This window comes from Prionailurus viverrinus, chromosome E3, assembly GCF_022837055.1.
Source record: "Prionailurus viverrinus isolate Anna chromosome E3, UM_Priviv_1.0, whole genome shotgun sequence".
Lineage (NCBI taxonomy): Eukaryota > Metazoa > Chordata > Mammalia > Carnivora > Felidae > Prionailurus > Prionailurus viverrinus.
In genome coordinates this window covers 35048393-35336750 of record NC_062576.1, presented here as the reverse complement: position 1 = coordinate 35336750, position 288358 = coordinate 35048393, and the positions used below count along the sequence as shown (strand labels likewise).

General features: G+C 44.2%; 1 long non-coding RNA gene across 1 annotated transcript; it reads right to left on the bottom strand.

Annotated features, from left to right (window-relative positions):
* Positions 1-137110: 137110 nt before the first annotated feature.
* On the bottom strand, positions 137111-271860 carry LOC125153924 (uncharacterized). Its single transcript, XR_007147624.1, has 9 exons — positions 271785-271860; positions 259011-259076; positions 258430-258529; positions 257584-257727; positions 249300-249390; positions 243277-243469; positions 239512-239604; positions 238211-238327; positions 137111-137976 (listed from the first exon to the last, which is right to left on the bottom strand). It is a non-coding gene; the product is annotated as an uncharacterized LOC125153924 (long non-coding RNA).
* Positions 271861-288358: the final 16498 nt, after the last annotated feature.

The following is a 288358-nucleotide window of genomic DNA, read 5'->3' as shown; positions in this document are numbered from 1 at the left end:
GGGGGACAGAGGATCCGAAGCAGGCTCTACACTGACAGCAGTGAACCTGATGAGGGACTCGATCTCACCAACCCTGAGATCATGAACTGAGCTGAAGTCAGATGCAAAACCTGCTGAGCCACCCAGGTGCCCTCATTCTTATTTTAAAAAGAAATAGTCCCAAAGAGAGCATGTGACTTAACAAAGGTCCTAGGGACAAGGCTGTGGCTAGAATCTAGCTTTCCTGACCTGATATAACACCTCTGCCGATAATCTCAAGTTGCCTCTTGTTCATTCTGGGTCAGGTGTAAAATCGGAAATGCTGGACAAGTAAGATATATATCATTGGGATTGGTGGAGGATCGCCGACATGAAAAATAATGTCAAATAAACGGGTCTAATGGATTATGGATATTCTGGAACTAGTCGATACCCAAAAATTGGTAGATTTTTTTTCTCCTTCTCTCTATTTTTTTTAAGAATGAAGTAAGACAAATTGAAAAATTAATCCATCAGCCAATATTGATTTCCTTCAAAATGGCTGGCCTTAAACAATTACACCTACTGACTGGTTGATAGAACAAGTTTGCGTGTTGAAATGAAGTGGAATAACTTGGTTTTGGTAGAGTCCCAGAGGTGTGTATGTTGGTAAAGTTGAGTTCATAATATTGCTTTTAGAGAAAATTCCTTTAGAAGCTTGGTCTAGAGAAAGCAGGATCATAATAGCCCTGTTGGATGTGTACACACAATTAAGTGACTTTTCCTGCTGATTTGGTTTTCTTTTCATGCTGTGGTGACATTTCCTTCCTGCTGAAACATTCTGTTTTTAAAGCAAGGAATGCCTTGTAAAATGGGGTGATAGGTTGTGGCAAAGATTAATAGGTAAAAATATTGTAGCTGGTGTCGGTTGGCTCATTGTGAAACAATACAATTAATTGTTTTCTGATCAATACAATTAATTGTTTTATGATTGTTGGCATCTTGTTAGATACTTGCTTCTGGGGAAGCAAGTGTCTGACGGACTTGGAGTGTGGGCTGGAGAACTCATCTCCAGAGTTCCCTGAAACACGGAGAGTGATGAGTGAGTTGAGTGGGAACCCATTCGGTTAAAATGTTACCTCTCTGAGAAAGCCCGTGTGCAAGCTTTGTTTATCTGACCTTCTCCATGCTGGCAGGCACCCTGGGAGTTTTACTGTTCGAATACGCATTGCAGCGTGGGATAGTAGCTCATTACAAGCCCACCTACAGGAATGGTTACTGAGCCCCCTCCCAGAGCTAGAATACTGCCGTAACTATTAAGTCTTCACGAGTACCATATTACGTACCATTATTATTGCTATTGTTAACTGTCTTCTTATTATCATTATTTTGCAAATGTTGAGTCTTTCATTGACTTGCTCAAGGTCACGTGTCCAGTAAATATAAGAGGCAGAATTTAAACCTAGTTTTTTTTTTCCTATCTGGCTAATGACAATGAAAATTATGGAAATGAGGGGGGCTAAAGATTGGTATGTAGTTGAGAATTTCACAATGTGTGTCAAAAGCTTTGAAATTTGCACAGCTGTTAAGACAGTAGACCTTAAATGTCCTCTCCACCAAATACCCCCACACACATATGCACGCACACACACAAACTATGTGAGGTCATGAGTGTGTTAATTAACTTGATTGAAGTCATCATTTCACAAAGTATACTTATATTGAAACATACACCTTGAATGTATACAATTTTTGTCACCTGGCCCTTAATAAAGCTGGGAGATAAAAGTGTGACTCAGAGAAAGTATTGGAAAATCCGTTTCATAAACTTTTGAGGGTATAGTTTATCCCGTTTCATACTGTTCACTAGAAAAACCCTCTTCTATATGCAGCGTCTTTCAAGATGTTGATTGACACCTACCACTATGTGGCTACGCTGAGAACAATCTTTTAAAGACACAAATATGAGGAATAATTTAATAGTCCTTAGTGCTGGCTGTAGCCAAATGCTTATTAGTTTACAATGAATCTAACCTGTGAATTATCATTTCTATTTCTAGAAATCTATCCTGAGGAAATCACTGGAAATGTTATATTCCTCTTGAAGGGAGACAAGGAAGTATAGATGATATTTTACAGAAAGCAAGCAAGATTCAATTTTAAGTGTTAATTTTGGATTTGTTCATTGGTGGTGGTGGTGTTAGGGGCTCCAAAGAGCAGCTAGGATTCACTCTCGCCCGATGAAAGGTGACCTCTATAAGAAATGAAGTATTAGCAGTACAACTGAATTCTGAGTTTTCCTTGCTATGGATGTTCTTTAGAAGTCTTTGGCTGCCTGTAATACAGTTTGTATATTAACTTCTCTTGGCTGTTTTGCCTCTGTGCCCGTGAAAATGTGGGAGGCTAACAGTTCCCCTAACGGGCTTTTCCAGATTTCCACTTCCCCCACGACCTTGAGCCATAGCTCCTAGCCCCACGTCAGCACCTCCCCGACCTTCATTTCTTCTCTTCTCACATTTCGCCTCCCCACAAAACCCAGTAATGAGGAACCCAGAGTAAAGTAATTAGACTGTACGTAACTTAGGGGGCTGCCAATTACGCTGATGGAACTGAAGTCTTATTAGACTAATAAGGTTCTGTAAATTGGACCTGAAGCTCTTGGTTCTTGATGCTCTGAATATTCCATAGCGAAGTTGCCCAAGTATTTAAAATGAGTTCACCTAAGGATAAATGTTCACCTTGGACGAAGTGGAGTGAGTTTTGGAGTCAGAGATAAGTGGGTTCACACTCAAATTCTGCCACTTATCAGCTATTTGACCTCAGGCAAGCCATTTAACTTCTCAGAGTCTCCTGCTCTGTCTGTAAGATGGCAATATAAAATCCTACCCTCCCTGAAAAGATCGTGATAGCAGCGCACTGGTTTTAAAACTGTGCAACATTTGAATTTTACATGAGTTATCTTAGTATTCTTACCTTCATCATTATGCTAAGTATAAACAACAATGAAAACTTGTGTAATTAGACGATGAGTGTTAGAAATCTCTCACAATCTTGGAAAGCTTTGGAGACAGACAGATCTACATGAGCTCAGCCCCAGTATTGACACTAATGATTTCCCTACTATTAACCTTGGTGTTTCTTTCTTTAACTCAGAATAATAATAATAACAGGAACGTTTATGACATGTGACATTGTCACGAAGATCAAATGAACTATTACATGAGAAGTATTTACCATGAGGCACCTGAGTGGCCCAGTCACTTAAGTAAGCCAGTCATGATTTTGGCTCATGTCGTGATCTCATGGTTCATGAGTCTGAGCCCCAATTTGGGCTCTGCGCTGAAAGCATAGAGCTGGCTTAGGGTTCTCTCCTTCTCTCTCTCTCTGCCCCTTCCCCACTGACACTCTCTCTCTCTCAAAATAAATAAATAAACAAACATCTTTAAAAAGTGTTTACCATGTGGCCTGGCTCACGAAAAGCCTTCCTATTATGGGTGCGACCCCTGTATTATTGCGATAATTGTGTTCAATTGTACTTGAAATTTATTGGCAATGCAAGTTTTCCAATTCAAAGTTGTCTAAATATAAAAAAACAAACAAACATTTTTTAAGCCTACATTGGGACCATGGGATTATTCTGTAATTCTGTGTATTAAGATTATTCTAGAAATAACTGAATCAAATTAGTTTAAGAGTAAGTTCTTTTCTCATATAATGATTGAATCCAGAGTCAAACTCAGATTCTTACATATCTGGATCCAGGACCCCAAGCCTAATCAACAAAAGTCTCTTTTCATCTTTGATTATGTATCTCCAAGTGTACCTTAATACTCTGTGGGTGGAAAGTAACATTCTATCTTCCAATGCTCAAATCTTAATCCCAGGAAAGACCCTGATTGGCTCTGCTTAAGCCCATTTTTAAAAAGTGTTGCTGTGTCTTTGATTTGCATTTTCTTGCTGATGAGTGATGTTTAGCACCATTTCATGCATCTGCTGGCCTTCTGTATGTCTTCTTTGGCAAAATGTCTATTCAGGTCCTCTACCTATTTTAATAAGATTGTTAGAGGGGAGGTGGGTGGGAAGAAGGTGAAATAGATAAAGGGGATTGAGAAGACCCTTATCTTGAGGAGCACTAATTAATGCATACAGTTGTTGAATCATTACATTGTATACCTGAAACTAATATAACGCTGTATGTTAGTTATACTCCAGTTTAAAAAACAACAAAGAAAGTGCTACTTTGTTAACTGGAGTTGCTGTCCTCATCTGTGGTGCTGAAGGCTCTCACAGGCATCCTAGCCAAAGATCTCTAGATTGTCACATAGCTCATGGCCTTTGTGCTAATCAGCAAGACGGCCCCTTACCCTTATGATCAACAAACTCGTATTTTATAATTTTTCTCTAACTGTATGTTTTGACAACAGTTTTTAGGAAGGGAATGAGATAGAACTTTTGGTATCTGTCTACTGTTGAATTTTTCCTTCCTTAGGAAAGACTGACAAATTTTAGTATAACCCAAGAACATCCATTTATTCTGCAAACACATTTTAACCATCTAGTACGGAGTGGGACGTGTTCTCCACTAGGGATTGAGGGTAACACTTGGCCGTGTAGGGCTTCCATGGCTAGAATGACAGAAGTTAGACAAATGATCAAAGTGGATTGTGGTAAGCGTTATGAGGGCAGTCAGCAGAGGGACAGCTGAGGCTGCGTTTGTGGAGTCTGAGAAGTTTTTGGGAAGAGTGGCTCCATGATCTGGGTACCAGATGAGCAGAAGTCATCCTGTCTTTGAATGAAAACAGAGCTATTCCGTCTGGTTAGTTGCTCTCCAACTGGTGGCCTGGGGGGCCGATCTCAAGAGCAGCTTCTTCAGAGGTCTGTTGATCCTGTGGTACAGCCATCTCATGCTTGATCAAGATGGGCCCGTCTGGGTAGGCAAAGAAGAAACAAAAGGGGGGAAATAAGGGAAAAGAGAATGAAAGAAAGAAAGAAAGAGGCAGGAACTTGTTTACTCAGTGTCTGTATCCCAATGAGAAGAGATTGAGCTGCCAATAATTGAGCGAGGCTCTCTGATGATATAGATTAAACCAGAAGGGCCAACAGTAAACAAGATGAACTTCAAAAGAGCAGCGTCTCCGCTCTCTGGGGACCTCCATTAGTGAGTCACCAGATAGGCAATTACTGTACAGTTCTTGTAATGACCAGGATCAAACACGAGCATTCTGCACAGTAGGCAGTCAGAAAGCAGCCAGACAAAAAACTGTGAAAATATGCCATTAAATCTTAATTATTCTTCAAAGGAAAACAAGCACGACTAGGGGGCAGAGAAGGAAGGAATATTCTGAGTCTTACTAATGCCTGGGGCTCAGGGCAATAGTACAGCTACTGTTTCAACTCTCATATTTACTTAAAACTGAGCATCTCATTCTGACTTGAGTTGGATGAGGGAATTCAGTTTATATAAGCACCCCAGTTTCTCTGACCCTCTAAATCTTCTTCTGGACTATATGGAGGCTATGGTGTCAGACCAAGTTGGAACACAAAGTTTGAATAAAATTGGTAATTTTTTTTTTATTATTAATGGCAAACATTTCACCATCCATAGTTGACATTGTGGAACTTAGATTCAGAGAAGTCTTTTAACAACTTCAAAAATAATGTCCTCCAATCTGTAATTCACAAGCATTAATTGTCATGCTAGCCACGTGTCATTTCCCCAAGGCATACATCTGAGATGTCCTTGATTGGTGCGTGGAAACCATCGACATCTCAGACTCAATATGTGGTACTGGTTAAATGGAAGATTTAAAGAACTCACAAAGTATTGATTTTGAATTCTGTGTGTGTGTGTGTTGGGGGGAGGGGGTGTGTGGTGTGTGTGTGTGTGTGTGTGTGTGTGTGAAGAGGAGGGAGGGAGGGAGAGAAACTGAGATTGTACAGAATATATAAATTTAAATCCTATTTCACTCTTTTACAACGAGGATTTTAAATATTCTGTAGCTATAAGTGTCCTCAAATGGAAATACAATGTGAAACGTACATATAATTTTAAATTTCCTAATAGCCACATTAAAATAGGAAAAAGAAGCAGGTAAAATTAAGTTTAATAAGATGTTTTATTTAACCCAACATACCCAAAATATTTTCTTATCAAGGTAAAAATGATCAATGACACATTTTGCCTGTTTTTTGGGGGGTTTTTTTGGTGTCATTTGAAATCCAGTATACATCCAGTCTTCCAGCACACCTAATTTTAAACTAGCTGCATCTCAAGTACACAGGAGGCTGATGGTTATCATACTGGACCATGCAAGGCTAGCCTGTGTTTCCAGTCCCATTCTGGGCCATTTCTACCCTGTGAACACTCATTTAAGAAAACCGCTGTGCATTGCATAGGTTCTAATGCAGTTTCTCACCAGCTTAGCAAAATGGACTTGACATCTAATGACTTGAGCGATGTCAGACTGTAAACAAAGAACCCTGTGGTACAGTCAGGCTTGAAAGCTCCACCCAAAAATGATGGCTGTGGTCTATGGGATCAGTGGGATCCTCTCCACAGGGGAATTAACAACTTGAGACAAAGGGAAATCACTTAAGTCTGTTTTAGCTCCCTCAGCCTCTGTCTTCTAATTCGGAGCACTCTGTGGGGAAAAGAGAGAAAGGGAGAGCAGTACTACCAGGACATTTATGTGCATAACAATCACCAAGGTGCTCATGAAAATGTAGATTCCCTGGCCCTCCTCCCAGAGATTCTGATTCAGTTTGGGAGTATCTGTATTTGTAACAAGCCACCTTTCCAATTTTTAAAAAGTCGTTATAGAAGCAGCCAGTTGAGCTTTGAGTTGTTGGTTAAGAAGACTCACAATCCTGCCACTTTATTCTCTGGGACCCACCATGTTCTCTTGTGATCCTTCATGGTTGAAGCAGGAGGGGGAGGAGGGGTCTCTGATCAGAACACTTAATTTCCCTCAATCATTCTATCCTCACCACACTAGGTACTTTCATTTACAATATGGAAAACATTTAGAAAGTTTGAATTATACAGATTTAACCCCAACACGTTTTCAACATTCCTTATTTGCCTACAGCTCCCATTATAAGCCTCAGGTAGTTGAATCAAGGGGCGCGATCCCTGCTCCAAAGCCATTTGTAGAAGACTGGACAGACCCTGCAAGAGAAGATGATTTCTCATAAGGTCTATGAGAAATGGTACAGATAAGAACCATGAAGGGAAAATCAGGGATGGTTTGGAAGCATTGTTTACATCCTCTTAGCTCTCCAACGGCCTCAGTAACCACAACATGACAATGAACATGAAAACCTCATTCTTCCGCCTGTTCATTTCATCTACACATGATTCCTTAACCTGGCCAAAGACTTCTTCTGGAAGAAAATGAAATAATCAGGCCTCACTGTTGTTGTTCTCGTAACAAATAGTAGAAACTTGCATTTTATAAGGCACCCTCACCACAAATGGTTCATAATATCATGCATTGGTATATGATACAGAACTGAAAAACTATGAGGCTTGATGTGCTTAATGTTAACTTATTTTAGAAACTACTTTGCTAATTCGGGAAATAGTTCCACAAACGTTCTCTCTTCTGACCCTTGACACATTCCTGAGGTTGGCAACAACAAGTAACAGTAGATTAGGATGTGGAGACCCTTTATGTATGTTATGTGTAAAACCACGGAACTATTTGGTGTCACGGCCGAGGCGAGGATGCTGGTCTGTTACCTCATATGTAAGTCTTCTATCTCTTACTGCCACTTTCTCAAGGGGGATTAGATCCTCACAAACACCTGGGCTCGGTGTTATTTCTTAGATGTCTAACTTTGTCTAAAATGATGGTTTTGAGAAGAGATTCTGGCCTGACCACAGGGCTCCTGGAAATGGCTCTCGTGAACAACAGTGAAGACAGCTCCTGAAGAATGTGTGTTTCAAATCTGTCTACAGAAATGAGTGGGAACCAGGAGCTGCGTTCCTCTTTCAAACTGTGGCTGGCCTGCCGGATAAAAAAAGAGAACACTTTCAATTATGCTGTTTGACTGCCGTGACAAGGGCTCCAAAGGAAAATGGCCCCTTTCTTTTCTTTTCTTTTCATCCCAACCTCAGTGACATCAAACCCTGATGAGTGTGAGCGTTGGCTTATGAAGGAGTCTGTAGGAAAGGCTTCGTAAGCCATGGCCTGATGAGAAGGGTGTATCCTACAATGGTGAATTTTCTTTGTCCTTGAAGATTAAAGCTGTCAAGGGAGCAGAAGAAATACTCCATAGAAAGCAGCAGGTTGATAGGTTACATGGGTACTTTCTCACTTTCTCACCTTACCTCCTGGCCTCTGTGCTGTAGACCTCAGAGCCGGGATCACGTTCATGGGGCCAAGACTGTGGAGTGGGGCTTGAGTTTAAGCGCTCTCTTCTGTTTCACAACAAGAACAATGTCCTGCGCTCTCCAGTGGGTATGGTCAGTCTTTGCCGGTTCCATATTTGGCCGAGCAAAGCCAAGCCTAAATGCCTGAAGCCTACGTTGAAGTTAAGCCCCTGCTGGCTGCATTATCTCTGGGAAGCAGGTATGGCTCATCAACATGGGCTGTATCTCACAACAGTGTGTGTCTCCCTCACTTGGCAAGTGTGAACACGGAACCTGAGAGAACAAGTGACCCCTGTAAAATCACCTGGAGAGGAGCGAGCAAGTGATTCTCCTGTCTTCTGGTCATGTGTGGTTCTTTTCTCCCCTGTCAGTCATGCACCTGCATCCCAGTGTTTATGCGCCTTTGTCTGGATGCTTGGAATATACCTCCAGTTCCTTTCTCAGACTTACACAGCTCCGAATAAGCTCCAGTCCATACCAACCCCCCCCCCACCGCAGCTTCACCCTCTGTGTCTTCCCCTCTTTTTCTCTGCTCACTACCCCAAGCCATAATAGTAGTGGTAGTCTGTGTTTGTTTATTGAACATAAATGCTTCATCCTCAGAGCATTTTCCCTACTGTTGTCTGCAATGCCCTTGCTCAGGCCCATTTATAACTGATGTCTTCCCATCCTTCAGACACTGGCTCAGAAGTCACCTCAGAGAGGCTTTCCCTGGTGGCTCTATCCAACGTTGTCCACACTGGCTATCACATCGCCCTGTTTTACTGTTCTCTTATTAGTGATCGACATCTGAAATAACTTTTTGACATGTGTGTTCAGTCAATTTTCATGTTTGTTCGTCTCCCCACAGACTGAAATCCCTAGGAGTGTGTTATTCACCACTGAATCCCCAGTACCTAGAATGAGGTCTTTCAAATAAGAGGTATTCAATCCCTATATGCTGAATGAATTTATAAATACATTGCACCTTTATTTGCATGTGATTATTTCCTGAAATCAAGAACATCTTTCACTTGGTATCTGTTTTAGTTGGTTTGGGCTGCTATAAAAGTATTTCATAAGACCAAGGGGCTTAAACAGTAGAAACATGTTTCTTACACTCCTGAAAGCTGGGAAGTCTGAGATTTGGGTGCTGGTGTGGTCAGGTTGTGCAGAGAGCTCTCTTCTTGGCTTTCAGGCATCCGTGGTGGGGAGAGAGTGACCCTCTTCTGTTCCTATTCTTATAAAGCCACTCTCCCATTAAGAGAGCTCCTTTCTTATGACCTCATCAGAACCTGTCCACCTCCAAAGGTTCCATTTCTGAAAAACATTGCATTGAGGGTTAGTATTTCAATGTAAGAATTTCAGGAGAACACAAAAAATGCAGTCTATCAAAGTGTCCACCTTTTAGATGGTGGTGTTGCTTTTCATTGTATTTCTATAAATCTAAATAGCTATATATCCGTCACTATATCTATGAGTATGTGGACATCTAATTCTATCTCTGTCTGGGATTTACCTCTTTAGAACTATCTTATGAAGTCTTCAACCATTTTAGGAGTCGACACTCCACTCTTGACTGATTCCACTACTTACCGAACTCCAACACATAGCTGCTGTATTGATTTTTCAAACGAAACTAAATTTGAAATTTTAATAGTTTCCATTCTGGAACATTCTGAGAATTGTGTAACAATTGTGGAATAGCTAGAGTCTTGTCTCCATGTTGTTAAGTCAAACTTAGGATCACCAGCATAGGAAAAGCTTTCATTCTCTGGATCATAAAATGTAAACGACATGATTTGATCCCCATCACTTTTGCAGGGGAAGCAGTTTTTATGGGATTACAGGTACCTGCTCACTCGAGGAATCCTTCCCATTCTTTCCCTTCCTTCATTTCCTTCTTCCTTTTGTTCTCTGACTTTTCTTCCCTTTCTTGTATCTCTCCACCCCTCTATCCCCTTTTTTCTGCTTAGGCAACAGGCTTCCTAAAGCACTAAATCTACAGTCTAAAATGAATGCATGCTCACATTCATCGATGGGTAAATGATTTTTGAAAAGCTCACTCTTCAAGGCAATTTCTAAAAGGAAATCCTCGCTTTCTCAATACAAAAATCACTCTCACCAGGCGGGCTTCAGAGATAAAGTGATCACTGTGCTCCCAATTATACAAGATGCTGTATTTTTACAAAGGAGCTTACCTTGGAGAATAGAATTATGCTTCTTTTCCCCCCTGAGTTAAATGTTGTTCTTGCAAAATGGCTATATTCTTCACTCAGGGCGCATATAATTTCCCATGGTAACCCCAATAAATAAATACAGCTCCATCAGGAAGGAGGCAAAAGCCTGTGTAGTTTAATACTATCCGACTGACATAGCACCCCAGATTACAAAACACAAGGAAAATAAATGACAAGTGAGGGTGCGAACAGGATAGCATTTGGTTCCTGCTGTATGGAGGAATACTTGCCCTCAAGGAGAAAGCTCAGGGGTGCGTTGTGATTGGGCACCTGGTAGCAAATGCAGTTTTATGGGTGTTCTTGGGAAGGCAAAAAAGAACTCATTCCAGCCCTGCCTCCATGTGGACATGTTTTCCTTTTGTCTCCAAAAACCACACTCCCCTGTGCCATTTGGTAATGAATGCTCAGCTTCGTGACAAGAAGGCCAAAGAGCTTTGTTTTGTATCCACAGAGTTTGCAAAGAGATTAACGGGGTCTAAAGGAATAAAGAACATCTGGAAACATGGGCTTCGTGTTTTCCTTGAGTGTGTTTGAAAGCTGAACATTGGGGAGAGGACAACTGAATTTACTTTCACGTTGAAAAGCCTAGTACCTCTGTGATTCAAGCAGGTAGATAGGTTAGGATCGGCTTAGTCCCTACTGGCAGGACCAGAAGCCCCAGTGGTGACTGCTAGTATAATTTCTATTCCAGTCTTCTCCAATCTGAGTAGTACATGAAGGGGGTGGTAGGAAGATGCAGTCCGTGAGGCTTCATTTCAATCCAGCAAAAACAGATTGGGAACTTGATATACACTAATCACTGTCCTAGGTGCTCTGGGGAACAACATTAATATTGTATGTTAAGGATGTAGAGGGAGAGAGATCTTTGAACGGTACTGGTAAATAAATGTTAACCATCATATTTTACTTTTTTGATTTATATGACTATCTCCTCTACCAGAATGTAAATTCTTGAATACAGGGATTTGGGAGTTGGGGTAGAAGGGTTAGTATGTTCACTGTTGTGTCCCATTTACTAGAACATAGTAAGTAAGCGCTTAGTAAATTATTGTCAAATCTGAAATAGACAAGTGTGAAAACTCAACAATAGGAGAATAACCAACTAAAAAAAAATGAGCTGAAGACCTTAACAGATACCTCACTGAAGAAGACATACAGATGGCAAATAAGCATATGAGAAGATGCTCAACACCATATGTCATCAGAGAAATACAAATTCAAATGATGAGATGCCATCACGCATCTGTTAGAATGGTCCAAATCTTCAACATAGACAGCAGCAAGTGTTGGCAAGGATGTGGCCAACATTCACTGGCACTTTCATTCATTGCTGGTGGGGACGCAAAACGTCACAGTCACTTGGGAAGACAGGTGGTTTCTTAGGAAACTAAACATATTCTTTCCTTACCATCCAGCAATCTCGCTCCTTGGCATACACTCAAAGGAGCTAAAAACTTACATCCACACAAAAATCCACACATACGTGTTTATAGCAGTGCCATTGATTGCCCAAACTTTGGAGCTACCATGATATCCTTCAGTAGGTGAATGGATAAATGAGCTGTGGTATATCGAGGCAATGAAAAATTATTAAGCACTAAAGAGTAATGCATTACCAAGCCATGAAAAGACACAGAGGAAACTTAAATGCATATTACTAAGTGAAAGAAGCTAATCTGAAAAGGCAACCTACTGCATGGCTCCAACTATATGACATTCTGGAAAACATAAAACTATGGACACAGTAAAAAGATCAGTGGTTTCCAGGAATTTCAGGAACAGGGATGAATAGGTAGAGCACAGAGGACTTTTAGGGCCATGAAAATAATCTGTATGATAAGATATTGATGGACACATGTTATGATACATTTGTCTAAACCCATAGAATACACACCACCAAGAATGAACCTTCATGTAAACTGTGAACTTTGGGTGATGATGATGTGTCCATGTGAGTTCATCAGTTACAGCAAATGTGCTACTCTGGTGAGAATGTTGATAGTAGGAGAGATGGTGCATGTATGGGAGCAGGAAGTATATGTAGAAAATCTCTGTAATTCCCCCTCAATTTTTCTGTAAACCTAAAACTTTTCAAAAAAATAGTCTTACTAAAAACAAACAGGCAATCGCATAGATAATTGTTGAATGAAAGAATTCATGAAGTAGATAAAAAAGCTAGCATGGAGATTCAAGGACAGGACTGTTCCAATAAGTAGACTCTAGGAGAAATGGTATTTGAGCCTGGCCTTAATTTATGAAACAACTTTTTTTTTTAAATTTATAAAGTTGGTGTCATAACATTAATTAACTTTTGGGAAAGGAAGGACAAGTGTACAGGCAGTGATTTCATTTCCACAGAACCTCAAGTGTTACTTGTGAATTCTTCTTTTTTTCCACATGTGGTTTCCCTGTGCTTCCATGAAACCTTGCTTCTTTCAATTATTATGCAAGTCTTCTTGTTGGTATGCACACCCCCACATGTATTATTTTCAGTAAAAGTGTGAGATCTTCCATCAAGTCAGCCAAACCATGAATCACTCAAATATTCAATGACTTGGATTTTAAAAAGACAGCTGAGTAAGCAAAGAGAGGACAGATGAGCGAAGAACATAGGTGGAGCCACGGGGACACATGGGCATGGAGGAAAACAGGAAGGTCTTAGATGTTTGTATTGCAAGCTCTTTTGTGGCCTCGGGAATCCATTAACATTGGCAGTGGGAAGGCTGTGACTGTTCCTTGAGGATGTAGTTTTTGACCAAAAGGAGAATAAGAAAGAATGCAAGTAAAAACTTAGCAAATGGGATCAGTGCAGAAGTGATTGTCTTACAAGAAGCTCATAAGCCACAAGGCAAAAAAAAAAAAAAAAATTGGTCTCTAATTTGGAGCCCCCAAGGTCATTTGACTCATGGCCATGTTATCCTCAAGCAGAACATCATGCATGCTTAATTAGCTTTTGCTTTGGCATACACATTTGAGACCTATTGTTCTCTCAGCAGAAAGTGACTTCAGGTCCTGCCTGGACTTGCTGCTGAGCCTGGGGAATAATAATGTGGCTTCCTTCCCTCCCCTCCAGCCTGATGGAGACTTTTTGTCAAAGCACGATTGGGGGGCACAGATTCCCCCTTGCCTGTCTTCCTAGAAGCCCTGGCAGATGAATTCCAACACTCTGGTGAAAGTTTGGAACAACTCAGGGGTATTGGGATGTAAACGAATGCCCTAACCACTCCCCAGTCACTCTTGTTTATTAATTCTGTCCACGTGGGTACATTCCTGGGTGTCCTCCTCTGTAGCAACAATGAGCAACAGCCATAAAGAATCCCATGATATTTGTTTCTCTTAAAAAACTGTTTTAGAAGCTCCAAACCAAAACTTAAAAGGGGACCATAGCATCTTTTCATCTTCATTTCCTACTCAAAGTTGCACAACAACTTATATGCTACTTCCTCAGGAAAATACCCCGACACTTCCTTTCATTCAGTCTGCTTTTAGATTCCTCTTCTCCAGGTCCCTGAGCTTACTTGTACACAGCACCAAAGACACTGAGATCTATTGCATATTTGCACATCTCCCCTTCCCACTGAAGAACAGGATCCCAAGGGTGAGGCCTGTCCCGAGAGTCTTCATATTGCCCGTCCTGGTAAATACTACATAGGAGTTGAAACGGAGCAGAAAATACCACACCCAAATGTACCGCTTTCCTATGTGGATTATTGATCAAAAACCAGCAGGCTCAGAAAAAAAAATGTTATTCTTCCTTAACCACCTAAAATAATTTAGATAGGGGGAAAAGAGCTATTACCAGGGATAACTTTTTTTTTTTAATCTGAAAGACCTGTCTACATGGCAGGGCAAACGTCTGATTGCTAAACATCTGTTCTTCTTATCATTCTGTGAATCACCCTCTTGCCCTTTGAAGCCCCAGGCTCCTAGCCCATTCCTTAGCTCAGGATGGCATATAACCCTTAACCGCCCAGCTTGCTTTTCAGTCTCATATTTTTATGTACAAAAATAAATTTATTTTTCTCCTGCTAAACTTTCTTATGTCAATTTAATTACTAGACCAGCCAAAGAACCTAGAAAGTAAGAAGGGAAAAATTTCCACCCCTACACACCGATCAGTGAATGTTTATGGCATCGAACTACTAAATTGATATGTGAGTACCTGTCTCATTCTTGGCAAAGGGTTATGCTGCTGGAGCATTCTCATGGGTATTCGCTAATGGAATTTTAGATGGTTCTGAAAGGGACCAGAATATTCCACCCCAAAATATGCCTTTGTCAGATTTTAAGCTAAAGTCTACTGAGAGCAAGAAGACACAGTAAAAATTCTTTATCTCCCCCTAACAGCCTAAAAATAGAATATAGATTTCCCCTTATGTACAGTAAATTTACACATATGAAGGAAATTTCCATTTGAAAGATGTCTCTGTACAAGGAAGAGAGTTAGTAAGAGACAACCCATCACCTGAAAGTTTCCTTTAACAAGACAACCCTTATTTACCACACATTTCCTCTACTCCCTCCCTTTCTCATGACTTGCCTCCCCACCCACAAACCCAAAACCCTTTTCCTTTGTTCAGCCTAAGATGACAGATGATTCTTGAACAACTTGAGTTTGAACTGCATGGGTCCATTATGTACAGATTTTTTTCGATACAGTACTGTAAATGTGTTTTCTCTTCCTTGTGATTCTCTTAATAACGTGTTATTTTCTCTAGCTTACTTTATTGTAAGAATCCAGTACCTAATATATATAACACGCAAAGTATGTGTTAATCGACTGTGTTATTGGTAAGGCTTTCAGTCAATAGGAGGTTGTTAGTAGTAACGGAAAGACAGAAGTTATGTGTGGATTTTCAACTGGGTGGAAATTGGTACCTATAATCCCTACATTGCTCAATGGTTAACATATGTTTATATAGCCAACAATCTGGCTATTTCCTTCAGCCCTCTTTGTTTCTTTACCAACTCCCATGCATATATATGTAATCAGAATTTTTTTTCTCATTAATGTGTCTTTTATCAGTTTGATTTCTGAGCCCCGGACATTGTGAACCTAGGTGGGTGCAAGGGAAAATATTTTTCTCTCCTACACCTCTAATTTGTGTTTTGTAATGCAGTTCTTAGCCCATTGTTTGGTTTTCAAGGTAACCAGTGATGTGTTCTCTGTGATCCATAACAAGTATCTTCCCCATCTTAGGTCCCAGATTCCTCACTTATTTTTGGATGGAATGGAAGAAATAACTAAAATAGTCTTTCAAGAGTAAAGAGACCTACTGGGATCATTTATAAGTGAATATTGCTTTATAAACTATTGTAAACATGGAACATTCTTAGGCACCTAGTGGTAGCCAGTCGGTAACTATGAAGTAAATCCATTCAAAGTGCCCTGCCTGGGAAAATTTCATGAACATTTTCATATATCTCATGGTCTTATATACCAGGGGTGGAATAGAACATCCTGTAAGCTGGTCACTTCTTTTTGTAAATAAAGTTTTATTGGAGCACAGCCACACCTCTTGGTCTATGTATTGCCTATGGCTACTTTCATTCGACAGAGGTAGAGTTGAGTAGTTGCCCCATAGTAGACTAGATTGCCCGATAAGCCTAAAATATTTATTTTCTGATCCTTTTAGAAAAAAGTTTGCTGACTCCTGTTCTATTCCATTATTATTGTTGTTGGAAAGGTCCTGGACTTACTCAATTCAAATACTTTGTCAAAACTTGGACAAAGATTACTGGGTGTCTTACGTAGGGTACTCTTCTGGGTTATGTCTGGTTTCACAGTCTTTGAGCTCTTTTTCAATTCTGTAAGTTGCAGAAAACGGATAGTAATGCAAAGGATTCTTATCCATTGAAAAGCAAAAGAACTGTGTCCAGCGAAATGTGATTGATTTTTGCACTATGGATATTGACTAGTTTGACTTCCAGGGTTGAGTCTATTTGTAAATTCATTTCAATATTCTTGGTTGCCAGTAAAATTATAATAGGTTGAATTTTCCTTTGTAACATCTTACTGGCTCCTTCGTTAATTAACAAGATAAATATAAAATCTTTGACACATCCATTTTACATCTATATGTGTGTCATGATTTGACTTTATGAAAAGTGTGTTTGTAGGAACATGTATATTATACATGTACACAACTAAAATTCTATGCTGCATCAGGAAGTTGAGAACCAGGGTTAAGAGGTAAGTCCTGAATTAGATTGTTTACTTTGTCTCCTGACCACACTATTAATTAGGTGTTCGGGACCAGGCACATCATTTGACATATTGAAACCTCCATTTTCTCCTATGTAATATGGTTATTAAAATAATCCCTACCTCGTATGGTTGTATGAGGATTAGATGCCATAAACCATGTATACTATCTAGCATTCAGGAAACAACATGGCAACGTTAACTACTATTGTGTCATTGTAGTCATAAATGCCATTTTCATTCATTAGGTGAAGGAAATTTTCATTTTCCACATGAAGGTCCCTTCTGCCAGCTGCTGCTTGCAGCCCCACTGGCCTGGTGTGGACTCTTCTAAAGACAGAATTTGAGATAAGACTTGGAGCGGATAGTTTTTGTACAGGAGATCCTGGAAAGCAGGAATGAAAAAGCAGACTGAGATATGGAGAGAAGAAAAAGGAAAAGGATGCCTTTTTCTTCCACATGGGTACCGCTGTGGGAGGCTGGAGCTCGGTCGTCTGCATGACATGCCTCAGAATTGTCTCTCTAAAGACAAGAGACTGAGACATTAGCCATCAGCATCCATGGCTCTTTGGTTAAAGGTGTTATCCAGGGGAATCAACTCGTCCATAAGTCCGGGTTCCCTGGACTGAGGGCTGGACAAGCTCCTGTGATGTTGCAGTAATCCTCGAGGAAAAGCCAAGAGCTTGAGGAGGATGCTGCTGGCGTGCTCGGGAACATCCATGACTGTGGATGCATTGGCCACTCAGAGACAGCACTCAGAGGATGACAAGTGCTCACAAGCAGCTGTGAATAGATAAGCCATTGAAAGTAGATAACCAATCCCTGACCCTCTCACACTGCAGCTAGACGCTCTGGATCTCCACACCTTTCAAAGCGACAAGGAGGGCAAAGGGTGTGAGCACAAGCAGCCATGTCAGGAGTCACCTGGTGGAATAAGGGAAGGAAGTCAATTCTTGCTTTGGTGGTGAGGCAAGAAAATCTCTCCATACCTGCTCTAGAGACCTAACCAGCTCCAGGATAGACACTTGAGAGAAAACAATTGGGCCTTCTGATTTCTCCCCTGTGGAAGACTTTAAGGAAAGCCTTAGGGAATAATGGTGCCCTGGCTCAACCTCCCGAGTAGCCAGAACTCTAGGAGGAGAGCTGGCTGGGTTCTCTCTTCTTTGACGTTGCTTACATCTAGGGAAAACACACACTTAAAACATAGCTGCTTCTTCTCTTACAACTTGTCAGGTTATTGGTCTGAAATCTGCATTTTAAAGGGTGACCTTTGACATTCAGATGTAAACATAATGCACCACCACTCCTGGAGAGCTGCTGCTATAGTTCAGCCATTTTTACTAATCCTCTGCGAGACTCTGTGCATGTATTATCTCGACGCTTCACAACAAAGGCAAAATTAGACAGTAAAAAAGATCAGTGGTTGCCATGGATCTGGTGGGAGGGAGGCAGGGATGAACAGGTGGAGAACAGATTTTTAGGGAAGCAAAACTGTTCCGTATTGGGATGGCGGATGTTACAGATTTGTCAAAATCCATGGGACTACCTAACACAAAGAGTGAGTGCTAATGGAAACTATGGACTCTCGCTAGTAATATATTGATACTGCTTCATCAATCACGACAAATAGAACACACTCCTGCAAGATGTTAATAATAGGGGCAACTATCGAAGGAGGGAGAGGGGCATGCGGGGACGTTATACTTTCCGCACAATCCTTCTGTCATCCATAACTGCTTAAAAACTAAAATCCATTCATGAAAAGAAAACCTTTGGAACAAATCCTTGCAGGTGGTCATTAGAACCGGGTTACAGAGGAGGAAAGAAAGGTTCTTGGGGCCAGATGCTTTTAATGGCATCACAGGGACGGGCACCCTGCTCGCTGTGGCTCCAAAGCCCATGTTCCTGTCATCTTGCCTTCTCCCTTTCTTCGTTACTGGCCTCCTGCCTCCCTGTTCGGTGCTCTCTCTCCTCCGTTGCAAGTTGCCTTTGCTCTTCCCCCTGTCTACCATTTTGACATGGCCCCGGCCCCATGGGTCACCCCGCCAGAACTTCTGCCGTCAGGCTCTCCAGGAGAACCAGCTTATCAACCTGAAGCTTTCTAATGAGTCTGTGAAGTGTCATCAATCCTCAGTCCCCATTTTGCTGAGGCATCTCAGTGCTGTGATGTATGGATCAATCTAAGTGCTTCTGGTCTTTGAAGGGTCTGGTCCAGGGGCAGCCTTGGGAATCCAGTTACCCTTTTGCTAATGTATAATTTAGCTGACACAACCCTGCCGCTGTTTTATTTGTCTCAAATGAATGTCAATTGGTACAGAGGACAAGGCATTCGGGAGCTAAATTAACTAAATCATCGCATGAATTAGTTCAGCTGCACTGAAATATAACACCCATGTCTCACCCCACTTTTGTTCTTTTTTTTTTTTTTTACAAAGAGCCTCCCCCCCAACCCTCAGCACATTTCTACACCCTCTCTCAGTCCCACACCTCAAAATAATTTACTCTAGACGGCGAAGCACAGCTAGGAGTGTAGCGCTCCAAATATATAAATAATAATGAGAACCTTTAATAAAATGAGACGTAAGTTATGCAGTAGACATCAATTACAATGGATTTTAAAGGTTTTGATCTAGAACCCGGGTGGTGTTACATTTAGACTAATAACTGTAAGCATGATTTATGTGTTTGCAACCAAAATGGTTTCAGTGCCTCGATATATGTCCAAAGTAAAATTTATAGTCAGCCTCAGAATGTATAAATAATGAATAGCCATATGTCATCACACATTTAAAAATGTGACTCCTTCTGCAGTAGCATTGGGGTAAAATGAATTAAAATCTTAAGTTCATTGGGAACCAACGTATTTGGGAGCGCTTTAAGAAATGTGCACAAATGTAAACACTGATACACACACACACACACACACAAATACACACACACACATACACTTTTTTTTTTTTTAACCAAGTCAGAGAAAAATGGCTGTTATAAAAATGACAGACACTCTTGGGAAATCGCAGGCGTCATCAAATTAAATAATAGCATGAGAAAGAAGTGGGGAACTGACTTGGATGGAAAGCAAAGGAAAGATGCCAGGCGGGAAATTTTCTGACTCTGCTATTGCCTCTGGTTACTACAAAGGCCTTTTAAGTGGCCCAAACAAGCAAAATAAGTTGAAATGGCATTCTGCCTTACCGTATCCTATGAAGTTCACCTAAGACTTAGAGTGCTTGGAGAGTTGCCAGTGACAAAGGCTGAAAAGCCCACTCATAGATTCTAGAAATTCTTTGGGAAATTCGCACACCACACTAAGGATCAGCCTCTTCATCTAGAAATAGGATGGTAAGGTCCATTAGACAGAGTTGGCAGGAGAGCTTAGAACTAGGAATGAAAGTCGTGAACGCAACTAGTATAGTGCCAGGCACGGGCAGTTGGGCCTCAGCAGATGTCAGTTGTGTCTGTTCTTTATACGTCCCTTGGTGGATGGTGCATTTTGGGGGAGGCATGAACCATGATGTGTTCATCTTCCCAAGTGGGATGCGTAGAAAAGTTCTAGCGTGTAGTAAATATTAATGCATCCTTGCTGAATGAATCGATGAGTCCGTGAACATGTTTCCATGGCTCTGACAGCCATGTGGAAATCCAAATGTCAGAAAGGGTTACAAGGCAAGCATCTATCTGAGTTGGTCAGGGAAAATTCGGTGGTCCTCATTCATAAATTCATAGAAAATCAAAGCTTGCTTCCTTCCTCAAACTCTGATGCAATGCCACAGTTCAGTCTTTGGCAATCAGAATGTTTTGTAAAAATCTATTCTTCACCTCCGTAGGTTCTCAAATATGCTGATGATCATGTACTCTTCTGACTTCAAGTTCTCATAAATTCAGGAGTCTAAAGGGATATGATTTAGTAATGATTATTGTAAGGGGTCTGGTGTTCCCTCCTCTCTCTTTCCGCTAAATGGTCTCCAACTGCTATGTTGTGATTTCTTCTCTTGATTTTAATGGTCTCTGTTACTTCCCTCAAATTTAATTACCAATTCCTACTGCTTCCTGTCTTACCTTTCCTTGGTCCTCATAATTGCTACTGTAGAACTGGAACCCTGGTAATCACGTGTTTTAGCTATAATACACTATGCCAAATGCATTGGTTTGAACCAATTCATTAATAGCTTTCATGGTTCTGTATGTTACTGGAATGGATGGTTTTCACACAGGCCTGTGTCCTGTGCTTCTAGTTAAATGACTGGAGTTACCTGAAGGTTCAAGGGGGCTGAACATCCAAAATAGCTCATCACATGGCCCACAATTGAGGCTGGATGCTGAACTGGGTCTGTGGATGGGAGAACCAACACATGGCTTCTCCTTGCAGCTCTACCAGGCTTGAGTAGCCTGGTAGAAAACATCCCCAAAGACCCAGGTAGAAGCTGTAAGCCATCTACAGCCTACCCTGCATCACTTCTGCCTCATTCTACTGGCCAAATATGGGAGGAGACAACACAGGGGTCAAATATTGGGAGGCATGGTTCACTGGGGGCCATCTTTGGAGACTGGATCCCACATTAGTTGTTAAAATTGAGTCTAGAACATTCACTGGGAGATCTGTTAAGGCCTTGGAGAAAAAAAAGTTGCTGAGTTTTAGTGCATAGAATTATGGCTTGCCTCTTGACTTTGAAGACCCTTTTCTCCTACCATTTAACTTTCTGATGATTTGCCTATCAAAGATTGTCATTTATGTACACGATAGTATTATTCACATGATATATGGGTAAGTGGGTATTTTTGGAGTGAATTGACTGTTAGATACAGACTGTTCATGTATCTTATGTTTGTTTCCGTGACGGGAATTAATTTTTGCTGACTCAAATCATGGTTTCTATAGGTTAGATTTTGGAGTAGAGAATGTGTCTGTTTTATGCATGAGGATTGGAGATAAAATAGAACTTCATTTAGAAATTCTTTTAAGTATTTATTCCCATAGGACCAAGTAACTCCTCAGTGCAGTAAAAGAAAACAAATTATCCCTCCTGCGGGCATCCTTGTGTGATCACTTTCTTTCTTGCTTGATTTTTTACATGTTTATTTTGAGAGACAGCATGAGCAGGGAGGGTCAGAGAAAGGGGGCACGAGAGAGAATCCCAAGCAGGCTCCACACTGTTAGTGCAGAACCTGACATGGGGCTCGAACTCACGAACTGTGAGATCATAACCTGAGCTGAAATCAAGAGGCAGAGGCTTAACCGATTGAGCCACACAGGCACCCCTATTGTGTGGTCACTTTCAAGGTTTGCTGCCTTGGGGTAGACACTTCCAATTCTCTGAGCCTTCATTTCTTTATCTGTAAAATGGGAAAAATAAATCCATTCTCAAAATGTGATCAGGAAGCTTTAAAAAGAAAATGTAAAGCCAGTGCTTAGTTTAGTGCCTAACACATTGTAAATTAATTACAAAAGAGAATTCTCTTCCCATCTGCACCCCAAGAAGCATATGTGGAGTGTGTGTGTGTGTGTGTGTGTGTGTGTGTGTGTGTGTGTGTGTGTCTTCCATTAACCTCATCCTATTGTCTTGAAGACTGCAGGTGTTTCTGGTCCTGTTGACTAGGAAGACACCTGTATTAATCCAAGTCCTGTCCTGCCTGGGGAGAGACGCATAACCAAACTGAGTGATTTGAGGAGCTTTCAGAAAAGGGGCTAGTAACAAAACTCAGGGCAGGGCTAGGAAACACTACACAGTATACTGCAATATCCCTGAGTGGAGGGACAGGTAACAATGTGAAGGAAGGGGATCCTGGAACAAGGTCTGCAGCCTTCAGTAAAGAGTCACAATAAGGCTTAGAGACCTGGAAGGAAGGGTGCAGGAGACTGGTGATCCAGCTGCGTTGTTCTTCTTCCCCCTAATTTAGCCGACACTTCTCATCCAATGACCCAGCTCTGAAACCCAAAGACAAGGGCAACCTCTAGTCCATGCAGACCAGGCTTCACCTAACAGAGCAGGAAGCAGAAGCAAGGGAGTGAATCTGGAGGTGTGAGCAGAAGATCTCTAGCACAGCCCCCTTCTCTCAAAGGCCACTGTCTTCCACCACCTTGGACTCACCCAACACCAAACTCAGGTTATATTCGGGTCTGAGGTTCTGGACTCATAAAGAAGGCTGCCTTCGCCCAGTCTTCTCAATCTGAGACCACCATGCCTGGAGGGTGTGAGCTATGTTGCTGAGATCTGGGAATTCTTAATAAACAGTTTTAATTCTGTCTAGGTGATAATCTGGATCAAATAAAAGCATATTATGATTTGTCTTATTACCAAGTACAGCCACACAATTCCACACAGTTTTTTGTGTTTCTACTTGAATTTGGCCCAAACTACATTACCATATATTGTAGGGCTGAAGGTCTTACAGTGACTGGAAAGAAGTCAGTATGCCTATGGGAAACAATCTACTATTGTTAGCCAAATTGCAAATGACTCATGCCAGAATTTCAAGACTACAGGCTCATGTGAATGGATGTGTTTTGTGGACATCAGTTTTGCACTAACTTTGCAATGGTTTGCTAGCAGGAAGTTTATTTATTTATTTCTAAATGTTTTTTTGTTATTTTTTTTAACATTTTTTTTTTTATTTTTGAGACAGAGAGAGACAGAGCACGAATGGGGGAGGGGAAGAGAGAGAGGGAGACACAGAATCGGAAGCAGGCTCCAGGCCCTGAGCCATCAGCCCAGAGCCCGATGCGGGGCTCGAACTCACGGACTGTGAGATCGTGACCTGAGCTGAAGTCGGCCGCTTAGCCGACTGAGCCACTCAGGCGCCCCTGTTTTTTTGTTATTTTTAAGAGAGAGAGAGATAGTACAAGCTTGGGAGGGGCAGAGAGAGAGAGACAGAATCCGAAGCAGGCTCCAGGCTCTGAGCTGTCAGCACAGAGCCCAACACAGGGCTTGAATTCATGAACTGTGAGATCATGACCTGAGCCAAAGTTGGGCCATAACCAACTGAGTCACCCAGGTGCCCCTGCAAGCAGTAAGTTTAGAAGAGGTTTTCTTTTCCTGATTCCAGAAATAATAGGACTACATGTCCACTTAATTCAGGTTTCAAAAAGCCACAGTGTTAACCTTATTTCAAGTGAGTGAGTCAACTTTATGGAAAAGCAAGTGTTGTTCCTTCCTGAGTTGATCTTGTTTAATGTAATTCTGGTGACGTGTGGGGGCCTTATCACCTGATCACTCTAAACTCATAAATAAACACTTGGGGAATAGCAGTGTCCCTTTATGCAACTATTAAGGACGAGGATTTCCTATATCACCATCACCAAGATCAAAACACTTCAGATTAAATGTAGAATGGTACCTGAACCTATGGTTTTCTACTGTTCAAATAAGGGCAATTTATTTTTCAAATACTTCATTTTATTATTTTTTTTTAATTAAAAAAAATTTTAAGGTTAACTTTTGAGAGAGAGTCAGAGACAGAGCGAGAACGGGGGAGGGGCAGAGAAAGAGGGAGACACAGAATCTGAAACAGGCTCCAGGCTCTGAGCCATCAGCCCAGAGCCTGACGCGGGGCTCGAACTCATGAACCGTGAGATCATGACCTGAGCCGAAGTTGGACCCTCAACCGACTGAGCCACCCAGGCGCCCCTCTCCAGGGGAATTTTTAAAAATTATGTAAATAGCCATTTAAATCAATATGGTTAATCTGGATTTTGTTGGCCCCAGAACTTGTGTGCATTCAAGTTGTAAAATTATTTAGACTTTTATATCGTGTAACTATGAGAGGTTATGCCTCTGTTAGCGGCCATACATATTTAACTGAAGGTATTATAAAAATAGCGAGTCAACACTGAGGACTTCTATTGCTTTTCCAGTTCGGAAGTTGCCAGCACAATACTAAAGTTTGAGGCTGCTGTCTGTTCATCCTTTTTGTCTGGGGCAAGTTTTGGCAACGATCTTCAAATGTAACACTGTGTTGTGAGGTTCCTGCGGCCAGGAAGGCACAATCAGTCACTTCCAGAGCCTCTAGGTAGAAAAATAAATAAATAAAAGGAAAGAAGATAAAATAAAATAAAATAAGCTACCCTTAGCTCAGCCACCCCTATTCCCAGGTCCAAAACCCCCTTCACAGCACAAAAAAAACCAAAAACAAACAAAAACAAAAAAAAACCACAAAGGCTCATTTCCATCCTTTTGGAAGGTGACAGCCTGCACTGCTTCCCACCTGGGGAGATGTAAAAATAAAGAAAACTCAGTGTGGAGTGAAGCTGTCAGCCCCAGGAACCCCTCTCCTTCAGCACGCTAGCCAGCATTATTGGGAAGTTATCTAAAGTGTCAGAGGAAACATTATTGATTTTTTAGTCTGTTTTGTCAAGTAGTCAATAAGCCTTGCTTTTTCGCAGATTTTCTTTCTTCTAGCTCCCTGCCTCTCAGTTCCTTCGAGCTTCTGTCTTCTCCCCCTTCTTTCCGTTCTGCTCTGTTCCTCTCCCTCTCTCCCTCTCCCTTTCCCTCTCCGTTCACCACCCCGCACCCCTCAGTCTTCCTGTCTTCTCTCCCTTCCCTTTATTTTGTCCCTGCTTTCCTTCAGGTATCAGTCAGCAGTTATAAAAACTTCTCACTCATTCAGACGTAGCTAATATCACATCCATGGGTTTATCCGTGGGGTTCTTTTTTAAGATACATGAAGATGACTTTACATTTAGCAACACCAGCTTTGAGGCTGGTAGAGACCCTATTCATTGCACATCACGTCGGTGTGCTTCTCAGTAAGGCAGTTCAGTCTTCTCACAATTCTTCTTCATTGTTTAAATGGCTTCCTTTGGAAGCCCTTCCCAGATTTCACTGCCATATTTAAGGCTTCTTCCTGAAACTGAAAGGGATTCTGAGTAATAGAATTCACTTTTGCCCGACCCCATTCCCAGTGCTGTCAACATAGTAACTCGGTGAACGCTCTCAACTCCACCAGGTGGATTCTGTTGTTATCACCATTTTATAGATGAGAAAACTGAGGTCCTAAGAGGGGATTCCTTTTGTTCCTCTGCTTGTTGAGGGAGGCGTGGCATTAAGTTGTCTCCAATACTTGATTATCAGCAATTTAGCATTCTCCAGAAGAGACCCCGGTGGCAGAAGATGCCTTTAACAGCGATGGCACCTGTCATGAGCAGAGCATCTCCTAGCCAGATGTGTTAACCGCATATTCAGTCGGCGTGCCTGGGCTGTGACATGCCAGCGTGCACCGGAAGAACACAGCCCTCGGCTTCCCCGAGACCAACCAATTAATGGCACCCTTCAATTGCGTCTTCACTTTCTCTCTTTCCCCAACTTTTCCCTGTAATCCTACAAGCATACTCAAGTGCCTGATTATGTTTTACCTCTTCTTTCTCTCTCCCCTCCCTCATCCCCAAGTGACTACCCCATATGGGCAAGGATGGGCTAAGTTTTGTTGCAGAAACAATAAAACACTCTTGTGGCTTATAACCACGAAGATTGCGTCTCACTCGTGCTCAGTGTCCCTCAGGGTCATCTGGAGCTCTGCTCATTCTCGTTCAGACATTGAGGCTGGTGGAGGCTCCGTGTTAACAAACCCTTCAGTGATTATGGTGGCATAAGTCAGTCGTTGTGGTACTATGCACGTGATTCCTCAAGAGGAAAATGTTGGTAGCGGTTTCTTTTTCTCTCATGTTTCAGAATCAAAGGAAATAATCCAGGGTGAAAATGTGTAACTTTCTCAAATCAAGAATTTGGAAAAAAATGTCAGGGTCCTCATTTCTGTGCCTTCCTCTTTAATCCTGTAACGGGGTTTCCTGTCAGTGATGTGTGAACAAAGAGGAACCAAGTGTAAATCATTATATTCCCATTTTAGTTTTTACTACATATTTATGTTAATTCAATATATATGTAATAGGAAATTTGCTATTTAGAATTTCCACTGTCTTCTAAAGACAGAACACAGTAGGAAACGGAAGAGCCTTTATTTTCCAAGGTATCTTGCTCAGTTTGGGAATTAAAATTTGTAGCTAAGAGATGATAACATGCTGAATTTCTCTTTTTCTCTCCCATCTTAATTTTTTCTTCCCTCCCCCCTCCCGTTCACAACTATGCATCACACTTTTAGCATGCCAAAAAATGAGTTCTGAGGCACCTGGGTGGCTCAGTCAGCTGAGCGTCTGACTTCAGCTTGGGTCATGATCTTGTGGTTCATGAGTTCGAGCCCCAGGTCAGGCTCTGTGTCAACAGCTCAGAGCTTGGAGCCTCCTTCAGATTCTTTGTCTCCCTGTCTCTGCCCCTTCCCCGTTTTCACTTTCTCTGTCTCAAAAATAAATAAAAACATTAAAAAACATATGAGTGTTGTTGGCAATAATACCATGAATCAGGCAAGCAAGGATCTCAGAAAATCTACATTCCTCATGGGGACAGGAAAGAAAATTAATAACCTGGAAAAGCCGGGAGAATATCTGATAGAAAGGAGAAAATAAGGATAATGGATGGGAGACTAACCAGGTGGGTATGTCAGACTGAGTAGCAAAGGAGGGTCTGCCTAAGGCATTACTACTTGAGCTGAGACCTAATGAAGAAGGAATCCCGCAAGAAGGTTGTAAGCAATGAACGGATAAGAGGAGGTAATGGGGATAGACTGATGCACTTGGGAAGCAGAGAGGAAGCCATGATGGCTGCCGAGAGGTAAGGAAGGAAGAGCGTTCATTGGCACTCCCAGGAAACCCTGGCTCCCAAGTTTTGAAAAGGTTGTATGTGCAGAGAGTTGAGGCTCAGCACACTGACTGCCCCCTGAATTCTCTAAAACCAACCAATCATTCCTAAGAAGGAGAGAGCAGTGGAGAGAGGGACTGGCCATGTCTTTGGTGGAGGGACTGGTCGTGTCTTTGGTGGAGGGACCAGCCGTGTCTTCGGTGGCCTCTTGTCCAACTGAAGCTGCAGGTGTGTTCATTTAGTCTGCTCTTACGGAGCCTGGACATGAGAGTTTATAATGTTGTGGGAGGTCTGCCTCGAGGTGGGGGATGTGCTTTAATCTTTTGATGATCATGAGCACCATTTTGTGAGTCCAAATTGGGTGCCTTGATTCAGCAAGTGCAAGTTCATTCCCAGAAATAAGAGAGCACTAGAGTCCAGACCATCTGGGTAGGGAGATCCAGGATAACCAGTCACTGCATTTAAAACTGAGCACTTCTTAAAATGCCTTTTGAAATTATGCTTTATCAAATTGTCTTCCTCTTATTACAAAAGAAAGATGTTTATTATAGTCTAAGGCAGAAGATGATAAGAAAAACAGTCCCCTCCCATCTAGAGATACCCAGTATTCACTTCCTTACATATACCCTCCCCGACATGTTGTGTATTATCTTTTTCCTCCAAAGGAGATTGTACTTTATTTATTAATTGATTTTTGCATTTATTCAACAAATACCGATTAGCTCCTCTTACAAGGCAGATGGCTGGGATACAGATCTGAATGAGACCCATATTGTTACTTGGCTTGTGGGGAAATTTAACAGGCAAGATATATTTTGTAAAATCCAGACATCCAGTTTTACAAATGGTAAAGATATTCCACCTCATTCTCCTCTCAGACATCACCCAAAAAACAACAAAAAGGGAGATGGAAAAACACACTTCGTGTTTTAAGAAACTAGCAGAAACTTAAAAAAAATTTTTTTTAATGTTTATTTATTTTTAAAAGAGAGAGAGACAGCATGAGCAGGGAAGGGGCAGAGAGAGGGAGACACAGAATAATCGGAAGCAGGCTCCAGGCTCTGAGCTGTCCGCATGGAGCCTGACACAGGGCTTGAACTCACAGACCACAAGATCATGACCTGAGCTGAAGTTGGATGCTCAACTGAGCCACCCAGGTGCCCCAAAAACTAGTAGAAACTTTAGTTCATAAGGCAGAGACAGACAGAGGTCAGGCAGGACAAGGAGAGGATCACTAGATACAGCGCATAGCTCTCCCACATGTTCTACTGCTTTTATTTATTTATGTTTATTTAAATTCAAATTAGTGGGGGTGCCTGGGTGGCTCAGTTGGTTAAGCATCTGACTTCGGCTCAGGTTATGATCTCACAGTTCATGGGTTTGAACCCTATGTCAGACTGCATGCTGACAGCTCAGAGCCTGGAGCCTGCTTTGGATTCTGTGTTTCCCTCTCTCTGCCCCTCCCCTGCTCATGCTCTGTGTCTGTCTCTCAAAAATAAATAAACACTGAAAAAAGATAAAAAGAAAATTCAAGTTAACTTACAGTGTAGTCTTGGCTTCGGGAGTAGAACCCAGTGACTTGTCTTTTACATATGACACCAGTGCTCATCTCAACAAGTGGCCTCCTTAATGCCCATTGCCCATTTGTTCTCTGTATTAAGAGTTTCTAGAGTTTGCCTCCCTCTCTGTGTTAATCTTATCTTTATTTTCTGCTTTCCCCTTGTTTATCCTCTGTGTTTCTTAAATTCCACATATGACTGAAATCATATGAAAACAAAAAAAAGAATGGTATTTTAAAGAGAGTAGCTAGTGCTGTGGAGCCCAACAGGCAAGTGGTGGGTGGAAACCAGTTGAAACGCACATGCATATGTGCATACACACACACACACACACACACACACACACACACATGCACACACATTCCATATTTGCAGGAAGCTGTGAACGAGGCAAGGTGAGAAAAAATGCTCTGTGACAGGAGTAATTCTGCCATAACTGTTCTTGGCTTGCTGGTTAAACAATAAAAGAACAAATTACCAACACTGATTCCAGGAGTGAAAGAAATTTTAAGCGAATACACAGCCAGTGAATGTCCCATAGTCAAAAAAAAATGTCTTCACAAACATGTTAAATGTATATGATTTTAAAGCAGAATTTTACCAAAATTTCAAGGATCAGATAATTCCCATGTTCTTTAACCTCTTTTAGAGCCCAGGGGAAAAATGAAATCTTCCACATTTTTGTTATGAAGTCACCATAACATTGATAGGAAGCCCCTCCAAAGATAGTAAAAACCAATCTCATTTCGAAAGTTATTTTTTAACATTTATTTATTTTTGAGAGGGACAGAGAGCGAGAGAGAGAGAGAGCGAGCAAGGGAGGAGCAGAGAGAGAGGGAGACACAGAATCGGAAGCAGGCTCCAGGCTCCGAACTGTCAGCACAGAGCCCGACGCGGGGCTCAAACCCACAAACCACGAGATCATGACCTGAGCCGAAGTCAGACGCTCAACTGACGGAGCCACCCAGGTGCCCCCAGGTTCATTTTGATCAAACAATCCAAAGACAGATACGAAGTGTTCTTGCTTTGTGAAAGAGGGACCACCTGTTCCATGGGTTTGGCCACTCCTGTCAACGTTTGTAACTAATCCCCATTTCAGTGTCTTTCCTCACCCCTTTGTGGCCGTCTCTGGTGCCTTCAGTTTCCAAGACGATGGGCTTTGGTGGGTTTGGTGAATCACTTGGTTTCTTGTTCTTCCCCGTCCCTGAGGGTCCGTCCTCTCCACTCTGCGTGGGCAGACTACTATTCCATCAACTTTCTCCACTGTCTACAAAATGTTAAAATCATTTATTCTCTTAAGTCTCTTCCAATGCTTTTATTCCTGTGAGTCTTTAACTTATTTTATTCCCTTCATCCCATTTGAGTAACACTTCCAGAGAAGAGCCAACACACTTTTGGCCAATGACCCTTATAATTGGTAGGTCTTAACACAGTGTGTTAGATAAAGTTGATACAATAGTTGTACCAGATAAGTAACAATAATTTCTTGCCATCGCCAAATATCTAGTCAGTGTTCAAATGTTCCCAATTGTACCATAACTGTGTTTTAAAACATCCTTTTTCTGGGGCACCTGGGTGGCGCAGTCGGTTAAGCATCCGACTTCAGCCAGGTCACGATCTCGCGGTCGGGGAGTTCGAGCCCCGCGTCAGGCTCTGGGCTGATGGCTCAGAGCCTGGAGCATGTTTCCGATTCTGTGTCTCCCTCTCTCTCTGCCCCTCCCCCGTTCATGCTCTGTCTCTCTCTGTCCCCCAAAAAATAAATAAACGTTGAAAAAAAATTAAAAAAATAAAACATCCTTTTTCTTCCAACCATAGCTCTTTTATTCTGCTTTAAAAAAATTTTTTTAAGGTTTATTGCTTATTTTGAGACAAAGTGCACACGTGCAAGAGAGAGAGAGAGAGAGAGAGAGAGAGAGAGAGAGAGAATCCCAAGCAGGCTCCACACTGTCAGTGCAGAGCCCAATGTGGGACTTGATTTCACAAACTGTGAGATCATGACCTGAGCTGAAACCAGGAGTCAGACGCTTAACTGCCTGAGCCTGCAAGGCTTCTTGCAGTCTTAGGCCCTTTGTGTTAAATTGAAGAGGTTGGGCTAGAAGACCAGGCCCCTAATTCTCCAAAACTCTGAAAACTGTAGAACTTTATCATACAAAGGACAGCTTCTTAGAGTAGCTGGTCACAACCCTGCCTGGTTTTCAAATTAACACAACAGTAAGAATCAGGCTCTTTCACATAAAAACTCACTGTAATGTATTTCACTGATAAGATTGTTTTATTTAAGAGAGATGATAGACGAAAGAAAGAGAGACAGAGAGAGGGAGGGAGGAGGAAAGGAAAGAGGAGGAGGAGGAGGAGGGGGAGGGAGGGAGGAGGGGGAAATACTTCATTCACTCACTTTTGGCTTGAGTCACTGGATGTAAAGTTGAATTTAGTGTTTCAGTTTAACCTCCCTTTACCCTTCCAGAGTCAAGTGGTAAAGTGGCAGATTTCTTTCGCTTCTGAAAATATTTACACGGAACGGTATCTGGTTTTTCTTGTCAGCTAAGTTCCATTGTTCAATTCCAAGGATAGCATCACAGTCTTGAATTAAAATCCTCTCAAGGGTGGCTTTCTGGAACACTTCTCAGAAGATCAGCAAGAAAACAGCAGACGTGGAGCCTCTGTTCGCGAATGGCCTTGCCTAGTTTTCGGAACGTATTAACCTTCCTGTTAGCACTTGCTGAAGGCAGTGTGCGTTCCACGTTCGTTGATGATGTCATGGAATTGTGGTTAATGCTATTTCTTTCCCAGTGCTTGGGCGAAAGTAAGGAAAATAGTCAACAGACAGGTCTGGAGCTGGTGAGTTAGGCACTGCATTACCTTGTTCATATACACGAAGGAGGGTGATTTTTTTCTTGGAATCTGGTTTTTCAGGGGTTACAGCCCCTTTATAAAACGCCCAAGCATGTGTTACCAGTCAGGATTACCATTTCCGCTCTGCCAATCAAACAGGGACATTAGGATAATGGTTAGGTTTGAATCCTATAAACCTAACAAGGATTAGCAGTATTCCTGCTGAAGAAAAGCAGCCAAATAGAAAACAGTACTCAGTGAATCGTGCAGAAGAGGTTCACGAAGGGAGATGAGTCGCCTTTAGGCCTTAACTTTCGACTTCTCTTTTAAGATGTAGTCAATTAACAAAGCTTTTGTGGGTTTTTCTCTTTTTTTAAATATAATTTATTGTCAGATTGACTTGCATACAATACCCAGTGCTCATCCCAGCAGGTGCCCTCCTCAATGCCCATCCCCCCCCCACTCCCCCATCTGCTCTCAGTTTGTTCTCTGTATTTAAGAGTCTCTTATGGTTTGCCTCCCTCCCTCTCTGTTTGTAACTATTTTTTCCCCTTCCCTTCCCCCATGGTGTTCTGTTAAGTTTCTCAAGTTCCACATATGGATTTTTCTATTATACATATAGCTTCTAAAGGAGGTCATGGAAGGATTCTGTACTCCAGAATTTTCAAAATGTTATTTTGGAGGGGGGGGGGAGCAAAAATCTCTAGTGGAATTTTTTTTAATGTTTATGTATTTTGGAGAGAGAAAGAGAATGAGAGAGGGAGGGAGAGTGGGAGAGGGGCATAGAGAGAGGGAGACCCAGAATTCAAAGCAGGCTCCAGGCTCCGAGCTGTCAGCACAAAGCCCGGCATGGGGCTCGAACTCACTAACCATGAGATCATGACCTGAGCCAAAGTCGGACACTCACCCGACTGAACTACCCAGGCGCCTGTCTCCAGTGGAATTTTTAAAAATTATCGGGCATAAGTCTCTAATATTCTTCATTGATTAGATATTTGTGTCATCTGACTGGTCACTGAATGAGTCCCTTTCTTGATTCCCGTATGGAAATAAGGCTCCCTGAAAGGCAACAAGGAGATAGACCCCCCACACCTATTCATCTTCCTCTCATCTTGTACTGTCCATGCCCCTACTAGGTGGTGAAACATAGTATTTTACCCTTGTCCAGACTCTTGCCCTTCTGTTCAGAGGAAATCATACCTGAGTCATTCTGTAGCTTCTTCTCCGTTTGGAGATCCAATTCTGGGGGTTGGGGGAGGGGGAGAAAAATGAAACAGAAATTGTGACTTTTTGGCAAACGTGGATGACGGATGGGTCCATAGGGGTCTAAAGGAGACAGAACTATCTCAGTTTGCAGTTCCCCAAAAGCAGACCCGGAGAAAAACAATTCAAGTGCAAGTAGTTTAGTCAGGAGTTGAAGAAAAGGCCAGATACCAGCAGCAAGTCAAGAACTAAGGTAGACAAAGGAAGTTAGATGATAAAGTGTGTGCAATTGAGTCCATTCTCACAGCGGGTGACTGGGGATGAATCTCCCTGGAGACTCTGGCAGCCTGCGTGGGACATCTCATCTCCTGTCGCCCCATCTGAGGGTGAAGGGTGCTGGGCTCTTCATACACCAACTCCTTTCCACCTTTGGCTGAGGGTTACTTGGGAGCACTGTTAGCCCCCCGGGTCTTGTGGCCCGCCACACGGTGGGCAACGTGGGCTTTGGTGGCCGAAGAAAGCCCCCAGGCCATCACGGCATGTGCCTGTAGTTGGAAGTCTGGCCACCTTTCTCTGAAGCATTAAAGATGAGGGGATATGGACAGGGCATCAGCATTTGTTCAGAAGGTTAACTTTTACGTTTCCACAGAGAGAGATCTTAATGGGCCTTTCCATCTTTAGTGGACCACTTCTCCTCTTGGGATTTGTTTCGTCATCTTGAAGTTTATTTTGCTTTATTTTATCTTGAGAGAGAGAGGGGGAGAGACAGAATCTCACGCAGGCTCTGCTACACGCTGTCAGCACAGAGCCTGATGTGGGGCTCGAACTCACGGACCGTGAGATCATGACCTGAGCCGAAGCTGGACGCTTAACTGACTGAGCCACCCAGGCACCCCTTTTCCTCATCTTAAATGGGAATGATGGTGCAGGACAGGAAAGGGATTGGAGGGGATTTAACTGGGACCTTAAGTTCCTATATCCCTACTGTCCCATCCTTCTGAAGCTTAGGTGTGTTTGTACAGAACACTCTCAACAATTATTTCACTGACTTGCATCTCCAGCTAATGGATAACTTTGAAGATCATTCTCCCGACTCTTGATTAGGATCTGAGACTCATGGATCTCTCTCCCTGGATTAAAGCTCCCAATGCCTTCTGCAGCCTTATGAAATTGCTCCTGAAAGTAACAAGATGAACGTCAAACTACTTTACCATGCGGCACAATGTGTGTGTGTGTGTGTGTGTGTGTGTTTTCAGATGCAATCACCAGTTTAATCATGTTTGCATTTGTGAAGGGAGTGCTTTTGGTAGGTAATGCACTTTAGGAAATTTGGGGAACGATAAACTCAAATGGAAATATATTATCTCAGCCCTCAGCCGTGTTGCACTTCATTATTGTTTGTTGCCATTGGCAGGCATGGTTATCTGTCTTATAATTCATTCGTAAAAGTGGAGACAACAAAGTTGAGACTCAGAATAAGCGAAACACCGGGCAGGCAGAGCTTCTGTGTACATACGGTACCCCCAGTCACGGCGGCAGCTGAATCTTTAACCACAGGAGGCATCTGGATCAGCCAGTTTCATTGTATCCTTGTGAGTGAGGCAGCTACTGTCTGCTTCTGGTGAGAGGTTTATCTGCCTTCATAGCCTGGCTGTCATCAGACTGGATTCACACCTTGTTATTTGGCCACCTTACGTATTCTCTGGGATTTCCTTCACCTGTTACATGTTTGCCAAGGGAAAATGCAAAACAAACCATTGCAATTTGTTTTAAAAACAAGGGTACTTGTTACTATATGTGTGACATACCCAAATAGATATCTCTTGTGGCTAGACTTCATCTTGTTTTTTTCCAGGTTTTTTTTAATTTAAATTTTTTTTTTTAATTTAAATGTTATTTAGTTAACATACAGGGCAATGTTGGTTTCAGGAGTAGAGTTCAGTGATTCGTCACTTACATACAGCCCTCAGTGCCCATCACAGCAAGTGCCCTCCTTAGTACCCCTCACCCATCCAGCCCATCTCCCACCCACCTCCCCTCATCAACCCTCAGTTTGTTCTCTATCATTAAGAATCTCTTGTGGTTGTTTCCCTCTCTCCTCTCCACCCCCTGCCCTGTTCCCATATGTTCATCTGTTTTATTTCTTAAATTCCACATATTAGTGAAATCATAGAGTATCTTCTTTCTCTGATGGACTTACTTCACTTAGAATAATACATTTTAGCTCCATCTGTCATTGCAAATAGTAAGGTATTCTTTTTGATGGTTGAGTAATATTCCTGTGTGTGTGTGTGTGTGTGTGTGTGTGTGTGTAACATATCTTCTTTATCCATTCATCAATAGACTTCATCTTTAATGGGATTGAGACTGTCATGCACTGTGTTATCTTCTTTTGCCAAAGCCCTCTCCTGAGAGTCTAGGCGGATGTCAAAGGGCAATTTGACAAAGGGGAGGATGTTCCCAAGCACAGGGAAGAGAGCTGACAAAGACACCAGGGATCTCAATACAGTGACACACAAACATGGCCCTCAAGAAGCTTAATGCTTAGTATGTGTATAAGGCAGAAAGGGGAGATCTGTGAATACTTTAACTTCTGTTGAGAGGAAAGTATTGCAAGTATTCGATAGCAAAATGCAACTGGAGATCCAATTGGCTTTAATGATTCGTGAAGCCAACCGCATCCCATCTAGCAAATGGAAAGAAGCACCATCAAGCTATAGAAAGGGAAAAGCTTTGGGAGCCTGGGTGGCTCAGTCAGTTAAGCGTCCAACTTCGGCTCAGGTCGTGATCTCACAGTCAATGAGTTCGAGCCCTGTGACAGGCTCTGTGCTGACAGCTCAGAGCCTGGAGCCTGCTTTGGATTCTGTGTCTCCCACTGTCTCTGCCCCTCCCCTGCTTGCTTCTCTCTCGGGCGCTCTCAAAATAATAAACAAACTTTTAAAAAAATTTTTTGAAACGGAAAAGCTTTAAAAGGCAGGGAGAGTGAGGGGGGAAAATATAAATTATTAGCAAAGAATACATTGTTTTAGGCAAGGTCACCCTCCTAAGAGCAAAGGAGGGAGTCTATTGGCGAATTTCCCAGTGCTGACCAGGAAATTCCATACTGACTCGTTAAAGCTTACATTCCTGGGAGTTGAAACTGCAGCCAGGTTAGGTGTTAAGTCTTGGTTTGCTGATGTGGGGCCTTAACCTAAGTAACACCATTTGGACCTGTCGTTTTCCTTTTAACAGGTGATAAGTCCTCAGGCAGGTAGGAGTAGAAGGGGAAATATTCAATACAGGTCAGAGAGGACTTCATACAGAAGATGAATTTTGAGCTGAAAATAAGTTAGAGGTAACGGGGAAAGTGTGGGAGTGGAGGGTGCACAGGAGTGAAATCCCAGAATCAAGGCAATGCATGCATTTTTTTTAATTGAGCTGTGATTGACGTATAACATTATATTAGTTTCAAGGGTATGCTATAATGATTCCATATTTGTATCTCTTCCATAGTGGGCTCCACATTAAGCTTAATAAACATCCATCACCACACATAGTTACACATTTTGTTTTTACTTTCAAGAACTTTTAAGATTTACTCTGTTAGCATCTTTCAAATATACAATACAGTGTTATTCACTATAGTCCCCGTGCTGTACATGACATGCCCAGGACGTATTTATTTGTTAATTGGAAATTTGTACCTTTCGACCCCCTTTGCCCATTTCATTCACTCATGACCCCTGCCTCTGTCGACCACCAGTCTGTTCTCTGTATTTATGAGTGCGTTGTTTTGATTTTTTAGAAAGAAACATCACACAATGTCTTGCATGTATGCATTCTTATGAGAAGGGTTGTATTTCACTGTGGCTAAAGCACTGTGTTTCCTCTAGTTTTTAGATGGGACCAGTAGAGCTAGGAAGTTCAAGTCATTCACTGAGGTCACAGGGTTAATAATGCCCTGAACCCCCGGCCTTAGAGCTTATGAGCCAATGCTCTTTCCACTACACCACCCCCTCCCTGATCCTGCTGAGTCACCATCACATCAGGACCCACATCGCTGACTCTTGTTCAGCTCTGATTCCCGTCCTCTGAGTTCTGCAGGACGAGTGCGGACTTGGAAGAGAAAAGAAATGAAACCTCCCAACTCGGGGCAAAGGCACCATATGTCTTCTAACTCCTGGGCACGATGGGGAGTCTCTTTAATGACTTTCCTCATTCTCCAACCCCCCCACCCCGGCATCTCCATGTTGGCTGTCCATATGGTGCCTCTCCCTTCCCGAGGAATTGCTTCCACTGATATCATTTCCTGTCACAACCTTAATATTCTTTTAATGTACTTGCATTGCTTGCTGCAGAGCTAATCTGTTATCCCTTGTTATGGAGGCCTCATTCCAAATGCCGTAGCAGAGAATCGTGTCTCTGAGCTGAGAGCAACGTCTTCTTTGTGCATCTGTCAGTTTCAAACCTTGACTTTTAAACGATGGACATAATTTGTGAAATTCTGAGTGTGTTTAAGGCATGACCATATTAGTCGGGCTGGGTTGTTTACCGTTACTAGTTGTAACTACAAGAACAAAAACACAGACTGTTTCAAAAAATAATTCTACGTAAATGCCAAGTCCAGCTGTAGAGTGCACTACAGGTAAAGCTGGATCCAGAAGACCAGCAGGATCACCAAGGACCAAGGTTTTTTCCACGCTTCCACTCTGTCTTCCACGGTGTTTTGCTTACACTGAGGCACAAAGTTGATTACGAAAAGTTTGGTGGCTGTGACAAGGATTACAAGTTTCCTAGTTTATAACAAGCAAGAGAAGGAACTTCTCCATCCGAAGGTCTCAGGAAATGTCCTGGTCTCATGGCCTGAGGTGCATCATGTGCGGTCTATGTCATGTGACCAGGGATAGAAACTGTGCTGATGGGCTTAAGACCAACCAATCAAAACCTCTGGTTCAGACGTTTAAGGATCACAGTAGATAAGGAGAAATGGGTTCTGGAGAGGCCACCAGTGAGTCAGTGTGGGCTTTGAGGAGTCATTAGAGAAATTAGAACCCAAATGCCTACATTTAAATATCAGCCCCATTACTTGCCGCCTGCATGGTTTTGAAGAAGTTACTTCATCTCCGTCTATGCATCCTTCTCCACGTCTATAAAGCAGAATTAGTGTAAGAGCAGGCTAACTAATCTTTACAAGGCAAATTCTTCGTGTGGCCCTCAAAGTCTACTTCATTTAACATCCTATCTAACCTTTACAGCTGGAAAGAGCACTGCATTTAGTGAAACACCTTGACTGTGTTCAGCCCCCCAGTGGCAACATGAGGCAGGTAGAGATGAAATTGTTGTATCTGTCTTACACATGACAGGAAGCAAGGCTCAGAGTCATTCAGCAACTCACCTGAGTTGAACACACAAATCAATTGACGAAGTTGGTCTGGGCTCAGGACCCTTTCCAATATGGAGCGCAGGTCTTTGAGTTCTTGATGTCTTTCTCAAAGTTGTAGGTCTGCACGGTCTAATACCATACCCACAAGCCACTTGCATTAAATTTGCATTCCTCATTTTTCCATAAAATGGAGACGCCAGTGCCTCAGCATCCTAGCCACATTTCGAGGGCTCAGTGCCTCATGTAGCTAAGGGGTACCACATTGTAAAAATATCTCCAGAGGGCTACCAGATGTAAAAACATCTCCACCATCAGCAAAAGTTCTACTGGTTGGTCTAAACCAATGTACACATTAAGTGCTTAGTATTACGTTGCTTTTTCACACGTAGTGATGGAAGTGATACTTAGCCAATATCCCTTCATTGGCCTGGTTAGGTTTAAATGCAGGTAGATTCAAACAGTCGTAGGATTTAATGCAATTGAAAGAATCAATCAAACAGAGAGGATACTGCTAACCATGCAAAATCCTTTGTGTGTGCATCACACAGGTGTCATAATATTGAATATCAAAATAAAATAAGGAAATAAGGGAAAATGGTTCCACGAAAAGCAAATCCCACTTTAGAAAAGTTTTAGGGGGCTCCTGGGTGGCTCAGTCGGTTAAGTGTCCAACTTCAGCTCAGGTCATGATCTCACAGTTCGCGGGTTCAAGGCCCACGTCGGGCTCTGTGCTGATAGCTCAGAGCCTGGAGCCTGCTTTGTATTCTGTGTCTCCCTCTCTCTCTGCCCCTCTGCCACTTGTGCTCTGCCTCTCCCTCTCAGAGATGGATAAACATTAAAAAAAGGAAAAGAAAAGTTTCAGACTCTCTCTCTGCCTTCTTCCCAGCCCCATCTTTTCTCTCCGTTCTCCCCAAAATCACTGTTTTTTGCAACAAGGAAGGTCTAGCATATAGAAATGGCAAGCAGAAGGGGTTTGGCAACTTTAATACATGCACTGAAAGCCACCGGGAACCTGGCATCCTACTTTAGAATGTTTTGGAACCATCCCACCTTTTCCATGCCAGACCATGTTTTTATAATTAGCTCCTCAAAAAGGACTGCGTCCTCAAAGCGTGTTGTGATTTGGGGATGTGCCGCCTACAAAGGGGTCCTGTGGCAAAGGAAACATGAGGAAGCCTCTTCTGTTTGCATTCCCTTCCTTTTCTCCTTGGCTTATCTTCCTCATGGGGCCTTAAGATGTGTCTTTTGTGTATGTGGGGGTGGGATGGGGGGTGGAGGTGGGAAATTGAGCAGGCAAACGGAAGTGTCATTGAGCGAAAGGAAAATTTCCTCCTGTTAATCTATTACCTGGACAGCCAAGGCCGTCACTGGATGATGACAAGCACTCAGCCTCCGTTTCCCTAAAGCAGCATCTGGCTCTCTGGCTGGTCCTCTCCTGCACGTGCGCACAATGACAGCTGGGTTTTGCTGGCTGGCGACAGCTCTGTGTAGCCTGCTGTCTCCAGAAGCCATTGTCTTGGGCTCACCTTTGACCTTTGGCTCACCTCCATTCATTTTTCACGAAGATTTTATGTGTCTCCGATCTCCCCTTAAAAAAGAAAGGATGAGGCAGTGAATTCCTCATGTGCATCTCGTATGTCTGTGTGCAATAGATTTTAGAGCTGCTGGTGGGCAAGGCAGGACTTTAATGTCCTCTGCATCAGGAGGGGGAAACGTGTTGATCTGAAAGAAATGTCATGCCAACAGTCCGTTGTCTCCTGAGCATTTACAGAATATGGCTCTTTAAATAATCCTGGGCAGTCAAGTGACATCTTTAGGGATAAACAAGTAAAAGGGATTGCAAAGCAAACTCAACAAACAAAAGTAGGTCTTAAGAACTCTATGTATGAGATGATTATACCTGTGTTTTCAGTTCAAACTGGGAAAACTTTTACAGAATAGATTCCCAAGTGTAAACGTGAGCTTACCAATACCCACCCAGAATTTTAATACAGCTGGGCAGAAAGAAATACAACCCCCGTATAATCATGGTGGCTGGGGATGTATGTGTGGGATTCCATTTGGATGAGGCAGGCATTGTGTGGAAACTTCAGTTACAGAACTTCAGACAAACCAATGCCTCCCTCTTCTGCCATTGGATTGGCCCCCACTACTGTTTTAAAATGAAGTGCTGACCCAGTTTCAATGAACACATCTATTTATTTATAGCTGAGTGACCTTCTGTTTCCCAGGATTATGGACCTCTGGTACCTGTTAAGAAATCAGATTCTTCTGAATTTCTGGCTCAGAATGAGAAATGCCAGGGATTTGGGCTCTATTCTAATAGGGGGTCCATTTGAACGTACATACTCCTAGCACTCCGGTAGAATTTCCAGAGAAGCAGACTATGCTTCTAAAACACACGTGTCATAGTAAAATGACTTTTAAAGAAGTAATACCCCAGAACACAACACCCAGTACCTTTCACTGTGAACCTGGCTTCAAAAGACATTGACTAACAGACACAAGATCTACCGGGACAGAAGGAAACCTTTGAAAGTGATGGTTACGTTCATGGCATCTCTTGTGGTGATGGATTCACGGGTGTGTGCTCATGTCCAAACTCATCAAGTTGTATCCATGAAATGTGTACAGCTTTTTATATGTCAATCATACCTCAATCAGATCTTTTTTTCTTATTTTTTAAAGACATTGACCTACTTTGGAACAGTGCTATACAAATAACAGAGGTGTATTATTTAAAATTCAAGTAATAATTCTAAAAATGTTGAACCGACACTTGATTGGAAAATGATGTGGCATGTTGAGAGGATACACCAAAGGAAAGCAGTGACCTTTGATCGCTCGCCTCCAGGACACAATCCATCAGGCAGTTGGGGAGAGAAGTGCAAAGATGGTCCTTCTCTTTTTTTTCCTTCACACCTCTCTCCCTGTCACACCTGCCCTCGGGAGGCTTGATGGAGGAGAAGGAGAACCCACACTCTTGGCTGCAGCTTCCTCTCTATCAATGTTTGAGACCACAGAAGAGAATAAACCCTGAGCACCTCCCACTAGGATGCACTTCCTTCCCCCTCACCATGCAACTCAACAATGTGTTTCCATGAATGAAAGACATAGAGGTAAATTCATCCTTTTATCACAGTACTGCTATTTCTATTAATGGGGACAAAGAGCCTAGTATGTTGAATAGTAGTAATGATAGAAAGGAGCTCAGAGGTCACGTGATTCAGCCTTTCAAGAGAGAATGATTTGTTCTAGGATTCAGAGTACCTAGAGACAAAATTCCCTGTCCATGGCACTCAAGTCGCAAAGAGGTGAAGGTCTTGGGATTCAGTGATCAATCCACTGGTTTACTTATTGGTGGATCTATGCATCTAATGAATACCTGCTATGACTTAGACCCTGTTCTGGTCAATGAGATTCCCCAGAGGAAGAATACATATTCTTCATCCCCAAGAAACTCACTGTATGGAGGAAGAAGAAAAGCACGTGCGCACACACACACATAACTGGCTCCTCCATGAATAAGGATTATAATAGAAATATACCCAAATTATTGCAACTTCATGAGGAGGTAACACTGATAAGATAGCAAAGAAACCTTACAGCATGTTTATAACCATAGTGTCTTCTTCCCAACTGTGTGCAGAGCCCTGATGGAGCCAGACCAAGACTTTGCAAGAGAGAAAATACCAAGTGGTCCAAACAGGGAGCTGAGGATATGGGTGGAGGCAGAATGCACCCAGCTTGGGGGTGGGGATCAGAAGAGGTGCTATTCAATCTGTTTCGGAAAGGGTCTGCAGAACTTCCTAGCAGACACAGACCCTGGGGGGGTGCCAGGCCCGGGAAGATCCCACAGCAAATAAACAGTAACGCATTCGGTTTGATTTTGTCCCTGGCTTCTTGGTGCACATGGCATTATTAAGTTTCTAAACACAAACATATTCCTTTTAAAATCCATCTTCAAAGCAGACCGGAGTTCCAGGCCCACGGAGACTTGACATATCAAAAGAAACTTGCTGACGCAAACCACAGTACAGAGCTTGATCTATCCTAATATACAATTTTAATGTTTCTCATTTTGCAGCCTTGCCAGCTACCATCTATCATCTGCTGTCACATTTAAGTTTCCTAAATTACTGCTTTTTAACTTTTGTCACTTATTCAGCAAAGAGATACATTCCAAAGGCTGGCCTCCCTCCAGCCCACCCCTGCGATTGTGTCTTAATATTAATCGTGAGAGAAGGAGAAATAGAGATCTTTGCTCTATTCCCAATAAGGCAGGCAGGGTTTGTTTTATTTTCTCCAGTTTCAAATTCAAGCACTGATTTGATTGTGTCACCTCTCAATGGTTGAGGGTGAAAAAGGAAGAAACTGGTAAGAATCTGGAGATTAGGGGGTGTTGGGAGTTGTAATTGTGGAAATAAGAGAAAGAGAGAGAGAGAGGAGAATAGACTCTTTAGAATATTTGTGGCCAAGGCATCAAAGGAAATAGTCCCGCCTTTCAAGATGTGGGTAAGGAGTGTGGACGTTAGGAAAGAAATGAGGGTGTCGTCAGCTGTGCGTAACTGTCTTCTGTCTCTTATTTGACCTCCTGCTGTTCAACCTGATGCTGCCTTGGTGTCAGGGGTGACTTTCTGGGCTCATTTGGCCCTCTTCAATTGAGTGGGAATGCCAGCTGGTGGACAGGTCTCTAAGACAAGCATAAGATGGGGCGAAGTGACAACCACACGCATCATAGGAGGGCATATGCTCTCCTGTCCCCCCAAACTAACTCCAGTTTCACCGTGCCACATGGTCGGCGTTCCCCTTTACTCATAGAAGTATCCTGGTCTTGGGCCAGCAGGTTATATGGTCACCCAACTCATAGGTGAAATACCCTTCTCAAATAGAGCCAGCACTACAGGAAGCACTAACTGGCATTGGGCAATGTCCCAGTGTTTGCAGACACAGCCAGTCTGAGGATGAGAGGCAGTTTCTGACCAGGTTGCCTCGTGTGAACAGTTCGGCATCGTTAAACCTCAGAAGGTGCTTGATACAGGCCCAGAGCTTTTCAGAGTAGTCTTCCAGTGGTATTATGGAAAGAAACACATCTGGGGCTGTGACACAGTGCCAGTAAATGAGACTTGTCCAATGAGGAAAGTACACGAAATGATCAACTTCTGTTTTCTGTTCATTTGCTCCATTAGAGGCAGGGGGGCGCCTGGATGGTTCAGTTGGTTGAGCGCCCAGCTCTTGATTTTGGCTCAGGTCATGACTGCAGGGTCTTGGAATCGAGCTCTGCATCAAGCTCTGCACTGAGAGTAGAGTCTGCTTGGGATTCTGTCTCTCTCCCTCCTCTGCCCTCTCCCCATTCTTGTGCGCTTTCTCCTAAAATAGAACAGAACAGAAGGGAAGGGAAGGCGAGGGGAGGGGAGGGAATAGTGAAGACTTCTAGGTCCAGCTAAAATGAAGTAAGCACACTCCATTCTATCTCCCCTGTTACCTATAACTAAAACACTCCAAAACAGAATCAATATGTAAAAAACTATCTGAAGTCTCTGAAAAGTAAATGATCATAGGAAAATTATTTTTCTTAATTGAAAAAGAAGAGGTTTTTCCACACACCTCTCACACACATATACACAAACACAGTTTTATTTATTTGTTAATATACTTTTAAAAATGGTATCAAAATATATCTTGCTTCAGGGACTTTTTCCCCCCAAATGATGCTCCAAAGTCTAACCCATGATGATTTATTAAGCATTCGTTTTCATGGTGGCATGGCGTTCCACAAATTATTTACATATTTCCTTTTTCTAGAATTTAGGCTGTTTCTAGTTTTATTTGCTTATGTATTTCTTTTTTCAATGGATAATCCTGCCATGGACATTCATGTACTATGTTTCTGGGAGAGGACACATGATAACATTCTCCCTAGAGTGAAAATGTTAGGTGCAAGATTGCCAAATTGTGGACTATATGCAAATGTTACGAGGTAATGCCAACTTATTTTCCAAAGCGCTTGGATGAAATGTTACTCCTGTTGGAAGAGGTGAATAATCCTGCTTATGCATACCCTTTCCTACCCTGGTAACTGTTAGACTTTTTTCCCCCAATCTATTGGGTGTAAATATTATTCTCATGGAGACTTGATTTGAATGTAACTGCTTTCTAACTATTTATATATCATGGAAAAACATTAAAATTAGAATATTTAAGCCTTATTCTATAATTTACATTAAGGCTTCTCTAGTCTGGAAGTGACTGGCCCAAGAGATCCGGAGATTACAACCCCATGTGGAAATACCAAGTGTTAAGGGAATCAATATTTCATCCCCCTAGTAAAGTGTATGAAGAATAAAGTAGAGAGGGCTGTGTGGGAAAAGTGGAGAATGTCTAAAGGGCCAATTAATTACCTTCACTGGAGTGACAGCCTCCATGCACGCACAGGTTATTTCAGGCCTGGGTGGAAGTTCAGAGGATCCAAATTCTTTCGTAGGAGGCCATCTTTTTCACTGTTGTCCTGCTAAGTATGGTGGAATGTACAGTTCTAAAAGACATGGGTCCTTATCGTCACTGAGGCTCTGGTTTTCCCATCCCTAGAATTCTCGTTTCATGAGAAAAATAAATATGTATTTCTCAAGGCTATTGTTAGTGGGGTCTTTTGTGGCATATAACCCAATTTATTGCAACTTGATGTAGATCTCAATATTTGTTGGGCATTTACTATTGCTCTGACACTGGATACCTGACTTAATTGGTATCATTGAATGAATGGGAAAAAAATAGTATACCTCTAATCACTCCAAAAATAGTATGCCTCCAAGCAGTGATATGTTTGAAGGAAAGATAATGGTAATTATAATATCCATCACTACTGAGAGCCTCCCAAGTGTCAGATGCTTTATACCTATCATCTTTAATATTCCAATATCAAGCATGAGGCTACCCTAGAAAGCTCACTTGTTGCTGAGCCTCATGAGTTCTGTCTTACTTAGATCATCCAATAAATTCGTTGTGGAACTGGTGTTTGAGACAGGTAGTTAGGCGTCAAACCCCACCCTTTTCCTCCTAAGACTTTTCCATCCATCTACTCTACCATTCACCTGTCCCCTGCCTCACCTTGCCTAACCTGATGGAAAAAAATTATTCTGAGATGATGAGATGGATTATTTGAGATTATGTCTAGGAGAAATCTAGAATAAAAGAAAGATTCTGATACTAATAGTTTAAGACAAAAGCTACTGGCAAGCAAATGGCGCAGGGGTATAAAGTAACTATCTCCACAGGTGGGTGTCCATGCATTCTGGTTTCTCTGGAACAATCCTCGTTTATACCTGTTTTCCCATCCATTTAGTGGCTCTATTAACTCTCAAAAGTGTCCCAGTTGGGCCATGCAGAGTTTTCCTTAATACAGGAAACGCCAGGATGATATTCTGTCTGAACATCCAAGTACACAAAAGTCATGGTTTGCATTGAGAATGAATCTGTTCTGGGCTAATGTTTCCACTAGTTGTCATCAACACAATTCTTTGGTGTCCATTGTGAAGATAAAATGGCACCATGGATGTTGGAATGTTCCTCTGTCTTTCTGATTTTGTCAAGGAGACAACAGGGTGTTGGGGATTTTTCTTCAGCTGGAAATTACTTGAAGGTGCAAGAAACTCCTCTAAGAATTAATTGAACACTCTAATCACAAACGAAGGATTCCTCCTTTGCAGTCAGCTTCACAGAGTCTTGAAGAATTTAAGGAGTTGGAGATTTTCCAGAACAGCAGCATTTTGAGGTGCATCCAGCATGTTGATGCCTTTGATTCTGAAAGACAGCAAATACATGGGTCATTGAAAAATAGAGAAAAATCCTGGCCCATATTTTAGTCTTACCTGAAGCAGTAGAACATAATACTTAGGTTTTTTTAATTGGATGTGAGATTAGAGATAGAGAGAGAAGAGGCTATATCACCAGTTGGGTTTAAGAGGGTGGTTCCTGGGCACCACAGTGACTCAGTTGGTTAAGCATCTGGCTCTTGGTTTCAACTCAGGTCATGATCTCATGGTTTGTGGGTTCAAGCCCCACATTGGGCTCCGCAGCTGGCAGCAGGGAACTGCTTGGAATTCCCACCCTCCTCGTCATTGTCTGTCCCTCCCCCACTCGCACTGTCTCTGTCTCTCAAAATAAGAAAAGTAAACTTAAAAAAGGGGTGGTCCTGAAGTCAAATTGCTTGGGTTTGTATTTAGAGTCTCCCACTAACTGATAATGTGGTCTCACCCAAGTTATCTATCTCTTCAATGAAATTACTCAATACGAAATAGAAATTATAATAATACACAGAGATTGGAATGAAAATTCTATGATAGAACGCAGGCAAAACACTTGGGACAGGAGCTGATTTACCGTAAACACTCATCTTGCCACTGTTAACTTTAAGACAGAGGTAGCCAGAATAACACAAGTCTGATTCCAAGGATAATCTTCCAATTCTGGGGAAAGCCAGCATACATATCTTCCTCTTTCTATTCATGTACAATTAGCTGGAAATGGACATCCAGGAAACATCAAAATGCTTCTTTCAACCTCACCCACTCTTCCCCGTCACCTGTTGCCAGTCTGGTCTGAGCACCTCTATCCCCATACCTTCCTTCCAGTTCATTATGAACACACTAGCCAAAGTGGCCTTTGGAAAAGTAAATGTGGTCATGATATTTTGCTGTGTGAAGCCGTTCATTAGCTGCCCAGTGCTCTTTCATATGATCGACAAGACCACGAGTGGCCCTGCCCTCAAGCCACATCATGTGCTAACTTGCCCTTTACTATGTATAGTCACTAGATACAATGCTTCCAACTCTTTAGTCGAGCCAAGGCTTCTTCCACCAAAGGACCAAACACACGTTCCCCTTGCTGTCTCTCTGTTCTTCTCCTGTTTACATCTTCCTCATTATCCAAGTCTCAGCTTAGAAGATACTTCTTCCAGGGACTCCCCCCACCTCCCGTTATCATTCAGATTCAGGCACTTCTCCTGCCACATGGCCTCAAAGCTGAATTTCCTACACACCCATTCCTTACTTCACCTAATGCGAACTGTAGTTTCAGAAAGTATGCCACTAATTGAAAAAAATGAAATTTATTTCATCAGTAAAGAAATAAATTTCAATGAAATTTTCTCCATTAATTTTATGGGGAAAAATTATTTTGAGTTTTGCATCAATATATACAATATATACATGTAAGTTTCAGGCCTGGTTTTTAAGAACGTGCATATTCATATGTGTGTGTGTATATGTGTATATCTGTATATGTACATATGGAATAAGCAATAGTTTGCAACTAAATAGCCTGCAGGTGAAATGCAATCTAATGGAATCTAATGGAGTTTTCACTGGTCAAAGGAGAAAAAGTATTTTATAGTGTGTAGTTGTTGGGGGAGTAGTTAGAGAGAAGGGTCATCCTTTGGAAGAAGCATTCTTGTGCCTGTATCATTGTGCTGACGTTTGGGGAAATTCGTAGGTATCTTTCAGTCAAACTGTACTTTTTAAGTTATACCCCCGAAAATACATGTAAAGCAAAATAAAAGCTAAATACAAAATTGCTTTATAATGCACAGAAAGAGCACTCATGTATAGAGATGGATTATGTCAGTTGCTGCCTCTTTATCCCTCTCACCTGGTATATGCAAAATGTTTGGGGTTTATCTGAACCTGCAGCTCAATTCACATTTGGTACACATGACATTCTGTGACCAGAAAGTCTTGGAGACAGCAACTTGACTGTCATATTTAAATATAATTTTATATAGCATACTTATTTATATGTTTTGTGTGTGAAAACCCATTACATTGGAAAAAGATGTCATTCATCTAAGGGTAGCCTGAGTTTTCAAAATGATATCATTTCATAAATTTTAGGTATGTGCGTAACTGTATAAATTATAACTTGCCACATTAACCAGTCATTAACAGGGCAGTCCTTCCATAAGGCAATTCCATAATTCCATAAGGCAATTCCACCTAGACATACTTGTCTAAGTGTTTAATACTCTGTTTTCACCACTAGAGAATACACTCCATGAAGGGAGTCTGCTTTTGTATTCCCAGCACCTGGCACAGTGCAATGAACAGTGTCTTAGGGTGGAGTCTCATGGGACAGAGATGAGAGGAAGAAACAAGGTTGAATTGAGAGTAAGGAGTAAGCGATTTGAGGGAGAGATGGAGAAAGGGAACATCCTACACCATTTCTCTAAGAGGAAGGGATATAAAATATGTGCCAGACACATGAATTGCATGCATCATTGTACATCTAAAGTGGCAGGTGCAGAGTTAATTGCTAGATTCCCTAGATTGAAAACTAGGGAAGATGTCACCAGATCTAGGAATAATGTCCGCCTTTTTTTCCTCTGTCCTTTACTGCCGTAACATTTCATCGTGTTGGTCATCACCGGGAGTAAAATGACTCAACAAATGGCTTGAGTAGAGCTACGTAAACTCTATAACCTGTTGTGTGTGTACATAGCCCAGAGCATGACACCACAGCTGCAAATATGCTGAATAATTTGTGAGTTTCTGAGTATCTTCTCTCCTGGTTCCAACACTTAGGACTTGGGTAGCTCCTTCTGAATGTGCTGGTTTGAATGTGCTGCTTGTCTTCCCAAGCAACAAATTCAATTAGAGTCAACAAAACCCCTCTGTGTGTGCCAAGATCGTTTTAACATGAGACAATGCTAGAGAAAAACCACAGCCTGGTGTCTCTTTGTACTGAAACAAAATGTGCAGAAACTTTTGAAAATGACCTTCTTAATGAGACATTGGAAGCAAAGTTTTATTCAAGCCCCTTTCAGATTTTTAGCTGTTTTCAATTGAGTTAAGTCTCCCCATGCCCCACCCCGACCCCCGCCAAAAGAGAAAGAAACAAGTTTGACCTATCTTGAGCCAAAGTCACACTGTTCTGGCTGTTAAGAATATGATTAGCTTCTGAAAGTGACTGATGCCCTAGGTTTTCAATCATGTTAGAATTCTGGAATAATGGAATTTCTTATGAGGTCTACAAAAAGGTCTGATAGACTTTCAACGGCAACTTCCTCCTCCTTCCTGGGAGCTGAATTCACTTCTGCCAATCAACTTCTGTTTACTGCTACTTGGATATACAGGTTTAGGGTTTGGTCTGTGTCAAACAATCTGAAAATTAGTGGCACATCCAGTACTCTTTTGAGTTCCAGTGTCAGCTGATCTTTCTTTGATAGAGCTTCCTGGGTTCCTCTAGCATTAAGATTTTAGACAAATTCAGTGTTGTTTTTTTTTTAAGGAAATTGGTATCAGTCTAGAATAGAAGTAAAATAGGATCACCTCATCAATATAGGAACCTAGATTTGAATCCAGGGTCCACCTCTGACAAGCTGGGTGAATTTTGCATTGCTTTACCCCCAAGTACTTTAATTTCCTTACCTGTAAAAAGAGGATTATAGATAGTAATGTCTACTAAGGCAGAGTGCATGGCAATCCAGCAGTGGTAGAAAAGAAGTTATGAACGTTATGCTTGCTATTACTATTAGTATTTTTGAGCCTTTGACACAAAACATAAAACTGAAAAACCATCTTCCAATGAAGAAACTGCCTTGGCTGACTATTCCAGCCTTCCTTGAATGGAGCAGAGTCGCCAAGTTATGAGTTTATTTTCTCTAAAGGTAGAGGCATATTGTTGATAGAGATTGAGAAACACCGCCATTAGGCGTCCAACTTATATGTGCAAGAACATTAAATGCTACACTTCTGTTTTAAACATCCTTTTTGGGATAGGCCCTATGCCTTTATCAAATGAAATTGTAATTTTGGGTTTGCATTTTAGTTGACTCCATCACCCTGTTAGCAGCTCGAAACACAGGGTAATATTAAATCTTCAAGAAGGTTTCAACCTTCAACCAAATTCCCATTTGGTTTCCAGTATGACTTAGCTTCTACCATTCAGACCTTCCCATGAATAATAACTATAGACTCTGGATAAAGTAAAAACACAACTATATTAAAACACTTGGAACATAAGAGCAGGTAGATTCTTGAAAGGGGTCACCTCTCTTGAAATGAGGAAATTACACTGGGTGAGTTTCCCAGCTTCACAGCATCTAGCAGATGGCAATCTTCCTCCTGGGCCATGTTGGGTGACTAAAAGTCCAACAGAATACCAACAAGTGTGTCTTGCCTGAAAAATCAGAGGACAGAGTTTGGGCCAGCTGCAGCCATTGAAAAGTAAGGAGGGGTCCAGAAAAAGAACATGAGAGGCAGAAGATAAGATCCAGGGTATAAACTTTGCTTGAGTATCTGACGGATGACTGAACCAGCCCTGCAGAGGGCGGATGCCACACCAACTAACAACAAGATGAGTGAACAGAAATTCCAGTAGCCTCCAAGAGGTAGAGTTTGCGCTGTGATTCCAACCAGGCCAATTTTCTGCTGAAGCAACTGAATCAACATGCTTCGGAGGCATACAATAGAATTTAGAGTCACAATAATACAGTATTTGCAATATCTACACGAAAATGGAGAATGTGACTGGGTCTTAAAAAAAAAAAAAGGAAAGGAGAGGAAAGAAAAGGAAAAGAAAAAGGCAATCCCTGGAGACCAACCTGAAGTAATATATTGGAAGTAGCAGAACTATTTTGTTAAAAATAAAATGTAAATTATTTTAAAGTACTATTATACCTATACTCAATAATGTAAAGAAATTATGTTAGTAATGAATGAAAAGGTAGATGCCAGAAAAGACTGTGAAGTCTTAAGAAGAAACAAATTAATGTTTTCTAACTAAAAAATACAACATTTGAAATTTAAATACATGGGATGGACCTAACATTCTATTAGAGATGACCAGGAAAGAGTCTTTAAGCTTAAATATAGGTCAATAATAAAGTATCCAGTCTGAAAAAAAAAAAAAAGAAAAAGAAACAAAGATGAAAGATTGAAGACTTGAACAGAGCCTTAGACTGTAGGACAACATTAAAAGATCTAACATATTGTAATTGAAGTGCCAGAAGGAGAGGAGAGAAGGAATAAGGTGTGACTTGTTTTTTGAAGAAATATGTCTACACATTTCCTAAATTTGGAGAAAGATATAAATGTACAGATTAAAGAAGTGTAGTGAAACCCATCTAGAGTAAATACAAAGAATACCACATCTTGACATCAGACACATCATAATCAAACTGTGAACAGAAAAGATAAAGAGGGAGTCCTGAAAGCAGCCAGATGAAGCAACACATTACATTCAGGGAAATTGCTGCTGATTTCTTATCAGAAACAATGGAGTCCAGAACGAGGGAGAGCAACATTTCCAAGGTGTTGAAAGAAAAAAGAAACTATCAATCCAGAATTCTTTAAAAATATCCTTTAAAAATTAAGATGAGGGGCACCTGGGTGCTCAGGTGGTTAAGCATCTAACTCCTGATTTTGGCTCAGGTCATGATCTCATGGTATGTGAGTTCTAGCTCCACATCAGACTCTGCACTGAAGACACAGAGTCTGCTTGGGATTCTCTGTCTCTCTTTCTCTCCCTCTCCCCTTCCTCCACCCTCATTCTCTCTCCCAATCTCTCTCTCTCTCTCTCCCCCTCCCTCCCAGTCTCTCTCTCTCTCTCTCTCTCTCTCTCTCTCTCTGTTTCAAAAACAAACAAACAAATATTAAAAAATATTATGGGATTCAATGAAAAAAATGGGGGAAGGTGAAGGGAGACTTGCCTCCAAAGAAAAATGTGCATGATCGTAGCTACTTTGGTTCTGATGAAGAGTATATCATTCACACACAGACATGATGATTTTATGATGAGCCAGAGGGTCATTTCAAAGGCAGGTCTTGAATACCTACTAAATACAAGGGACTTTGCAGGTGTTAAATAAATTATTGTATTGAGGAAGGCCCTGGCATAATCAACAGATGGCATATCCCAAAAGGATGATTCAGTATAGTTTATGAATGAACTCCTGATAAGGTGTGAGGAATCAACAAGGGGTTGGAGAAGTACCCCGAAGCTGGCAACAAGGGGAATGCCATTGTCACCCAGAGATCACCCTAGAGGCAAGCAAGAAAATAGTTGCCAAACCTGATGAGAGCTATGGCTGTAGAGTAAGCCTGTCTGGTAGAAGACATGTGCTTGGATGGAGGAATCTGCCATACCACTGAGTGCTAAACCCTACTACACCACAGTCTGGCAGGAAGGAGATTGGGGGAGAATGCTGTGATCTCTCTCTCTCTTCTCCCCGCATGATCTCATATCCTGCCAGGTCCTCCCATTGGTTTCACCGAACGAGGGGCCAGAAGACAAGGAAGCCCGACTTAGTGCACAGAGCCTCCTAGTGTTTTAGTGCACAGAGCAGGATAGAGTTGGATGGAACACAGTGAAGGAGAACCATTGCAGAGTGGACAAAGTCCTTCTCCTTGAGCTTTGCAATCTAATCTAAATAACAGAGCAGAGGGCCAGGTCTTTATCAGCACCTACTCAAATCGGTCCACATAGAAAAATCTCTCTTGAGCTATTCTATAAAGCCAACACTGATTCCCTAAATATGAGTATTTTCAATGCATAGTCAAACAGGGTTTGACCTTAACATCTACTCCAGCCTAGATATACTTCATCACCAAGGAAACAGGCTGAGAAAAAATGAAAATGATTTGCCTAGGGTTATATAGTTAGTTATTGTGAGAACCAGGACTGGAACCAGCTTTTCTAAATCTCCCCTTGCCAGCATTTCACTCAACACAACTCTAAACGTATAAATGTGGGCATTTTATTCTGATTGCCAGGAGAAAAAAAAAATCCCTTGCATCCTGGCCTTAGGTTGATTTGCCATTTCTAGTATGTTTCTTCAAGCACCAATGAAAACTGCAACACATACTTACTTCCCAGGCATGGAACATACACAAATAACTTTAGAGCTGTTTGAGTTGTTTTCTCAAAATCACTAACACAATCCTCAATAGCAACAAAGTCCTGGGTCCTTTTTAAATACCAAAAGGGTATTTTGTGGGAAAACACCTTTAGGAAGGATTCGTTCATTGAATTCTTCCCAAGACCATGTCAGGTGGGCGATATCATCCCCATTTTACAGGTGAGAAAATTGAAATGCCTAGATATTAAGTAACTTGCCATTTGTCATGTTAATAAAACAGAGGCTCTGCCCGAAGGTGAGCCTCTGTAATCAAAATCCTGTGCTGTTAACCATTCTATCACCTTGAGGGTAGGTGAATTGAAGCTATGCCTGACCTTGATGGCTGGTGACATATTAGCACGGGGCTGATGGAGTGGGAGCCAATTCATAATTTATCCCAGAAAAAAAAAAATGCTCCCTCTATCTTGCTGCTGACAACTAAGCCCTTTAGCAGCATCAAGGGGAATTACGTTGGAAGAAAAATGGCATGTCTGTGAATACTACATTATCTTCGGGTCCACCAAATTGATTTTTATTTTCAGAGATAAAATATTTCCAGGACTTCTGTCTGGATTGGCAGGATGCCAGGGACAGTTGAACTTTTCCACCAACCCTTTTGGGTTACTTAGTTCAAGCCTTCCAGTTTCAGAGCCTCCTCAGGGAAGGCTTGTTGATGTGGAAAGAACATAGAACTTTTAGAACCTAATCATGGATTTGAAGAATGTGACTTCTGCATTGCTGGGGGATGAGGCCCCACAAGGGAGAAATAAAACATAAGGAGGGTTTCCGACTTTCATCAGGAAGAACTAGGGATTCCGCTTTCCCCTGGACCCTCTTGACAGGATACATCCAGCCTTTTCTCTCCTCTCTGTACCTTGACAGTAAATACTCATAAAACAAATAAGTGTGGCAACAATAGCCATCATTTATTGAATATATTTTATGTGTCAGGTGCTGTTCGAAGTGTGTTACGTGGATTGTCTTGTTTAATCTTGGCAGCAAATGAAGCTGATACCATTATTAGCCACTTTTCCCAGCTAAGGAAACTAGTAATTTAGAAAGGTTTAATCATAATACCAAGCAGCTTGTTGCTAACGTTGAGATTCAAAATAAGATCCGGTTTGACTTCAGAGGTTGTTTTCAACCCTGGTTGCACATGAGTCACCTATAGAAAATTTAAAATACAGCAGTACTTAAAGTCACAAATCTAATATAGTTGATCTAGGATGAGCACTGGGCATCTTTTTTTTTTTTTTTAAACTCAAGTAATGCTGATGTGTATCCAGAGAAACCACAACATGAAACCTTATGGACACTTCATATGGGCAAGCAAAACTTACTAAGACAGGTGACCTAATAATGGTGTCTACCTTCGTAATAATTGACGTGGACAGGACTTAAATTCCTCCACCTAGGAAGACTTGTTAGATTGTAACTGAGGTTAATTTTAGTCTTCAACTTATGCAGGAAGTAGTAATATTTTATATCACTTGCTCCAGAATATTCATAACCATCCAGCCATCCTTCAGACAGCATAAAGATCATCCCAGATCATGGGTCACTGATAAAATACAGCATACCAACCCCACCTTAAGCCTGAGAACATCTTCATCATTAGAACAAGGAGAGACGACCGAAAATCTAACCAGTAGCTCTATAAAGTCACTAATCTGACTTTTTAAAATTTTTTTTTTGAGAGAGAGAAAGAGAGAATATGGGTGTGCAAGTGGGGGAAAGGCAGAGGGAGAGGGAGAGAGAATGAGAATCCCAAGCAGCCTCCACAGTGTCAGTGCAGAGACCGATGACAGGCTTGATCCCACAACCCTGAGATCATGACCTAAGCTGAAATCAAGAGTTGGATGCTTAACCGACTGATCCACCCAGATACTCCTTCGCTAATCCGACTTTTAACAAGACTCATCAGAGGAACAGAATAATTTTCATTTTAAGCATTCTTGTTAGAAAAGGTGTTGGTTTCCACAGGGCAATGGACATGTCTGCAAGATGACTCAATCACCCACCTTTAATCAGTTGAGTGAAAAAGGTCTACTTCATTATGTAAGGACAATCGAGGAAAAGTGACAGTTCTATAGATCCTTACGAATGATAGTTTGTTCAAAGGGACTATTCATTGTCCATTTTTATAACCAGCATGGCTTTCAAAGGATTTCAATTCATGGAGAGCATGTCTTGAGTAAGGCAGATTTAAATCTAAATAAAGGAAATCTAAATGACAAGATAAGTGGTCTGGTTGTCTATTCATTGGGCATCCCATGGCCTCAGAAAGCCAGAATAGAAAAATTGAGTTGGAAAAAACAAGAGGTTAGAGTGGGAGAGAGCCAAAGCATAAGAGACTCTTAAAAACTGAGAACAAACTGAGGGTTGATGGGGGGTGGAAGGGAGGGGAGGGTGGGTGATGGGTATTGAGGAGGGGACCTTTTGGGATGAGCACTGGGTGTTGTATGGAAACCAATTTGACAATAAATTTCATATATTGAAAAAATAAAAAAAATTGAGTTGGTTTCAACTTTTTAATATTTACAAAATGTAATTGGTTGGAAAATGAATACTCTAAGTAAGCAGAATTATCTAACTAGTCCTTCCTTCATTTAAAAGAAAAGTATGTGATACTTCATGAATAAAGTCTATCATGGAACAGTAACACAGTAACATATAAGCAGTAACAAAATGTGTAACAGTGCACCAATCAACACAAAAGGAAGAATGTCACCACTGCTTTTCCAGGCTTCCTTGTGTAACCTACCTTGGATACATCCCCTGCACAGAGCCTAAAGATAACTAACCATCTCCTGAATTTTGTGATTACCCTTCCTCAGGTTTTCTATAAAGTTGTACCAGGTAATGCTTATTCAGTGTGTCACTTCTCAAGTTTGGGAGCCTTACATAAGTGAAATTATGCTGTACCTAGTCTTTTAATATTTGTTTCTGTTTTACTTTTTGCTCAAACAAGCTGTGATATGTATAGGTAGTATTTATTTTACCTCTGTGTGATATTTCAGTGTATAAATATGCCACAATTTATTTACCTGTTCACCTATTGTTGGATTTGTTGGATATTTCCAGGGTTTCTTTTTTTTTTTTCTTAGTTTATTTGTTTTGAGAGAGCGTGTGCATGCACACACATGTGAGTGGGGGAGGGGCAGAGAGCGAGGGAGAGAGAGAATCCTAAGCAGGCTCCGTGCTGTCAGTGCAGAGCCCGACGCAGGGCTCCATCCCACAAACTGCAAGATCATGCTCTGAGCCGAAACCAAGAGTCGGACACTTAACTGACTGAGCCAGCCAGGCATATTTTCAAACTTTTAAGGGGCGCCTGGGTGGCTCAGTCGGTTGAGCTTCCGACTCTGGCTCAGGTCATGATCTCACCGTCTGTGAGTTCGAGCCCCGCGTCGGGCTCTGGGCTGACGGCTCAGAGCCTGGAGCCTGTTTCGGATTCTGTGTCTCCCTCTCTCTCTGACCCTCCCCCGTTCATGCTCTGTTTCTGTCTCAAAAATAAATAAACATTAAAATAATTTATTTAAATTTTAAACATTTTAAGTTTGTCAAAGTGACCAGTAGAAATATTTCACTGTGGCTTTAGTTTGCATTTAAATTTTTCAATTACCATTGAAGATGAACTTCTTATTTTAGTATCCCTGTGTCCTTTCCCTTCTGGGAATGATGATTCGAGGATTTTTTCCATTTTATTTATTGGTTGTTTGGTATTTCTTACTAAGTCTGGGGGAGTTTTTAGTATATGCTGTTACTAACATTTTGCTGGGTGTATGTGTTGCTGAAAACTTCTTCCAACTTGGAATTTGTTTCAGGTCTTACGTGTTGGCTTTGTGTTTTTATGAACAAAAGTTCTAAATTTGGACATAGTCAAATTTACCGACTTCTCTGTGGCTTTGGTTTTGTGTCTTGATTAAGAAATTCTACTTTACTCAGATGTTATAAAGACGAGCTTTATTTTTCACACACCAGCTTTAAAATGCAGTCTTTCATATTTAAATATTAAGCTCTCTTGAGAAAATGAAAAGGTGAAGAATCCCCCCTCTCTCCCTAGCTTTCTCTCTTTCTCATTCTCCCAGTAGATAATCTGTTGGGCTGACGTGGTTTATTAAAAAGACCCCCTCTTTTTCACTGATGTAAAAGTGAAAATGCCGTTCTCCATCAGACATGAAGTTTTCAAATCCACGTTTGTCTCTAGACAGACGCTTTGTTTTCTTTATTCTGATCCATTGCTCTGTGCATCTCTGTCCTATATGCCCACACCCTCCTAATTATTATATACTTTCATAGTAAATCTAGGCTTGCCAATTATTCGCCATTTTATTTTCTTTACGAGTGTCCTGGCTATTTTTGGCCCCCTCATTCTTCCATATACATTTTACAATCAGGTATTTAGTTCCATAAAAGATACAATAGGGACTTTACTGGCTAATGAATTATATCTTTTGACCAATTTGGGGGATAATTGGCATTTTTTGGCATTAGTAAGGTTTTGGAACATGGGGTATGTTTCCATTTACTTAAGCCTTATTTTAAGAGCTTCTTCAAGAGCTTCAAATTTTCCCCCAAAAGGTGTTGTCCATATTGAGTTAGACCTATTCTTTGGAGCTTTGCCTATTCTATATTTTTCCATTCCTTATTTTTTTCTTTTCCTGTCTGTGATGGATCGAGCTTCCCACCCTCCCTGCCTCCATTTTCTTGTTTGTCCTTTACCAGTTTGTAAGTTAGATTCCTTATTTTGAAGGTTTTAGTGGTTACTCCAGAAATTAAAGCAGCCATACTTAATAGAGTCAAAGTTTATCTCTCTCCTTAAGTTCCTGCTGAAGATTATACGCAACTTAGAATGTTTTAACTTGAATCATCCTCCTCACAATACACCGTCTGTTAGTTTGTCCACTCTTTCGGGTCCTGTGTATAACCCTACAAAAGCAAGTTATTTGCATGATTTTACAGGGACCGATAGTGTTCACAATGTTGACCATTTTCTTTGATCACCTTTCCATCTTTTAGACCTCAGCTCCAAGATCAAGTGAGTTACGAAGACAGAAAACGCTGTCATTTTTGCTTCCTTTATTTGTTCATTTGTTTTACAAATGCATATTCAGAACCTACTGGGATAGGCAACACTTTCTCCCCTAGCCTGTGTTCTAATAGAGGACAAGACAATAATCCAATCATCACACAAACACAGCATTATAAATGGGGACAAGCGCTCTGATGGGATGACACGTGGAGTTATGGGCATCATGAGCAGGCGGGGGGGGGGGGGGTCCCCTGGTCTGCGGTTCATGAGAAGCCTGGTGGAGTTGAAAACCAGGAGGGGTACCCTAAGGGAAGGAGAAGTAGGCTGCAGAAAAATAGGGACAGCAGAGGAGAAGTTGGGTGTCATTTCCAACAGAGCAAATAACCTGAAAAAACCCCGGTGAGGAAAGCACAGCTCAGGGTATCTGGGGGCGTACAGATGGCCCCAGGGTGGCACCACATGGGAACAGGCCAGGGCCACATGGGAAAGGAGGTGGTAATCATAGGCCAAACCGTGGTCTGTAATCTCCACGCTTTCCTTTCTGCTTTCCACGGTCCTCCTGTTACCGAGAGGGCACTTGGCATTCAGAAATGTTAAGGGTCCTGTCCGAGTTCCAGCGGCTAGCACCGTCATGACCCAACTGGGATGTGAACCTGCTTGTCCGATTTGTGAAGCTGATCCCCTTCCTGTTGCCCCTCTCAGGCGGAGCGAATGAGACCGCATCCGGGGGGACTATTTGTTGTCACTGAGCCAAGAAGGAACCTGATAGAAAACCTTTACGTTCTTTTTCTTGTCGGATTTTTGGTTTTGTTTTTAAGCACCATGGACCTGGCAGGGGTGGGCGGACGTCTTGCAGTTTCCTCGGCCCTCCTGCTAGATGGTTTCTCATGCCCATCCCACCGTGTCCCTCAACTCGTTTACACTCTCCAGTCAGTCAACCCTGGTTACCCGAGATGCATAGTATCACTCTCCTTCCCAATCAGAACTAGTAGGCAAATAGCCCCCGCCCCTCAGCAGTGGGTGTTTCCAGCAGAGAGAGACAAAATTAATATATTAGTGAGGCAGCCAATGAAATCCACAGAACGATGTAGCTCACTACAGCTGCGAGGCATCTGAGAAAGAAGACAAAAATGCCCAGAGGCCTGCCATTTACATTTTCCGGTCACTATTACGAAAGCTATCTCGGAATCAGGTAACCCTTCAGTCGTCACCTCTGTATCTGCATTTTTTAAATTCATCGGCGATGATCTTTCTTATAAAATTAGTGTCATCATCACACATGATACAAAAACATAAAAACTTGAAGAGGAAGGACACGTCTCTTATCGAGCACAAGATCTGTGAACTGCTCACTGAATTTCCTTTCAGTCAGTTCTCTAGGTATGGGGAGTCATCTGTCCCCTGTGTACAACTTTGAACTCTTGTTTTTGTGTCACTCAGCATCATAGAATCACTACAAGGCACGGAAGTCTGTAATAAACGACAGTTACATGATATTGCGTGATTTTTTTTTTTCAGACTTTTGAAATCACTGCGGGACGTACCCTCAAGCAAGGGCACACGGAACCCTCTTCCTAAGGTTGGGAAGGTAGGTGTTTCCCAGTGGTTTGTTCTGAGTAAGGTTGACATCAGGCACTCTGGCACGTTATTAATTCCATTTTATTTCTTTTATCTTCATAATTCAAAAAGTTTTCACCTGATCAGAGTTAAGAGTTGAGAAATCAAATCCCTGCCGTATCATTTTGTAGCCAGGTGGCAGACCTTTGTGGGGGCATTAAGATCCCCATCTTTGTTTTTTTTTAATGTTTATTTATTTTTGAGAGAGAGGAAGAGACAGAGACAGAGACAGAGCATGAGTAGGGGAGGCACAGAGAGAGAGAGGGAGACACAGAATCCGCAGCAGGCTCCAGGCTCTGAGCTGTCAGCGCAGAGCCCGACATGGGGCTCGAACCCATGAACCGTGAGATCATGACTTGAGCTGAAGTCAGACACTTCACTGACTGAGCCACCCAGGCGCCCCAAGATCCCCGTCTTTGAAAGGGAGCAAGGCAGCCCACCATCACAGGATTGCTGGGTAAATCATTCCATGCCTGAGGAAGCACTCTTTCTAGGTGAATGTGAATACATATGAAAGGCATTATAAAGACTTTATCCAAAAGACAGATAATCCTTATGCCTGTGGGGCTGTGCTAAATATTACAGAAGGAATTGGAAGTAAAAAAAAAGTTAATTCTGTCTGAATAGGTGCTATATTAATAATAATAAGTGATAATTCTAGATTGCCAGATTTAGGGTAATTATTTTAATTATATGTTTCACCATCTGGATGACAGTCCTGGGTGTTTAAACAAGTTTTCAATTAGTATTTTGAGGAAATGCCAAGAAAATTTTTCTCCGAGCATTAAATTTCTTTCTCTTCTTTCATAACAATTTCCGCTCACTGTCCCTTTTAATTTTAGGTTTTGAAGAAAAGACCCGGGACCTCTGGCAGCGGGAATCCAGTGACAAACACAGTAAAGACAACAGTGTGGGCATGAACCCCAGCTCTGACACCTACAAAGGTAAGAGTTTGACCTCTCGGTGCTTCCGTTTCTTTATGTATCTAACTGGAAAGGATTCGTGCACTGTCCGTCCAGCACACAATGTCACAGAGTACATCCAATTCTGGCACGGTGCCTGGCCCCCAGGAGAAGTTCTGTACAGATCCTTTTCCCGTATAAGCAATAGCTCGCAGAGCTATTCTGGGCAGCACATCTAATGGCCTGGTAGCCTCATACCCACCCTGCAAACAGCAGACCCGAGGTGTCCTTCTTTTCCAGGGGACCAGAGACCTTAAGAAATGTACCCTGTGTCACTCAGCTTCAAGGGGCTCCAAGCTGGAGCCAGCTGTTGGGGTGAGGAGTCTCACCTTTTTCCTTACTGAACGATGGGGTCTCCCACTTGATAGTAATGATCTTCCTAAGCTCGGGTTTGCTGAAAGATGATGCGAAGCAGATCACAAAGGACTCACAAGAGTTTACAATCTTGTGTAAGGCGTGGGCGTGGCACTACCCTAGGTGTTATTTCACTGACTCTTCCAAGTATGTACATTTTAGGTTCTATTCTTCTCGCGTGTCACCCACAGAAAGGGTTTCACACCCTGAACCCCCTGACTCCTAGTCAGTACCCTTTGTTACAAGTGCTTAAGGCAAATCAGCAATGAGGGTCGCATAGAAAGGGTGGAGCCCTGAAATCCAAATATGAATGTATCGCCTAACGTCACCTGCCTTCGGGGCATCACAGGAGGTGCCCGCTGGTAGCATCTGGCAAAGAGCAGCGATCAGCTTGTGAGATAGGGGCAATGAAGATATTTTAAGGTGCTTGGGAAAGGGTTTTCTCTACGTATCGACCTAAGTTGGAAATGCAAAGCCTCTCCACACACCAGGGAGGGAAAGATCGTTGCCTCTCTCTGGATAGCGAGTGATTTGCAATCTGAAAGTGAAGTTGGACTGGTAAGGGAGAGGGAGATAACAAGGAAAAAAATATTCAATTTGAAGTTGCCTTCAAGGAAAAATGTCACCCGGAAAATGATTTTATCAGGTTTGAAATGCAAATGCAATAAAATCCCTGACATGTTTGGATTGGGAAAATAATATATTTCAGGATTGGGTGAAGAGCGGATTTCAGTGAGGGGGAAGTTGTGGGTACATTCGACTGGCTACAGTTAGGACTTAAAAATCACCATCGCAGAAACATAAAACTAGAATTCTAACGCCCGGTTGTGACTGGGTAGCCACAAGATATGCGGCCTCGGTCAACCCTTTTTCTCTGACCTTAGGCCCATTTTTCTATCATATAACCAGGAAGATCTCAGAGCAGTGTCGTTTATATTTCGTTGTACCCCCCTGTGGTGGACATCTCTTGGGGATCTGGTCACCCCACAGTCCCTGTTTGCTAACCTTTCTGCCACCTTCCGGGGAGGCCTTCTGTTGTCACATGTCTACAAAATGACCTTGGTGACCATCCGTCACTCCCATAGAGTTGACTGTCTCAGGAGTCAAACCTCACCCAACGAAAGTCAATAAAATTGCCAATCCTTGATATTTCAAACAGGGGGTCCAACAGGGCTGAGGAGCTCTGGAGCTAAATATGGTTTCCAAGACAGCAAAATACAACAGATATGCAGCAACAGAGAAATGTGAGAAAGAGGAGACATCCCAGGGAGCCCTACAGAAATGGAGAGGCAACCCTAGCTAGCAATGTGCTTTTAGTTCCAGGTCGGAGTCCCTTGGGGCCAGGTTATCTCCATGTCCTTAAATATTTCCTGTGGTTTCCTTCTCGGTACCTGTATCAGCTTACGTGAGAAAGGTCTTGACCGACATATTGCCACCCTGTCTTATCCAGAATGGCGCCTCAATGCACTTGGGTGGATAAGTACAGGAACAGCATTTTGACATTTACTGCTAATCTTGAATATATACTTTTCGATCTTCATACTCCTGTATTTCTAATAGATCCAAATAGCTATTCCTGGCTGCCTTTCTTATATTTAATAGTGCAGATGAGTTTTTACATAGAGCCCCCATGTGAATCCTGTGTAGATCCGAGGATGAATACTTTGGTGTCACTACTCCTAAAGAGTAAGTGGTGTCACTCCACATTTGGAAGTCACCAGCCAGTCATTGAGTCTCATGGGCAACCGTTTCATGACCCAAGACCTACAGCTGCCAAGTGCAAGAGTCAGGACTCTGCTCTTTTTTAAATCTGATGTTAACACTTGAGTGATGTGCCATTCTCTGTTAAACATAATGCCCAACGAGCCCTGAGATACATCTGCAGGTACAAGGTGGGTAGCGTAGAGGGATTTTCACAGACACTACGTTTGTGGTGTGGCATATCAAAAGACCATGTGACACAAGCAAGGCAACAAAGGAGAACAAAAAGGCCTCGATGCTATTGCACGTGTAGCTAGAGACGGCACGCTTTAGGAGAAGGAGGCAGAACACTGGAATTGCTCAGGACCAGGGAAGCGGGCTTGGGAGAGCACTGGGAGCTCATCAGGTAAAACAGTCCAGGGGAATGAGAACATTATTTTTGAGAGGAGAGACTCTGAGGAATAATCTTGCCTTCTTCAACGTCAGAACTTCTGCTTAGTGGGAGAGGAGAGGACAGTGAGTCCCTGGGCCTGCTCCTGCACCTGTGGGGAGGAGCTCAGGGAAGACAGAGCCAGGAGCCACATCAGAGTGATGCTCACATAGTCAGAAGCTGGGGACCACGTTCCCTGTATCTGTGCTAGGTTTGTGTCCATTTTTCTTTACACCGACTCTCTTAGTAAATAGAAATGAGTGCATTTTAAAAAGTTACCTCCTCCCATGGTAAGCAGAAAATAGGTACTGCTCACCATAAATATGAGTAAAGAATAAAAACCATTAGGGGCACCAGGGTGGCTCAGTTGGTTAAGCATCCGACTTCGGCTCAGGTCATGATCTCGCAGCTCATGAGTTCCAGCCCCACATAGGGCTCTATGCTGACAGCTCCGAGCCTGGAGCCTGCTTCGGATTCTGTGTGTGTCTCTCTCTTTCTGCCCTTCCCCCATGCCTTCTCTCACCTAGGCACCCCAAATAAATAAAACATTTGGGTACCTAGGTGGCTCAGTTGGTTAAGCATCTGACTTGAGCTCAGGTCATGATCTCTCGGCTGGTGAGTTCAAGCCCCTAATCAGGCTCTGTGCCAACAGCTCAGAGCCTAGAGCCTGCTTTGGATTATTCTGTGTCTCCCTCTCTCTCTCGGCTGCTTACTCTCTGTCTCTCAAAAATAAATAAACGTTAATAAACATAATAACAAACAAAAATAAATCAACATTAAATTTTTTTTAATAGATTAAACATTAAAAAAAGAATAAAAACAAATAAGACAAAAAGAACACGGTGTAGAACTCCAGATGGCCTGAAGGCCACTGCCTCTTCATCCAGAAGGAAGATTGGAGGACCACCTGAGTGGCTCCGTCAGTTGAACTTCTGACTCTGCATTTCAGCTCTGGTCATGATCCCAGGATTGTGGGATCACGGGATCTGTGCTAAGCATCGAGCCTGCTTGAGACTCTCTCTCTCCCTCTGCCCCTCTCCCCCACTCACTCTGTCTAAAATAAAATTAAAAAAATTTTTTTTAAAGGAAGATGGGAAAGTGTTGGAGAGAGAGGGGTCAAGACAGAGAGGATGGGGATCTCCTGCTGGTGGGTGAAGCCATTCAAGAGATCTCGGAAGGCGAGAAGCCTCACTCTCTGCGAGTTAATGTCTCCAGCTACAGTCTCTTCAGAGGTGCCTCCCGCGCCTTGGGAAACGCTGACCAGGATGGTCGGCGACGGGTCATTTAGCAACTAGGGAGCTTCTAGACAAAGTATTCCAAAGGGACCAGGGTCAGCAGGCACGTTGGTGAGAAGTTACCTGGCTACCAGGTAGCTGGAAGGCTTCCCGCTCAGGGAAGTGACTGTTCCACGATGTGCTCACGTGTGCTTGCTGTGGAGAACCCGGACCTTGCCACCAGCGGGTCCCACGACTGAGGTCCCCACACTCCGCTCCACGGGGCTGCTCCTTGACGTCTGTGCGTGCGTCACGCACCACAGTGGAACCCCCTGTTCTCCAAGACAGATGCGCGCAGGGCCGTTTGTGATTTGGCTGGCAGGCGTACGGATCTGGCTGCGAGGCCCTCACGGCAGCTCCTCATTTCTCAGTGTCACCGTGGGTGTTGCACAACGTGCATTGTTTCATTTTCCTAGCGACACGGTAATGATTTCCTACTGATGGAGTGGGAAACGGAGCCAACGCGCGTCTGCTCCAGGGGGAGGGAGGCACCTGCGTGCCGGATCCCAGACGGGCGGGGCAGCAAGGGTGGGGGCTCTCTGGCCTTCTCAGGAATCTTCTGCGCAAAAATCCAGGGTGCACGAGGACTGGGCGCCTGTCTTGGATGGAGATGGGCCGCGCCCAACAGAGCGCAAAACAGCGTGGTCTTTGCAGGCAGCAGTAACTGAGCTCTACCCCAGCTGTGATGGAAACTCCGGTGAACACATGATTGAATCTCTTCAAGTCTCAGTTTCTGCATAAATCAAATGAGGTTAATAAAATAACAATTCAGAGACCCTGATGAGGAACAACTGACGTAATCGAAAGTAAGAGCGCATAAAACATCTGTTTTGTTCTTCCTTCTCCTCTGAACCTACTGGGGCTGCGAGACGCGAGGGTGGGCAGGAGTGAGCCCTGAGCTTGCCTTCCTCTGCCCACCCACCTGCCACCATTCCCGAGGAAGATGAAGCTGGTAATTATGAGAAGGCGCTTCGTGTGCACTTGGGGGCAACTGAGGCAGACAAAGAAACCAGCTCTTTTCCCTACATGTGCTGCAGCTCACATCCGTTCGCTCAGCAGATACGTCAGTAGAGCAAGTGCTCTGTGCCAGGCCCGGTGGTAGGTCCTGCGGATTTGGGGGTGGAAAAAATCAGCACCGCGCTTGTGCTCACTGAGCTATAATCTACTCACGTTGACTTCGCAGAAACACATCTGATGAGTGTTTAGAAAAGTGACAAATACCATGGGCGTCTGTTACATGGAGAGCCTACAGAAGTCTGCAGCGTCAGGAAATATTTCTGGGAGTGAGTGATTTTTTAATCCAAGCCCCAAATAATGAATTCACTCAGCTCGGTGGTGAGACAGGAGAAACCTCAATCACCGGAGGTACTAGAAGTAAGTCCAGCATATCTAGGGGGCCCTCAAAGAGTAGCCAGATTTTCATTTTGCTAATTAATTACATCTTTTAAAGCAGCTACTGAATATCATCACTTCATGGAAGAAAGAGCGTTTTAACACCAGGAAAATAAGGAGACACCATCAGATCAATGTCAGCCCTCTAAACTGAATAAATTCAGTGTTATAAAAAAATCTCCTTCATTTTGCTTACTTGCGCTTAAAAATTTGTCAGTGACCCTTGGAGCTTTCCAACAGATGTAGAGAAAGCAAATTCATTCTTACTAAATGGAGCTTTTGGCCCCGAATTGACAGCTTATTTACTACTAGCAAGGTGTCCCAAAAGCTGGATTAATATCAAAGACTTACATTCGTTCATTCACGGGTTCATTCATTCCTTCGTTCAATAGTCTTCCTTAAAATATCGACCGATCCTTCGATCTTTCTCCATCAGACTGTAGAGTTGGGACTGAGTATAATCTGAGTCGAGCCTGCCTAGATTTCGTCACAGCTGTCATTAGACTCAAATGGTTTCAAGAATAGGATCAGGGCTCTGCTTTCAACAGGGCTTGGCATCTGAGCACCGGCCAGACTCCAGAGATGTCATTGTCTTATGAGACCAGCCACCAGCTCTGCGGGGCACTGAGGAATTCTCTCTGTTGTGACCCCTACTTGGCTTTCTGTGCCTCAGGCCGTTTCTCCCCACCATGCTGCCCATCCCCCCCTCCTGCCCCCCCCCACCCTGTGTGCACTGGGGGCTATGTCTCAGCTCTCTGCTCTGCCCCGACCTTTCACCAGTCACTGCCAAACACCTGGTCTGTGCTGCAGGGTTTTGTCATCTCTTCCAACCTTTAGTGAGGCTTTGCCAGCTCTCTGAAAAGGATCATCCAGACACCTCAGGCCTCCTTGAGGCCCTTCTACCCCGACCTCAGCCTTCAACACGCAGCCTCAGTGCACTGAGTGAAGCCCCCCAAAGTAGAGTCCCAGGTGGGCGCAGACCTGCCCTTTGCCGGAGCTCCAGTGGATTCTAACCCATCCCGCCAGACCACAGTTCTGTTAAAAATTGGGCTGATTGCTCCTTTCCATCAACAATGGACAGTGAGTTATCTCTGTCTCCTCCCTTGCCTGGGAATAAAAGAAGTCACAGGTTTCTTCTCTCCTGTGAATAGCTCAGGTCTTTCTGGATTTTAGTTTATTTAGGGCTCTTTCCAGCTCTAGATCTCTCTCTCCTATCTTTCCTCTTCCTTTTCTTTCTTCTCTTCCCCATCGCTGTCTCCCTGTCTCTGTCTCTTTCCCTCCATGTACAGAAAACATAGTTAATAAAGCCAAATTCCACATACTTCTCAAGGACATTTTTCTATCCCTCCCCCTGAGGTAATAATGAATTCTTTTGTATACATGGTCCGTATTTTATATACTTTGTCTAACCATAAAAATATAAAGAGTTGTGGAATGTATTTAGATAAATTGCATATACCCTGCATATCATTCTGAAATTGACTTTGTTCACTCAAGAGTCTGTTTTTAAGATCTGTCCTTGCTAATACACACAGATATAGTTCTTTGATTTCATCTACTATTTGGTATTCCATCCTATGAATATGCCACTAAATATTTACCTGTTACCCCCCTCGTAGACATATGGGTTGTTCTTTTCTAAGGGTTGAGGATATAAACACAGGGAAAAAAGGGGTGGGGGTGGGGGAATAAAGCTAGGTAATTCGAGCACCTGTTTTGCACTAGACATTATTCCGGGATTGTGGACATAAGGAAAGATACAATACATTTACAGTCTAGTGGGAGAGACAGGGAGGTAAGCAATAATTGAATTTGCATTTTAGGAAGATTAATCTCGCAGTATGTAGGGCATATGGGAAGAAATAGTTGGAGACAAGGGAAAAAAATAGAAATGGTTTGTAATGATGGCAGAGATCCAGATTAAAGCAGTGGTAGTGAATGGCAATAAATAATACGGACATGGATGGGATCAACGTGGCCAAAACAAAGGGAGGGAAGCAGAGGTGGGGTATGTGCCCAAACCTGTCTCCCCCAAAGCTTCTGCTGGCTCACCAATGCAAACCAAACCACACCACATGCTTTCCTGACAGACAAAGAACCACTGTGTAGAGAGAACAGATGTTGGGGATAAAATAGTGCATGGCCCTCAGTGCCTGCTCTTAACAAGCTCAGCGGACTTGAGAAGTCCAGTGAGAGAGGCAAACACTTTATAATACAGGACAAAACCATACTGTCTACTAATGTGTCCAATCCCAGCATTAAATGGGCAGAAAGGATGAGTGACTGAGTCTGACAGTGAAGGTGAAGGGGTATTTCCAAGGGATAATGTCATTCCGGCTGAGACGGAAAAGAAAAACGAAAGACGTAGGTTCAATCACATTCTGAACAATTTGCATCACTTCGTGATTAGGACAGACAACTGTGTCATATTTTCCACCTGCCAGGCACAGCCTTAAGTTTATTCCATCCTCATAACCACCCCTAAAGGTAGGTGGTACTGTTACTCTTGTCCCCATTTTCTGGAGGAGTGAAGTGAGCCACAGAGAGGATACCATACTTGCCCAAAGTCACACACCTGGTCAGTATCAGAGCAAGGGAGGAAGTCAACCCTAACACTGTGGCTCAGAGACTATGTTCTCAGTCCCTGCTCTAAACCCCCACTCACTGGGATTACCCCTAGTTTTACACAGATGCAGACAGTGGCCCATAGTCCAGTTCTGGATTCACTAGGATTTTCTGCCCAAAAGTTCCAGGTAGGAAGAGCCAGAGTGTGAGGAAACGGGGCTGGGGTTGACCAGGGAGGGTGTAGGGGAGTATCTTAAAGAGGGCAGATAGGGTGGGTATGCCATGGCCTCCCTGAGAAACAGAGGCTAGGTAGGATGGTAAGCAGGGGAGAGACTACCTGGAAACAACATTAAAATGTTGGCACTGGCCAGCCTGCATGTGATGCTCCTGGTCCCTGTTCTCCAATCCCACCTTGATGCAGGTGACTGTCAGCCATGTTCATTTCTCTTGTGTCTGAGCCTCCATATCCAACTGGTTTCTGAACTTTTTCATCTAGATAATTTCCAGGCAACCCTTTTGTAGAGCAGACACTGTATGAACGTCAAGTGTCTTCATTCCTTCTCTCTTCACACACTGGGTGAGCATCTACCATTTCCAAGACTGTGTGTTTCATTACGCTGCAGCAGGTATGAAGGTGTGCGGTTGGTAGCTACCCACGTGGGTGGCCTGTGAATTCCCTTCTCCTAGAGCTGGCAGTCCCCAGGGGAAAACGACACCGAAAACATTTACCCTGAACCCACTTGGGCATGGGTTTGGGTTTTGCGATGGGAGAGGTCTTGAGAAGTTGCTCTTTGATGTCAAGAGGTTGGTGTTGGGATAGATCTTTTCATGTGATGCTCAAATAGGAAGAAAGCTCAAAAACTAATTTTGTGCTTTGGTTTCCATCTTTGTGTTCATAACCCTGTACTCTTCCCAGAGTTTCTGAATAGATAGCTAGTCTCGCCCGACAAAGTAGATCTTTGAACATGTTAAAATATGATTACAATCACCATGATTCATGAAATGTAACTTAAAAATAGCTAAGAGTTAGGGGCGCGTGGGTGGCTCAGTCGGTTGAGTGTCTGACTTCGGCTCAGGTTATGATCTCACAGTCTGTGGGTTCGAGCCCCGCGTCGGGCTCTGTGCTGACAGCTCAGAGCCTGGAGCCTGCTTCGTATTCTGTGTCTCCCTTTCTCTCTGCCCCTCCCCTGCTCATGCCCTGTCTCTCTCTGTCTCAAAAATAAATAAAAACATTAAAAATTTTTTTAAATAAAAAATAGCTAAGAGTGACATAGCATTTTGTATTCTCCAGCGATTTTTAAAAAAATTTTGTTTTCTTAGGTAATTTCTACTTCCAATGTGGGGCTCGAACTCATGACCCCAAGATCAAGAGTCACATGCTCCATTGACTGAGCCAGCCAGGCACCTCTCCAGTGATTTTTCTAAGTACTCTCCAAATAGAAACCCATTTTGTTTTTATCACCATCTTTGGAGGGCAGTGCTATTTATTATCCTACTTTATAGATGAGGGAATTGAGACACAGAGAAGTTATGTAGTTGGTGCAAAGCCACATAGCTAGTAAGTGCAGACCTCAGAACTGTGCCCCTACCTACATAGAAGTTACATTTTCTTTATTTTTCAGTAACTATTTTTTTTTAATTATCTGAGTGTTTGAGAAAAATGTTTTGGGGGTGCCTGGGTGGCTCAATTGAATAAACATCCAACCTTGGCTTAGGTCATGATATCATGGTTCATGAGTTCGAGCTCAGAGCCTGGAGCCTATTTCAGATTCTGTGTCTCCCTCTCTCTCTGCCCCTCCCCTGCTTGTATGCTGTGTGTGTCTCTCTCTCAAAACTAAACATTAAAAAATATTTTTTTAAAAAAGAAAAAAAAATGTTTCGGTCTTAAACTAAAGCTGTCACATTCAAAAGGATTGGTTTCTACGGGTTTAGATGAGTCTCATTTTATAGACAACTACATTTAGAGAGGAAGTGACTTGCCAAAGGACACACAGTAAGATAGTAACAGAACCTGCATTAGCTCAGAGGCAGTGCAGAAAAATGCTAAGTATAGACTTTGAGACAGAGACAGCTAGATTGAAATTGCAGGTCAGCCACTTGCTAGTTCTATAGGCTGGAACATGTTCATTTCCCTCTGTCTCAGTTTCCCCACCTATAAAATGGGAAGGACATTATATCAACCTCACAGGGTTGTTATAGGATCAATTAAGGCAACACATGTAAGTTGCCTAGCACGGCGTCTACACATTGTGTGCCTGGATTGTTACAGGCATTATTGTTGCAGCGATTATATTATTTCAATCCACCCAGATCTCCTCACTGAAGTCCAGTGGTCTCTCCAATGTATTGCTTAATACTTCAGGTCAAACACCCTGCTGGTGTGAAAGTGTGCCCCTCCCCCATTGTCATTGGTAGAAGCACTGACTGCAGGCCAATAAAATTGGCTCAACGACTCAGTACTGTATTTGAAATGATCAAGCTCTGTGAAAGAGAACACAGTGTTCTTGTTCTGTCAATAATCAAGGACTCGTGTTTTCAGCTGTCAAATCCTTCAGAAGATTCTGGCTTTCCTGCAGATTTGTTGTGTTTTGTTCTTCTCTTATTCATTTATTTTCCTGATAGTCAGCAAAAGTCATCTAGAATAAAATGCCAATGCACTGGTTCTAGGATGGGAATTTAGATATCACCTAAAGATCTTCTTCACTGTCATATGTCCAGATGTAGAGTGGAAGGAAGGAAGTTAGGAAGGAAGTTAGGAAGGAAGGAAGTTAAGAATGGAAGGAAGTTAGGAAGGAAGGAAGGGAGGAAGGAAGTTAGGAACAAAGGAAGGAAATTAGGAGGTTAAGGAAGGAAGGAAGTTATGAAGGAAGGAAGTTAAGAAAGGAAGTTAGGAAGGAAGGAAGTTAGGATGGAAGGAAGGAAGGAACGAATGAACAAAGGAAGGAAGTTAGGAAGAAAAAAAGGAAGTTAGGAGGCAAAGGAAGGAAGTTAGGAAGTTAAGAAAGGAAGGAAGCTAGGAAGTTAGGAAAGGAAGGAAGTTAGGAAGTTAGGAAAGGAAGGAAGTTAGGATGTTAAAGAAGGAAGGATGTTGGGAACAAAGGAAGGAAATTAGGAAAAAAGGAGGGAAGTTAGCAAGAAAGGAAGGAAGTTAGGAAATTAGGAAGGAAGGAAGTTAGGATGTTAGGAAGGAAGGAAGTTAGGAAGTTGAAGGAAGTTGGGAAGTTAGGATGTTAAGGAAGGAAGGAAGGAAGTTGGGAACAAAGGAAGGAAGTTAGGAAAAAAGGAAGAAAGTTAACAAGAAAGGAAGGAAGTAGGAAATTAGGAAGGAAGGAAGTTAGGAAGGAAGTTAGGATGTTAGGAAGGAAGGAAGCTAGGAAGTAAGGAAGTTAGGAAAAAAGGAAGGCAGTTAGGAAGTTAGGAAGAAAAGAAGTCAGGATGTTAGAAAAGAAGGACGGACGGACGGAAGGAAGGAAGGAAGGAAGGAAGGAAGGAAGGAAGGAAGGGGGTGAAAAGAAAGAAAAACACAAATAAAAAGAAATGCCAGTGCTGTCTGTGTCATGGCTGAGAGAGGACTAATCACAGGGTTTCATATCCTACTATGAAGAAAACTTAGTTTGGAATCCTAATGACATCACCCTGGTCCAAAGAGGCCCATTGTTCTTCAAACAAGAGTGAAAGCACATCTGACCTCATGTCTGAGCCTCAGAACCCACAGGGTGGAATTGCACTCATCTGTTCATCTATGGGCAAAGGGACTTCAATATTCTCCATCGATTTCTGAGTTTTTCAAAACAATTTCCTACCCGCTTCAATATTTGTCACATTTTCTCCTCGGCTTCTTTCTATCATTTTTGCTGCTCTTTCCTTCTTGGGCTTATGAAGTCATCCATCCTGCTCAAGGAGATCATCAATAAAAATCCTTCTGCTTGATGCTGTGATTAGCCAAGAACAATGCTCTCCCTTACCCCAGTTTTTGCCAAGTCGACATCACATGCGTTTTTGCCTTCCTTTACCACTAGCATTTCAGATGTTGGGCAGTGATTTTCAAATGATAAATGATTAAGTCTTCCTATAATGAGAGAATTCTGGGAGAAATGTTCACCAGGCACTCCAGACTTTTATCAGCAAATACCCCTATCACAATGAGCAGGTCAAATCAATGGTTCTTCGTAAGCCACTTGGGCAGGATGCTGGGATTTTAAAGAGCCACTTATGGATATGGAATAGCATGGGTGAAAGTCAGTAATGGGTATAGTGTCTTGCCTGCTAACTCTTTTTCTTCTGGTTATGAGATAATCTTTTTTTTCCTTTGCCAAATTTCCCATCCTGGCCAATCTGTCACCTTAACCAATTTAAATGGCCATGTTGACCGTAGCTAATCGAACAGAACATACTCCCTTTCTGGGACAACCATTGATCTAGGACCATGGATGTGACCAAAGAAGGGACAATCAGGAATTGACCGTCCTAAGGCCATTAGGAAAGAGAGGATCTGTCTTCTTCTAAGACTGTGAGGTCTATGTAAATCTGGAAATGTGCACTCACTTAGAGTGTGGTTGAGAAATACATCAACAAAGAGAAAAAATGCATCTCAGAGATGGCAGAAAGACAGAGACAGAGCGAGAGAAGGAGAGTGCAAACGACATCACTGGAGCCCTTGAAATAAGTTACACCTAAATCCATTTCTCTCCGAGGAACTTGTAGTTGCATGAATCAATAAAATAACCTTACTCCCACTCCACTGCCCCCTTTGTTGTTGCTGCCTGGTGTAGTTTTAGCTGGCAACTAAGAATCTGAACTGATGAATATCATCCCTTTCCAAAATTTCAGCCCCAGCAGAACTTCCCAGACGTTTGAGTCCATGTATGGTCAGGTACCTTCCCCAAAGCTCACTGCAGAGGCAGAGACAGGCTGAAGCTGCCTCTGTTCTCAAATGTCAAGGGCTCATAGCTTAGGTTACAAAGCATGGAAGGAAGGCCACTGGCCTATCGGGGGGGGGGGGGTTGAGGGGGGGGTCTAACCCTCACTCTGCCACCTACCTGTGATGCGTTATTCCATATGTTCTGTACCTCTGTGGGCCTCTGTCTCACTCCAGGCCATCCTTTGCCTGTAAATAGATTGTAATAGTGGGGACTATAATTAATCAGTATTATTTCAAAACTTGGCTTTTTCGTGTAAGATGTGAGTGACATTGGAACAAAAACCCCCCCACATTTCAGATTCTTCATCTACAAAAATAAAGAAAATAGTAGTTACTGTCTCATAGAAAATGAAAAAATTCATATATTTAGTATGATGTCTAGCATGGCATGAATCTTGGGACGTATAAGCTAATGTCATTTGCTAGGACCTGGAGGGATCAATAAGTAACCGAGATTTAGCAGAAGTTTTATGTATAAGCCCTGCCTTTATGTGTGTGTGTGTGTGTGTGTGTGTGTGTGTGTGTGAGAGAGAGAGAGAGAGAGAGAGAGAGAGAGAGAGAGAGACAGAGAGACAGAGAGACAAAGAGACAGAGACACAGAGATAGACAGTTGGCACCCATCTACTGTGTTCATAATGCAGATTTAATGCTGAATTCCACCTGACACAATCATTGAACCATCTTTCCATCGATCAGGTCTTTCTTTCATTTTCTCTTTCTTCTTTTCCCCCTTCTTTTTTATTCAACAATTTATTGAACACATACAGTGTACCAAGCATTTTACTGAAACTGAGGCATAAAATAGCAAAACCATACACTGATCTTTCCCTCTTAATATTTAATGTGGGCTCAGTGATGATTTGCCCTGGAGCCACCCAACCAGGCTCTGTCACAGGGAATTCAGGACGAGCTCTTCTCTGCTGCTTATCTGTGTTGGAATACTCCCCCCGCCCCTTCCAGGATTTTCTAGAAAAAAAAATAGGAGGTAGCAGACTTTGTATGAGCTAGAGCTGGTGGGCAGTGGATTCTGATGTATGCATTTTTAAGCCTTGGCCATTGGGAATGTGGAAGCAATTGGCAGCTGCCTCTGGGGGTAGCCGCATACTTTGTTTACCTGAGAAAATTAAAATAGATACAGCCAGAAAGGTATCACTTCATTTGTCCCAGATCTCGCACTACAAGCCACATCGGCTGTGCCCGGATCTCACTGTGACAAGGGTGAGTTATAAACCAAGGGCCGCACTGGTTCCTCATTCCTCTCCCCTTTATGCCTTCCTGCACTCCCAGGTGCCCATGATGGAGATGTGATTGCAATTGCACAGAAGGAAATATTTTAAGACCTGCCAAAAACCTTTGGCTCAGAACTCGCTTTTCCAAGCAACCTGTCTGAGCATGGTGACTGCGGTGAATTATTGAGGCCTTTGAGGGTTCACCAGGAGGAGCATGTCACCGGGAAGGTGGGGCCGGAGGCTGCAGCTGGAATCTGGTTCCCTTCCCCCCTTCAGACACCAGCTGGGCTGCGGATTTAGTATCTCCTCCGGGAGCTGTCTCCTGGGTCTACGCGGGAAGGGGGGTAGGATGGCACTAGGCAGGGGGCAGCCGAGGATTTGAGACACCACATTTATCTTTGACGGTGAGAAGCAAGACATGAGCAGATGACTATCCGGATACATCTGGCTTCAAGTCTCAGGAGCAGGGTTTTATAATTAAAACATGTGAGGTCCAGCTTTAAATAACACATCCAGATACACCTTCCTTCTCACATGGAAACAGTCACAATGGCCACCCCCGCTTCCAAGCCCATCACAGGGACGCATGCAGTGAATTCTCCAACAGTCCTGTGAGGTAGCTGCTCTTTTTTGTATCTCCAGACCTGATTGGGGAAACTGAGGCACACATAGAGGAAATTTGCCCAAAGTCATGTATCTGGAAAGGGTAGAGCCAGGATTCAAACCAAAGTGGCTGCACTACATCGCCTCTTGCTGGTAGTGATGAGGAAGCTGAAGAAGGTGATGAGGATTTCCTGTGCAAAGAGCTTGGTCTGCCTTATTTCCTTTGTTCTGCCTCAACACCACAAGCGCATGATTTGGGCCCCTTTTCACAGTTGTGCATGATGAGAATAAGAGAAGATAAATGATTGTCACATAGTCACAGTTAGAAGAAATCAAACCAAGACTCAAAATATCCATTCACCTCCAATGTCCGTGGCTTCTGAAATCCGTGGCAGTGACTTCAGGTGAGCCCCCGTCAGGTGACACAGAAAGGTCCAGACTCCCCAAATCCTCAAGTTCCCAAATGTCACCAGAGCAACATTCAAGATTCATCATGAATGCAGTAAAACATGGCTGAAGAGAAGCAAGGTAATCCTGTAGGAAAAGGGGTCTGTAAACACAAAACTGAATTCCACGTGAAGCTCATTTCTGTCCAAGAATCATCTCTTGCTTAAATCTCTGCCATTTCTTGGCCTTTCCATCCCCAGCACGAGCAGTGGGCTTTCCTGTGGGGGCTAACTCTTTCACAAAGTCACAAGTTGTGGTCACTTCCCAGGAGCTTCGAGTATGTGATGACAGGGTGGGAACAACAGCTATGTGTGTGTATGGAGGATTCTTAGCATTGCTAGCTACCCCAGGCACTCATCCCTACAGTCTGTGCTCAATGAAGGATAGATTAAGAGCACATGTGCCCTTGAGGTTGCCTATAAACAGAGAAATCACAGACTTCCCATCTGTGAATAATGGTAATGATAATATTAGTTCTCATTTAGTGAAAAACTAGGGCCAGGTCCCCACCTAATGTTTACCAATCAGAGACCAGCAGAAGAAACTACAGAAATCCATACAGTGGGGCATTATACAGTAGGTAAAAAGGAACACATACTATCTTCATGGATTGCTATGGAGTGACCACCAGGATACAGTTCAAGTTTTAAAAATCTAAAATAGAATTGTTTAGAGCACGATGTTACCTTTAGGAGAAGGGGAGTATGAGTATGTAGTAGCTTATCTAAAAAACCCTGTCAGGGTTTCTAAAAATCTGAAATAGAGAAAGAAAAAAAGGAGAAACAATGTGAAGAAACAGGGTAGAATCGTGACTTTTCTGATGACAGATTGTATAGATTTTACTCTGAAGCCATGCCCATATTTTCCATAATCACAAGAGAAATTGGTATTTTTAAAAGTAGTTTCTAAAACATAACCAGTGAGTCTCATTGTACATCAAGTTGATAATATACACATAGGGAAACTATCTTGTGACTTTAAAATAAGGACTTACTGGGACAGCTGGGTGCCTCAGTCAGTTGGGAGTCCGACGTTGGCTCAAGTCATGGTCTCAAGGTTCATGAGTTCCAGCCCCGCATCAGGCTCTGTGCTGGCAGCTCAGAGCCCAGAGCCTGCTTGGGATTCTCTGACTCCCTTTCTCTCTGTCCTTCCCCTGGTCATGTTCGTTTGTTCATTCTCTCTCTCTCTCTCTCTTTCTCTCTCTCTCTGTCTCAAAAAAAAAAAACAATAAATAAACATTAAAAAAATTTTTTTTAAATAAGGACTGACTCTGCATCTCCACTGAGATATACTCTGCCATCTACAGGGACTGGGGGAAGTCATTTTAAGAAATCATGTTGTTCACAGTTGTGCTGCTGTTGTTACTCTGGGTCTGTTGTGCGAATGGTATGAGATGAATGCAAATGAGTACAAATATGTTGGTGCTATTGGGAACCAGGATTTTTGCCATGAAAGGAAGAAAATAAACATTATTAAGGTTAGTCCTGGATTTAATTTGTAGATATATTTTTTCCCAGGAGAATCACAATCTAAATAGCTGACAAGCTAGTTCACACAAATGTCCCAGGACTTCTGATCCTGGGCAGAGGGCTTATTCTGATGATGGATCACTTTTTACAGTGTTCATCATCATCATCATCATCATCATCATCATCATCATCATCATCCAAAAGTGTTAAGTGAAAATATGTCTCCTGAAAAATAATTGATTTTGTATGTCACACTCCTATTAGTGTTGCTGGGACTGTACCACATGGGGGAAGGGGAGGTGGGAGAGTGGCTTCCAAACTTTTTTTTTCTTTCTTTTTTTTTTTTCCTTTTTGTAAGCACATCATATAGTTATCAACTCTGGTTTCTTTGGCCCACCCACTTCCTGACAAATTCTCATCCATCGAACTCTCAGTTCACTGGATGAAAACATTACTAAATTCATTAAGTATAAAATATAGTTGAATTAAAGAAGTAATGATGTGTCCAAAGGCAAAAATCTGTGGAAGAACTTCATGAATTAACCCTGAATGATGAAGATGTATCTTGGTTATGTTTCTGAAACAACCATACCTTCAATACCAAAGTGAAGACTACTGTAGAGCTTTGGCATCAGGTCGACCTGGCATCCAACATTTAAGGGTAGTATGATTTTAGAGGCACTTGGGTGGCTCAGTTGGTTAAGTGTCTGACTTTTGATTTTGGCTCAGGATGTGATCTCAAGGTTCATGGGATTGAGCCCTATGTCGGCCTCTGTGCTGTCAGCACAGAGCCTTCTTAGTATTCTCTCTCTCTCTCTCTCTCTCTCTCTCTCTCTCTCTCTCTGCCCATCCCTCACTCTCTCCCTTTCTGTCAAAATAAAATATAAACATTAAAAAAAAAAAACAGGGAGAGCAGCATGATCTTAAGCAAGTTGCCCAGTAGTCTAGAGCATACATTCCTATGGTGGTAAAATGTAATTAATTGTACCTTTTTCTTAGAGTAGTGGTGAAAAGTAAGTGAAATAAGTAAAATCCAGAGTCTGACACAGATATCATAGGCACTCAACATATGATAATGAGGCTGTGGCTCAGAGCCTGCGGCCAACTCGTATACTACCAGTGCCCTGGACTTTTACAACTCAGCTAGCTTCACCTTTATCACTTTCCCAAATGGAACAGGTTTGCTAAGTACATCGTAGGTATTTGAGGAAGAAGAAAGTAAATGTTGAAAAACAACTTCACTTCCGGGCACCAGGCTGGCTCAGTTGGAAGAGCATGCAACCCTTGATCTCAGGGTTATGAGTTCAAACCCCATGTTGGGTGTAGAGATTACTTAAAAATAATGTCATAAGAGAGGAAAAAGAATTTCACTTTGAGTTGTGATTGTCATCAGAGGAATTTACCAAATATATCCCATTTTTACCTTCCTTTGAACACCTAGTAGAATTTCATTTCTTGAGGACTATGCCACTGAACAGGATTAAGTGATTAGTTCTGTTCTCTGAATAGTCAGCAAAAGCACGTTTGTGAATGTCTCATCCACACTGGAGATTTTATTTTTATGTTTATATATTTAAATTTTTCACACTGGGATTTTAACTGCCAGTGGAAGATTCTCCAGAAGTCTCTCATAGCACAGCAGCCATCGGGGATGTTCTAGATGACAATTATTCCATCAGCCTAGATTCCCAACTAACTAGAATAATCAAAATTCTCATCTTGACTTGTAGTGGATACATAATGAGGGTAATAAATAAAAATGTTTTCTTAAGCTACTAAGATGAAGGGAATGCTTGTTACTGCATCATAATCCAGCTCATCCTGACTGATCATAAAATCAATCAGATTTTAACCATTGGATTTTCTACAATTCATTCATTTAAGCCCTTTTTTGCCTTAAGGGGAATTTTTATTTTTTTTTAATTTTTTAATGTTTATTTGTTTTTGAGTGAGAGAGAGAGAGAGAGACAGTGTGCAAGCAGGGGAGGAGCAGAGACAGAGAGAGGGAGACACAGAATCTGAAGCAGGCTCCAGGCTGTGAGCCATCAGCACAGAGACCAACGTGGGGCTCAAACCATGAACCATGAGATCATGACCTGAGCCGAAGTCAGACGCTTAACTGACTGAGCCATCCAGGCACCCCTTAAGGAGACTTTTTAAAGTAGTTACCCCCCAAAAAATTTCGGATCCAGTGACCAGCATTTTTTATATAAGTTGGATCATCTTATTCCAGATGCTGTTTTATGTCACAGCATAGATGAGTGGATCACAGAAATGCAGTCAAGTCCCTGTCTCCTCCATGGGCTATCCTCATTGCCCACCCCTCTTCTTCATAAGCATTTCAGTCACTCTGGGCTTCTTCCTGCTCTTTTGACAAACTGGACTCATCCTTGGAGACTTTTCTTGGTCCCTCTAGGCCAATATCTGAAACATATTGTCTTCAAGTAATGAAATAGGGGGCTCCTTGTCATTATTCAACCTCTGCTCATATGTCACTTCCTCTGCTAGGTCCTCCCCAGTCAGCCCAGGAACTAGCATTTCACCCTGTTTTATGTCATTAATAGCACATAATACTAATTGCTTTTGTACTATACATGTATGCAGCTTGCTAATTATCTGTATTTCTTTCTTAACAAAGCCTGTGTTTCTCACTGCTAGAAAAAGACTGTGCCCAGAACAAGGATGATAGACCGAAGATGCTCCATAAATATTTATTTAATAAATAGAGATGATAATGTGAGATGTTTCTTCTTTCCTACTATTGCTCGAGAGTATATCACTATCCCTCCTACCTTTGACTGAGGACTTTGGGTATATTCTACTGAAAACACAGAACCATTTGAGAGATCATTGTTGTACCTAAACACTCGACGTTCTGCCTCTCCTCATAGTCTAAGACAGTACTAGAGGCTGTACTTTCTGACAAATATCCTCTTTCTCCTTTCCTTCCTGATGGTTCTGAGATTTCCTTTTCATGAGGGAACACATGTGTGCCTCTCTGCCCATTTTATCCTGACTTTATCAGTCACCAAAAAACTCTCATAGGAATTCTGTTGTGTGGGTAATTTAAGCTTTGTGAATTTTGAAACTTTGCTTCACTTATTCCTCTAACATGTACTTTTGTCCCCTGGCAATGTCGGGCTTCCTCTTATCTTCCTTTGAATGGCAACTTGCCTGGCCTTGCTAATTGCCCCCAGCCACGCCTGTGGAGGGGAGTAGACAGAAATATTCATGCCAAAATAGTGTTTTTTGAATGCTGAAGCAAGTACACTTAAGCAATGGAAGACTTAACATTTGAAAAAGATGTTTAATAGCCCCAGCTTTTCGTCCCATTGCTTAACTAAATGGTAACAGGGCAGTTCCATTTGGATGCTGTGAACCTGGGAAATAGAGGGAGCCAATCACTTCGGAATATAAATGGCACACATGAAACCCTGCAAGGTAGTGAGCTGATCCATCAGGCATCTGTATTCCAATGTGGCTTCTGCAATATTCAACGGAAGTTTGCCTATTTCCTCTCTCTTCTTAGAGAGGCCAAGTAAATGGTGGGACTCAACATAGACAGTCTCTTTTGAAAAGGCAATAATTTTATTATTCAGGAAATATTCCAGGTTATGGACAGAGTGTGCAGAGAAAGGAATGGCTCACGTTTGCAATAATACTACACATTTGTCTCTAATTTGATTTATAGGAATATATACACATATTCCTATTGAAAAAAATATTTGAAGCACTTGTTTATCAAGGCACCATCACTTTCCAAAACCAATTCTATTTCTTCCCAGGGGTTGATTTTATAAGTGTGTGTGTGTGTGTGTGTGTGTGTGTGTGTGTGTGTGTGTGAGAGAGAGAGAGAGAGAGGGAGAGAGAGAGAGAGAGAGAGACAGTGAGAGAGAGAGAGAGAGAGAGATAAAATGATAGACTAAACTACATAGTGATTTTTGAAGTAAATAAAATAGAATAGTAAGGAGGAGGATGATGGTCATGATGTTTATTTAGGGCTTCTCTCAATGCCGGACAGTGTTTGAAGTGCTTTGTCTAGAGTATATTTATTTTCCCACTTCATTCTCAAAAATAACCCTATGCAGTAGGTGCCATTTTAAAAGTGAAGAAACTGAGCACCAAGAGATTATGTAGCTTATTCAAGGCCACTCTGCTGATGAAGACTTAGGGATGGGCCTGAGCAGTCTTGCTAGAAACAAACCTCTTTACCGGGAATTTATACGTAGTTGAGATCATAGGTTCTGCAAAACTGTTGCATCGTAGCTTGATTTCCTTTACCTCTATAACCAACCTGTGTTCCTTAATGTTATTATAAACATCATGTTTTTGAACTGTGTGCCTTTCCATTGAACACATGTGTCAGAGCCACCTGAATCATCCTCTGGTGTTGAACATCATACTCTTGAATTGGCTTCTAGCGAAACCTGGACCCTCAGAAATTGTATGTGCTTCTTTTTTTTTTTTTTTTCAGAAGTGGGATCATTCCTTTTATACATTTCTGCACAGAGTCCATGACCCAGAAAACAAAATCATAATGGACGTGTTTCTTTATTTATTCTTTAAAGGTTAATTTCTATGTACATATTTAGCAATTATTTCCTGACGGTGATCAAAGCACTGGGCAGAGGCAGGAATCAGACGCAGTCTTCCTCCGGGGCCTGAAGCGATGTATGTTCACACTTAGATTTGATTCTGATATTCTGTGAGCCTCAGGGCTGCTCTGGTTGCACTGGCCTGTGGTTATCTGTCCTTTTCTAAATTATCTGGAGTCGAGGGGCGCCTGGGTAGCGCAGTCGGTTAAGCGTCCGACTTCAGCCAGGTCACGATCTCGCGGTCTGTGAGTTCGAGCCCCACGTCAGGCTCTGGGCTGATGGCTCACAGCCTGGAGCCTGTTTCCAATTCTGTGTCTCCCTCTGTCTCTGCCCCTCCCCCGTCCATGCTCTGTCTCTCTCTGTCCCAAAAAATAAATAAACGTTGAAAAAAATTAAAAAAAAAAAATTAAAATAAATAAATAAATAAATAAATAAATAAATAAATAAATAAATTATCTGGAGTCGAGGCCACACACAGCTCAGCCCGTCACTATCTTTTAATTAGTCCCAATATATTAATTCTCATCTCCCTATCTATATCATGCATTCCTTAAAGGCAAGGAGGGTGCCTTCCACATTTCTGGCATCTCTTCCCAGCATTTTGTCCAGGGTGGGGCACAGATCAATTGCCCAATGGAGGTTTTTCGAGCTTTTTTTTCAATAGGCCTGGTGCAGAGAAGAGAATCCGGGAGATATGAATCTGAGCCCCTACAATTCTACTTATTAGCTCTGTGACTATAAGAAAGTCACTTTACCTGCTGAGTCTTCATTTTTATCACCTGGAAAAAAAAAGGAAAGCCAGTCTCTATCTCTGATGATCGCTTGATAATTAGAGATCACATGCTGTTAACGTGTCTGTCACATAGGAGGCCGTTTGTACTTCTCATGTCATTACTTTGAGTGGCCTCACCACCCATTGCCTGGACCAAGTCAAGAGGCATGAAGAAGTGTTTCTCTGCCTGCAGCCCCCAAATGGCCCCTTCCCTGCGCTGCGCTGGATTCAGAGAGTGGTTTTCCCCCATGTCTTCCCCATGTCTGCCATCTGCACAGCCAAATGTTCGACTGTGAGCTTCCCGCCTGCACCCCCGCTAAGCAGGTGGGGCTGACTCCTGCCTCCTCTGTGCTTTGCATGCGCAATCTGATTGTGTGTGACAGGCTGCTCACGATGGAGGAAAAAAAACCCATGAATTGGATTAAATGCTCTTTGTTTAGACTTTATTAGCCAAAGAGGCTGCTGCAAAATTAATTGGAGAATAAACTGTAATCTCACGCTGAGGCAGAGAGACTCAACCCCCTGAAACACGGTCTTGCATGCATGTAGGATGTAGGGATTGGGGGTGGGTATTCCTAATTTACTGGTAGTCTTTGCGGAAGAGACGGGGGGGGGGGGAGACGAGAGCAAAAGAGGACCATAAAGATGTCCTTTCCACCCAGACCTTCATCTGTCCACTTGACACTTACCAAATCAGATCGCTTTGGCAGGTTGCTTGATCTAAGATTCGGTTTCCTCATTTGGGGATGAATATTGGGTCATGATAAAGAGTAAATCAAAATAAAAACATTTAAAGAATTTAGCACAAATCCTTTTGTGAGGGTAAGCACTGCATACATAAATTCTTCTTCTTCTTGAAACTTAGAACATGCACAGAAGTTCTCAGAGGGCCAAGCCTTCTCAAGTTGGGCTTTTGAGATGGCTGTCTGATACTTTACGATGATAGAATCCCAGTAACTTCTGGAAACTCCTAGTTGTCCTCCTGTTTCACCTCAGTTAGCCCAGAAAGAACTGCCTTGTTTGGAGAGAAACAGGAATCCAATGGCAGTAGAGAAAGGTTTAAGTGGGCTGGTCTCAGCCATATTCATGATGATGCGGAACCCACAACTACCCCTTATTGTTAAGATTATCCTAGTAAAAAGGCAAGTTCAAGCAAGGACACTTGTTTTATTCACCCCTTTGTCCCAGGTTATCCAAATCTTTCTTAGCTTTTTAAAAAAGAACTGTACTAAGAAAAAAAAAAAACAAAGAACTTCTGTGCTGTAAAGAAGTCTGATCTGTCTCATGGGGCTGAGATGGGTAGCCATGAACCCCTCCCTATTTTGAAATATCTCCCCAGCTCGTTTCCCTGATGCTTGAAATTCCTGCTCCTGACAGCTGTCCTTCTTCCTCAACACAGTAGATATGTAGCAAGCGTATGTTGAATAAATGAATAAATCCCAGATGTTCCCTGTGCTGACACCATCCACTGTGCCCAGCTACAATCTCCCTTGGGTCCACATTTATAGTTATGTTGGCTTTCTTTTGGATAGTGTTTGCATGGCATATCCTTTCCATACCTTGATTTCTAACATCAATTTATCTTCACATCTGAGAAGTACTTTTGTAAAGAAGAATGTATCTACACATCTGTATCTGTCTATATTCGATTCTGACAATCTTTGTCTTTTATTTGATTAATTCATCTATTTATACTTAATGTATAATATTTTTAGATGTAACTTTACTACTTTACTGTTTTCTCTATTTGTCCCATTTATCCTCTGTCCCTTTTCTTACTTTTACTTGACATCTATTTATATTTATGTATAATATATAATATTTTTAGATGTAACTTTACCACTTTACTGTTTTCTCTATTTGTCCCATTTATCCTCTGTCCCTTTTCTTACTTTTACTTGACATCTATTAGAGTATTTTTGTTATGTCATGTCCCCTTCTCCTGATATAATAACTTTGCATACTTTTAGTCTTCTTTTAATATCTAGAGTTTTTAGCATGTGTCTTTGCCTATAGTCAAATGAGAGATACTTGCTCTCACTCCTTTCCTGATGCTAGAACTTTGGTATACTTTAACTCCATTTATTTCCTCTTGCCTTTTGTCATATACTTGTTATGTATCTATACATGTATTTTAAATCACCTAAGGGAATTTTATCATTCTTTGTAGTCAGTACACATTTTATACATGTATCTGTTCACATATATTCAAATTTTTCATTGGTTTTCCTTCTCTTCTGTACTTCCATGCTTCCATCTAGAAATGATTTTTCCTGGGCCTAAAGAACCCTTGTTAAGTATTTCTTTTAGTGTAGGTCTGCTACAAATTATATCAGGATTTGTTTTCCTGGAAACATCCTTATTTTTGCCTTCACTTTTCAAATATATTTTTTTGTTTTACAGGAAACTGTTGACAGTTACTTTTACTCCGTGTTTATATTCTGGTTTCCATGTTTTCCTGAGAATCAGCTGCCATCTTGATTATCATTATTCTGAAGATAATGTGTTTGTTTTCTCTGTTTGCTTTAATGATTTTGTCTTTGGTTTTCAAAACTTTTACCAAAAGGTCACCCAGTGTGGGTTTCTTTGTGTGAATCTCACTTGAGTTGGTAATGTTTCTTGAATCTGTGGCTTGATGTCTTTCATCAGTTTTAAAAAATTACCAGTTCTTGTTTCTTCACGTATTGCTTCTGTCCCCTTCTGTCTCTCATCCAATTCTGATATCCCAGGCTCATGTTTGTTAGATCAAAACACTGTGTACCATATGCCACTTTTATGCTTTTTATTCCTCCTTTTTCCTCTTTGAACTTTTGTCTGGATGCTTTATACTGATTTATCTTCCAATTCATTAATTCTCTCTCTGTATATGACTGCTTTGTGAGTTACACATTATTGCAATGTGAATTTGATTTTTTTCTTAGTCTTAGTTTCTTTGTATTTGTTATCTTTCTAAATTTTCTATCGCGTCATTCATTTCTTGACGAACTAACTATAGTTGTTTTCCAGTCGGTGTTTGATGTCCTGTGGATCACTCTGACTCTGTTTCTGTTGTTTATTTTTTCTGTGGGTCTCATGTCATGGTAAACATGGTAATTTTTGGATGAATACCATACATGTATTTTAAATCTTGTAGAGGCTCTGGATGCTGTTGTCTTTCTTCTTGAAGTATATATTTACCTTATAGCAGGAAGTTCAGGTAGGGGTAGATCGTCAAAATGATCAAAAGTCAAGGTGTTTCTTTATTTTAATTTTTTTACGTTTGTTTGCTTGTTTGTTTGAGGAAGACAGCGAGAGGAGAGGGGCAGTGGGAGAGGAAGAGAGAGAATCCCAAGCAGGCTCTGCACTGTCAGCACAGAGCCCAACATGGGGCTTGATCCCCTAAACCGTGAGATCATGACCCGAGCCAAAATCAGAAGTCAGACACTTAACCACCTGAGCCACCCAGGCGCCCCAAGAATCAAGATGTTTCAAAGTATGTTTGAGCCATGTAAGAACATTTCTGTTTCACTTCTTCTCCACTCCTGGGGCATAATCCTCTGCTGCCCAGTGGAATGCTTGCCACGTTTACTAGAGCTTCTCCCTCTAATCAGTCCTGAACCCCAAACCCTACTTCTTCTGAACTTTTGGTTAGCTTCTCAGCCTCCCATCCATGACTTTCTGCCTGGTGTTTCAGTCTCTCATCCTGTCTCCCGTCTTACAAATCAATGAATAATTTGAGGGGAACACTAGCTTAGACTATCAGCCTCCATTCCTAGACTTACCTTCTTTCTTGGATCTTCTCCACTTGGGTCCTGGTTGTCTGGGTAATTCTGAACCTTGTATTTGCTTTTCTGTTTAGCCTCCATGGCGCTGTGAAACTGACAAAAGCTTTGGTCACCTTCTCTGACTCTTAGCAGCCACTTTCTGCTCAGGCTCTCATACTTCCTGGACTGACCTCAGTAAGTTTCCCTGGCTTTAGGACCTTGCCTCTACTAAGTCACAGCTTCTGTGATAACTACCAAATACCTTGTATTAGAATACGCTCTTGTCAGTTTTTCCTGGTGGGAGTGTTGATCTAGTAGAATGTGGTTTATCAGAACTATAAATGGATATTTGGGTCTACATTTCAAGCTGTAGAATTTTCTAGAATTCAGAACGTCTTGACTGTGTCTCCAAGTGGAGTCTGAGAAATGGGAAGATAATGTGCTGGGGTTTCACTTGGAAATCCCTCAGGTGAAGCCCGATTTGGTTGCAGTGATAGCAATGCAGAGGAAGCCTCTGGCTTGCAAGAATGCCGTCTGGCTTCCTGGCGGTCCTGCACCACACTGTTTCCTCTTCAGAGAGAACTCCTTGCTCCATATGCTCCCTGAGACAAGAAGTCCTGTCCAGGACCTCTTTGCAGAAGCAGGCGCCATTTCCCACACGGATAATTTGGGAGTTTTGTCTCTTCAGGCTTTACTCCGAGACATTCAAGGTTAGCTCTCCCATCCGTTCTGAAGCTCTGCCTTTGGAAGGCACGGTGCTGGCTTCTGAGAGTCCAGAGGGGATCCCTCCCTCAAGGCCCGTTTCCCGTCTTTTGGATGGAGACACTTCTCAGGTTCCTTCTACCCCTCCATCTCTGTGTTTGAGACCTTCCATCCCCTCATTTCCACAGGCAGTGTGGCTGAGTTCTGTCGCTTAAATCCAGACCTAGCCCTCCACCCCTGACATGTCGTCTCTCACCCTGGGTAACTGCAGACCTGTGTTTCTCTGGCTTAGTCTCTCCCCACCCCCCACCCCCACCCCACTCCAAGTCATAGCGGCTTCTCTGCAACACTTCCAAAATGCACACCTAGGCAGGCTGGTGGCCCTGTGAAAGGGTGGTAACATAATACACGACACTCTTGTACTTCGTTCCTAGAAGTACACACAGCACACAGCAGCCCCTCTGAAGAACAATCTGTGAACATCTACCACTAAGAAATGCACATGCTCTTGACTCTGAAATTCCAATTCCACTAAATTACCTTTCGGTATCCTCGTCAAGTGTATCCACTGCAACGCCTTTCACCGTAAAAACTGGAAAAAACCTAAATGATCATTAGCTGGCACTGTTTAAATAAATTATGCTGACTCCAGCAGGAATGCTTTGTGGTTTTAAAAAAAAAAAAAGCATAAGGTGAACGATTAAGTTCTTTTATGGATCAGTTTGCCGAGATATCTTTTTAAGTAAAAAAATAAAAATGCAAGTTATAGGGCAGCATAAATAGGCCAATCCTTTATATGTTGAAAAAGAAAGTGACGGGAAAATATATTATACACTTCTTCATTAACGTCTCGTTTTTCTTTCCACACTAAAATGTGACCTCTGTGAGTACAAAGACTTTCTGTCTTTTTCCCGATTTTGCTCCTGGGATCTAGACGTGATAAGTGTTCAGTACATGTTTGTTGTTCAGTGTGTCAGAGAAAGGGCCTGGGTGAGGGGGTCCAGTGGGTACGGGGAGAGAAAGACTTGCTCTTCACTGTTCAGCCTACAAATCCCAGCATGGAGAAGCTCCTGTCAGCCTCACCCCCCATCACCCCACCCCTATGCTCTAACCAGCAGCCACCCTCACCTGCTCACTGTGCCTTGAACACACAGGGTGCATCCACGAGGGACACATCTACTCACTGTGTTCCCTCTGCCTTGGGCAACCTCCTCAGCACTTCCACTAAACTCACACTTTGCCAGCTTCAATCACACACTCCGTCCTCTCAGCTGCAAACTTATCTGTTCCTATGTCTGGGCTAAAGACATTTCTTTAGCACTTCTTAAGTTATCTAGATGTTAACTATGGCCCTCTTCCCAAAAGCTGCAATATTCTACCCAACAGAGACCAACTCCTACTTAACTGCACATAAGGACCCAAGAAGGGTGCTCAGCAAATAGTAGGTGCAATCAATGTGTAAGAATGCATGAGTCTCGGGGCGCCTGGGTGGCTCAGTCGGTTAAGTGTCTGGCTCTTGGTTTTGGCTTCACGTCATGATCTCACCATTTGTGACTCATGCGTCAGGCTCTGTGCTGACCATGCAGAGCCTGCTTGAGATTCTCTTGGTCCCCCCCCTTCTCTCTCTCTGCCCCTCCCCACCTATCTCTTTCTCTCTCTCTCTCTCTCTCTCTCTCAAAATAAATAAGTAAACTTAAAAAAATTTAAAAAAAAGGAATGCATGAGTTTCATAAAAGCTCCAACACGGAAACAGCCCAATGTCCATCAACTCATGAATGGGTAAATAAAATGTGGTATATCCATACAGTGGAATGTTATTTGTCCATAAAAAGAAACAAAGTATCGATACACAGTGCAATATGGATGAACCTTGAAATCATTATGCTAAGTGAAAAAAAGCTAGCACAAAGAACCACATATTATATGATTTCATTTACATGAAAAGCCTGGAAGAGGGAAATACATAGATACAGAAAGCAGACTGGTGAGTTCCTGGGGCTGGGAAGGATGCGGGGGCTAGGACAGGGGTGCAGGGAGACAGCTAAAGAGGGGTGCAGTTCCCTTTCAGGAACGAAAATGTCCTAAAAATGGACTGTAGTGAGTGATAGATGTACCACTCTGTAAATATACCAAAAGCCATTGAATCATACATTTCAAATGGGTGTATTGCCTGCTGTATGAATTATATGTCAATAAAGATGCTTTAAAAACTGGAAAAGAATGAATGAGTGAAGAAGTGAATTATGAACGAGGTTAATACAGGGTTAATGAGGCATCTCAACAGGTAAAAAGCCTCTCTCACCTGACTCCCTAAACCTGCCAGGAGGATCCCTCCTAAATTATTGAGTTATTTATACAGTAAATATCATCGAGTCTATGTGCCCTTACCATGCAAGCTACTGGGGATACAGAAGTGAATTAAGCAGAAACATTCTCTAGCATTACAGAGCTAAGTGCTTGAGGTGATGGCCTGATATTTAACAAAGTGTTACCCAAAAGGTTTATTATTATTATTATTATTATTGCAACTGTGTTAAAAGCTGCAAAGGAAAAACCCATGAAGCACCAGCAGAGAATAAGAGAATACTGCTTTCCAGTCTGGACGAGGCCCCCATGGTCAGGTAGTTTTCACGCCTAAAAGCACAACTGTGTCTGGGCATTTTCTGATAACATTGCCTGACCTGGCCTCCATCATTAACTGAGCTTTGAATAAAGGAACGGGGAGCCCAGGCGTCACCTGCCCTGTCCCTGCTGGGATGGACGGCCCTATCTGGGGCACTGAGGAACACCCAGGAACTTGGCCCTGATGCAGTTCTTTGCAGCAAACCCCACGTCTGCCTTCCGATGCCCAGCCACGTGGATAGATACCTTTAATGACACCAGTCCTGTGGGACACGTCCAGGCCTTCGCTGATGCATTTCATTTCCTTCTGCTGTGGGACGTGATACCGGGTGATATAACTCAGCAGAAGATTTCCCCAGGAGGGCTTTTGAAAAGTAGACCTCCAACTTCGCTAACACAGCAGGAATTGACTGAGCTGGGCCCACTATGCCTCCTTTCTTAGAGCTGTGATTCGCAGCTCCAGGAACGCCTGAAAATCTCACGGGGCCAGTTTGGGGCTGAAACTCCTGTATTCCTGGTTGTCTCCAGGATAGATTCCGGGTCCTATGGTTGTGTCCACAGCCTTCTGAATCTGGCCCCACCGGCACCTCCATGCCACCAGCCTGGTCCCTCCGTGCCCTACTCACCATCGTCATCCTCACCACTCGCATGAATGTAGGACCAGATGCTACACCTGCACTTAACCCCGTGTGGGAATCATCTCACCTCACCCCTGCCTCCACAACCCTCCAAGGCCGGGGAAATGCCTACCCGCATGGCACAGCTGAAAGGCCAAAGCCGAGATAACTTCTCCCAGTCTTTTAGCTAATAAGCAGTAACACCCAGATTTCAGCCCAAGTTTTATGACTAGGATGCTTCTCGCTTCACTATTTTCCGTGAGCAAAACCAAATTACTTGCAGTTCCCCCGGTGTGCAATTTTCCCCTGCCTCCAGGCAGGGTTGCATCTGGTTTCTGTAGGTTGGAGCGCTTGGACAGGTTTGGTAAGCCTTCTTTAACAAAGAAAAAAAAAAGCGCTAATAGAAATTTAGGGATTCATGCAAACACTTCTTTTGAATAATGAAGAGATTACGAAGTTCAAGCTTTAAAATGCTGAAAATCACCACAACGTTTTCAAAAACCCAGAAAAATAACACTGTTTCTATAATTTTTTTGACATGTAGGTCCATGATATGATTTACCTACATTTTCCTGTGTGTTTGTACTTATCAGTCCCTTCTTCATATGCCTCAAATTTGGGGATGTCATTCTCTACAACGAGAATGGAAAGATAATTCAGCCTCTCCTCAAAGGCAGAGATTGGAAACTTGAGGCCAGCTGCTACTTTTGTAAATGAACTTTTAGTGGGGGACACAGTCACAACTATTTTTTTTTTATCTGTTGTCTATAGCCTCTTATTTGTCACAAGGAGACAGATTGAATACTTGCAATAGAGAATATAGAATATAGTCTAAATTATGTGCCATCTGGCCCTTTAAAATTAAAAAAAAAAAGTCAACTGTGCTCTAGGGCAATGGTCTCAGAAGGGGAGCATATTTAACTTAGTTTCATTTACTTCCCCCCTTGCATACTTTGTTGCCTCTGGGCCAGAAATATTCTCCACTCTAGATTCTTCCATTAAGATGTAGCTCAGATGTGTCCTCCCTCAGAAAGCAGCCCTCCCCACCAGCCCACACCAAGAGCTGCTCCTCTCTGCTCCCACACTCCCGGTTAAACCCCCCTCCATTTGTTGTGGGGGAAAAAATGATTGCTCTGAGCTTCCCTCCCATTCAAGGTTGGGAACATGATGGTGTGGTTTGACCAGGGTTGAGTGTCCCAAGACTGAGGGTCCACAGTGACTTGGAATAACAGACACTATTAGCTACCTGCCTCATACCCATTCTCCCTCTGTTACTTAGTAGCAAAAGTTTATTTTATTCAGATTGTTGTTCTGTGAAGTCCAAACACTTGCATTTGTCAACGTCATTTATAGTTCTAGTCAATGAGATGTAAGTGGAAGTGTTGTTTGGGATTTTGAAAAGAGGCTACTACTAAGAATTGCCTTAGAGTTAATTGCCTTTTCTGTCATCACTGCGTTTCACCTTTTGACTTCTTATAATATGGATGCAATGGCTGGAACCTCAGCAGCCATATTAGACTGTGAGGAGAATTTGTGACTAAAAATCAGTGTTAGGGTTAGTGAAATAGAAACATAAAAGGTACCCTCTGTCCCAGCCGCTCCTGTGGAGGCACCAAGAGAGTGCTTAACTATCTACCTTCAGACCACTCATGAATAAATAATGAATAAATTCTTGTGTGTTCAAGCCATTGTAAATGAATCTCTACTCCTCGGAGCCCAGTGCAACTCCTTAGTGGTACAGGGGCAATTTCTCAGATTATTTCATCAAATAATTGATTAGGGCAAGAAACACTTTGGAACTATTGAACACAAAGACCATTAGCATTGTGTCCTGTAATTTTGCAAATTCATGATAATTGACAACATTGCAATCAGAAGCCAAACACATTATGCTACAAGAGAGGTTATCTTAGGGTATGTTTTCATCAAGGTGAAGCTGGCTGGTACTGACTGACAATCTAACATATGTGTATTTAAGTTAAAAAAGAAAAAAAAGGATTTATTGATTCCTGTAGCTGGGAAGAATGGAAATGGGCCCAAGGCATCAGATGATTCATTACCTATTATCTAAGTTTCTCACTCCCTCTTCCAATGGCTTTTTCCATGTGACTGGGAAGCAGCGAAGGAGAGCCAAAATCAGTGAAGGCTTACAACACACTCATTTAGAGCCTAGAGGAAAGATTACTTTTCTCTTCTAGAAATCCATGGAGAGAGATTTCAGGGAAGATCTCTGACTGGCCAGTTAAAATCACATGCCCACTTCTTACAGTAATTAGTACTGTCAGAGAAGAGTGCAGGCATTGGCCAGTCTGGGTCACATGCCAGCCCCTATGGTCAGGGAAAAGAATAGGATGATTTGAAGCTCTTCTGGAATCATATAGGAGACGTAGTCGAGTGGATAATGATAAATGAAGATGCCTTTCAAGGGTGTGATACACAGGGTGGGACCTCTCAGAATCACAGCACTACCCACAAGGTGTCTGTCTTCTTCAGCCGACAGTTAACTCTTTGAGAACAGAGGCCAGGACCGTTTCATGTACAACGTCTCTGGCATGTGAAAGACGCCCTATAAATGAACACTCCACGAATGGGGTGTTTACATCTTCATCGGTAAACGCTTAGTTTGGGTATTTTGTAACAACAGAAATAATACCCATTTGTAGAATGCTTCCCATGCCAGGATTTAATCCTTAAAACAAACTCCAGTTGCTGGGGTGCCTGGGTGGCTCAGTTGGTTAAGCATCCAACTTTGGCTCAGGTCATGATCTCACAGTTTGTGAGTTCAAGCCTCACATAGGGTTCTGTGCTGACAGCTCTGGGCCTGGAGCCTGCTCGGGATTCTGTGATTCCCTCTCTCTATGTCCCTTCCCCGCTCACGCTCTGTCTCTCAAAAATAAATAAATATTTAAAAAAAACCCTCCAGTTGCTAGTGAGGAAAGTAGGGTTTAGAGTCACCCAAGGATGCTTCTAAACCACACTGAATGCCAAGTGCATTCCTGTCTGAATACAAAATTCGTGTTCTTTCATGGCAGCATACTGCTTCTAAAAGCATCCCAGGTGGGACATCTTATCACAGATCCAGGATTGTTTCTGTTTGTTCTTCTCAAGTCATATTAGCAATCTACCCATAAGAATCACCTCGTGTGCTTATGCTGATTCCTGGGCCTCCTTCTTGGTGATTTCAATGGGAATATTGTACAGTAGGACCTCTTAAACTGATTAAACTGTATCCTAGTTATTACTATGAAATATTGCAAGCAAGCAAAACTCACAGAAAAAAACAACACAAGCATTTATCACCAAGCCTAAAAATAAACACATCACGGACACGTATAAAGTCCCTGCCATCCCCCTCTCTGCCAGTCGTGAACTTTCACCCTCCCCACGGGCAAGCAGCCTGTATCCTGCTTTTCATGTGCACTTTTTCCATCTATGTTTGCATGCTGTTACTACATCCTAGGATGCCCATAGGTTATTTTGGTATCACTCTGCATATTTTAATGCTGTATACATTACTTAACTACACATTCTCTTCCACAGTTTTCTTGGATGCGTCAATTGCATATTTTGGGATGTAGCCGTATGGAGTATAGTACCGATTCCTTAGTTTTCGCTGCTGTGTGATATTCCAGTGTTTGGACTGACCACACTTACTCAGTCAGCTTGTCACGGATGGCCATTAGGATGCTTCCAAGTTTTCACCTTTACAGAGGTTCAGTGAACAGTTTGAACAGATCCCCTTGTGTTCATGCTGGATAGCGTCTTTCGGTTCCATTCCAGGTCATAGGGAATAGCGAATCTGTATTTTTTCAAAACTGCTCCGTTGATGACACTGGGCAGGAAAATGAAGGAATTGCTGGGTCTGTGCCAAGCACAGTATGTTCTTCCCAAACTCTAATGTGCAAACGGATTTCCTGGGGACCTTGTTGAAATGCAGATTCTGATTCAGTAAATGTGGGGTGGGGTGTGAGATTCTGAATTTCTCTCCAGCTCCCAGGGGATGCTCACGCTGGTGTCCCACAGACTACTCTTTGACTATAAAGTTCTAGCAAAATAAAAATAAAAGCGTATTCCTTTAACAAACTCAATTAGGTACTTACTATGGGTTAAGGGCAAAATATGTGAGGAGTAGGAACTATAAACAGGAGTGTCTTTTTTGTCTGAGATAGCCCCATTTTTTACCTAGTATTTCCACGTCTTTGGTGACAAATGTCATGATTGTCCCTAACTGAGGCAGTTTCTGTGTCCTGTGCTCTGAGGAGAGAAGCTTAAGGAATCAGTAGCTTTCTGAAAGGGAAAGTCTATCCCGTGAAAGACGTTTGCACATCAGAACTAGATTCCCCTTCAGCATCTTTTTCAGAGCAAAGTTAGAAGCTCTACATGCTATTCTCACCAAGGTACACCCGTCAGCTCCAAACAGTGAGTGAGCAAGAAGGAAATCTGGAAGATTTAGCTGTTTCACAAATTTTCCTCCTTCAGAATTCTAAGATATCATTGAATTGCTTGATGTTATCCTGAATGAGACCATCCTGTGGAGTTGCAAACACTAAGCCCATGCAGAGGCAGTAATGGTTATAGGCTCATGAATGTCACTGAAGGCACGGTCATTTGGATTGTTATTATCATATTGGTTAAAGAGTTTTGGAGACACTATAGAAATCAGGGATCTATGTTCTCATTCTTTCGAGAGAGTGCTTGCTGCCTTGTGTACGGATGAAACAAGCAGTTGGCCTGGAGTCCAAAGCTTCCGTGAGCAATGTGGCTTCCATGAGCAGTGTGGCTTCCGGGGGCAATGTGGCTTCTGTGGACAATGTGGCTTCCGTGAGCAGTGTGGCTTCCGGGGGCAATGTGGCTTCTGTGGACAATGTGGCTTCCATGAGCAGTGTGGCTTCCGGGGGCAATGTGGCTTCCGTGGGCAATGTGGCTTCCATGAGCAGTGTGGCTTTCGTGGCAATGTGGCTTCCATGAGCAGTGTGGCTTCCGGGGGCAATGTGGCTTCTGTGGACAATGTGGCTTCCATGAGCAGTGTGGCTTCCGGGGGCAATGTGGCTTCCGTGGGCAATGTGGCTTCCATGAGCAGTGTGGCTTCCGTGGCAATGTGGCTTCCGTGAGCATTGTGGCTTCCGGGGGCAATGTGGCATCCATGAGCCGTGTGGCTTCCGTGGCAATGTGGCTTCTGTGGCAATGTGGCTTCCATGAGCAGTGTGGCTTTAGGAAAGCCAGTCGCCTTGCTGCACTCTTAATTCAGTGGTACCTAGAATAGGAAACCATTTCTTTTTTCTGGAAAAGACCTCAGAAAAACCGTGTTACAGATGAAGATTTGTACAGCTGGAAATAGACATGAATTTCTCAGCATCACACGGCCACTGTGTGTTTATATAGAGTTTTGCCCAAAATCAAGAGTGCACACATGCTTCCGAAAACACCTAGTCTTAAAGATTGAACTTGCCATAAATACATCTTAGCTTTTACAGTTCCATCTGACCTTTACAAACTTAGAAAAATGTGAAACATTGTAATTAGATCATATTGGATTATCCATAGGCTAAGAATTAGTCATTTTATGTTTTCAGGTGGCTGAATTCAAATGCCACATTTATAGAAGTGCCATAGCTCCCAAGCATCTTTATGCAATAATTATTGACTTCTTGTTTATAAGCAGGCCTGAAAGTAATGTCTCCTTTTAATTAGTTTCCTGATGACTTTCTTTTTTCTTTTTTAATTAAACAATGCCACAGACAAACTTTTGAAACTAAAGGCACTTTAATGGATATGATCTGTCTGCCTTTCTTCTCCTGACTGTATTCATTATAGGCAAATCAATGAAAATTGATAAACTCGTGATGGAAAAAAGGAATGTATTTGTATTCATTACAGGGGATTGGAGATAATAATAAAATGGAATGTTGTTATAGTGAGATATAAACCCAACCTACGGAATTGTTCAATATGAGAATAGCTAGATACATTTCATTACCATGATAGGAAGCAGCTCAGGAGCGGAAGCCAATAATTTTAAAAGTCTTGAGCACAGGGTTATGCTGACTATACAGTTCAATACGTTAATTGACAATAAATCCTGCTTGCCTCTAAAAGGCACTTGACTAGTCATTTTCAAGATGGTCATGATTTTTTATGATGCGGAACTTTTAATTTACAGGGATGATAAAAATAGATTTACTTTCACCCACTTGTATTTGATTTAATTACCTAATCAACTATAAATCAACTACTAGTGAAAAAGTAATTTAACATAGATGATATTTAGCTGTCATAGTTTTGGGTTACTGCTAGGAGGGTTTGGTGAACGGAGAGGAAATAGACTATGGCCGGTGAATCTTCTATACTTTATCCGAAGTCCAAAGGAAGTGTGCAGAGTTGAAACTAGATGGGTTGGCTGCACTGTGAAAACACTCTGTTGCCATTTTACCTACTTAGCTCTTGACCGTGTATACCTTGCAGGGGTGTGATGCTGTCTTATAGTGGGAAAAATTGGGACTTGATTATTTTTTCAGCATTCTTCAGCTCTTATATGCTATCATGTTACCGCTAGTTCGATGGAAACCTAAGATGTTAGTTAAGATAGACCATGGGAAACAGAGGCTCGGCTCAGCAGAACCTGCTAAGTTAAATGTCTCATTGGTAGGTGCCAGTTATTTATGGCTCAAGAAGAAAGGCATGGCTTCCTGAGATAATTGGAGGCTCTGAGGCCCTGGTGTCAGACGCCCTGCTAGAACATGTCTCTCCAGGCTTGGTCAGCCAACTCAGACACTCCCCTTTTCTATTTGTCTTTCCAGGAAATCAAAGTCGGTAGCCCTTTTGTGACCATATGCCAATTACTACCTACTTATTCCTAAAGGCAAATCTCATCTTGTCACTTGGCTGCTCAAAATTCTTCACTGGTTTCCCACTGTGCTCAAGATAAAGTGTAAGCTTTTGACAGGGCATCACAACACTTTGAACTCTTTGTCAGTAATCCCTTATACTATGTTTCAAAAATTATGAAGGTCTTTCAATTCCTGCAAAATTATGATTTATTGACTTGCTTGCTGCATGGATGAATGGATAGATGAGTGTGTAGGTAGATAGATGGATGGGCGGATGGATGGATGGATGGATGGATGGATGGATGGATGGATGGATAGATGGATAAATGGATAGGTGGGTGGGTGGGTGGATGGATGGATGGATGGATGGATGGATGGATGGATCAATTAATCAATTAACTTTCCTTGCTATATCTAGGAGTATTTAGCCCTAGTCCCTGAAATATCTTCTGTTGTTCTAATTCATTCTTCTCCTTTCTATATCTCAGAAATGTCAGTGTAATTGAATCAGACTTACTTGCCAGGTACTGAAGTGGTTATGCCTTTTGGTGAAGTTCAATCTTACTCATGGTTCTAACCTGTCATCTTGGGTCAGTCTCTGGGGGCCTTGAGGTCCTGATGGCAACACCATTTTCCCTGATTCGTGTTACACTCAATTGTCTGATAATAGGATATAGGATTTTTAGCTTTTTTCTGTTTTCTTTGGAGTCAAACCTTAATACCTACCTGCACTAACTACAGATGGGCACAATGTGTGGCTCAAATATAAGACCAAGATGAGTGATAGGTTTTAAACTGAGTCAGTCAATAGATTTTCAACTTCTAATGTGAGACTTTACCTCAGGTTTGGGGATAATCTCCAGTGTTAATTTCTCCCAAACCTCATATTGGTTTTTCCGTAATACAAATGCCTTATACAAAAAACAGTTAATACTTTTTGAAGCTATATAACAGATTCAATAGGTTCATTATTCTATCACATTTGGATGGATGCATGGAATTTATTCTTTTATTTGGTTGAGCTCTATATATTAAAATGAGCAAAGACCTGAAACACATGATACCTAAAATATATGTGTGTGTTTATATCTATTATTGAAAGGAAGATATAATAGCCCAATTATATTTCAATGCATAAATATTACCCACAATGCAATTATTTTCATTTCTATATGCCCTAACCTAGTCCAAGAGCATAGACCCATAGTTTAGCAGGATGGCATTAATATTGCCCATGTCGTTTGGTGTTATGCCTTGTTCGTTTCATAGTTGATCAAAAACATTTTACATATTTCCACCCAGTTTTCATAATGATAATTTTTAATATTTGCAAAATATCCTATCACAGTGATAAAACATCATTTAGTCCCTCATTCCCCTATGGATGGACATTTTTATTGTTTGTGTCTTTTTGTTGTCATTGGAGATAATGCTGCAAAGACTAATAAAAGATGTGCATATAGAAAGTCTGATTAAAATTTCTCATCAGTTCTTCCCCTCTCCAAAGAGTATCTGATTATCTCAGAGCTCATTATGTCCTTAATTTCTATTTTCATTTTCGTTTTTCAGTTGCCATACCTATTGGTCGCCTCTCTTAATATTTTGTAGCCTTCCTTTCTTCAGCTTTCTCCTTAAGAAGCATATTAAATGCGGGGCACCTGGGTGGCTCAGTCGGTTGAGCGTCCGACTTCGGCTCAGGTCATGATCTCACGGTCCGTGAGTTCGAGTCCCGTGTTGGTTTCTGTGCTGACAGCTCGGAGCCTGGAGCTTGCCTCTGATCCTGTGTCTTACCCCTCCCCCACTCTCACTTTGTCTCACTCTGTCTCTCAAAAATAAATAAGTAAATAAATAAATAATTTTTTAAAAGAAACGTATTAAATGCTGTTTGCACAATAATACAGACCTAGACCAACCTGCCTTCACTTGCTTCATCCACCACTTGGTAGCTATAAGAACTCAGACAGGTGATTGAGTATTCCCAACCTTCCGTGTTTTCATCTGCAAAACAATAACAATACCTAAATTATAGGTTTATTATAGAGCAAACTTTAAGATAACTTTTACTGTTACTCTTAATATTTTTTATGCCATTTTGTTCAGCTAGCTTTTAAAAGGTTGAACCCAAAGAGAGTAGGATTAGGTCTGAAAATCATCATGGAGAGTATTTGTTGGTTTGGTATATTTCTCTGTTCTTTGTCTTTCTGCTTTCCATTTAAATAACCATAAAGAAACAGTTATAAGGTGTCTATGCCTAAGTAGCCTAATCTTCTTTCTTGAAGATTCTTCCCATGCTCTTATATAATATTCATAAAAAAATTATTAAAATAAATAGGAGCACTGCACCTCCAGTGAACTGGCATTCCACATTTTTCATAACCATGGTGATCCATTGAGATGGGGTTGAAGTTTTACTATGGTGAATAGTAGCATTGTGGTCAATAACTTTGAATATAAAGCATTTTCTTAAAATCGTTGTTATTTCCTTAGGAGGAATTCCTACAATTGGACTAACAGTATCAGACAATATAAACACTTTTAAATGTGATTCATTTTGAAAGTACTATGTTTTTCTAAACTACTGTGCTAATTCTTTATACCTGCTAACCCCTCTTAAGTTTAGTAACATGGTTCTAGGGGGGAAAAAAGAATAGAGAGCTTCAAAGAAATGAACTCAGCTGGTTCAATAATATAAGATTCGTGTTCTGGGAAATGTCATACATGTTTCCTCTTATACTTTGTTGTATCAGACTATGTTGGCATATAAAGTAACCAAATAAATATTGTTTTCATAGTAAAAAAAAAACCCTGTAGCTTCTACCTAACAACATAGGAGACTTGTAAATCAACCTAGTGAGTGATATTACGATGGAGGAAAAACAAAAAGGGCATTCATTCACTTTACTAAAAAACTCCATGAACTGGACTAAATACAATAAATCTTGATCGGGTTCAGTATGATTTTGTCTTGCTCTGTGCGTCTCACAAATGTCAGCCAAGGAGTCGATGGTTTCAAATGATATTCTGTGTGTAAACTTTTGGAGTCATGAAAATGTTGGTTGTGGTTGTTGTCACTAAGAGTGGTTTCCCTTCACTCTTAGTGGTGAAGTTTTTCTAGACTAGCATGTCCAAGTGTGGGACTGCCTAAGCTTAGCGCTGCCCCAACTTTCTGTCTGTGTCTCTCTGTCTCTGTCCCTATCTCTCTGTCTCTCTGTCCACTACCCAGGCAGCATATCACTCCTACTCCGTCAAATGTTCACCTTTGCAAATGAGTAGCTAACGGGTTTTGGCATCACTGGAGGTGCCAGCACAAACGGGGCTGTTGGATCACAGGCTGGCCTGGTGTTCTGTAATCATGCATATGGGATCCTCAAATCCAGCCCCTGAGCCATGTCCTCATTTCCCCAATTCTTTCCTGGAGCATAGAGTGTTTAGAAATACAGCTCTATTTTAAACCCTCCGATTCACCACTTTATCTGGCTGTATCCTCTCCTCTTGGAATTGATAACATGTTGAGTCTGAGTCATAATGGTAACTTCCTCATGAACATCTGATGTTGTGAAATTAACAAAGATGAGAACTCCCCAACAGTTGAAGCCAAGAAATGAATTATAAAAATGTACTTCAGTCACAATACCAGAGAGAATCCGGTTATGAATTAGTAACAGATGGGAAAATACTATTCACTTCCAGTTTTACATAAATGTCTATAATGCTTGTTCTGATCATAAGTTTTTATTTCTTTCAGAGCTTCATTATGGTTCTAGCAAGATTCACCATTTAAAAAAATAATAAAAAGCATGGGTTAGGGAGATGCTATTTTTCTTTTTCTTCCTTCTCTTCTTCTTAAGTAAAAAAATAATAATAATTCAGGTGAAAGAAAGATATCATTTCATTGCTTACTTTTTGCTTTGCAAAACAAATTATTATGCATTCCCCTAAACCACTTAGTCAAGGGCGGTTATTTTATTTTGTTTTATTTTATTTTATTTTATTTTATTTATTTTATTTTATTTTTGGTTAGTATCTATGATATGAAAGGGAAATGTTCATTAATGGAGACTCTGTCCCTCTTTCTTATCCATGCTACCACTGCTCTTGGGCAACCTTAGGAAGTAAGAATCTTTAGCGTTTGCAGCAAACTTTTGATCTCAAAACTGTCTCCATCAATGCTGTGCCTTAATCGTGGGGTCAGATCCCTGTTCACATATGTATTCTTCTCATAAGCAACAATGGTTAATTCACAGCTCAAGAAAGAAGATAAAGACTCTTCCGTCTGTGGTTTGGTAACCCCCTGGTCTTTTGTCCAGCTGCATTCACTCTCCTTCAGCCCAGAAACCCACCTGACTGAGACTTTCTGGCTGTCCTCTGCAGTAGGGATGACCAGAACTTTCCAAGCTGAAGGCATTCTCCAAGCTGGTAAACTTCTACTGATTCTTCAAGAATGAGCTCAACTATCACCTCTTCCATGATGTCCTCCTAATGTTCCCAGCCACTGAGCATTCCCTCCTCTGTGCTCTTAAAGTACCAAATGTTTTCGTTTTTTAGAGCACCATTCACCCTTTGCTAAAATTGTCAATTTGAATTCCCATCTCTTCTACTCAAGCAGTGTGTGTTTTGGGGGCTCGAGGTGAGTGTGGTGGGACGGAAGCTGACGCACACCAATACAGAATAAATGGTAGATCTTGTTTGCAAGGCAGGATTCTTGAAACTGTGTCTAAGAACAATTCCAAGTTCAGAAATTATGTTCCCCTCATATCTTTTTCCTTCAAACTAAGCTTCTTACTCCCCATAGCCAGTCTTCCTTCCTAAAGGCAACACTTTATTTGTGAAAATGCTTCTTTAAAAAATGGGGGATATTGGCATTATTTTAGAGAGACTTTCTAAAGAACCATAACAAGTCTATTTGAATCTTTTATTTTGTATTAACTAGATATTTTATCATAAGTGAGCAGGGAGTTTCTGGTTCACTAGTCTTTATTGCTTTCTTGAATGCATTTCAACTTTTCCGTATAATCCTCAATCCTTTTTCCCTTCAAATGTTAACTCCTTCGCTCTGTTCCTTGTCACTCCTCCTGTTAATGTCCCTGAGCATTCGCTGTTGGATTGTCATCTTGAATATGAATATGCTTGGAACTCATGGTGAATTTTCTCTCTCAGATAGGACTGTAAGAACATGAGCATTTCATCCTGTTTTCATCTTAGCCCAAAATACTTGTTCCAAGATATCTTTCCCATTGATTCTGAGTGACTGAGGGAGCCCTGTTCTCTAGCAATGGGATCTGTTTTAGGTGTCTGTCTGGAGGAGATCTCATCCCTGATCTTGTCAAAAGTAAGTAAATGTTCTTGAAGTCCCTTTTGAATTCCTACAGCAGGACACAGCAAATGTTTGCCACAATTTTATGACTGGTTTTCTTGCCTCTTTCTTGGCCTACTTTCTTCCATGTGTTCACACTTCTTCCTCAGTCTCCTCTTCTGTTACCTTCTCAGCTTCAACCATAAAGGACTTTTTTGAACCTGTCTGTGCATGTTCATATATCCTGTCTTTTCTGAATGGAATGACCTTTCTCCCCGCCTATACCCAGAAAACCCCCTTCAGCATTCAGAGGGAAACCTCACTGCACCACAAAGCCTGACTGCTCACAGCACTTTTTTCCTGTCCTGAGAGAATCTATTAAGATGTGCGTCTGGTCTTTGTTCTCTCTGCTCTAGAAAGAGCCAGTAAATAAGGTATACTTTTTCTTCTCCATCACAAGATGGCAGCTGAGACTTTCTTTTTTTTTTTTTTTTTAAATTTTTTTTTTCAACATTTATTTATTTTTGGGACAGAGAGAGACAGAGCATGAACGGGGGAGGGGCAGAGAGAGAGGGAGACACAGGATCAGAAACAGGCTCCAGGCTCTGAGCCATCAGCCCTGAGCCCGACGCGGGGCTCGAACTCACAGACCGCGAGATCGTGACCTGGCTGAAGTCGGATGCTTAACCGACTGCGCCACCCAGGCGCCCCAGCTGAGACTTTCTATTCTGAATTTTGGCTCCCAGCCTGCTTGCAGGTGGGATCAGGGGGGACAGACGGCCTTGATTTTCCACCATGTGCGCTTTCCAGAAAACACTGGCTTCAGTCTCTGTGAGAAGAGCATCAGTGTGTAGAAGTTGACCACGGGGACTTCACGCAAAGGGATGGCGGAGCTGGAAAAAGATGCTTCTGATCACAGAAATACCTGGGCGGGGTTTGTGGTAAAGCAAAGCCTGGTTTGGGAAATGTCGGAGTAGGAAGGAAACAGGATCAGAAGATGGGCCAGCTCTAAGTTGGAATACAAGCAGAGGGAAGGCAGGTGGGAAGACAGAAAACAGAATTGGACATAGAAGAGGTGGGCAGGCCCAGATCCACCTGTAGAGCTTCTGAGGTCCAAATCAACATCTATGTCTGCTCAGTGATACAGTTTCTCTAGATCCAAAAAGCAATGGGTCAGAAATTTTCCATTTTCTGAGCACTTAAGCTGTGCCCAGAACAGTGTTAGATAATTTAACCACATCATTTCATTGAAACACCAAGTCATAGTGTAAAGGATGCATCATTGTCCACCTTTCCCAGAAAAGGATGCCAAGACTCACATATTAAAGAATCAGTATCAGAGTTCAATATCCGTGTGTCTGACTGCAAAGATGTTCTTTCTAGTCTACCAGGTGATCTCTCCTTTTGAAGCCAGGGCTCTGGGCCTCTCATTTGGCCATAGGTGGGCCCTGCCCTAATGGGACCCAAACTCTACCTCACTCTGGGAGAAAGAACCCAGAGGACATTGAGCCCATCTCACTTTGGTGCCTCCAAATGTAGTTCTTCAAGCCTACTCCAGTCTCGACCCCTAATGAGACTCCCTCATTCCTAAGGAAAGGAGTGGAGGATTTAGAAGCTTAACTGCTACCCTGGGAGTTTTCAAAACTCTCTCAGCCATTTCCTTCTCCCCACGATGGGCAGGAAAGGCACATTGGCACTCATACACAGAAGACTTCCACCTCCCTTGTGAGGTTCAGTCTTTGACTAACCTTGTTGAGCCTCTTTTGTCATCATTATTGTTTTCTTTTATAGCACCCACTGGAACTTAAGACTCATTGTAAGAATCAGCCCAGTCAGAGGGTTCCAGAGGGGACCATTGGGGTTTTATGGAGACTTTTCCATCTGCTAAATAACCTTGACAAGAGACTCTAGTTATTGACTTCCTGACTCATCGCTCCACCTCCCCAGCCACCTGGTTGGGAATTTATGCTCTCTGACATCAAATGTCTCCTGAGGATCTTGCACCATTGTTGACATAAAGCACGCATTTAATGATGGAATAAATTGACTTGGAGTTTCTGATGGGTTTGTTACTTCATCATATCCATACGCCCAAGTTTGGAGTGTGTGCCCCCCAACCCTACCCATTTTGTGCTTGCCCCTCTTTTCCCTTAAATGCACATACATAAACGACATCCACATTGCCTTCTTTTTTTTTTTTTTTTTTTTTAAATTTTTTTTTTCAACGTTTATTTATTTTTGGGACAGAGAGAGACAGAGCATGAACGGGGGAGGGGCAGAGAGAGAGGGAGACACAGAATCGGAAACAGGCTCCAGGCTCTGAGCCATCAGCCCAGAGCCCGACGCGGGGCTCGAACTCACGGAGTGCGAGATCATGACCTGGCGGAAGTCGGACGCTTAACCGACTGCGCCACCCAGGCGCCCCCACATTGCCTTCTTTTAAGTGCTTGAGAAATTGGCATGTGGTTCCAAGGTCTAGCTCTTAAATCCCTCATCATCCGTTAAGCTCCTCTTGATTACTCTGTGAATCACAATGGTTTAAGGACACCATGCCTTAAAAAATAGATTGATAAAAGTGTAGATTTAAAGACTTTTCTGGGATTTGTGTTATTCTGTAGGTGATTCTGGAGAGAAAATTGTAAGTGTAAATCTTCACCCTCCTAGGGCTCACTCTGGAACTTGTGAGTGTAAGAACACCTGGTCATAAACCCACCATTTCCAGCCAGAAGGGTCAGAGTTGCAAGAAATCTGGGTTTAGGAGGAGTGTTTGCAAGCAACCAAAAGGATAATTAGTTTGGGCCGGGCACAGGAAACATGTGACATTCGGCAAGACTGTGCTGGCCTGGAATGGCAATGTGAACAGAAGTGAATATCGAAAATGTTGCAACTTCTGTCACAACAGACACCATGATGATGTTTTACATAAATTAGACCATTGATTTCTTGCAGAATGTCCACGAATGGGTGTCTGATACCAATTTTACAGTTCCCAAGACCAGATCTCATACAGTTTTATATGTCTTTGATTTTTTTTTTTTTAGATCCAGAATGTGAAAGTTGACTTCTAACTTTGTAGATGCCAGGAGGTTGGCTTGAGTTCAACCCTCAGTTGACTAGGATTCAAGCTTGCCTCGTGGTGATTCTGCCATTCAGGCTGTCTGATGATCTTGATGTTAGCCCAGCAAGCATCAAGAGCCCATAATACAGGGGTCCTAGAACCAACAGGTCTGGATTTGAATCCTGGCTCTTTTTCTCCCTCTGGAGAATGAGAAGTATAGTGTTTAGTTTCTGAAGTTTTATGGGGAATTACAGTGCACTAATATAAAATAGATGCTCAGTATATGTTGGATGCCCCTTCTTACAGCTTAGTGTCAAATGTCCACTGCCTCCTATAAAGCAAATTGTCTCATCCGTCACCATCTAAACCTCCACAGACATTTATCCATCCTATCGTGTAGAACCTGGCATTTTCTCCCTCACATTATGCATAGAAGTGGGCTAAGTACAATGCACACAGTAGGGACTCATCACTGAATGTGTTAGGCTGCTCCAGAGAAATAGAACCAATAAGAGATATATATACACAGAGAGAAACAGACACAGAAAGAAAGATTAATCATAAGGAATTGGCTCACATGAATATGGAGGTCGACAAGCCTCCAGGTCTGCAGGGTGAGTCAGCAAGCTGGAAACCCAGGAGATCCAGTAGTGTTTTCCAGCTCAAGCAGTAGCAGGCTCCACATCCTGGAAGAGCTGATGGTTCAGTCTCAGTCTGAGAGCCGGAAAGGACCATTGCCCCAGCTCGGTCATGCAGGCTGCAGGAGCACCCCCTTGTTCACTGGAAGCTCTTTTATTCTATTCAGGTCTTCACCTGGTTGGGTAAGGCCCACCCACACTAGGGAGAGCAATCTGCTTTACTCCATCTATTGATTCAAATGTTAATCTCTCCAGAACACCCTTGTGGGAAGACTCAGAATAATCTCTAACCAAATATCCAGGCACCCCGTGACCCAAGTCAAGTTTCCATAAACTTAACCAAAACACTGAGTACATGAACTTCTGCATTGACCCCTTCTCTAAAAGCAGACTGATCTTTCTCCCGCTTGTGTATCACTCAGGCTGTATTGATTGCTCTTAGCTGCCTCCAGCACAATTTCCTCAGCTGGTACTTCTAGCATACAGGTGCTAAAGTTCTTATTAGCACTCTGGGGTTATTCACACAGTATAAGGAGCCCCCCCCCATCCCCTTTGGTTGGCTAGCCAGGCTTGCCTCATCTGCTTCAAGTCCCTCTTGTGCCTCGTTCTAAGCCTGGGCACCTCCAATCCACTCTCCTCTCTCCTTTTCTACACAGCCTCCAAACCCCATACATTTTTTGTTTAACGTTTTCCTCAAAGCTAATCAGGGTCTTTAGGTTGCAGCTCAGTATGAATAGGGGGGATTTCCAAGTTTCAACAGTCTGAGGACCCCTCTGTTCCACCCTCCCACCTCACACGATTCCATAACATTCCACAGACTGTGCTTTTCCATACAGTTTAATAAACACTAGCAGATCATTTCCTCAACAAGGTAGCTTTATAAGAGTTCCTGATGTTTATAAAGCTGAAAGACAGTGTAAATATGGTAATGGAAAAAATAAACAAACTGCACATTGTGAGGGTTTCTCAGCCTTAGCTTGACTGACATGGGGAACTGGAAAACTCTCTATTGTGGGGGCCGTCATGTGCACTCTATGATGTTTAATGGCATCCCTCGTCTCTACCCACTTCCGTCAATAGCACCCCTCCCCAGTTGTGATGATTGAAAATACCCTCCAACTTCACCAAATGTCCCTTGGAAAACAGTTGCTGCAGGGGAGAGCCACGGCTTTATGACACAGGTAAATAGCAGAATCCATATTTGAGCTCCCTTATTTAATTCTGGAGCTCAAATTGTGTATCACCGTGGTATTGATTACTGATTCTGGGTCCTTATAAATCCAAATTCCTCTCTCTTCAACTTTAAACCCACCAATAATACTGACCCCTCCCATCCCCTTCAGATGACCAAAAATGTTTCCACACATTGCCAGTCATTCCGTGGGGTAGGGACCATGAAACAACCTTGCCCTTCATTGCAATTGCTGCTGTAGAGAATATGAAAAGTCTTGCTTCTGGTCTCGGGGTAACCGTAGGAGGGAGCATCACGCAGGATAGATCACCTGATTTGGAGAAGGCATATGGTATTATCTGACACATGATACCCCCGTAACCCTCGTAAGAATCATAAAGAAGTTTCAGATTTAGGCACCCTTCCAACTTCCCCGAGGTCACCCAGCTAAGAAACAGTGGAGCCCAGATTAGCATTTCAGTCTTCTGGGACTCCTCTTCTGCATCTTGGAGAAGCCAGAATTAGAAGGCAAGGTGAAACACCAAAGAAAGGGAGGAAGACATAGGACACGGGGGTGGGGTCAGAACAAGGGCATCTCGTCCAAGGGCTCTCTCCCTGGGTAAGGCAGCAAAGGGGAAGATGTGCTGAGTACTGGTGGCCAGAAATGGCTGTGTATTTTTAAGGCAATCACCAGGTCACTAGGTGTGGCTGTTACATCCAGAAGGACACTTCCTCGTGGGTTCTGAATCCGTCCCAAGATTGGCGGTCTCAACCGTGGAGCCAGGTGTGTGCTCGATTCTTCCAGCGTTGCCGAGCCACAGAAAGCTGAGGCTGCATTCCCTGTCTGCCTCCTCATCACTGATTTTATGGGATCAACCACAGTGACGAATGGCCCTGCATTTGGATGGCTGTCCCAGCTCTGGTCACAGCTGAAACTCCCTGCGACTGTTGACATATGTGCCCTCTGAGAGCTCTAGTGCAATTGGCCATCTGTCCGGGAGGCCAGAGCCGTCCTCAGCACTGAAATTAGTCATTGCAGGAGCCAGTCCTTCTCCAACAGACACCTGGAGCCACGGGTCTCAGACACGGCCTCACCAGCCACCAAATGGCTCTGGGAAGGTCCCCAGTTCAACAGCAGAGAGAGGGAGGGGGTCACGCAAAATGGATGGGCGCTCACAGCCATCACCTCCGCTAGACCCTGGGAGGAGTGCGTGTCTAGCAAAGGGGCAAGGGTATGTTGCAAGGATTCAGCCACATTTGGGTTTGAATCTTAGCTCTCCCTGCAGCAGAATGGGCAATTTTGAGCACGTTATTTTTCTTAGAGAACAAGTGACTTTTCCTAGAGATTCAGTTTCCGCAATGGGAAAATGACACCAGCCACTCTCGATTCTTCCTCCTCAGACCATTATGGGAATAAGTGCCATGAAAATCAGCTTTGCCAATTAGACAGTGATGCGTCGGGTGAAGGCTGTTTCCTCGGTGCCGTTGGCCACGGCCCCTGCACAACATGGATTCGATTATTTATGGAGGAGCATGAGAGGGGAGAGCCAGATGTTGTGGCTCAAGCTCATTTTTTGGAGAGAGGCAAAAAAAAAAAAAAAAAAAAAAAAAAAAAAAGCATTAATTACCAGCCTCAGAAGTGTTGAGAGAGACAAAAGCAAAAAAGAGTCCCGTGAAGAGCCTTCACTTTTAATTGAAGAGGTAACTCATTATCAAGGAAACTTTAAACAGGATGAAACAATGCATAATAATAAATCTGCCCCTGCCCCCCTCCCCCCGCTCAGATGGCTGTGTCTCCCCCTCACAGAAAATCAGAGTGGCTACTCTCTCATGTCCTTCAGGCAAGAGTCACAGTACATACAAGGGGAGCATTTTACAAAAGGAATCTTTATTTTGCTTTACAAAAATTTTTTTAAAAGTTTATTGATTTACTTTGAGAGAGAGCCTGTGCACAAACTGGGGAAGGGCAGCGAGAGAGGGAGAGACAGAATCCCCAGCAGGTTCTGCACTGTCAGCACAGAGCCCGATGTGGGGCTGGAACTCACTAACCATGAGCTCATGACCTGAGCCGAAATCAAGAGTCAGAGGCTTAACCCACTATGCCACTCCAGCACCCCTACTCTGCTTTTGATCACTGAATGTATCTTGCTGCATATCAGAATACCCGTATCTGTCTCCTCCTTTGCCTGGCTGTGCAATATTTCACCAGATGGATATGCCATCACTTAACCAGTTTTCACTTCTGGACAACAAATACTTTACTAGTGTAAACGAGGCTGCGAAACAAACACGTTGCAAAAATCATTCTTCGTGCACATGTAGGTCAGTCATTAGACCTGCCGGTGTGTAAGTGACAGCATCTATATGTTTATTTTGATTTGCTAAAGCAACCAGCCCTCTACCAGCAATGCTTACGTGGACCCACTTGCCCTCAGTAGCAGCCATGCGGTGCATTCACACACCTCACCTTCCCCTTTGAATACGTGTGTGTGTTTATTTAGTTGATGCTATGTACCTTTTTTGGTGGATGATGTGGAGAAAAATTAGCCATGAAACCTAATTTATTTTTTTTTAATTTTTTTTAACGTTTATTTATTTTTGAGACAGAGACAGAGCATGAACAGGGGATGGGCAGAGAGAGAGGGAGACACACAATCGGAAGCAGGCTCCAGGCTCTGAGCCATCAGCCCAGAGCCTGATGCAGGGCTCGAACCCACGAACCGTGAGATCGTGACCTGAGCTGTAGTCAGACGCTTAACCGACTGAGCCACCCAGGCTCCCCTAAACCTAATTTAGATAAGAATAATTCTGGGAGTTCCTGGGTAGCTCAGTCATTTAAGCATCCGACTCCTGATTTCGGCTCAGGTCATGACCTCACAGATTGTGGGTTCGAGCCCCCCCATCAGGCTCTGCACTGCATCAGCACAGAGCCTGCTTGGGATTCTCTCTCCCTCTCTTTCTGCTCCTACCCCCATTCATGCTTGCCCACTCTTGATCTCTATATCAAACTAAATAAATAAAAACTTTTAAAAATTAAAAAATAAAAAAAAATAATTTTGAGTTCCAGCAGATACAGGGCTACAGAGTTACCGCTCCCATCTCAAATGCACCCCTACAATCACGTCCACCAGAAGCCTCCAAAGAGGCAGCTGCCTCGCAATGAGGACTCCTGTGTCTTCATTTCTGTGACTAACCCCCAGGGAGGGAGGGAGGTATCTCTGCTCCCTCCCTGGAGAGATGGAGGTCAGAAGAGAAAGCCGCAGAGGCCTCTTTGGCTCACATACCCAAGGACCCTCTTCTCTGGCACCACCTCAGAAAGAATCCAAAGGTCCGTCACCAACCACAGCAGCAGGGCCTCCCAGAAAGCCTACTTGAGCCCAGAGGGGAAGCTGTTCGCTACAGGTGCTCCAATGAAAACGAGATAAACAGTGAACTCTCTGAAGGTAATTCATCTAGCCCTCGCTCCCTGCCTTTCCCGTGCGCAGGCAATCCTGCGTTTGCCACAAGCAGAGAAGAAAGGCTCAAGATAGGTAGCAATCCCTTCGAGGCTGCCCCAGGTCAACTTTATCAAAATGATAAAATGTTTTGGGTCCCGGCAGCCCCCCTGGGCTGGCTCCGGGTTGGGCTTCCGGAGGCATTAAGGGGTGAAGGAGGTGAGCACACCTCTTCCTGCTGCACCCCAGTGGTATTGCCTGTGTCGCTGCTGATAGCAGTTTTATCAAGATAAATCTAGTGCTGCTCAGGAAGGATATTAATAAATTATCTAGTAATGAAAAATGTGAGAGGAACCATACTCTTACATCAGGCTTGTGATGATTACTTTGATAGATGCACTGGCAAGATTTCCTCGACAAGGCAGAAATGAGAAACATGACACATGGACCTTTAAGGGTGACCTCAGAGGAAAACAGAAGTTGCTGAATGATACAGACGCGGAATAGGGAAAACCAGAGCTCCGAGGAGCTGCCTGTCAACTGCCAGATGGATGGGCTCCGCTGATGGTCTGATCATTGAGTTTAGTGTCAGACGCAGAAAGGGGAGGACGACGGAAAATGGGAGGGATGGTCGCAGACACAAAGACTTGAGTCTTGCCGGTCGTGAAAGCGTGGGGGTCTCCATCGCCGTAGATGCGGGCTGGGGTCTCAGCTCTTTCTGCCAAATCACGAAACATCCAAATCCAAAGCCTCAGTCTCTTTGTCTATAAATGAAGCAGATGAACTATAGCACTAAAATTGCAGGTGGTGGGGGACTGTGTGCAGGAACGTTTGGAAAGTTCTCAGAACCAGGAAGTACTCAATAAAATGGTAGCCTCGCCTCTGAGAGGAGTAGGGTCTCCTGCCAGAGGTGATGCATGTGGTTACAATGACTGTGGTGGAGGCAGGAGCCGAGAGAAGGGTGTGAAAAATGTTTGGCTGACATTTCTTGACACAGGTTACTGGAGTTCCTGGTGCTCTGTTAGATTCTGGGGATGCTAGCTGAAATCAGGCCCAGCTTCACCCCTGGATCGCAGAGTCTAGTGTGGGAGACTGGTTTGTACATAAGTAATCAGAGTCAAGTATGAGGAATGCTGGGACACATGTGAGCATGTGGGAGCTTACAGGGTGGTCTCTTACATCAGCCATCAGGAGGCGAACTTGAAATGGAATTCTGCGGGATAAAGAGTGATCAGTGCAGTGATGGAGGGAAATATTAGAGGTGTTTTCTTTTAGAGCAAGTAAAAATGGCTGACATGGAGGACAGAAATTCAAGTGTAGCAAAAGAAGCTGGAGAGGTGAGCTTGGGTCAGGTTCATCGAAGTTACTTTGTCAATGTGCCTGGTGCACTGTGATAATGTAGTGAGGACTCACTGGCTCGTTAGCATCTGTGTCTCCCGTTTCAGCAACTGTTTCTTGATTCACTTTGGGAGGCGTGCCTGTTCAGCCTTGCTACGGGTCTGTGAGCTGCGGGGACAGGAGGCTGAGGGCAGTGGCTCACTGAAAACTAGGGGGTGCGAGGACCGATGCACATCTTCAGAAATTTGAAAACTGTTCCATAGGTGTTGGAGTCGATGATGGGGTGGGATAGCAAGTGGAAGGAACTGGCACAGTGCCCTTCCTTCCCTGCCCGCCCTGGTCCCACCTCCCATCTCATCCAAGGCTCCTCCCTCCCCCCCTCCCTGTCACCATCAAACACCTCTCTGCCTCCTGCACCTCCCGGACCCCTTGCTGCTCTCTATGCATGTGTTCTGTGAATACACCTGCTACCACCGTGTCCACTGCAGTCAGGGTTTGGTGACACCACCATGGGGAGAAATAGATGGGTGTTCTGCTCCCGCTCCCTTTGATGCCACATCCAGGCTTTCGCCACTCCCTCATTAGAGACACAGTTTCAGACCGAGTGGAACATTAGAGACCGTCTGGATTAGGGCTCCACAGGTACGAGTCAAACTGCTGGGCTCCCAGGAGCCCCTGACCTGAGCTGTAGGATGCATTCTATACAGATGCTGTTGCAAACAGTGAGGGAACCCCCAGCCCTTCCTACGCCAGGTCCTTACACATGTCTTCCTAGCCAGGCTCATTGTTGACCACGTGGCATGAAGTCAGGAAATACCCAAATCTGTATTAGTTCTCCAGAGAGACAGAGCCAAGAATCAATATCGAGAGAGAGAGAGAGAGAGAGAGAGAGAGAGAGAGATTGAAAGAGGGAAGGAGGGAGGGAGTGGGGGGAGATTTGTTTCTAAAACTTGGCTCACACAGGGGCACCTGGGTGGCTCTATTGGTTAAGCGTCCAACTTTGGCTCAGGTCATGATCTCGCAGTTCACTAGCTTGGGCCCCATGCGGGGCTCTGTGCTGACAGCTCAGAGCCTGGGGCCTGCTTTGGATTCTGTGTCTCCCTCTCTCTCTGCCCCTTGCCCACTCATGTTCTATCTGTCTCTCTCTCAGAAACAAATAAAAATATAGGAAGGGAGGGAGGGAGGGAGGGAGGGAGGGAGGAAGGAAAGGAAGGAAGGAAAGGAAAGGAAAGGAAAGGAAAGGGAAGAAAGAAAGAAAGAAAGAAAGAAAGAAAGAAAGAAAGAAAGAAAGAAAGAAAGAAAATAAATGGGTCACACAGTTGTAGTCTGGCAAGTCCAGAATCCATGGGGCAAGCTGGCAGGTTGGAGACGGGTAGGGGTAGATATCGCAGCCTTGAATCTGAAAGCTGGAGACACCGCGTTTCTCTGTTGCAGTCTGGGAACAGAATTCCTTCTTCTTCAGGAAGCCTGAGTCTTTGCTCTTAAGGCTTTCAACTGATTCAATACCCATATGCACCTCTTAGACCATGCTTAACCTGCAAATAAAGACAATAACAAAGTTGTATTTTCCCCTAACCCCACACAGCTGTCCCGCACCCAGCTGGAAAAGCATGAAGTCTTTCTCTAGGAGATGATGTTCAAAGTCTTTGGATGATGTTCTCTTGTCCTTGATGAGCTGTAACTGGACAGTGCTAACAAAAAGTTAATGATACTCAAATGTTGTGACATAAAATGAATATGCCTTATTATATGATAAAGGAATCAGAGAGGGAAGGGAAGAAAACAAAGATATTTGCCTGAAAATGTAGAGGGACACACATATATACAAATATATAAACGTTTGGGTGTATTTGTGCAACCCATTTCTGAACATTAGCTGCACATCAGTGATAATTGTGGGTTTTTTGTCTTCATTGTTTTTTCATCACCAGCACCTAGAAGAGTGCCTCACACATAGCAAGCATTTAACAAATGTGGACTTAATTAACTTGGCTAAGCTTTTCTTGTATAATAAATTATACAATACAACATATATAATACAATATACAACAATATAATACAACAAATTATATATATATAATTTGTTATCAAATTGGCTAACATACAGTGTGAACAATGTGCTCTTGGTTTTGGGGGTAGATTCCCGTGGTTCATGGCTTACATACCACACCCACTGCTCATCCCAACAGGTGCCCTCCTCAATGCCCATCCCCCCCCACTCCCCCATCTGCTCTCAGTTTGTTCTCTGTATTTAAGAGTCTCTTATGGTTTGCCTCCTTCCCTCTCTGTTTGTAACTATTTTTTCCCCTTCCCTTCCCCCATGGTGTTCTGTTAAGTTTCTCAAGTTCCACATACGAGTGATAACATAAGGTATCTGTCTTTCTCTGACTGACTTATTTCACTCAGCATAATAACCTCCAGTTCCATCCACATTACTGCCAATGGTGGGATTTCATTCTTTCATTTAATTAGGCTAAGCTAATATCCCCACTGTAAAGCTGGGAGAACTGAGGCTCAGAGAGGGTGTCGTGTGCTTAAGGTTGTCACCCAGCTCATAACCTACAGAGACAAGACTTAAATCCAGTTCACTGCAGTTTCAGACCTAAACTCTATACTGCCACAGAGAAAGGGGCCCAAGAAGATTCACTTAGACCTTCCATCCATAAGGACTCTGAGAGAGTGTCACTACAAGGAAAACCCAGGGTGACCCAAGAGCCACAGGTACCAAACAGGCCAGCTTGCTCCATAAGCATCATTGACACATTTCCCTCCATGCTGTGTGTTTGACAAAAATAAATTCTCTCTCAGCCCACAACTACCTAATTAGGCTGTACTCAAATATCTCCAGACTTCAAAAAGACAGTGGAAGCAGATTAAAGCCACTCACAGCCAACAGGAAGGGGTAGGGTAGCCGCTGGCAGTATTTCCTCCTTGTTCAGTACCCACGTCTGGCCCTGAATCTCTATTATTCTTCCAGAAGGTCGGTCATGATTAAAGGGTTCCTTCAGCAGCTGAGGCTCAGTGATAAGGGCTTTCTGTTTAGACCCTCCTAAACTACAAAAAGAACATAAATCATAATTTTGCATCAACTTAGTTTCTATATTTTATTTTATTTTTACTGGAGGTTTTAGGGTGGGGACAAAGTAGCCTTGGAAAATTGGGTTTGATAAAAGAAGCATGTGCATAATTTGGTTGGTGAGGTTCTAATGGGGGGAGGTAAATTATATCGTGTTATTAATGAATCCCTCTTATTTTTGAGGGATTCAACCAACTTGCAAGGAAGGGACCAGGTATTTAGTAAGCCCTACTGTGTGCCAGGCATGGTTCAATGTGGTCTATATATCATCTCTCCTTCATTTAAGCATCTGTGAAGGTTGATGTTACTAGCCCTGTTTTATAGTGAAGAACCAGCACCTTGGTAGAGTTAAGCACCACGGACAGGTCACATGGCTAGTGAAGGTGAAGCTTGAAAAGCAACTCAGATGTTGAGAATCCGCATTTCACAGGATTTCACTTTATTTCACGAAAACTGGTCTGCAGGAACTCAGCCTGAACCAAAGGTTTCCCGAGGTAGAATCTGAAGGGATTTTGCACACACACCCCACCCCCCAAGGGGACAGTTGGCAATGTCTGGAGACCAGGAAGTTTGCTCACCAGCCTCAAGGCAAAGGGGAGCCCTCGCCCCCACCCCCGCCAAGAATTACTCAGCCCAAAATGCCAACTGTGTCCACGTTATGAAACCCTGGTCTGCATGCTTTTCTCTTTCCAGACAGACTCTCCCTGGAGAAATGGGTGCTGACCCAGAGAACCCAATCCACAGTGACAAAATTTTAGACACCCACTAGGAAGACATTTGGGAATCTCAGTCTTACTCTGTCTCGTCCACTCATAAACCATTAAAATTGGTTTCCAAATCTGTTTTCTGCACCCACTCACCCACATCACTTGCCCCAGTTACTAGTTGAAAATTCTTACACATCTTAGAGTTTCATCAAAAATATTATATAATGTTCTCTATCAACGTGCATATTGAAAATGCTTCAATTTGGGCTTTTTCCCTTTTGTTAAGAGTTAAGACGAAGCAGTCTTCAAAACCAAAAAGAAAAACAAATCTTTAATGTTCATATTACCAAAGCATTAAAATCCAAAGCAGACAGAGACCAGCCTTGAAAATTCCCTGAGCAGACAAAACCAGTGTAGGCATACAAACAAAGCTTAGTTTAGCTTATTTTGCAAGGCTAACTTGACCTGGGTCATTTCTTGCTCATGCCTCTGGAAATCATAAGCAAAACTTAAACTCTTTCCCAAGGTTGATAGGAGGTAACCACTGACCAATTCCCTGTCACTTAAGAAAAGTCTAATATTATAACTGATCCCTGTGAAGAATAAACAGTCACTGTCTTCTCGCTAAAGAAGCAGCTTTATAACAATGGACTCCTGAGCCTCATTCCACGTTTTGGTTTGAGAGCTCCCAGTTGCAAACTCTCTTTTTGGTGCGTGCACAATAAACTTCCACTAATTACTACTCTGGTCACTCACTGGCTTTCCTTCCACTATTTCTGAACTTTTGACGAAAGGTGTATGTGTTGGTTGCTGAAAATTTAGAAGATACAAGCAAACAGAAGCAAACAAAATCCTGTAGCAAATCTACCACCCAGAAATAACTCTTTCTTTTAAATTTATTTTTATATTTTTATTAAAAAATTGTTAATGTTTATGTTTGAGAGAGAGAGAGAGAGTGAGCAGAAGAGGGGCAGAGAGAAAGGAAGACACAGAATCTGAAGCAGGCTCCAGGTTCTGAGCTGTCACGGAGCCTGGCGTGGGGCTCAAACCCACGAACCGCGAGATCACGCCCTGAGCCAAAGTCGGATGCTTAACTGACTGAACCACCCAGGCGCCCCTGGAGAATGGCCTCTAGTCTTCTATTTCCTATAAAAACATATGCAAATGAAGTTATTTCAATAGACCCCTGGAAGAATCAAGAAGGCATGTAAATTCTGGCAAATAATCGTTATAACGATAATAAATAACAGCAACAATAGCAGAAATTGAAGTTAACACTTAAATAGTACAGATTTTATGCCAGATGCTCTCTGGATACGTATGAAACGAATCAAATCCTCTCAATAACCCTATCATATAGGTTGGTTGGCATTGTTACTGTTGGCATTTTCAAGGAACCACACATGGACAGCATACACCATCATCAGGAAGAACCGAGCTTAGCTGTCGTTGTGTGGGAACGCGCCTGAGGTCTGGAAGATGATGCAGATACCCCCTCACCTTTTCCTCCACGTTCCACTTCCTCATACCAAAACCTTGCTAGTTTCCTGTGGCCGCCATAACAAAGTACCACAGACATTGGGTGGCTTTGAATGAAGGAAACATCTTCTCTAGAGTTCTGGAAGCCAGAAGTCAAAATCAAGTGTGTCAGGAGGGTCACACTCCCCAGAGGCTGGAGGGGAGAATTCATCCCTTGCCTCTTCCGGCTTCTGGCAGCTGTCTGCATACATTGGCTCCTGGCCGCACGTCTCTCCCTCCCTCCCTCCGCCACTCCTTCCCTCCCTCTCTCTCTGTTTGCTACATTTTCACGTTGCCTTCTCCTTTGTGGGGCTCCTCCAACACTTCTCTCCACCGATCTCCCTTCCTTCTTGCATTCCTTCCTTCAGCTTCTGGGCGTTATTCCCCACCAAGTCCTGGAGCCCATAAGCCCTACTCTGCGTGTTGGCTCCTGCAATCCACAGGGTCTCTATGGCTGTCACGGGATCTTCACAGTCTTCAAAGGGTGGCTCTGAGATGCAAACTCAGATTTCTCTTGCTAGTTGGTTGCTACTCATCACATAACAAAAGCTCTTTGGCTTTATAGAGTGGAGATGAGGAACAATGAATGGAGAGTACGAAGGGAAGCAGAGAAGTCTGGCAAAAAGGGAAACAACGAAAATACACCTCTTATTTTCCTACTGATTAACTCAATTGGCCAAGGGAAAATTCATTAAACCAGCTCAGCACCCCTTGTAGGGATCCTGCTATTCCCCAATCTTCCCTTTAACACCACCAGAGGGAAGGAGATAATTTTGAGAAAGGAGAGAAATTACATGTTGAAACTGGAGATCCTTTAAAAAAGATTCTCTTCCCTAGGGTTTCCTAATCTCTCTTTCTTCATTCAAATCTAGGGGACTGACGGAGGAGGAATTTGTTGCTTTCTAAAGCCACTGTGATGTGCCCTTTTATTCAGGAAAGCAAAATCGGGACCATAAACAAACCTTTGGTGGGGTGACATAGGCATTCTTGTTTGGGGGTTCTGGTCATCCCCAATGACCTGGTGAGGCAGGGCAGGAAATAACGAAACGAAATAGAAGATACTGAGAAAATGGTAGGTCTGCAGCAAATGGAGACATAACTTTGTTCCATGGGACACATGCTCTGGAGATCTACCTTATTGTAAAATGGGGCCCCATCTCCAACCTCAATCAAATCTCTTGTACATACAACCTATATCTTTGTGCTTTGAACACAAGAACCTATTCATATTCTTAACTGGTATTAAGTTTACAGTGTTGGAGGCTTCATTTGCATAATAAAATGCTATGCGAGAGGAGATGAGGGTTAATCAAAGGGTTTTATCACTCTTTTTAATTATCTTCATTATGCCAGAGCAAGATGTAAATTTTAATTCTACCTTGTTAGCCTGCAGATTCCACCAAACTTTGGATATCCTAATCATCTGTCATTTTAAATAGGCACAGATGCCAGTGATTTTAGCAAAGTAAATGCCCTAAGTATCGTAAGCTTTATTAATCGGATTGTCATAGCATTTAATATAATTTAGCAGTTATTAATGTTAAACAGAAGATCAGTGCGCACACCCCAGATGGAGGCCCTCGTGAACCTCCAGTGTGTCCTATCATTTTTCCTTCCCCGTTCTTTTCTTCATCAACTTACACTTACAGGTGTTCCCTGGTCACAAGCATTAAAAAAAAATTTTTTTTTTAATTTTAAGTAGGCTCCATGCCCAGTGTGGGACTTGAACTCATGACCCCGAGATCAAGATTTACACACTTTGGCAACTGAGCCAGCCAGGAGCCCCAACACAGCACTTTTTTTCTTCTCTTTCTCCATCATTCTGTGGTCAGAGCTTGCAATTCGTGTGTAGTTATTGTTCAGTGACCCGCAAACTGTCTAGGTTTTATAAAGGATGCACTAATGTGTTCTTAGACCGCAGACATGAGAAAGATTTTTAAGGGGTCAGCAGTAGGGGGATGTCTATGCACGTGTTGGGTGTCTCTGCTAAACTCATCATAGGGAAGCCTGAGGAAGTCCTCATCTCACCTGGGTGATCAAAGGCAGAGTCTGTGACCCCATGTAAATAGGTACACTGCTGAGGTGTACCCATCAGAGGTGGCTTTCTCTGACCTCCAGGAGATAAGCAGGAATGCACAAAGACGTAACTGCCCTTGTCTGCTGCTTCTGAGCACTGAGCTGGTGGCAGGTCGGACATGAAGCCAGAATCAGAGGCTAAGCAGTCCTGACTCGTCAATGAATTATCTGAAACAGATGTCCCTTAGAGGCTTCAGATGGAGTTCTAGAAGGTATGAAAGGTGGTGTTATGGACTGAATGTTTGTGTGCCCCCCAAATTCAAAGGGTGAAACCCAACCCCCTCCCCCCCCGACATGACAGTATTAGGGTGCTTGGCAGATAATTAGGATTGGCTTAGGTCATGAGGGTGGAGCCCCCAGGAATGAGATTAGTGCCAGTTTAAGAGTTAGAGAGAGCTCACTTCCTCTCTGTGCTCTCCATCATGTGGAGATACATCAAGAAGTCACCACTCTGTGGCCCAGAACCCAATCCTGTGGCAGTCTCCAGAACTATGAGAAAAAAATTTCTGTTGTCTATAAGCCACTCAGTCTAAGGCATTTTTGTTATAGCAGCCAGATGGTGTGCTATAAATTGGTCACGGGATTTATATCAGAGCCATAGAATCCCAGCTTTGACATCCCAATAATTGTGCCATCATGGACAAGTCACTTAGCCTCCCTGAGCCTCAGTTTCCTCAAATGCAAAAGTGAGATGGATCATGATATCCATCATGAGTTTTAAATGACATCAGACATGGATTCTAGCATAGAGTAGATACTCAGTTATGGTAGAGTGAGAGTATGATTTATAATAAGAAATGTATACTTCATCTCAGTCCCATTTCTGGCACAGAGTTCCTAAAACCCTTAGAATTTCCTGTGATTAGAGAGATAAAGATATGTCTTGTTGTGTTTAGGAGATGACCTTTGGACCCACCTAAGGAGGGGGTTGGGCTGATTGCCAGGGGATCCAACCTGTGATTAGAGCAGTAGAACTTTCAGTTCCATTCCGTTCACCCCAAGGAGGGGAGAGGGGCTGGGGGTTGAATCAATTGCCAATGACCAATGATACAATCAATCCTGCCTGTGTAATGAGGCCTCACCCGAAAGGATGAGGTTCAGAGAGCTTCCAGGAGTAACAGGTGCCTATGCACTGAGTCTCCTCCCCACCCCCCCGCCCCTCCTTCTTCTTTTTCTTCTCCCTCTCCGCTCCTCTCCTCTTTGCTCTTCTCCTCTCCTCTCCTCTGATCAGTGTGGAGAACCCAGGTGATCAGTGTGGAGAACCAGGTACAGAGAGAGAAGTGATGAGCTCTTCCTAATTCAATCTGGGAAGGGGAAGTAAAAGGAGGTTACTGGACAAGGGGGCTGGGAATCAATTCACCAGGGTGGGAGGAGGTGATTCTAGGAAGCAGTGTGCATCTATGCAAAGAAGTGGCATCACATGAAAATGTGCAGTTGTACAGAGTTTACATTTTCAACAACATGTGGTACAAGGGAAAAATAAACATTACTTGAAAAGAATATTCAGAGGAATATTCAGAGGAATCTGCATCTAATCCTCCAACCTACCACTCTGGTAGGAAATTCAGTCTCTGCTGTCACCATGCCTGTTCTTCCAGTGTCACCAAGGTCAAGCAAAGCCCTTGGGTTCTTACAAGGTCTATTCTAGAACCTTGGCAAATTCCCTCCAGTTCATGTGCTATATTGTTTATCATCAATATGTTTATTTACCCCGCAGTGTCCCCTGTTCCCCAAGACCCAAAGCCCATGGCCCAGGGTCTAAAATCCCTCATTGCCTTTTGCAGACAGTTCCCTCTGGAAACCACCTACTCTTACTGCTGCAAGGGCAAAAATGCTTTATTTCCTTGTACTTTCCATACCTACCTCAGTCCCCATCACTGACTACTTTTGGGGAAGCTTTCTCGTCTTCCTCAGATGTCAATGCTTTTCCCCATAGGTTTTTGATAAGGGATGATACTATACATTATCGCCTACCAGCAGATTCTCAAATAGCCAGTATTGGTCTAAGGAATGAGGGAGGATGAAATGCTCAAACCATTAGATTTGTTTTCTTAGTAATTCGTCAATTCTGTTGCAACATATTCAGGAGGTAAGCTAAGTCCTGGAGATCTGCTGTACAACATAGTGCCTCCATTGAACACTGCATTGCACATGCAAGTATTTGCTAAGAGGGTATATCTTCTGATACATGCCCTTATCACAGAGCAATAACAAAAACAATCATGAAAAGAGCAGGAGGTGACTTTTGGAGGTGATGAGCAGGTTTATGACATAGATTGTGGTGATGATTTTGCTGTTGTATACTTATCTCTAAACTTGCCTACTTATATATATTATGTGCAGCTTTTTGTATGTCAAAAAAAATTTTTTTAATATTCAGGAAATGGTAGGTAGTTCAGTATAACAGGCCAGGGAATATCTTAGGAAGGGGCAGAAGGTTAGGGGAAGAAAAAGTCAGCCAGGTCAAAGGAGTAGGACTTTAATATGCTAGGTTTTTTTTTTTTTTTAGTTTATTTATTTTTGAGAGAAAGACAGCAAGTGAGGGAGGGGCTCCATCTCATGAAATGGGAGATCATGAACTGAGAGTCAGATGCTCAACCAACTGAGCCACCCAGGTGGCCCCTAAATGATGTGTTAAGAAATTTGTGGTTACTGAATCCATAGGATTATGGCATAATGGACATTTTCAAGCTTTCTGTTAGTATGTTTTAGTTACCTGCACCTGAACCTCCTTGTATGCGTAAAAGATTCACCACTGTGCACAATGTATTTGTGGCCACCATAATCTGCCTCTAACCAAATACACTGAAGGGAGACCGTTGTGGGTTGAATTATGGCCCTCCCCTGCCAAAGACATGTTGAATTCCTAATGCCCAGTACTTGTGAATGTGGCTTTACTTGGAAACTGGGTTTCTGCAGGTGTAGCACAGGTGAAGTCTTTAGGGTGGTCCCTAACCCAATATGATGGGTAACTCGTGAGAGGGAAATGCAGACAGAGATGGACATGAAGAGAGGGAAGACCATGGGGACAGACATAGGGAAGACAGCCATCTACTAGGAAACACTGAGGCTACTGGAAGGTGGGAGATCAACCTGAAACAGATCCTTCTCTTGTGCCTTCAGACAGAGCAAGGCCACATGGACACCTTGACTTTGGGCTTGTAGCCTCTGCAACTCTAAGACGATATGTTTCCATTGTCCAAAGCCACCCAGTTTGTGGTTCTCTGTTATGGCGACTGCTGGAAATGAGTACAGCCATTACTCCCTTTCTCAGCCTCCCTTGCAGCTACATTAGGAGCACATGACAGAAATTTAGCCGATCAGATGCATCCTCCCCAGATGTACCTGGGCAAAGGGACACACGGTAACAACCATCTCCACTGTGATCATTGTGCCTACCAGAGCACCAGGGGCCCTCAGGGGACTGCTGCTGTGGCACAGATTTGCCTGTGGCTCCAACTCGATTGCCTTTCTTTGCTCCCGCCTGTTTCTTGAGGCTGGCAATTCTGTGTGCTGAGACTCTCCCAGAAAATTCCATTGCTGCTTAAACAGCCGAGGATAGTTCCTTTTACTCACAACTGATAACCTGGCCGATACAGATGAGGAACCGTGAAGGATGTAATCCATCTCTAAAGTGGTAAGTGGTGGACAAGGGCAATGGATAGTCTGTAAGTGAAGTACCAAGTGTCTCCAGGGAGAAGAGGAAGGAGTCAGGCTCCGGATGGGAACAGGGAACATGGCGAGCATAGGGGGGCATAGCATAAAACGTGCGTGTGTGTGTGTGTGTGTGTGCGTGCGCCTGTGTGTATGAGGGTGGTGGATGTGCGTGCACATTTGCACGTCCTCAGCCACAGATCTTCCTGAAGGAGAGCAGCCAGACGTGCCCAAGGCAGTGAACTTCGGTCGCCTGATGGCACTCACTAAACAGTGCGTTCAGGCTTCACCGGCACCGAGCGGGGCAGGCGACAGTTTCCAAGTTTGAAAAATGAGCTGCTTTTCTCGCCTGGTGCTAATGCCTTTCTCGAAGAAACTTACATCTTGGAAATGTCATGACACATTGCAATCACGGAGAACACAGCCACAGTAATTGGGAGTGTTTCTTCAAGAGCATAGCATGTCGGAGAAGATACATCGCTCCCAGCATAATTTCCCCGCGATGACGGTGGGGTGTGGGGAGCGGGTGTGCAGGAAGGCTGCCTTTGAAATAAATCCTGGCAGGGGCTCCAGTGGCTGGGACTTTTTCTGGGTGGTAGAACTGCTTGAGGAGTCAGAAGGTCGCAGCACAGGTACTGGCTGGCTGCAAATCCGTCGTGTGACCTGGGCCATGCCTGCAGAGGGCTCTGTGACTCAGTTTCTCCGCCTTTCAAAAGAGAATAGTATCACATGTGTTCAGTGGCTTGTGGTCAGTGGCTCATGGTATCGCATCCTATGCAACCAAATTCCAATGAACTAAAAATCACTACGACTCATGGAGTGTGTGCTGCCTTCCAGGCATGTACCAAGTGCTACTTATATATTAACTGACCTAAAACACACAGCCCCCCCCCCCCATGAGATGGGCACCAAAATTATCCCTGTGTGAAGGAGAAAGAATTGAGGCACGGAGAAGGTAAGTGTTTTTCCCGAGGCCGTAAAGCTGGAACAGGAGAATGTCAGGATGTGGACTCCAGTGGTCCAGATCTGATATCTGATTTGTCACCAACACAAATTACCTCTCTCTTTGAAAGAGAGAGAACAGGGAAGAGGCAGTGAGGGAGGGAGAGAGAGAGAATCCCAAGCAGGCTCCACACTGACAGCACAGAGCCCAACTCAGGGCTCAATCTCACAAACCGTGAGATCATGACCTGGGGCAACATCAGGGGTTGGTCGCTCAACCGACTGAGCCACCCGGTGCCCCGTGTTGGGGCCTCTTTCAGAGAGAAAGTGAACAAAACCATAGCATATTTGCTTCTTCGGACAGTTTAGAACGAGCTGTAATAAAAACAGAAATAACTGTAGTGGTTCCACACTGTTCAGTATCAGGGGATACTCAGCGAATGGTCCCAGTTTATCCTCCCAGGAACTGAGTGAGTAAAGGGACATGCTTCCCATTTTATAGACGGGAGACTTAAGGTCCAGCCTATCTGACCTCCCCGAGTATCCAGGGAAACCACTGGTTACTGCAGGAAATTCAAGGGGACACATTACAAAGGCTGCACTCTTTCCTGTCTAATAAAACACTGTAAAGGACCAGTTCCCCTCGAGGGAACATCCGTTTAAAATATTTGAACCTTCAGGCTCCCGTCTCAGAAAAAAAAGCACAAAGATGTTAACAAGATAATGTAAATATTAACATTCACTTTTAGAGGTTAAATTATGTGGAAGCCCTCATTTCTCAAGGCCACCTTCCGTGGTCTGCATTCGCTGAAAGTGCTGTAACCTTTTCCCCAAGGAAATTATGCAACTGATCCTTGCTTTGTAGGGACCTCAGGATTTCTGGGCTGTCATCTGGGTAATGAGGAGAAAGGAGGAACATGGCTGTTCATGACCTGCCCACAGACATCCGGCTCTTTCAGGGTTGTCCCGGGGATGTCTGTGGCCCGGCCGTTATGCGTCCCCTAGCAAAGCCACAAGCCTGGGACAGGTGTGTTTTAAAAGGATGAGGGTTTAGAATTCCAACCCTTCTGTGGAAACGCGGTTTTATCAAGCTAACCCAATGGGTGACTGAATCTGAGTCTTCTCAAAGCCCCGCTTTAAATAGTTGCCAAGTCTGATCTGTAATAAAATGGTCAGTGCTTGTCCAGAAGTCTTAGAAATGGCAGGCAGGCTCAGGAGCACGCGGGTTGGTTCTCTTCAGTATTTTCCTGTGATCGTGGAAGCACTCCCCTCTCAAAGGCAGAGCAAAGGGTTGATAGAGACAGGATGAAAGACAGAAGCATAGTGGCTCTGCAGACACATGCCTAGGAGTGTGGTCTCCAATTATGGCATTTATTTGCCAGATATATGACAAGTGGACAAGTGACTTCACTTCTAGACTCAATTACCTCTCCTGTTAAGTGGCAGTAGTAATTCCTACAGTGAATCAACTGTGTCTTCCTTACATCTCTAAATACAGTAACTGGACATAGCAGGTGCTCAATTAACTAGTGGTAAACAATCAGTGCACGAAATGACTTAGTTGGTCAAAGCGTTCTCTGAATTCCTGGCACACACTCAGTGCTTAATAAATAACTGTTCTGGGACCTGGGTGGCTCAGTTGATGAAGCATCCAACTCTGTATTTGGGCTCAGGTCATGACCTCACAGTTTGTGAATTCAAGCCCTGCATTGGGCTCTGCAATGACAGCATGGAGCCTGCTTGGGATTTTCTCCCCCTCTCTCTGCTCCTTCCTGCTCACATACTCTCTTTCTCTCAAAAAATAAACTAATAAAAAATATTTTAAAAATACGGTTTCTCTCTCTCAAAAATAAACATAAATTTTTTTTTTTAAAAAAAGGGGACCTGGGTGGCTCAGTCGGTTAAGCATCCAACTTTTGCTCAGGTCATGATCTCATGGTTCGTGGGTTCAAGCCCCATGTCAGGCCCTGTGCTAACAGCTCAGAGCCTGGAGCCTGCTTTGGATTCTGTCTCCCTCTCTCTCTGCCCACCCACCCCCCAACACCACACACACACACACACACACACACACACACACACACACACACACATACACACACACTCTGTCTCTCTCTCTCAAAAATAAACATTAACAATTTTTTTAAATATTTAAAAAATAAATAAGTGTGTTATCTTTGTCCCATGTTTAGTGTCTCATGTGTCTCTTTAAAAACACCGCCCCCCCCCCCCTTGGTGCGCCTGGGTGGCGCAGTCGGTTAAGCATCCGACTTCAGCCAGGTCACGATCTCGCAGTCCGTGAGTTCGAGCCCCGCGTCAGGCTCTGGGCTGATGGCTCAGAGCCTGGAGCCTGTTTCTGATTCTGTGTCTCCCTCTCTCTCTGCCCCTCCCCCATTCATGCTCTGTCTCTCTCTGTCCCAAAAATAAATAAACGTTGAAAAAAAGAAAAAAAACACCGCCCCTCAACTTTGCTTTTCATACTGTATGAATTCATTGGACACATATTTTGGCCGTTTAATAGATATCTCAAATGCAGTATGTACCACACTGACCCCTGGTCTGCCTTCTGAAACTCCCTCTACCCACAGCTTCCCCATCTCAAGTGATGGAGCCTTCCTTCCATTTGCTAAAAACAAAAAGAACACAAAACACAGAGCAAGCACATTTTAAAATCCTTTGATTATTTTCTATGTTGATCTATGTTTTTTTTAGATAATCGTGACCTTATGTTTTTGTTGCGGATTGCATGTTTTATCAATAATAAAATGATCCTTTCTTTTTTTTTTTTTAATAGTCTTCATGCATAGCACAGAGCCCAACTCGAGGCTTAAACTCACAACCCTTAGATCCAGGCCTGAGCTGAAGTCAAGTGTCAGACGTTTAACAGACTGAGCCACCCAGACCCTCCATAAAATGATCCTCACTTCATGAATTTTGCTTTGTATCTTACCTTATGTAAAAACAGAATTCCTAACTCTTTTTGCTTCTTCTTTTTGGATAAAGCTTTGCTTTGATTTGATTTCTTTAACTCACTTTTTCTTTTTTTTTCTTAGTAGTAGCATCTTTGTGTTCTTTTAATAGGAGAGTTTTAACAATGGACAGTTGTTATCTTGATACATTTATAAGTCTCCTCTGTTCTTTTGCTTTCCATCTGTTTTTTGCGGTAGTTTTTTCTGGCACTTGGAAATTCCTAAGGGTGGAGAGTGATCTAGGTGCCTTTTGTCATGTTAATGAGGTGACATTTAGCCCCCGGAAAGAGGTGGGGTGGTTACAAGGGAGCCAAACAGTGTTTAAAAGTTAGGAACTTTCAGCCCCATCCCCCACCTCCAAGGGTAGGAAGAGGGGATGGGGTTGACCTAATCACCAATAGCCAAGGATTTGATCAATCATGCCAATGTCATGAAGCCTCCATAAAAACCCTGACTGATGGCATGGGGTTCTGAGAGCTTCCGGGTTGGTGAACTCAAACTCGTGGAAATTTGGGGAGACAGTCTCATCTGAGAGGGCATGGAAGATCCTTGCCCTTTTCCCCATGGCTCTATGCGTCTCTGCTGGCTGTTTCTGATATCCTTTTGTGATAAGCCAGTGATCTAGTAAGTAAAAAGTGTCCCTTAGATCTGTGAGCCACTCCAGCAAATTAATCAAACCTAAGAAGGGGGTCATGGGAATTTCTAATCTGTAGTCCCTTGTTCAAACCACAGGTGACCGCCTAGACTCATTAGCATCTGAATGAGGGAGGGCAGTCTTGTAGGATGGAGCCCTTAGCCTGTGGGGTCTGATGTTGTCTGTGGCTAGACAGTGTCAGAATTGAGTTGAATCCTAGGACACCCAGCTGGTATCTGAGAATTGCTTGGTGTGAGGAAAGGAAGCTGGGGCAGAATTTATACCAGAATCTATGTACAATGGAACTTTTCCAACTATTTGAAAAGCACACATCTTATTTTTTTTTTTAACGTTTTTTTTTTTTTTGAGACGAGAGAGACACAGCATGAACGGGGGAGGGGCAGAGAGAGAGGGAAACACAGAATCGGAAGCAGGCTCCAGGCTCTGAGCCATCAGCCCAGAGCCTGACACGGGGCTCGAACCCGCGGACCGCGAGATCCTGACCTGAGCCGAAGTCGGACGCTCAACCGACTGAGCCACCCAGGCGCCCTAACACACACATCTTATTTTTTAATCTATTATTGGCTACTGTTAAGTTTCTGAAGAACATCATTTAAATTATATGATGTACGATTCCTCTCCACAACTACATGTGTTTTAAGGTCTCTGTAGTCTCCCTTGCCTCAGAGGGTATGAGTCTCACGAGGTCAGGTACTTTGACCTGTCCCCTCTGTAGCTCCAGCACCAAGGAGAGAGCATGGCACACAGCACACTCTGAGTAACGTTTGTAAGTAAAAGAAGAGATTTCTTCATCAACTCTTCCTTTCTTCTCAGGCTTTGTAAACACGATCGGAGAGTCAAACCCAGATGGCTTTTATGTTATTATTTGCATATGATATAGCATTTCTTTTAAGAGGTATTTTTGGCCTTTATGTGTAATTTCATGACCATACGTACAACTTACAAACGCCATCCAACATTTGACTACCTCTAATTCTACTTTTAGACATGGACATGTGTTCCCTCTTTGGAGGAAAAAAGCTTAGTCTTAGAAAGGAGAGCCATCCCGGCCTCCAAAAGGTCTATGAGAAGAGAGGTGTGAGGTGAGATTTTATTGAGATGATTCTGTGCTGAAGGAGTGATACCCACCTAGACCCCGAGTAGTTCAATGCAACGGGTATGAATTTTACACCTACTCTGTGATGGATTTCATACCAAGAGCAGGTTTAATGTAGATGAATGAAACATCCACTCAACAAAGGTGACTTAGGTCCTTACTATGTGATAGGCACTGCGCTGAGCACTGGGGACACGACCATAGATGCACTTCATGACGTAAGATGCTCAAAGAACCCAACAGCACCTCCCATCCAGCTGCCACATGCAATTGAAATCACAGTTTCCTTTCCTTTCCTTTTTTTTTTTTTTTAAAGCTGGTTTGCAGTCAATGAAACAAAAAAATCATGGTTGGAAACAAGCCCCAGAAGATCCACAAAGTACCAAATGCCTTTCACTAAAAACTGCAAAAAGGATATTCTGAACCATGTCTTCAGGTGCATCATCTTGAAAGACAAATTACCAGTAATCCAGTTAAATTTTAAACAGCATTATCTAAATGAAAAATATCAAAGTGTGAGATACCCCAGCAAGAATAGCTCCAATTTCCTGCCTGGATGCTAAGTAAGGAATAGACTGTTTAATATCATCTTGATAACATTTTTATAGGTTCATGTTGGCCCATCAGATTGCAATTTGTCACCTGCTATCTAACAATTTTCTAATTCCTCATCATTTTACAGTGTAAGATAATAGGCACAGAATTGCAAGGCTTTTTTTTTTTTTTAATAATAGAAAGGCAGAGTGAGAGTGAGGGGCTTTATTTCTACCAAATGATGTTTTTTCCTGGTTAGAATAAGAATGGTTGTCAATAATTCAAACACAATATGGTATTGAGCTCATTTCACTTGTTTCCTCTGAATTAATTTGCGGAAGATAACATAAAATGAATAAGAAAATCCCCAAAGCTCTCCTTCCCTCACCTCCCGCCCTGCCCTAAAGTTGGGGAAAGGGATATATAAGTGGATGTGTAGTACAAGAAGTTTGGGCATCGAAGTTAGAGGTTTTGGATTTGAGTCCAAGCGCAGGCACTTGAAGCAATGTGACCTTGGGCAGCTACCCGATCTAAACAAACTTCTTCCATCAGTTAAATCGGGGCCACTCTCCCTGTTCACAAGGTTCTTGGGGGTAACTGGGGGTAGGTGGTGGAGTCTCCTACAGAATGAGAAACACTGGAGGCCCACACTCAACTGTAGACTTGAGCATTGCAGTGTTGGCATAGTTCACTCCCTCCTCCCTGACACTCTTCCTGATCTGCATTCTAGGACATCTTGCACCTGTCTTCCTGCCACCTTGCTCTACGTTCCCCCTCGGTTTCCTCTACTGCCTCCTCTCTCCACCTCCCTCCCCTCTTTGTGTTTGAGTCACTTAGCAGTCAGCCCCTGATTCTCCTCTCTTCTCCATCCATACTCACCTCTTAAAGATCTCATCTGGTCTCATGTAACACCATGTATATGCCGATAACTCAAATTTAGATCTCCAGCCTAGACCTGTCTTTCAAATGCCAGATTCACATCTGAAAGTCTATATCTCTCCCTGAAAGTCTAATTGACAGCTCAAACTCAACATATCCAACACTAAAACTCTGGAGCCTTCCTACAAATCCTTCTCCATCCACTCCCTTCCCCATCCATCTCCGCCGAGGGCAGCCTAGTTCCTTTTTTTTTTTTAATGTTTATTTAGTTTTGAGAGACACAGAGAGACAGAGCATGAGCGGGAGAGGGGCAGAGAGAGAGGGAGACACAGAAACCGAAGCAGGCTCCAGGCTCTGAGCTGTCAGCACAGAGCCCAACGTGGGGCTCGAACCCATGAACTGTGAGATCATGACCTGAGCCAAAGTCCAGTGCTTAAGCGACTGAGCCACCCAGGTGCCCCCAGCCTGGTCCTTTTAACCGCTCAGAACAAAAACCTTAAAGGCATCCTTACTTGCTCTCTTATTCAAGTACCCCACATCCAGTCTAGCAGGAAATTCCATGGGCTCCGCCATCTTGTCAACTGAGAACTTGATGGACTAAGGGTCAGGTAGCTCTATAAAGAAGCCAGAAATTCAAAAGAAACTTTACACATTTGCTTGGTTAACTCTGGTTCCTCAATCATATAACTTGTCTTTTGCTCACTGCTTTCGATTGTGATGAACACTGCATTAGCCAGCTGGAGTGTTTAGCCATCATGTGCCTATTTTGATAAAGGACAGGAATTGTGCATCTGTTTCCTCCCAGTCATCAGCAAGTGGACGAAAAAGTTAGCTACTGGTGGACTGCACAGATGTTGTCATCCGTTTCCTGGCCATTGTGGCCTTAGTGGTGTCACGACTGGTTTGGGAATGAGAGAGGTACCAGTCAATGCACAGGGGCCGTATCTCTATTCCTTTTCATCTTCTGAAATGTCATCTACTAATTGCTATTGGCTAAGAACCAAGGATACTCTCCTGGTAACAGATGATCACTTACTAGGAGAAAGAGCAGAAGAGATGTATCCTTTTATTCCAAGAGCTAAATATTTCCATGTGTGTGTGTGCATGAGTCTATGTGTGAAGCTTTTGAAAACAACCTTCCAATTATGATATCTACTGACTTATACAAAATAATTTATGAAACTCTTTCACCTACGTGATTTCATTTGCTTCTTAAAGCTATCTGGAGATAAAGGCATAACGGTTATTACTATCTCCATCTCATGTCTGATTCCCTTTACTCTGCTTTGCATTCTCTTTTCTACAGCATACATCACTTCTAACATAACACATAATGTGCTTGTTTTTCACATGGTTTGCATTTTTCTTTCTTCCACTAGAATAAGAGTAGAAATCTTTATTTACCTCACTCAGTACTATCAAATATCTGCAATGGTCCCCAGCACATAGTAGGTCCTCAACAAATATTTGCTGAATGGATAGGAGTATGTCTGTCCAGCACACATCAATATGCAAAAGTCCTCATCACCAGACTGTAACTTCCTCTGTGTCTCTGTCCTCTCTTCCTGCCGCATGGCATTCTTTTCCAGGACATGCTTGCTGCCATCCTTTTTTTTTTTTTTAATGTGTATTTATTTTGAGAGAGAAGGGGAAGGAGAGAGAATCCCAAGCAGGCTCTGTGCTGTCAGTGCAGAGCCTGGCATGGCGCTCGATCCCACGAACCGTGACATCATGACGTGAGCCGAAATCTAGAGTCAGATGCTTAACCAACTGAGCCACCCAGGCAGCCCTGCCATTTTAATATCCAGATGTCAGTTAAAAGGCTTAGTGTTCCTGAATACATGATAAATCAATTACTACTCAGACAATGAAGGTTTGTATTCATTGCAGTCAGTGCATCATTTCCCTGTTTTCTTTTGGTTCTCAGGAAGCTTGGAACTGGATGTATTACTTAGCTCATCAGTGCCGTTTCTCTTTTATTCTGTGTGCCTGTGTGCTTTCCTTATAAACTCATCTCTTTTTAAAAAGTAGGCATGAATATTAATGAGATAAGTTCAGATTAAAAACAGAGAAATTTCCTTAGACCAAACTGTGATGCCCAACACGTAATCCTAAAAAAAAAAAAAAAAACTTAAAAATTTACAGAATTCATAATACATATCAGACTTACCATCCCTCTCTGTTCATCATACCTGACCCACTTCCCCCCAGTTTATGGGACTTACCGGACTCCTGAAGGTCCTGGGGTTTTAAGCAACAGGTCTAGATGTCAGGTAACATTTGAGACTTGATTGTGTGAAATAATCTTTTTAGGCTTAAAGGGCCATAAGTGGGACAGGAGCTTACACTCTGGTAAATACAAGACCTTAAAAAGCCATCTAATCCACTGTTACCCCGTGCTGACCCACCCGGACACACATAGGTATACTCCCAACTAGAACATGTACACCTTCAGTATGTCCCTTTATCCTGGTTGCCCGAAGGAGGCACTTACCTTCAAATGATGCAGCGAATTGTAATGCATCCAGGCTGTACAACTCGGTGCTCGTTGAGAAGCCAAGATCTGGCAATGGCTGATGCGATGCCTACTGTCTCCCAGCCTTTGTTATGTAGATGAGTTTCCACTTTATTTTTGGTGTATCCATTGAATCCTGAGTATTTTAATAGTTGTGAAGCTTCACTGAACTCAAGAAGAGCTTAAGATCCGAGATGTTAAATCGGCTTGGCAGTAATATCTAGCAGAAAATGAGGACCTCATTCCTAGTGCTTTTCCTCCCTAATAATGAGGAGCTGATTTTTACTATTAATGTGACTCTTACATGAGGAACTCTGCAGTGGTCCAGGGTAATTCATCCTTAATTAATGTGCCATCTTTTCAACCTGTCCCCATTTAATTATAAGAGCTGGTGAATATCGGACCCAAGGAGTGGCTGGTGGTTGGAATAATAGAAGGAAAATATTAACTCTTGGCATTTATCAGGGTGGGAATTTTTCTCTCTTAGAAAATCTTAAGGATGCAAAAAGTTGTTTTCAAGTATTCAGAGTCCCGTGGGATACCATCTACCTATACTCTGCTACTCTGATCACTGGCTTCTTAGAGACTTTTTATTAAGCATCCTCAGCCTTCATATTTTTATTTCTTTTATATGGGACCGTATGTGCATCACTTTTGAACCTTATACGGTAATCTTTTCTCATTTTATTTTATTTTTTCTTATTTTTAAATGTTTGTTTATTTTTGAGAGATAGAAAGAAACAGAGCACAGCAGGAGACAGGCAGAGAGAGAGGGAAACAGAATCCGAAGCAGGCTCCAGGCTCTGAGCTGTCAGCACAGAGCCCAGTGCGGGGCTTGAACTCGCAAACTGCAAGATCATGACCTGAGCCGAAATTAGACGCTTAACCAACTGAGCCACCCAAGCGCCCCTATCTTTTCTCATTTTAAAGGATTTTTTTAAAGTTGTAGTAAAATATGCATAACAGAATTTGCCACGTTAGCCATTTAAAAGTGTACCTTTCAGTGACAGTAAGCCTATTCATATTGTGTGCGTGACTGTCACCATCATCTGCCTCCAGAATGTTTTCATCTTCCCAAACTGAAGCTGTATCTGTTAAACAATAGCTCCTCGTTCCTATTTGCCTTTGCCCCTGGTAACCACTCTTCTGTTTTCTATCTCTATGAATTTGATGAGTCTAGGTATCTTGTAAAAGTAGAATCATTTAATATTTATCCTTTTACGGCTGGCTTATCTCACGTAGCATGATGTCTGCAAGCTGGACCCATGTTGTAGGACGAGTCAGGATTTTGCTCTGTTTCCACTGTGTGTGTGCATGTGTGTGTGTCGCATTTTGCTTACCCATATTCTATCAATACATGTTTGGGTTATTCCCACCTTTCTGGTGATCATAAATAAGGCTGCTGTGGACTTAGTGTACAGATGTCTGTTCGAGTCCTGGCTTTCAGTTCTTCTGTGTATGTACCTACAAGTGGAACTGATGGATCATATGATCACGTCGTGTTTAATTTTTTGAGGCACTGTTTTCCACAGAAGCTGCACCATTTTGGACCCCCCCACCAGAAGTGCCCCAGCCATTTCTCCACATCCTGCATGCTTAGTTTTTGTGTTATTTGTTAATAGCCATCCCAGTGCGTGTGGAGTGTTATCTCTCTGTGGTTTAGATTTGTATTTATGTAAATAATGGATGATATTAAACACCTCTTCGTGCATTTATCAGCCAGTTGTGTGACTTTTTTGGAGAAATGTCTATTCAAATCCTTGGCCAATTCTTTAAGCGGGTTCTTGTTGGGCTTTAGCTGTAGGAAGTTTACATTTTCCGACTATGGATACTTTGTCAGGTGGATGGTTTGCAAATCTCTCTTCCCATTCCTGGGGTTGCCTTTCCACAGTCAAGAGTGTCCTTGGAAGCACAGAGCTTTCTAGTTTTGATAGAGTCCTGTTCTTTCCTTACCTCTGCTTTTAGTATCACACCTGAAAAACCATTGCCAAATCCAGGGTCATGAAGATCTTCTTCTGCCTTTTCTTCCAGGAGTTTTGTAGCTTTCCCCCCTCTTATATTTATCCCTTTCATCCATTTTGAGTTCATGTTTGCATATGGTCAAGCATAAGGTCATGCTCCAGCTGCATTCTTTTGCATGTGGATATCCGGTTTTCGCAGCATCATTTGTTGAAAAAACTGCCCTTTCGTCCCCTTTGAATGGTCTTGGTGTCCTTATCAAAAATCATTTGGCCATATAGGCAAGGGTCATTTTAGAGTTTTTTTTTGTTTTTTTGTTTTTTTTTTAAATTTTTTTTTTTTCAACATTTATTTATTTTTGGGACAGAGAGAGACAGAGCATGAACGGGGGAGGGGCAGAGAGAGAGGGAGACACAGAATCGAAAGCAGGCTCCAGGCTCTGAGCCATCAGCCCAGAACCCGACGCGGGGCTCGAACTCACGGACCGCGAGATCGTGACCTGGCTGAAGTCGGACGCTTAACCGACTGCGCCACCCAGGCGCCCCCATTTTAGAGTTTTAACATAACTTTTGGGAGCATCCTGCCTCAGGAAGATCCATGGGCTTTGTGTTCAGAGAAACCTGGGTTTAAAGCCCTACTTTGCTACTTAGTTGCTAGATAAGCTTGGGTGAGGGATTCATCCTCCCAGAGATTAATTTCTCTCATCTGTAAAATGGGTACGGAAATGCCCGTGTCTTAGGGTTACTGTAAAGATTACATGAATTGAAGCGTTTGGCCCACGGTAAGTGCTTACTGAGTGATTGCTACAGTTGCAGCCTTGCTAAGCTCTTATTTCCTGTTTGTATACCCAGTTGAACCAGTGTAGACTTGGGCAGGATCCCCTGCTTCAGTGTTACCATTCACACAGAAGAATACATCAACAGTCCACACTGTTTACAAGATACCAGGACCCAGTTTTCCAGGAGGCATAGTTTATTAAAAGTTGCCAATCTTTTACGTCTATAAACTGCTAAGTATGACTGGTGACTCCGACAGTTACAATTTGTCAACAACTGTTTCCAGTGTCTTTCCTTCATTTTAAGTGTTGCACGTTTCATTATGAATGGTGAGCTAAACATATCTATAACTTTGATAACTCAATTCACTTTGTTAGTAATGGCTTCCCCAGCAGTTATAACATAACAATAACCATGCTGAGGATAAATATTTCATAAAGAATCCATTGTTATTTATTTATCATTTATAACATGTGTTCCAAAAGCATTACAGAATATTTATTAAACATTTATGGATAATTTTATGCCACTACTAGCATGTGATATAAATACATTATTAATTCTCTTGAATTGTTGATGGATCGGGCTCAAAATAAAGCCAACTGGGGTTCTTGCCAATAAAGTGAAAGAAAAAGGGAGCAGTCTACTGTGTTTGAAACTTTCAGAGGCACGATCTTGTTCCCTCAGAAGGTTTATTTGTTAATTGTGGTTGGAGGTTCCAGAAACCTCTTAGCCATCCAGAACAAATGCATGCCGATGAGAAGGAGATTAAAGAAATCTCAGTTCTTGAGGCGGCCACTTCTTGGTCGCTGCTGCTTTGGAAACTGCCTACAATTGCACATTAAGCCCATCAGCTCTAATTCACTTCAGGCATTCTCGCTGTTTGGGGAACAGATTCCCTCAAAGCAGGAGTTAGGTATCAGGGCTGTTCTGCATTTCTTCTCTTTGACCTTGATCGCATCTCCGCAGCAGCTTCTGGAAACCCTCCCTTGTCTCTCTTATTAAGTAGAGATGCCAGAGTCGAAGCCTCCTTCCACCATTTCCCTGAAGTGAGGCTGTCCTTGCTTTATTTCTCAAGCTTTATTGAGATAGAACAGACATGCAACTAAGTTTAAGGTATAGGGTGTGATGATTTGATATACGTATAGACGGCAAAATGAGCACCACACGACAGTTCATTAACACATCCATCACTTCCCATAGCTGCCATTTTTTAAGATTTTTAAATTTATTTATTTTGAGAGAGAAAGAGAGGCAGCATGTGTGAGCAGCGTAGGGGCAGAGAGAGAGAGAGAGAGAGAGAGAGGAGAGAGAGGAGAGAGAGAATCCCAAGCAGGCTCCATGCTGTCAGCACAGAGCCCCACGCGGGGCTCAAGCCCGTGAACCAGGAGACCATGACCTGTACCAAAGCCAAGAGTCAGCTGCTTGACAGACAGCCATCCGAGTGCCCTCACATAGCTGCCTTTTGTGTGTGTGTGTGTGTGGTGAGAACTTTGAATATCTACTCTCTCATTAGCAAACTGCAAGTGTACAAGGCAATGTTAACTACAGTGGCCATGCGACGGTCGCATTGCATCCCCAGAGTGTATTCATTGTGTAACTGGAAGTGTGTACCCTTTGACCACCTCCACCCATCCCCCCTCCCTACGTCTCACCCCTGGCAAGCACTAATCTACCCTCTGTTTCTGTGACCTCAGTTTTGCTTTTGTTTTTGTTTCTTTTAGATTCCACATATAAGTGAGCTCATACAGTCTTGGTCTCACTCACGCTGACTTATTTCACTCAGTGCAATGCCCTCAAATTCCATCCATGCTGTTGCAAATGGCAGGATTTCCTTCTGTTCTGTGGCTGAATAACTTTCACTGGGTGTATATACAAAGTTTTCGTTATCCATTCATCAGTTGGCAAGCAGTGAGGCTGCTTCTGTCTTGGCTGTTGTGAAGAACGCTGTGATGAACATGGGGTGCAGATACCTCTTTGAGGTAGTTATTTCATTTCCTTCAAACACAGACCCAGAAGTGGGATGTTCTGAGGAACCTCCGTATTGTTTTTCGTAGTGGCTGAACCCATTCACATTCCCACCAACAGTGCACAGGGTTCCATTTTCTCTACAGTTTCACTGGTATCTATCTCTTGTCTTCTTGATGACAGCCATTCTAACAGGTGTAGGTGATAACTCATGGTGATTTGTCAAAACCACATTTCCTGATGATGAGTGATGTCGGGCACCTTTTTATGTACTCGTTGGCCATTTGTGTGTCTTCATTGTTGATGTTCTTTTCAATTGATCTTGCATTTCTGCTACCTTCCATTGGATTGGAGGGCTTGGGTGTGAGTTTGGTGCTATATAGACTGGGAATAAAACCATTATTCATTTTTTCTGATGCCTCTTTATCTGCTGCTGTGTTGGCGATCCCTCCTCCTCCTTCTCCTCCTCCTCCTCTTCCTCCTTTATCCTTCTTTTTCTTTCCCTTCTCCCCTTTCTTGCAACCATGCTCTCCCTCCTCTTGTTAAATGGGGAGATTTATCTCTATAAAAAAGAGAAATGAGCCTTGGTAAGGTTTCCAAGGTCTTAGACTAGCATAAAATAACCATGTTCATAACAAACACAGGTGGACACATAGGAAAGAAGTATTGTTCTTCACTAGCTGAATGGGTAATGCCTCGAGCTTTGCTCTGTGACCTATAAGAGAGCTGGTTAGACCTGCTGTATGGACTTGTTTAGGCTAATTTCTGACACCGGCTAATACTGACATTAGCCAGGCAGTTTTGACAAATAAAAACCAAAATGCCCAGCAGAGGCTGAAACGGACAGACACCCTCTGATCACGTTCACAGCCAAAGAGCTGGCAGTGGTCATATGCGTACCAGATGGGAAACCTCCTATTTGTACTCAAGATTACTTTGCCACTTTAAAGACTTTAAATGCTGGGGTCGAAAGAATAATGTCAATGTGATTTTTCAGAGCAATGTTTGAAGATGAAATCAAATGTAGGGAGAGTTTCTCACGAGTCACAGAAAAGCATCTTCTGGGTACAGGAATCTGCACACCAACAGGTGCAATCTTCACATATGCCAGTTGGATCCCACACCACATAAATTTTTTTTAATATTTACTTATTGTTGAGAGACAGAGAGCACAAGCAGGGGAGGGGGACACAGAGGGAGACACAGAATCTGAAGCAGGCTCCAGGCTCTGAGCTGTCAGCACAGAGCCCAACGCGGGGCCTGAACTCACAAACCATGAGATCATGACCTGAGCCAAAGTCGGGTGTTTAACTGACTGGGCCACCCAGACACCCCATCCAGGCACCATATAATAAGCATCCTGCCATCAACACTCAGCGGGCAGTGTGGAACATGGGTGCTAATGTCAAGAGTGCAGAAAGTTGATTAACTGTGTTCAGTTTTACGAGAAGATGGTGAATCCCCACTATGTGCTACATGTTGAAAATACAAAGACAAATGAGAAGGTCCCGTCTCCTCCGCAAGGAACTGGTTATCTAATCGATTTTTTTCAGTCTCCGGTATTTTATGGTAGATCCCAGGAACTCACAACTAAGATTTCAAACTTGAACGGCAATGTGAGTTGCTGGGAAGCCCAGACAAAGAACAGAAATCTGTCACTAAGCAGCCATCATTGGTCTCTTCAAAGCTAATCCTTAGATTAGTGTCCCCTTCATGGCTTAGCAGTTTTTTTATATGTATTGCTTATATGGCATTTTATTTCAGGGCCTTGGTCACAGAACCTCGAATTAATTAAGATTTGGTCCGGGAGCCACTTAATTGCTTGTACTTAGGATGTGGGAATTCAAGGGACGGATGGAAATGACGAGGCAAGTTATACATAATGCATTCCCCATACCCCTCGCTGAGTGACCATTATACTGATGGGTGTTATTTAGTTTTTTTTTTTTTAAATCAGCACACAGTGCCAAGAACCTGGCATTTTCAAATACTCATTAGTGCTATCCTCTGGGGCTTAAGATAGCAGTTATTAAGGAATGAAGTCTCAAGAGACAGAGTGAAACCACAGCGCCTAACAATGACAGAAGTTCAGGTGTATCAGCCCCTCATCACTTACGGAGGCATCGCATGGCTAAATTAGCTTTCAAAGTCTTACACCGAACATGCAAGGCCCACAAATGTCATGTGGTATATTCTCCGGAGGTTAAATTTAGGTTTTCCCTGGCTCCTGCTGACAATTTGAAAGAAAGGAAAATGTCAGTGGGTGTGGAGTTGAAGTCGAGGGTAGGAGGCTGCCAACGTGGAGCCCACTGAGGCTGACACGGAACTGTCTCTGGAAACCCAAGCCACGGAGCGCTTCGGCTCTCCCCCAGACTTACCCGGATCGCTCGTTAGGTCTCCAGTTTGCTTCAGTTGGCTTTCCTGGCTGGGGGTTCCAACTGCCCACTTGCCCTGCTGATAATGGGGTGTGTTTACATGCAGGCGAAAGTCTGCTGGCTGGCTTCAAAAGGGTAAGGTAAGAAAGAAATCCCTCTTGCCAGACCACAGGCATGGCAGCAGAGGATGTGTGTGCACTGATGCCATGACCTAAGGACTTTGGAACTGAAGACCACACACTGAGAAGACCTTCCAACCCTGCTGTCCTATGACAACCTAAGCAACCCAGGTTGCTTACCTTCCAACCCTGCTGTCCTATGAAATGATCAGTTTGAATAATTCAAACTGACTTCATGTTGAGATTTGAATTTAAGTGACTGTGGGAAGGAACCCACCCCCCTCCCGGAGCTAGGAGCTGGGGGAGTCTTGGCTATGCACCCTGCAGAAAGAGATGTTAAGCTGTTTTATTGTATCAGTTATTGGCTTCATCCACAGAAAAGCCAAGAATATGGGGGCTTAAATGTAGTAGATTTTTCCCCCTCTTTTATGTGAAAAGTAAAGTTTGGCTTTACAAATTAAAACCACAATGAGATACGACCTCACACCTGTCAGAATGGCTAACATTAACAACTCAGGCAACAACAGATGTTGGCGAGGATCTCTTCTGCGCTGCTGGTGGGAATGCAAGCTGGTGCAGCCACTCTGGAAAACAGTATGGAGGTTCCTCAAAAAATTAAAAACAGAACTACCCTACGACCCAGCCATTGCATTACTAGGGATATAGGGATGCTATTTCGAAGGGGCACATGCACCCCCGTGTTTATAGCAGTACTATCGACAATAGCCAAAGTATGGAAAGAGCTCAAAGGTCCATCGATGGATGAATGGATAAAGATGTGTGTGTGTGTGTGTGTGTGTGTGTGTATACACACACACAATGGAATATTACTCAGCAATCAAAAAGAACAAAATCTTGCCATTTGCAACTACGTCAATGGAACCAGAGGGTATTATGCTAAGTGAGATTAGTCAGAGAAAGACAAATATCATATGACTTCACTCATATGAGGACTTTAAGAGACAAAACAGATGAACATAAGGGAAGGGAAACAAAAATAATATCAAAACAGGGAGGGGGACAAAACATTAGAGACTCATAAATATGGAGAACAAACAGAGGGTTACTGGAGGGGCTGTGGGAGGGGGGAATGGGCTAAATGGGTAAGGGGAATTAAGGAGGACACTTGTTGGGATGAGCACTGGGTTTTATATGTATGGGATGAATCACTGGATTCTGCTCCTGAAATCATTATTGCAGTATAGGCTAACTAACTTGGATGTGAATTTAAAAGATGAAATAAAATAAAACAAAAAATAAAATAAAATAATAAAGTTTGGCTCATAGAAGCCGAGAATAGAATGGTGGTTACCAGGGGTCAGGGGAGGGGGAAATGGGAAGATGTTGGTTATTCAGTTATGCAAAATCAGTTAAGTTCTGGAGATCTAATGTACAGCAATGTAACTATAGTTAACAATACTACATTATGTATTTGAAATTGGCTAAAAGGGTAGATCTTGTGTTTTCTCATTTTTTTAAAAAAAGAAAAAGAAGAGAGGGAGGTGGGGGTGGAAGAGGAAGGAAAGGAAAGGAAGAAGGGGGAGGAAGGAAGGGAGGAAGGAAGGAAGGAAAGGAGAAAGGAAAGGAAAGGAAAGGAAAGGAAAGGAAAGGAAAGGAAAGGAAGAATGAAGGAAGGAAGGCAAGGAGGGAGGGAGGAAGGGAAGGGAAGGAAGGAAGGAAGGAAACAAGGAGCGAGGGAGGGAGGAAGGGGAAAGAAAGGAAGAAGGAAGGAAGGAGAGGGGGAGAAAGGAAGGAAGAAAGAAAGAAAAAGAGAAAGAAGGAAAAAGGAAATGGTAACTTTGTGAGGTGACAGATTTGTTAATTACTTGATTATGGTGATTATTTCACAATGTGTATGTATATCTAAACATCATGTTATACACCTTAAATATATGCAGTTTATATTTGTCCACTATACCTCAGTCAAACTGAAAACAAAGTTTAGAGGTAGGCAGTTCAGGGCTGATAGAGTGGCTTAGGAATTCAGGCTTTCATTCTCAGCGTCACTTCATGGTCCAAGATCGCTGCCATCATGTCCCCATTCCAGTCCCCATTCCAGACAGCAGAAAAAGGGAAAGGCAAAAAGGATCAACTTCCCAATGAAGTCAGTTCCTTCTAAAAAGCTTTCTCATAGTCTTACTCATTTACACTGTTATATAGTTGAAGAGAACTAGACACATAACCCCACCTTGCCACAGGAAGGCAGGGCTGTGTGCCATGGTGGCTGATCACTCGGCCACACGAGATGTAGTCAGAGTTTTGCTACTCAGTAACCAGGTGAAAACAGACATTAGGTAGGCAATAGCAGTCTCTATAATTTCCATAAACATAGTCACTATAATCTAGAATGTAAAGACCCAGATCTTTAAGAGATTTTTTAAGAGAATATGCAGTGTGGAGGAAAGCATCTTGGATTAGGAGCCCAGCCATCTCGGATTCTTGCTAGATAGGTGGCCTTGGGAAATACATTGAGGTGATCTACCTCTCTATTTCTTCCTCTATAAAATGATTATTTCAGGGGCATCTGGATGGTTCAGTCGGTTGAGCCTCCAACTCTTGATGTTGGCTCAGGTCATGGGATCGAGCCCTGTGTCCATGCTGACAGCTTGTAGCCTGCTTGGGTCTGTCTGTCTGTCTGTCTCTCCCCCCCCCCCCCCCCCCGCTCGTGCTCTCTCTTTCTCTCTCAAAATAAATATTTTTAAAAAATGATTATCTCGACCTTGTCTACACAAGGAAGGATCTGCTCAGATCATAAACCTGGAATCAATGTATCAACCAGTAAAGTGTGAAATAGATGCCAGGTATTAATTAACATTATTATGATTGAGCCAAGCATTTATAGTCTTTAAGGCTGGTTCAAAAGCCCTTCACTCTTCATGGAATTGTTATTTATTTTATGATAGGTGATAATGGTAGTACCTTCTGCATATACAACACTTCACGATACATACATCACTTTTAGGCATGGATTTCATTTCATCCCCATCCCCACAAACTCCCCCCAAGAGCAACACAGGAAAGGAATCACCACTTACACAAATTGCCTGGTAATGCAGTCCAAGCCCAGAGAACCAAGTGGCATGGCCAAGCTCACACAGAGATACCTGGGAGTGAGAGTGGCTTCGAGTAGGAGAACTTCTTAGAAGTGATACATGCCTGGTGATCGTGGCTTTTGCAGATCTGGCACAAGCACCTGGAGCCCAACAGACATCTGATTCTCAACCTGCCCAAACTGAAAACCTTGTATTTCCTCCTCCGCCCACACTCCTCCTGGGCTCTCTCCCTCAAAGGAAGGTACCACCTTCACCTCTCAGCCAAACCAAGGACCTGGAAGCCATGCTGGACAGCTCACTGCCCTTTACACCCTTGCCACCCACCCCTGCTGCTCACCACATTGTAGGTTTCTTTCTACTTGCTGGTTCTCTATCTTAACAGCCTGGAGAGCAAGCTAGCCTCCCAACTAATCTTTTTCTGCTTTTGTTTTTGTTTTTGTTTTTTTGCCTGTCCACAAGATATTCTCCACCCCATGGCCATCAAGGACTTTAAAAATATAAGTGTAATTCTATCATTCCTCACTTAAAATCCTCGATGGCTCCCTATTGTCCCCAAGATAAACCCAATTATTTAAAAAAACCAAAAACTGTGTAACGCTGTTTGTGATTTCACCCCTGCTTGCCACCCCAGCCCATATTTCCCTCCTGTCTCATTTCCTGATGTCTCTTCCCAGAAGGCACCATGCTTTCTGTATCGTACGGGAGCCTTGGATGTGCTGCTCTATCTGGAATTTCTAAACTCTTCCTTATCTACCTGGAACCTCCTTGTCTTTTCAGCTCATTCAAGTTATCATTTCCTTCAGGAAGACTTTCCTGCTGCCCCAGGTTGGATAAGATAGATAGCCTGTCCAACTGCTCCAAAAATACCCGGTGTTTCCGTCCATCACAACACTGGATGTGCTGTGTTGTCATTTTCTGTTTGTGTGTCAAACCTCTGTCTAGATCACAACTCCTTCAGGCCCGGGACAGCAACTCATGGAGCTCCGGCTGCATGCAGGGACTGTCTTGGGGCACTTCACATGCATGACCTCACACAGTCCGTGCAGGAATCTCTATGGCTTAGAGACTACTCTTGTATGTTTCACTTAGGACACTGATGCACTTAGAAGTTAGGTCTCGTGTACAAGGACTCTCAGCCAGTGTCAGAGCTGAGCTCTGAGCATTGAGACAGTTGGCTTCAGAGAGGTGTGGATCCTCCTACACTAAATTGTCTCTTTTATTTTAGAGATGCAATTTACATACCATAAAATTCACCCTTTTAAAGTGCATAATTCAGGGCACCTGGGTGGCTCAGTTGGTTAAGCATCTGACTCTTGATTTCAGCTCAGATCATGATCCCAGGGTTGTGGGATCAAGCCCCACATCAGGTTCTATGCTGAGCTTGGAACCTGCATAAGATTGTCTCTCTCTCTCCCTCTGCCCTTCCTCCTCCTGCTCGCTCTGTCTCTCTCTAAAATAAAAATAATAATAATGAAGTGCATAATTCGCTGGTTTTTAGTATAGTCACAGGTTGTACAACCATCCCCACTTTCTAATTCCACAATATCTTCAATACCCCAAAAAACTCCATACCAATTAGCAGTCACTTCCCATTCTTCACTACTCCCAGCCTTTGGCAATAATCCACGTACTTTCTGCCCCTATGAGTGTGACTTCCTGGGCATGACAGGTGGAATCACAGGTGCGATTGTGTGTCTGACTTCTTTTACTTCGCATGTTTTCACAGTTCATCCATGTCGTGGCACGCATCAATATTCCATCCCTTTCTATCACTGAATGATATTCCATTGCATAGACGTGTATTTTGTTTATCCACTTGTCAGCTGATAGACAATTGGATTGTTTCCACTAGGAAACCTGAGTCTGCCAACTTTGTTCTTCTTTTTCAAGATGGCTTTGGCTCCTTAAATTAATATTAATTTCCATATTAATTTCAGGATCAGCTTGCCAATTTCTGCAAAAAGAGCACCTGGAATTTGGTTAGGAATGACATTAACTGTGTAGATGCGTTTAGGAAGTACTGCCATCGAAGTGGTATTAAGCCTTCCAATCCATGAACATGGGATGTCCTTCTGTTTTGTCATCTTTAATTTCTTTCAACAATGCTTCTCAGCCTTCTGTGTACAAGTCTTGCATTTCTTTTGTTCATTTATTCCTAAGTGTTCCTTTTCCATGCTCTTAGAAACAAAACTGTTTCTTTAATTTCATTTTCAGATTGTGCATTGCTAATGTATGGAAATATGAGTGATTTTATATATATATAGTATGTATACACTGTGTATATACATATATACTATAATTATAATATATATTATAATTATATGTATATAATGTGTAATTATTATATATTACACTATATATGTTATATATAATATGTACATATATATATATATATATATATATACATACACACATCCATATACATACATACTGCAAACTTACTGAACTCATTTATTCCCTTTAATAATTCTGTGTGTGTGTGGTGTTGGTGGATTCCTTACAGTTTTCTCTAGACAAGATCATGTCATCTGAAAACAGATAGTTTTATATCTTTCTTTTTAATCTGGGTGCCTTTTATTTCTTTCTCTTGACTAATTGCCTACACTATGTTTTCTTAAGAATAACTTCCAGCATTTTTAGTGCTTGCTATGTGCCAATCAATGTTCAAATCCATGTATGTCCTTAGTGAAAGTCTGAAGCATTTTACGTGTATTAAATATTCACAGAAGTTCTAAAAAGATGAGACTGCTTTCACAGATGAAAAACACCAAAGGTAAAAATATATCAAGAGTAATTCTACTTGGGGAGGCCCCGTTAAAGGGACAGAAGGTAGACTTTGCACACTAACAGCCTACACCATTCCCAGGGGCCTGTAGTGACGTTTAGGAAAAGGACAGAAAATGCTGAAGACCAGTGTTTAAGTGAATCCCCAATGCAGGTTATTTTTGTCATTTTCCCTTGTCCTTAAAAGCCATGGCAGAAATTTATGATTTTCCTGACATTACAGTTTAATCTTTGTGTGCTTTAACAAAAGATATTACAATTCTCTGGGCCTGTGCGTTTGCATCTGTACAATGGGATGCCTGGGGCTGGCTGTGGGCATTGTGTTGGATGATGGTTGGGAAGTACCCCTCACCACCACCATCACATGTTTAGAGCACAGTGTAATTGATCCAAGGTCTTACAACCTACTGGCACACAGCCTAAAGCACTGTGACACCAAAGTCCTTAACTTTGAACATGATTTACCTTTCTGTCTATTCCTCTTACCCAGTACCTCTCCTATCCTCCCCCCACTCCCGCCCCCATTTGGAAATACAAGCAAGTATAACTCACAGAATAAGATACATGGTTTATTTAGTCATTCAATCAACCACCAAAGAATAATGAGATCCTCTTATGTAACAGGATCTAGAGAAGAGTGTCTGAGAATAAAGTTCTGAAGAAGACACATTCCCTGCTCTACATAATCTTAAAATTCAGGAAGCAGAGAGAAAGGCCCAGTGCAAAAATAACAACACGCCATGATGCATCCTTTATGAGTTTGGACTTTGTCCCACAGAACACTGTGTGTCTCTCCTTGGTGGAGCTGATCTCCATCGTGGAGGGACACTCGCCTGGGCTATTGGCTAAGCTGGGTCTCCCCCACCCGTCCTCTCTGGACTACAACCCCCATAAAGGCAGTTAGAGTGCGATTTTGGCCACTACCATGATCCTAAAGTATACTAAGTGCTTTGCACATAGTAGCTGCTGAATAGTTTCTGAATGGGCCATTTGAAAGGGAGAAGGAATGGAGGTTTTCATTCGAAGTAAGCATGGGAGATTTGCACTCTGGAAAGCTTCTCATTCTGACCAGAGGTAGGAATCCCTGTGGGGAGGCCATTAGGAAGATGATGCATCCTTGCCCTGTTCCACTCAGGCTTGGTCATGTGACTTGCTCTGGCCAATGACATGTGGAAGGCCATATGGACAACAGGCAGAAGTTTTCACAGCCGCACAAGTGGGTCACCAGGCAGTCTATTCCCTTGTCCACAATGGTCAGCAATGCTGCAGACAGACTGAAGATGTCATGGCACAGGAGACATTTGAGCCACAGGGAGCACGTACCATGATTGAGAGAGAGGCCTCTGTTATTTTTTTTTTATTTTTTTAAAAAAAATTTTTTTTTCAACGTTTATTTATTTTTGGGACAGAGAGAGACAGAGCATGAACGGGGGAGGGGCAGAGAGAGAGGGAGACACAGAATCGGAAACAGGCTCCAGGCTCTGAGCCATCAGCCCAGAGCCTGACGCGGGGCTCGAACTCCCGGACCGCGAGATCGTGACCTGGCTGAAGTCGGACGCTTAACCGACTGCGCCACCCAGGCGCCCCTAGAGGCCTCTGTTATTGGCAGCCATGGACTCCAGGGTCCCTTGGTAGAGCAGCAATATTTCATCTATGCTGATTGATCAATAACATTATGGGTCTGCTATGCAGAGTCCATGAAATGAAACAGTATATATAGAACTATCCAGCACACAAGTTTCTATGAATATTACTTGCCCCCTTTATCTCAACATCCGGAGTATTTCTGTTATCACATGAAAAAAATTGCGTACGTTGTCTTTGTCCGTTCTGGCAGCTTTGGAAGAACACTGTAGCCTGGGGTGGCTTATATACAATGGGAATTTATTCCCACAGTTCTGAAGGCTGGGAAGTCCAAGATAAGGTACCAGCAGATTCGGTATCTGGTGGGGGCCCGCTTCCTGGTTTGGAGCCCACCATCTTCTCCCCGTGTCCTCATGTGGTAGACGGGGCATTGACCTCACTCATGGGGGCTCCACCCTAATGATCTATTTACCTCCCAATGGCCCACCTCCAATTGCCATCACATTGGAGATTTGGTTTCAAAATGTGAATCTGGGGGAGACTGCATACACACACATACACACACACACACACACACACACACACCCTAGCATATTCTCTGGCACATAGTAGGTGCACATCACACATCAGGTGCTTTCTTTCCTGCATTCTCCTGCCTCGCTGAAGTCTTCTTGTACAAGGAATGTCTTCCAGGAAAGTTTATCCATCTCTTTATTCCAATGGCTTCCCAGTTACTTATTTCTGTTTTTCGCCGTGAATCATAGCGTGTTTCGAGGCGTGCTTTATCTCCTGTTTCCTGCATAAATAATCGTCCCGGATCCAAGGGGCAATGTGTACGCAATGGTCCCAGGGCGGGCACCGGCACTTAGCTCAGCTCTTAATATGCAGTGTGGTGAAAAGGGGTGTCAGGTCGGGAGAGAAACCTCATCTAACATAGTTCGGGCCACTTACATTCATCTGAGAAGAGAGAAGGGATGCATTTGGACTGCAATTCTGCACCTTATAAATAGACATATATAGCTTGGCATACATTATTAATACGGGCTTTATTGCTAGGTTTATTGAATCCACGATGGTGCTTCTCTCGGGAAGCCATGGAACACAGGAAGATTGCACCGATGCTTGCATTAACCAGGACCACAGTCTACCAAGCAAATAAGGCTGTGCAAACAGCAGTATTCATGCTAGCCGCATCCTACAATTCAAATAACATAATAACAAATAATGTGCTCAAGCAAGCCCCACAGCCGCTACTGGAAGTATTTTATGCATGCCTCATCTATGCTGCTCATGCTAGCACAGAAGTAGGTAAGGCAAATGTATTTTAAAGAGGCTCCTTAGCGTGACCTACAAAGCCACTGCCTTCCTCCACAACCTCACCTTGTCCCTCGACTCTCTCCTTCCCTCCCTCTCATCTGGACATGCCTTGAACAGGCAGAACCAGTTCCTACCCTTTGCCCCTTACCCTTGCAGTGCCCTCTGCTGAGGATGTATGCGTGTGCATGTGTGAGCGCACACACACACACACACACACACACACACACACACCTTCGTGTAACTGGTTTTTCTCTCTCCATGTCTTACCCTGTTTATGAGCTGCACTAATTTCTAGAGGTCCTTTTCTCAGCTATACCTTTCCATCCTTATCGTCTATCTCCCCATCTAGCACATAAACTCCATGGAAGCAGGGACCCTTTCTGTGCTGTTCATTGCTGGATCTCCAACACAGATAGTAGTGGCTGGCAGGGAGTAGGTTTGCAGTGAATATTTGATGAATGAGTGAATGATTGAATGAATGGATGAGAAGAACACACACCTTAGTGGCTGGTAATTCCTCACCTTCTCTGTCCACCGTGAATCTCCCCTTGACACAAGCTCCATGAAGGGCGGTGATCAGTCTCATTGGCAACTCTAACCTCATGGTCTCAGGCTGGGAGTGGTACCTAGTCAGTTGTCAATGACTGGTTATTGAACTGAAAAGAACTAAAGTCTGTCCTAGAAGTGCTGGCTGCAGCAGTGTTTTGTCCCATTATCTCCCAGTATACTCTGTCTGGCATGGTGCCGGAGTATAGCTTTCCTTCCCTCCCTTGACTAAGGGCATCATCCCCTGGTGAAAGTGACACAGGGAAGCCCCCACCTTTGATTGATGACAACAACATTTTGAATACAAATTGCCCCCAACATACAAAGTTTAAGGTTGGGATAGACATGTGGGGGTTTTGTCCATAAACCACCCCTCTTTTTAAAAAAAAAATTTTTTTAACGTTTATTTATTTTTGAGACAGAGAGAGACACAGCATGAACGGGGGAGGGGCAGAGAGAGAGGGAAACACAGAATCGGAAGCAGGCTCCAGGCTCTGAGCCATCAGCCCAGAGCCCAACGCGGGGCTCCAACCCGTGGACCGCGAGATCGTGACCTGAGCTGAAGTCGGACGCTTAACCGACTGAGCCACCCAGGCGCCCCCATAAACCACCACTCTTATAAGCCAACCACAATATAGAGATTCCCCTTTTTACAGGGATTGGGTTAGTAGAGGGCATGTAACCTCGTTCTGGCCTAGAAGATAAATGGAGAACTTAGCGGGAAGTGGCTTCTGGGCACTAACTCCCCTACTCCCTGCAATGTTAGAACAAATGCACCTGCAGAAGGCCTTTGGTGGCTTCTTGCACCTCTCTTTGGAAGTCACTGTGTCAAGATGTAATGCCCAGAGCTGAGACATCTATCTTGTGGCCAGGAGGGAGACTTCCCCAATATAGAAGGTGGCCCACCCGGAGGGACTGAAGAGGTCTGCATCTCAGATACTGAGAGGCCAAATCAACCCCGGGACCATCTTGCTCTGGACTCCCCAATATAGAAGGTAGCACAATGGAGGGACTGAAGAGGGCTGTATCTTAGATGCTCAGAGCCTGAACCAACCCTGGGGCCATCTTGCTCTGGACTCCCATTGAAGCAAACATGAGATGCTTCCTCTCAGTCACCTTTGCTCAGTTGTTACTTGCAGCCAAATGCACTCTAAGTTTACACATACCCTATGATGGATGTATTGCTAATTTGGTGGAATGAGACATGGATGAGTAAGATAATATCTGCCCTCAAAGACTTCCCCAGTCTAGGAGGACCATTGGGAAATCAGTCCACAGTTGCAAGAAGGTGTAATCTGCCAGAACAGGAGCAGACACCAAAAGCTCTCAGAGCTTGGAGCAGAGATATACAACCGAGAGAGTCACAGAAGACTCCCTCCCTCCAAAAAACCCCACAAATCCTGCGTTGAGCTTTTAAGACTGAATAGGAGTTAGCCAGTTCAAGAGTTGTATTTCATAGAAAAGGGAGCAATGTGTTGAGATTCATGAGTCTCAGGGTAGCTGAATGAGGCTCTGTGTGTCTAGCATGAACATGTTGGAAAGGCTGTCAGACTACAGAATGAGTTTGGGGGTTATTATGGTGCTTTTCACCCGGGAGCACAGTGACAGCCAAATCCTGCCACTGGACGCTTCTCAGGTCTGAGTCTCCCAAGACAGCAAGCCCTACACACACTAGCCACTAAAACAATCACTTTCAGTGGCTTAGCCAGCATGCTTAAATCTGCTTTTGCGTAGCTCTGGTGAGACCAGAGGTGAAGAGCTAAGCAAACGCCTTCCCTTCTGAATCTGCAACAGTAGGACTGGCAGGAAAAGAGAGAACCTGTCCTGATTTGCTTAGCCAGGGAAGACGAGGGAAAATGGAACAGTGCCCACCGGAGGGCAGTGATCTCGAGAGGTGAGCCACACAGGGCTCTGCTCCCTCAAGGCACAGGAACCCCACCTGCCGATCCACATCAGCCTGGGCTCTGGTCACGTCAGGAAGTCATCTGTTAGGCAAGAGAGACACATTATAGCGGATGCTCAGATACACGGAAATGTGGCACAGGGATAGAAGCCCCGTCCAAAGACAGTATGTCAAGCACCGAGGCTAGGGAGATGTGAGTGGAGATGTTCATCAGAACCCCCTGATGCCGCGTTGAGGAATCTGGATGTGACCATGAAGTAATGGGGGTCAGGGAAGGAATTTCAGCACGTGGGAGGAGTCAGGTGGGAGGGTTCCAAAAAAATCACTGGAACAGCAGTGTGAAAGCCAGGCCATTTGGGTTTGGAAGTAAAGTAGGTATGGACCCAGCTCTTCTATCAGATCCTTCCCTCTTCTGGACCACAGACTGCCCTCAGCTCTCAGCTGCTTCTGCATTCCGTGAGATTTCAGGGGTCAGGCTCCCACAAAGACAGAACCTCAGATGTTGAAAAAAGGATGGGGGTGAACACTGAGAGCTGTAGATGGGCTTAGCCAACTTTCCCTGCAAGGGGTCAGAAAGTAAATATTTTATGCTTTATGGGCCCTATAGTCTGTTGGAACAACTAAACTCTGCCACAATTGCCTGAAAGCTGCCATAGATAGTACATACATGAATGGGCATGGCTGGGTTGCAATAAAACTTTATTTACAAAACCTGGTGGTGGGCCACATTTGGTCCCCTGGAGGTAGTCTGCAGTTTGCAGACCTCTGCTTTCGAGCCACAATTCAATGTTGCTTCCACCTGTGTGCCCTTGGAAGAATGGCTGACCACCCTACGCTTACCTATCCTCTTCTGCAAATGGGATATAGTACCCACCATATAACTGTTGTAAAAAAGAGATGAGAGGGGCTTGTAAAACGCTTAGCACGATGCTTCACATACAGTGCCCAGCATTATGGCCATTGTGTACCTGTTGGTTGGATCGCTCTTGCTGTCCCTATATGTGTGGTGGAAAATGAAGCCCAGTGTAAGAGCTGGGAGCACTGGAGAAAAACAAAATGTTTCACCAGCTTGAGTCAGGAATAGAGATGTTCTATTTGCAGCCATGCTTCTCTTGAGCTGTGATGGCGGCTGCCTCTAATTCCTTAAGGACTTGCTGGGGCCATTTAAGTGGATTTGATTGGCGTGAATTATTAAAAACAATTATTTATTAATAAATAAGGACTCTAAGAATGCCTTGCTCTTGTTCAGTGCTTTATAGTTTTCTTTTATTTTTGCTTTATTCTTTTCAAAGGGCCTTTTTAAACTGGGACATATGATATACCTAGAGGCATATGAAAATACAAGGGGGGAAAGACATCCTCCTAAAGTATCAGATGTACTCAATTTGGTGGGGGGGGGACAACAATATTTTTTATTAAAACAAACTTAAATGTATTATGGAGAATATAGAATTGTGTGATTCTTTTTCTCAAGATAAAGTATAAGACTTCAAAGATATTTGAAGGTTGAGATCCACCACTTTGGGCTGTACCCCAGACAGCCACCATATAAAGACCACGGTTGTGTCTCTTCTGCACAACACCCCACAGAGTATGTGGGGAGGGAATTTTTACAAATTCTGCAGATGAAGAAACCCTGTCTCGCTCAGGTCCACTCAGAACTCAGCTGCAGACCAAGTCCTCAAATGGAGGATTTCTAGCTCCCTTGGCGCGTGCGTGAATGGCACCCACAGCTAGTCAGGGCAGGCAGGTAGCATGGTGATTATGCGTGCCAGGTGCTGTGCTTAGTGCTGGGGGGATGCAGTGGTGATTAAGACGGGGTCCCCGAAGATATAAAACCCTCAACTTCAGCATCAACATCTGGTGAGCCTGAAAAACACCTGGCACCGAGCCAACTTGGGTCACACCTTTCATTAACACTCCTGTCTCCAGTCGCATAATGATCCAGACCGTTCACCTTAGTTTCTGCCTCGGTTTCCCCACGCGGCAACAAGAATCTCCCACTAGAGTTCAAGCTCTACCATTTGCTCACCTTGCTTGGGCATGACTCCACACCCAAAAGAATAAATTGTACAGCCATTGCCTGCTGTGCAGCCAGCCCCCTTCCGCTGCACCCCCGAAACTCACCTGCTACCTGGACCTCCAGTTGCCGCACAAGCACGGCTGTTTGTAGCTGTATTGCTTCCCGCCCCATCAGGAGGGCCCTGACTCTTGGTGGAATCCCAGCTTCGCCTTGTCATCCCCTTAAAGGTTGTGGCTTGTTTATTTTTCCTTCACGAGGGCCACATTTGTAGCCCTTAAGCCTCCCTGTCCTGGTAAGTCAGTTGCCATAAGTACGGGGAGTCTGGAGTCCAAACCCTGTCTGCGATTTGTGGGAACTTTGGAACACTCCTCGGCCTCTCCACCTCATCGGTTGTACCACCACCACCTATAAGACGAGAACAGGACGCCTTCTCACGGTCTCAGCGGGAGGATGGAAGTAGGTCATGCAAACTGCCAAGCGCAGGCGGTGGGCACGTAATGGGTGCTCAGGTTGCTTTGGTTCCCCTACCCTCCGTGAGCTGAGGTCCCAGACCACAGATCATCATGTAGGACAGACCTGAATCCTTGAAAGAGCTGGCGTGGGGTGCAGGAGGGGCGGCTGTGGGGCTGGAGGGCTGTGGAGCTCCCGTCCAGCTGTGTGCCATCGTGGCTCCCCACGTGACTGTCTTTAACTTTTGCCTCCAAATAAAACGCTGTCGTGGGACCCCTGACCCGCTTTCTGGGGCAGATCCCTCCATTTCCCGCTCTGAGTGGGGCTATTCTGCCCCAGCCTTCAGAACGAGTCTATTTATAGCAACCATCATTAACTCTCCGTTACCAGTCCCCCAGAGTCTCACCTGTTCCCCGCTCCTCCCGGAGTTGACTTCAGAGGGTTTTCTGAGAGTTCTTTGTAATATTAGTTAACATGTACAGGAAAGCCCCAAGGTCATGTTCCACTCCTGGCACCCTTCACTTTAGATTTGAGAAATCCCCTAAAACTCTCATTAGCGCAGGCTGCCTCACACCTATGAAACTTTAAAAATATCTGGCTAATCAGGCACTTTGCACACCTCCACGCGGGCAGAGAGTCTGCTTGCCTGCTCATCCTTTCTCCCGGCATCGCATCCGTGCAGACAAGCGCTGTCAAAATCTGACTTCCTATGGTATTTAAAATAAAATGAAGGGAACTTCTTCTCTGAAACCAGCATTACCACTTAAAGAGAAACTGGGCACAAGGAGCAGAAAGCGTAGCCGGGAAACGGCATCCTAGAAGACCCTCCTTGTTCCGATTCATTTTTGACTGTGAGCTGATCATTGGGATTTAAAGGGGTATTAGCCACACCATAAAAATGAAATCACCAGTTATGGAGTGCCTCCCACACACTAGGCACCATGGAAACTACTCAATCACAGTGTCTCTGTGTCCATCAAAAACCCCGAAAAGCAAACCCCAGTACGCATATCAGGGAAGTGATGCCAAAAGGGATCAATTACGTAGTATTGTCCAACTAACATAGCCAGCACGTGGTCCAGCCATGATTCTCACCAGTGTCCATCTGTGTCTAAAATCCAGGCCCATGAGGTGCCTAGGTGGCCCAGTCGGTTAAGCATCTGGCTCTTGAGCTCAGCTCAGGTCATGATCTCAACAGTTCGTGGGATGGAGCCCTGCGTCGGGTTCTGTGCTGACAACGCGGCCCCTGCTTGGGATTCTCTCTCTCCTTTTCTTTCTGCCCCTCGCCTGCTCGAGCTCTCTATCTCTCCACATAAATACATTTTTAAAAACTGTTTCAAAAACCAATAAAATAAAATACAATCCTTGCCCATGCCAGAATGTCCTGCCATCTCCCACGTGAAAGGTCAGTTTCTAAGATGGGCCATTCTCTACTCTACCTAGATAGAGCTACTCCATTTGTGAACTTGTGAGCTGTACAATCCTGTCAACATTATCTGGGTGTGTTCCTCAAACATAATATATTCCTGAACCCCACCTGAGAAGTATTGAATTTGAGCGTCTGAGGAGGACAATGGGAATCTGGTCCCACTGAGCACGTCTGGGTGATTCTTGTTCACACTCATGTTTGAGAACCACTATTCTGTGTCTAAGCCAGTTTGCAGGGATGCCCTAGAGTTGGGCTGTTTATAAATTTTTTAAATGTTTGTTAATTTTTGAGAGAGAGAGTGCAAGCAGGGGAGGGGCAGAGAGAGAAGGACACACAGAATCTGAAGCAGGCTACAGGCTCCGAGCTGTTAACACAGAGCCCAATGCAGGGCTCGAACCCATGAACTGTGAGATCATGACCTGAGCCAAAGTCGGATGCTTAACCGACTGAGCCACCCAGGCGCCCCAAGAATCGATCTCTTAAAGTTAAAACGGCAGTAGATACCATTGGCAGTGTGGATGCTGGGAGCCCCAGATACTGAACCGGTGGAATGGGGAAAGGGGAGGCCCTGGGATTAGGAGAGAGCTTGCTTAGGGCATAGGAAGGGACTTGAGAAAATAATTCGGGTGTGGAAGTGACCCAGGAGAAAGACTAGTCAACCCAGGAGATAAGAACCAGCAGGAGGCTTACAGACGGCAAGGGGGTGTGACACAGAAAGAGGGAAGCGGGCATGACTGACACCCTGGTACAGAAAAGACCAAGGGTCAGGGCTCCGTCAGAAGCCTTCATCTGTGAATTCCATAATCACTGTAGAGACACGGCTATATTGTGCTATAAGACACAATCTCTCCATCTCTGGCCTTACAGATTTCCCAGCCTGGTTGAGGGACAGACTTAGAAACATACAAGCATGACATGATATAATAATCACCATGCTACAAATAGATGCAAGAGGAAAGCAGAGGAAGGACATCCAACCCAGAGAAGGTCAGTCAAGAAGGGCTTCCTGGAGAAGGTGATGTCTGAGCTATTTCTGTGTTGATTGGAGTTGGCTGAAAGGAAAAAAAGGAGGGGGGGGGGCAGATCCAAAGCCCTCATAAGATGATACAAATGAGACTTACATAAATGTCTTACTTCAATCAAAATTGGCTTGGGTAGTGGGGGGGAGACTGACATAATTTTAGGAGGGGAGGGAAAGCCTCAGTGGGCCCACATGAAAAGAAATGGAGAAAGCAGAGTAATTCAAATACTGCAGATGTTAACAGTTACCTAAGGACATGGACGGCATGCTCAGCAGGACTCAGAGGAGATTAACGGCAGGCAAAACACATCAGCAAAGGTGCATCGGGCAGAACTCTGGTGAGGGACTAGTTTTTATATTGGTCAGGTTGCATCCAGAAGGCAACGTGCTCTGTGAAATGGTCAGTGTATCTGATCCCACTGTCTTGGATGCTGAGCCGCCTGGGAGGAGATGGCTTCAAGGGGAGTTCGTATTATTAGGCACATAAAACCAGCACGTCCCAAATAGTCTTTCCTTGAGCAATGATTTCCTACAGGGTCAAGGTTTCTTTGAGCACAGAAGACACTATAGAGGTTGGCTGCACACTAACTCCTTGATCAAAATATTTAATCAAAATAATCTTCCTGCTCCAGGTTAATGCTTCCAATGTTACCTAAAGGTAACCTTTAGAGGAGGTAACTTCCATGCGTAGTATTTACTCTGAGTGACAAAGTGTGATTAATGAAATCCAGTCTACTATATGGAGTGAGAATACAAGATGAGTATTCAGATGGTTATCAGCAATTTTAATAAACTTTTGATGTGGTTTGAACCATACGTAGAAAAGGGAGCAGTTTCTTAATCCATAGACATTTAGAAGGTCCATGAGTCCACCCTAAAAATGCTCACAGTATTCCGAACACATGTACATATATACATTTCCCCTCTTAGGAAGTGAATCAGCTTCTATAAACAGTCTCAAAGGTATAAGTCTTGCACACCCATTCACACACATGCACATGCACACACATGCACACACACACAGCTAAAAGGTACGGATTTAAGGGAATGGGATTAAGTAATGCATTTGATGTTGAGAGTCTGACAATGCCCCTACTTTGGTTTGTGTGCAAAAAGAATTATTTTTCTCCGAATCTTGTCTTGGAGGCATCTCCTCTAAACCAGGGTTATTCTTCCAGTCCCTTTCGGCTAAGCAGGCTTGGATGGGATGGGATGGAGGTGAGTAGGGTCAGCACCGTACCACATCCAAGTGCTCCAGAGACGGTCAAGTTTGATAACTGCCCCATAGGGAGAAGTCCATAGGGACACCAGAGTTTGGCAGGGTGACCTAATGGAGCTGCTTCTGGGTAAGAAATAGAATTAAGTAGACATCAATTGAAATGCAAAATGTTTGATTTGCATCGGATGGAATACAAAGAGTCCTTTGTGCACATTTGGTACCCTTGCACAAGTTGATGCTGATGGCAAACACATTTGGCATTTGCACACTCGGTGTTTGCAAAAAACGGAGGCATTCCCATTCTGCAAACAGCCCACAGATACATTAAATAACCCATTTCATGATGGACATCTGGACTCCTCAAACCTGCCAACAGTGGATGATGGGCTCACTGCTGCCTTCCAGCTTTATGGCGGGGAACGGCTCCCTCCAAACCTGAAAGGCGTCACTCCACAGCGTGGCAGGTGGGGGTCTCATCTGTCCAAACACAGCGCACACATTCGTTTTGATTTTAGCCTTGTCCAAGCCTCTGGTTGCATATATGGTAGCCCACACACCTGGGCAGGAACGAGCCTTGTTAATTAAAGCAGCAGGCTGTAAGGTGGCCTGATGCCTGTTTCTCTCTCACTGCGGTCGCTTGAATGGTGGCTATAAACGCCTGATGTCAGATACATGGGTAAATAGGAAGATCTGGAGGGATTCTTTAATTTAGTATTTCATGGGGAAAAAGAGAGAGAAAGAGGGAAGTTAAAAGCAGGCTTGGCTGAACATACCATATCCTACCCAGTAGAATGGAAAGCAGAAATCATTTACTATGGAGTTAGCTCAAGCATCATTTCCAGCCCCCCACCCCCATCCACCCCCAACAAAGGAAGTGATAAAGTCCCTGGTCAGGTACGCTCAGGATAATTCACTCCAACTTGCTCTGGTCTATATGTCACTTCTCTTCCATCATCTTTTGTGTGCTAAACTGATCCCAGCCGCTGCGTTTGAACAGCAGAGAGAGCTTGCGTTCGCCACCTAGTGGCCATCAGCGTGGCTACCCGCCTCCCGTGTCGTCCCAAACCTGGGGCTGGAAATCGCCTTGCTCTCTGTGAGTCGTTACAGTCCCAGAGCTCAGATATCAAGGTTTCCTTCCCAAGTTTCAGTTCAAATAGAAAGGTTTAAAAAGGAAGAAGAAAACCTAGGATAACTATAAGTGATGGCCACTTGACCTCATCCTATCTAATGCACGGTGTACAAATGAAACACAAAGCCCGAGGCAGAGGAGAAGAGTAAGGGTTATTCTTAGAGGCCCACAGTACGAAAAAAGTAGGCAGATGTGTGCGTGTGTGCACGTGTGTGTGCAAGCATGCATCTAAAGTCACAGAGGCAAAGACTCTGTGACTACAATTAAGTTTCCTACTTCCCTCCTGTGTAAACCTAATTTTTTAATTTTTGTGCTCGTATGGGTGGCCTCCCAATGCATGCACTATAATAATCATGAAGTTAGGGTAAGAAAGGTTGTGTTGAGTACCTACTATGTGCTAGGTAATTTGCATTCATTATTCATCGCAGTACATATGACCCAGGCTTACTATAGACTTTAGGGTCTATACAGCCCAATCTCTACTTCCTATGGATTCCTCAATCAGAAAACCCCCTCAGTGATGCTTTTCAAACTCCCTATGGAGCAGGACTTCCTCTGTAATTATTTTATGCATCCTTAGACCAATGCCTGTATTTAAAAATAAAAGTTACCAGGAAAAATAAAATGTGCAATATATACAAGCCCACATAATATTATTATTAGATTTGACAGATGTAAAAATTACTATGTCAAATTCCTCTAAATTCTCTAAAAGCTTACTCACAATTTCTCTGTTTGCTACCCCTGTAGACTAGTAACAATGTATAGGCGGGAACTGGTCCTCAGACTGCCTGCTGACTAGAGCTGATCCACACAGTCCTTGCCAAACATCCTCACTTTCTGAACATTTTTCATGACAGGGACGATCCACCTCACAAGACAACTCATGCCATTGCTGGACTGGTCTGACGACTAGAAACCAAGTCTGCTCCTCCATGTTCGTTGGCCAGGGTTCTACCTCTGACCCACACTCAACCAGACGTGTCTCTGTTCAATCATGGCTTTTTAGGAATCTGATGATAACCACTTTATGACCAAGTTCTGACTTCTCTTCTTGGTCTTGAGTATACACTGCCCACTTAGAGTCTAGACTTCAGGATCTTTGCACCAGAGGACAATGGTGGGAGTTTCCACCCCATCGACTTGCTTCTCTGCCCCCTAATCTCTGATTCCTCCAGAAGAGCAGGGAAGAGTGACCTGCTGGCTCAGGACACAGACATTGCTTGGCCACGTCTAAGATGGACAAGCCCATTGTAGAGTTCAGAGGCAAGCATGCTGGAGTCACTATCATATGCTTTGCTCCCCTCTTGCTAATAGGAAATAGAAGGTTCAGGGGCTGTCTGGCTTCACAAGGGCAGTCAGAATGGTACTGTTCTCTTCCATAAACGTGAAAGTCACTGTTCTGACCTCTTGTACCATGTAGATGGCCAGATATGGGAGGATCCATTGATTCATATTCATGTAGAGAACTTGCCTAGAATCCAAGTTGAAGCCAGATATCCAAGACAGCTCTCCTGCAATCCTTCATGGAGGTTCCTTGGCCTGGACCTAGCCAGTGGCAAACTTGTAGTCGAGTTTTCACTTGCTCTGCCTCTTGCCCTATGATATTGTGCCAATTACTCAACATCTCTGTGCCTTCATTTCCTCCTCTGGGGTGAAAAAAAAAAGATGGCACTAGAAGAACTTACTCACAGGGGGCTATGGCAATTAAATGAGATTTAATAGGATAATACATACCATGCACTTTGAACTTCTCTTAGTCTCATGAATAAATGCTTATGATGATTTTGATTTTAACATATTTCTGTTGGCTTATGGTTTCCCAAGGAACTCTCAGAAACGGGGTTTGAATGGAAAGGGTATGGATATTCTTGGAACTTCTCATCGAAATCAAGAAATACCATCATGATGACACTTACACCCCTAAAATTTAGAGTGTGTTACAACCAGCAAGAAGTAGAAAAGGAAATTCACCTTTCTGGTTCTGAAGATGACCTTTTCTGTACAGTTAGCCCAAACGCATATTAGTTGACCATGGCGGTGGTGGTTGCAGAGGTGACTGATAGTTGCTTGAGCTTCTTCTCTTATGAAAACATGAGAGTTTTAATTCACACTGAGATTTCCACAAGCTAAACCACCCAAAGCTTTTGTGTTTTCCTAAGCGTATATCCTCATTCTGTAGCTGGATGCTGTTCTTGGAGGGATTCAGTGTGGAATCTTACGTGTATTCCTAATGAATTTTATCTCAGATTTGGCCCACTGCTTCCAAACATCATAATTACTATCAAAAAGACATGTCATCTAGTCTGGTTTTACACACCTTATTGGTTTAGCCACAACCCTCGTTTTTTTAGCCATAAAACTCTTTTGTAAGTGAACTCCAAGAAGTTATAGAGATCATCATGGAGCTTTCTGGAAGGGGAGGGGAGCAAGGTCTTGCCCACTGGACTTCCCCATCAGCCACTGGAAGTACTTCATGAATCCCCCACAATCTGAGAAGAATTGTAACTAAGCTTCAAAGAAGCCTGGTTGTTATTTTACCGATGGAGAAACTGAGGCCAAGAGAGCATGTAAGGTTGTCCAAAATAATGCAGGTAATTTAGAGCATGCCTACATCTATTTTGTCTCTATCAAGAAAACGGAAAATGGAGTATCACCTTACCTTGGGCCAAACTCTTAAATGTCAGGATCTGTCAGCTCTGGAGATTTATCTACGAACATGGGGTCAGAGCGAAACTCTGAAAGGTTAAGCCTTTAATCAAATCACAGAGTTGATCCCTTGCAGGTCAAGTGGATTCCTATAAAATGTGCTCACGCGTCATTAACCACCTATCCAATTCTGTATATGTGCAATGCTGGTCATTTAAATGGGATTTGGTAACGAAAATACTGCAGAGAGAAATGGCTTGAGTTGGGACCTCAATGCAGTGGCAGTGTTTTCTTAGGTGTTTATGACTTATTCATAAAGGTCTTGTAACTCTGGCTCTGCTCTTACCCAGTATGTCTACTGCTTCCCAGCATGCTTGCTGGCTTATAAATAAGACAGTTAGCAAAGTGAGCAGGTGAGAGACTAACACAAAGCCTTAACATATGCCACGTAATCACCTTAGGAGTTTGATATGAATCAATTCATACAACCTTTACAACCACCCTTTGAGACTTTGAGGTGGGTAGTTGTGGTGGTGGTATCTTAACCGTTACATATAATAAATATATTCTTTCCCCCATAATAAATTTCAGAGTCTGCAAAAATGTTTCAATTTCATTGAAAAACAGAAAAAAAATGAACGTCTAGGTTGAGGAAACTGTCTGCCTATATAATATTAATATCTTTGTCTTTATACCGACAGTCACCAAATATGTTACTGAATAGTTTCGGTGGAGAAGGGGCCCACAAAAGTCACAGGTGACCTAGCACACACAGACAGGACTATGAAGTAGACGTGTGACCATGTTGTAGAACACAAAACCGGGGTCCAGGGAGCTGAGTTCCCATGTCCCAGTTCCCCACACTGCACTGACCAGCCTGCACTCACGTGGAAGGCTGCGAGCTCCAAGGTCAATGGCCTGTGCTACTGATGTCTCCCTGGACATGGCAGGAAGGTTCTGTTTTGGAGGTCCCTTCCAGGAGACACACATAAATGTGCCAACCCCAGCTCAAGATCCAAGAGCTCCAAGTGCCACCCGTTCATTAAATATAGGGGCAGGGAAGCACGCAAGCATCCACGGCTACAGTTTTGCTTCTCCCATCTGGAAAAGCAGGAAGAAAGGAAAGAGCTAGAAGAGTTGTCCTTAGCAAGAAGCTTGGAGCTGAGCAAGCATTCCCCATCTTCAGGGTCTTTGTTTCTCTCAAGGAAAAAAATATATATATATTCTCTGCCCACACTCCAGCCCAGCTGTCTACAATGATAAATGATGGGCCTTTCTTTAAATTTCCTTTCTGCTCAGCATGAGGACTGGCCAGTGTGGATATGCACTCGACACGGATAAATGGCTTTGGCAAGCCCACCAGATTGTCCACGTGGCAACAGATGGTCCAGCTCAAAGCTTTTGTTGTGCTAATGTTGGAACTTGCTGCTACCTGAAGCAGGTTATCATTTCATAAACAATGATGCTGCCACTGCTCTGTGGATAAACTGTTCTTTCTACTTTGCAGGGCCCACCATGGGTGCTGACAGCTTCATGATGGGAGAGGAGAGCCCCTAGTCACTCAGCTGCCGTGGCAGGAGAGGAAAACTTAATGGGCTGAAGAAAGCGAGGATGCAGTCTGTCTTTGGCTTCTCAGCATGGCCACACGGACATCTGAGTGTCCACCCCGAACTGTGGTCAGTGAGAAGGTACCAAGTTTCCATTTTGTCTAAAGGTCAAAAGTGACCCTTGGGGCACCTGGGTGGCTCGGTCAGTTAAGCGTCTGAGTTCAGCTTGGGTCATGATCCCACGTCGGGCTCTGTGCTGACGGCTCAGAGCCTGGAGCCTGCTTCAGATTCTGTGTCTCCCTCTCTCTCTGGCCTCCCCTGCTCATGCTCCGTCTGTCTGTCTCTCTCTCTCTCTCTCAAAAATAAATAAACGTTAAAAAAAAAGTGACCCTTAAAGACAAACTGCACCCTTGGAATTTACTTTTGCATAGATTCACTTTATAGTCCCTTTCCCAGAAAACGTAATCATGAACGGCTAGGAAAGAGATTAAGATGTTCAAGTACCTGCTATGTCCAAAGCACTATAATAACATTATTATTACTTAATTATTGTTGGTAGTAGCAGTAGTAAATAACTTTAATAAGGAGCTTGTTAAATTCCAGGCACTGTGCTGAGCTCTTTACGTAAATTATCTCGTAATTATTTCGAGGAACCCTTGAGGAACTCTGCAGCGGTGTGCTGGTAAACCCGTTCTCACAAGGGGGCAGTGGAGGGCGCAGGCCCACTTTGTAACGTTTGCTGATTTCTGTGATGTCGCTGTTCCCACCATAGCCAAGTTGAAGCTGCCAACTATTTAACCACCTGCTCACAAAACTCCCGAGTATTCAACCATCAGCTCTCGTGAACCAGTGCAGGTCGGTTCCAGAACATTGCTGGGACAGAGGTGCAGAGAGGTGGCTTGCCCAAGGTCACCCAGCTGCTAAGGGACAGAGCTGAGGGGTCCACCCAAGAACACGGACTCCCGCCCATCTCTTGCGTGTTCCACTCTACAGACACATGCCATTATTGCACGTCACTTTGCTGCTCTTAACAGATACTGTGGAGTTTTCTGGTTTTGGGTTTGGGTGTGTGTGTGTGTGTGTGTGTGTGTGTGTGTGTCTGTTTTACAAATTGAACTTTTGTGATCATTCTGTGCCGAACAAGTCTATCGGCACCATTGTTCCGACAGCCTTTGCTCACTTCCTGTCTCTCTGTGTCACATTTTGGCAATTCTCACCATATTTCAAACCTTCTTCATTATTATCATATTTGCTACATTGATCTGTGATCGGTGGATACAACTTGCTGAAAGCTCAGGGGATGGTTAGAATTTTTTAACAATAAGGCATTTTTAAATGAAGGTATATACATTTTTTTATACCTAATTCCCCCTTGACAGACTACAGCATAGCATAAACATAGCTCTTCTATGTACTGGGAAGCCACACAATTCATCGACTCATTTCACAGTGATACTGACTTTATTGCAATAGTCTGGAGCCAAGCCCACCATGCCTCCTAGGTAGGTCAGTACTACCCTAAGGCCATGAGTCCATTAGCCATTTTAACCCACATGACAACTTTATGAAGCAGGCATCACTGGAGACCATCGACCTTCAGAAGTTAAGGAACCTACCTGGTGTCACGCCCCTACTCAGGGACCATACTAGAACTCAGACCTGTCTTGTCTGAGCCCCCAGCAGAGGCTCTGGGCCAAGTGACTGCTTCTGGTGCCAGCCGACAACACATTTAAAAAGCTGGAGTGAATATTTTTCACATCTTAGTTTGCCCTTGGGTGGAGAACCTCAGAAACAAAGACAATAAATATCCCAAAGAAATCCCCATCTATCGCTGGAATTTTAGGCGTTGGTCATCACGGGTGATATTTTAAGGGCCAGCAACCTCACTCACTGCCTCAAATCTGACCACAAATGTCCCTCAAGAAAGCAGATCAGAAATATTTGCTGGTATACAAGAGACATATAGGTATAGAAAAAAAATCCTAATTTTGTAAGGACTTTCTGGGCAGAAGAAAAAAGGGAGGACAGAATACATTTCATTTCCATGAGTCCCGAGTGATTTTCAGTGGAATCAATAATAAAAACATCACTTTGCTCATGCTAATGCAATCGTTCCTAATGAAACCATACAAACTTCCTCCCACCACTGAAAGCCAAACCCCTACTTTACATATGGTTGATTCTCCATACTCCATTCAAACCGTGGGTGCCTTGGAGGAGGAGTAATTTTTAGGTACTTGTTTAAAAGCCTCAAAAACACCTGCAAGTACAGTGCCCAATATTTAAGAGATACTCTTAAGAGTGCCCAAACTCTCCCATTATTGGAACCTTTTTTTTTTCCCCTCAGAGGAGAGCACAGTTTCCCCAAACACAAGGTCCACACCTGGGCTTGTTTTTGTCCGCTTTGCTTTGTCTCCCCACCAACCACAACCATGAAATCATCAGATCTGCCCCTGAAACACTTATCCTCCCCCCCACCAATTCCCCACGTGCCACACCTTCCAATGATGGGCCTGAAGGGAAGGAGGCAGGGTTGTTAGGGATGAGGCTCCACCCCCTGGGACTGTTCCCCAGGATGCAAGCCCCACGTTGCAGGTACTATCAGAAAGTAGCAGGCTGCAGTGGAGGGCTTGTGAGTTATGGCCGTGGTCACCAGATCTTTTTCTGTAGCATCCTGCATGTGTAGGTGATAAATCTTAGGGACCCGGGGGAACACAGCCGGGTTTCTCTCCTCTGGCCCATTATTTTTCTCCTACATCATTTAGAAAAGTGCAGGTCTGGACCTTCTTTTGTTTGTTTGTTCATGAATGTTTTCTTCAGCTTCGTGCCAATTTTTGGGCATGTTCAGTTTTTGCAATGGAGCATGCTTTTAGAACCTGACTGACATAATAGAAGACGAAGGGAATGAGTCAAATACATCCCTTTGTTCTCTGGGAAAATGACAGTGAGGAAGTCCAACCGTATACAGTTCATGCTTGCAAAGGAAGCAGGAGGAAAAGAAAGGAACCTACCATGAGCCAGGATCTACGCTTTGCTCTGCAAAGGCTGAAGCACATCATGGTGGTCTAATGCCTCTACACAGCTGGTCAGGTGTCTGGGCTCCGATCCCAGCTCCTTTGCCATTGGGGGCCTTGGGCTCCTGATTTGATTTCTTCAGCTGTCAAATGGGTGTAATACTAATCCCTACTTCACACGAGTATTTTTAGTGAGACGGAGTTCACACAACATGCAATTACCCGTTTAAAAAAAAAAAAACAGCGGCATTAAGTACGTTGAGAATGTCGTGCAACCATTCATCACCTCTGTTTAGTTCCAAAACATCTTCATTACCCTCAAAAGGAAAACCCAGACCCATTAAATAGTCACTCCCCATTTCCTCCTCCCTCAGCCTCTGCCAACCACTAATCGACTTTCTGTCTCGATGGATGTACCTACTCTGGACATTTCATATAAATAGAATCATACGGTATGTGACCTTTCGTGTCTGGCTTCCTTCACTTAACTATAAAATGTTTTCCAGGTTCACGCACGTTGTGATGCACAAAGTATCGGCACTTTGTTCCTTTTTACGGCCAACTAATATTCTGTTATATGAATATACCACATTTTGTTCGCCTACTCATCCATTATGGGTATTTGAGGTCTTCCATATTTCTGCTACTGTAAACATGTGTGTACAAGTATTTAGATACGTCTTTTCGATTCTTTCGGGTTTATACAATCAATTCACATTACGCGCTTTAGTTGTGATCTATGAAGTCACAGCAAACGCTGAATTAGCAAATAGTCCTTTTCCTAGGTGAAATATGTAGATACCTATCACACCGATTACAGTTTGTCCTGATAGATCCTATTTTCTTTATTTTACACAGGAGAACATGGGTCTCAGAGGTGCTAAGTGACTTCCCCGAGGCCACCCCACTGTCCCCAGTCAACTGGCCCCAGAACCGGAGCTTCCAGCTTTCCGAGGCACCGCCCTTACTGCCTGCATCCACTGGTCATCTTCGTAGATGACCAGAAGACACAGCAGTGTCACCTTGTTTGACCTCAGCTGGGAATATACCAGGTGCGCAATTTAAATTTTTGTCACTACACAAATGTCAGCATGCCTGACCCCCAAATTGCCAGGAGCGTTGATTTGGGGCTTACAAATTAACTTTAGTGAATAGGCAAATTTGCAAACACAGAATTTGCACATAAAAAGGATCAGCCATACCCAAGAGCGGAACCACTGGGTCACATGGTAATTTGTGTAGCTCTCTGAAGAACCACCAAACTGGGTTCCACGGTGGTGGCACCATTTTGCAAGCCTGGAGGATTTTTAAACTCAGATTTCTGTTTATTATAAATAACAGAACGATGAAAAGCTTTGTGCATGAAGATTTATGTAAATCAATGATTACTTCCGAAAAACTTGATTGAAACGGAATTGCTGAATCAAAGGGATTTTTAATACTTTGAGGACAGGTCAATACGTTAATATTTGTAAGGCACCGAGAACAGAGACCTGGTGAATAGTGTTATTATTTAGTGCTAATTAAAGAAATTAAATATTAAATAAATCACGCCAGGTCCAACTCTTTCCCACTCCCGGAGAGGGGCACACAGATAGCACAGGTCAGTCTGGCAGACAGGCACACCGGGAAGGGGGAAGGGAGTGTTGGGGGGTCTGATACGGAAGAGAAGACGGTCAGCCGTGTTCCAAGGCCAAAACTGCCCTCAGCCAGAGAGGACACTTCATCTTTCCCATTTGTACACAGACACCTGGTGTGTGTCCACCCACTCAACATTTACTCCAGAACTGAATCTCTCCTCTGTTTAAAAATTCGTCATTTTGTTTTATAATGAACTAATAATACGGGTTCGTTGCAGAAATCTGGGGAAACACAGTAAGTGCAGTAAAGATAATATGACTCACCTGTGATCCCACACCGTTTTCTTCTGTTCCATTCCTTTTCTCTGTTTAATGCAATTAAATTCATAATATGTGCAAGTTTCTGGTACAGCCAGTCTCCGCTTGACGGTGTATTAGCACATAATCTGTGTCACGTAAAGTCTTCAAAATCCTGATTGGTAAGTAAGGCCTGGAGTTTCCCTGTGCATTTATACCACACCTCGAGTGTTCTCCCGCTGCTGAATATTGTTTCCAAATGTCCATTATTATAAACAACGCAATGATGAATCTCCCCATGTAAAAGGATTGATGTAAATCAATGATTATTTCCAAAAATGTTATTGAAATGGAGTCACTAGACCTAAGGTATATGTTTTAAAATTTTTTAGCGTTTATTCATTTTTGAGAGGCAGAGACAGAGCAAGAGGGGGCAGGGCAGAGACAGAGGGAGACACACAATCGGAAGCAGGCTCCAGGTTCTGAGCTGTCAGCACAGAGCCTGATGTGGGGCTTGAAACCACAAACTGTGAGATCATGACCTGCGCTGAAGTTGGACGCTTAACCGACTGAGCCACCCAGGTGCCCCCCAAGGTATATGTTTTAATATGCGTATATGGCGCTCAGAGAATATTTTTCTTTTTAATGTTTCTAAATGCTTTTATTTTCTCTAGCCTAGACCAGGCTTCTTTGTGTACTCACATTTGATACATGCCTCTTTTTTGAACAACTCTTACTTTGTCATTCTATAGTCACTAGTGAAATATTCCAATTAATACCTCTCTCCCCAGCTGGAGTATAGACTCCACAAGGGTAGGAACTGGATCCATTCACTCCCATAGATTTCAGCATCCAGTCAAGTCTGGCACAGCGCAGTGCCCAGGAAATAGTAGAGGCATGAATGGATACATCACCCCACTGACTTTTTATCACTTTTCACTCCCACTATTGGTGATGAAGATACATGTTTATCAGTCCCAACATCTTCACTTTCAATATAGCTGGGCTTATGATTAGAAAAATAAGGTTCTTTTAATCACTGAACATTGACATCCTATTATTTTGTGCATTTCTTTAAATACTAGAAATGTGACAAAATTCCCTATTCTTGTTTGTTATTACTTTTTCTTTGGTAAATACTAGTTTGTGTGCTTTGCCCTATTGTGGTTCTTTGCCCAATCACCTTAACACGAATTCAGTCCATATCTACGGAGTATCTTTATATTGAGTCCCAAACTCTTCCTGATGCCTTTATAAAATCCATTCATCAGGCTCCCGTAGGTAAGATGCAAACATTGTGCTATTAGCATAGGAATCCCATATCAATCCTCTCTTTGTTTCTCAAATATGCGTTTCACAGGGCTGGGGGGGTGGGGTCTCAGGGAGCAGTCAGCTGGTGCTCTGAGAGCCTTGAGTGTCAATCTCTTGGGATGAACATGGAAAAAGAAAAGTTGGAAGAGGCAGGGAACCAACTGTGTTCCACTTTTGTGTCTCACACTCCAATGTGACCTGGGCTCAAATCCTAACTACCACATCGCAAGCGGTAGGACCCCAACAAGGAAGTTAGTGCTTTTTCCTCACGTTTGTAAAATGCAGAATAATAATAGGCACTCATAGATTGTTATGAGGATTCAATGAGAAGAGAAGAGGGAGGAAGGAAGAAGGGAGGGAGGAAGAAAAGAAGGGAGGAAGAATGAAGGAAAGAAGGGAGGGAGGGAGGGAAGGAAGGAAGGGAGGGAGGGAAGAAGGAAAGGAGGAGGGAGGGAAGAAAGGAAGGATGGAGGGATGGAGAGAAGGTAGGAAGGAAGGAAGGAAAAGGAAAGAGCATATTCTCCTCCTCATCAGTGGCTTGTGTTTGAACGCTTTTCATGTGCTCAGTGAGTTGCCTCACTTCTAGGGCAGTCTATAATCCATCACTGGTGTCTTCCTTTGGAAGCTGTTATGAGGAGTTTTAACAGTCTCCGTTCTCTGCTGGAAGCTGATGGAAGAACTCTCCTTATCTCCAATATTAGAACTTGTAGAAAATCGATATGAGGGTATAGCATCCTTCACCATCATACTTGGTAATAAAGCCTAACTAGAAAATGCGCAGAAACTTCATGCGTCTGGTGCGTTTTGCCGGTTTGTGAAAATCAACCCGGTGTAGCCAGGAATGATTCCCTTCATTGATTGATCAAAGCATAAAGAGGAAGGGGCTGTACATCAGCCCTCATTAAAAATGGAAACCTGGTCTCCAACTTCCAGCTTGAAAACCTGACCATATAGAAGTAGAAAGTAGAGGAATGGGCCTGAATTTTGTTTTTGTTTTTTTTTTCTTTCCTCTCGCATCTTTAAGAAACATGCTCTAAAGACAGACCTCTTAATGCCAGCGGAAAGCCTTGCAGTTCTGAGCCTTTTATAAATGACATTTGTCCAATAGTCTGATTTACTAAGCATGATTGAAAACAACACTCGGACCACAAGTGATACCCAGGAAAACACACACACACACACACACACACACACACACACACACACACAAAACAAAAGCATTAAGAAACAAGACAGCTTTCCAAGGCTATGAAAACTTATCCAAAAGGAAATATATCACTCAGATATTTACAAAATTGCCAGTGCAATTCAGCCTTCTCAGTAGCAACGATTTTTATGTCCTAAAGAGAGTTTGTATCTAGAGGTAATTGTGCTCTGCCGCAGTTCGTAAGCCTGGGCATTTACGCTGGCAATTCCAGATTTATAGGAACAGAAAAAATTTCCGTGCATGATATACTGTACAAATTGTATGTAATAACCACAATAAAAAATTTCATTAGGCTTGCTATCACCAACCACCAATTCCCTGGGGAGAATTTATGTGCAAACTTCAGTTCCGTTTACCATCTGGGATATTCTTTGGAGGATGCATAGCCCCAGGTTCCTCAGAAAAGATAAGGGGGCATATATATATCCTCTCCTCTTCTTGCCTTTGGGACAAGCGTTTTAGAAAAAGAAGGCCTTTGTGTCTGGGGGAGAAGTCTGCAGATACCCTTCTGCGGATTTGCTCACACCCCCCACCTACCCTGAGATCCCTTTAGCAGCTGTCCCTAAATTCCGCAGTTCTCAGATCTGAGCACTAAGTCCTGATGCATATTTTATGTAGTCCATCACTGAGATGTGGATGCAGATTTCCATAGTTATAGGAGAGGAGGCAGGAATGGGAAAGACAAATTGGGTCATCTTCTAGTTTGCAGCTGTGAAACCCATTTCAAAATTGCAGGCTTGCAGACCTGAGAGGCTTCCCTGGACTCGACGGAGATATAATCATGGTGTCGCCAAGGAATAGCATTCGGGCCTGGCAGTGTTTCTGGGCATGAAGCATATGTCCTCATAAAACGTCCTCTTTATGGCCAAAGCTTCTGTGCATATGCTGCAAACAGCAACAACCTGGGTCCTGCCTTGGGGAAGGGACTAGGAGATTGAACATCTCACCGGCTGCGTCGCGGTTGATAACAAGGGCCTCCTCCCCACTGCGTCCGCCCCAGCCCCTCTCCCGGCTCTGCCCGTGTCCTGCCGACAGGCACACGCCAGGGTCTGGCATCGCCCTTGCCACTGGGTCCGTAGGATGGGGCAGGCATGGGTCCGAGTACATCCTAGTGATCTCCTTGGTGGCTCCAAGAGGGAGGGGCACATACGAGGGAGGTGGTATCGAATGAGGGCTTTTAAGAAGCACGTGGGGAATCTTCTCTAACGGGTTCACTGTGGATAGTCACCTCAATCCGGTTTGTGTAAAGTTGCATACAAGGTTCCCATCCCCACACTCCCAACTTTGTGCAGGGGACCTCATTTCACTCCGGTGGTAGGTAGGATTGCCCCGCTTTAAAAACCAGGAAAACAGGGGCGCCTGCGTGGCTCAGTCAGTTAAGTGTCCAACTTCGGCTTAGGTCATGATCTCACAGCTTGTGAGTTCGAGCCCCTAGTCGGGCTCTGTGCTGACATCTTGGAGCCTGGATCCTGCTTGGGATGCTGTGTCTCTCTCTCTCTCTCTCTCTCTGCCCTTCACCAATCATGAACTCTCTCTCTCTCTGTTTCTGTCTCTGTCTCTCTCAAATATAAATAGTTTTAAAAAATTAAAAATCAAGAAAATTAAGTTTGGGGCCTGCAGACTTTCCCAAAGATAGCAGAGTATCCGTCTCATACCAGGTCTGGTACTAGGCAGTGAGGAAGTAGCCGCAGACAGGATGGAGTCTCCGGGGCCTACGGGGATGATGATCTGGGCATGTGCATCACCAAAAGTAGAGATCTATTCATTACTATTTATGGCTTCTATCGGCACAGCACTCCTTTGTGCCGAGTACTTTATTGGGAAAGTTTTGTCCATTTTCACTCTTAATCCTCACAACTCGATGCTTCTCTGTGTTGAAAAAGACGAAGTCAAGGCTAGCATGCTGGGGTGGCTTGTCAAAGGTCTCAGAGCTAGAAAGGGGCAAAGCCATGATTTGAGGGCCGAGCCCTCCCCCCCAGGCTGGGCTCTTCTTCCTGTGTCACAATGCTGCCTTCATGTCCAGGGAGCACCGAGTCTCAGCATCAGTCAGGATGGATCAAGAAGGCTCCAAAAACAGTATCTCATTTTAGGAAAAGCTAAGCTAGGTGGTAAGTAATCTCTCAATGTGGAACTAAAGAATGCACACACACACCCCAAGATAGCCAAGTTCCTAGCATCAAATGGTCTAGATTCCAATCTGAGCCCTGCTGTGTCACATCATGCAAATTACTTAACCTCTCTGGATTATACTTCCTGTTTGTATAATGGAGCTAATGATAGTATCCATCTAGGACTGTTGTGTGTATTAAATGGACATTTTCAACAAGGTAAAGCATATGTAAATTATTTTGTCTTCAAAAAGTTACTAATTTTAAATAATCAAGACTTCCAAAAGGAAGGAGCCTAGTGTTTAAAGATCTAGCCTAAACAAACACTTAGGTTGCCACTGGAGCCCTGAAATAGGATGTCTGAGGGAAGAGAAACAGAGGCAAAGGTAGCTTTCTCAAAAGGTTCACCAAATATGGGGTTTGAATGCAGTGGTCTCAGCACGGTGACTTTGGAAGAGAAGGCCCTTGAAATGCAGAATCTGGGTAAGTTCTGCCACGATTTACTCCACACCTACCGCTGTGCAAGAATCAGAATTTGACTATGAGGACAACAGAAGTGAAGTGAGATACTGGCCCCCTCTCCATTTAATGGAGCTGACATTCAAGGGGGGAGGACAGGCTCACGCATGAGTCACCAGAGCCCAGGGCAGCGTGAACATGGCCATGGGAAAACCCACGTTACACCTGGAGAAAGGCCAGCGCGTCATACCAGGTAACACGGGGGTGGGGGTGGCGAACAGAGGCAGGGAGGCAGGTGAAGGATGTGACCCAGATGTCAAGTTGGAAATGTACACTGGGCCTCAAGCCAGAAAAGGAACTGAAAGCCGTGCTGACAGATTTCAGCTTTACTCTGTAGATAAACACGGTTGAAAAGCGGAGGTGCTTCCTCTAGTGTGATTAAGAAAAATAAATATTAGTTAAGATTTTTCTATTGCAAATGACAAGAAACTTAGCCAAAAAAAAAAATTGTTTTTTTAAGAAAGTTACTTGTTAGGATCACCAGAAAACAAGAATGCTCTGAATCAGAATGCTTCAATAATATTATCACAAACTTGTCTCTCTCCGTATCTCAGCTCTTACTTCTCTATGTAGCCTTTATCTTCAGAGGGGCTCATCCCAAGTGGCGGTAAAAATAGCCACCAGTACCTCTAGGCTTATGTTCTACCTGCTTAATTAATCCCCTTGTGGAAAGAGAGAGCTTCGTTCTTAACTGGGGACTGAATCTCATTTGCCTGGCTTGGATCATTTGCCTGTTTGTGAACCAATCATCAAGGACAGAACGATGGAATGTTTCGTTTGGCCAGGATGGGGTTAAGTAATCACCTCTGAAGTAGAAAGGGAGAGGTAGTTTATCACTCTTCCCCCAACCACAGTGAAAGGAGGTAGAGCAGGGTTGGTTCCATAAAAGGGGAATAAATGAAAGGATGTGTATTGGTCAGCTAGGATGTGTCATAGCTTAGTAACAAGTGACTCCAAACCTCAGTAGCTTAAAATAACACCTGTTTATTGCTCATTACACATGCCTGCTGTGGTTGGGGGTAAGGGACTCTGCATGATGTTATCTTTACTTAAGCTGAAGGAGACTGCATCTCCAAACTTACGCGATTGCTAAGCTACGAAAAAAAGGGGTTGTTTATGGTGAATTTCGCACTGGCTGTGAAAAGCTTCACCTTGGAGGCCACATGTATTACTCACACTTCAATTTTCTTTCCAAAGAAAATTCCATGCCCACACCTAACTTCAAGGGGTAGGAATGTGCACCCTGCCATGATCCTAGAATGGTGGGATTCTGGAAATACTTTTATGAAAAGCACCAAAAGCTAACACAGGCAGATAAAGACAACATTTAAGTCCACTGCAAGAAGACAACTGGTTACAGTAATGTATCAATGCAAGCATCATACTTCTAAAAAGAATTATGGTGTGTCTGTGTATATGATTGTGTGTGAGAGATAGAGACATAGTGATGAGCCCATGTATTCAAGCTCATGCTGATTTGAATCATTCCTCATTGAGCTAATACTGCCTTTGACAGTATGAGTTTATTGACAACATAGAAATCCATCAGGTTATTAGAACTTTTTGACAACCTCTATTTCAGAGACACAGGAATGTTGTGGCAATGATTCATTATGAAGGAATTAGCCAGGAAAAATTCTTTCTCTAAAATAATAGCATGTTTCTCTTTTTATAAAAATAAAAAACAATCATTTGACATTTTGCCTGTTTTAAATTTTTTTTATGTTTATTTATTTTTGAGAGAGAGAGAGAGAGAGGGAAATAGAGCATGAGCAATGGAAAGGTAGAGAGAGAGGGAAACACAGAATCCAAAGCAGGCTCCAGGCTCTGAGCTGTCAGCACAGAGCCTGACATGGGGCTCAAACCCACAAACCGTGAGATCATGACCTGAGCTGAAGCCGGACATTTAACCAACTGAGCCACTCAGGCGCCCCAATATTTGCCTGTTTTAAAAAATGTCTACTCTCTCCATGCAAAACTATTTAAAGTCAAGTGGTGTCTACCCTTATTCAGCCAACTATTGTCAAAGGGGGAGCGGCATATTCACTTAGAATTTATAAAATTCAACCACATCACAAATTTTAATAGTAAGACTACTTTGCCCTTAACCTGTTTATGACTTGTAAGTATGTAATATTTAAATATTGGTATTAAATCTGGAAATAATATTAATTTCTGCTCAATCCACTGGTGACATGTAGTTAAGAAATGGTGGAGAGGGGTGTCTGGGTGGCTCAGTTGGTTAAGCATCCAACTCTTGATTTCGGCTCAGGTCATGATCTCATGGTTCATGGGATCAAGCCTCGCATCAGGCTCCATGTGGACAGCGTAAAGCCTGCTTGGGATTCTCTCTCTCTGCCCCCGCCCCGCTTGTGCATGTGCTCCCTCTCTCTCAAACCAATAAACTTTTTTAAAAAAGAAAAGGAAGAAATGGTGTCGAAATGTATACAAGTCAAGTTTTCCTCATGTTGGTCCAAGCGTACTATAAGCGTCCTCACTGCTGCCCATCAGGCCTAGTTTTACTCATGGTCGGGACCCTCACAGCTTCCTCTTAGGACCCATCTTGCTGCCCATCAAGGCAGACACTGCTTCCCGTCAGAGTGAAGCTGCCTCCTCCAGAATTCCACACCCAGTTTTAACAGGACCCATTAGGAAAATTACAAAATGGCACCCCATGCTTAGTACTCTTTACTGCCATCTCTTGGAAGTTGCTATAATGATGCAAATCTGTGACAGCCATGGTGGAGAATGGACCCTGGTGTTGAGCTATACTTAATCTGCCCAACCAGAAACATGTAGTCCTGAGGCTACCCTGGACCTGCCTCTGGTTGGCCCCATCAGAAGGAAGCCATATTCCTCATCACTCCACAGCACAGCCAGCCTGTGCTGTCACTTGTCTGATACCCCAATCCCTGACATCTGATTCACCTTCCAGTGACTCTGACTTCAAACCCAGCTGACCTGTGGTAGTGTTCCTGAGACCTCAGCCCCTCGACACAAGGTCCCTAAAAAGCACTTGCTCTTTCCTTATCAGTGAATGAATGAATGATAGGAAGAATGACTGAGTAAGCAGGCACAAGCAAATGAGCACTCATCCGTGTGAAGGAGTAAGTAGATGGTGGCTTGGGCACACCAGATTCAAAACTCCACAAGCGTTTCAGCCTCATTTCTCCGTGTGTTTGCTCTACCCTGGTTCTGCTATTTTCATCTTCGTTTCCATTTCACCTGTGATTCCTCAACTAAGGCTCCAACCTCCTGGCTGGACCTCTGAGCCCTACTAAGGAGAGCCCTGCTCAGCAGAGGCCGGGCCCTCCATGCTAGGGGCTGTATGCTGCCCCTCTCTGGCACCAGATGGTAACCACAAGCTTCCTCCAAAATGTGGGTCTGACATTAACCCTTTAGGTTGTAACATCTCAGCCCTAGTGTTAAAAGAGCTCCCGAATGGGTCTGGCATTAGCAGCCAATAAACCCAAGATGAGGACTTAAAGAATGATGGAGAACCATGGTCGGAGGGAATAGGCCAGCCCCCTATGGCCAGGGGCATGTACTGTACCAATGAATAAAATCACTAAAAGCTAACATTTATGGAGCACTTATTCTTTGGACGACCCTCTGATAAAACTTTCCCATATGTGATCTTGCATAGGCCTTCCAACAAGCCTATGGGTACAATGATTGTTCCCATTTTATAGATGAGGACATGGTAGGCCCAAAGAGGTTAAGGGAATCACCTGAGTTCACGCCTTTGAAATCTGGCAACACCCAGACTCCAATCTCACACTCTCAGTCCCAAATCCCAGTCTCCCAACCTGTGGTTAAGACTAATTTAGGGCCACCTGGGTGGCTCAGTTGGTTAAGAATCTGACTTCAGCCCAGGTCATGATCTCATGGTTCGTGAGTTCGAGCCCCACGTCGGGTTCTGTGCTAACAGCTCAGAGGCTGGAGCCTGCTTTGGATTCTGTGTCTCCCTCTCTCTCTACCTTTCCTCTGCTCATGCTCTGTTTCCCTCTCTCTCTCTCTCTCTGTCTCAAAAATGAACATTAAAAAAAAATTTTAAGACTAATTTTATTTTCTATTTTTTTTAACGTTTATTTATTTTTGAGACAGGGAGAGACAGAGCATGAACAGGGGAGGGTCAGAGAGAGGGAGACACAGAATCTAAAGCAGGCTCCAGGCTCTGAGCTGTCAGCACAGAGCCTGACGTGGAGCTCGAACTCATGGACCACGAGATCATGACTGGAACCGAAGTCGGCCGCTTAATCGACTGAGACACCCAGGCGCCCCTTTTAAGACTAATTTTAAACGGGATATGAAATCTTGTGGCAAAACCAGCATTTAACAATTTTCCACCTTTTGTTAGAAATAGGATTAAGCTGTAAAAGATCTATTGTTCTAACACAGAGCTAAAACATTGTATCTTTTCTGCAGAGATAAGTTGCACATTTGCACATAAAGAAGATAATCATTCAAAAAAAAAAAGTTAAGGGGGAAACCCGTAATTCCTCTAAGGACCTTGTGTTTTTACATAATATCCCACTGTATCTATAATCCACATTTGCTTTATCTATTTACGTGTTGATGGACATATAGGTTGTTTCCATATCTTAGCTACTGTGAATAATGTTACAATGAACTTGGGAGGAGAGAGGAGAGAGAGAGAGAGAGGACACAAGTGAGTGAGGGGCAGAGAAAGAGAGAGAGAGAAAGAAGCAGGGCTCACCTGAAACAGGACTCGAGCTCACCTGGTGTGGGACTCAAACTCATGAATTGAGAGATCATGACCTGAGCCGAAATCAGATGCTTAATGACTGAGCCACCCAGGTGCCCTTCCTTGTGATTTTCTTTTTTTTTTAAAAAAAATTTTTTTTTCCAACGTTTATTTATTTTTGGGACAGAGAGAGAGACAGAGCATGAACGGGGGAGGGGCAGAGAGAGAGGGAGACACAGAATCGGAAACAGGCTCCAGGCTCCGAGCCATCAGCCCAGAGCCTGACGCGGGGCTCGAACTCCCGGACCGCGAGATCGTGACCTGGCTGAAGTCGGACGCTTAACCGACTACGCCACCCAGGCGCCCCCCTTGTGATTTTCTTAATCACATTTTCTTTTCTCTAGCTGACTTTATTGTACAAATATGGTATATAGTATGTAGAACATACAGCATATGTGTTCACCGACGGTTCATGTTGTTGGTAAGGCTTCCAGTCAAAAGTAGGCTATTGTTCCTTAGGCTCTGGGGGGAGTCCAGAGTTACACATGCATTTTCACCCGCTCAAGTGGCACCCCAACCCTTGCGTTGTTCAAAGGTCAGCTGTACCTGCCCAAATGTCCCGCCTCCAAATACCATCACATTGGGGGTTAGGACCGCACAGATGAATTTTGGGAGGATGCAGTTAAATCCATACCAGTCCCTCAAACACACTAGCTCTTTCTAGTCCCAGAGCTTCTGTATCTCGTGTCCCTGGAATCCTCTTCTTTTCTCCCATGGACCCAGATGCTTCGAGTCCCACCTACAGTGTCACCTTCACAGAGAAGCTTTCTCTGGCCGCGCAGTCTAGTGACATCCCATCCGTCCCCTACTTTGCTCGCGAAGCAAATCGGAAGATCTCTGCGCTCAATTTTGTCAAACCAGCCCCAGTCTTGTCTGTTTTATATAGTGATGTCCTGCCTTAGGTTTTATCTGGGAGAAAAGGGGGCTCCATGGCTGGGTTGAGGGGAGGTTGGGATGGAGAACACAGGTTTAGAGCAATGATTTTTGGGTTATCAAATTCACTCAGGGAGGCTTTTAAAAATGTCTAGGGGCACCTGGGTGGCTCAGTTCATTAAGCATTGGACTCTTGGACTTGGTTTAGGTCATGGTCTCACAGTCATGAGATCGAGCCCCACAGTGGGCTCCATTCTGGATGTGGAACCTGCTTAATATTCTCTCTCTCCCTCTCCCACTTGCTCTCTCTCAAAATATATATATATATTTTATATTAATATATATTAAAATAAATGCACATATATATAATGTACAAATATATATAGATAATATATAAATATGTTATATATATGTGTATAAATGCCCAGGCTTAATCCTAAACAGCTGAAATTAGAATCTCTAGGGCACTGCTCAAAGAATGTTTATTTTTAAAAATCCTCCCAGGTGATACTGATGCCACCCACCCAAGGGGTTTGAGTTTGGGAAGTAAGTAATCTCTGAAGTCCCTTCTCAGCCGGAGATTCCAGGATTCAAAACTCCCAAGATAAAAGAACTTTGGCCACTTTGAATAGAACCTAACTGTCCGAGGCAGACTGCCTCTATTCTGTTGATCTGGAAAATGACTTTATCTTGCCAAGTCGGTCCTCTCTCTGGGGCCTCTGTGTCCTTGGGGCTCCTTAATACCTAGGGTGCTCTTAGGCGCACATATTGGAAACCCAGATGAAACTGACTTGAACAGTAGAGAAATATGTTATCTCCCATAACAGGAAGGCCAGAGACAGAACTAGGCCATGGATCAGAGGCTCAGTGATGTCATCAGATACCCAGGGCCTTTGCACATCTCTGCTTTACCATTTTCGCTGTTTCATCAGCACTGGCTGGTGGAAAGATGGCTGAGAATGTTCTGGCATCACACCCTAACAGAATGGCATCCAGAGGAAGAAAGACTTTTTTTCTTCCTGTGCTGATCTCTTAGGAGAGAGGGAAACTTACCCAAAGGACCCCAGCATACTTCCCAGCATCCAATCCATTAGAATTAGACCACCCAGTTGTCCCTAAACTAACCATTGGCAAAGGGATAGGGTTGCACTTAGGGACTCAGGTCCATCCAAGACGGAGAGTGAGGTCAGCTGACCAAGAGGTGCATGCTGTGTGGGGGAAGGGTAGATACCAGAATAAACTGAGTTTCTGTTGAGCCAGAGGAAGAAGGAATGTTTTCTATCCACCACGGGCTCTGACCTGAGAGAGAGTGTGCACTTATAACTATTATTGCAATCATCCAAAGGAAGAAGGGTGTGAGGAGATAGTTATACTTAAAACAAAATAAAAGCTTGCAATAATTCCTCAGGCTCCAGATGCTCTTTATTACATAATGGTGGTCATAAAAGGCCTTAATGGGTACGAGTCTCACAGAACCTCCACTCCCTCTCAGGAAGGGGGCTGGGGAGGTCCTTGCATGCTAATGAGCAGGTGATTAGAACCACAAAGTTAAAAGATGGTACAGTGACTTCCTGGCTCAGCTCGTGCAGGAGGGAAAAACCCAAAGGAAGCTCTAAAGATGCCCAGGTCCCTGTGGACTAAACGCATACATCCACAATGAAGGAGAAGTCAAGCCTGCCAGGGCGTTAAGCCTCCCCAGTGGTTTATCTTTATTTCTCCAATCTTTCCATTTATTCATTCAGTCACTAATTCCCTGACCTTCGTGGAGCCCCATTTAGCTAGTGATTGTTCAAGGGATTGGCAATACCCAATAAGACATAAATAAGACAGTGTTGATCTCTGTCTCTCAGTCTCTCTCCCTCTCTCTCACCTTGACCCTGTCTTCACCCCAGAAACTGGGGGAAAAAATGCCAATCCCATTGGGTTACCAGGAGGAAGACATGAGATAATGCAAGTGCAGGGTGCATCTGAGTATTCCCTGGCAAACAATAGGTGCTCAATACATGCTTGCTATTGTTATGATTATCACTGTTATGGTTATGATGATTAAGTTGTATCCCTAGCCTTCCTGGAGTGACAGTCTAATAGTCCATGAATATATCCAGGACTAGACTGTTTGAAATGGCAAGTCAATGGCACTCTTTTGGGGGACAGTCTCTCCATTATTGAAAATTTAAGTGAAAGCTACCATTTATTGAGCAACTACTTTCTGCCCATCTCTATGAAAGGGGCTTTGCAATGGTATTTCACTGACTGCTTACAGCAACCCAGTGGGGTGGGGTCTTCTTATCCTCCTTTTCAGACTGGAAAACAGACTCAGCACAGCTAAGCACTGTTCCCTCCCTCCAACTTTACACAGTTTTTATCCTGTAGATTTGAGACGTAAAGTTATTTCTTCCCTTCCGTTGCAAATATATCTCTGCGGTCTATAGCTATGCTCACATGCCCACTTTCTCTATTGTTCTTTTTTCCTGTGAACCAAAAAATATGGTGAAAACGCCATCATGTTGAATGGTAAATTCTAGAAATTCCTTGCTAATTGTACGCTCACATTGCAAAGGTCAAAAGCTGTGAGCATTTCCTTGAAGGAGATACTTGTATCTTGAAAATAATAGCAATCTCCTACCACAAAGTGCAGAGGATTGATATTCCAGAAAATACTTTTAGACTGTTACCTCCTGAAGAAGATAAACTGTATCTCTAAGGACTAAACTGTCCAAGTTCCTGTTAAAATTATGTTATTGCCAATCTTCAAACCCTAAATGTTCCTGGCTACATTGTGACAGAATATTTACCAGGAGTCGAGTGAATGAACACAACACTGTCAAGACCCCTACCTTTTCCACTCCTCTTGGAGCCTGTAGAGTATATGGCATGAGTATATGGAAGGGACAAGCCCCACCGGTTCACTATCTTAAGTGCAATTACATCTTAATAGTTTAGCCTGGGTTTGCAACAGAGATGGGCCATCTGAGATGACCACTAGAGAGTTCAAAAAGGGCAGATGTCTCCCTTTACTCCAGACTTGTACAGTCAACCACCTATTGGCTGTTGACCAACTGGACATTCTACAGCTAATTCCAATTCAGCAAACCCAAGTCTGAGTTCCACATGTCCCACCATGCATGTCTCTTTGACCTCCTGTGTTCCCTGCCCCGTGAAGCACAATCCATCACCCACCCTGTCCCCCCAAAGCAGAGACCTGGGGGGCATCCTGGTCTCCTCCCCTCTTTTACCTCCCAAAACCCAGGTCTGATCCATTTCATCCTCCTGATAACTGAAGTCCTGGAGAGTACAGGTGACGGGTCTGGGGGAAGTTTTTTGTTTTTTGTTTTTTGCCATAGGCATGGAAGTTTAGGGTTCAAACGAAAGAGGTGAATAAGAAATAAAGTACCCAAACATTCAGGAAGTGAGGACATAGTCAGAGATTCATACATGCTGAGTATTAATTGCTAAAGACAGAGATGAATGATGGTGTTACGAATTTCACTGGGGCTTTAAGGCAGGGATCAGGTGAGGGGACAGGCATGGTGACTGCTGTGCTGTCTGTCAGCCTTGTGTTGTCACTTGAGCTAGGGCTCTTCTCCTGTGCTCCCATAACCCCAGGGCTAACCCTGATCGCAGTGGTTAACAGAGAAGATTTTAGGTGTCTGTGGACTGCCTGGCCCCTGGCTGCCAACAAGAGTCTGAGCTCCTTGAAGGCCAGGTCTCAGTCTCATGTCTTCCTCCCTCAGGAACTCCTGGCACCGTTTCTAACACTTAGTCACTTAGCAGGTGCATTTGTTTCCTGGGACCTGCTATAACAAACAACCACTTAGCGGGTGGCTTAAAAACAACAGAAATATATTCTCTCACAGTTCTGGCGTTCAGTTGTCGAAAATCAAGGTACCAGGAAGGCCATGTCCAAAGGCTTTAAGGAAGAGCACTTCCTTGTCTCTTCTAGATTTGTTGGCTCTAGCATCCTTGGCTTGTGGCCACATCACTCCAATGTCTGCCCCTGTCTCCATGTGGCCTTCTTCCCTCTTGTTCTTATAAGGACATGAGTCTCTGCAATCATTGGATTTAGGACCCACCCTAAATTCAGTACAATATCATCTTAAGATCTTTAGTGCCATCTTCAAAAAAAAAAAAAAAACAACCCTACCCCAGACAAGGTCACATCCTGAGCTGAGCTTTCTGGATGGGTATGAATGTGAGGGGACACTGCTCAACTCACTACAGTAAGTGGATGATAGTTAGGAACTGTTGTAATTATTCCATAATCCGCTTGCCTGGTCAGATTCCTTCACTATATGCTGTCACTGAACCGTGATCCTTTCTCTCAGAGCATTTAGTTCCGTTTGTGATTACTGATCCCTACTGGTGTCACTCATTAGACTAGATGCTTCATGGGAGTAGAGGCAAATTGTGTACGTCGTTCATCATTTTATCCCCAACACTGAACACAGTGCCCTTCACTTAGTGGATACTCCATAAATACCTGCTGAATGGATGGATGGATGGATGGATGGATGGATGGATGGACGGACAGATGGTCAATGACAAACGTGCTACAGGGGGTTCCTTCCCAGGGACCAGACACTCTCAACCAGGGCCATGAGGCTCCTGCTGCAGAGCCAGTCTCCACACACAGTTCAGCTGGCTGTCTCTGGAACTGTTTGAGTTTGTTTAATCATATTATACACTGTGCGTGTTTTACATGATCAATATATGTCACCCTAAGTGAACATGTCACCTAGCCTAATGGCTTCTGCAGGAACAGATTATTGGGGTTGGCAATCTCCTTTTTTGATGCCTGCTCCAGTGAGGGCAGTGACAATGGGCCCAGGACCCTTGGTGCCACTTGCCTTCCTGCGCCATGGTGTGCTAAATGAAATATGACAAGAGAGTGGCTTCCAGTAATTGCAATAATTGACTGTGGGGAGTCCATGATTATGCCATTAGCTCCTCTCCGGGTAACGCATCATGAGTGTGGCCATGTCTCACTGCTTTGGAGACCATCAGATTGCATGAAGGGAGAGCAGAGTGGTCCATTCCTACCCGCCGATCTCCACTATATCTCAAGTTTTCTAATGCTTAGTGTCTGAAAAGTAAGGGCCAGAGTAAGTACTCGGGTTTTCTGATCTCCAACTCTAAGGCTGGGGGTGTTGGGGGAGTTGGAGATCATCCCTCCTCTACTGTGATGGTTAATTTTATGTGTCAGCTCCTCTGGACCACAGGATGCCCAGATCAAACAAACATAACTTCTGGGTATGCCTGTGAAGGTGTTTCCAGACAAGATTAGCCCTTGAATCAGTGCGCTCCGTGAAGCAGATGGCCCTCCCGGTGTGGGTGGGCACCATCCAATCTGTTGAAGAACTAAATAGAACAAAAGGCAGAGGCAGGAGGAATTCACTCTTTTGGGACATCTCACCTCATCTTCTCCTGCCTGCAGACTGGGACTCAGACCATCAGCTCCCCTGGTTCTCCGGCCTTCGGGCTCAGACTGCAACGCACTGCTGGCTTTGCTGGGTGTCCAGCTTGCAGATGGCAGGTCATGGGATCTCTCAGCAACCATAATAGTAAGAGCCAGTTGTTCACGTAAATAAATATGTAAAATATCTTATTGGTCCTATTCCTCTGGGGCGCCCTCCTAACCTCTCTACCACGCATGGTGCTTGTGGTTGAGAGGGTCCAGGATTATTCATATGACACACTTCCCAGCATGCACGTTACTTACAATTCTTGCATTCCGTCCATTCAGAGAAAGGGGGAAATGGCCCGATATTCCTAATGAGCCTATCTGAGTATTAGCCAGCTACTAGTTTCTTGAGCAATTTTAAGAAACCGAGATGAGGCAACATGGCCAGCAGACGATACGCTGGGCTTTCGTATGCCTTTTATTTTAGAGACAGAACCCGCGCTCGCAACCTTTCCTCCACCTCAGTAAATTCTTCCTCCTGAAAATGCAGCCAGTCCATGAATGTCGGCGCAGGGAGGGTGACAGAGATCAACTACCCAGAAACGGCAAATATACACTAGTCACTCATTCGTCCACATCCTCTTCCTGGGTCTTTCCCAGGTACTGCAATAAATTTCGGTCCTCTTTCCCACAGAGCTTTGCAATTAACAGTGCAATGAATGGCAAGTATTAACGGCTTGCTCTTGGGGGGGAGGGGGGGGGGAGAGACCCAGTGTGTAACATGTGCCTTTATCCATGGTGTAAATACTCCCAGCACGGTTGACTTCAGCATGACATCACTCGATGCACCGCCCGTGAGAGATGGACACAGCCAGCTGTCCTGAGCCTGGGGGAACTCTGTCCCACACACCTGTGAAAATTTTCTCAATACGAAGCCTTGGAGGTCCACGCCCAGAATTGGCAGAGATAACAAATCACAGCTTTTTGCTCTCGCTTTATCCCCTAGTTCTACAGATAAATGAAGTCCCAGAGAAAAGAAACCCCCCCCCAAAAAAAACCCACGTACAAGACAATACAGCAAAATAGAGTTGGAACATCAGTGTCCAGAATCCTAGCTCTTGCCTCTGCTCAACACCCCTCCAGAGGCCGCATGGGAAGGGCTGGATTCCAGGCGATTCTGCAGCCACTTGGCCAGCAGTGGTTTGGAGCCACAACCAGGACTACTGTCCTGGTACTTAACATCTCTTTACTTATTTAACCCTAACAATGACTATGTGAAGTAGGTACTATTATTATACCCATATGACAGATGAGAAAAAGGAAGGTGCTTAGCTTTCCGGAGGTTACAGAGCCTGTAAGTGGTGGAGACGGGGAAACCCTACTTCAAGGCACAGGCTCATGACATCTTGCGTGGGCAACTCCTGACACGGCCCCAGTGTCCCCACCACCTGTATTTATGGTCTTGTGTAATCCCCTGCCCTCGAATGCAGACTGGATCTAGTTATTTGCTTCTAAAAAACAAAATACAGCAAAGATGATGACGTATCATTTCCACGATGAGGTTACAAAAGACCATGATGAGGTTACAAAATACCACCTTGTTGGTATTCTCTCCCCTCCCCTCACTCTGACAAAGCCGCCATGTTTTAAGATACTCTGTGGGGCTGCCCACATGGCCAGGAACTGAGAAGATCTCCGGCCAACAGTTCCTGAGGAACTGAGAGTTTAGTCCAACCGCCTGTAAGGAACTGAACGGCCAAGAAGCACATCAGTGAACTTACAAGTGGGTCCTCCTGGTCAAACCTTCAGGTGAGACAGAAGCATCAGTCTAACCCTGGCTAACCTACAGATTCCTGATCCAGTGGAACTGTGAACTCATTAATGCTGCTGTCTTAGTGGCTGCAGTATAAGGTAATTTGTTAGTGCTGGATAACTAATATACAACTACTCTCTCTAGCGTGAGCCATCAGGTAGGATAACTTAGATGATCATGTTACTTAACTACCCTAAAACCCAGTCTTCTCTTCCTGGGGGGAAAATGGGAGGTCACAAGAGAATCTGCCATACAGGGTTGTTGGGAAATAAGATGAAGTGATACAGAGAGGAAAAAAATGTGCTTAGCTGAGGAAACAAAAGCACCAGAAATATGAGTGGAGACCAATTCTGTCTGGCTCCAAACCCTTGAATTTTCTAGTGTGCCGTAGTATATAAACAGAATGGGGAATAAGAAGTAAGGCAGACATGAGGTGAGAGGAACCAAGAGGGATTTGTTCTTTTTGTGAACAGGACAGTGATAAGTGAATAGCGTTTGGCAGGACTTAAGGCAGAGGGCCAGAGCCAACCCTGCATTGTGTGAAGATATCGGGAGGGTGTGGGGATATACAGTATTTATAATGCAGTCAAGGACAGATCTGCTCATTCTTCATAAAAATCTCAGCAGGCTGTGCACTTTTGCTTCAAAAAATAAAACTAACTGGTAAATAGAATTATACCTACCATGTAACCCCAGGATATAAATATTGACCTGTTCATCCACATATCACAAGAGGAAATGGAAATTATTTGGGCACAAACTTCTCAGCCCACCAAGCTTGAAAGTGAACTCGGTTTGTTTCTTCTGATGCCACTGGCTGACCGTCTGACTTGCGTATGCCCTAGAAATGGTGCGATCCCTTGGTCAGCATAGCTCAGTTGAAATAAAGGGTGTGATCACAAATTTTCCAAAATCAGAGTTTATGGGTTTTCTGGTTAGCTATGGAGCGGAAGACTACCTTTTGGTTCCCAGACTGTAACAGCCTGCTGGCTACAAGGACATACTCCAGAGTGGACTATCTGGGTTTGAACCTGACTGGTTCCTTCTGCTATTGGTATAACGCTGGACAAGCCACTCAGTGTCTCTGAGCCTCAGTTTCCTTCTCTGAAAAATTGATAATATGCTTTGGAGACTAAAATGAGCTCAGGTATACAAAGAGTGCTTAGTACAATGAATGACACACAGGTGGGGCTCAATGAATAATCATCCTGCTTGCTTTTGTTTGGATTATTTTAACCATGAGCACAAAATGGAGCACATTGGAGAAAAGTTTCTCGAGGTCCATGTTTCACAAATTGTGATTTGCAAGAATGTTTTTTTTAAAGTTTTTTAATGTGTATTTATTTTTAAGAGAGAGAGAGAGAAAGAGCGTGACTGGGGGAGGGGCAGAGAGAGAGGGAGACACAGAATCTGAAGCAGGCTCCAGGCTCTGAGCTGTCAGCACAGAGCCCGACACAGGGCTCGAACCCACGAACCATGAGATCATAACCTAAGCTAAAGTTGGATGCTTAACCGACGGAGCCACCCAGGCACCCCAAATGATTTGCAGGAATGTTAAATGGCACTGAACAAAATTAGAAAGAAAGGAGGAAAGCGAGAGGAAGTTTCTTCCTTAGTGAAATAAGATAGGACAATTTAGATGAAAAACCGTGAAATGTTTTTTCTTTACATGACTTTTCAGAGCCTTTAATACGCAAATATGCATGTGACTCTCCATAAAGTCATATTCCATAAAGTATGTGATGTTTTCATAATTTATTTGTACATGGACTTTTTTTTCCCTCCCCAGAATTCTTGTTACTATGTTCTAGGAAACTGGTTTTGAGAATACACTCTAGAAAATCATGCTATAGGATTATCACAGCTCAATGAGACACATTCCACTAGAAATTTCTAGTCATCTGAGGCAGTGTTCCACACAACCAGAGCGATGAGTAGAATCCATTCTGTGATTTGTTTTATTCTCTTTCTCTACTTCTTTCGGTTTTCTGGAAGCATCTAAATATGGGGACCACCAGATAGTCTATTTTTCTTGGGTGTTTCCTGACTCTGCTACAGAAAAGTGAATTTTCCCTTTGACTCCTGCATGCTCTGTATTTGATCTGTCACCATAGCAGAGCTTTCGGCACTAAGCATCGGCCTTTCTGGTCTCTGGCCCTTTGTCGTGCAATAAAACTCAAAACACAGAGTCCCCATGTCTGTGGTCCTTCTGGATACTGGTCCGAGCCCCTGGGGTGGCAGATCCCAAGTATGTCAAGCTCTGGGTCCTAAAGCATAGTGACTGACCAGTGGCCCAGGCTGAAACTTTTATCTGCACAAAGATAAAAAATCATTCCTCCACCCAGCTGTCTCTCCTCCAGATTAAATCTGGAAACCTCAGCATGTCAACTGCTCCAACTATAACCAGCAGCGGAAGCAGACATTGACCCCCCAAAGAGCAAGGAAATGGCCAAAGCCAAGGAATGTCCCTGCTACAGTCTCAGATTCCCCTTCTTTTCTCCTGAAGCATTTCTCTCTCTGTATTCTGATCCATCCTGAGTTGTTGTCCCACGTCTTCTCTCAGCTGACTGTCAGCTAATCCCTTAAAACAGCAATTTGTTCAGGGTGCCTGGGTGGCTCAGTCGGTTAAGCATCTGACTCTTGATTTCAACTCAGGTTATGATCTCACAGTTCATGGGCTCAAGCCCCACGATGGGCTCTGTGTTGGCAATGTGGAACCTGCTTGAGATTCTCTCTCTCTCTGCCCTCCCCTGCTGTCTCTCTGTCCCTCTCTCTCAAAAAAAAAAAAAATCTTAAAAATATTCTTTTTAAATGCTAAGTTCCTCACTTGAGTGTAAACTGATGAAAAGACGCTCGCTAACCAGACTAAACACAATCAGGGAATTGAGCGTTTTAGGTAGGATTCTTCAAAAGACCTAAGCCCCGAATCTCCGATAACTCCATGATTGTGGCAGGGGAGGAAGAGAGGAAAGAGTGGAAAGCCGAAATCCTGGCTCATGCTCTGTGCAGGGCACTGCGTGAAGTGCCCAGAACAGGGTGGAGAATAAAACATCAGCCTCCGATGCTGTATCAGAGACCTCATTAAGCTAAAAAAAAACTATTACATGATTATAAATTGTAATAAAGGCTGCAATGGAAAAGAACAGGATTCTGTGACAGAAAATTTGCAGAATGACCTGATTCAGACCCAACAGTAAGGTCAGTTCTCTCTAAAGAGGGAAGAGTCAGGCTGAGCTCTGCAGGAAGAGAATGAAGGGCTCTGCAAGGCAGTGAGGAGGGGAGCCTCCCAGGCAAAGCAGCACATTCGCAAAGGGACTGGGGACAGAAAGAACGTGGCTTGTCTGAGGGACTGAAGGACACCGTGTGGATGTAGTGCACTGAGGCACAGAGCACCACAGGATGAGGTTAGCATGTCAGCCATCTTTGTCGCAAAGACGCCGCGTCACAAACAACTGCAGACTTCAGTGGGACACAACAAGACGTCTACCGCTCGTGTACGATGTCAGGGTCATGATCAAGGTCAGCAACGAAGCTTTGCTGCACTTGTCTCTCCTTTTCCAGCAGCCCAGCCCAGACGTGCTCTCACGACAATGGCAAAGGTGCATGTGTGCCTGAAAGCATGTGATACCCTTTGAAGGGGGGTGGGGCTCAGAACTGTCCCAACATTATTAGTCACAGCAAGACGTGTGGCCAAGTTCAGAGCTGGAGCACGAGGGTGCTAAGAAAGGTTTGGTAGAGGTGCTGGGTGGTTCAGTCGATTAAGCATCCGACTCTTGACTTCAGCTCAGGTCATGATCTCATGCTCTGTGGGATCAAGCCCCGCATCAGGCTCTGTCCTAATAGCACAGAGCCTGCTTGAGATTTTCTCTCCCTCTCTCTCTCTCTCTCTCTCTCTCTCTGCCCCTCCCTTGCTCCTCTCTCTCTCTAAATAAATAAATGAACATTTAAAAAAAAGTATATGGTAAAGGGTTTGAATACCAAGAGGGGTGGAGAATTGGAGGCATTTTTCCAACCTTCCACAATTAGAGGGACAGATAGATAGAAATCAATTCAGATAGGTCCTTGAAAGCCAATATATGTATTTAGATTTTATTCTAAGTACCATAGAAAACTACTAAGCTGACCATTTCTTATTTTTAAACATGTACTTATTTTTGAGAAAGAGAGACAGACAGTGTGAGCAGGGGAGGGGCAGAGAAAGAAAGGGAGACACAGAATCAGAAGCAGGCTCAAGGCTCTGAGCTGTAAGCACAGAGCCTGACATGGGGCTCGAACTCATGAACCGTGAGATCATGGCCTGAGCTGAAGCTGGACACTTAACCAACTGAGCCACCCAGGTGCCCCTAAGCTGTCGATTTCAATAAAGGTGACCTTGAGCAAATCAGGTGACCTCTTGAACGTTTCCTCATCTACAGAATGTGTATGTAGTGGGTGCCAGGGAAGGGTTGTTTCTTGAGTAAGCTACTCAAACTCTCTGAACCTTGTGTATTTATATATAAAAATGAGCTGAAGAGACATCCCTGGTAGGACTGTTAGGGGAGTTAAGCAGGATGGTGAATGTGAAAGTGGTTTGTAAACTGTGAAGTTATCGACAGTCATCATTTCATGTATGTTTATGGCAATGCTGACAAGTCGGGGACAGGACTATCATTCCAGAGGTGAGAAAGCTGTGCCCCAGGAATGCTGAGTAACTTGGATTTGTTCCACAGCCAGGAAGGAGGGGGGGAAGCACCAGGAGGTGAAGCCCTCATCTGTCTGATCCTAAAGCTCCAAGCCTTCAATTAACTATAAATTAAATAAGTTGCTTCCCCCTATGAGGAATTGCCTGTGGTAGTGCCTTCAACAGAGATCACTGGTGTTACAGGAGGTGATGGACGTGATTTAGATCTTCCCCTAAATATGCTGCTGAGCCTAGCATAGGTCCTCATTCCAGGCCGGCCAGTGGCCAACAGCTAATTCACCAGGGGCCATCCCAGCTGATTAGTTCATCAATAACCCATTATCTCTGCCATTGTAAATATCTCAGAAGGAACGTGACTTTGGGGGAGGAATACCCAAGCACACCCAGCCTGCAGCCGGTGCAAAGCCTGGATCCATGGGAAGGAAAAAAAAAATACCCCTTCCAGCTTTCACTGGAAAATGTTAAAAATCCCCCTGCAGTCCTTGACAAAGAGGGAACTGGCTGCAACAGTCTGAAGACGGGGTCCTTCCATAAGGAGTGTGCCACATTGGCCACTCACAGGACGCTGCTGGGACAAAGAACCATAGTGTAGGTAAAACGATGGCTTCCACACCCCAGACCACAGAGCAGTAAGTGGAGGGCTGGGTGCTTCAGAACCTACCAGGGGTCTTCTCCAAACAGCTGAGTCTCACACGTGTCCTTTAGAGATTCCGATTTCAACCCAGAATAAAGCCGGGGGGATGCAGGGTTTGGTTTTAATCTAGTGATTCTGCTGCACAGCCAGGTTTGGGACCACTGCTGTTTTAACACCTGTGGCGTCAGCACCTACTGTGCGCCAGACCCTTCTGCTGAGTGCTGACGTTGACATCAATAAAATGCAGCCCCTGACCTTGAGAGCCTCAACAGCAAGAAGGAATCATCTGAGCTTACCCAGCCTTTTTACACCAACAAGACGCCCTGGCTGCACAAAGTAGCCCCCCTGGTGCACTGTTTCCCCACGAACTCCCCAAAATACTCAGCTTCCAGTTTCATTACTTACTGTCTTCTTACAGCTTTGTCTCACCCTTCATGCCTGGCTCCACGGTTTTGACCATGGACTGTCTCCTTCATAGCAATTCACATGGCTGTTATATCTCATTCTGGCTCATCGGGATAGACTCTGCCTAGTCACGATCATACAGAGGAATGTTCTACTACCCTACTCCCTCTGCTATAGGTGGAGAAAGTCCTAAATATCCTTAGCCTCTCAAACATGTAGGAATAAATGTCACGCGAGCACACAAGAGGAGTTGGTTCGTTCTGCTTGACCTGGTTGTAGACAAAGCCATCATCCCTTCTCAACCAAAAGAGGATTATGGACCTGGAAAGAATCATTCTCAGGAGGCAGAAAGAGGATGGTGATAATGATCCATCTTATTACATTAAAGAGATTTTGTTGACTCCAAACTGGAAGAGAATTCGGGAGATAGGGTGGAAAACTCTCTTTGGAAGTAAATGGATATCCATCCTGGGCAGTCAGAGTTCTCTGAAAGTAGGATCTTGACAACCTCTTAAATCTTGCCTATGCTAAGTTGCCGTGCAGGAGCAAGGCAGACAGGAATACCGTCTGGATGCCAAATCCCAAGCCAAGCTGGAGAAGCCATTGAAGTCATTCCCTTGACTCCTCTTGGGTTTCCACCTGATGCAAAGCATAATTGCAAGAATGCTTATTACATGGCTTTCCAGTAGTAACAATGTGGAAGGAATTAGTCTAAAGCAGATTAATTAAAATATGCTACATATAAAGCATGAGATAGTATGTAGTCACTTAAAAAGAATGGAATCTCTAAGACTTATTAAGTGGAAAGGAGATTCAAAACACTGAATAGGATGTTTTTGTCTCTTTATAAGAAGACACACACTCACTCACTCACTCACTCACTCACTCCTGTTGATAGTAATTACTGAGAATGACTACAGGAAGGGGTTAAAGGAAGTCTTTACTTTTTATTCTAAATCTTCCATTTTCATTTCTTACTTTTATTTAAAAATAACAGACATGGGCCTTTAGTGGTGGGGTTATGGATTTTTGTTTTTAACTTTATATGTATATTCTATATTGATATATATATTAATTATATGTGCATTATTACATAAATATATACAAAACGAAAATATATTCCTATATATACTCATAAATTACACACCAAACTATGTTAAAATTTTCAGCTTGTTTATCTTATTCATTGGTGAGTAGAGTACCTATCACAATTCTAGAATTTAGCAGATTACTTAATACATGACAGTAAATGTCCACTACTATTGAATTAAGGAAACAGTGGTCCCATTATGTTTTTACAGGCCAACTCTCAATATCATTTTTACCAAGCAAGATCCTGATTCCTTTATGTGCTTTATCTACCATTTCAAATAGGCAAGACCTTTATTCAATGATTCATTCACCCATCCAACAAACATTCAACATGCTGTTCAAGAACAAAGAGAAAAGACGGATAAAGTCAGTCTCATTAAGCCTGCTGCCTTGTCCTAATCTAATCTTGGTCTTCTGGGACTGTGTCCTTTTTTGGGGAGAAAGGACTTTGTGGAAGGAGATTGTGTGTCATTATCAAAGTGACCCAAGAGCCAGAGAAAACCTCACACTGACCCAAGTCTGGCATCGCCATTGCCAATTCCTGCTTCACATGGGCACATCAAAGGGAGTTCTCTTAAGATGAAAGATAAATACTTAAAAGTTATTTGTGGGGAAATGGCCAATTGAGCGTACACACCTATTCTTTCCACTCAAAACAAAAACAAAAACAAAAAACATACCACCATACCCAATGACAGAATAGGACAAGGTATTAGCCGGAAGGACAGAGAATATGGGATAGAAATCTCCTATTTCCAACAGGAGATGGAAAATAAACGTGGAGGAAGTTACAAGCCGTGCTGCAGGGGGCATAAGAATGATATGTGAGCAGCTGTCTCCTCCTACAGAAGCTCTGAGCGCTCCCCACTGGGAGGAGTGAGGATCCAGGCTGAAAGGAAGCTGATTTCCTACAGCACACTTAGATCCTCTGGTTTCCTCCTTAGACCCTCGTGGCCCCCACAAGAGCTTGCAGGTTCATTTTCTGAAGAAATTGTCACCGTGAGCCTAAGACTCGGGACTTGAGGCCAAGTTGAGGTTCTCTATGCCCAGAATGCCAGCAACCAGGCACTTACATTCCCAGGAGGAGAAATGGAGGCTTTATCTCTGTTATTTCTGGAGAGCCCCAGGGAGGCAAATTCTAGGTCTCCATTATTAACACTTCGGGTTCTTTGATGTTAAGGATGCAACGTTGAATGATTATTTTCTTAAGTTTATTTATTTATTTATTTATTTATTTATTTATTTATTTGGAGAGAGGGAGAGAGAGATTGAGAGAGGAGACAGCATGAGCTGGAGAGAGGCAGAGAGAGAGGGAGGGAGAGAAATCCCAAACAGGCTCCGTGTTATCAGTGCAGAGCCTGACACAGGGCTGAACCCATGAACTGTGAGGTCAAGACCTGAGCCAAAATCAAGAGTTGGACTCTTAATTGACTGAGCCACCCAGGCGTCCCTGGATGATTATTTTTTTAATTTTTAAATGTTTATTTACTTTTTGAGAGAGAGACAGACAGACAGAGCACAAGCCAGGGGAGGGGCAGAGAGAGAGAGAGAGAGAGGAAGATACAGAATCCGAAACAGGCTCCAGGCTCCAAGCTGTCAGCACAGAGCCCATTGCAGGGCTCGAACCGACAAACCTTGAGATCATGACCTGAGCTGAAGTTGGATGCTTAACAGACTGAGCCACCCAGGCGCCCCCTTTTTATAGGTTTAAAAAACATTTTTTTAATGGATGATTATTTTAAAGTGAAACATACCAGATAACAGTCACTCTCTACCCACTATGCACATAGAAATGTTTAGTGTGTTCCTAAATATATACGCTGTCCATCAAGGACCACCAGTCATTAGAGAAAAGCCCTTAGAATGACGAGTGAGACCCAGAAATAAGAAAGAGCAAATAACCCAGGGAAAAGAAGAGAATTACAAGAAAACCTAAAATGAATCAACTAAAAAAAAAAAAGCCAAAAAACAAGAAAACAAAACAAAAGCCACTGCATTTGTAAAGCAAGAGAAAAGGAGGTGATAGGGAGTCAACGTAAATAAGCTGAAAAAAAGCAAAAGTAATATAAAAACAGGGAGGAGGACAAAACATAAGAGACTCTTAAATATAGAGAACAAACAGAGGGTTGCTGGAGGGGTTGTGGTATAGGGGATGGGCTAAATGGGTAAGGGGCATTAAGGAGGACAGTTGCTGGGATGAGCACTGCGTGTTATACATAGGGGATGAACCACTGGAATCTACTCCTAAAATCATTGTTGCACTATATGCTAACTTGGATATAAATTTTAAAATTAGCCAATTAAGAGATATTATAGCAAATTTCTTTGAAAATCAAGAGTATTTAGTGAATAAAGTAGAATGAATTTTTAGAATGTCAAACAAAAAGACAATTTGACTTAGGTATATTTTTTAAAAATCTTATGAAAGTCTAATGTCCACATAGTAAATATTCCAGAAATAAGGAACAGAAAATAAAAACAGGAGGGGACTGTCCAAAAATAATAATAAAGACACTTTGTAGAACTGAAGGATGTATGATTTCATATCAAGTGTGTCCTTCTTAAGCTAAGGAAGAAAGAAAAGGAGAGAGGGAGGGAAGGAAGGAGAGAGACAGAGAAAGAGAGAAGGAATTCCCCACCAAGATGCATCAGTGTGAAATTTCAGAACATCTGAGACACGAGATGGTCCCTAGAAGACTTTAGGTTGGGATACAAGTGGAGAAAGGGGCTGTATGCCATATGCAAAGGAATAAGAATCAGAATAACACTGAAATCACAACAGAAACAGCAAATGCTAGAGGCTGTGGATCGACATCATCAAAATTTTTAATAAAAATGATTTTCAACAATGGGGCACCTGGGTGGCTCAGTCGGTTAAGCATTTGACTTCACCTCAGGTCATGATCTCGCAACTCCGGAGTTCGAGCCCTATGTCGGGTTCTGTGTTGACAGCTCAGAGCCTGGGGTCTGCTTCAGATTCTGTGTCTCCCTCTCTCTCTGCCCCTCCCCCACTCGTGCTCTCTCTCTCTCTCTCTCTCTCTCCCTCAAGAATAAATAAACATTAAAAAAAAAAAAAAGGATTTTCAACTTACTATACCTAGCCAAACTATCAATCAAGTGTAAAGGTAAAATAAAATTTTCAGACACGCAAGCATGGGGAAAAAAAAGCCCAACCCTAATCATGTACCTTTATTCAGAGGAGATTTAATAAAATGAGAAAATAGCACCTGGGTAGCTTAGTCAGTTAAACGTCTGACTTCAGCTCAGGTCATGATCTTGCAGTGAGTTCAAGCCCCACGTTGGGCTCTGTGCTGACAGCTTAGAGCCTGGAGCCTGCTTTGGATTCTGTATCTCCCTCTCTCTCTGCCCTCCCCGCTCACCCTCTGTCTCTGTCTCTGTCTCTCTCTCAAAAATAAACATTTAAAAAAAATTTTTTTAAATAAAATGAGAAAGTATGTCAAGAAAGAGAAATGTATGGAACCCAGTAAACAAGAGACCAAATACAGAATAGAGGAAGAAGAAAACAGCTCTGCCCCAGACCTAGAGCCTGAAAAGAAGGGAAAGAGGGTTCATAAATTTTATGTGTGTGTTCAAGCATCGGGTAGAAATGTTTATGGTTGACATACTGGTTGGAAGCATGTATCAGGGATTATGTTAATCACTGAAATTATACTATTATATTGTTAAGTAATATAAAATTATATTATTATACAATTATGCTATTATGGAATTATTATTTATATTATTATTATCCATTTATTGTTGCCTCACCAGAGGAAAACATCTGAATGGCTATCCACCAAACTTTAAAGACACTGACTAAAAATGCAAGCTATTGGTCAACAGGAATGTTACTTTGAAGTCCAAGGTACAGGCATCAGATGAAACAGGTATACAATGACAGGTGCATGTGGCTGTCACTTAAGAGAGATACACCACGAAGGAAAAGGCAGACCAAACAAACTCGGGCTTCAAATATGTGTCCCAAGTCAAAGGTGCCAGGAAAGATGATCCAAACTAGGCAACTGATTTATGGCCAGGCAACTTCACACAAGGGTGAATCTAGCTGTCCCCTTGTGAGTGGCATTAGTGTCTCATTAGTAACATTAATGGCAGGCATTAATGGGTAGACTAAGGGCTGACAGTCCTCCCCAGCAATGCCACCATTCCTGGGCTGTGGGCTGTGAGGAGCTTCCATGGGGAGGGGGGGGGGACAGACCCCTAAACAGAAATATGAGACAAATACAGAACTAGAAGCCTATTGACTTGTTGTACACAATGGAAGCCTCTTCACTCTCCCTGAACAACCCGAATCTTTCCACTGAAGCAATTTTATGGGAAGAGAAGAAATTGGCCAGGTGGGAGGAGGTGAAATGGCATTTTTGGCAGATGGAAGTACACATTCAAAGCACTGTGCTCAGAGGACAACAAAGGCGGGAAGAGGAGACGTTAATCAAGCCCTAGAGAGATCGAAAAGGATCTCGCCCTTCCATGTTTTACAGCAGTAACTGCTAACATTTATTCCAGTCTTGCGATATGTCAGGGACTGTGCTAAGCACTCACGTTACTTGAATACTCACCTCTGAGTCAAGTACTTACAGCCACTTTACAGGTGGAGAGAATGTGCCGCAGAGGCGACACGTACGTACTCTCTCTGGGGGAAGGGGAGCAGAGCAATGCCTGAATGCAGGATGAGTTATTCTGGAGAGCAGGGCTTTGAAAACAGATTTCAGGAAGGCCAAGTGCACCCTTGATGTCACTGTCAGAAGCAGAGTTGGGCGTGTGTAGTCCTGCGTGGCATTTCACCATCCTGTCACCATCCTGATATTTGTTAATTAGCCTGCAAGTTAATATCATCTTATCCCCTGACAGAGAGGGAAACGGACACAGCGCTCATTTTCACAAACACAGCTTGGTGTTGAGCTTCCCAGTGGACCGTGCGCTGCAAGGCGGAGAGGGGACAGATTGACTTCCTGGGCTGTGGAAGCCGGAGAAAGTTCAATAAGTCAGCTGTCAGCGTAGGGACCCTTGCAGGCTCAGGAATTTCAATTTCAAAGTACAAGAGATTGAAGTCTCGAAACACGAGATCATCAAACACTAATGATTCCTGAATTCTGCCACAGGCGTGGAAACAGGTCAGAAACAGCGGCTTTCGGAAGGGTGCGCACAGCAGCGGCCGCCTCTCCCACTGGATTAATTCTGTAGGCGATGAGGAGAGGAGGGAGCCTGGCTGTGAGGGGTGGTACCTGAGATGAGAGGGGAGATATTTCAAAGACCTGAGAAGGGCCGCATCATCAAGCCTGCTCTCATCTCTTTTGCTACGTGGCCAAATGGGTGAATCTCCAAAGAGAAGGCAGAATCCCTGAAAAGGCGGGTGGCCCCCCAGCGGGAAAAGAGCCTAAGTGGTCTTTGTATTGAAAGAACAAAGCCTTGTTTCATGAGGTTGGGCTTCTCAGACACTCTACCTGAGCTGTACCAAGAGGCTTCCTCGCTCTAAAGATCAGGTGTCCATTCATCCTCGTTCCGCAGAACAGACCTCTCATGCCCGCTGTTCCCACGGGTGTCACTAGTGGTTCTTTCATTCTGCAACGAACTGCGTTTGATTTCACTCAATATGCTTATCGTGAGTCGTCTGTCCTTTGTTACTCTTGAGTGGACAGAAAAGAGTACCTACGGCGTGCTGCCATTCAGATGTAGTTCATAAGTCAGCAAAATTGGGTGGCAAAAGCAGTCACAGCAGTCACCCTGGTGGAGGACACGGAAGGCGACCAGGTGACGGTGGAGCCTACTGGGGTGAGGAGCATTTTTTTCTGTATTCATCTGGGTGGTGGTTACACGGATGAAAATGTACAAAAGAATTTATCGAGATGCACAATATAGATCTGTACATTTACTCCATAGAAATTTCACCTTCATGAAAAGTATCTAAGAGTGGTTTAGAGAAGCAAATTATGTGGTCACCCTCTTCGATGGAAACACTTTTCAACCAGAAAGCCATTCAACCCAGAATAGGGTTGAAACTCTTATTCAACTCAGAGGGTGGAGTTTTTCCCCATTTTTTTTTTTTTTTGTTTATTTTTGAGAGAGAGAGAGAGAGAGAGAGAGAGAGAGAGAGACAAAGGAAGGGACAGAGAGAGAGGGAGACAGAGAATCCTAAGCAGGCTCCAGATGTCAGCACATCATGACCTGAGGTGAAAGCCAGAGCCCGACGCTCAGCTGACTGAGCCCCACCCAGGCACCCATCCCATCCCTTATTTCATGGGCTGTGCAGTGCCTCAAGGGTTCAGACACAGTGTCTTCAGTTCCAGCTGGAAGCTGGTGGCACATGGCCTGATTTCACATTCAAGTTATTTAAACAAGCAGGTAAAAAGTACTGTGTATACAGCCTATTGCTTGACCAAAAACTTGCAGAAAGGATTTTTAGTTGTGTCCTTCAGGGCAAAGCCTCTGGTGCCATAAACCTGTCGCACTGCGGTGTCCTCCTAATCCTCTTTCCCTAAATGCCGAGAAAACGCTACATGGAACCAAATATGCCTCAGGCCCAACCTTGGAGCATGGAGTGCTGTCAGGACCCCACATCTGGACTGAATGAGTGTCAAATGTCATCTGATGCGCATTCATAGGATGAGCTGACATCTCCCCAGATCAGAATCAGAGGTGGCTGCTGAAACAGGCAAAGTAATAAATTTCAGTCAATAAATTTCCCTTGGGGGTTAAAAAAAAAAAAAAAAAAAAGGCCAGCCCTTCCATTTCCAGATCCCCATGCCTACTCTCTTCCATGTGCTGAAGTCAGGTAGTATCCTCCCTGCAGGTTGAGGGAAAGCCAGGTATTGGGATGAACCGGAGACACACTGTCAATAAGAGGAAAGGAGACGCCAATGTCCTCTGCACCTAAGCGGGCACGAGAGGAAGACTGTAGACTTTTCAATTCAAGAAGGAGACAGAGGAAGAGAAGAAAGTCAGGTTGAGCAAACCGTGCGGGCAGCTGAGGAGGAGAGGGTGGAAGGTGGCAAGACCCTTCAAAGAGGCTGAAACAGGAAGAGAAGAGCAGATCGAAAGCAAACTAGAATGTCTGCCTCCATTTCGGGTCGGGAGTCTGCTAAGTTAGTTAAAGTCATCCTTAGGCACTGGGAAAATTCAATTTTCATCACAGGTCCTGATGACATTTCCTTTAAACGCCAGATTCAACAGCGAGATACACCTTCAGGGGGAAAATATTCTCTACAGTAAGAAGGTGAGATAGGGAAACGAGTTAAAAGCTCTTTTTCCTGCTATGCAAATATTCTCCAGGAACACTAACAAGATAAATATATTTCTGTGAGATACTAAGCTTTCTCAGTCACAGGTTTATTTCTGCAGGTTTCTCTTCACTCTTTGCCTCTAAATTGAACACTTTGTGGCTGAAATTTTAAAGCCGTGTTCCTCCCCCCAGAAAAGCCTATGTTCCATGTTCAAAAACTAAGGGAGCAAGGGACAGAGGTGGGGAAAGATTCCCCCCCCACACACACACCCCGTTTGTGGCCACAATGCTGGGTGAACTGGAAATATCATGCCGGAGTCTCACAAGAATGAAAGGAGGAATAAATGTCACTTTATCCACACCCTTCTTCCGGATGGGTAAGAAGACTGCAGCCAAGACAAGGAGGGACAGTCAAAAGGTCACCCAACCAAGGACAATAGCCGATTATCCATCATCTGGTCCCACAACCTTTCTCCACTCCCACACCACCAGTCAAGAGCAATGGAGATATCTGGTAATGTCCAATTGGACAATGTCTGGTTCTGGGCAAACCACTCAGGACTGAGACTGCCTCTTCCCTTTCAGAATCTCAAAATCCTCATCCATAAAACGGAAATACTAATTCCTTACTGGTCAGGTCCTTGTGAAGATACATCAGATATCACACGTTATACAGTGTCCAGAACATAGCAAGGGCTGGTTACTTGTTACCCACTGTATTCGTTTCCTGTAGCTTCCGTGATGGGTCACCACACATCTAGTGGCTCACATTAGCACGTATTTATCATCTGCAAGTCCCGGACGTCAGAGGTCTGCAGTGGGGTTCACTCAGCTATAATCAAGTTGCTGGAATGGCTATTTTCCTTTCGGAGGCTCTAGGAGGGGAATCCATGTCTCTGTCTTCTCCAGCCTCCAGAGGCTACTTGAATCCGTTGGCTCATGGCCCTGTCCATTTGCAAAGTCAGTAGTGAAGTACCTTCAAATCTCTGTCCATCTCTCTCTCCCGTCTGGTTCTACTATCACATCTCCTTTCCTCAATCCTTGGCCCTCCTCTTCCCTTTCTCTTTCTGTGATTAACACTGAGATCCACCCAGATAATCCAGGATGGTCTCCCCATCTTGAGATCCTTAACTTAACATAGCTCCACATTCCTCTGTGCCTTGTAAGGAAATGTATTCACAGGTTCAGGGGATAGGAATCTGGTCATATTTGAGGGAGGCCATTATTCAGCCCACCACAGCTGCTATTATTTGTATTGAGGTTGTCGACTTTATCCAAGTGGTACTACTCAAGAGATCGGAGATCATTATGCCAGGATTATTTTTCAGATTTCTATTTTAAAATTTTATCTCCACCTTTTAATCAATGATACTGTTACTTTTTTAGTCTGTTAGTGAGCCATCTAAAAGAGAGAGTTCTGTTAATGGTCCATGGGCAACAGTTGGGGGGAACATCCATATTCATACCCATGTTCATAGTCCAGAACCTCAGACCCCAGACTCTTCAAATTTGGAGAGAAGGGTTGGATGACGTATAATAGGGTGGTTGTGAAGAGATGGAAACCAGTGGATTAGGGTAAGAAAAGCAGCAGATCCCAGAGAGTCCTTGTCAAAAACCAGTGACTTGGTCACAAACAATCAGAAGTGCCACATTGCCCCCCCCACCCCTGATCGCTTAGCTGGCCTACAGTAGTTTCTAATAAAGGGCTGTAATAACATATCACTGCCACCCTCCCCACGTTGAGCTTGAAGAAGAAAAAAATCATCTCTCTCTCCCTGCTGCATCTTCAGCCTTCACACCGGCTGCCTCTTCCAAAGATAATTTCGTAACGACAGCCTCAAACCCAAAGAAAGTGAAGGCATGTTGCTAGGGTTCATTTTCCCTTAGGGGGCTTGCACACCCACCATACTTCCAGATTTCTCTTCAGAGCTGTAAGTAAGTGAGCCGTCTCACCTGTTCCCCTCCTCAAAAAAGAAAGAAGGTCTATACCATGAACAGAAGAACAAAGCATAAAGGGAACCCTAGGTTTTGGAATCCAGGGAACAAATAGGCTTTGTGTTAATGGTGTCTTCCCTTAAACAAAGGTTTGGCTATTTTTTTTTTTTCCACAAAGGGCTGGAGAGTAAGTGCTTTAGACTTTACAGTTCATGTGGTCTCTGTCACAACCACTCAACTCCGGGGTGTGCAGCCTGAAAGCAGTCATTGACAATGTGTAAATGGCTGGGGTGGCTGTGTTCCAATAAAATTTTATTTACAAAACACACAGCCTATGGATTTAGCCTGAAGGTTGTTATTTTCCCATTCCTTCTTTAAATTTTCCAGTACTTGGGGACAAGAGGAGATCCGCACAGAAAAGGAATGAGGACATTCATCGGCCTCTCCAGGAGCCACAAGAAGTGAACGACAAAGTGGGCAGATCTCCTTCGTGTCCTCCTAGCTCAGGGCTGGCCCCAGGCAAAGTCATAGAGCAGGAGTAGGTCACTTCCGTGTCCTGCTCCAGCCTTCCAAATCACACTGTGTTCCCTGATGCTCATGGAGTTTTACATTCAGTAGAGCCTAAGAGTTTATTTCTACCCTGAAGGAAGAATCCTCTCTATCAGGTGGCCACTAAGCCACTGCAGGGACATAGCCAGCCACAGGGTTTCATTGTTCCAGGAAGTGGCTTATTCTAGGAAGTGGGATATGTCATCAAAGAAGGAGTCAAGACTTTGGAGGAAAGAGAAAACAAAACAGAATCCTGGGTCTGGAACTGTTCACCTTGTCACTTAGTCCAACTGCTTAACCTGGAAGCCTCAAACTTTTCACCAGCTTAGGCCTGATGAAATATCTTAACCATGACAATTCGACCCCCAAAAGAACTACTCTGTAGGGTCACTGAAATTCCACTTTAAAAACACAGCAACAAGGGGCGCCTGGGTGGCTCAGTCAGTTGAGCATCCAACTCTTGATTTAGGCTCAAGTCATGATCTTGCAGTTCACGGGACTGAGCCCTGAGTAGGGCTCTATGTGGACAGTGTGGCGCCTGCTTGGGATTCTCTCTCTCCCTCTCTCTCTGCCTCTCTCTCTCTCTCTCTCCCCCCAAAATAAGTAAACAAACAGTTTTTAAAAAGAGGGGAGCCTGAGTGGCTCAGCTGGTTAAGTGTCCAACTCTTGATTTCAGCTCAGGTCATGATCTCAGGTTCATGAGTTCAAGCCCCTCATCCGTGCTGTCAGCGCAAAGCCTGCTTGGGATTCTCTCTTTCTCCCTGTCTCTCTGCCCCTCCCCCACTCACTGACCTCCCCCACTCACATGCGCTCGCTCTCTCTCTCTCTCTTTCATAATAAATAAATAAACTTAAGAAAAAAAGAATTGAGATAAACCTTTATTATGTTTACCTTTCACTGAATCTAAGATGCTGATGATTGTAAGACACATACTATTTTACATGTCATTAAGAGAGGGGGAAAGGGTATGGTATTCCATGGGTGGCAATATGCATCACACTTCCTGAGGTGGCAAAATATGATGTAGAGCACATCTCAGAATTGATAACGTATAGGTAAAAACAGTGCGGAAGGCAAATAAAATTAGATCCCCAATTCCCACCATATAAAATGTTATATTCTAAATGGATTAAAGGCCTATAGGCAAAAAGAAAATCTTTAAAATGGTTTGTATGACAACAAAATAAAATACCAAAAGAAAAGTTAAAAGACAAGCCACAGCTGGGAGAAGATATTTGCAACACATAAAACTAAGAGTGAATTTTTCCCCCAGAATATAAAGGGAGTCCTACAGATCAATAAGAAAAGATGAACAACCCAACATGAGAAGAGGCAATTTACAGAGGAGGAATCCTGAGTGGCCAGTAAATTGGTGGAAAGGAGCTCATGCTGCTACATAAGCAGAAAAATGCAGATTGAAACAAGATACCCACCCATCGGAGAGGCAAAGTAACATCAAGGGTTAGCACGGGTGCGCACAAACACAGCCTCTCCAGCTGGTGGGGATAGCAACTGCACATCACTTTGCAGACAAATTTAGCAATGCCTAGAATATGTGGAGATGTTTCATATCCCACATCCCAGCATCTAGCGCCTCTAGAAATAGACTCTAGAAAAGCTCTTGAGTGTGCACATTTGGACTCAGGTGAAAAAGACATTTGATGTTACCCTTGTCTGAAACAATGAAGAGTTGGGGGTCAACACAACAGTCCGCCACGGGGAGAATGAATGCACGCACTACCTTCTCACAAGGGCATACCATACAGCTGTCCAAGGGAACGGACCAAATTCCCTGTGGTGTTGGTTGCTCATGGCGAATACGCTTCCTGGCACTGAACTGTACACTTAGAAATGGCGGCAGTGGAAAATTTTATGTTACGTATACTTTAGCACAATAAAGAAAATCTGCAAAAAAAAAAAAAAAAAGATCGATGGAAAAATGGCTGAAAAGGAAAATAAATGGTATGAGACAGAGGGTCCTGTCATACCAGAAAGTAGGGAAGTTCAAAAAATGAAAAGAGAGGGCAGCAGCATCAGCAGAGAGTCAACTTCAAAGAGCTCCCAGTGGGAAATGCTGGAGGAATTTGGGCAACAGAATAAATAACGCAGCATTGGGTTGTAACACAAAGTGTGAAAGAAATATCCATGACTCCATACGGATATAAATAAGTGGTTGAATAAATAAATACATGGGAGAGAAGAGACAAATGTGCCTGATGGAAGAAGTCTATTTAGTATCGACACCCAACTTTCAAGGAGCTAGAGGTTAAAACCCTCACCCTCTGAGGACTTGCCTGGACCTAGTGACTTAATGGCACATGGAAAGGGGAAAGCACTAACTTACAGTGAGAGACCTGACAGATGCCACCTTAACCAAGTAAATGCGGTTAACATCACCAGGGAGGTCAGGTGGATGTCACAAACGCCCTGATAGGAAGGGATGAGAAGGGCACTTCACCTCTGTGGTCCTCCCCAAATACCGTAGCCCAGTGGGACATCAGACAGACCCAGACTGGGGGATATTCTACAGGATACCTGCATAGTACCCCCTCAAGACTGGTGGGGTCATGGAAAAAACAAGGAAGGACTGAGAAACTGTTATAACCAGGAGTTCAGGAGATGTGAAAGCTAAATGCAATGTGCTTCCCTGGATTGGGTCCTGTGACAGAAGGAGAACATTGATAGAAAAAAATATGGAAATCCATGGGGCGCCCGGGTGGCCCAGTCAGTTAACATCAGACTTTGGCTCAGGTCATGATCTCATAGTTAATGGGTTCAAGCCTCCCATCAGGCTCTGTGCTGACAGCTCAGAGCCTGGAGCGTGCTTCGGATTCTGGGTCTCCTTCTCTCCCTGCCCCTCCCCTACTCTTGCTATCTCTATCTCTCAAAAATAAATAAATGTTAAAAAAAATTGGGCCCTCATGAATATAAAAAGCTTCTGCACTGCAAAGGAAACAATCAACAAAACTAAAAGGCAACCAATGGAACGGGAAAAGATATTTGCAAATGACATATCGAACAAAGGGCTAGTATCCAAAATCAATAAAGAACTCACCAAACTCCACACCCAAAAAACAAATAATCCAGTGAAGAAATGGGCAAAAAACATGAATAGACACTTCTCTAAAGAAGATGGCCAATAGGCACATGAAAAGATGCTCAACGTCACTCCTCATCAGGGAAACACAAATCAAAACCACACTCAGATACCACCTCACACCAGTCAGAGTGGCCAAAATGAACAAATCAGGAGACTATAGATGCTGGTGAGGATGTGGAGAAACGGGAACCCTCTTGCACTGTTGGTGGGAACGCAAACTGGTGCAGCCACTCTGGAAAACAGTGTGGAGGTTCCTCAAAACATTAAAAATAGACCTACCCTATGACCCAGCAGTAGCACTGCTAGGAATTTACCCAAGGGATACAGAAGTGCTGATGCATAGAGGCACTTGTACCCCAGTGTTTATCGCAGCACTTTCAACAATAGCCAAATGATGGCAAGAGCCTAAATGTCCATCAACTGATGAATGGATACAAAAATTGTGGTTTATGTATACAATGGAATACTACTTGGCAATGAGAAAGAATGAAATATGGCCTTTTGTAGCAACGTGGCTAGAACTGGAGAGTGTTATGCTAAGGGAAATAAGTCATACAGAGAAAGACAGATACCATACGTTTTCACTCTTATGTGGATCCTGAGAAACTTACCAGAAGACCATGGGGGAGGGGAAGGAAAAAAAGAAAGAAAGGTTAGAGAGGGAGGGAGCCAAAACATAAAAGACTCTTAGAAACTGAGAGCAAACTGAGGGTGGATGGGGGGTGGGAGGGAGAGGAGGGTGGGTGAAGGGTGTTGGGGAGGGCACCTGTTGGGATGAGCACTGGGTGTTGTATGGAAACCAATTTGACAATAAATTTCATATTTAAAAAATTATAATAAAAAATAAGGAGATCTAAAAAAATTTTTTTTTAAAAATAGGGAAATCCAAACAAAGTCTGGAGTTTAATTAATAATAATGTGCCAGTGTGGTTTCTTCAGTTTTGACCAAGGACCATGGTGATGTAAGATGTTACTAATGGGGGAACGTGAGTGAGGGGTCTATGGGAACTCTGTGGACTATCTTCTCAACTTTTCTGTAAATCTAAAATTATTCCAGGGGTGCCTGGGTGGCTCAGTCGGTTAAGCATCTGACTCTTGACTTCGGCTCAGGTCATGATCTCATGGTTCGTGGGTTCGAGCCCCACGTGGGGCCGTGCACTGTCAGCGCAGAAGCCTGCTTCATCATCAGTTAAATAAGGGAAATGAGAATTGCCCTATCATGGTGTTACTATGTGCACTCAGTGAGATGAGACATGTAAAGTTCTTAGCAGAGTGACAGGTGATATATACCATATATATGATATATATGCAATTTATCCTCACTAGCATATTTCATTTTGGATCCTCTCCAACTTTGAAGTATTTTGCTTCCTGGAACAACATTGTATCTCTTTTCCTCCCCAGTGCCCTCCCCTCTCTGGCCTCTCCCTGCACATTGGTCTCCATCACAATTTTTAGAGAGCATTTATTTACACCTTCATTTCACAAATACGTATTGAACTACTTCTATGTGCAAGACAACTTCTGGGTTTGGAGCATACACAGATAATAAAGCAAAGATGCAATTAATATGAACACACCTGTCACGAAAGAGGTGATATGAAGGATAGTGGAACCACAGGGGAGGGGGATTTCACCCAACCTTTAGGAAAAAGCAATGATTTCCCAGGGCAAGGCACAGGTGAGCTGGGTTTTGAGCAATGAGTTGAAATTATCTAGGTGAAAACATTTAGACACTTTGTGTGCAAAGACAAAGAATTTTGGAATCACTGAAATGTATGCCACTGGGGGACAGGAGGTAGTGGGGCAGGATTCACATGAGACAAAAATGGATTACAAACAGGGTCAGATATTAAAAGATCTCGAAAACCAGGCTGAAATATTTTTAACTTGATCCTAAGACCAAGGGAAGGCTCCGAAGGATTCAAATAAAGGGGTGATCTGGTCAGATTAGGAATGAGTGTGCAATGCATTAGGCTATAGGTCAGAAGCTTCGTGGTTATTTTAATAGTTTCCTGGGCACAGACAAAACGTTTGTCTTTAGCCACTAGTCCCTCACTCCACCATTCCACGGGGCTAAGGGAGCAGGACACATGAGGAACAGAGAATAGGACTCATCTTTAGCATTACTTCATCAACAGATGCACAGAGGCTCCAATCTTAATGGCAAAGACTGGAGTGAAGCATTAGACACAGCTCCAGGCATGAGCAGGTCCTCGACTCTCCCTGACTCTGTGGATTCAGGAAGAAGGATGGACATAAAAGATGGACATCCCATTCCAAGGGACAGACCCCGGCAGGATGCAGCCTGGGTGTCAGGACACTAACACCATCCCCTGGTGCAAAGAGGTCTGTCAACTGTCCTGGATTACAACCAAGCATTCTTCCATTTTGAAAAGGTTTTGGGCGTAGAGGCAGAGGAAGGCTAGGTATGTAGAGAAGGGGGTCTTCCCCCCCCCCCCAATCATGGAATGAGGCCAACTACAAGAGCATCCAGTTTGTGAAAAGGTTAAGTTTGCTCCTTAGGGAAGCCACAGGCTTATCCTGCTAGCCCCCAGCCCCTCCAAGTTTCTAGACCTCTCCTGTGCAATCCTGGGACAACAGGAATGAGAAACATTACAGCTTCCAGGAGCAGTACAAAAAATATGTTTCTTTTTTATCAAAGGGGGATGAACCTTCAAACAAAGTCCTGGGGTGGGGGGAGGAATTTCCAAAGCAAAGATGCCAGCCCCCTCCCTCTGTCCCTCAAAGAACCCTCTGCCATTTGTACCAACTAAACAGTGTTCACCTGCCTTGAAACCCTCACCACCTGCTCGTCTCTCTCATCGGCACTGGAGCCTTTCTCCAAAGCCCACTCCCACCTTTGTTTTTATATCTCTTTTTTTAAAAACTACTCTTTGATTATGGTTATTTTATCTGGGGTCACTGCTCAGTCAACTGTTAAATAAATTGCAAATTCTACAAAACACAGCCAGCAGAGCCATTTCTAACTGTAATGCCACAACTTCGAGCAAAATTACATCTGGCTACAATACTATTCATATGCATAAATTATACCGCCTCTGATTATCTTAAAGAAAATTCAGCCATTAAACTTATTTTATAGGCACAGAACCAGGGGGAGTGCCAGAAAGAATCTGTATATCCTAAAAGTCAGGGGGAAAGCAGAAAGAAACAAAACATAATTGGCAAACCTTATCCGCCTGCAGTTCTGTCTAATGGGCTCTGTCTCTCCTGATTTTCCATCACCACCCACCACTGACATACACACCCACAGCAGGAAGAAGAAGGGGGGCCGGGAGGGAGGGGTGGCATCAGACTGCATGTGGTTAGGACAGATTGAGGATGCTTCCCAGCGCCACACGTGCCCCCAGAGGGGAAAGGCACTCTGGGTGTACATCAACAGGGAACTCACATTTAGCACGCTCATAAATCCAAACCCTGCCCAGGAGGACGGCCAAGATGGCTTCTGAAGCCGACAGAGCACCTCTGCAGTAAGAGTGCGATATGTTGTGTTGTGGACATCTTACGAAGTTGCCTTTCCCAGCTACATCCCTTTCATACTTACAAGAAGAGTAAGAGTAATGATGACGTATTGACTACTGGGTGCTTATTTGGCACCACATACATCCTACTTAATCAGAAAAATATCCCTGCGGGGGTAGGAATTTCTATCCTGTGCCTTTTATATAGGGGGGTCCTGAGGCACGGGGAAATTCATCTACAGTCCCAAGGACATGCATGTAGGAAATGGTAGAGTCAGGGCTTGGACCCAGAGAGTCCGAGTCTGGAGCTTGTGCTCTTAAACACCATGATGCTCTACTTCCCTCTGGATTATGAGTGTTAAGGATTCTGAGCCACCACCCAGGGCTCTGAGTGTAACATTATCATTTAACCCTAACCCTCAATTCTCAGGTCTTTTGTCTGGGATTTGAGATTAGGTCAGGGGTGGAGAGCGGATCTTAGCTGAGCCAATCAGATTATTGCTCCTGGAAATTTGGAACGGGACACGTGCCGCAGTCCGTTGGCAGTGGGGGTGCCATTTTGAGACCAGGATGAAGGCTCATTTAATGGCACAGAAAGGCAAATGGCTCATCTTCTAGGAAAGGAGAATAAAGCGGATCAAATAGATATGAAAATGAGAGAGAGAGAGACAGAGAGAGACAGAGAGAGAGACAGAGAGGAGTGCTTGGTCCCAGTGTAGTTTTATATTTCCAAAAGTCAGTAGTCTTAGTAAAACATGGTGACACTTTCAGCCCCTTGACTTCTGCCCGTAGAAGCCCCTAATCCTCATTTTTATGACAAGGCTCTCTTGACTGAAGCTCCCTCCATGGGAGTTGTATGTGCGAGCCAATCCTGAATGAGGGCTAGTAGGTGCTGGGCATTGTGCTAAATGCCGATGGAATGAACTCCCACAATTCTCTTCAGAGATATGTCCCTCTTATCACTGTCCCCATTTCCAAGATGAGAACGTTCAGAGAGATGAAGGAACTCACCTAGATTCACACCGTGGCAGAGCCTGAGTTTGAACCCATGCGGTCAGACAGCAAAGCCAGTCCTCCATAACTCCGTGCTCCCCTCTCCCTGGTCTCGGCTTTGTGAAAGGAATAGCAGTCCTATTTTACACTTGTCAGTTGTCCTTATCCACTGCACCCCTTTCTCCCCTGCCACCCCCACCTTTCTCTGCCTCTGTCTCTCTCCCAGTCTTCAAGAATATTAAAGATGATAAATCTAAGTTGAAAACGTGCATTTTTTTGTGAGACGGTAGACTTTATCCCTTTTTGTAGAGACAGACACGACAATTTATAAACTCTGACACTGCTCTGATGGAATGGAATCAGGCCTTTTCAACCACCTCGTGGTGGACAGCTCATCACCCCTTTCTCTGACCTCTAGTATGTGATTTAGGAGGAAATTGGGTCGGGAGGGGGAACCCTCTAGTGGGTGATTAGAAAACCTCTCTCTCAAATTCTGTAAGCAGTGGATTAGATTTTATCAGCCCTCATCCACCTCCTCCCCATGCTTCACTCCAGGGAGTGCGTCCTGGGTGAAGGAAGGCTAAGACTGTCAATTTGTTAGTTGAAAACAGTTTTAAAATCCATTTCTCCCTGTGAAATGTGTCAGCCACAGAGAAGTTTCTCTCTGCTTTGACGGAGCTGTATGTATGTCGTTTAAGATAACAATGAAAGATGCTCCAGGCGGGGGACCTGGGTGTTCTTCCAAGGGGCCATTGTGACGTGGGAAGGTTTATTTCTCATTTTCCACCATGTGATCATTCTCCTGCCCCCACCCCAATCCCCATCCCAATTTCATGATGGATTTCACTTTGCAAAACATAGGTGCGGGTGGCTGACTTTGTACATCAGCTTGACTGGGTTAGGGGATGCCTGCATCCCTGGTAAAACATTGTTTCTGGGTGTGTCAGAGGGTATTTCGCCCTCACAGAGACTAAGGTTTGAATCAGTGAAGGAAGATGGCACTGTCCAATGCAGGTGGACATCAGCCAATCCACAGAAGACACCTGAAGAGAAGAAAAAGACAGAGGAGGGGCAAATGTGCTCTCTCCGCTTGAACTGAGACATATGTTGGGCAATGGGGGTCCTGGTTTCTGGACCTTTGGACAACTTGAATTACACCACCAGCTTTCATGATTCTCCAGCTCACAGAGAGCAGATGTGGGACTTCCTGGCTGCCACAGTCATGTGAACCAATTCCTGTTTTTTAGATATATCCCATTGGTTCCATTTCTCTGGAGAACCCTGAGTAATAGTGTAGGCTTCTAAAAATACTTAAGTCACGTTTATCTCTTTTCCTACAAACCATCCTGACAGTATTTCCTCAGAAGGGCTTAGGTATCTAAAGTTATCCCAAAACAGGGGGTGCCTCTGAGGACCTGTGCATATGTCTGCACTAGGGGGAGCCCTTGAAATACTCCCCATGCCTTAATCCTCAAAGGATAACAATCAGGTCTGAGCGGTCAGCCACCCTCCTAGATGGTGTATATGCATAGCCCCTTGATTAGCAACTTGTTAAACAGGATGTGAGTGTGGTCTTTCCAGTAAGAAACAGTGAAACCAATGGCCAATCATAAATGCACGTGAAATCTAGTGGCAATGTATACCATGTCTCCACTTTTCTCTTAAAGCTCCTCCAAGTCCCCAGAGAATCACCACGTGAGGGGCATCCACTTCCCTTTCTCTCTCCGTCTCCTTCTATGATCCATGAACCATCTATCAAAGCCACGGGGGTCTTTGCCCCTGGGAAAAGGTCCTTGCTGAGGATGAGAGGTCCTTGAGAAGACTGTTCTCCACTCTCAGACTGTCCACGGTGGACATCGTACTAGCAAATAAGGTTTCATTTCTTCAGATCTGACCCCCTCTCCTAGCAGGGCCTCATGGGTTGTGATGCCAAAATACCCTTCCTCCTCCCCACCACCTCCTCAGAAATTAAGCTGTTCTGCGCGTGCAGATGGGCAGGTACCATCCACATCCACTCTTTCTGCAGATGGCGCTCAGAGAGGCTCAAGGACTTGTTCAAGGTCCCAGAGCTAAGTAGCTGTGGTCTTTTTTGGGTCTGAGATGCTGGCCTCCAAAGTACGGCATCTGGCCACACATTATTCATCACACAGTAGGTGCCTACCACGTGCTAGCCTTTGTGTCAGGAATACAAGGATTCATTTAAAATAAAAAGTGGTCCTTTCCCTCCAAGTATTTGTAAACTAATTGGAGAGTGAGATGACCACAGAACAACTGATCTTACATATCCAGTGAAGGAAGGAAGGAAGGAAGGAAGGAAGGAAGGAAGGAAGGAAGGAAGGAAGGTAGGTGGAAGGAAGGGGGAAGGAAGGAAGGGAGGGAGGAAGGTGGAAGGAAGGGGGAAAGAAGGGGGCAGGAAGGAAGGAAGGAAGGAAGGAAGGAAGGGAGGGAGGGAGGGAAGGAAGAAACTCTGTAACAAGATGCAATGAGAGCACAGAGGAAGAAACACAGTACTGGCTGCACATCAGGGCTCAGGAAACATGCTTTCCTTTCCTCCCCCACAGAACGGATGAGGCTTGACTGACTTGCTCAAGGTCACAGGTGCACCGAGTCCTGTCCACCGCCCCAGGGCTCCTTCCTGTGTGTACCACTGTCTTCTCAGGATTGAAAATGCTTTGGGGCCTCTTGCTTCCAAACTGATAATGAAGAAGAGCCAAAGCTAATCCCTGGGAACAATCTCTATTGACAGAGAGTTTGCCTTAGAACTGGAGGGGTCAAGGAAATAAATTAAACAGCAAAGACACCACTTAAGGAAATGGTGGGATCAGCCATGCTGATCAGAGTGGCAGCGGTATGATGAACAGTGTCAGCCCAGCGTGTGAGGGCAGGAGGGGCCGTGGAATCTGCAGATACCAGGCAGGAGGAGCCCTCGCCGGGCAGCAGGTAGCCACCAGCCAGTGCCCAGGACAGGAGGTGCCGGGAGCAGAGTGGCCTCGGGCTGAGCAGTTGGCCTGCCTCTCCCAGGTGGATGCTCTCTGCCCCCGCCGCAGGGAGGAACGGAGGGACCAGAAATTCAGAGCATCAGCTCTGCGCCTGCCCTCAAATCAGCTCTCTCTACTCTTCCCCGCAGGGTCTTCATAATCTTTGAGCAGAGCACTTGAGCTCCAAAGGCCCACCCCGTCTCCCCGTCTCCTCTAGTCGTCTTCTCCTTACACTGACACTCCCACCGACCTCCTCTCCACACCACATCAACAGCACCGGAACTGGCCTTCCTGCTTCCACAACCCCCTTTCCCTGAAAAGCTCACACACAGAAACCTACTTAGAACCCCTCCACAGTTTCCCCACATACCTCAGGATAAATCCCCGGCCCTTCAAGAGGGTTTATCCTCCACCGTTCCTCCTCCTGACTCTCCAGACTCACCTCTCCCCTCTGCCCGATCCGATCGTTCAGCCCCAGACCCCACTGACCTACACTTCATTCCCTTCCCTTTTATTCTGTCTGGGGAGAGCAACCAAACCATCCAGTTTTCTCTCCACCTCTCAGCTCCGCCCCACACTCACCTGTCTCTTTTCCCCTATGTCTACCCATCCTCGTGGTGCTGGTGACAAGAGGTCACTTCCCTCAAGAGGGCCTCCCTGATTTCCTGTCCATCCCCAAAAGTGGATTCATTGCACCCAAAGTACTCTGGGTTGGTTTCAATGACAGGACTCAGCAGAGTGCAGGATCATTAGCAGCTGACTTATATCTGCCAACTCAAGGGCAGAGACTGACTAGGTGCTGCCCACTGCTTTGTCTTACCACATGCATTCACAATCTTCCATTCGCTCTGTAATTATCTTGTACTTACTATGTATCGGAAACTGTACTAAGGACAAGGGATGCAGGGGTGAGGCAGACAAGGTCTTAGTAGACACTCAGCAGATATCTGTTGAATGAACATGTCCCATTGAAGTCTTTAGAAATTATCCAATCCAACCTTCTTGCTGTTCAGATAGATAAACAAGACTCAACCAACAGTTGCTGTGAACTCAGGTCCACATAACGTGGCTGCTTTCAGAATCAAGACCCCTGACTGTGGGCCCGGAACTTTTCCATAGCACCAGCTCATCATCAGCTGTCTGTAAGGCCGACCAACACGGTGCTTCCCTCCAAAACAGGAGATGGGAGGGGAGGCCTGGCTGACTGTGGTGACCTGATGTGATTACTCCGCTGATCATTCTGGGTGTCCCCAGCTTTATGTTTCCACATCAGTGACTGGATGAGTGACCTTGGGCAAACCGCTTACTCCTGATGTGTCCCTTTTTTTTTTCTTTTTATCGACAAAGTCTTATGTGAAGATCAAAGGACATGCTGACAGGAAAAGCTACTGAAAAGAAAAAAGGGTGCGGGGGAAATTCATATTTTCTGAATCCTGTGTGGGCAACTCACAGTGATTTAAAGCAGGATTACCCAATACTACAATCACCCAAGCCCTGAATTCATTATTGCTTCCCACTGCCCACCATCTTTGAACAGAAGGTGTCATGGTAATGATTAGGAGTTGGGCTTGGAGTTGGGTGACAAAAATTCAAATCCTGATTCTGACTCGCATCCTAGATGTGTTTTTCCTTCTGCTACTTTACCCCCTTGTAGCTCCATTTCTTCATCAGGAAACAGGAATGCATTAATAGTGACATTATCCACTTGCTATGAGATTACATGTATGAAGAACCTAACATAGTGCATGGGACTAGGAAGTACTCAATTCACCTCAATGATCCATTCAATCACTTATTCATCTAGAATTTATTTAGCATTTATTATGTGTCAGAATCTGTCCTAGGTATGAGCAATATTGAGGGGCAATATACATGAGCAAGACAGACATGTTCTCTGTTTGTAAGCAAATCGCAATATACCAAAGGGAGCAAATATTATACAGTTGATTCCACAGAGTGGTATAAATTAAAAATGGGGTCAGTGCTGAAGGAAAAATACAAGGAGCTGGGAGGCTGTAGAATTGGAAACATTTCAGACTTTGAGGGATTTACAAGAGAAATGAAGTGCATCTTCCTTAAAATAATGGAGAAATATACAAATACACAAGGAAAGTCAATGTGGCAGGCCAAAAAGTAAAGGGAACATGATAACTTTACTAATCACCTTTTAAAAATATTTTTTAAAAGTTTATTTAGTTATTTTTGAGATAGAGACAGAAAGAGAGCAGGGGAGGGGCAGAGAGAGAGGGAGACAGAGAATCCCCATCAGGCTCCACACTGTCAGCACAGAGCCTGACATGGGGCTTGAACTCATGAATGGGGAGATCATGACCTGAGCCGAAACCAAGAGTCAGACACTTAACCTACTGAGCCACCCAGGCATCCCTACTAATCACCTTTTAATGGCAGGCACTGAGCTAAGAACAAGGAATAATTGTTTTATTTAACACTCACTTCTATTCCACAAGGTGGTATTATCATCATTTTCTGGACAAGGAAACTGGATCTCACTAAATAGGCAATTCATCCATGGTCATAACATGGTAGGGTCACCATTAAGACCCAGCTCGGTTGGATTTTTATTCCAGATTGTGTAATACAGAAACACATAAAACTTATTTGAAATATAACTAAGAGACCAGTCTAAATGGAGTAGGTGATCCTTTCAGGGAAACAGTCGTTGGAGAGATAATGGTCAAAGGAATGACTGGGGGCCCAACTGTGAGCGTCAGGCTAAGGGGTCTGAGTCTGTCTGACATGTAACTGGGAGCCACTGAAGGCTACTGTTGGTGAGTGTCCACGAGCCACATTCCTCATCACAGAGAAGGCCTCTGGCAAACCCGTGCAACTCAGCAGTCTCTCCAAAGCCAATGTGAAAACACTTAAATCACAGCATCTGGTTGATCGTGAGGATTCCACAATACAAATCATTTTTGTAGAAGCTGCACTCAGCTGTATGTCCCTAAATAAGGTAACTCTTGCTGATGAGGTTTTCTAGACAAGGGAGAGCGAACCTTGCCTACAATCTGAAGGCCTGTTGACTAGTCATTGAATTCTGGACTTTGCAACCTCCCTGGCCAGTTATACATCACAGTGGTAGACACAAAGCTTGCCTAAGGCTCTGAATGCTGAAGCTGCATGTCAGAAATGCTTTGGCAAGATATAAATGACTTTTAATTTGCAAGAGGTAGAGTATGTGCATGTGTGCATGTGTAATGTGCTGGGGAAGGATTTACAGTTCAGAATCCCAGGCCGGGAAACAGTGTGAATTTCTGTGCGTAAATCTGCTCAGCCGTTTCACAGGAACGCTTTCCAGCGGGACCAACAAGTGATTTTATTATGTTTTTGTTCTCTCAAAATCCCTAGTTATCGGCCCAAAAGTTAGTACCCAAGAAAGGATGGAAGTGGAGGGGGGAACATTTGATGAGCACCAGCTATGGAAAAGGCTCTGTCCTTGACACTTTGCAAGCATTCTCCAGTTAAGCAAGTCGGTGCATTATGCTGGTGTTGATTCACACACAAAAAAAGAGAAAAGTCAGCCTCTTTGCCTTTGAATATGAACAAGAGAAGGCACCTTGTCCTGCTGACAGCCACGAATCAGCCCTAGGATTAGCTGAGGCTGAACAGAAGAGAGAAAAGGACAGAATCGGGGTCCTTGGTGCCATGGCCAACACCTTAATCACCCAGCCCTATATTACGAACTTCCTCTTGATCTCCGGTTAGGTGGAATGAGAAACGGACATAATGTTTAAGCCAATGTGAGGCTGTTTCCTGTTACTTGCAACTGAAAACATCCTTCTATTACAAGAGATAAGTAGCCTACAATGATCAAATACCCTACCTTTATCAAGCCCAGGGCTTCTGAACCTTGGCATTATTGATCTTATAGGCTAGCTATCTCTTTGTTTTGGGGACTGTGATGTACAATGTAGGACGTTTGTAGCAGCATCCCTGGCCTCTATCCACTAGATGCCAGTAGCATCCCTTCCCCCAGGTGTAACAACCCAATATTGCCAAATGTCCCTGCTGGGTAAGATCCCTCACACACCCCCCCGGTCCCCCCCCCCCCCATAGAAAACCAATTATCAAGACTGGACTTTTAGGACTTCATCAATTATATCCCTTCAGAGCAATAATATTCTTAATCAGACAATAACAACCCGTCTATGGGACACTTGGTCTGTGTTCAGTAAAGGCAAGTTCACAATTATGACTCTGACGCCCAGCATGATCCTTATCATCATCAAAGAAAGATGCAATTATGTCACTAGCGTCTGCTAACACTAAGTGTGGTTATGGGCTTGGAATCATTTTACAAATTGCAAGGCATTTGGTAAGCTACAAAGTGCTTTGCAATGGTAACAAGGCTTTGGAAAATGCCAAAGACTTTCGAAATGATTAAGTGACACATGCAATGGAATGTGTTCGCCATAAAAAGCTTTGTAAACTGTAAAGTACCTTGGAAAAGGTGCAGCATCTTATAAACTTTAAAGTCTATTGTAAATGATGCCTTAAACTAAAAAGTACTTTGTGAAATGGGTCATACTCTGTGAACTACAAAAAAGATTTAGAATGGAAACACTTTAAGTTGGTACTACTCAGATGGAAATTGATCCAGGCACGTTAGAAAAATTTTCAACTTGAAAATAGGGGTGCCCTTTTCTAAGTACCAAGAAAAACTAACCGAATATTTAAAAAAAACCAAACACCTTCTTTCAGTAAAGTATTTACTTCTTTCATTTATTTATTTTTGTCGCAGATGAGTCAGAATCCAGCTAGTAGAAGATTCAAACGTTATGTTTGCTTCACTTGGAAAAGAGGCTTCCCTAGAATGTACTAGAATATGGGATTGATAAACACTAATCAATTAGCCTTTAGCAAGTGCAGCATGCTCCGAAATCTGAAGACAAATATTTGGACGATTTTTACTTGGATTTCTGAAACAGCTCCCAGGGCTCTACTACATGTTTTTGTCTCAGCCTAGAGAAAGAGGTGCACCTTACAGTGAGCCACAGCTATTATGACTCGGAAACCTGCCATTTAAAGATTCCCCCGCCATACACGCGCATGCACGCACGAGCACGCACACACGCATGAGCGTATGCACATGCGCGCACACCGCCACCGCGTAGGACAAGACCACCAGGCAAAGCTGTCTGAGCATTTTCCCAGCCTCCACTAATTGCTCCAGGAGCACGTCAACCCCAGAACCAAGGAGCCGTCAAACCAGAAGGATCCTTAGAAAGTACTCTATTCGGCGATTTTCAAAGTGCATGCCTTGAAGCCCCAGAGCTCCGTGGAATGACCTCCAGGGGTCCCCATGAGGCGAAGAAAGGAGGAGCACTCTGCTCTAACTGGAGCACGTCCTTGTTTGTCTGTACTACAGACTGTAATTTTATGCAGAAGTGTGCCTGAAAGCAAGTGTTGTGCAAAAGCACTTGTGAGGAAAATGTTGCTTATCCAAAGTAGCCATCTTACAGATGGGGAAAGGGAAGGCCCAGAGCTGCCTTTTGCCAAAGGTTCCCCAGGTGGAAAAAGAAGGGAAGCTGGCATCTGGGTCCCTACCTCGATGGCCGACGTTTGCTCTCTCTGACGCTGTTACCGTTTCTCTGTTCGGCAGGCCTTGGATGGAGCCCAATTTCCTCTTTCCTTCTCCTGTTCCCCTGGTGGGTTGGAAGGCGAATTTGTCTCGGGCATGCATAAGAACCCACAAAATGTGCAGAATCCAGAAAAGGCACGTGACCATATTTGTGGGGGCCTTCTGGAAATGTCGAATCCAGAGAGGATAGAAACTTTGTGTTCCAGGGAGAAAAAGAATAAAAGCATCCCACTGCCAGATTTGTGCAACCTCCTGGGGTGGGAGTAGGGGGGGGGGGGGAAGGGGAGCTACACCTGCCCCCCACCCCCATTCACCAGAGGTGTTCATCTTGCCTCCGTGGCACTCTGTCAACAAGCCAGGAGATGTTTTAAATGGGACTTCTGTCTCCCCACCAAGCCAGTGGTAGATCTGAACGAATAATATAAATTCTCTAGCCATACCTTGGCATTTATTTCAATGTAAGTGTATTTTTTCCGAAGTATAAAGCCCAATAGTAATTTATCAAGAGACAAATCATTTTTCCTTGGCAGTGAAGTCTGCAAAGTTCCCATTTTTAAGGCCTTAAATCTCCCTATTTTGACAGAAGTAAGAAAGCATTAGAAGCTTTGATTTAGTTGGATCATACAAAATAGTTTCTCATAATTATCCTTTTGGATGATATATGTGTGTCTTTTCCCCCTTCTTATTAAACCCGAGGTCTCCATTTTTCACCCAGCTGTATTACTAAATTAAATTGCCTTTTGTTGTATTCAAGTTAAACACTTTGCCGAAAGCCTTTTCTTGTTCGGAAAAATAACATTTACCCAATATGTGCCCATGTTTTACTGTTTGAATTTACTGTTCACAATTGTTTAGTTTGCTGGGTAATTTGGGGATATTGTTTGTTTTAATAGGAATAATGAATCACTGTAATTTAGTGTAGTATCTTGGAGTAAAGTATCAAGGAGGTAAAAAAGGGGATATTGAAGACCCATCACATGGAGAAAATGATTTTTCCCACTGCAAAAGCAGATGGGGAAAGGTTAGAGGAAGTTACTGGAAGCCATAAACAGCTGTGAAGATGTTCTGTAGTCTCGCCAGCTTTTTCTCAAGTGGAAAACAAGCCTGGAACAGGGTGGGCGAGGCTGAGCTGGGCTGGTCTGCTCCTGATCCTTGGTGAGACTTCCTCCTTCCCTGCGCCACTCAACCCTCCCAGTTCTGTTGGACAGTTGTGGAGAATGTGGGTTTAGAAAGAGGTGTGGAGTCTGAGGGCAGACACTGCTGCCCCATGGGGGCAGGGGCAAGTCATTTCTTGGGCTCCCAGGCTCCCCGCCGTGAACACGGTAATAAAATGTCCGCCTCGTTCGCCCTACCTGGTTCTTGTGGGAACCTAAATACAACAGCATATAGGCACCCGAGAGAGTGCATTCAACTAGAAGGGCCCACTGCGATTATTAGCAGCCGCCACACCAAGTGCCCTTGGGGGAAGGAAGGAGGACCTTCGTGTTAAGCCTCAGTTTCTTTCTAAAAACAAGCAGGTAACCCAGATGGCTCACTTCACTCTTCTTCCCGATCTGGTAGGATGTGATGGAAGGTTGTGCACATTCCTTTAGGGACCAGTTGGGGTAAACCACCATCCTTGTCACTTCTCCCATCTCTGTTTGGTGCTGAGGATGGGTGGTCAGTGCTTTTAAAAGTTTGTAAACTAATCACTACGTCCCAAAGACCCTCCAGCCTCCTGCATGAGGATAAACAGGGTTCCTTGATAATCTTCGCACATCTGGTTTTCTTACTTTCTTTGTGGTGTTGAAGCAAGATCAAACCAGGTTCAAATCTCAGCTCTGTCTCCTACTAGCTGGGGAAATTGAGTGAGTTACTTTAGTCCTTGGAGGTTGACCTTGGAGTCCAAAGGGATGAATCTGAATCTTGGCCATGTCATGAGTTTTAGGCAACTAAATCAGTATTGCTATTACTTTCCTTAAATCTAAAAAGTGACGACGGTGTGCCTGTCTTGTGGATTTGTAAAGACCAAATGTGGTAACACAAAGCAGATCCCTTCCAGTGGGGTCACCTAGAACCTATCTGATAACCCCAACCTGTACAGGAGGCAAAGCAGGGTCAGGCTGCTGAGCCAGAGCCAGAAGTACAGACTGACTCTCACCCTCAGTGGTAGAGAAGGAGGCCCTAAGGGCACAAATTAGGGTCCCATCCTGAGAGAATGTCAGGTTGAGCCTTAGTAAGATTTCTTTCAGCGTGTCAGAAGAAAGCAGAAAATCAATGATCTACACTTCCACATACAGAAGCCAGAAAAAGAAGCGGAAATGAAATGCAAAATGACCAAAAGAAATGGGGGGAAAGGGGAAACATAATAAACCAGAAAACTTTTAAAAATGAAGAAAATCAACAGAGCCCCAAGTTGATCTTTCAAAAAGATTAATAAAAATTGATCAGCCCCTCGCAAGACTGATCAAGAATAAAGAGAGAAACCACAAATGATCGATACTGGGAACAAAAGAGAAGACATGGTATAAAAAGCAAGATTAAAAGAATATCATAAATATCTTTGTGGCCATATGTACGACATTTCAGATGATACAGGTACATCTCTTGAAAGATACCAATAACCAAATCTGACTAAGGAAAGAATTTTAAAACTTGAGTAGGACTTTTTCTATTACAGAAGTTGAAATTGTTATTTCTTTAATGTTTATTTATCTTGAGAGAGAGAGAGAGAACATGCATGAGCAGGGGAGGGGCAGAGAGAGAGAGGAAAAAAGAATCCCAAGCAGGCTCCAAACTATCAGCACAGAGCCTGATGTAGGACTCGATCTCACGAACCAAGAGATCATGACCTGAGCTGAAATCAAGAGTCAGACACTTAACTAACTGAGCCACCCAGGCACCCCAGACATTGAATTTATAATTTAAGTACCTTTCCACAAATAAAAATTGAGGACCAGATGGCTTCACTGGTGAATTATATACTACATTTAAGAAAAAAAATAATATGTGTTCTACAAATATTCGTTTCAGAACAGAGAGTAAGAGGGAACAATTCTCGTTTTCTTGTTAGAGGTCAACATAACTCTGAAATTTCATAAAGACATTATTACCAAAATAGAAAAAAAACTGCACATCAATATTCCTCATGAACATAAAGATATAAATTCCAGACTAGATATTATCAAATTAAATCCAGCAATATTTAAGAAACATGATATATCCTGATCAGGTAAGGTTTATTCCAGAATTCAAGGTTGATTTGGCATGTGAAAAAAACATTAATCTACCTTATCAGATTAACACAAATATGAAAAAAAGTTATATGAACCTACCAACAGATGCAGGAGTTCAACAGAATTCATCATATACTTATGGAAAAAAAAAATCCCAAAAAACTAGGACTAGAAGGGAATTTCTTTGCATAAAAGGCAGCTAAAAAAACAAACAAGAAACAATAGCAATCTTTAGCATTAACATCGTTCTTACTGGTGAAATACTGAACCTTTTCTTATTTTATTATACAGGATGTCCTAACTGGCACAATAACACATGGGAGAAATAAAAAAGCATAAATATTGGAAAGGACAGAACAAAAGTATTTTTATTTACAGCTGACATGATTATTTATAAAGAAATCCGAAGGTATCTACCAAAAACAAACAAAAGTAATAAGTAAACTCAACAAGCACACAGATTTCAAAATCTATACTCAAAAGCTATATTTCTCTGTCTGCCAATAAAAATTTGGAAAATAATTTTAGATTCTATTAATTAATACCACCAAAAACTGAAGCTCAACTCCTATTTTACTCCATACATAAAAATTTGAAATGGATCATAAATCCCAATATATAAGCTAAAACTATGAAACTTCTAGAAGAAAACAAAGGAGAATATCATTAGAAACTAAGTATAGAGAGGTTCCTTAGAGACAAGATGAAAATCATGAATCATATGAGAGAAAATCCATCAAGCTTTATCAATATTAAAGACTTATCATCAAAAGACACTATTAAAAATACAAAGCTATAAGCCAACACCTCAGAGAACATATTTGCAACACAAATATCTGAAAAAAGGGGGCTTGTATCTATTATATATAAAGAACTCCTATAACCATCATAAAAAGACAACACAACTTTTTTTAATGGACAGGAGACTTGAATGTACACTTCACAAAGCCAGATATATGAAGTACATGAAAAGCCTAACACTTTAATCATCGGGGAAATGCAATTTAATAGCACAATGAGATATCCACTATAATGGAAAGTCTGACAATACTAAGTGTTGGCAAGGACGAGGGCACTTCATAGAATTCTGGTCTGACTGTAACATCTAACAACAATGTCGTGAAACTGTTTGGCAATGTTTTTACAAAGCTATACATAAATATTACTCAAAAATGATAGTCCTTGGTATTTATCCAAGGAAAATGAAAACATATATTCAGAAAATATGTGTCCTGGAAGTTCTCATGGCAGCTTTATTCATAACAGTCAAATATTGAAACAACCCAAATGCCCATCCGTGGACAGATAAACATGGGATTTTTGAGATTATACATATACATGTATATATGAATAATCTATTGATATATACAACAACATAGATGAATCTCAGAAATATACATTGATTGAAGGAATACAGATACTGAATAATTTTATTATGTGAATGCCAGAACAGGCACACACAGCCCCAGCATGGTCATGATGAAGTGTAGATGTTACTGGGAAATTTCAGCCACCCAAGTCTTACTAAGTCTCTGCCAAGTTACCCAGACAGGCTTCCTAGTCCCCACACCACAGAATAAGTGGGTTGGGCATATGAATCCACCTGTGTAGGACAAGGCTAATAAGGTGGAATCGTGCTCCAATTTGTCCGGAATGATGGGTCCAAGAAATGCATGTCAAAACAAACGCTATACTAGCAAAGCAACTTTTTCCATTTTATTATTTTTTCTCATAATAAGTGTAGTCTTTAATCCCCATCCCTGATTTCCCCCATACTCCCACTCACCTCCCCTCCAGTAACAATTCATTTGTTCTCTATAATTAAGAGTCTGCTTCTTGCTTTGTCTTTTTTTCCCCTTTGTTCATTTTGTTTCTTAAATTCCACTTTTGAGTGAGATCATATGGTATTTGTCTTTCTCTGACTTATTTCACTTAGCATAATACTCTCTAGCTCCATCCATGTCATGGCAAATGGCCAGATTTCATTCTTTTTGATTGCTGAATAATATTCTGTTATATATATATATGCACGCCACATCTTCTTTACCCATTCATCAGTGGATGGACACTTGGGCTGTTTCCATAGTTTGGCTTTTGTAAGAAACACTGCTATAAACATAGGAGCGCAAATATTCTTTTGAATTAGTGTTTTTGTATTTTGGGGGTAAAGAATAGTGTGATTCCTGGATCATAGGGTAGTTCTATTTTTATTTTTGTATTTTCCATTATTATGTTTATTTATTTTGAGACAGAGAGAGACAGAGTATGAGCAGGGGAGAGAGAGAGAGAGGGAGACACAGAATCTGAAGCAAGCTCCTGGTTCTGAACTGCCAGCACAGAACCCGACATGGGGCTCGAACCCATGAGCAGCGAGATCATGACCTGGGCCGGAATCGGACACTCAACTGACTGAGCCGCCCAAGTGTCCCAAGGGTAGTTCTATTTTAATGCAAAGCATTTTTTTTCAATATATGAAATTTACTGTCAAATTGGTTTCCATACAACACCCAGTGCTCATCCCAAAAGGTGCCCTCCTCACTACCCATCACCCACCCTCCCCTCCCTCCCACCCCCCATCAACCCTCAGTTTGATCTCAGTTTTTAAGAGTCTCTTATGCTTTGGCTCTCTCCCACTCTAACCTTTTTTATTTTTCCTTCCCCTCCCCCATGGGTTTCTGTTAAGTTTCTCAGGATCCACATAAGAGTGAAAACATATGGTATCTGTCTTTCTCTGTATGGCTTATTTCACTTAGCATCACACTCTCCAGTTCCATCCACGTTGCTACAAAGGGCCATATTTCATTCTTTCTCATTGCCACGTAGTACTCCATTGTGTATATAAACCACAATTTCTTTATCCATTCATCAGTTGATGGACATTTAGGCTCTTGCCATCATTTGGCTATTGTTGAGAGTGCTGCTGTAAACACTGGGGTACAAGTGCCCCTATGCATCAGCACTCCTGTATCCCTTGGGTAAATTCCTAGCAGTGCTATTGCTGGGTCATAGGGTAGGTCTATTTTTAATTTTTTGAGGAACCTCCACACTGTTTTCCAGAGTGGCTGCACCAATTTGCATTCCCACCAACAGTGCAAGAGGGTTCCCGTTTCTCTGCATCCTCTCCAGCATCTATAGTCTCCTGATTTGTTCATTTTGGCCACTCTGACTGGCATGAGATGATATCTGAGTGTGGTTTTGATTTGTATTTCCCTGATGAGGAGCGATGTTGAGCATCTTTTCATGTGCCTGTTGACCATCCGGATGTCTTCTTTAGAGAAGTGTCTATTCAAAAGCATTTTTTTTAAATGGAACTCCCAGAATTCCAGGGGAAGGTCCACCCAGTGGCTCTCACCAACATTAGACCCTGGCTAGGGACTCTAATCTCCCACGTGTCAGCGACAGGCTGGGCCAGGGGCTACAAAAGGTGTCTGATCCGTGCTACATAAGGTGCTGCCCATGAATGCAATTGTGTACAAATGTGTGATCTTGTTTGCCATTTATAATGGGGGGAACGTGTGTGCAGGACAGGTGTGTGCATCTGTGATGTGTGTGTGCACAGTGAGTATAAGTGTGCATGTGTGTGCTTGGATATACATGTACGTGTGCGCACACATGTGTGTTTGAAACCGATGCTCAGGACTCACAGAAGCAGATGCTGCTTATTCTAGAGTGACACTGAGTGATTCAACCACTAACACGGTGCTTGGCCTCTCTCCTACCACGATCTCCCAAAGACCTCTCGGGTGCTGTGGCCCTCCCTCCATCCTGATGCTGACATATAAGTCCCCCAAGAGCATTGTTTACAGTCTCCACAAGAGCAGTGGGCAAACTTAACCCAGACGGCAGGAAAAATGGACTATTCTCAATAGGTCTGTGGTCTCTGCGAGCTGATGAGCTGACACGCGGGGAGGGGTGGGTGGGTGTTGACTTAAAAATCAAGAGATTTTTATATTTCACGAGGTGTTTGGGTTTTATCAACGTCTCCTCACCCTCTCTGTTCTCGATGTTTCATTACTCTTGCGATCAGTTCTGACAGCCTAAACAGAACTTGATCCGGACAGTTTATTCTTTAAATGAATGATCCTCACATCTTCTGACATCCCTTTCCATCCTGCCTTCAATATGTGCCCTTCAACATCTGGCAGAACCGGTTGCAGCTGCCAGAACGTCCTTAATTCAATAATCAAAACAGGTGCCAAAGAAGTAAATCTCTGACTGTTAATTTTTCAAGTTCTGTTCTCCCTCTCCACCTACCTAAATTGTTCAGAAATGAATGTCAGCTCTCTGCTGGGCCGATTACAGGCCACGGGCAGCCTGTCGGAGACAGAGAGAAAAGGGAGGAAATGCACAGCTGATACCCAGAAGGAGTGTTTTAAAACCTCTTCCCGAAATGAAGCATGCTTTTATTTTATTCTTTGTTTAGAATGAATGAAGGTGAGGGAGGGCTCAGAGCAGGGAGTCGGATTGTCAGAGCGTGCTGAAAGAATGAATCCCCTGTGTCAGAATTACCAGAAAATCTTGCAAATTCTGTAAATTCGGGCCCCACCACAAATGGACTGATTCAAACTTTGGAGTTAGAGAGAGGGAGCAAACATGTGAAGTTAACCAGCCTCCTGGATGAGTCTAGACCTAGTATAATTGGAGATCAACAGATCTAAAGATTTTTACCACCCCTCCAAAAGAAACTAATCAAACCAGGGCCACTTACAAAAAGCAATTCAATCAGTCTCCTTTTGTCTCCCCCTTCGAAGAATATAAAACAGCCAAGTGACTTGCTTAAAATTAGAATTGGGGGCCATAAAAGTTTGTTCAGTAAAGACAATAAATCCTGAAAAATAAATTCCAGTTTTATTTTACATCCAGTTAGGGGGTGTGTGGAAGGGAATGGAAGGGAAATAATGCAGAAGGAAAGAGAAAGAAAGAGAACAGAAAGGAATTTGCTTTTTGTGAGTAATTTCTATAGGATATTTGCTGCTCTAAACTTTCCACACAGATTATTCTGTTTCATCCAAGGAAGAGAGAGAGAGGGTAGGGGGGGAAACGGGGAGGATGTGACAGATTGGGGAAGAGGGGACACAGAAAAAGACACAAACAAAAATCCAGATGAAGTCAGAGAAAGACACACAGGAATATCGAGAGATACGGAGAGAAACCAAGAGCCATAGAGATCCGTTGAGAATGACAGTGCAGGAAAAAGTGGTATCAGTCAGCTCCAGCTGCCATAACAAATACCCCAGGCTGGCGGCTTAAACCACACAAATTAATGCTCCACCTTCCCGGAGCCTGGAAGTCTGGGATCGAGGTGTGGGCAAGAGCTTGTTTGGTTTCTTCCTCTTTCTTAGGTGTGCAGACATCCATCTTCCCCCTGTCTGGTGCCTGCCAACGTCCAAACTTCCTCTCCTTCTCAGGACACCAATCATGCTGGATTAAGAACTGCACCCCCCACCCCATCACCCTGTGTGAACTTACTGACGTCTATAAAGAGGCCATTTGCAAATACAGTCACATTCTGAGCTACCAGGGTTGGAACTTTGTCATATCCATGTGGGGAGACACAATTCATGCCATAACCAATGCTAAGAGACTAAGAGGAAAGTGTAGGATACAGTAGGAGATCCTTAAGACCACCCAAAGAGGGAAAGATGGAAAGGAAACATTTTGAAGTCATTTTTCGCTGCGGTCCCTCTCTTTTGTCTGCTTAGGCAACAGATTTCAGAGTCTTATTTAAGACACATAAAATGGTGTTTAGCTGACTAACGATGTGTTCTTTATAGATTTCCCGCAACTCTCCTCTTTGGCTCCTTGGCCCCATCAAGCTCCAACCATCTGCAATTCTATTATTCTAATTCATGCTTCACTATTTAATTTATTAAAGGAAAACTTTGTTTATCTGACCATCAAATTCAATATAAAGAGGACATCCCTATCCCCAAGCGGCAACTCACTTAAATTGTGAGGACAGTATTTTAAGGGAATCATCTGACTGTAACCCCCCAAATTTAATATCCAATTGATTTAGCAGTTTTGCTCCAAGCGAGTCCTAAGGAACTCTCTACTATTTTGAAGTTCCCTCCGACTTGTGATATTCTTGTGATTTATAAGAGATATGCCAGAGCACCGTATACTGAGTATCAGGATATTCTTGGTCACGCTAGGCAATGGAGCCATTGATAGCATATTGTTAATAATCCTCCAGGGTAGAGAAAAAGAAAACCTGTCCTGTGGTTGGAGGAAGATTAACAGTAAGTGGAAATCTAAGGAACTCTGCCAGTTCCCAGTCGCCTCAGCACGGGTTGGGAATGCTAGCTGGAAGAGATCTTAACAGATAAAGTGTGCAGGGCGGGGACTCTCAAACATTAGTGTGTAGAAAGATCTCCTGGGTGGAGGGGTACTAAAAATGCACATTCCTGGTAGAGATTTTTAATCAGTAAGTACAAAGTGGGGTGCAATCATCTTCATTTTTACTGGAAACCCAGGGGATTTGGCTCAAGTGTTTATCGAATCGTTCATTAAGAAACACAAGGATGCTGGGAAGGTAGCCTTGGGCTCAGCCAAGCCTGGTCTCTGACCGTTGCATCCTGTGGCTAAGCACCTCGCAATCAGCGTGGTCTGCATAGTGGGGTGTGGATACAGCTCAAAGGTATATTGCAAGGATTATACAAAACTAGGTAAAACAAAGTGCTTAACACAGAGACCTGCAATAAATACCAAGGACTCCAGAGGTGTGCTTGCCCCAATCCCTGTTCAATTAGACAGTTTATTTATTTAAAATATGTAATTGGGGCACCTGGGCGGCTCAGTCGGTTAAGCACCCGACTTCAACTCAGGTCATGATCTCATGGTTCATGAGTTCAAGTCCCGCACTGGGCTTGCTACCATCAGCAGAGAGCCACAGAGCCTGCTTCAGATCTCTCTGCCTTTCCTCACTGGTTTGTTCTCTCCCTCTCTCTCTCTCACACACACATACACACATATACACACACACGTGATAAACTTTCAAAATAAAATAAAACATATAATAAAAGCACATGACCTTCATGTTCAACAGACACAAAAAACTCATGGGGTATTTTCCAAGACTAGAGTCCACCCTGATAGTCTTTAAGGGCACGGCTCTGAGCCATGCCCCACCCCGCAGCCAAACACCTCCCCACAGAACTGTAGGCTGGATGCCCTCTGTTGCTCATTTAGCGCCATTTGTATACTAGTTTCTTAGCATCCTCAGAAAGTCCACAGTCAGTCTTGGAGATGCCCTCCTGATCTCCACGGCGGACTATCAAGCAATATATTCGTTTTGCCTGGCCCTCAGGGCCTTGCTGATTCTCTCCTGTGAAAGCAGCACTGCCCCGGTGAAATTACATTCACCGGTTCTCCAAACCACAGATTTCAGAGAAATCTCTTGACCCTAGGGGTCTGAGCGGGGGTATCTGACAGAAAATGGTCTTTCAAAAAGCAATGATAGATCGGTGGTGTCTTATGTGGGTCACCAGCGGTTGGGGAAGTTCACATGTGACACACTGCCACTCCCATCATCTTGAGCAGCTCCCGACACCAACAGGGTCATCATCACTCCCTCTACTATTGCTACTATTACTCCTGCTCCTGTAGTAAAATGATTAATATTCAACATCATCATCACCACAAAAATAATAGCTAACATTAATATGTGCTTCCTGTATGTCAGACACTATGTTAATTGCTTTGTCTATATTCTCCCACTGAATTCTACAACTAAAACTGGGAATTACTTATCATTCTCTCCATTTCACTGGTAAAAGATAAAAGTTTAAATTTTTTTTATGTTTATTTATTTTTTGAGAAAGAACAGAGCGCAAGGAGGGGGAGGGGCAGAGAGAGAGGGAGACACAGAATCCGAAGCAGGCTCCAGGCTCTGAGATGTCACCACAGAGCCCGAAGCGGGGCTCGAACTCACGGACCGCGAGACAGTGACCTGAGCTGAAGTCGGATGCCCAACCGACTCAGCCACCCAGGTGCCCCTAATGTTTATTTATTTTGGACAGAGACGGAGTATGAGCGGGGGAGGGGAAGAGAGAAAGAGGGAGACACAGAATCCGAAACAGGCTCCAGCCTCCGAGCTGTCAGCACAGATCCCGACGTGGGGCTCGAACTCATGGACCGCAAGATCCTGACCTGAGCCGAAGTCGGATGCTTAACCTACTGAGCCACCCAGGCACCCCAAAGATGGGAGTTTAAAGGGGATGCGCATCTGACCACAGGCCTGGGCCAATGCAGGGCAGAGCTGGAGACCAAGCCCGGCTGCATCTTTTGGCTCCCCACTGAATGGCGGGGTTCCCGACTTCGAGTGTGGGACTCCCTCTTTCACACTAAAGACTGAGCAGACCCTCCCACAGCAGTACCTCCGTGTTTAGTGTCTGCTGAGAAAAGGCGCTGCGGCAGAAAGCTATGATGAATTCCATAAATGTTTCAGTGACTTTGCATATTTTGCTAATCACGGAAGCATATGCAAGCGGATAAACACGCCGCCTATTTTGCCGGAGACGAACCAACACTGACAAGACAGCGCATTGTGGCAGACGAACTCAGGGAAATATTTCAGGAATGCCAGGGTCCCTCTGGAGGCCCGCTGCCCTCAGTCTGAAATGCGCTAACAGGTCCCCTGGCCAGAGATGGACTTTATATATTTTTAATATAATTTTTGCCAAATTGGGTAACATACAGTGTATAAAGTCAGCTCTTCATTTTTAGGGTAGGTTCCCATGGTCCATCATTTACACACAACACCCAGTGCTCATCCCAACAACTGCCCATCACTCATTTTCCCCTCTCCCCCTAATCCAACGTTCATGCAAGTTAATGGCAGGCAGTCCCCGAAGGAAGTCCCAGACTTCCGTCCGCTGTCGGTGTATCAGTTTACCAAATCACTAGTTCATGTCTCAGAGTCCTAACTTCCCACTGTCCCCATCTATGTCTGTCCCATGAAGTTGGAGCATTGCTCTGGAAAAGCATCAGCGAACCATAGCCTGCCGGCCAACCCCAGCCCACCCACCTCCTGTTTTGTAAATAAAATTTTACTGGAATACAGGCACGCCCATTCATGTGCAAAATGTCCGTGTTGGCTTTCCCATCACAGCCCAGAGTTGAGTAGTTATAAAAGAGACCACAGGGTCGACAGAGCTGGAAATATCTCATATATGGCCCCGTACAGAAAAAATATGCTGACCAGTGAAGCTAAGGTGGGTGGGAAATTTGGATTTGCATCATCTGATGTCCTACCAAACATGCTGGAACATTCTGGAGTTTTGTTGCTTTCGATACTCACAACAGTTATCCAGACCTTCCAGAAAAGTTAGGAGGGAGGGGGGCAGAAAGAAGGATAAAAGTAAACTTTCCACGAATGGAAAAGAAGCCTCTCGTGCTGTCAGAAGCCTCTATAGGGAACTCTGGGCATATTGTGAAGCCATGAGCCCTTCCGGAAGAAAGCTGTTGTCTCTTCTCTGTGACTTAGAGTAACTGTGCCATGAAAGGACCGTTACATGCTCAATCAGTTGTATGACCTAAGATGACAACCAGAAGTTACATATCATCCTACAATATCAAGGTTTAGCCAGAGACCACAGGGAGGTGAGCACTGGGAAGACAGCATATGAAAAGAGCCAGTGACTTGGGGTCAGAGACATAGTGTAGGATCTCCAGCAGACCCATCACTTAGCTGTGTGACCTGAGTGAGGGCCTCAGCCTCTCTGAGATTTTCCACTTATGTTGTCTCTTGTCTGGGACGCTCTTGCTGGAACAACAGCACTTCCTAGCTGACAGCGGCCAGCCCCTCCTCACCTTCCAAATATCATCTCAAATGTCACCTCCCTCCTCAGGGAAGTCATCACTACCTGCCACCTGCCATCACCTACCATCCACACTGTCCTTTTCGCCACCTGCTCAGAGAACTTAAACACTCGCTTGTTCATGTTTTTATCATCTGCCTTCCCCTACGTAGATTTTTAACTCTGCAAGGACAAGGACCTTTTCTGTCATGTGCACTCCAGTCCCAGAACTGAAAAACATGCCTGGCAGGTAGTCAGGGCTCCAAGAATACCAGTTAAATGAGTGAGTGAATGAATGCACATATGAATGAATGACCTACCTCTCAGGGCTGGCAAGAACATCTCACAAGATAATGCTTTGTGAGGTGTTATACAGATGTAACTAACAAATGGTGATCTGCCCAGTGTCCATCTGAGAACTGAATACACCTGCCCAAGGGAAAAAAGTTCCGAACCAAAATGTTCACTAGTTCTGGAATATGACGATACAAAGACTGTTCATCTGCTAGATCTGTTCCTTCCAACAATGCAGAAAGTTCTGGAAGCCCAAGTCATGCAGAGATACACCTCATTTTATTGTGCCTCTCAGATACTGTGTGTTGCATAAATTGAACCTTTGTGGCGACCTCGCGACGAGCTAACCTGTCAGCACCATTTTCCCAACACCATTTCCTCACCTCGTGTCTCTGAGTCACATTTTGGGAATTCTCACGATATTTCAAACTTTGCCATTCTTCTATCTCTTATGGTGACCTGTGACCAGTGACTATGACTCACTGAGAGCTCCATTGACAGTTAAAACTTTTAAGCAATAAGGTAATTTTTAAAAATTTTTTCTTTTTTAACATTTTAATTTATTTTTGAGACAGAGAGAGACAGAGCATGAATGGGGGAGGGGCAGAGAGAGAAGGAGACACAGAATCGGAAGCAGGCTCCAGGCTCTGAGCCATCAGCCCAGAGCCTGACGCGGGGCTCGAACTCACGGACCGTGAGATCGTGACCTGAGCTGAAGTCGGATGCTTAACCGACTGAGCCACCCAGGCGCCCCGCAATAAGGTAATTTTTAATGAAGGTACACGCGTTGGGTTTGTTTTTTTTTTTTTGACATAATGCTGTTGCACGCTTAACAGACTACAGCAGAGTGCTAGATGTAACTTCTAGGTGCACCCGGAAAACAAAAACATACATTTGACTCGCTTTACTGCGACATTCACTTTTCTGCAGTGATCTGTAACCAAACCTGCCATATCTCCAAGGTATACATGTATATATTCAGAGACTTGTCACCACACACACACACACACACACACACACACACACACACACACCCTAAATTACACTAAATTACCTGCCGATTATCTGTAAGAATGGAGGAGCTAATTGGGAGCAGACATCCTCTCCCACCTTGGACACAAATGTCCTCACACCTAACCTGACTTGTAGAATGGGAGAGAAGTGTGGGCTAAAGGCAAGGCTTCGTTTCTGTGTTTATGTTCCAAGTTCCTAGAATGGACTGTGCCCTTCCTCCCAGCCTGTGGAGCTATACATGTGAGCCTGCTGCTGGTCCCCCCTCCCAGCCCGGCCTTACATCACCCAACTCGTTCTCACGCACTGAGTTTCCTCCAATGGTCCAGTTGTCAGAAAGCCTTTGATGACCTCTACTCATAAAATGGGTCAGAGCCCTCATGGTACACAATTTTCCTGCTTACCAGGGTTCAACATAATAATTCATATAACCTGAACTCATATAACCTGAATGTGTCCCTGCCCCCTCAGAGACTTGTTTAAATTTGGACAGATCCCCAATACTATGAGACACGCTAACCCGAATTTCTCCCCTTCGAGTTCTTTAAGTTCCAGGAACCATGCCCCATGCATCGCTCTGCTTCTCCCATACCCAGTCTTGGACACTCAGAAGCTGTTCTACACTGTATCCACTCTGCACAAGTGAGGGCGTCCCTCTGGTGCACACTAAGCCTCTTACACCAGCTCCTGGTGTGCATTACAGAAGACATGGGGATGCACATGGAAGGTGTGTCATCATCTCTGTTAATGGCAACAGGCACAGCCATCTCTTGTCCCCACCTGCCCTTCTCCCTTCTCCCGTCTTGTTTCTGCACAGAAATCCTCTCCTTATAGGAAGGGCAGGTCTTCCTATAAGGAAGGCCTTTCTGTCCCAAACCAGAGTCGCACAGGAAATTGTTTTTTTTTTTTAATGTTTATTTATTTTTGAGAGAGAGAGAGAGAGAGCGTGAACAGGGGAGGGGCAGAGAGACAGGGAGACACAGAATCTGAAGGACGCTCCAGGCTCTGAGCTGTCAGCAGGGCTCAAGCTCATGAACCATGAGATCATGACCTGAGCCGAAGTCAGAAGTTTAACCAACTGAGCCATCCACGCGCCCCATGTGGGAAATGTTCTGAGTAAACACAGTGCTCGTTAATTTTTTTTTTAATCAAAAAAACTCCTGTCAGAGTTTGCTTTGCCCGGGGACCTTGATGGTGTTGCCAGAAAATGATGGGCAAGGATGCTCCCATTTGGCAAAGAGGAAGTTAGCTGGGCAGGGTGATTGGGAAGAGCATACAGAACACCCACTTGCCTTCCAAAACCTAACGTCAATGCTAAAGTGCCTGAAGTTATCAACCCCCTGGCCTTGTCAATATCTCCAAGCCACATGGGGCAAATTAACTTCTCTTAGCCTCTAAGATTCTAACTCTGATGTCACGTCTGATCACCAACTGAGAATCTGGGACCAATTACAATGTGCGTCAGGAGGTTTCTCCCCACACCACCAACCAGTTCTCAAACGCCAGCTGGGTATCTTACAATTCAACTTGATTCTGACACCATCTACCTGGAGACGGCATTGGATCCCACAGGTTAAGGGCTCGTCCTACAAGATTGCCACCCTGCCCCCACCTTCAGATGCCGGTCACAAGTCCTGGTTATTTGTCACCTGTGCTTCTGATCGACCATCTGCAGATTAGAGATTCCAACAATCCCCCTCCTTGGGTTTGATTAATTTGCCAGACTGGCTCACTCTAAAGTGAGTGGTTTATTACAAAGCCTATAACTCAGGAACAGCCAGATGGCAAGATGTGTAGGGCAAGATATAAGGCAAAGTAAGAGCCCAGAGCTTCCGATACTTTCTCAGACCAAGCCACTCTCCCCCAACCCCCATGTGCCCACCAACCCAGAAGTTCTCTGAACCCCATCTCCTTGGCTATTTCTGGAGGTTTCATCACACAGGCATGGCTGATTAAATCACTGGCCACTGGCAGTTGAACTCAACCTCCAGCCCTTCTCCCCTCCCCAGAGGTTGAGGGGTAGGACTGAACTTTCCAACCCCCCAGTGATGTGCTTGGTTCCCTGGCAACCAGCCCCCATCCTTAGGTGCAACCCCAGAGCTGCCTCATTCACATAACAGGAGACACCTTTATTTCTCTCCTCACTTAGGAAATTCCAAAAGAGCTGGCATTTCGGATAAAGACCACATGTATATTTCTGTTCATAAATCACAACATCACAGCCTCTGTTTCCTCATTTGTCAAGTAGGGATAGGGATGCCAACCTTATGAGGATTACGTTCCACTTCCTTTTCCCAGACCCCTCTCCTGCTCTTCACAAAAAACAAAAACAAAACAAACAAACAAACAAACAAACAAAACAAAGGTCAGGTGCCCCTTCGGACCTGATTTTCCTTCTCTTTGTAGATGCTTTGTCTCAGCAGAACATGGGGCACCAACTCAGAGCCCATAAAAAGAGGTCATTGCAGATGGCAAAGTGCCTTGCCCCCGCTTCCCCTACGAATTTAAGAGCTATGCCGGCTGCCGTCGTCTCTACCAGAATCCATTCACCCATCTCTGAGTCTGATAAGGGCGTCCTAAACCTTCAGTTCAGGCAACAGCTTGGTGCTTCCCTCTTGCTCCCAGAATACGACTTTCCCCACTTTTTCAAAGAGCTGAGGGAGACCACACTAACTGGGGCTGCCTCTCCCCCAGCCCAGCTGGAGAGCCGGGAAAGAGCGTGAGTTTCCTGTCTGTGCCCCAGTCACCTTCCAAACCCCTGGCATCAATGGGATGTGAGCGCTGTTGCTGTCCCTCAGGAAACAGTCTTCCAGCCTCAAGCATGATTTATTAATTTCACTGCTTTGGCGGGGTCATTTATCAAAATTCCCTCAACAGTTCAATTAGGAACGGCCTGCCTCCCAAATTGGGGTTGGTTTTCTCATCTCCCCTAGCCAGCTTGTGGTCTACATCACTGCCCTGACCACCCTTGGTTTGGGGAGCACCACATGAAATAAATCACACCGCCCACATATCGACTTCACAATTTTTGCTGCACGACAGCACCACCGAGGAGATGGGGCAGATAAATATTTTCCCTGTTGTTCGGTGCCTAATTGTTGCTTCTACAGAACCCAGGGGTGAGACTTCATCCTTTCCATCCATCCTACCACCCTAACAGCACCTGTTCCCCACTGCCCTTGGGGAACCAGGGGTGGTGAGACCTTTCTGCTGGCTCAAGCTCCCATCATCCCTCTTGTTGGTTTCTTGTGACTTTGCCTCTCACGTCCATCTCTCTCCCTCAGACCCGGATTTCCATACGGCAGCAAGAGGCATGATTCCAAAATGTAAATATGATCTCACGGCAATCCTGCTTAAAACCAGCCATGGCTCCCCACTAACCTGATGAGAAAACCCAAACTCATGGGTTTTCTCATGGCGGTCAACCCCTTGGAGTCTAAACCCACCATATCCGCAGTTCCCAGAACAGGGCATATGGCCCAGAGGACATTCATAGACTGAATAGCCTGGCCGTTGCTCTTCCCAGCCTCACCTCCTCTCTCTTATTCTCAGCAACACCAACTGTTTATATTTATAGTCTCTCCCACAAACCACACTGGTTCCCACCCACTCCCCCTTTCTCATAAAAGTAACTTCCCTGCCTGAAGCATTCCTACCCCCTCATGAGCCAGCATCTGTTCAACCCTGCATTTCCACCCATCACCTCCTTTTGGGAGCTTTCCCTCAACATCCTTCCCCCCGCAACCACCACCATATTGAACTAGAGACCCCTCCTTCCACAACACCCTGAGCACAACCTGATGAAATAGGATCTCAAGGACTGGAGGGAACCATCGTGCCTTACTCCCTTCTGTTTCCCCAGCATGTAACATGTAACCCAGGTTCCCAGCACTGGCCGCCAAATCCATCCTGAGCTCCCACAGTACTTCTCCATGTTTCTTAGTTGCCACTTCAATGCTCTGCTTCTGAAGAAATGGTCAAAGACAAGAGTTTCCTCTCAAGCTCTTTCTATTTCTATTTTCCTCCAAAGGGCAGCCTGTGGCTTTCTATGTCATAGATTTCTTTCTCAGAAGAAACATGAAGCATTTTCCCCAGAAAACTAAAACCCTTTAAAATGCCCCCACCCCCGCCCCTCCGCTGACCACACATGGTGTCAAACATGTTGCATTACCCTCCTACCTCAGAGTGAATGCCCGTCCATTCCCTCCTACCTGTAGGACAGGTGGCCCCCTAGAAAATCTGGATGTCACCTCCAAAGTTCCCCAAACCCCTTCCCCTGGGGGTCTAGGTAAGAGTCTTACATAAACAGGTCTCTGGCTGATATGTCCCCAAATCCCCACCATGCAAATTAAGCCCCCACTGTGACCCTCATTAGAATAACAACAATACTGAACACTCCCATGGTGTTAGATTTTTAGTTCACTCATGCTTTCAAAAACTATTGAATGTTCCCCAAGCAAGGCATTGGTCTTGGCAATGGAGAATCAGCAATTAAACAAGTCAGCAGGTGTGGGCTCATGGGCTGCTGTGAACTGGTTTTGAATCCTTGGTCTGGAAGTAACTCGTAACCAACCTTACCCTGACCCTTTCAGTCTGTTAGCCAATTCAGATTCTTTGACCTGACCCTGTGTGCCGCCATGTAGACAAAGTTCCTGTGCTTGGACGCTAGTTCCATCCACGGTGGTTAATTTCCCCCATGCCATCTAGACTAGCCCCATAAGCCCTACTTGACAACACTGACCCTGGCAGTAAGTGAGAAGAGAGCAAATCTCCAAGGAATTATTACATGAATTCCCCATAATTAAGTAATCAGTTGTGCATTTTCTTTTTAAATCCCCGTGTTCTCTGCTTGAGGGCAGAGGCCACCCATGTCTGTCCTATCTCCCATCAGAGCCCAGCGCTGCACAACTGGGTCTTCAGCAAACACGTACTGAGTGATGAATAAATAAGCAAAGAAATGCATCCCTACTTTACAGGGTCCTCAGCCCAAGCTAGACTCTGACGCAGCCCTTCTCCACTGTTTTATTCAGTTTTGACCCTAACAGCAAAGATCCCCAGAACTTTATTCATTGCAAAGCAAGCAATCGGGCTGGTGCAAGCAGCAATGGCCTGTGTGTTGGTAATGCCATTGCACGTTGATGGACTTCCACGGTAATTCAACATTATTATGTGTCAAATATAATTTATGGTTTAATACAATGCCAGTTTTATAACTGCATTATTGCTATATATTTACATCTGGAAAAAAATAAATCACACTGAAATTTTCCACTTTGAAGGACTTCATCTGGGATTAACTGCTGTGCCAACCAAGGCTGGGTTTTCTCGAGCTAAAATCTGGGGGTAGCTCCAGGCCTTGAAAAGAACCAAAGTCAGCTCATTGCTTCCAGATTGCGTCCATTTTTTTGGAAACGGTTCAGCATGCTTTTGTCTTAAATTTCCCAAACGTGCACTGGACGCCTACCCCTTGCTTTTAGGAACTCAGGAGCCCCCGGGAAGTCTGGAACTCTACCCAGTGAGAGAAACCGTCCCTCTTAGTGCTATAAAACATTAAAGAAATGCCCCAAACACTACATAAATGGCCTCTTATCACTTACACTTTTCCGTTACCTAGGGTGATATTGTTTTGCTGGTTTTCCAGCCAACAATTTAGCAGAAATTCTTCTATTGCAATAAATATAGATCTATATCATTTTAACACAGGTATTTGATTCACATACATGTTATAATTGATACAAATCCTTACCTCACTCGTAGCCATTTGAGGTTGCTTCTTATCTCTCATCATAAACAACACTGCCAAGAACATCTTCAGACAATCATTTGCACACTCATGCAATTTTTATGTCATTGAGGAAAATCCCTAAATAAATTACAGGATCACAGGATTAAAAATATTTTTTTTAATAATGAATAAAAATAACAACGTTTCCTCCAGCAGCCTTGATGGACACAAATGCTTCCACTCAGCTCCTGACACCCACTCAGACGTCACCTCTGCTGATTTCCCTTCTGCTCCACCATTAGCAGAATCAAGAGAGGAGACTCACTATCACCGCTTGGCTCCCTCATTACCTTATAAACCTTTTCTGTGCCAGTATCACACTACAGTGTAAATTAGGCACGTATGCATCCATTCACACTAGTGGATTATAATCGTGTACGACAGGTGTTCAACCTGCCCTGTCCCATTTCTCTATATAATCCCAATGTCAGACACACGAGAGGTATTGTGCACATATGCACTGAATCAAAATGCAGTTAGGGAATTACTGGAAAGGCTACCAAGTTTTAAGCTTTTAATTCATGGTCTTATGGGCTATAGGAAAACCCTCTGAAAAGTTACAAAAGGTCTTAAATGTAGATTCCCCTCTGGAATAATTTCTGTGTGTGTGTGTGTGTGTGTGTGTGTGTGTGTGTGTGTGTGTGTGTGTTTCATTACTAGGTGAATTGTATCCTCCCTTCCTTCTCCTTCCTGTTCTCCCTCTTACCAGAGGTGACTTTGAGAACTGGTCACCTGGCTTCTTGAAATGGGACAGCCACTCACTCTCAGAAGAGAAGAGACTCAGAAGGTTCTCTGTCTTGGAAGGGCTCCCCCCAGGTAGCCTTACACTGTAGGGGGCCCCCGAGATTGCACTTACTGAGCTGCTTGTGTGGGTGGTGGAGACACTGAACCTAGACACGAATTTGCCTTTGCTGAACCCAATGCTTCTGCCAAAACCCTGGTCCCTGGACTTACAGAACAAGATCCGGTGCTCAAAGGCAGCTCACTGGATTTTTTTTTAAGTTTATTTATTTATTTTGAGAGAGAGTGAGAGAGAGACAGAGAGAGAGTCCGTGTTTGTGTGTGTGTGTGTGTGTGTGTGTGTGTGTGTGTGTGTGTGTGTGTGTACGTGCGCAAGTAGAGCAGGGGCAGAGAGAGAGAGAGAGAGAGAAAGAGAAAATCCCAAGCAGGCTCCAATGTGGGGCTCAAATTCACGAACTGTGAGATCATGACCTGAGCCGAAATCAAGAGCTGGATGCTTAACTGACTGAGCCCCCACTCACCTGATATGATGAGCCAGCTTAATGCTCCTTGGGCTGGACTGCACCAGTGAAAAATTTCCACATCCTATTCTTCACAATATCACAGACTTCCTTCTAGAAAGAAATGCACTGTGTCAGTTGGGGCAGGTTGTTATAACAAAAATGCCATAGACTGGATGGCTTGAACAACAGAAATGTATTTCTCACAAGGTGCTGGCAGACCCAGTGTCTGGTGAGAGCCCACAGCCTGGTCTGCAGTTAGCTGTCCTCTTGCTGTACTCACCCATGGTGGGGAGCCTAGAGAGGAAGCGGGCTTTCCGGTCTTTTCTTATAAGGGCACGAATTGCATCATTACTGTCCTCATGACCTGACCACCCCCAAAGGCCCCACCCCCTAATACCATCACACTGAGGGTTAGGATTTCAGCATACAAATTCTGCAGGAACATAAACCTATGGTTTGCAACATGCACTTCGCCAAATATATAATAAAAACCTTCTAGCTGTCCCTTCATGATCTGAACTAGTTAAAAAAAAAAAAAAAACACCACATCTTTGGGAAGGTAGTTGATGGCTTCTCCACTTTGCAATAACCATTAAGCCTTTCTTCCCTATCCCAAATGTGCCCTGTTATTATTTCTACCTGTTTTATTGTTGACGATGACCATCAATTAGATGCGATGTAAACAGACCACCTTACTTTGAAACAATATACACAAAAATCTCCCACTGGGAGAAATGCAGAACTTTACTTAGAATCCTGGAACTGGGGAGTCGGAAAAGACAAGAAACCATCTGAAGCAACATCATACTTTTTGCACAAGGAGTCAGGATCAGAGAGGGAAAAGGGTGGGTTTGGGGACACACAGCATCAGCCCAACAGAGGCTGTATCCAAGTCCCCCTTACAAGGCAGCACTTAGGATCCTTCTTTGTCTCATCTCTTTGATAGACATATAATTGCCATAACTAATTGGAAAAGGCATCAGGCTCGCTTTATGATGACACAGGGTGGAAAGGAAACTCGTTGTCACTGCACAATTTATGAGGTCGTTGTTAGATTCATTACTGGAAGATCACTGGGTGTAATTAGTGACCCAAATCCAAGTAGATAAAACAGTTTGGCCCTTGTTTAAAATCTTGTCTTAAAATTGAGTAATTTCCCCTACTCTAGACATAGTGCCTTTGAGGGTCATATTTAATGATCATACATCCCAGTGTGAAGTGACCCCAGGAGAACAAGAGACGACTTTGTAAATTGCACTCTGACTAATTTGCCCATCAGCTGGCATTTTCTCAGCCACCTTCACATTATTTTATGAGACTTTAGTATGATTCTTATATTTATTCAATATTTTTCTCTAACTAAAATGTTTTTTGATATACAACTCATGCCTGGGACATAGCATTTGATCAATAAATGTTTGTTGGAACTCTTTGAACAAAACCATCTGAGTAGTATCTACTCTAACCTTGACAGCAAGGTTGAGTGGTGGTGGATAGAGCAAACTTTAAATTCCCTATTTTGCATGAAAACATGGATTGAGGACTCCTTGGATTCCTGGATGTTTAAATCCTCATTCTCAGACTTTCGCTCTAGCTTCTAGTCTCCTTTCCTTGTTTCCTCCTGGGTAGAGACACTGAGTTCAGGCTACTGAATCTCAGGAAGAAAAAAAAAAACACGTGAAATAGTACTTTCTCTAAAGAAAGAACTAAGATCCCTTGCAGCTGACGTCCTTCTGAACAATGGGAAACTTTCTAAAATAATTTCGATGGTCAAGCCATCTGAAATGAAAGATCCTGACATGGTCTCTCCCCAAAACAATCTACAAGAAAGACTGCAAATGGTCTTCTGGAGATGTTGAGGAGACACTGGGGGTAGTCACAAACTTGTAAGGTTTTAGAGATGAGGAGAGTTGAGGATCTAGAAGTAGCTCTCATCTTCTTAGTGGTTAGGTGAGAACCCTGAGATCCAGAGAAGTTCAGCGACTTAGAAAAGTCGCACAGTGAGTTAGTGTCAGAGCTGGATTAGAACCCAGTTGTGGGACATCCTTCGTTAATACACCCTCTCCTCTTCCTCAGATGTATGTCTGGACCAGGGTTTCTCAACCTCAGCACTACTGACATCTGAGGCTGGACCATTCTTTCTTGAGAGAGGCCACTCTTTGCACTACAGGATGGTTAGCAGTATCCCTGGCTTGCACCCACTAGATGCCAATGGCACTAGTACCTCAAGTTGTGGCAAGAAAAATGGCCTCCAGACAACACCAAGAGTCCTTTGGCATAGGGGAGAGGGGCAGGTGTTGCAAAACTGCCCCCAGTTGAAAACCACTGGGACAGCTCCAGATAGGGCTGGACTCCCTAGGGCACTCCCCTTGTCTCTGGCCACCACGTTTCCTTAAGGCCATTCTTCTAAGTGGGGTAATCATTGTCTAAGAGTTGCAAAGTAAATCTACTCTGGTTGGTTCCACTGGACTCTTCTAGAAATAACAGAGCTGGTTCACAATAGAGAAATAGCCTGACTACTCACCCAAAGAGGGCCTGGTATTTTCAGGTCCAAAACTCACCTGGGAGGGGACCCAAAGGCACCTAAGTCTCCCCATGACCAGATTCTTAAAGGTTCAATGTAGAAGCCAGATGTCAGTGTATTCTTGCATAAGGACAAATAAAAGCCTTCCATGCCTCACCCCTGAATGCTGATTAATGAGTAAAATACTAAATCAGACATTTATTCAACAAACATGGAATCCAAGAGGGACTGATTTCTTAAAGTAATCTTAGATGTTATTTTAGTTTTTTTTTTTTAACATTTATTCATTTATGAGAGACAGAGAACACAAACAGGATAGGGACAGAGAGAGAAGGAGACACAGAATTGAAGCAGGCTCCAGGCTCCAAGCTGTCAGCACAGAGCCCAATGAGGGGCTCGAACTCACAAGCTGTGAGATCATGACCTGAGCCGAAGTCATACGCTTAACTGAATGAGCCACCCAGGCGCCCCTCTTAGATGTTATTTTTAAATAACATCTTAGTGATATTGAACTATGACAGCTTGCTATCTCCGTCTTCAGTCTAAAGATCTCCCAATGCATGGCCCCAACATCCGTCCTTTCATTTCTTTACTACATGTGTGTTGAACTCTTATTGGATATAGTAAAGCAATATGGTCATCCACAAGACAGCCATGTTCTTTGACCTCGTGATTCAATCAACTTCGGTCAATTTGACCAGCAAAAGTTCTCAGATCCTCTCATCTTCCCCATCCCCACTGTCTTTATCCTTAACAGCATCATCTCTCACCTGGTATAGATGCCTCCACTCTCCTTCTCCAATCTCCCCTCAAGCCAGGCCCTAAAGAACCAGCACAAAGATTTTTCTGCAGTGTGTTCCTGGAAACATCACTGTTTCCAACCAACAGGTGGTTTCTCGTTGCTTCTATAAAGGCCTGACTTCTAAGATTTAGTACACTTTGTTCCACCATCCTCAAACACCTTTCGCTGCTCTCTGACTCACAACCTTCTAGACTTTGAGGCTGTTTGGCATCACTTGCCCCTCCACTAGTTTCATGAACCCTTCAGGCTTGCTTATGTGTCTTTCCAAATACAGTACCTGGGGCTCACCTCTAATATAACATGCATCACAGAGAAACATATTCCCCAGGCCGAACGCAATGAGTGGCTCTTCCCAAGAAAGCAGATCTATACAGAATCTTTGGTAAAGAACCATGAGTTGGTCATCTAAAATAAAGTCCGGGAAATATGAGTTTGTTTTACAAGTGTCCACACCCACCTTTCTATTTCTTCTTTGTTGGGCCCAAGATTTGTCCCTTTCTTAGAAGACCCGACTAGTGAGGCTCTTTGCAGAAGTCAATGTGGAAGGACTTAGCACTTGTTACTACTGCTGTCTCCGTCAGGAATTCACCACACGTCAGATGTGGGCCGTTGCTTGCAAGCCATGGTTCCATTCAGGGAAACCAGAGAGCCTAAAAATAGGAAAAGAGGGACCAACTCAGGTTCGAACAAGAATCTCTTAAGCGTCCATTTAGAGCAACAGAGTAGACAGTGTTCTAGTTACCTACATGGGGAAAACCAAAAGGGGAGCGGGCTTGAGAGCAGGCGTTAGTCTCCATACACTTTAGCTCTGGCTTATATATATTTTAAGTGTGTTGTGTTAAATCGCCGATATATGCCTCTGCTGGCTGCCCAAAAGTCTCTGACCACCTGAAGGGTGGAACTCGCAATCCATTCTCCAACCTCACATCCAGTCATGATGCATCCGTAGTAGTACCCAGACCCAGTGTGCACCGAGGTTTGGAAATAAATTCATTAGGATGCCATGCTCACACATGTCTAGTCCAGTGTAGTTGGGTCTGGGTTTGCCTGTGGGGACCTCGTATTTATTGTACTCATCGTTCTGTTTCAGTCTGAGAAATGTCACCCCGGAATGCCTCTTACAAGTTCCTCTTCATAGAATGATAGTCTTTACAAGGGCTCACACTGTACCAGGTGATTATTCTTCACAGGAATGCTCATCAATAATATGCTACAGTTCCTTCCCGAACACAGATGTCTGGTAAATATTACATGTTTATCCATACTGAGGGAGGGGAGTAAACAATGAGGGTCCTCATGAGGAGCTCTCCTTGAGAATCACACTCATTTTGGGGCGCTGGGACTAAGGTGCTCAGCAGAGGGGAAGTAGGGAGGAAGAGGTCCATGGCATGGCAGCTCGAGTCCGGTTTGATTCTGACTGCCACTTACTAGCTATTTGACATGAAATGAATACACTTATGAACCTTCATTTTCTCATCTATAAATTGGGGATAACAATAGTACCTAGCACACAAATGCTAGTTGTGCTTTTCATTAGGAGAGAGGACACAGACTGTGATCTAAGACACTGGGTCTCCTCATTGCATTTTCTGAAATAAAAGATTTCTATGTTTCCCAATTCTGACTTACAGCATGAAGAGGAGAGAGAGAAAGCACCAAAAAGAAATGGCTAATGAGGCATTCTCTTTATGGAAAAAGGATGAAGATTGGCAAAACACCCTCCCCTTAAAAAAAAAAAAAAAAAAAGATGGTGAATCCTAGCTACTCTATTTACTGTGTGGCCTTAGTAAGGATACTGGACCTCTCTTATCTCTAGTTTCCTTGCTTTTAAATGGAGGATGAAAATATCTACTTCACAGGAATGAGATGGAGATTCAACAAGGGCACATAATGTAGGCACAGAATAGTGTGCAAATACATCATAGCGAAATTGTAAGATTCTACAATCCTGACCCACGGTAGCCCTGTCTGCTATGTGATAAAAGAGAAAGCAAATATACATTCTGTAAAAGAGGAAGGATGGATGGATGGATGGATGGATGGATGGATGGATATATAGATAGACAGATAGATAGATAGATAGATAGATAGATAGATAGACAGACAGATTCTTATCAGGTAGAGATGCTTTCCCTTCCCCTCCCTCTCTCTAAATACACACACACACACACACACACACACACAGGATGGATGGATGGATGGATGGATGAAGAGATGGATGGACAGAGAGAGAGAGAGAGAGAGAGAGAGAGAGATAATAGAAGGGTGAGGAGAGATGTTATCTGTATCCGCATAACAAATTATCCTAAAACGTAGTGGCTTAACACAACAATCATTTGTTTTCTCCGACTTTGTCAGTCAGGAATCCGAGTGCAATTCACCTGGGTGCCTCTGCCTCAAGATCTCTCACGAGGCTTCAATCAATGTGTTGGCTTGGGCTGCAATCTCATCCGAAGGCCCAACCAAGGGAGGATCCACTCCCAAACTCTCTAACATGGTTGCTGCCAGGACTCGGTCTGTTATGGATTGTTGGACTGAGGCCATGAGCTCCTTGTTGGCTGTTGGCTAGGCCCACCGCCAGTTTCTAGCCACCCGGCCCTCTCCACAAAGCAGCTGGGAGCCTGGCAGACTGTCTCCATCCCAGTGGACAAGGGACAGACTATAAAAAAATATGGGATGGAAGCCAGTCTGTGTGTAAACTGTTCTTAGCAGTAACAGTCCCTCCCTTCTGCCCTATTCCACTGGTGAGTCACAAGGCCCAGTACATACTCAAGGGGAGGGAGATCAGTGGGGAACAACTTAATGGCTGCTCACTACTATCCCAGGGAATATGAAAAAGCCTCCATTACTCTATCAAAGCCCCTGGACCCACCTGTTGACAGGGGGCAGCTCATTCTTCTGTATCTTCCCATTTTAAATGCATATTTGACTTTTTCCCACCCATGCTCATTTCCTGTGCTTTTGGGTGAGGTCTGTGAGGCAGGATCAGGACAGTGTGCTTGGCGGAAAATAAAGGAAGGCGGTGAGCTTTGAATGATTAGCAAGGGAGAGGCAAGCCCTTAGCTGTCCTTATAATACCTGAGCATTTCACATTGCACATTTTCTCCATGCACAGCTGCAAGACGGAGTTACCACTTTGGAAAATTAAATTTCATAGAAAGTTGGCCATGGTTCCACTTCTCTCTCCCTATGGAAGCAAAAGATGGAAAGATCTCTGACTTGTCACAACTGCCAAATCATTTTGGGGCAATATTTTGAAGGAGCCTGAGTCCCTTCTCTGGAGAGATTCCCTAATAGAAGCCCTTAAAAGCAGCTGAAATGAGGTTAAAAGCTTTTGAGAGTAAGTGATAAAATACCCACGTGATCTGTATAAGACGGAAATAAAGACACATACAGAGAGACACAAACAAATAGACAGAAATTAGATGCTTCTCAGAAATTAGGGAGGATGCTTTCTAAAGGGAACAGTCTCCTGCTGAAGAGAGGATTTAGTATCCTGACCTGCCAGCAGCCGTGTTGGATGGATTCCTCCATTAGTTTATTGGAATGCTCATAAAATAAAGGTTAGCCCCATCCTAAGGATATCTTCCACCTTTTCCAAACCATACTATCAAGTTGTATTAGCTCCTTGGGTTAAGCCACCATAACAAAGAGAATGTGTGCTAATGTGACTTGCCCGGAGTTAAGCTCATTTAAAAATCTAGAATACCATGGAGAAAGTTCCCCAGGCTAAGATAAGTTTAATGAGTCTAAATCTCAGCAATGAACTCACCTCCAAAGTTTCTGAAATACTTAGCCCTGGGAAGGGCATCATTTGTTTATTCGATGCAGAAAGTCCAGTCTCCACCCCCATCTCAGTAATGTGGGTGCTTGAGAATTAAAAGACAGAATGAAGAATTTGTATTAACTTTCTCAGTGCTGTGTGATTGGAAGGTGAGCCTCCATATACACTCAAAGACACTTATACACCCATTCTGCCCAATGCAGAGGGTTGGAGAGCTTCGTCTTTCAGCTTCGTGTACAGCCAGTGTTCTGATCAGCCCATCGTCACTCCCTCCTGTCCATAACAGTGCCCAAATCTTTCAGGAACCACACTTTGGATATCCCACATTGTCCTTGGGAAGCTGTTAATCATGGCGTCCTTTCCTGCCCTTCCCCAACTAAAGGGTGGTCATGTGACTCAGGCTGACCAGTTGGAGGACTCCTTCATCCAGACAGGGTTTGGATCCAGAAAGAGCATAACTCAGATCAATTAGTCTTCTTTAAATTTTGATGTGTGGGTAGTGTGGGCAGAAAGTTCTTTCCTTTTGGATTTTGAGCCAAGAAAATGTAGTATTATGGCTATCAGCAGCCCTTTTTACTGCCATGTGAGGAGGGGAGGCCTGAAAAAACAGCCACAGAACACTGAAATGAAAAAAATCAGAGCCCCGAGGAATATTGTCTAAGCCCGTGTACAGCCCCAGACTTCCCAAAGAATGGTCAGAGATTTGTGTCACTAGCCATGAAAAGCATCCTGACCAAGGCTATGATAAATACTGGAGCCATTATAAAGCGTTAAGCACTGACGATACCAAGAAAAAGGCCATGATATTTTGTCCTGAACGTGTCCTCAGTCAAGGATTTATGGTGAGTGGTTCAAAACACGAACACCAGAATCAAACAGACCTGCATCTGAATTCGAGTTTCACCATTTCCTACTTCTGTGTCAGTGGTAGGCAGAATTCTAAGGTAGCCTGGAGACTTATCCTGCACTCACCCTGGGTACATGCTCTGCATTAGACCCTTCCCCTTTATGTGGGCAGGGCACGTGAATATGAGGAGGTCTCACTCCAATGATTAGGTCACATTATATGGCAGAGGTGAGGGGATTTTGAAGGTTCAGTTGAGATTCTAAGTCAATTGGCTTTGAGCTCATCAAAAGGGAGATTGTCCTGGTGAGCCTGGCCTAATCAGGTGAGGGTGTCTTAAAAAGAGATTGGACCCTTCTGTAGAGAGAGGCATTCTCTTGCCTGCCTTAAACAGTCAAGAGCTATGCTTTGAACTGCTTACAAGGAGAGGCTGCCTCTGGGAGGCCTCAGACCCAGACTATAAAGAACAAGATTCTTCCAACCTTTCAGGAGAGTTTGGAAGAGAACCCTGAGACACAGATACAAGAATGCAGCCCTGATCAACACTTCAATGGCAAACTTCTAAAACCCTACTTGGAGAACCCAGCTAAGCCTTTCCCAGATTCTTGACCCACAGAAACTGTAAAATAATAAATGTGTGTTGTGTTAAACCATGAAATTTGTGATGTGTGTTATGCGGCCGTAGAAAAGCAACACAATGTCCGCTCAAAACGAAGCTTTCTGACCCTGAATTTCTTGGTCTAATAAACGATAATCGTAGAAACACCTACTTTTATTGGCTCTTGTCAATATTAGTTGGCAATTCCTATGTAATTCACTGCTTGATACCTATTAATTGCTAGCTTACCTCCTCACATGTTAAGTGTGTGTGCCCATATGGGGTACTCCCATCACCAAGCACCCAAACATCAGGAAGGTCATCAATCTGTAAGGTCATCCTATCTATCTTCTTGCTTTTATAGCAAGGGAAGCAAGGTCCAGAAAGGGACAGTGACTGGCCCCAGACCACAAACCTTGTTAGTAGCTTCAATAAGGACTTCTGGCTCTCAGCCAGGTTCTGCCTGAGTTGCCCCCCTTCCAAAAAAGGAGGCTCTTTTGCCATACTTGATACAAACATTGCTACAAGGTCAAATTGTTTGAAGGACCCAAAGCTTTTATCTCCTGTATTTTGTTATCTATTGCTATGCAACAAGTTATCCTAAAACTCAGAAGTGAAGAATGGAAACATTTATTTTGACTTATTTAAATTTTAGCTATTTAACATACAAGACAATACTGGATTCAGGAGTAGAATTCAGTGATTCATCACTTACATTCAACACCCAGTGCTCATCACAAGTGCCCTCCTTAGTACCCATCACCCACTGAACACATCTCCCACCCACCTCCTTCCATCAGCCCTCATTAAGAGTCCCTTGTGGTTTCTTTCCCCTTCTTCTTTGCCCCCCACCCCATCCCATATGTTCCTCTGCTTTGTGTCTTAAATTCCACATAGGAGTGAAATCATATGGTATCTTTCTTTCTCTGGCTGACTTATTTTGCTTAGCATAATACATTCTAGCTCCATCCACATGATGGTAAATGGCAAGATGTCATTCTTTTCGGTGACTGGTAATACTCTATAACATTCCACGGAGTAATATTTGACTGATGAACGGATAAAGAGGATGTGGTGTATGTATAGACAGTAAACACATATTATCTCATTGTTTCTGAGGGTCAAGAAGCTTGGTGGAGCTTACCTGGCTGCCTCTAGTTGAGATGTCACATGGGGTTGCCCCTAACCCGTGGACAGGGGCGACACTAATCCGAAGGCCTGACTGAGGCTGGTGTCCATGTCAAGCTCACTCACCTGCTGGAAAGGGGCTCCAGTTCCTTGCCACATGGGTCTCTTCAGGAAGCTGCTTGCAAGCCAGAAGCCAGTTTCTCTCTGAGTGAGGGATCTGAGACAGAGAGCATTACCACGATAAAAGCTGCGACATCTTTTAGAAATTAATGTTGAAGTAATGCATCATCACCTCCGCCCGAGTGCCACTGGCCACAAAGATCAACTGTAGTACAAAGTGAGAGGGTGCTCCACCAGCGTGTCGTTGCAGAAGATGCCATCATTGGGGGCCGTCTCAGGGGCTGGCTTCACGTCTCTCTGTAATACCTAAATAGCCACACCACTGCCAGGGGAGATGGGATGACTTCGTCCCAGCCCTTGTGGTTAATAGAAATATAAATACCGTGACAGTGGAACCCCTGCCAAATAGCACATGAAAATGGCATTTGAAAAGTGCAATTAGTACTCTTTTTCCCGAGAAGGTCTGCTCTGTTTAATGATCTACATATCAGTGCGTTCCAAGCAGAGGTATTAAATGTCTTAGAATACATTACAACATTACAGCATCTTCAAAAGATATCAGCAAAATGACCATTACTTGAATTGGCTATAAGCAAAGCTTCAGAAGGTCCACGTGGCCTTGAAATGCAGAGCCGCACTGTGGCAAGAGGGAAGGGCTATGGAAGTCTGGCTTCTACAAGTCTACATCCCTTGTTATTAACAGGCTCTGCACTCACGTTGTGACCACAGGCCAGCTCCCAGGCTCCCCCAGTGGACCCCTGTGCCCTGTACAGATGAAACGTTGTTTTGCAAGAACAGAATGACCACAGGTGGGGTATGGGCAGGCTTGCCCCAATATGGTGACCTCGATGTGGACATTTCATCACATCCCTGACTTTGTCCCCGTCTGTTCTGCAAACTGGCCACGTAAATTGTCCTGAAATCTAAATCTACTCATGTCACCTCCCTGCTTTTTAAAAAGATTTTGGAGGTGTCTCCTGGCTTCTGGGGAGGGGGGACGTATGAAATACGTAGCTAAAAAAAACAAATTCTGGCTCTAATGCTTCTCTCCATCCTTCTCTGGGTGACAGTTACCCTGAAGTCTCTCAATGTCCACGCTCCTTTTGCCTCTGGACCTTCCCCACTACTCCTGCTTGGTGGCCCACTCCACCCTGCTCCCCCCCCCCCAACCTTCACCTCCCTGAACCCCACACCTCCCCTTACTCAGTCCCATGACAGCTTACACTCTCCCTCAGAGAACTTGCAACAATAGCAGATAAGCATTTAATTGTATTGTTAGTTATTTGTTATCTGTTCCCTGCTTTTAAACTATAGCCGCCCCGAGAGGGGGAATAGTATCTGTCTTGCCCCACTGCTATATCCCCAGTGCCCAGGACAGTGCCTGGCACATGTGGATGCCCCAAAATATTTGTTAAATGAATAAAGATGGAGAAACATAAGCTAGATCAGTTATTACCAACCACCCCCCATGGACCAAACCCAGTCTACCGCCATTTTTACAAATAAAGTTTTATTAGAACACAGCCATACCCACTTGTGTTTGCCCATCTTCTGTGGCTGCTTGCTTTCTTTTCCTTCCTTCCTTCCTTCCTTCCTTCCCTCCCTCCTTTCTTTCTTTCTTTCTTTCTTTCTTTCTTTCTTTCTTTCTTTTTTTGAGAGAGAGAGCTCAAGCAGGGGAGGGGCAGAGAGAGAGGAAGAGAGAGAATCCAAAGTAGGCTCACGCTGTCAGCACAGAGCCCGACATGGGACTCGGACCCATGACTGTGAGAACATGACCTGAGCCGAAAACAAGAGTCAGATGCTTAACAGACTGAGCCACCCATTCTGTGGCTGCTTTCGTGCTACAAAGGCAGAGATGAGGAACTGCCCCAAAATCATCTGGTCCATGAGGCAAAAATATTTACAATCTCACCCTCTTCAGAAAAGTCTGCTAACTGCCAGACTAGATTCCAATCTCTCAAGAGGTAACAGGAAAACCGGAAAGTTTTATGAGGAATAAATGCAATTTCCTCCCAGGCCCATCCTCCATCCAACAAGATGGTGTAGATGGGAATGGAGCTGTGTTTTGGAAACTTCAGGAACTCAAGGTGTGGAGTGCCTGAAAGGAAGCTCTTGGACAGGGCCCGGCAGTCACTACTGATCATGCTGCAGTTAGAACCGAACATAATGAGCCAAGGCATTGATTGAGGCATAAGTGATGGCAAATACAAACGTGATGACCAGAGGTGACAGTGTTCATGGTCAAAGTCAGAGGCTGAGCTCTGGCATTGTCACAAGCACCATGGAGGAGGAAGGGCCTTGGCTTCTTGTCATTCTTGGTCTTAATCGGCTGTAATGGATGTGTCACCTTCCAGGGCCAGGTGGACCCACAGCATGCTGTGATTGATCATCGGTGCCATCTGAGTTTCTCAGCAACCTCGGCCTATTCGTTCTGTACTAAACGGACAAGGGTTCATTGACATCCATGAATGAATTCATCGATGTGCGGAGCAAAGTGTCAACCCAATGGGGCAAGGTAGACCAAGAGGCATTTGAGAGCTCAGGTAAGCAGCTGGGGTCTGGGCAATGGCAGGGAGAGTCCAGCCTGGGCTGGAAACTACTGGCAGGGACTATAATGTGCACAAATACATTGTGGAGGGGCAAAGACCATGAGAACAGTACCAGGGAAGAGTTGACACTTGGGGCAAGGCCTCTAAAAACAAGGTCTGTGGAATGTCAGCCTTAGGCTCACAGAGCTTATAAAAACTGAGACTTCTGGAACCACTGAACCAGAATCTCTTGGGGGAATCTGGAAATCTATATTTTTAACAAAGATCCCAGGTGATTTTTGTGCCCGAGAATTTGAAATCTACTGAACTAAGGCAGTAAGATTCCTGTCTACTTTGGTTCATACTACCTAGAGTCAGAGCCACTGGGTGAGGAAGGAGGAAGAGGTAAGTCAACACTTCTCGTTAGAACAAAAGGGGTAATTCTGGGATCTTGCACTAAAGAACACAAGTTTTCTTATGTACTCCTCTTGAAAAGCCATGATGTGCTTGAATGAGCTGATCTGGCCATCTTTGGTCCACTCAAAAGCATTACCTTACTTAACTATTGCACCAACCCAGAGTCAGTGATAGAGAAGGCTAGACTAAAGCAGGGAAATAATATGCAAGAATCAAAATCTGGTAATGACAGAGCTGGCCTCCCCTCTTCCCTTCCTCCCTCCTTCCCTTCCTCCCTCTTCTCCTTCTTTCGTTCCTTCATCAGAGTAGGTCAACAGAATGTCTTAGGTCTGATCACTAGGAGGCAGACTGTGAACCAAGGATTCGAGTGCAAGTAATTCCTCAAGGAAGGGGTCCAGGAGCAACCAATAAGGAAGTGGAGACGTTAGCACAGGGAAGAGAAAGCAGGTAACCAAGGGCAGTTACAGGTGAAGCTCCAAATGCACCCTGAACCCACGGCCATCTCTGGGCTGAAAATTATCTCCAGGCCTTGATGGAAAGACACCAGACTTTTGTACTTGCCCATCAGTCATTGGCAGCTGCCGTTGGGGTGAGAGGCAAAACTCCCAGACATCTCCAGCTTTCAGAATAAAATCTTAAGAAATACCAGCATCCAAGGGCATTGTTCCAGAAGTCAACCATTTTGGAGCAATTTCATACTTCCCAGCCTGAAGCTCCGTCCCAGCCCTTGTCTGTGTTCATGTTGGTGTCAGGGCCCCCAGAATGACATCTATCATAGGACTTGTGATGATATTAAAGTAGAGAAAACTTATGGGCCAACAAGGGCATCTTTTATCACCCCACATCCTTTCTCTTCCTTTTGCCAAGGCTGTGGTTTTTTTCCTGTAAGCAGGAAGGTTTGAATGCCCACCAGCTGCATACAAATTCTCCCTGTGTTCCTTGCTTAATCTACCTCCAGCTCAATTTTTTTTAGGAACTTCCTGCTGACTCCCAATCACCTTCTTGCTTCAAGTTTTTTAGAGCCTTGATGGAAACTCTGGTCTGCAAAAATTATTCACCTTGGGGCTGTCAAATACAAAATGCACCAGACAATTAACGAGAAGATTTCATGCAGGCTACTACAATAGGAAGATAATTCAGTAATAAGGATGTCTCAGTGGAAAGGAAGAGCGTTTGAGGTGGGTTTGGAAGTCATTTGGCGGGAGGGTTGGAAGGCATTTCACAAGTCTTGGGGGAATCATGAAAAGGTATAGAGACCCTCATATCTGGGTCACTGAGGAAAGCGGAGGTGGGTCTTATGTTGGAATATGTAAGAGGGAGGGCGGTACTTTGTGATAAGCCATGTTCCTGGAAAACAAAAACATAAGGATGGTTTTTTTTTTTATTTTTTTTATGTTTATTTATTTTTGAGACAGAGGGAGAGACAGTGCGCGAGCAGGGTAGGGGCAGAGACAGAGGGAGACACAGAATCCGAAGCGGGCTCCAGGCTCTGAGCTGTCAGCACAGAGCCCGACACGGGGCTTGAACTCACAGACTGCAAGATCATGACCTGAGACAGTCAGACGCTCACCCGACTGAGCCACCCAGGCGCCCCAACATAAGGATGTTTCTTTTTTTATTTTATTTTTTTTTAATTTTTTTTTTTCAACGTTTATTTATTTTTGGGACAGAGAGAGACAGAGCATGAACAGGGGAGGGGCAGAGAGAGAGGGAGACACAGAGTCGGAAACAGGCTCCAGGCTCTGAGCCATCAGCCCAGAGCCCGACGCGGGGCTCGAACTCACAGACCGCGAGATCGTGACCTGGCTGAAGTCGGACGCTTAACCGACTGCGCCACCCAGGCGCCCCCATAAGGATGTTTCTTAAGCCTCACTGTTTTGGGGCACCTGGGTGGCTCAGTCAGTTAAGCTAACTCAGCTCAGTTAGTTTAGCTAACTCAGTCAGCTAAATCTCCAAGGCATGTTGAAGAGAGGGAGTTTCTGTGATTCACGGACACCTGAGCCAAAGCTCTGTCCTTTGAGAGGAGCTGGGGTCATCACTTGATATTTTCCCCCAGACTCCTGTCTTTGTGAGGATGACCTCCCCAAAGTTCAATAGCTTTGGGCTTGGTTACTACTGGTCTACCTCACAGCTACAGAAGACCGTGGCTAAAGGGAAAGTAACCCAGCGCAGGAAGAGAGAAAGCACATGCACAAAGTCAAGCGCGGCCACCGTGCAGAACAGCTGCTGAAATCAGGCGGCCACGAGCTTGGACTCTGACTTCCCTAAGCAGAAACCATGACTTCTCACATATGGCGGGTCCATGCCCTCTGACAACTTCTCAGCAATCTTTGCAAGGAATGCCTCTGTTATCTGTAGGCTAAAATGGTAGGAACAGAATGAACGCTGGACCCAACTTAGTGTAACAGGCATACAGCCACCCTCCACTTGCCAGGGAATGGGTGCCGTTGACCTGCTCCTGCGGGCCGGTCTTCATCATCCTATTGTTTGTCTCCTGCCCATTCAGGGTCACAAACTCAGCTTCCTAATCCAACAGCATGGACTTGTATAGCAGTCTAGATTTTACCCCACATTTCATCACACTTGATCCTCACAGTGAGGGAGGGAGCATCTATCCCACTGTACCTATTTTTTTGAAGTTTGCTTGTCTTGAGAGAGAGGGTGCAAGTGGGGGAGGGGCAGAGAAAAAGAGAGAGGGAAAGAGAGAGAGAGAGAGAGAGAGAGAGAGAGAGAGAGAGAGAGAATATCCCAAGCAGTTCCGCACCATCAGTGCGGAGCCTGACGCAGGGCTCAAACCCACAAACTGTGAGACCACTACCCCTGCCAAAATCGGACGCTCAACAGACCAAGCCACCCAGAAGCCCCTCCACTACATCTATTTTTAAAGAAGAAGCCAAGAATGGAAAACGACTTGCCCAGTGTCACACTGCTGGTAAGTAGCAGCGTTAGAGAAACCCTAGTCTCCTGGGTGACATTCCCGACATCGTTTCTCATCTCTGCCAAGTTCCTCCCCTGCTTTATTTGCATTAATAAGTGGGACTTGGAGACAGAAACAATCTTTTCCCTAATCGCGGACTTCAGCTACTCCTCGAGAGATGTATTCTATGTTTCCCCAATTACTTCACCTCTGGAGACAAAGAATATGCTCCATTGGGGTTTTTCTAACCAGGAAGATGCCCTTATCTGGCAAGGATGCTGCCCACGGAGAGATCTTTCCATTTTCCCCCAAAGGTTAGAGAGAGAAAGAGAGAGAGAGAGAGAGAGAAGCCTTTTAATTCTGTTTTCATTTAAATAGCCACGGGAATTGGGAACTCAAGATAACCAATCAGTTATTTGCTAGTGGAATTTTCCTGGTAAGGAGAGAGAGCACTTAGACCCAAAATGTATACATTTCTTCCAAAATGTCATTCAACATCTATCTCTTTCCCAGATAGTGACAAACGTTCCGTGTTCCTGTCAAAATGCCAGCTTTCAGCACCAGCCTTAATAATAAAAGCCAGATCCAAAATCCAACAGAGAAATTGCAACTTTGCCAGCAAAGAGTTTATCATCCCATTTTATTTTAAGGTGCCAGGGTTACTTTTTTTTTTTTTTAATTTCCTTTCTGTTTTCTCCTAATTAAAAAAAAATCATCAGTCTATTCCTTTCATTTGATGTCCTTCCGGAGAACCTTTCACTAATACATGTTTTTTTTTCCCTAAAATATGATTGTGGGATATCTCAAAATAATTTGCTTAAAAAATACCCACACAGACATCACTCGCGGTTCTAATTTGGCTAAAGCTGTTAACAACTGTGTGACACTAAATAATAAACAGTATGTAAAAAGAGAGAATTGCCCTTATTTATTTTGCAAGACTGATTTTCCCCTGATTTTTCTTTCCTCTCCTTCACCAGCAGCCCCACACCGAACACACACACGTACACACACACATCTATCTGAGGAGACAGGGGGAACTTATAGCCCAGAAGCATGGCCAGGTTATCCTGTAAGTAGGTATCCTGTGAATAAGATATAGATTTATCCACCTTGTATTTGCACATCTCTGCAGACACTCTGGGGATCACAGTAATGAGACGCACTAGCCTGAATCCGAGGGAGGGCCTCAGGATACAGTGAGGACCCAGAAAGGTCAGGAACACTAACCGTAGGGGCTGAGATGTTGGGGGAAAGAGACCTCTACAGAGGACTTACTACGGGATTGTTATGTCCTATGCACCATCCTGAATGCTTTACACAAATTCTCCCATTATAGCCCCCCACAAACCACCATGAGATGGCTATTAATGTTATCCCCATTCTACAGATAGGAAAACTGAGGCTGATGGAGGGCAAGGGACTTGCCAAAGTCATCCAGCCATAGGTGACAGAGCCAGGAATTCATCTGGGGTAATCTGACTCCACAGTGCAAGCTCTGAAGAGTCCAGAAGGCTCCAGAACATTCTGTGCACATTGCATTGTCATTCAGAGACCTCTGCTCTCTCCCTGTCATCCTGGGGCAGCCCTCCTAGCCCCACCAGGACTCCAGAAATCCAGAAATCGTGCTCTGGAGAGACGTCTGAGCCATGGTCGGGGCTGCCTCACCCCTCCTTCTTCCCCCATCAGACATCAATGACGAAAGGCTGTCTCTGGGACTGTGGCCACAACTCTCTTCCTGTGGCTCCTTTTGGTCACCGAGCCCTGCTGTCCTGTTTCTTGGCAACTTTGCCTCTTTGTAGTGTCCAAGTGTTAATTGCTTAACACCAGAGATTGTGCAGCTGTTGTCATGGTACCTCCCTGGCCCCTTCCCACCATCATCTAAGACACATGCAGCAATTCCGGCCTCCAGAAATCTCCCACCTGGGCCCATCTGTGGTTCCTTTGGCCCAGCCCCAAACTCACTCTTTGGCCATCTTTCCTACCAAACACGGCCCCACCTAGGGTCAGAAACATGTTTATGATGCCTGGGCCAGGAACCACACTCTGCAATTTGTAAGCAGTGCGCTCAGTTGCCCCCAACCACCCTTTGATGTGAGGACTGTCATTATCCCTCCTCTACAGATGGAGAAATGGACCGGAGGTAAGTGACAGAGCAAGGACCTGACCCCAGCAGTAACAGACTAACGAGCCCATGTTCTTACCACTATGCTAAACAAATAGTTACAGCAGTGTTAATAGTAACAGGGACAAAATAAGCTTCTGAAAAAGAGGGAAAAATCCACAAAATTCATTCAACTCTCTGCAAGCAGATGAACTCCAAGAGGGAAGGGGACTTGTCTCAGACACCAGAACAGGATTCAGCACACGGCAGATGTTTCGTCAAGAGCTTTGAATAAATGCATGAATGAATGGTGTGTGGACTCACCTGGTTCCTCTATTCTTTCAACACACAGACCACGTGTCAGGCTGGAGGCTAGAAGCTGGGGTTACAGAGATGAGCAGAGTATGTTTCCATCCCGCAAAGAGCTCAGGGTCCAATGTCGGGGACAGGCACATCTGGTACAGGTTCCTGGGCGAGAAGGAAGCCCAGAGAGATGTTCACCTTATATATCTACGTCACCACACCAGGCTCTTTGCAATCACAACAGGCCAGGTCTCTCACTCAAGCTGTGGGTAGCAAAGGTCGTCATTCCCCTGAGGAAGTTTATCCTTCCTGTCATCACGGACTGAGGGACAAAGATGGACTCCAGGAACCCCAAAGCACAGGGTCCCGCATCCGAGGATGCTGTACCGGGTTCACCTGTATGGCGAATAGCTGTATGCGCCAGATGTAATGAATCTGGTGGATTGCTGCTTACAGGCGGCCCAAAATTATTCAATGGCTAGCGCAGGGAGCAGCTGATAAACAGCCAGACTGTGAGAGTATGTCAGGGCTTTGCCACCTTACAAATTACATAAGAATGGGCAAATTAGCATAGATGAGGAATCGATACACACAGTCCCTGGATCTTTCTTTTTCTGCAAGTACCTGCATGGGAAGAACTTAGAATAGGCAACAGGCCATCCTCTTCTGGAATATGCTGGAATACGGAGGAAGGTGGCTGAAAGCGGGCACCTCCAGTTTACAAATTACTGGAAAGGGGAGATGCTGCCTGGGTTGGAGGTGGGGCGGTGGGGGCAAAAGAAGTACTCGGTGCCGTGAGCCCCAACATAGCCCTTATCATTAGCCTTGGACTCAGACATCTCTTCACTGAGATGTCTGTTCACTCACCTGTTCAACACATAGTTATGTTTTCTGAGCACTTCCTGGGTCCCATGCACTGTTCTCCATGTCGGGGGCACAGGAGTAAATGCCTCTGGGGACTTACATTCTGCTGGGGGAGACAGACAATAAAAATAAAAATAAACAGGGGAGCCTGGGTGACTGAGTCGGTTAGGGGTACGACTTTGGCTCAGGTCATGATCTCGAGGTTCATGAGTTTAAGCCCCGGGTCGGGCTCTGTGTTGACAGCTCAGCCTGGAGCCTGCTTCGGATTCTGTGTCTCCCTCGCTCTGCCCCTCCCCGACTTGTGCATGTGATCACTCTCTTGCTCTCTCTCTCAAAAAATGAATAAACATTTAAAAATTTTTTTAAATAATGAAACAAAACAAAAATAAACATATAACAAAAGCAAGACCAGCAGGGGGCGATACACACTGTGTAGAAAGCTAAAAAGGATGCTGGGATAGAAGTCACAGGACGGAGGTGGGATGCCATTCTGATGGCATCATCAGATGGGAAGTGACTTGTGGGGGTGACGTGTGAGCTGAGAGCTCACCCTCCCGACCTGCACTGTCCGCACGGGTACCCACCGAGCGTTTGAACTATGGCCAGTCCGAAGAGAGCTTGCCATCAGCATACAGTCCACACCAGAAGACCTAGTACAAGAGAAAGAGGTAAAATATGTAATTAATCCTTTTTACAATATTGATCAGATGTTATGATGATAATATTTGGGGCAATGGGGATTAAAGAAAATTAATTTCCTATTTCTTTTTATTTTTTAACATGGCTACCAAAAAATTTGAAATTTCCCACGGGGCATCCATTCATGGATGGCACTGCATTTCCAATGGATGGCTCTGCTCCCGACAGAAAGAAAGGAAAAACAAGAGCAAAGGTTCGAAGCGTTGGGGCAGTGGGACATGTCTTTGTCCTCGATCTACCGCTCGTTGGCTATGTGAACTTGGGAGGTTCAGAGCATCCTTGGTGCTGAAAGGGGTGTTAATCACACTTTCCTCCTGTGGGCAACGACAGGAATGCATGAGATAAGGAGTTTACATTAAGGATTTCTTCTCGACTGCCTGCCATGTGGGAATGGAACAGAGCAGGTATGCTGGTGGCCCATGTGGCCATGGACATAACCCTTCCCTTCTGGAGATTCAGGAGAGCAAGGCTGAAATAATCTACTGGGCTTTCTTGGCTGTCAGCCTTCCTCTGCCTCCACCGTCTGTCTGTCCCGAGACCCCAGCACAGGCCCTGGGCCTCGCCTCCAATCCCAGCACCGCCTTTTTCAGCTGCTGTGGTTCTTTCTAGGTGTGAGCTCATTGGAAAAAACAAGAGCCAATTTTCATCACAGAAACTTGGGAGATTTTACTATCATATCGATGTCTGGCTGGGAGCAGAATGAGCTTGTCCAGCCTCACTTGAAATTGCTTTTCTGAAGCAGGCTTCTAAGGAAGAAAGGATCATTCCACCAGATGGACTTCAGGATACCTCTCCAGCAGGGGCGGGGGTGGGGGCAGGGGACAGGGGACAGTGGCCTTCCAGAACCTCCCCTCCCGGGTCTCTCCCCAGCTCACTCTGTCGGAGGGCTCCCGCTGTGGATGGCAAGTGGCAATGTGGCGACATGGGGCTAAGAACCACTGGTTGAGGCGGACGGGGTCGTTGGGAGCTTTCAGTGAGGTTATTGAAGCTGCTTTAATGAACAGCAGGTACTCAACACATTCTGTTTCTCTGTTCTTTTACCACTCTCTTCTCCATTTCCTGTGGCTTGGGAAGAAGGGGAGGCCCATCCCATGTCTCTGCTTCTGTCCTGAGAGAATCAACGTAATTCTCCTCCAGAGCCTAGTGGGCTCTTGGAATTGAAGACAGCATGGTGGGCTCTTACCCAAACCCACTTCTGGTCTCCAGTGGTCATCTATAGGCAGCACACTCTATCCTGTGCTTTGCAGACATTATCTATTTCTCCATTTGACAGGAGAGGAAAGTAAGTCTCAGACTTCATGAGACTTGACAAGGCCCTGTGAACAGCTAACTGGCAAAACCAGGACTCCAGAGCCAGCATTCCCAATACTCCATTCCTACCTCCAGGACCATCCCAGAATCACCCCAGAACAGCAGGTGGTCTGTCCTCTGCTTAAAAACTCCAGCGATGGTAAGCTCACTACCTCACAAGACACCTACCAGCTAGCACTTACTGTGCATGAATTGGATGCCACACTCTGTTCCAAGGGCTCCGGTTACTCAACTTATCCTGATTCTACTCCTGTGAGGCAGGTACTGTTGCTTCCTTCTTTCCAAGGGGAAGATACCGAAGTCTCCTCTGTTCACTGACTTGTCCGCAAGATAATAAATGACAGACCAAGAGCTAACAAATACCAAAGCCCAGACCCTCCGTCCTTCTGAGGAATTTCATGACCTATATGCCTAGGGGGACCCAGGAGAGTCCAGTGGGTCCAGTGGGCAGGGCAACTGGGCATCTCCACCACACACTAGAGACCATCACCAATGCCTACAGATGGGAGGGCATGTTTCCAATGGCCGTCATCCTAAAGACGCCTCAGACCCTCTGTACACAAGACAAACCCCTGCCTAGAATGAAAGCTGTCTGTGAATGACCCATCAGCATTCCTTAAGAAGGCCATGCTGCTCTATTCACGATCGCCTCCTACCGTATGTGATAAGCTGTGACGTATGGTGTTCATTTACTCTACTGCTCCCGCAGAAATATGGCGGGCACAATCAATTTCCTTGTTTGTTCTCTGACCCACTGTTCTTGGGTTAAGCAGCCTGCTTTGTCTACATTTGTCAGTTGATACAAGCTTCTCCCTGCCATAGGCACTGCTATTGATGAACATCGTCAGAATACGGAGCCTTGAATAATGTATAAAGGATTCAACATGCAAAGTGTCCCTAGGAAAGGGAGGGGGTTTGGGGGTGGGGAGAGAGAGTGTTATATGTTTTCTCTGTTGGAGCGCCTTCATTTACAAAGCATATTTGTCAAGTCTTTTGCTAAGAGTAATGCCACGGAACAGCCTCCCATCATTCTTGTTAATGGGACTGTCTGTGTGTTACAGTAAACAGCTATAACTCTTCTGCTAGAGCCATTGTACAAAAGGCAGAGTTTTTCAGCATCCAATTAAGGGTGTCTCCAATTTGCCAGCCAGCATCATGAGTGCTGTGGCTCAGCCATCAGGCAACCTGGGCATTGTGAGGCTTCTCAGAGGACAGAGGGAACTGGGAGGGCTGGGCTGCCCTGCCTACACTCAGCCAAGGGGTCTGGAACTCAGCTCTCGTCCTGGACACCCCCTGCTATCCTTCAAAGGCTACCATGTCATACCAGCTGAGTGCTCAAAGATGTCGGCCTGGTATGCCAGGTCTTTCCCAGACTCTTACAAAGACAGGAGAACATACGAGCTCTGGGACACATCCACATGCGTTCCAATCTCAGCTCAGCTACACGCTAGCTGTGGGACCTTGGGCAAGTTACTTGACTTCTCTGAGCTTTGGTCTCCAATGTGTAAAAGGGGACAAATCACAACACTTGCTTTAGAGGGTTGTTTTGAGAATCAAGTGAGACTAGGTGATGCACAGTCACATGGCCATCGTCAATCATCATCATCACCCCTAGCCTCGGACATGGCTTTTTCCTCACCTCTCTGTGCCTAGTAGATCAGTATACATTTTTCACGTTTCACTTCCTGACAACTGCACTCAACAGACACTCGTCTCCATTAAGATTCCCAGTAGGGAGGGAACTGCCAAGAACCAGGTCCACACATCTCTCCCATAACTACCTTCTGGGTAGGTTCTACAGCCCCATTTCACAGATGAGAACACTGAAGCTTGGAGAGTTGCAATCGCTCACTGAAGGGTTCATGGCTCTCAGGTGAAAGAGTAAGAGCTAGACACCCAGCCTGCCTGGATCCAGAGTCCTGTGCTCCCCACTTCTCTCAGGTCTAGCCATGATCCCAGCCCAGGGTCAGGCCTCCTCACCTGGCCATAATTACAACCTTTTCGGACCATATTCCCACATGCATGGGTCTCAAGGAAGCGTCTAAAGTCCTTAGAACCACAGAATGTCTCAGTTTTATTCTTGCATGTATTTATTTTTTAAATGTGTGAGATGCTAAGAACCTAAGCTTGTCATTCATTTCATGTGCCTGCATTTTGTGGTCTGAGAAGCAAGGGTCTGGTTTCAGGAGCTCACCCAAGGCCACCCAAGGCATAGAGTGTGTGGCAAAATCAGGGTTAGAACCCGGATCCCCTGATCTGTAATCCACCCCAACCAGGCAGACACATGATCTTTCCAAGTTGTCTATTCACTGGCTCTGGCTTTCGTGCCTTGCGGGAGGAAGATGGAAGGGTCTTCAGTCACCTGCCTCCTGTCCTGGTCTGCATCCCTCCCCCTACAGTCCTGCCGCCTCCTCGGTGTCACTTTGTCCAGAGAGATGGAGAGTGGCTTAAGCCTTCCTCCAAGAGGAAAGCTTTCATATCCACTCACTCGGTCCCCAGCAAACCATCTGAGCATCAGCTGTGCTCCCCATCTCGTGCTGGGAGCTGGAGAGCTGGTGATGGGCAAGACACGGACTTCATTTGCAAGGTTCTCCTACAACACTGGGGAAGAAGGAACAGTAACCAGGTGCACACAGAGGGGCTGAGGGGCATGTGCTGCAATCATGACTCCTGGTGGCATGTGTCCAATGCTCGGTTTTGCATGGTGCTCTTCTGAGTGTTATGAAAACATTAACCCATTTACTCCCCCAAACCACAGACAAGTGGTTTACCATATCTTTGATCACCTAAAGCACAGAAAGGCTCTTAAAGTGTTCCCTAGTTGATGGAAGCACATGCAAAGGGCAATAGGACCATAAAAGAGCGTCCAAATTTGGGAGAGATTTCCAGACAAAACCTGGTCGTGGAGGAGATGTTTCTTCTTAAAAGGGAAGTGGTTCCCCCAAAGATGGTTGCACACTGTGAGCAGAAGCCCAGATGAGGACGTGCAGGCACAGGTCTAAGACACTGGGGCACGAGAAAGCGTGACTTGCTTGCAGAACCAAAGTAAGGCTCTTGTGCTCTAGGGGAGGCCTCTTCCAAGGCAGGAACAGACCGAGGACATCTCTCAATGTCCCCTTCCTCAAGGCCGTTTGTCCCTTAAGCGATTTCACTGAGCACTCACCGTGCGCCAGGTTGTGAGACGACAGAGGTAAATAAGACCCAGCATGTACCCACAAAGGGCTCCCTGTTCAGAGGGACAGGCAGACTATTTTAAGATTGCATTGCAAAGACAATGCTTGACACTCGCCTGGGGCACTACGGAGTGTGGGTGACAAGCGCTGAACCAGGGACATCCAGAGAACATGGTGCCTGTGCTGCATCTCACAGTGTGATGAGGAAGAAGCCAGGTGTTCCCTGCGTTTGAGGTCAAGGGGCAGCAGCAGCAGAAGACGCGTCAAAGGAGCACACAGCGTGCACACAGCGTGAGCAAACGTACGCGGACAGGAAGTTAGCTGTCGTGTGCAGCATCCTTGGCTGTTACAACAGCCAACTTTCCCTTGGCGCGTGTCCAGGCATCAGCCCACCAGGTGTTCTGGGAAGATAGTCCCCGCCCTCGGAAATGAACCATAATCTGTCTGGACCAATCACGGTCATGTCAGTGATTGGTGTAGGCACGTGGTCCAGTGGTAACCAATGCAGGAGCTTCTGAGGAAGATATTTCACCCACAGTAAGAAACAGACAAGGAGGGGCGCCTGGGTGGCTCCGTTGGTTGAGCGTCAAACTCTTGATTTCAGCTCAGATTATCATCTCATGGTTCATGGGATCGAATCCCTCAGCAGGCTCCACACTGATGGTGCAGAACCTGCTTAGGGTTCTCTCTCTCTCTCTCTCTCTCTCTCTCTCTCTCTCTCTCTCTCTCTCAACCTCCCCTACTCAAGCATGCTCTCTCTTAAAATTAATAATAAAAATAAACTTAAAAAAAAAAGAATTAGACAAGGAAAAAAAAACTCCCCTTCCTTCCTGAGGATGCAGGAAGGCAGGATACCTCTCTCCAGGTTTCTTACAAGGATGAGGACACAGGCTGGAAGGGAAATGATTTATATTCTACGTGCAGAACAAAGAATAAAAAGAAGTTGTATCCTTATTGAGATCATAGTGCCTCCAAACCAACCAGCCTGGGACTGTCCATCTCTGGACGTTTTATTATGTAAGACATTAAAGACCTGTATATTCTAAGCCTCTTATTGGTTTGTTTTTGTTTGTTTGTTTTGTTTTTTTAATGTTTATTTATTTTTTGAGAGAGACAGAGGGCAAGTGGGGGAGGGGCAGAGAGAGAAGCAGACACAGAATCCGAAGGCTCCAGGCTCTGAGCTATCAGCACAGAGCCCGACACAGGGCTTGAACTCACGAACCGTGAAATCATGACCTGAGCCGAAGTCAGACGCTTAACTGACTGAGGCGCCCCAAGGCTCTGTCGGTTTGAATTCTCTTTCTTATAAGGCAAAGTATCATCATGTCCAAGGAGAAGCTACCAGCAGCAAAGTGTGGCTAAGGCAAAAGGCAGCAGTGGTCAGTGGGGATGGGAAGGTAGGTTTGGGATGAGGAAAGCCCGCACATTAAAGGAAAGTTCCATTCCAAGGTCAGCAGAGAGAAGGAGAGCCAGGGAGGTGTGGGGCTGCAGGAAATGGAGGTTTAATGTTTGTGTAAATTGAAAGAAGGAATCTACTTGGAAATGAGAAAAAGCAAGATTAAAATGGAAAACACAGCCCCAAAGCTATTAATACCCAACAGATCCAAATTGAAAAATAAAAGCAATGGGTGAAGCATATAGTTCTCAAAATGAATTCGTGTCATAAACCATTAACATCAGCTCTACCTTATTACCTGTAATTCCAGGGAGAGGGGCCGCAAGCCGCACGGGGCACATGTCTGATTGGAGGTGTGCCAGAACCCTGCTCCCAGGCCAACCCTCCTCCCTCCTCTTGAGACCACCCTGCTCTCAGCATCCTCTCTCACTCTTTCAGAGGCCAGGGAAAACCCAAGCTGCCCTTGTCCTGGGGAGGACCTCAAGCATCAGCAAATGTGGTTGCCAAGAGGTTCTGAAGGTGTGCAAGCTCCTGGTGAGGTCACCCCTTCTTTCCTCCGTTAGGCATCCCTCCCTATATAGATCTCCAAGACCAACCTGTCCATGTTAATGCCCATTGGTATTGAGCAGTGTCAGCTGTGACCAGTAAATGTCACCTAAACCTGGGCCTCATTCAGGGGAAAAGGGGGCCTGGTAGGGGGCTGTAATGTCCCTGAGGATCCTCAAGGCCCCCCACTGTAGCACCCACACACATTACCGCTTCAGAACCCTTAGCTCTGGCATATGACAGCACGTTGTTATAACGGCTTGTGCTTTGAACCCAGACTCCGATTCAGATCTTAGGTCTGCCATGTCCCTGCCACATGACCTTAGAATCGTCAAGCATCAGCTTCCTGATCCACAAAATCAGGCTAAGTATGCCAGAGTCTCATGTGGACCGTAAGGATTAAATCAGAGGTGCCGAGACCAGGAGGAGCTCAGGCAATGTTGATTTCCCCCCACTGGTCTCCCAAGCTCTCATGGCCTCTTCTGAGGTTGTTCTTCCTGCTCTAGAAAGGGTTTGGGTTCTGCAGGGTGCTGGAGAAGAGACAGGATGTGGCCCATTTTTCCATCCTTGAAAGTTTAGGTCCTCTGTAGGCTGAGAGGCTCCGCTGCAGAGAAGCATCTCCTGGGAGGCTGAAGGCCATGTGTCATCTGCACAGGAGACTCAGGGTGGACCCACAACACCTGAGTGTCTGGCCACCAAAGGCTGACCCACTCTCAGCACCCACATCAGCCAGTGAATAAGTCCAGAACGGCCTTCAGTCGGGAAGGATCTGCCACAAGCTGTCTGTCTGCAGAATGCATCAGAAACCCCTTCCCTGCAAACAAGCTGGCCCAAGCCACGCTGTGGCTTCGTGTGGAACGCTAAACAGCTCTTTGTTCTCCCTCTCTCTGCTCTGCCCCTCTCCGTGCCATTACCACACAGCAGCCAGAGCTATGCAGAGCCACTCAGCTCTTCCCAGCCGCCCCGAGCAGGAAATGCAAAGCCGTTAATTGGCCCTAAAGTTCTTCTATGATCTCACTCGTCTTCTCTCTCACTACTCCCCGGGAGTCCCTTCCTCAGCCCAAACTTCAGTCTCCTCACCTGTGAAATAAAGACGATGCTGGCTAAGGGTGACGGGGGACTAAGCAGGAGAAAACACAGAAGACGTGTTGCACCAGGCTAGATGGCTCCCGGATGCTTCAGAATTTCCGAAAAGCGGTTCCTCACCCAGCAGACGGGCTTCATCTTGTCTAAGTAAGTACCCTCTCCTCTCTTCACAGGAGACTCTGCTGGCACCCCATTTCTCCTGGTCTCTGCCAACCGTGCTGCTCAATACACACACACACACACACACACACACACACACACACGTGCACGCACCCCTAATAGACAGCCAGCCATGGAAGATTAGCTCCAGGAGAGCTGAGAAGAGCTGATGCACCATGCCGCTAGCAGCAAACGAGCGTTCCTTTGCACAGAGCTGCAGGGCACAGCAAAAGGCTGCCACAGCCCCCAAAGTGCCCACATGTCTCCCCAAGGCTCCCCACCTTCTTCCACGAGCCCAGCCCCAGTAGCCAGCTCAAGACCACGCTCCCCTCCCCGGCTGGCCCCACCTTCTCCTCCACAATGCACACTCTGGCTGTCTGGGCTCCATGGAGTCAGCACCAAGAAGGCCCGTGCACGTCTCTGCCCTCGACCTGAGTCTCACTGTCCGGGGTCCAAGGAGCGCCTCACGTGAGCCACAGTTAATTGATCATCAATCTCCACGGGGGACAGGCCCTTCAGCTCTTCCTAGGCCCCCCCAGCAAATGTGAGGCGCAGTCTAGTCTTTCAGGGGACTCTTCCTGTCTCACGCATCCACTCCAGCTTTAGGGGTGTCTTTCTGTTAGGCAATTCTTCGTAATCACCTAAAATATAGTTCTCACTGGGGCAACAGAACGCATCTAAGACCGAGATGGAATGCCCTCCACCTGGGCATCTGTACGACCTGGGCATCTCCGTACAGCACTCTGTACGACCCTCGTGGGTTCGGGTCCCTTGCATGGTCCCACATTATGCTATCTCCTCATCTTATCATGCTTATGTCTTCAAGCAAGCGTGGAGCTCCTTGAGGACAGAGGCCAGGTCTTCATCCGTTGTTCCATTGAATTGTTTTGTTAATTATTTTTTAATGTTTATTTATTCTTTTTTTTTTTTTTAATTTTTTTTTTCAACGTTTATTTATTTTTGGGACAGAGAGAGACAGAGCATGAACCGGGGAGGGGCAGAGAGAGAGGGAGACACAGAATCGGAAACAGGCTCCAGGCTCTGAGCCATCAGCCCAGAGCTCGACGCGGGGCTCGAACTCACGGACCGCGAGATCGTGACCTGGCTGAAGTCGGACGCTTAACCGACTGCGCCACCCAGGCGCCCCTAATGTTTATTTATTCTTGAGAGAGAGAAAGAAAGAGTGCAAGCAGGGGAGGGGCAGAGAGAGAGGGAGACACGGAATGTGAAGCAGGCTCCAGGCTCTGAGCTGTCAGCATGGCTCGAACTCGTGGACCGCAAGTTCATGACCTGAGCCGAAGTCGGATGCTTAACCAACTGAGCCACACAGGTGCCCCCCATTCAATTGTGTTGTTTTTTTTTTAAGGCAAAGCAAAGCAAACAAACAAAAAAAACCAGACTGTGGAGCCTCACAGACATGAATTCAAATTCTAGATCTTCCCTGCACCAGCTAGGCAACCCGATGAGACACTTAAGTTTCTTTGAGTCTCCTGCTCTTGCCTATAAAATAAAGACGAGAATCCCTGCTATGTAATGTTATGGTGTTGGATAAAGTGAATATAAAGACAGACACGAATGAGAGAAAGAAGAGAAACCAACCATTGCTGAGTATGTACCATTACTCCAGGTGCGGAGCAGATGCTGAATCCGAGTTCATCCTCTGCCATGTTTCTCGCACACGCCCTCGCTCCGCCCTGCATGCCCTCCTTCCGCCCTGCACACGCCCTCCGCCCGCTCAGCACCCCATCCACTCTCGGTGCCCCTATCCGATGTCAGCATCGCACTGAGTGCTGGCGGTGTGACCACAAAGCAGGCGCACTCCCCATCATCAAGGATTTTGCGCTTTAGTGCAGGATAAAGCAAAGGAAACAGAGAAGTTACATTGTCATGAGACAAGAGGACGGCTGTGCAAAGACTGGCGGGACCCCACCAGAGGAAACGTCTCAGGGACATAATAGCAAAGTGATCCCTGAAAGCCGAGCTAGACGCGGCAGGATGAAGTAAAGGCCTGAGGCACGTTCAGGGCACTGGAAGGGGGAGGGGATAAGAACGCAATAATGGGCGGAGAGCTAATCATGCCCAGCCTCATCAGCCAGGACTAAGGGCCAGGCATGTTTTGATGGCAAATGACAAAAACTAAGCTCAAACTAGGTTTACCCAAAAAGGAGAAGACAGTCATCCACCTAGCCTGGTAAGGTACCTGCATAGCCACAAAACTGGAAGATTCAGGAAGCAGGGCCTCAAAAGCCCCATCCATCCTTCCTCCACTTAACATCACTCTTCAGACAAGGTGCAGTCAAGTGCTTGGAGAGGAGAGTCCATATTCCCCTGGTTTTATCAGTCCCAGCAGAAAAAACAATAATTTTTCAACATCCCTATATGTTGCCCAGGCTGGGGTGCTTCTGGCTCTGCTTGGGTGACACGTCCTCACACTGAGCCACTTATAGTGGCCCTTGGAGGGGCCACTCTGATTGGTCAGCTCCAGCTCATATACTCAGTGCTACACAGACAGTCACAGGGCCATCACACCACGGTCAGGAGTATGGACAGCACTGGGTGGCCGAGAAAACATTTAAAATCTCTGGCAGCCCAAGAAATCACGGCTGGATAACACAGTCTTAAGAGGAAAGGAGAGATGGGCAGCTCAGGGTCTTTCTGAGGTCTACAAACAAAACACGCCCAAAGAGTTTACTTTCTTTTCAATTTTTCCAAAGACCTTTTCCCCCAGGGCATCCAGGGCTGGCTCTCTGACCTTGGAAAACAGACCTTTCTGGAGATTTCAGCTCCTATCACTCAGAAAATGGAAGGGGTGGGGCAAACAAGCTTTTCTCCAGACCCCAGATATCAGGAAACCAAGACCTGAGTCCAGTGACTGTCAAAGTCGAGGAACGGCTGGTCAGTCACCTTTACTGGTGTCCTACCCTGAGTAGACCGCAGCTCTCCCTCTCTTCCTTTGCCTTTGCCAAGAGAAGAAAAGGCAGCTATGTTCTTCCCTGCCGTGTGGCCGAATTCCAAGGGCCGCTTGTGACTTCTATAAATTTTCCGTTATTTATTTATTTTTTCCTTCAAGCCATCTGGGACTCTGGAAAGCAGTCTCATTCAGTTTCGGGTGTTTTTCCTTAAGGCAAAGGATGAGTACCCTGGGGAAGAAGCTTGCCTGACTCTCAGGGTCGTGGAAGTTTGGGAATCTAGGTTCCTGTGGCCTCATCAGTCAGGGGGGTAGTGGACCATTCCTGGCGCCTGCTGGGGAGTTGGGCAGGCTGCTGTGTAGACCGCAGAATCCCATCCTCCGAGTCCTCAACAACACCCCTAACATCTTCTCTGCACTCTCTCCTACGCAAGATCATTTTGGCCAAAAAGTCCAGAAGCATAAATCCCAGCATAGTGTTGAACCGTATCAGTTCCTTCTCGTGACCTTAGATGAGCCACCTGATGTCTTTGAGCCTATGTCCAGGTCTGGAAAGCGAGGATGTGATCTGATTGTTGTCTTCTGTCATCATGTCTACAAGCAAACACCTCACGCAAACCTCACTCGCCTCTCATTTTGTGGCAGAAATGGCCATAAGAGGGGCAGCCAATTGAGTTGAGTTGTAGGACATTTTGGCCATATGGTGCTAAGGGCTGAATCGTCAAGTCCCCATCGTCAACCCAGTGGTGAACATCTTGGCCCAAGCCTCATTTTACAGACAAGGAAACTGAGCACAGAGTGGCCAAGCCAGCTGCCCGGGATAACACAGCTAGTAAGCGGCAGAGCAGGGATTTAAGCACAGACTGTCTGATTCTACAGCCCATGATCACACACCATTATAAATACCAAAGTGCCTCTCAGCAGGGCTTATGGACAAATAACACAGCTTCTACCCCTGAGCTGCTCTCCATCCAGAAGGCAGGAAGTCTTTCATGATGTTGCTGTTATATTTATTTTTCCACCTGCAATGTTTGCGTTTGAGGTGGCTCTCCGAATTACCTTTTCTCCTGCCATTGCATGGGATCGAATAAATATTGGTTGGAATTATCAACTTTGATCCCGACAACTACACCACGGTGTAGTCGTTATCAGCCCATCTCGCAGATGGCAGAATCGTGGTCTCAAGTCCCAAAGTCGATTAAGAGCTTAGATCCTTGGCCTATCAGACTCCACATGTTGTCGATTAACCCCCAGGCTGCAGAGTCTGTGTGGGGTCCTCTCCCCCACGTGCTCTTGCCTGCCTGCCTGCCTGCCGTGGCTGCTCACCTCTCAACTTTCGGAGATCTGAATCTACATCTGTTATGTGGAGACCTGAGGGCTTTTTTATCCTGGTTCAGATTTCGCAGATGGTGGGGTGACAGGGGAGATCATTTACCAGAGCCTCAGTTTGGAGTAGGGATACCATGGAAACAGGCAAGAACTGCATGATTTGTTCTGTTTTGACCCTATTTTCATTTGGATGGCTGGATATAAATCAGCGCTTCATATCCGAAATCAACCACAGCTGTCTGGGACAACCACTAGATATTCAGGGAGGTGAGGCACCTGTTCCAGGCCACCAGCCTGGACACGGGCTGACCAAGGAATTGAACTCAGGTATTCCTGACTGCAAAGCTCCCCTGTTTCCTGCATTTTATATAATATGTTGTCACCAACATTACACTATCACTTATATCAGTAGCTCTCAAGGTGGCAGGTCACAAACCAGCTGCACCAGAATCACATGGGAAGCTTTTAAAAGTTCAGATCCCTTTGACCCATGACCCATCTCTAAGACTGATTCTGTGTGTCCCGATCAATGTGTGGGAATACGAAGGGGGTTTCTGGTATGTGCTTGTTCTGTTTTTGCTTTAAGCTTCCTGGGTGATTACAAAGACCAGCCAGGCTTGGGAAACACAGCCAGGAGTGCAACACACAGCTGCCTGCCCTCCACCTCCGTATCGAACACAGTCCACGGACCTCTTCTCAGAAGGTCCGTGAGGACAGCCCATCCCTGGGACAGATGATGTCAATGACTCACGTGAAGGAGGTATGGAATCCAGAATGGCCATGGTGGCGAGATGTTCTCAACACATTCTCCTTTCCAGAAACTTCTGTAGGAAGAAGTATAAGTAGAAGGTCTTTAGCCAGGGCAGAAACACTCAGTCATATCCCTTAAAATTATACATCCTCAAAACTTAAAAGTTCGACAATACCAAGTATTGGTGAGTCGTTGGAAAGAGGTATTTTTTAAAAATGTTTTTTTTTTTAATTTTTTTTTTCAACGTTTATTTATTTTTGGGACAGAGAGAGACAGAGCATGAACGGGGGAGGGGCAGAGAGAGAGGGAGGCACAGAATCGGAAACAGGCTCCAGGCTCTGAGCCGTCAGCCCAGAGCCCGACGCGGGGCTCAAACTCACGGACCGCGAGATCGTGACCTGGCTGAAGTCGGACGCTTAACCGAATGCGCCACCCAGGCGCCCCTTAAAAATGTTTTTAAATAAGTAAATATTTATTTTGAGAGAGAGAGCATGCGAGCTAGAGAGGGGCAGAGAGAGAGGGAGAGAGAAAATCCCAAGCAGGCTCCACGCTGTCAGCACAGAGCCCAACGTAGGGCTCGATCTCACAAAGCGTGAGATCATGACCTGAGCCAAAATCAAGTCAGATGCTTAACCGACTGAGTCACCCCAGTGCCCTGGAAATAGGTATTCTTTAACAGTACTGGGAGGAGGAAGGTAGAAATTGGTCATCCCATTGGAGAGGAAATTTCAGATTCTATATACAGTACATAAAAACCTTAGTATGTCCATATCTAAATTAGTTTCTATACTCCACCTTAGAGAAAAACTCACGTTAAGTGCAAAAATAAAAAGCACATTCGATGAAGGTCAATTCTAAAAATTGCAAACAGCCTAAATATCCATCAAGAGAGGGTGGTTAGATAAAGTCCATCTCTCCGATACTACAGGGCCATGTAACTGAACGTGAGAGGTCTGGACGCACTGACATAAAGAGATGCTCAGACATACCATCAAGGGGAAAGGCAAACTGCAAAGTAATTCAAGCAGCAGTACGCTTTGGTCTGTGTGTATAAAGAACACTGTATATACACAAAAAGACATAACTCTACACGTGCATATTGAAGTGAAATGAAAAGACAAATTTTGAAATGGTGCCCTTCAACCCAGTCACAGTCTTTGCCTCTGGGAAGCAGACTCTGGACCTGCAGACAGGGGTGGAACTGTGTCCACAGGGCATGAATTCTCTACTATAATAATAGAGTCATGTGCACGGTTGTGACCCGTCAGCTCGTTGCCTTTGGAGCCATTCATCTCTTGGAAGAATCAGAGTCTTGAGTTTATTTTGTCAATAGTCACAGCCTGTGTTAATGGAGGAAAATTTTTGTTATTGACTCAAGGGTACGGAGAATGACAGCACTCTTGGGTACCAGGTCCCTACCATACAATGAAGGCTTGACTTCAGGAGATGTGTGGGGCTCCCCGTGGGAGCTGAGAGAGTGAGGATTTGCAACATGGTTGGACAGGGAGAAGGGTGGTCCCATCCCTTGACACATTCTTCCTCCTCCCTCCCCACCATTCTCATTTGGAGCTTGATGGAGGAACCATGGCATGATGAACTGGTTCCGACCACCCAGCCACGGACCAGTTGCATGAAACGGTTTACCCACGGTCATCATCCTCAGGATCCGATGGGATGCTGTGTGTTCAAAGAATGTCATTTTGTGTTCTTTCAAGTCTCAGACTCTGTCCTCTGACTTCCAGAACAGGAACCCAGCCCCGAGACTACCCCCGCTCGGGTCATCTTTCCTACCACCTCCCCATTTGCAATCCGGAAAGCCAAACTTGGTGCGTTTGAGAAGCAGGCATCCCTGAGCCCAGTGCCGTGCAGCCCAGCTATTTCTATGGGCTGTGTGCCAGCCCGGCCCCCAGCAACCTGCCTCGGCTGTCGGCACAACTCCGACGTGTCAAAACTTTCGGAGAAGAGTCATTAGTCTCAGAGAGACGGGGAAGGAAGGATGTTTTGCCTGGGGCATCTCTTTGAAAAGGTCTAACTTTCTAAAATGGTAAATAAGCCAGACTTCTTTTGCGGGGGTGCACCGAGGGGCAGAAGTGGCTCCGTCAGGGTATGACCTCCGGGAGCCAGCTGGTGTGTGAGACATCATTACTTCCCGAAGTTTTATCCCATCTCCGCCGCGTTTCTGCGGCGCAGCCTGGGAAGTCAGCTCCGAGAACAGCCTGCAGAGCTCCGATTACACAGGCAAGCACCGCGCTGAGGATTTTATTAGGTGGAGAGAGTTAAAAAAAAAAAAGCCAGAACACTAGCTGGGGGGAGAAAAGCCCTTCTGCCTTTAGATAAAGGTGAAAATTATTTTATAAGCGTCTGGAGCAGCAAAGCTTGTGAAAAGGTGAATATGCCATTCAGCCGGGCTCCTAATCTTCAGCTTGCAGGGCCCACATTTCTGAGTCAGCTCGTGGAGACTCCAATGTGATCAGGGAAAGGAAGATTAGGCCTAACAAGATATGACTGAAAGTCTCAGGTCGCCTGTGACAGCCTCCAAGTTCGGATTCCCTGCCTCTGCTCTGAGGTCTAAATTTTAGGGTCTAGTTACCTCTTACTTAAATCCCATAAACTCATGTTCCCTGGGTATTCATCTTTTATCCTCCTGTTCTCCTGGAATAAAGTGCTCCAGAGCTAAACACCTTCACCAGTAGTGGCTTTGGAAGAACCACCAGTAGGCAATCGTCTCTCATTTTAAAGAAGGGAGGGGGGAAGGAGGGCAGGGAGCGGGGAGGAGGGGTGTCTGCCTCGCTGAAACTGTGCAAGCTGCAAGCAGGGCCCTGCTGTGAATTCGGGCCTCGGGGGCAGGCGACGTGCCCCAGCTGCTCATGTACGTGGGCGGAGGTGCAGCGAGCAGGGCAGTTCCGCTGCCCCTACAGTCTCTCTCAAACCCACATTCTTCCCTGGTCCCCACGGCCACTTCCCCCATCCATTCCGTTGTCACGTGTCCTCTCTGTAACCATCACCACTGTCTCCCTGCCTCTGTCCCCCTCTCCCAACCCAGCTTAGAGCTGCTGTGGTGGCATCTCTGTCTTCCTCACATACAGTAAAACCTTGGCTCGTGAGCATAATTCGTCCTGGAAACACGCTTGTCCTCCAAAGCACTCGTGTTTCAAAGCGAATTTCAAGAAGCATTGGCTCAGCTGTGATCAGGTGATGTTCTGCGTCCCGTGCTGCTCGCATGGCAAGACGTCCCTCGTTCATCAAGTTAAAGGTTATGAGAAATGTCTGCTCATCTTGCAGAACACTTGCACAAGTTACTCCCAGTCCAAGGTTTTACTGGGTTTATGGAGCACCTACTATGTGCCAGGCAGCATGCTTACCACTGGGAGAAGAAATTGCAAAAAAAAAAAAAAAAAAGGACAGACACCATCCGTTATGAGCTAAATTATGTTCCCTGCCCGCCCACATTCCTACGTAGGAGAGCTAGCCAGCCTCCATATTTCAGAATGTGCCTGTGTTTGCAGACAGGGTCTTTAAAGAGGTGATTAGGTTAAGATGAGGTCATGAGGGCAGGAGCTCATCCAACGTGACTGGGGTCCTTATCAGAAGAGGAGATTAGGGGGGTGCCTGAGTGGCTCAGTTAAGCATCTGACTCTTGATTTTGGCTCAGGTCATGATCCCATGGTTTGTGAGATCGAGCCCCTCATCTGGCTCTGTGCTGACAGCTCAGAGCCTGCTTGGGATTCTCTCTCTCTGTCTCTGCCTCTCTCTCTCTCTCTGTCTGGTTCTCTCTCTGTCCGGCTCTCTCTCTCAAAATAAATAAATAACTTTAAAAAAAGGAGAGGAGATTAGGGTACAGACACATAAGATGATGTGAAGTCACACCCACAGGCCAGGGAGGGGGGAGTCAACCCTGTGACAGCTGGATCTCAGACTCCCAGCTTCCATGACTTGGGAAAATAAATTTCTTTTCTTTAAGCCACACAGACTGTGGTATGTCCTTATGGCAACCCCAGTGGCCTAACACCCTCCACAGAGATTAGGGTTTAGTGGGGGAGACAATAATTAGCCAGATGACTATCCACCCACGTGTACAAGTAAGTACAAGAGTGAGTGATAAGTGTCACGGGGACAACGAACGGTGAGATGCGGGTGTGAACGTGGGCACCGAGGCAGATAAGTACTGAAAACGGAGATAAGAATAGAGATTGAGATGTGGACATACACAGATCCTGGATATGGATATAGATGCAGATACAGATACAGGTGTGATGTGCTTGTAGGTACTGATGTGGATATAAATAGCAACATAAATAGCACTGCTGTGGTCTCAGGTGAGCTCAGGGATCCCCCCCCCTCCCCCCCCTCCCCCCCCCTCCCCCCCCCCCCGCCGAAAAAGCAACATTAGAGTCAGGATCTAAAGGAAAATGTGGTCAGGGCGCCTGGATGGCTCAGTCAGTTAAGCATCCGACTTCGGCTCAGGTCATGATCTCGCGGTTCGTGGGTTGGAACCCCGCGTCAACCTCTGTGCTGACAGCTCGGAGCCTGGAGCCTGCTTCAGAATCTGCGTCTCCCTCTCTCTCTCTGCCCCTCCCGGCTCATGCTCTGTCTCTCTATGAAAAATAAACAACTAAAAAAAATTTGAAGGAGACTGTGGTCAACTAAAAAAATGTGTATATTTGGATATATAATTTTTATGATGTACGTGGAGAGAAATTTTCAAGTAGAGAAAAAGCTTATGAGAAGTATCGAGGGCTGGAAGCAATGTGACCATTCACAAAAGCCCATCTGAGGCTGGATGGGAGGGAGCGATGGTGGAGGGCAACATGGGAGAGTTTGAAGGAGTCAGGGGCAGCCCCCACACAGCCTGGACACAGCTGACAAGGACCTTTGGGACCTGGCTCCAGGCCCTCTGTCTTACATCTCTCCCTGTGGCATCCCCTGGAGACAAACCAAGCTACACATGGGTCTTCAAATGCTCTGTGCCCTCTCTTGCAGTCAAGCCTTTGACAAGAATGTTCCCTGGGCCAGAGCACCCGCTCACTCTTGTGTTCCGTCTTACTGATCCCTTAAGACTCGGTTCGGAACTCAACTCTTTAGGGGAAGACTTTCTGAGTCCAGCAAGTGAGGTCCACTCTTTGTTTCTTCAACCAAAGTTTGTAGGGCTTCTGTCCTATGCAGAGAGACCTACAGTTTCTCAGGACAAGAGCCCTCGTGACGTCCAAAGTGCAATCCCTTCCCGTGAGGTCTCCCACTCTGGGGCCCCCGTTCCTGCCCTCATGTCAGTAACAGCAGTGGCACATCCTTGCAGACGGTCATACACACTGGGTGCTGCATTGGGCTGTCATGTTTACTTTGCAAACTCCTTTAGGAGCTCCTGACATTCAACAGGTGCCCAATGAACGTTTGATAAGTTGATGGGTAAACGTATTTCAATAATCACTCTTCACATGGAAGGTACTATTCCCCTCCTTCTTCAGTTTTGTTTTTTTTGTTGTTGTTGTATTTTTTTTTTGGGGGGGGAGCTTATTTATTTTTGAGAGACAGAGCATGAGCAGATGAGGGGCAGAGAGAGAGGGAGACACAGAATCCGAAGCAGGTTCCAGGCTCCCAGCTGTCAGCACAGAGCCCGACGTGGGGCTCAAACTCACTAACCGTGAGCTGAAGTCAGACGGTCAACCAACTGAGCCACCCAGGCGACCCAAGAATACCAACTCTTTTTTTTTTTTTTTTTTTTGAGAGAAAGAGAGACACAGCATGAGCGGGGGAGGGGCAGACAGAGAGGAAGACACAGAATCCGAAGCAGGCTGCAGGCTCCGAGCTGTCAGCACAGAGCCCCACATGGGGCTCGACTTCACGAACCATGAGATCATGACCTGAGCTGAAGTCGGACGCTCAACCGACTGAGCCACCCAGAAGCCCCTTCTTCAGAACAAGTGTTGGCAAACTTTTGAAAGAAGTCCCATAGGAAACCAAAAAAAAAGCTGTTAACTAAACCATTTAAAATACAACCACCATTCTTGGCCCCCAGGCCATACTTTATCAACCCTTCTTTGGAGTCCCACAGCCAGTAGGCAATCAATCAACCAATCGATCACCATTTATAGATGGTATGATCAGGTCCCAGAGATGTTAAGTGACCTGAACATACGTGCACCACGTGTTTATACCTTCAGTTTCCCTGGATCCTAGGAATCCCCTGTGAGCCACACAGCCTGGTTTCAGTCACCGGATATCTTGCCTTTCAGCTGTGTGACTGTGTAATTACCTAACCTCTCTGTGCCTGAATTTGTACTTTAGTAAACTTAGGATGATGATAATTGTATTTGTTTACCTAGGGCCGCCGTAATAAGTTTTCACAAATGGGGGAGCTTAAAACAGCAGAAATGTACTCTCTCACAGTTCCAGACACCAGAAATCCGACATCAAGGCATTTGTAGGGTGATGCTCCCTCGGAAGGCCCTAGGGAAGAATCCCCAATTGCTTCTTGGAGTTTCTCAAGGCCCCTGGCATTCCTTGCTCGGAGCTGAGTCCCTCCAGCCTCTGTCTCTACACGGTGTCTCTTCCGCGTGTCTTCTCCTTTCTGCCTGTGCCTTCACCTCTTGTTGCAAGGACACCTGTCCTTGGATTTAGGGCCCACCCAGAAAATCCAGGACAATGTCATCTGGAGACACTGAACTTCATTGTATCTGCAAGGATTCTTTTTCCGAATGAAGTTGCATCCATAGGTATTGTGTGGACGTATCTTACAGGAGCCAACCATGCAATGTACTATAGTAATTGAATACAGATATAGATACAGATGTACATAAATATCTCAGAGGGCTGATACAAGGATTCAGTTGGTTCACTGGGCTCAGCACAGTGTCTGACACATTGCAAGCAATTCACAGCACTGGGTGTCATTAATCAAAAGCATTCATTCACTGAGCACTGACCAGCATTTACCATCAGCTAGCACTGGGCATTCTCTGCACATTCTCTCATGCATCCTCAGGATAAGCTCGTGGACAGGGATGCCATGAGCTCCAGCTTACAAGAAGCAAACCTGGAACGTTCTGCTATGCCCAGCTTCCTCCTATTGTCTTTGACCCATTCTTCTCTCTCTCCTTGAGCCTGTGAGACACTGCTTCTGGGGTGGGCATTTTATCTCCTGGACACTTTGCAGGACAGGCTGAGGGGAGTTAAAACTCGGCCCGGGGCGCCTGGGTGGCGCAGTCGGTTAAACGTCCGACTTCAGCCAGGTCACGATCTCGCGGTCCGTGAGTTCGAGCCCCGCGTCGGGCCCTGGGCTGATGGCTCAGAGCCTGGAGCCTGTTTCCAATTCTGTGTCTCCCTCTCTCTCTGCCCCTCCCCCGTTCATGCTCTGTCTCTCTCTGTCCCAAAAATAAATAAATGTTGAAAAAAAAAATTAAAAAAAAAAAAAAAAAAAAAACAAAAAAACTCGGCCCATTTCTTTCTCTCTCTCTCTCTCTCTCTCTCTCTCTCTCTCTCTCTCTCTCTCTCTCTCTCATTTGCATGGTTTCCCGCATGCGGCGAGGGAAGGGGAAGAAAGGAGAAACTCTTAAAAAGGTTTAATTGCACCAAGATGCCATTGCCACCAGCATTCCCAGTCTGACTTCTGTCATGCATTTTTCATGCAGCCTCGGGAGAGGGAGCGCGGAAAACTTTCTCTTCTATGTGAAAGTCGATGAGCCTTGCGGAGCCCTGCACCCAGCAGCCCTTCGCACAAGAATATTAATTTAATTAAGCTCCTAATGGCAGATTTTACAATGAGTTCTGGGGACCTGCAGATACCTCTCCTGGATCTCGGCACCCAGCCTAGAACAGGTAAAGAGATGTGGCCTCTACCCATGTCCCTGCCCCACGAATTCTAGCGGGTTATTAAAGACAGAGTCTTGAGAGGTAGGGACCCATGGGGGAAAGGTGGGAGATTTATTCTCAAACCCTAAATGAGGTAGAGGAAAAAGCACAGAAGACCCAGGTTCAAGTCCTAGGCATTTGCTGGCTACGAGTCAGTGGCTTAGCTCGTTGGAGCCTCATTCTCTCATCTGTGAAATGGGAATAACAATACTGAACTCATGGACAGGTTGTGAGGACTTAACGGGATGATGTATAAGAAAATAACGTGCAACACAAGTGTTTACTCCTCTTTGTACGCTTTTCCTATGTTTTAGTCCCCTCTGTGTTTTCTTGCTTTCTCATCTGAAAGATGAGGGACCTACCTGGACCTGTGCCACTCCGACTCCTTCCAAATGTCATTCCTCTGGGATATGCAACAGGTCCCTTCCTCTTAATCCATAGTTTGCCCAGAAAAGGAAGGTCCAAGGTGTGAATGCAGAAAACCACTCTCCCCCTTTCCCCTCTGGCTTCTGGACACTCCAGAGCTCTCTGCTTCCTATTCCCCACCCAAGCAGAGCAAAGAGGTTGCTTTTAGTCAGACATTTTCAGAAGGACTTCTCCATTTGCACCTGGAGCGCAAAGGAATGTGGGGGGTAAGATCATCTCACACCATTTGAAGGGATAAGAAAGATAATCACATCAAACTGTGGCACACTGTCAACTCTAACAGGAGAAAATCTTGAAATGGGGCAAATTGACAAGTATTAGGACAATCCTGGAAGGCTTCCAAGAGGAAGGAAACTTGAAATTGTGTAAAAAAGGTAATTAATTAATTAAGCAGTCATTTGCTGTGTACCCACTACATGCCAGAAACTGCTCTAGACATGAGGGATGTGGTGATAAAACAAAAAGAAAAAAAAAACAAAACCCATAAAGTCCTAGATCTTATGGAGCTTACATTCTGGTAGAAGAGAGAGAAATGTACACATTAATGGGATGAGATCATTTCACAGAGTAAGAAAATGAAATCGGCCGGAGCACTATCTGAGAGCAGCAGCTCGGGGCAAAGGGAGTAACATTAGACTGGGAAGGAACTTTTTTATGAGATCTAAGGATCAAAAGAACCACCCAGGCAAAAACCTGAAGAAGAGTATACCAGAAGCGAGAAAAGCATGCTCAAAGGTCCGGGGGCAAGATGTAACAAGGGATGTTTAACAACACTCTTTGAAAGCATGGTGGGAGCAGGGAGAAAAAGAGAGAGCAGTGCAAGGAAATACAGATTTTGGGATTCAATGGACAAAAAGACAATAGAAGATCCTTAAGTATGAGCTCCTTACTACTGATAACTCCCCAACCCCTTCAAAGCTCCCTTAGTGTTGTTCACCAAAGGACCAAATCAGTAGACTGGATCAAAGCATTAAAAAACTCAAAGAGTTGGTTCCTGCTTTAAATAATCCTACAACCTAGATAGAAGGCCATTTGTTAATAAAGAGGAGGGAACATAGCAGCAGAATGGTATATAATAGTATATACAATATATATAAAATATGTAATATATAATATATAATAATATAATCATATAATAGAAGGGCATATAATATAACTCCTTTTATGTGTAACATGTTTTTAAAGACTCTGAATGCTTGCCCATCTGTTAACTCCTCTAAACCTAACCATGCTGGGAGGCGGGTGGTGATGCCTTCACCATTTCACAGGTGGAGAAAGCCAGGACATGATCTGACTGGTGCAAAGTCAGGTAATCCAAATCGGGACTAGAACTCAATCTCTTTACTGCCCTAAGCTAAGCATCTAGCACATGAGACAGAGGGCAGGTAAGTTTGAGAGAAGGAGAGAGCTCAAAGTGAGCCCGAGCAGACAGAGGTGGCTTTTAGAAAGTGGAGATTCAGTTGGACATGTATAGAGCACCTACTGTTTGCCAGGAACCTCGCTAAATGCTTTAATCTCCAGGCCAATGAATTTCATGTTTCTAGGAGATCTGGACACAAGTACCAGGGGCTCTGTCCTAGAGAGAACCTTCACCTAGCGCATGAGAAGCAGAGTGTATGCGAAACCTTAAATCTAGCGTCCTTCCCACAGTCTCTGACTGCTTTTATGAGAATACAAGATGAGCTTCCTCTCATAACGCATGGATGGGCTTCCTTGGGCTGATGAATGTTGGAAACCCACACTATCCTTCCTCCTGGCTCTGGAAAAGGACGTATAGTGAGCGGTCCCCCAGTCACGCATCCCGGGGCTCCTGAGAAAGCACGCTGCCCGCTTCCCACCCACCCCCTTCCCTCTGCCCACAGTGGAAAACCGGGGGCTCTCCTCTTGCAAGCCTCAGCCTGAACCATCTCCAAAACAACAATTCAGACTCGTCAAAGGTAGAGACAAAAGACAGGCTGCATATAACCCCTCCGTCTGTTTGCTGGTTTGCTGTAAAGTCAAACAGCTGCTCAGGAATGACAGGGATTTATTGAAATAAATTCCCACATTTATAATCAATTGCATAGCCCTCTCGGAAAACTGCTGCTTGATTTAAGAACGAGCTGAAGAGGTAGGGTTTCATCTCCCTTTTATCCCCTCCAAGAACTTGCTCACGCCCTTCCCGGGCTTCTCGGTAAAAAATGGTTTCTCAGGAAGGGTGTGATTTTTTTTTTTCCTTCTTCTTCTTCCTTCTTAAATGTTGCCTCAAATCCAGCAGATCACATCGCTGCTGCTGTTTGACCCTCAGGAATGTAGTCGAGTGGTTGTGTTTGCTCCAAAGGCCTTTCCGGACACAAGGTCTTACAACAAAGCCCTTAGGTTTTCCTCGGCACAGGCTTGCCATCATCTCTGCTGCGAGGCTCAGCGGGCAGGGTGGGGGTGGCTCAGCGGGCAGGGTGGGGGTGGCTCAGCAGACAGGGTGGGGGTGCACATCGGAAGGAGAAGCATCCCCCGGCCTGACTCTACAGCTCTGGTTGTCCTGTCTCTCCACTGCAGACATGACACGACCTTTCGTTTTCTTGTTTTGTTTTCATTTCATTTTATTTTATTATTTTAATTTTATTGTCACTTCATTTTATTTTATTTTCACTTCATTTTATTTTATATTTGATTATATTTTACTTTATTTTCACTTCAGTTTTATCTTATTTTACTTTATTTTATTTTATTTTACTTTGTTTTCACTTCACTTCATTTTATTTTATTTTACTTTATTTTCACTTCATTTCACTTTTATTTTACTTTATTTTCATTTCACTTCACTTTATTTTACTTTATTTTCTTTTCACTTCATTTTATTTTATTTTACCTTATTTTCACTTCACTCTAATTTTATTTTATTTTATTTATTTTACTTTACCGTGGAAAGAACTCTTCACATGAGATGCACCCTCTTCACACACCGTCAGCTGCACAATACAGGATTGCTAACTGCAGGCGGGATGCTGTCCAGGGGTCCGGAGTTCCTTCCTCTTGCTCAGCTGAAACTCTACCCCCAACGGCTAGCAACTCCCCCTCTTTCCTTCCGCCAGCCCCGCTCAACCAGCCTTTTCTACTCCTTGAGTCTGTGAGGTGACTGTTTAGATCCCTCATGCAGGTGGAATCATGCACTGCTTGCCCTGCTGTAGACTGGCTTATTTTGCTTAACATAACGCCCCCAAAGCTCATCCCTGTTGCATCGTATTGCAGAATCTCCCTCGTTTTCCAGACTGAATAGTATTCCACTGTATGTATCCACCACATTCTCCCTATCCATTCATCCGTCAGTGGACAATGAGGTTGTTTCCAGACACACACACATCTCAGCACCTGCTCTGCCCGCTCCTCCTGGGACAGACCCAAGGCCTTCCTGGCTAGAATTCTTCCACAGTCCTATAAGCATAAACTCTTTGGAGAGAGGAAAACAACTTAAGAGAAAAACTTAAATTTTTTCCTTCCTTTAAGTCACGTAAAAAAGTCAAAGTCATTGGAACAAGATATGAAATAATCATAGTGATGACAAAAATAAACACTGAGCGCTTAGTAAGTTCCAGACACCAGGCACTGTAATATGCAAGTGACATAGATTATCTCATTTTATCCTCCCAAAAATGTGGGGTCTAAGACCCTATGTGATCTGGTCTGGGTCACCATCTCACCTCCACTGTTCCCCTCAACCTGAGTCACTAATCCTAGCCATACAGGTCTTTTCCTTTTAGACCCCTGGATACTCCAAGCTTATTCCCACCTTAGACTCCTTGACCTCCTAATTCCCTCCTTCTGGAATTTTCCATCACACCACCACTAACATCTTCACCAATACCCCATCTAGTTCTTTCTCACCCCTTTGGTTTCAAGATCGCCTCTCTGAAAGGCTTTGAGGATCTTTTTTTTTTTTTATGTTTATTTTTGAGAGAGACACAGAGTATGAGTGGGGGAGGGGCAGAGAGAGAGGGAGACACAGAACCCGAAGCAGACCCCAGGCTCTGAGCTGTCAGCACAGAACCCGACACAGGGCTTAAACTCATGGACTGCGAGATCATGACCCGAGCTAAAGTTGTACACTCAACCCAATGAGCCACCCAGGCGCCCCACCCCAGGACCATTTTATACGAAAAATCCCCACTTACTGTCCCCGTCATTATGGCCAACCTTTTTGTTCATTTGCAAGATGCCATAATTTTACAGTCTTTTTTTTCTTTGTGTGTAGGTGTGTGTATTTTTTTTTTATTTGTCTCTGTAGTGGAGAGTCAAAAGCTCTACTTTTTTGGTATGTACATGTGTTTGTTGTCTACCTTCTTCCCCTCAGTACGGAAGCAATTTCAGAGCAGGGACTGTGTTTGACTTCTTCATCAGATTGCCTGGATTCGCATCCTGCCTGTTTCACATCTAAATGCATGACCTTGGTCTCCAGTGTCTTCACCTGTCAAAAGGCGTGGGTGGCTCAGTCATTCAAGCGTCTGGCTCTTGATTTTGGCTCAGGTCATGATCTCAAGGTCTGTGGGTTTGAGCCCCATGTCGGGCTTCAGGCTGATAGTGAGGAGCCTGCTTGGGGTTCTCTCTCTCCCTCCCTGTCTGCCCCTCACCCACACTTGTGCGCTCTCTCTCTCTCTCTCTCTCTCTCTCTCTCTCTCTCTCAGAATAAATAAACTTAAAAACAAAAGGCAATAATGACAGTACCTACCTCCTAGGCCTGTGCCCAGATTCCACGAATTCTTAGATGAGAACTTAGCACAAAGTAAGCGCTTTATACATGTTTTTCGTGGTTCTTGGTACATTTGTGGCTGTTTCTTCTTAATCCCAGCCCCTGGCCTAGTATCTGGCACATAGTAGTCCCTCAGTAAGTGTTTATGGGGTCAGTTCTACTCTTCCATACATACTATCTATACTAGAAATTGCAGTAAAGTGAAACTCTCTTCATTGGCATGAGTGGGGATGGTTGGTAGAACATGGCCAATGCAAACTAATATAAACACAGAATAATTGCCTCTTGGGGAGCCTGCTTCAATGAAGAGATAAAGCCACCCTGTAACTCCCTTGCTTTCCTCCTTTTGTATAGGAAAGAATGAATCCCAGGTGCTTCAGAATAATTTGTTCTCTTAAATAGTGTAAACATCACCGGGACCATCTGTGTGCATTATTGATTTTCCCATTTAGCTCATTCTTTTTAGGCATTGCACATGAGCCTTGAGCTAAAACATCCCCAACATTAAAAAAAGAAATTAAAAAAAATTGGGGCGCCTGAGTGGCTCAGTCGGTTGGGCGTCCAACTTCGGCTCAGGTCATGATCTCACGGTCCGTGAGTTCGAGCCCCGCGTCAGGCTCTGTGCCGACGGCTCAGAGCCTGGATCCTGCTTCGGATTCTGTGTCTCCCTCTCTCGCTGCCCCTCCCCTGCTCATGCTCTGTCTCTGTGTCTGTCTCTCTCTCAAGAACAAACATTGAAAAAATTTTTTTTCAAATACCCAACTCCCAGAATAAAGGAATCTGAGGGACCACTGCCTTATTATACTCTTTCTGGGACTCCCTTAACCAGACATGCTGCCCACCTTCAGATGGCAGCTTTGTGGACTGCAAGAAGAAGGCTGTTTTCCCACCCGAGCCTCAAATCTGACAAGAGGGTGACTGTCTCCTAAGAGCATGGTTCTGGCATTTCATGCTGGGCATAAATCCAGTCTCTACTGTTTACTAGCTGTACTATCTCGGGACAAGTTACTGAATCCCTCTGCACCTCTGCCTTCTTATCTATAAAACCTTACAGGGTGGGTCTAAGTTAATGCACAGAAAGTACCTGTCACAATGCCTACCCTGTGGTAAGTATTCAAGCTACGTCAGTTGTTACTACACCTAAATGAATATTAGCAATACCCGACCTTGTGGATAAAAGTAGACTTTGGAGAAAAGGTCCAACCCCAGCACTGACACATACTTGCTGGATAGGAGACTTTGTGCAAATTATTCAACACTCCTGGAACTCAGGACCCTTTGTTTGCACAGTGATCGGAGTGGCACCGACCAGGAAGGGTGGTCAGAAGAATCAAGGCCCGTGGCCACGATACACCCACTGGGAATCACCAGGAGTAGCAAAACACGGAGTTCGCAGATTGCATTAAGGTGGATATTTCTGACATTTCACAAAGGAACCGCCCCACCCGCCAAATAAGTGGTAGAAACATTCAACAGAAGACAATGTGTGACTAGGTAAGCACCATGTGCACGCATGACCAAGCTTTTGCCTCTATTCTTTCCCACCAGTGAGTCGGGGAAGCCAGCCTTTCTGAGGTGGGTGAGCAGGACCCAGGATGGCACAGAGGCTGGAAAGTGTGAGGAGCCCATGGGGGAAAGTGAGCGATGGAGTTCAGCTGGAGCACTGAGCAGGAAAGGGTAGGAGAAAAGACTGCCAAGGAAGGTCAAGACTAGTCCTTATGGGAACTTGCCAGGAAGACCACCACAATGTTTATACAAGCCTTAACAGATCTTATCCTGATTTTTCAGGCAGGGCAACAGAGGTGCATACATGCAAAGGACCCCCATAGCCACGCACAGAGCAAAAGCCTGAATCTGGATCAATCTGCTTTCATGTGGATTTCCAGCCATACTGCCTTCTTTCTGTCTCTTCTGAACATCACCTTTATTCCTACCTCAGGGCCTTTGCACATGTTGTCTCCACCACCTTCAACACTTCTCCTTATCTCCCCATGCTCGTGGCTTAAACTTTTTCAGCTCTGGCACCACCTTCGCAAGGATCTGAGCCCCCAAGCAAACCAAACACCCTCTAACATACACTCAAAGCCACGGTCCTTTTATTATAGCTTTTCTCCCAGCTGCAATTTTCCATGCATCCATATGCTTCTCTGATTAATGTGTCTTCCCCACCAGGTGGCAAGCTCGTGAAGGCTAGAACACTGCCAACTCTCAGCACAGTGCCTGGCCCATAAAATGCATTAAATAAATTGAGTATGGAATGAACAAGTGAATAAAGAGAGAAATGAATGAATGAATGACTATGGACATATATACTACACCTGTGCACGGGATGAGGCGAAAGAAACCAGAAACCAAGACACTGGACCCACCCCAGAGATCTCCCCTCTTTGACAATGCTCAGTATATGTGTGGGGCTACCGTTGACTGTTTCCTGGAACTTGGGGGTTCATGCTGGGCCACGCCAGGGGCAGGAAAGAAATGCATCTGACAGCTCCCTCCTCTGGGAAAAGAGGGCCGGTGGGGTGGAGGGTAGGGGGGAGAGGGGAGTCACAAACAATTTCTGCTTTAATTAGAGCTCTGTCGGCTTCAGTTAGCCTGGGTGTTTGTTCCCTTGTGTGCGTCAGGGAATTTGGAACTGACCCCAAGCTTGTGAAATAATTAGTACAATAGTGCCGATCTAGCCATTTCTGAAAAGAGTAATTTACTCCCAGCGTAGCCTCCCGGCAGAGCCGCTCATTAATCAAACCAGGCTGCGAACATCAAAGCAGGTCCCCCTTTCCATCACGGCATCCATCATCTGGCCGTTAGGAGCTATAGAAGCCGGAACCGATATACTGCCTTTGTTGAGCTGAGCCCACCTCCTGTTGTCGCCCGCTGCCCGGAGGAGAAGTGTGCAGCCGCCACCACTGGGGTAGGAGGGCAGGCCCTCCCCCCCCCCAGGTTCGTGGAAATCTCACTTGTTTGGGTTGCGAGCCAAAGATGGCTTCCAGCATTCACGGCCTCCTCAGTGAGATGTCCTCCTTGACCACCAGAAACAAAGAGCCCACCTGGTGTTACTGAGCCCCCTTTATCTCTTTCCCGCCTACTACCTGTGTCTACCAAAAACTGCCTTCTTTGTGTGCTTATTTACTCTTCATTTGCTGTCTCTGTTCCTAGAGGGCAAGCATCAAGAGGAAAAAAAAGAAATAGAATGTTGGCATCTTCATCACATTAGACCCCCAAGCCCAGCATGGTGCCCAGCACACAGGAAAAGTTTAATCGTTCCTGAATAAGCAGGTGTGTGCCTGCTCAGATTTCTGAACACCTTTAGCTGGAAGTGCCTTTCCAGCCCAAGAATCCCATAGCCCTTTCCCTCAAACTGGTCGTCCTAATAACAGCCTGCCTTGCGGTAGACTTATTGGTTTATGTTTCTCAGTCAACAGTCCTGTTGAACTGTTAGTTGCTTGTATTAGTTATCTGTTGCTAAGTAACAAGTTATGCCTACACAGAGGGGCATTCAATCATAAACAGTTATTACCTAGCAGTTTCTGTGGCTCTGGAATCTGGATTCTGTGCTACATGGTTGTGCATAGGTGCCTGG